The 288,358-nt window shown below is 38.2% G+C and overlaps 2 protein-coding genes, 1 non-coding gene and 1 pseudogene across 3 annotated transcripts; 3 read left to right on the forward strand and 1 right to left on the reverse strand.

Annotated features, from left to right (window-relative positions):
* Positions 1–15,074: 15,074 nt before the first annotated feature.
* Positions 15,075–155,130, forward strand: HOMER1 (homer scaffold protein 1). The gene is made up of 9 exons (XM_039247463.1): positions 15,075–16,853; positions 63,393–63,549; positions 67,898–68,029; positions 71,486–71,578; positions 82,070–82,209; positions 126,497–126,653; positions 131,220–131,330; positions 131,961–132,041; positions 150,205–155,130. Exons 1-9 carry the CDS (start codon positions 16,849–16,851, stop codon positions 150,391–150,393), a joined length of 1,065 nt encoding a protein of 354 aa, XP_039103394.1. The 5' UTR covers positions 15,075–16,848; the 3' UTR covers positions 150,394–155,130.
* Positions 155,131–181,014: 25,884 nt separating this feature from the next.
* On the reverse strand, positions 181,015–278,442 carry JMY (junction mediating and regulatory protein, p53 cofactor). Its single transcript, XM_039247462.1, has 11 exons — positions 276,848–278,442; positions 237,407–237,580; positions 221,349–221,499; positions 216,317–216,486; positions 202,803–202,968; positions 202,152–202,339; positions 198,839–198,925; positions 194,330–194,425; positions 192,497–193,097; positions 190,550–190,860; positions 181,015–186,259 (listed from the first exon to the last, which is right to left on the reverse strand). The coding sequence occupies exons 1-10, from the start codon at positions 277,880–277,882 to the stop codon at positions 190,553–190,555; spliced, it is 2,976 nt and encodes a 991-aa protein (XP_039103393.1). The 5' UTR covers positions 277,883–278,442; the 3' UTR covers positions 181,015–186,259; positions 190,550–190,552.
* Positions 216,732–216,816, forward strand: TRNAR-UCG. The gene has a single exon. It is a non-coding gene; the product is annotated as a tRNA-Arg (tRNA).
* Positions 250,379–252,237, forward strand: LOC120242019 (annotated as a pseudogene).
* Positions 278,443–288,358: the final 9,916 nt, after the last annotated feature.

Below are 288,358 nucleotides of genomic sequence, written 5' to 3' on the forward strand. Positions count from 1 at the left end.
AGCTGGACCTTAGGCAAACAACCTTTCCTCTTCTATAAGACTGGAGTGAATACAGAATACCACCCCATTAGAGCTGTTTTGGGTTGACTGAAAAAAAAAAATAACACGTTTAGCACAGTGCTTGGCATGCAGTAAACAGCCAGTAAATAAAAGCTATTACACATAGTAGTAGTAATAAACATTTTCTAGCTTTCTTTGAAATATCACCTGATAATAGACCTACATGATGGTCAATAAGAACTTAAGAACCATTATGCAGGGAGCTCTGAAGCAAGAAAAGAACCTTGAAATAATCCAGAGAGGTAAAGTAGAGACAAGGAGAAACTAAACTGGGGTGGAAAGGAATGCAACAGTCCTAATAAAGTAAATGAATTGTTTTTGTTTTTCCTCCATCTTTACTAAGGAAACAATACCAGGAGTCTCACTTTTAAATTATGAGACTTTTAAATTATGAGATTTTAAAAAATTATTTGATTTTTTGAGTAATTTTTTTCTTTAAGTTTATTTATTTAGAGAGCGGGGTGTACATAAGTGGGGGAGGGACAGAGAGAGAGGGAGAAGGAGAATCCAAGCAGGTTCCTTGCTGTCACCACATTGCCCACCACAGGGCTTGATCTCATGAACCATCAGATCATGACCCAAGCCAAAATCAAGAGTCAGATGATGACCCAACCAAATCAAGGCACCCCAGATTTTTTTTTTGAGTAGTTTTAAGTTTAGGGAAAAAATAAATTATCTATGATTCACAAAGATTAATACTATTGGACCATTAAAAAGTTGAAAATTGTTGAAAGGGATAAAGCACTATACAGATGGACGGTGGTATGAATAAATGGTGAGAAGTGTCCCGGACCTAGTTTACATACCAGTTACATACCAGAAAGAGATAAATCAAAAGATTTGATCTATCTAGGTTTTTAAAGAACATCAAGGGTAAAATTATGCAACTGCTGGCCAAGTTGTGTACCCTGTTTCGGCAAACTTTCCAGGGGACTGATGGATTGCCTATCTAAATTCTATCTGAAAGAAGAATTGCAGGCATAGCTGTGGAAACTTGCTGATAGTGGGTATCACACAATACAGGATAAACCAGTTGAATGTAAAAACAAAATCTATCAGGGAAAAGGCATCATAGCTTATCAGGGAAATTCATGTAGAAATAGCATGAGGACTTTAAAGAAATAATGACTTATTGTACCAAAGGGAAAACTAGTGGATAACATTTCTAAAAATAAGACCTCCCCATAATCATTATATGCACAGCCATTTCCTACTATTTAATAAGAAATTTTGATTGGGTCATCATTGGATTAGCACTACTTTAAAAAAAAATATGTCTAGGCACCTGGCTTAAAATGAAGAAACAGGGTATATGAATCAATAAACACGTCATAATTTGAAGGAGCATAAACAGCATTTCACAGATTCTTCTGTGCTGGGACATTGGTATTTAAATTTTGTGTAAGTAATCTGAAAGACAGGCCACCAGCTTCATAGGTAACATTGAGTTATTCCAAGCAGAAAATGCCAGCAGTAGCAAATGGGAGTAATGGTAGGAAAAATCTGAAAGTGTGAGTAGTAAGTAGCCATAAAGAAAGCAGCTCTCATTCTTTAATCCTCAATGCCCAGGATTATTGACCCAGCTTTTTAGGTAAGCAGGGTCACAGAGAGATGCTGTTAGCTAATAAAGTACCTTGGACATGAGGAGGTTCCATGGAACTGGGGTCTCCCTGTTCCCTCTAAAGTAGGTTCTAGGCAAAACATGGACCACTTTCTCTCTGGGTCCAAACTGGGATGTTCTGTCACTCCAGAGAAGTCTTCCTGTAGCGGTGTGATGGGCAAAAAAACTAATGAAGTGAAGCTTTCCCCTGAAGGAAAAATGTTTTGTGGAGGCTTAACTAAACCTTGTAGTCAGGTACTCTAATGTACTTGCAAGGGATCAGTTAACTCACAAGCAAGATTTGAGGCCATCTTTGAGATCTCCAAAGTCCTTTGAGGGATGACACGAGCCTTGTGCAAGGAAAATGTTCTTAAAAAACCAGGAGTTTACTCTAGATCCTATGGGATAAATCCAGAGTCAATGATAAATTGCAGTCCAGTTCATGGATGGAAGACACTAAAATGTAGTAGTTCAGAAGGATTCAGAGATCACTGGGCCTGAAGTAGAAAGAATTTTGTATTTGTACTAGGGTCTCTGATTTTGCTTCCTTTTATACCTGATAAGATCAAAGGGTTGGTATGGTATGTATGTCTCTGTGTAAAACTCTCAAAGGTCTTGTATGCTTTATTTTTTTTTTAATTTTTTTAAATGTTTTATTTATTTCTAGGAGAGAGAGAGAGAGAGAGACAGCGTGAGCAGGGGAGGGTCAGAGAGAGAGGGAGTCACAGACTGAAATAGGCTCCAGGCTCTGAGCTGGCAGTCAGCACAGAACCCGATGCGGGGCTCGAACCCACGAACCGCGAGATCATGACCTAAGCGAAAGTCAGATGCTTAACCGACTAAGCCACCCAGGCGCCCCAGGTTTTGTATGCTTTAAAGGAGAATGCATGTTGGAAACAACTTCGGAGTCAATTCCTCTAATTCCTGTATATTCTAATGTTTCTATTTATATAGTTGCTTTTAGTCAACTGATTATAGGAGCACCTGGATAACTCAGTAGATTAAGTGTCCAACTTTGGCTCAGGCCATGATCTCCGCACTGGTGAGCTCAACCTCTAATCAGGATCTCTGCTGTCAGCACAGACCCTGCTTAGGATCCTCTGTCCCCCTCTTCCCTGCCCCTTCCCCAAACGAATGTGCACACTCTCTAAAATAAATAAAATAAACATTAAAAAAGTAGATAAATAAATAAACAACTTATTATAAGAGGAATAGAAAGAATGCAATTAATTTTCACATCAGTAAGAAAAACTGACAGTTGCTTTCCTATATGAAGATCACATTTACTAAGCATTTTCAATGCACCGATATTTCATACTTCATTTAATTGTTACAAGGCCTTCAGGTACTATTATTATTCACATTTCAGAAACTGGGAAACTGAGGCTCAGCAGTATTAAATAATGTATCCAGGGCTACCTGGCTGAGCTAAGACAACTCCAGAGTCAACTCAAAGTTGATCTGATTTCAAAGTCAATGTTCTCAATATCCCTAAATATATAAGAACTTACTGATTTCTTTAAAGTTCTTTAAAGTTCATGTTTGTATTCAATTGTAATTTATATAACCATAACAATAGGAAATTTCACTAAAATACTTTCTCATCTTTACTCTCTACCTGAAAACTCTTTCCATTTTATTCTACATGCACGTTACCCTGGCAGTAGAACATCCACCATCACAGATTATAAAAACTGTTTTACAGCAGACATGTTCCTGAATGTCATGACTATTCATGTACTGGTTCAAGTGCTTTCAAACAAATTTGTTTTGTGGTGACCACTCTATTGCATTTTTGAGTAGGTTGTAAATCTTGTTAAAACCAATAAAAATATAATTTCAGAAAGTTTCAAAAGCAATCTCTCATGTCATTGGAGTCTCAAATGTTTTTCTGTTTCTACTTTCTTCTTGTGCAGTCAAGAATTCTGGTCAGAATAATTTTATCTTTAGATATAAAATTTCTTTCTAATTTCAAAAAGTAATACGTGATGACTTGGAAGAATTTAGGATATGTATAAAGGTATAAAGAAAAAATTCAAAATTCCATTACTCACAGATAAAAAAACATGAACATTTTAATGTACTTCCCTTAAATATATACGAGATAAAAATTTAACTGTGTCTTATTTTGGAGAGTGGTTGAAGAATTTCAAGTAATTTAAAATTATATACACACATTTCAAATATATTTATTATATATGTATATATTCATCTAACATATTCACTAACGTTTTCAAATACTTTTTCTAAAGTTATCCCATTTCTTTATTTGATGACTGTAAGATGTTATGATTATAAGCAAAAATGTGGCAAATTTGTCTAGTTGTGAATTAAAAAATAAATTAATGGGATTTGTATATAACAGAAATTTTGAATTTTTGCAAGTTTTAGTTTTATTCTTTCTGTTTACAAAGATAATATGTGGTCATTCTAAACAAATCAGATAGTATATATAAGTATTAAAAATAGGTAATATTTGTTGAGTGTCTTCTATGTGCCAGGCACCATTCTATGGGGTTTTTTTTTAAGTCAATTAATCCTCACAAGAACTCTGTACAGTAGTGACTATTATGATTTCCATTTTAAAATGAGAAATTTAGTCTTCAAGAGGCCAATTTACTTGAAGTCTTAGTTTACCAGGAAAACAGTTAAGCCAAACTAGCATGGTTTTTGTTTATTCATTGAGCTGTTTATTTCAATGAGAAAATAAAATGAAGAATTAGGACCTGCCATGAATTCATAAAGGAAAGTCTTCATTGGATAAGAGAAAATGATAGTTCCATGTGATGCTTTTGTAGGAAAAAAAAGGTAAAGGTAGGGGTGTGAAAGCAGATCTAGGAGGATCTGGAGCCAGCTGAGCCCTTGGAGGAAAGGTTAATGGATCACTATCAAGGACATGTAGTTACTGAATGCACAGTTGAGATCCAAAGCCAGGCAGGATGTCCTCATAGTTAGTTATTCCCTAATTTGCCTCTATAGATTATGAAGGAGAATAGGGCCTTGCGTGGGTCAGATGGCTAAGCAGCTGACTTTGGCTCAGGTCATGATCTTGTGCTTCATGAGTTTAAGCCCCACATCGGGCTCTGTGCTGACAGCTCAGAACCTGGAGCCTGCTTCAGATTCTGTGTCTCCCTCTCATTTTCTCTGTCCCTCTCCTGCTTACACTCTGTCTCTCTGTGTGTCTCTCAAAAATAAGTAAACATTAAAAAAAATTTTTTTTAAATATAAAGAAGAAAGACATCAAGAAAAAAGCCAAAGGTCCTCTGATTCCATGAGTCAAGGACAACATTTTGTATATTTCCAGACACTCTTTGACGCAATGCTCAACTGTAGCTGACCTAAGTTTTGGCAGAATGTCCTGTGAGCCTCTTGGAATATGAGCGCATGTTGTGAGAAACTTCTTCAAGGCCATTTCTCATTTGTCTTGGTATCTTTTCAGGAGATTATCATGAGATAGTGTCTCATCATCTCCTAGGTTCTAAGAAGGTAAGAGGTTTGCCAACTTCTCCTCTGCCAGGCAATTACAATGCTAATTACCTGGAGTTAGGTCAAATTTCACTGGTGAGGGCACAGTCTTCCCCCCCCCCCGCAAGACTACCCTCACTTCAGACACTAGCTGAGAGCTCAGTTTCTCAGGCCACACACACTTCTGGCCACAAACTCAGAAGTTCCCACGATCCTTCAATTTTTCTAATTCACTGGAACAACTCAACAGGACTCAGGAAAGCACTACACTGTAGTGACTGTAGTTTTATTATGATGGATACAAAGCAGGACCAGCCATCTGAAGAGACCCATGTGGGGCAAGCTCTGGGAGGGTCCTAAATGCAGAGCTTTCAGATCTTCAGACTGTCTAATTGTCCCACACATCACTGTATGATTACCAACCAGGGAAGCTCACCCGAACTTCTATGTTCAGAGTTTTTATACAGGTTTCTGTAGGTGGGCACAATTGATTAAATCATGAGCCAAATGTTTGAACCTAGTCTCTCGTCCCTCTCTCCTTCCCAGAAGTTGGGCTGATATCACCTGGTTCAAAGTCCCAAACTCTCTAGGTGCACCTGCGTGGCTCAATTGGTTAAGCATTCAACTCTTGATTTCAGCTCAGATCATAATCTCACAGTTTTTGAGCTCAAGCCACCCCCCCACCCCTCGCCCCAACTCTCTGTGCTGGCAGCATGGAGCCTGCTTGGGATTCTGTCTTCCTCTCTCTCTGCCCCTCCCCCACTTTCTCTATCTCTCAAAACAAATAAAAAATAAACTTAAAAAAAGTCCCACTCTCTAATCACATGATGGTCAAAGACATCCTATCTCTGGCGAAATTTCAAGGATTTAGAGGTTAGCCCCTAGAAACCATCAGCCACATTCTTTCCTATACAACATCTCCACCTCTTTAGCATGCAACTGCAGTCTATCAAACTATTTTGCAGCATGCAGCAGAGAATCAGCTCATCAGCGACAGGGTACCCCACCTCTCAGGTTGCATTGTCATTCAGCCCCTTTTGTTTCTGTCTTGGACTGTGGGAAAAGGAACCTGCGGAACGGGCATCTTTGCTGTTCTTGCTTTTGTTATCTATGTAATAAGCTGTCTGAATTTTAAAAAGCTTGTGGTTTTGTTGTTTGTTTTTTAGTTTTTTATTTGTTTTCTTTTGTTTTTGCCAGCCAAATCTCTTAGCCTTGCTTGACCTGTCATGTACGGAAATAAGAAATAAGAAAATCCCGAGAGGATAATTATGAGTGCTTCAGGTGTTTGATTGTTTTAGCCATTCAAGTGGGGGGTGTCTAGGTGGCTCAGTCAGTTAAGCATCTGACTCTTGATTTCAGCGCAGGCCATGATCTCACCGTTTGTGAGTTTGAGCCTGGCATTTCTTAGTGTAGAACTTGCTTTGGCTTCTCTTTCTTACTCTCCCTATTTCTCCCTCTCTCTATTCCTATCTCCTGGTCACATGCATGCACTCTCTCTATCTCTCTCTCAAAATAAATAAATAAATAAACTGGGGGAAAAAAGAACACTCAAATGAGAGTTATGCGGTAGGCTAGATGTGACATTGGAGCCTGAAGGAAAGAGGAGAAAGTAATCTGTGCAGTGACAATGAATGACATCAGAGGAAAGAATCAGTTCTCTGAAGAAAACAATGTAGAGAAGCTAATGGTGAAGGACTACTTTAATGTGAGCTCAGAGTTAAGCAGTCATAAAATCTTTGAATAAAAAATGGCTTTGGAGGTGTTATATCCAACCTGTTACCTGATACAAAGATTTTTTTCTACATCATCCCAGCAAATGATTATACAGGTAGTTTCTGCTTCAATATACAGGGAGGAAGAGCGAGGCCACTGATTGTCAGGGCAACCAGTTCTATTCATATAGATCTGAATGCCTTTGCAGTCTTTCGCATATTGAGCCAAAAACCCGCCTTTTATTAATTTTTACTATCAAGCCTTTACTACCTTATAGAGCACATATTCACAAAGCTATTATCCATTCTTTGTGATGTATATGCTATGAGATCAACCAGCAAATTAAACATTTGAGTTTTGTCATCAGCACATTAAACATATACATACCTTCACCCACACCTCACACGACCCTTCTTGGTTCTTTCTCACTATCTTGGTTATCTTGCTGTCTCATCAGCATCTTTCTTAAAATAGAACATCTACATATGATTGCATCCGTGGAGAGAATGATGGAATGACTATATCCAATAAAATGCCTTATTTCTATTTCTTTTATTTTTATAAATGTATTTTTAACCTTACACAGTCTTCTTCATAAAAGAATCTGAGGGAGATAGGAAAATGAAATGTATGTAATGCCTTATTCTGCCTCCTGCAATTGAATTTTAAGTGTATTTGTGTTTTAAATAATATTTTAAAACAATTTGATTTGCTTTTGTATTATGAAAATAATATAGTTTATGGTTAAAAATGCAAATAGGAATGGTATAAGGCAATAAAAAATCCCCACCTCTGTAAAATTTATAATCCTACTCCTTAAAGGCAACCACAGTTTAATTTACTATATTCATCCAGAATTCTTTTTCTACATTAGGCATCTTTCCACATCAGCCCTATGGATCTACCTTATTCTTTGTAATGACTGCATAATATTTTATTGTTTGGTCCCACCATGTAATAAAGTCGTCAGTTATTTACCTTTCCCCATTGATCGATATAGAGGTTGTTTCCTCTTTTTTTTAAATTTCATAGCAATACAAAAAAAAAAAACTGTGTTGGGGTGCCTGGGTGGCTCACTTGGTTAGGCGTCTGACTTCGGCTCAGGTCATGATCTCACGGTTCGTGAGTTCGAACCCCGCGTCTCGGGCTCTGTGCTGACAGCTTGGAGCCTGTTTCGGATTCTGTGTCTCTCTCTCTCTCTGGCCCTCCTCTGCTCATGCTCTGTTTCTCTCTCTCTGAATAATAAATGAAACATTAAAATTAAAAAAAAACAACTGTGTTTTTTTGAACATTTGAGAAAGTCTATCTGTAAAATAAATTCCTACACTTGGTCTTAGCCAAAAGGCTGGGAAGCGATTAAAATAAATTCCTTAAAGCAGAACTGCTGTGTCAAAATGTATGTGTGTCCTGAAGGGTATACCGGTAGACATGGCTAAGAGTGTGTGGTAGTGCTTGCTTTTCCAGATGCCAAACTTTAAAATAATTGCTAATCTAACAGCAGATAAATGAAGTATGATTTGGGCTGCGTATTTTCTGTTTGCCCCTTCAGATCTACCCTGCACCCTTCTTTTTCCCTGCTTCCCGCCCCCCGCCCAGGGGGTCAATCTGTATGGACCTCATCACTGGGCTCCTGTGTCCTCTCTATCTTCCTATATGTCAGGATTAGGAAAAGCACCAACAGGAGATGGATGGTTGGGTGGGGAGGAAAGTGAAGTGGAGATATTTATTTATTTATTTATTTATTTATTTATTTGGGCTCCCTTCACATGAAGTCTCTGTGGGCTGGCTGTGACTCTTCAGCAAAGGACACAGCTCCTCTCCACATACTCTTCTCTTGCCCCACCTTTGTAAAGAGTAGTCTCGTGTTCCTCAAAACTTATTTAAATGTTCTGTTTCCTGCCAGTTCTTATTCCTGGGAGCTCAGCCTAGAGTATTACCGGCTCTCCCAGTGATTTCGTGAGTTACATATACCATTCTAGTAAATCTCTCTTGTTCTAGTTAGAGCAGGTTCTGTGGTTCACTCTAGCAAACTGGTTAAGAACCCTTGTTAACTGGGTCATTTCTACCTAAGTATAACTGAAAGTCTAGCAATTCACTCATTCAATAAATGGTTACTGAGTACCTCCTATGTGCTTGACATTGTCTTGCTATTGCAGGTGGAAAAGTAGACAAGATTATAGTTATAGTTGCTCTTCATGGGGTTTAGAGTGTATAAGAAAATTAATAAATATAAAATATTATTTTAGACAGTGCTAAATACACTGTGAAGAAAATAAAGTAAATCAGGTAGAGGGTGAGTGACTATGTATATTCTGGTATTTTATAAAGAATGCTTAGGAAGTGTCCCTCAAGAGATGTAATTTGATATTAGAACTGAATGATGAGTGTGACGATCTTGGGCATATGTGTTCCAGGCATATGGAACACCAGAGTGGCTTTTGGTTGTGTGTCGAATATGTGGTCTGCTTGCCTAATACCCAATGCCTCTTCTTCCTTGCTGGGAGAGCTCTAATTTGGTTCAGACACAATATGTAGACTCAAGGGACAAACCACCATTTGTCTAAGAAAATCATGGAAATCCTGTTGCACGCTGTCAGTAATTGATTTAGGCACAGGGATATAACTCAGTTCTGGCCAAGAAGACATGAGAGGAAATTTTCTGGGGTCCTCTTGAGAATTTTTCTTTCTGGTAAGACATAGTCACAAAGAAAAAAGTTCCTAAGTCTCTTTCCTTATGTTTTTGCCTTGAAACGCACTTTGTGAGACTGTAATACCTAGAAATGTAATAATTTAACAACCATGAGATAACAAACCAGGTTTAAAAGACAACAGATTGAGATGGCAAAGTGAAAGGCTGGGAAGAGCCTGGACCATAATGACACTTTGGACTTTCCAAACCAACTGAAGGACCTTCAGACTTTTTTTTTTAAATGCTTATTTTTAAGAGAGAGAAAGAGCAGAAGAGGGGCAAAGAGAGAGGTGGCAGAGGATCCTAAGTGGTCTTTACACTGGCAGCAGAGAGCTCAATGTGGGACTCGATTTCATGAACTGTGAGATCATGACCTGAGCTGAAGTCAGATGCTTAACCAATTGAACCCCCTCCACCTCCCCGATTTCTTAAGTAATTTGAACAATTTAATAGCTTAGGTCACAATCAGGTGGGGCTTTTGTTTCTTGCAGTTAATATACTAACCCACATACTAGCCATGGAAGTGTAGGGAGAGTATGGTACCAAGGTAAGAAAGATGGACAGGGGTCCATCATCCAATGGCTCTTAGGCCAAGGCATGAGTTTGATTTTATTTTAAGGATAAGATATTTTAGCAGATGATCAAGTCAATGCAGGCATATGATATATATCTATCTATATTTATATGTATATTTGTATCTATATACATACTTATGCATAGGTGAAATATAATTTGTTCTTAAAATAATAGAAAAGATACATTTAATAAAAATATATTTACCATTTCCTTTTTAATTTTTAGAGAAATTACTATTTAGAACCAGATTAAAAGAAATAAAAGTTCTTATGAATACCTCAGGAAATACCTTGGCTGAAAATCTCAAAGGTTAAGAATCTTTACTTAATGTCTGACATCCTATGCTTGGGAGAACCTTAACACAGTTTCTAGGTATTGCTTTTGCCCTCTTTAGTCATGTCAGGGTCTTTACCAATTATGTTCTGCTTCAGAGAGTTCAGTTGTCACCTTAAGCCCTTATCACCTTTTGTCCCCAATTTTGGCCTCAGCCTTTTGTCCCCAATTTTGGCCTCAGCCTTGACTCTTTGTAAAGAAGGCAACTTCCATTTATAAGCATGGCTATACTAAATACCTTGGGTGTTGTTTTTCTCTTAGCTAGCACCAGAAGAATCGCAGAACAAGATAGCTCATTTAAAGCATTTTCCTCATGGTTGTCCTGTTCTCCCATTCAGGAAAAAGATTATTGGTTACCATGGCAATCAGCTTCCACAGCATTCCATTACAAGTAACCGCACAGGTATAGCACAAGCTTTTACTCAACATTCTTTACTGTAGCTCTCTGCAGATCTGCATATTTTTTCCAGCCTGTTCTCTGTAACTGCTGTTTAGAACAAGCAACCTAAAGTTAAGCCAGGTAATTTTTTCAAAGACACCATATCCCCATCTATTCTAAACATTTTAAAAATTCACATATATAGTTGTACAATGATTTTCTCATAGCACCAACCAAAAACTTTCTGGTATGCTCTTTAATAAGTCTGGGATTATTTGCGTCTCTGTAACCATTTTTAGAAAACAAATAATGAATTTACAGTAAAATATCAGAGCAAAAGGTAGTTTTATGAGAGTATCTCCCACGTGTTCTAAATCATATCTTTACTGAGGCTAAATCTCTAACTTGCCTCCCTCCATCATTCCCAAACCCTCTGATAAAACAATGCACAAACCCAGATGAGTACAAATTTTCCTCAACTCACCACGCTGGAGAGGCTAAGCCATTATATCCTTGAAACCATTAACTACCCTGGTTTGACCCAGAACATTATTAATAATAAAATAGAGCTTTGAACAAGCCAAACACATTTTACTGCCACCCAATGTCTGTTATATTGTGGAGGAGGTGGGATGACTTTGGACAACCAACTGGATGAACTCTGTTTCCCTACAAGTTTTTCATTCTTTTTTATTATTGTTATTAGTACATCTAGTCTTTGCTGGTTATGCGGTTTCTTCCTAACTAAGTGGCATAAACCATGAATCTTGAGACTTCTGTTGTATGCTGAAATATCTTTTAATTTATTATTTCTACTATGAGTTTATTCAAAGCAATAGCGGTATTCTGGTAATTAAAAAAAAAGAGAACTTGAAAGGGAGTTGCTATTACCTAATGTTAAGCAATCGAAAATAAAATCTGGCTTTAACCTCTTTCTTGCAAATTCTTTCTATCACCTAGATGTCTTTTCATTGAAAAAGGCCTATCTCACAGCCAATCTATGAACACCCCATTGAACACTGCCATCTCCTATTAAGGGCATGGAAGCAAATTCTGTAACTAAAACAGATGCCTTCGCCCACAGGTTCTAAAATCAGAGGGTATTCATAAACCTCTCCACAAATTTTCAGAGTGTAGTGGGAAACAGGAACTGTTAGAAATCTGAAACTCTACTAAAGTACTTTTTACCCCTTCCGGGAAAAGAAAATATATTACTTTCTAGGAAGCTCAATACTTTAAAAAACATACAAAGCAATCTGGGCTGGAAATTCATGGTTAGCATTTGGGTTACATCAGCCTCGTTTTAGATGATATTTACTTAAAATTTTTTTTAATGTTTATTCATTTTTGAGGGAGAAAGAGAGAGAGAGAGAGACAGAGAGAGAAGAGAGAGAAAATATGAATGGAGGAGGGCAGAGAGAGAGGGAGATGTAGAACCCGAAGCAGGCTCCAAGCTCTGAGCTGTCAGCACAGCACCCAATGAAGGCCTCAAACCCACAAGCTGCCAGATCATGACCTGAGTCGAAGTCAGGCGCTTAACTGAGTGAGCCATGAAGGCGCCTCAGACGATATTTGTTTTATTAGACGGAAAGCCATAGAATGGTTCTCTGACTCTTCTCAAAAATTGTGTTGGAATTGTTTCAAGGGAGGAGAAGAGCACTTACTTTTATATTTTTCTGATCAGATATTCCATGATACATAAAATGTTTTACCTATCCCTTTGGGTACACAGACATTTGTATACCTCAATATACTAATCTCATACCAGCTAGAAAGAAAAATTGACCAACTATTGGTAGACTTTTCTAGGTTGAGAACAGAGGCCAACATTAGATAACCACATAAACTCTGAGTAATTACATCCCGATGCACAATTAGATTTACATAGAAAAAAAGTTGCTCTCAATTTCAAGTCGACAAAAGAAGAGACCATGGTAGCTTTGAAAAGTAGAATCTCTAGTGAAAGGTCAGCATTTTAAAAGCAGGGAGGCAGCTGGCATGCTGTTTTGACAGTTGAGTAAAGATGAGGGGGAATAAGATTGGAAACTGGAGGAAGTTCTGATAAAAGGGTAGAACGAAGTGTTTGAAAATGGTAAAGTGAGAGCTTTAATCTACATGGACTAATGGAAAGAGTAGGAAAGAGAGAAAAGTGATTTAGTACAGATAGTAAATAGTTTGTGCAGAGATTTTATACAGTAATAACTTAATTTTTATTTTAATTTGCAAGTGCCAAGGGATGACATTATTTGAAGAATAACAGTTTTATTGTTTTAGCACTTTACACATAATAAGCTCCCATTTATCTGAAATATAAGTTAGTACCAGTTTCTATTAATGTGATGATATATATTAGACAAATTGGCAAGCAGGGGTTTGCTCTTGATTATCCTTTGTTATAACCTTAAAACTACTTTCAATATTTCAGATTATAAGATCATGATTTTATAATGTGAAGATAAACAGAAAGACTGGTTTAGATGCAAATTGGTCCTAACTTTTTGGCTGATGTCCTTTAATATCAAGCTTCTAACCTGATCAAGAAAACGTAAAAATAAAAACCTGGAAAACCAGTTTCCTTAACTAGGAGTCATGTGAGTAGTTTAACATTAAAACTTTTAAAAAAATACATGATAGAAATTCCTTAGAGTTTTAGCTTCTTTTATTTAAAACAAATGCATTGATATCCATTTATAGCTCTCCTAACAATCACTTTGCAGGTTGGTAATCTTATGTCCTGGCTTTTCCAGGTCACTTCAGATTTCAAATATTTTATCTGTTGTCAAATGATGTGTATGGATTTTAGTTTGGAAAACGTGGTCACTGAATTTATAGACCAACCCTGAAATAGCAATGGCCTTTGGCATTCTGCAGTTTTCTATTTCTGGGTCATGATTATCAAATTAAACCAAATCAAAGTTCATTATTCGAGTTTACCCAATAATCTAATAATAAAAGTAAGGACGTTTAAAAACTTTGTAGTAATTTGCAATTTGAAAAGCATTCGTAATATGATTTATTATAGACACAAACACACATAACTAGTAAACCTGTAAGTGGCTACTCACCCTTGTCATACAGGAAATGAAAAACAATACACTTAAGTGATACTGTAATTATATACTACATGGCCAAAGTAAAGAATACAAAAATAATCTGAACGAACTTCTATTAATACTAAAAAGAATTTGGGGGCTCCTGGGTGGCTTAGTCGGTTAAGCGTCCGACTTTCGCTTAGGTCATGATCTCGCGGTTCGTGGGTTCGAGCCCCGCGTCGGGCTCTGTGCTGACTGCCAGCTCAGAGCCTGGAGCCTGTTTCAGTCTGTGACTCCCTCTCTCTCTGACCCTCCCCTGCTCACGCTGTCTCTCTCTCTCTTTCCTAGAAATAAATAAAAATATTAAAAAAATATTAAAAAGAATTTGGTAGTCTTTCTAATTTTTAATGTCCATAGACTGGAATTCATTCTTGATAAACTGGAACCAAGAAAATATAGTGGCATTTGCTATAGCTATGACAATGATTATGAGTGAGTTTTAAAGATTGTCTCACTATCCTGTGCCAAAATGTTGCTGTTCTGCAAATGAAAACACTTAGATCATTTGACTGCCTTCCCTCCTCCAACCTAAATTACGACCCTTTATAACACTGTACGGCTTGTTCATAGTTATGCTCTTTATTCTTTTGTGACTCGGGAAACCACTAAGTGGGGGGAAAAGTTTTAAAGTCTAGTATGTTCAGAATGGCATTTAATAAGTCTTCAAAAATTAAGATGATTTTTCCCAAGTCTTGCTGGAAATCCATCTACCACCAGCGATCGGGGCTCTCCTCCCACATTTCCGTGCTAGTTGAAACTTGAGAAGCCCAGGGATGCTGCTGCGACAGGTGGGGGTGGGAGATAGGAGATCACCCGCTTGACACTTCGGCACTATTGCTACGAATGATTCACTTGTGTTTGGCACATTTGTTGCAAGGAAATCTCCTCCCGCCGCTTCCTTCTCGGAGCTCCTCTCGGGCTGTCTCCTGTGCTTTGGCCTTTAAGAAGCAGCAAGAGCAGGTGGGCACAGAGCTGCTGCTCACCGAGTCCTCCTCCCCCCGCTCCTTCCCTAATTTAGCAGGACTTCCGGCCGCGTGACATCATCCCCCGCACCAGGGTGACGAGAGCGGCGGGTGACGTGTGTGCGGAGAGGAGCGCGCTGACGTTGCTATTTAAAGGTCCTCCTGCGGGGAGGATGGAGACACAGCGCGAGCACCTGGTGTGGGGCGCGGAGGAGGCTGTGGCGGCCGGGAGCGGGGCCAGCAGACAGCGGAGGAGCAGAGCGCACGGTCCGCCCGCCGCTGGCCACTAGGGGAGGGGGGAAAGGAAGGAAGGACGGACTGACGGACCTGCCGGCCGGACTAGCTCCCACGAGGGCCGTCTCGGCCCCTGACCACCCGCCTTCCCGCCGCCCTCGCGGCTGCCGCTTCCTCTCCCGCCGCCCGCAGGGCCCCGCTGGCCCTCGGGACGGGTCCGCGTCCCAGCCCCCGACGCCTTCCCGCGGCTCAGAGGCGGCGGCCGCCTCCCGCCCCCTCCCACGAACGGGGGGAGGGACCGCTCTCGCTCCCGGTTCTCCCCGCCTCCTCCCCCGCCCTCCGCAGCCCGCTCCGCCGCCGCGCTCGGCTCACGCGGGCGGTGCTGACCCGGGAAGCAGCGCCCTCAGCTCCGCGAGCGGCCGGTGGAGGCGGAGGCAGCGGCGGGCTTCAGGCAGCCCGGGCCGGCGCTGCTCTGCCGAGCGGGAGCCGGAGGCCCGCGGAGGTGGGCGGTGATGGAAGCGTGAGGAGGCGGCGGCGGGCCGGGGGACTGTGAGGCAGCGTGTGGCGGCGGCGCGGAGCGTGAGAGGCGAGGAACGCGGGTGGGGGCGCTGGAGCAGCGGCTCTCCCGCGGCTTCGAGCCCCGCTCCCCTGCCCCCGACGCGGGATTAGCCGCCCGTCTCGGCGCGGGCGGGCGCCCGTCGACCCTTCAGCTCAGTCCAACGCCGCCGCTCGGCCCGCCCTGGCGCTGGGAGCGGGTGCCGAGGGCAGCGTGGGGCTTGGCTCTCTGATTCATTCATTCTCCGCCGCTGGCAGCCTCAGACCTGCGGTGCTCCGAAGAGAGGAGGGAAGACGGGCAGCAGCGAATGAAGGGCCGGGCGCCAGCAGGGCTCCATTGTGCTCGGCGGCGCGGGGCGGGAAGGGGCTGAGGGAGGTGGGATCGGGCCCCCTCCCCCTGCTCCCCGGCGTGCGCTGCGCCCCCAGCCTGCTGCCAGCCTGGAAATGGCTCCGTTTATTCTCTTCGGGAGAATGAATCGATCCTGCCCAGTCTTCTCTTCCTCCTCCCCACCTCCTCTCTGCTCCGAGTCTTAGGAGGGGAAACATTTAAAAGACAGATTCCAATGTGGAGTGCCGTGCCCATCGCGGGCTGTTGGGTTTGCACGTCGAGGAGATTTTTCTATATAGCTTTTTCTAACGTGAGCGCAGGGGAGCAGTGGCATGACTGCTTTTAGGATTTTTATTTTCTCGTAGGGATCTCTATAAAGTGCACGTCGCATTGGGTTACACGCTCCACCCCCAAGGGAACTGGTGTGGTGGAGAAATTTGAACCCGCAGCCTTAGTAGCACCAGAAGGCCGAGTTACCTGGCTCTCGCAGAGTGTCTGGGAGGACATGAGCGAAATGACCACCGAACTCATTTTTTGTAGGACTCGGTGAAGCTGGATTCTGCGTTTTCCGACAGACACGTAGACTCATTTTGTGGAATAGAGTTGACCGCTGTCTCCTCCGCGCAGCATTTTTAACTCTCATAAGCAAATGCCACCTCTGCTTGAACGTTTTGGTATTGACGAGAGAGAAATCCTTTTACCTAAGGGAACTAATTGAATTGTCAAGCACCACTGAAATACCTCCAGAAAAGGATCTCGGGGGGTGGAAAAGCGACTGCGAAATAGCAGACGGAGAAATTCCTTTGGAAGTTATTCTGTAGCAGAAGAGCAGAAACTTCAGAGCAAGTTCTCATTGGGCAAAATGGGGTAAGGATTTTTGTGCCTACCGTAGTTTTGCATCTGTTTTATGTATGTGTGTTGTTGAACGATGGTGGTGATTGTGTTTTATGTTTTCAGACGAACTTGCCACCTTGCTAAGCCGGTCCTACGTTAAAAATAAGGGTTTTGTTAACCTCTTCATAAGGTATTTTTTATAGAGTGACACCAGAGGTCATAGTTAGGGAACGTACATAAATAATTTGTAACCAGAATAGAATTCCGTTGGTAATATTTAAGAAGACAGCACCTTCTGCACTTTTACTGGTCAGGCGGCTGCCTCCGTTTGTAATTAAAATCCTACCATCTTGGGTTTTGTTGTCGGGGTCTTTGAGAGAGAAGTACTGCGTTCCCTCGGTACTTTGAGAATAATCAGTTGCACAAAGGAACGATTGTAAAGTAATGAGTGGTTGGACTTGAGTCCTTGAAAATGATCCAGTGTAAATGATTGCCTCCACTGTGCCCTCTGTTTTGCCCTTGAATATCCAAAGCTAACATGTAGAATTGATTCATTAGGGCATTACAATGGAAATCTGAAATTCTTACCGACGTGGTTTCCACGGTACCGGGAAAAATCTTTTTGTTGAAAGAACTTGTTCGCTTTTTCTCTTTTTTGCTCTAAAGCTCAGGTCTTCGGTTTGTGTTAAGTGTCACATCCGCACACCTTTCAGTGTTTTCCAACCTTTCATTAACTCTTCACACAGTAACTTGATAACATGCTAGTGGCTCTTTGTAATGTAAGCCAGAAATGTATTAATGGAGTAATGATGTAGTCATTTCATTGACAGATTGTCCATGATTTTTGTTAAACGGGAACTTCGAGAATTTTCTCTCTCTCTCTTTGTGGTTGAACAAACACAGCTGAAGTGTAGTTAAGAGAAGGGATTGAAAGAATAGACCCAAATGGATTGTGACGGTTTAGGGGTATGTACACCTAAACTTTATATTTTGAAACTTTGTGAGGAAAGTTCTTAGATAGTTCTACTTTTTTGTTGGAGTTAGAATTTTAAGTTTATTAACTTGGACAAGTTTTGAAATGTAGAACATAATGTTGTAGGAGTTCTTTCTTCATCAGGAATTAATGAGAGTGATAATTGTTTTTAAAACTTGAATGACAGGTGATGAGAATATATAACTTGCATGATTTGAGGTAGAGCTAAGCAATTAAAATACCTTATTCTATTTTAGTACTGCTATTTGTAACTTGGTAATCTGAGGCAAATTACTTAACCTCTGTGGACTCTTATTATCTGTAAAATGAAGGACTTAGATCTAAGTTTTGACGTTTTTCCAGTCTGTAAAAATGAATTATTTTCCTTTTCTACTCCTCTGTATGTTAATTACTAGCTGGTTTCTTGAAGTAGATCTTTCAGATGAGACATTATTCTCTCTCAGCAGTTTTTAAATATTAGCTGGAAAATAATGGCATTTAAAACTGGGATGAATTGCACCAATTTTAATAAGAGAAAATACTGAAAAACACTGCTATTTAAAACATTTGAAATATGGCTTCCTTGAGAATCGGCAGCTCTTCTGTTTAAAACATGTCAGAGCAAAAAAAAAAAAAAAATCAAGTGGCAATTTTTCATGTTGAAGGCTGCATGCTCTAGACTGTATAGAGTGGGTAGCATCATAGAAGAAAATCGGTTTTCCACAATCTTTAAGCTGAGTGAATGCTCCCCATTTTACCAAGAGAAGTTTGGGATGAACTTGCTACCAAACGGGTTGGTATTTAAACTATGAAAATAAGCCCCCTATATGGCACACGTTATTGATAATTCAGTGTAATTACATTTGCTTAGAGCGAGGAAAAGGAGTGTTTCTGGCATTAGTCTTCTGAAAATCTATGTAGGGCTATGATTCTTTCCCACGGATAGTGATCTCTTCCATCTGAGTTGTCAAGAGACGATGGACAGGTAGAAGAGAAGAGCATAGAAAAGGCATTTGTGGAAGTTTCCACACTTGGTAGGTGTGTTTGTAGAATAAGTGTAGAATAGGTACAGCCTCTTATTTAAACCAAAAGGAAATGGTGTTTTATTATTATTAAAAAAATTTTTTTTATATCTTTATTCTGAGAGAGAGAGAACGAGGGGGGTGGAGGGGCAGAGAGAGAGGGAGACACAGAATCTGAAACAGGCTCCAGACTCTGAGCTGCCTGCACAGAGCCCAATGCGGGGCTTGAACCCATGGACTGTGAGATCACCACCTGAGCCGAAGTCAGACGCTTAACTGACTGATCCTCCCAGGTGCCCCAGGAAATGGTGATTTAAGTGGCCTTTAAAGTTTTCCCCGGGCAATCCTAAATTACAATACTTTGACAACTGTATAAAATTTAATACTGTGGTGAAGAGTGTCACTTGTTACGAATATATTTTTGAATGTTAGTTTATAATAGGAATTTTTCTTTGCCTTAGTTTTGGCTATAATTGCAAGTCTAGGGCCAAAGTTTAAGCAAAAGGAATTATTTTTAGTTTTAAAGAAAATGGGTTATTAGTTGAGGCAGCAAACAAACTTGGCTCCTATAATAGTAGTTTGTGAACCACTGTGGAAATGGAAAAGAACAGCTGAATCTGGCAGTTGCTAGAGTCTGTCAAAGTATTTTGGATGCTGCCCGAACTGTTTTAATTACAGTGATAGCAGTTGAAGAATTGGTTTGTGAAATAGGTGCATCAGACACCCTAAAAATGAGAGCATTCATGTATGTAAGTCTGGAAAAAGCTTCAAAGCTCCAGTGAGGAGTGCCTGTTAGGTCCAGCCCCCGAGTCGTCCGCCCAGTAGTATCTCCTAAGGAGAGCAGTGAGTCAGTAGCTATTTCAGAACCATTAGAGGAGGCAGTAGAAATCAAGGAACTTCAACGAGTTATTTCATGCCACCTCTTGTTTTGCTTAGCTCATATTGACAACTTAGTGCCATCATCAAGGGAATAGAGAACCTCCCTGCCGCCCTATTAAAAGTTATTTATAAAATGTGAGTCTCCGTGCTAATAAGGTCTGATAGTGCTATTCTGATTTATCTCACCTGCCTTTGGGAACCTCTGGAAACCCTCTTCTCTGCCTTTCCCCAGATAACTTCCTGGAAGCATGAAAGTGGGTGCTGTTGATTGCAGCCTGAAGCAAGTCCTTTCTTGGCTGAAAGAGGAAGCTGGCCCCTCTTTCTCCCTCAGGCTACTACTGGGTGCTGCTCTCTGGGTGCCGAGACAAAAATGTGGAAATCTTGATCCAGCAGTGCAACACGAATGGGCTTTGCTGGAAACGCAGTCGCTCAATCATTAGGAATATCTAAGAAGTTAGATGCAAGTCTTCAATTCTTTATTGGTTCATCTTACTAATTTGAACCCCTAACACAGCGTGTTACTTGGCATGTTTGGCAGCCTGGTGTTGATGATACAGAAACTAATAAAATGTGCACCTTTCCTCAGAGTTTATCGTTTAGAAGTTGGCAAGACAGTCAAGCCTGTCATTAGAAAGGAAAGTACAGTGAAATGTCCCAGGGGCTCTGGTGTAGGGCATCATAGGGATACAAAATATGTGTGTGTGCGTGTGTAGCATTAGCTGCTGAGGGAAGGATCCAAAAGCTTTTGTGGAGGTGGTTAATAGGTATTAAATAATGAAGGAGGGGAACAGGTGTGCCTTAGAGACAAGGTGTGCCTCTTCTAGGCAGAGGGAACAGTGTGATTGGTGGTACTGAGGGCAGGAACTGCAAAAAGAAAAAAGTGGCTTAGCAAACTCCCTTCTAAGGAGTGTGGTAAGAGCTAGGCCTGGAGTCTTATGCAGGGGCCAGGGTAGAAGGCCTTGTAGAGCAAACAAAAGCTGGTGTATTTCAAGCTTTTTGGAGGCAATGACCCATTATAGTTAGGTACACATTTTTACCTCACAACCTAGTAGATACATATTATAAATGATAAAATGTCACAAAATAATGCTGTTTGTGTGATGTACTGTCGTATTTTCTATTTTTAAGAAAGAATGACATTTGAGCTCTGGTAAGTTGATTTAACAACCCAGTGATAACAACTGGTAATTCCAAAAACGCTCTTCTTGGCTGTGGGAACCACTAAAGGGTTTAAGGCAGGGTAGTTACATGAAGAGTCAGGGAAGTAGGACAAAAACTTAGTTTTAAAAATCATTGAAATTTTGATTTTGTATGTGAGGCCCTGTGGAAACACTAAGCCGGAGCAATGAACCCTAGCTACCTAGCTAGGTAGGGAAAATGGATGGCTGAACAGTGCCTAGAAAATTCCAGAGTAAGAGGAGAGCAGGGATGATGATGAGTTGTGTGTAGTTGTCTCAGTGGGACTTTTTCAGGATTAGGGCATTTCGTGTGCAGGGGTAAAAATGTAGGAAATGACATGGTAAGTTCTTGATGAGCTGCTCACTCAGATTGGCCATGAAATCATGAGTGTGGGAGTTTAAAAAGGACCTTCTAGCTAGCATACAAATTGCATGGAAATTAAGAGTGAGAACATGTTCCCCCAAGCAAGTAATTAAAGAATATTTTGAGTTGCCAGTAATACTTGACTTATAAGCTGAAAAGTTACTTCACTGTGACTGACGTAGAAATAGAATTTTAAATCTATCGACATGTATTAGGATATCAACCATAAGAGTAGAAGAATTTGCATATTTTGAGAATAGATGTCCCCCCCGTTTATTAAAATATAACTGACATATAACATTGTATTAGTTTAAGGCACACAGCCATGATTCAAAACATGTATAGTGTGAAATGATTACCATAGTAAGTTAACATCCTTCATCTTACATACTTAGAGATTTCTGATGAGAACTTTTATCACAGTAGGTTTGTTTTTTTAATATATTAGTGGAATAATCCCCCCCCATTAAAATTTGAAAGAACTCATTTTTTTGTTTTTAGGGGTTTTTCAAGGTAACATGTATATCAGGCAAGATGACCCTGGCTCTTTTTAAATGTCCTGTTCTCTCTATCTATAACCTATTGTTTCATATAGTAAAGACTTAACTGGTTCCTTGTTGTTCTGATTTCTTTTTATCCTTGTGGCTTCATTCCTTTTTCTCTTGCCCAAGGGGCCATAGCAGGTATAATCACGTGGACCCTCCGGGCCTTTCCCCTGGCTGCAGTACATTTACCTACCTGAAAGTTCTGGAAAACATTTCCGGCCATTCCTTTCCCTACTGCTCCTGCAGTTCCTCCCCTAGCTTCAGTTGGCTTCATTGTAGGATTGGCAGTGCTCATCTGAGTGCCCACCCTCCCAAAACACCCCCCAAAAAAACTTGGAGGAGGAGATCTTTGCTTTTCTGGATTTGGTGGTCATGGGATGGGTAGACCATCCACTCTTGACTGAAAGGTAGCATGGTCTCTATATGGGATAACAAGGTGTGTTGGCATGCGAAAATGTACGAATATTATTTAGATTTACAAATATTTTATAATGTCTTTTTAAGATACTAGGTCCTACTCTACAGATTTAAAAATGAAAATAAAGACATTTTAAGTGGTTATATATTTAGCGCTGAACAAATTGAGAAGAGGAGAATCAAGATTATGGTACTTGAGTATTTAGACAAAGCAATTAGTAGGAATGTATAAACTAGTCAGGGTTGGTTACTTTAAGCTTAATCTGTGTCAATTAATTTTAGGGATGAGCAAATAATAGAGGTGAGATTATTTGGGAGGCAGAATGGATGTAGTATATGATGTTCTTGGCTCCGACCTGAGGTTTATGTAAGAACTGAAGGAGTGATTATGTGGGGTGTCTGGACGGCTCAGGTGGTTAAGCATCCATCCGACTTCACCTCCGGTCATGATCCCAGGTTTGGAGAGTTCTAGCCCTGGAGCCTGCTTTGAATTCTGAGTCTCCCTGTCTCTCTGTCCATTCCCCGTTTGTGTGCTGTCTCTCTCAAAAATAAACATTTAAAAATAAAAAATAATAAATGATAAAGTAGTGATTGAGTAGCCTGTTAAGATGTGATTATGTAACTCTTAAAAGCAAGGTGTGTTCTGTCATTTTGATTGGTCACATTATGTAGACATAAATCCTTTTAAAAAACATCCTTATTAATCATATTTTTATTTAGTTCACTTGTAATTTTACTTTATTTTGATTTCCTGTCTCTAGAACAGAAGTACTAATTTTCACAACAAACTTAGACATCTGTCATGAGCAAACAAGTGCACACACACAAAAAAATCCTTTTCAAAATATAAATACATAAAGGATATATTTAGGTGAGTTCTTAACTTTGGGTCAACACAATAGTATATTAATTTAATAATTTTGAAATGAAGTCACAATATACATTAGACTAGTGTGACTTTTCTTTTTTGGGATTAGAGAATTCTGAAAGTTAGTTTAGGCTAATTATCTGAAACATTATTCATGGCAATTAAAGGATTGACCAAAGAAACTGTCTTTATAAATAGTTTGTAAACTCAGTTTAGTTTTAAGTGATCAAACGTCTCAGTGAAAAGATGGTTAAATCTTAAAAGGTTTAACTTCCTTACTGCCATGAGATTTTTATTTTTTTCAGACCTCTGGTGTTTAGTTGAAATACTTATTTTTAGTTACTGGATTGTTTTGTTACTTAGAATTAATCCAAGTCACTGGACAAAAGAGTAAGGGGAATGAGTTCCAGGTATTTAATTTTTCTTGATAGAAATTTTAAGTGACTTAGTTTAAGACTTCTTTGAAGTTTTTTGGTTTTTTTGTTTGTGTATGTATGTATTTTTAATGTTTATTTTGAGAGAGAGAAAGAGAGAGAGAATGTGGGCAAGGAAGAGGCAGAGAGAGTGAGTGAGAGTATCCTAAGCAGACTCTTCTCTGAGTGCTGGAGCCTGACAACGGGGCTCGATCCCATGACTGCGAAATCCTGACCTGATCCGAAATCAAGAGTTGGACGTTCAACCGACTGAACTATCCAGGTGGCCTTGTATATAAGGTATTTTAAATAGGTTTATAGCTCATAGAGTAAAGATTATCTTTAGGTTAAGGAAATGTGCACTTTCTCGTTGGTGTTGAATATTTGTAATGCCTTATGATCTGTGGCTTATTGAGTCAAGTGAACCTGTTTTATCAGTATGTTCTTGGAATAAGTGAGATTTTCCTAGAGATCAAAAAGGCTTCTCTGATAAGTATTGAAAAATCGAGTGCTTTTGAGGCATTGTAAGATTTCACACTCATTAAGTATCTTCATTTCAAAGAATCTCCATGTAATAAGCAGTGTTTATATAGATTTTAGCCATCTCCAAAGAATCGAGATAGAATTTCTAAATCTTACTGAATGGGCATTGTAAGAGTAGGTAAAACTTTTTAAAAGCTGATCACTCAGTAGTCTTCAACCTGTAAATAAATGCATACAGTTAAAAGTCATAATTTTTATAACCTACCTCCATATTCCATAAAATTAGGACATCTGTTACCTCTCTGTTCAAGAGATTAATCAGTAAACTTCTGCTCTTAATTGTAGCTTGATTCTCCTTTTCCCATCCATCATAAATCGTACACCTTTGGCCATTTCTATGCTCCTTAATATCTGAGTAAAAGATGAAATTGATAAGAATCAGTGCTGCTTGTATTAAGCAACATTTTTAAGAGGAGAAGTTGAAATTATGGGCATGTGTATATATATTTTCTTTTTTATGTTGTCGGTTCCATCCACTTGTATCAGTTGATCCCTGAACAACTTGGGTTTGAGCTGTGTGAGTCCACTTATACATAGTTTTTTGGTATAAATACAGTGCAGTATTATACTTGTATTTTCTCTTATGATTTTCTTTTTTTTTTTTTTTAAGTCCATTTATTTATCTTGAGCGTGTGTGCGAGCTGGGGGTGGGGATCAGAGTGAGAGGGACAGAATGAGAATCCCAGGCAGGCTTCACACTGTCAGTTTGGGAGCCCAAAGTGGGCCTCAAACTCACACTGTGAGATCATGATCTGAGCCGAAATCAAGAGTTGGATGCTTAACCGACTGACCCACCCTGAAGTTACAAGTGAATTTTCCACGGTGCAGGGAATCGAGCTCTTAACCCACATAGTCAAGGGTCAACTAACTGTATTTCATTTACTTTCTCATCTTGTTTTAAAAAGTTTTTAAAAACCTCACTTCACTGGTAAGTATAGGTTAGAATTAATTTTATAGGGACAGCTTTTTTTAGTGACCTTGCAAAGGAAAAAAACAAAAAAACCCAATATTCTTTTTCACGAGATTCCCCCTTCAGTAATGGATTGTGAACCCAGTATGGCTTTTGTATAGCTAAAAGAATTTTACATAAGTAGAACTGACTTTTGACTTAGTTAAGAACTCAATTTCACTTAAATATAACTGCCTCGTCTCTCTTAAGGTAGGCTACTGGAGGAAGGCAAAAAGTTACTCTTTTCTTTCTTGCATGAGAAAATAAAATTATCTATAAAATATAAAAAGTTAGCAGTCTTGTCAGTGTTTCTCTTCATAATAAAATTTACCTTTATACTTCTGCCAGCTTTTAAAAAATCACCTGAATCTCTTAACAGCTACTGTTACCTTTAAAAAACAAAAGCTTTAAAACAAAAAACAAAAGCTTTGCTTTATATTTTCTTATACTATTCTTCCATAAAACATGAAACATTTTTATATTGTCTTTGACAGCTTTTGGCACTAGTTCCTCAAGGCAGAGAGCAGTTGTAAGAATTGAGGATTTTGTATAAAATTACCAAATAAGAGTTAGGAATTAACCGAGGGACCACAGGTACCAAAGCAGCTTTCATTACTTTCTTTTTAAGTCATGTTTATCATGTGTATTGGCACATCTGGGTCCGTCAGAGTCCAGAGGGCTGTACACAAGAGTCTATGACTTTTTCCCCAACCCCTGCAACCCATAGATGGGAGGAAATTTGTTCTTGTGTGTTTTGTTTTTGTTTTGAGAGAACGCGCATACAAGCTCAGGGGAGGGACAGCGAGAGAATCTTAAGCAGACTCCACACTTGGGCTCCATCTCTCGACCTGTGAGATTATGACTTGACCTGAAATCAGGAGTCACACATTGAACCAGCTGAGCTACCCAGGCACCCCATGCCCCTGTGTTTAATAGGAGAGACTTACTAGAAATGGGCTGAGAGCCACCGCTCTGGTACATATCTCTGTGAGTGCTATATATTGTGTTTGTATAGGATACATGTGCAATATAAGTTGAAAGGATTTGGGGAATTAGAACCCATTTTTCATACACAGAAAATCCTGATTCCTAACAGCAATTAGGTATATAGTTGTATGTACCAGTTGCTTTTCTGATCATTTTTCTAGGTAAATTGTTGGTTCTTTTCACTTGTACATTTAACCATGCCTCAGTCTCTTACTTTACTGTCTTTCTGTTTCATTTAAGCATTTTCAAGTAAGAAATTTAAGAGAGCTATTCTGAATAAGGTTTTTTTTTGGTGAGTTGGAATTTTCTGCCCTAGTTATTTTCAGTTTCCCCCATTAGGCTCTTAATAACAGTCTCTAAGAAATTATCTTCTCTAAGAAATTATCTTAAGTGGATTGACTATAAAAGAACTCAAAGTGCTCATGTTAGAAAATTTCTGTCATTCAGTCTTCACAGAAGGTAAGTCTGTGCATTACTAAACATATAGGACAATTATTTTGAACCTCTCAAAATATTTGAGTGTGCTTAGCCTATCCCTTTATCTTTATATGCTTCCCTTTTACAAAACTGCCATTTTCTCTTCTACTCTGTTGTTAGGAATCTCTGTCACGTGGATTTTAACATTAAAATTCATGTGCTTTGCGTAACCACCCTGCCAGCTCCCAAGATGTTTACAGATGAGGATTCTACCTACTCTTGTTTACTCAGTACTGCCAGGGATCTGTATACATTCAGCTGAATGGGAAGACTCCCAAGTCATCCTTAAACTCATATTTCTGTTGATTTAAAAAACAACTATTCTAGATCTTACAGGCTGCCTTTTTCCTTACTCAGTTGATAACATATAGAATTTTAGTTGTCTGTTTTCATTGTTGCTTTCATTCGATACTCTGTTAATGCTGAACTGATATTTATGTTGGTGTGAGATAAAGAAAAAGGCATTAATGAGAATATGACTTTGGTTTTATTTGATGACATATTAGTATATTCTGAGTCATGAGTATATAATTAGTAGTTAAACTATAGGCTATTCATACGGTTGGAAGCCAGTCTGAAGAATGTTTTCAAAGATGGTGCAGTGGTCACTTAGAAAGCAGGATGCAAAATTGTGTATTCTCTGTGCCCTCATCTATATAAAATACATTCTGTATATGCATAAAAATACTTAAAAAAATTCCTTAAAGTGCTATCATGTTTATTTCTGGGAGATATGATTGTGAAATGTTGTTTTTTTAGGTTTTCTGAATCTTTTAGGTTTTTCTGTGATGAAAACCTATTTAAGTGTTCATTTATTTATTTTGAGAGAGAGAAAAAGTCCCAGGCAGGCTCTGTGCTACAGCAGATGTGGGGCTCAAACCCACAAAATGTGAGATCATGACCTGAGCCAAAATCAAGATTTGGATGCTTAGCCAACTGAGCTACCCAGGCTCCCTGAATGTATTGAGTTTTTAGAACTTCACTTGGGTTTTTTAGGGTGAGGGCTATTTAAAAAAGATAATATCTACAGTACAAATTATCAGAATCAGTCACTGTTGTTAGATACAGATACTTAAGTGTTTTAACCGAGTTTTAGCTTGCCCTTATTTCATTTTTCTTTAAAAAAAAAAAATTGCTTAAAGAAGTAGTTACTCTAATGATAGCAAAAATTGTTTTTAAGTGTAAGGAGTTTTCAGAGTGTTATTAGTACTAATCTGTACTTTTCATGGATAAGAAGAGAGAGCTCAAAGGGAAAATGTGACTTATAGAAGGTTATGCCGCTATGAAATGGCAGAGTGTGTGCCAGCTCCTCCAGCTCCTCAGGCTCTTATCGTTAATTCAGAGCATCCTAAATGGAGGCTCACCTACATCGTGACTCATTTAGAGAGAGGTTTCTAACCCCTCATCGTTAAGAGAAACTTCTAATTTAGTGGAAGCTTGGTATCTTCGTGATGTGTTCATTAAATGTATCGTGTTTTCCTTGTAGATGGTATGGAAAGACACTGTGTTCTAATTTTAATGTAATTAAACCTCTGCTCCTGCATTAAATTTTGGATACATTGAAGTCTTTCTCAGAAATGATTTGATGTTATTACATGTGCAAGGTATAAAGTTTCCAAAGTTGGTATTATATTGTAAATTCCATCAGTCAAAGCTCTGTTTGACGCCTTTGTAGTTACTGGGCACGTGAGTCTTTGAGATACTTGAATAGTCAGGGGCTACTTTTCTGAAGCCTTCAGACCAAAAACAGAAATCTTGGGATGTTATCTTTAAATACCTTTCCTAGGGCTTAATGCTGGACCACGAGACCTGTAAATGGAAGGGTAACAGATTGTACATGTTTGAATCATCATGAAATAGCTGTCATATACTTAATCGCCTAGAATTTGTAAGAGAAGGTTGGACCATATTGTATCCAGATTTTAAGTTGTTCATTATAAACTATTTTTCCTAGATCCCAAACTTTGAATGCTGTCATTGGCTGGGCAAAAAAATGTGTGAACCTAGGAGGTAGAAGGTAGTAGGGATTGATGGAGATTGTGGGAAAGTGAATACAACACATGCTGCCTGAAGTCGTTCATACCCAGTTTGTTCTTTATAATGTGAGAGAAACACATCTGAAGCCTAATACTTAGTTATTTATCGTTTAGCAAACAGTTTTTAAGCTTCTGCCAGATGCTAGTGGCTAATCTAGGTTACATATGGTAACTTTGGAAATGCTTTACCTCTTGACCAAAGAAGAAAGACCAGAGCATAGTAGGACAGCGGTAGAAACTGACGTTAGTTGAGTGGTTCTCCGTTTTGAACCTGTATCAGGATCACCTAGAAGGCTTGTTAAAAACTGAGATTGCTGGGCATCATCCCAAATTTTTGATTCAGTGAGTCTGGGAGTGGGTTTCACAAATTTGCTGTTTCAACAAATTCCCAGGTGATGCTGATGCTCCTGGTCGTAGGGCCTTGCTTTAAGAATCCTTGTATTTGATAATGTAGTGGACACATGTGAGAAACTTTGTGGTCATTCTAATTGAGGGAAAATCCTTGATTGAGCCTCTCTATTTTTTGTAAGCTAAAAGATCCAGGACAACTTGAAACTGCTCTCTGTCTCTTCAAACCTGATTTTTTTTCAGCAGTACTGACCAGTTACATCCCTTCCTCATTCAGAGTTAATCTTGCTTTCTGGTATCACTAAATGTATTATTTCTAAAATTACTTGACCCTGGTTTGACTCCTGAAGTTTTACGTATTTGAAGAAAGTATGATTTCCCTTGAAGTTGTGTATTCTGCTTAGATATCCTTAAGTTTGTCCACATGCCATAGTTTTCAATTTCTCTCAGTATGTGACAATTTTAGAGGCTTAAAACAATCAACATTTATCTCACAGTTTCTGTGAGTGAGGAGTAATTGGATCTTCTCAGGATGTCACAAGACAGTGGTCAAGGTGGCAGAGACTAGACACATGGTGCTATATCATCTTCAAAGCTCATGTGGTTGTTGAGTGAATCTATTTCCTTGCAGGTGTAGGATTCGGAATCAGAAGCTGTGTCTTTGAGACCAGCAGGAGGAACCCCTTTCCAGTGCTTCGGCTTCTTCTAAAGGACTCACCTAAATAAGTTAGGGTCACCTAAGATAATCTCCCTTTTGATTAACTGAAAGTCAACTGATGAGTGACCCTAATTACTCTGTGATACTCTATCCTATTCAACTTTTTTACCACATCCAAGGGGAACGTTTTACGCAGAAAGTGTCCACCAGGGGGCAATAATCTTGAGGCCATCTTAGAGTTCTTTCAGCCACACCACTTCGTGTATGCATGGATGTTACCCAGATGCTCAAATACCCACTATATCCATTCCAAGTTTCTTTATTTTTAAAAAAATTTTTAATGCTTATCTTTGGGGGGGGTGGGGAAGGGAGATGGAGAGGGGTAGAGAGAGAGGGAGACAAAGAATCTGAAGCAGACTCCAGGCTCTGAGTTGTCAGCACAGAGTCTGATGCAGAGTTTGAACCCATGAACCCTGAGATCATGACCGGAGCCAAAGTCAGATGCTTAATTGACTGAGCCACCCAGGCGCCCCATTTCCAAGTTTTTTTCAAACTAAAAATATCTTTAGCCCTCTACTCCTGATGCAATGTGGACTAGATACTCTTTAGGCATACTATGTATTTCTCATCCTAAATATTCTTCTCTCTCTTTTCCTCTTTATTATTTGCATTGTATCTCCTGTTTCCTGGACACTGTTTTCTTTCTTGGTTTATCCCTTTGTTTTACTGAAGTTCGTTTTCCTGTAGTACCTGAAAATGGCCCAATGGGAGATGAATTTGGAGCCATAGTATATGTAAAGTGCTTTTTCTGCCCCCTCCTTTTTTAATGGTCTTTGTCTCTAGATGTGGTATCAGGGCTTTTTTTGTTTGTTTTATTTTTTATTTTTGTACCATTTTGCTCTTTAAGTCTCTGTTGGGCCCTTTCAATCTGGTCAATTTCCCTAAATTTGGGAGATTTTCTCCTATTAAAAAATGTACTTACACATTTTCTCTCTATATGAATTGTCTATTAGTTGGTGGACTTCCTTTTTGTCTTTTCTACCATTTTTTCCCTTTTATTTTGCCTTCTGAGGAAATTTCCTTGACCTGTATCTTCTAACACTTCTTTTTTAAAGTTTATTTTTATTTGTTTTGAGAAAGACATAGAGAACAAGCTTGAGAGGAGCAGAGAGAGAGGGAGAGAATCCAAGCAGGCTCCACATTGTCAGCACAGAGCTTGACACAGGGCTTGAGCTCCTGCACTGTGAGATCATGACCTGAGCTGAAATTAAAGAGTTGGATGCTTTGGGCACCCCCACTGTCTTAACACTGCTATGGGATTTTTAATTTCCATATGAATTTTAATTTGCAGTTTATAGTGTTTTGAAGTTTTGTTTTCTATTTCCAAAATTACCTTTTTTTCTGTCCTTTTTTTCTTGTGTTTTGTTTAGTTCCTATCATGTTGGAAACTTCCCTGGAATATCTGGTGATCCTCAAGTATGTATTAGAAGTACTAAAAAGCTGATTCAAAGCTCTTGGTGACTCAATGAGCCATGTCATTAGGGGACTTCCTGTTAGGCATTTAGGTGGTTTTGTCTTCTAGGGTGGTCCCCACGTATCAGTAAATAGAGATCTATTCTCTGAGATTTTTCACTTTATCTAGAGAATGATCTTCCACTATATATAACTTACGGCATTCCAAGAGCAAGGTAAGTATTTTCTTCTGTATGTACCTAAGAGGCATATTTACCTGCTATAATCTGAACGCCACATAAGGGAGAGTTTTTAAAGGGCTGTGGTTTAACTCTCAGGCTTTCTCTTAACACTCCTATTTTAGACTCCTTTGCCTTCTGCTAGTGGGCAAAGTTGTTGCTGGACCTTGGAGCGGGTGAGGACTCTTACCGCTTTGTTATTTAAATTTTCAGTCCCTTCCCAATTTTTACCCCATGTTTTATACCATTCTGCAGTCCCATTGCCTGTAAATTCTGGCCAGCAAGTTCACTTACTAGTTCCTTCTTTGCAGACAGTTTGGTTTCCTTGGCTTTGCCAAGTCAAGTACTATTCCTTCTTTTAAAATTACATCTTTCTAAACCGTATTCGAATTGCTTACGCACTGGGGTCACTTCTGTTCTTTGGTATTAAGGGTTTATACCTTCTTTCCCCTTCACTTACATTTTAGTGGGATTTCAGAAAAGGAAGATAAATGTATGCAATTAATTTGCTATGTTTGACCAGAATCACTGAGCCTTAGCATTTGAATTTATATAAGTCGTTTTTCAGAATGTGTTGACACTGTTGGTGGTTAATTGATTAGGATTTGGTAAAAGATAAAGTGTTGGCTTTCTAAAAATCTCTCGCTGTTACCAACACCTGAAAACTCAATGCATGATGTAAGCACATCTCAAAATGGGAAAAGTTAAAATTGATCATCAGCCCAAACCTCAGCAAAACAAAGCACTTTTTCAATTGTTTCAGGTAACTAAGGTGTTGTGGTTTGTCCCCTAACACTGTGCCTCTTGAGCACTTGTAACAAACATAAACATAATTTGTGTCATGAGTCATGCTAGGCACTGTCAGTACAAAGATGAGTAGACAGCCATGTAAATGAGAAATTACATTAGTGCTGTAATAGAGATGCTTGTTGTCTCTGAGAGACAGAGAAAGAAGTGCCCACCTCGTCCTGGGAAGCTCAAAGAAGGCTTCATATAGCAAGTCAGGTTTGTTTTGAGACTTGAAGAGTTGAATTGATGGGGAAGGTAGTTGATGGGAAGTCAGAACAAATGTGAGTGGATAGATATTAGGACATTTCAGGCAGAGGGGTGACATAGGTAGAGCCTCAGAGGTGATATATGCTAGTTAGAAAGCTAAGGTAGGTGCACCCAGGTGGCTCAGTCGGTTGTCCAACTCTTGGTTTTGGCTCAGGTCATCATCGCGGTTTCTCGGGTTCGAGCTCTGTGCTGACAGTGTGGAGCCTGCTTAGGATTTTCTGTCTCTGTTTCTCTGCCCCTCCCCCACTTGCAATGTCTTCAGCTCTCTCAAAGTAAACGAACTTAAAAAAAGAAAGACAATTAAGGTAGTTTGGCATAATTCATATATAGTGTTAAAGTAGATTTGATTAAAAGTCAGCCCATTGTCATATGATGATTGTGCTATGTTAGAGGATTCTACTTTTTCCTTAGATTAGTCAACTGTGCATATTTTTGAAGTACCCGTATCAACAAAAGATTTGAAGCATATTCCTTCTTATGTATATAATTTTGTTATATGTTCTACTGTGTTTGTGTATATACATATAGATATGTATAAACACATAAAAATAGAAATGAAAGAGGAGAAAACTTTCTGTACCCCACTTTAGAGGCCATTGCTTTAAGTAATGGTGAGCAAAGGAAGAATTTTAAGCCAGTAGAGTTATTACTATGCTTGTGTTTTATATTAACTACTCATGTGGCAAGTTTTGGACTTAGGGGGAAGGAAGTGTGTATCCAAAATGGATATCCAAAAGTTTAATTGTGTAATAGGTTAATTATAGCAGTTTAGTGAAGAATAGTGGCTGTAAGGGGCGCCTGAGTGGCCCAGTCAGTTAAGCATCCGACTTTGGCTCAGGTCATGATCTCACGGTTCGTGGGTTCGAGCCCCGTGTCGGGCTCTGTGCTGACAGCTAGCTCAGAGCCTGGAGCCTGTTTCAGATTCTGTGTCTCCCTTTCTCTCTGCCCCTCCCCTGCACACACTGTCTCTCTCTCTCTCTCCCCCTCAAAAATAAATAAAACATTAAAAAGGTAAAAAAAAAAAAAAAAAAAAGTGGCTGGCATTAAGGTAGAATAGAACAAGGGCTGAATTCAAAAGAGATTTACCTGCTAGTATTTACAGGAATTAACAATGAACTGTACAGATACAGAGGAATAAGGAGAATGGCTTCATCAGCAATTAGTTGAGATAGGGAACCAGGAGAAATTTGCAGTCAGGTGAAATGACAAATTAGGTAAAAGTTGACATATTTGTGGTCATTCACATGAGAATGTCTTCTAGTTGGATATCCAGGTCTGGAGCTCAGGTAAAAAGGACTGGGCTGAGGATAGAGTTCTGGGTGTCAGTAGAATATGCAAGTATTGGTTGAAAGTATGAATGCAGATGAGCTCATTCAGGATATTTATAGAAAAGAGCAGATGAGGCCTCCCTGGGGGAACAGTCATTTAAGGGACAGGCAAAGGAACGGTGAAAACTGTCAGGCTAAAACAGTAAGAGAATAGTGCCAGAGAGCAAAGAAAAGGGAGTTTTAAGAAATGAGTAGCCCGGGTCAAATATACTAGAAACATCAAATGAAGCAAAAGTAGCTCTTAGATTGGGTAGGTAGTGGTCCTTTAATGACCTTACCACGAGAGGTTTGAGACGCCTGAGACGGAAGCCACCTTGCCACAGGGTGATAGTGGAGCATGGATGAGGAAGCAGGGACCAGAACTGTAGGCTTCTTTAAGGCCAAGCTTCTTTGAAATAGTGTAACTTCAGCAGGCTGCAGGGTTCAGGAAATTTTTTGGGGTTTGCTTCAAAATGGGATTAAGTATTCTTTTAGGCCCTGGGAAAGGAGTTCATAGCTGGGGGTAGTTAAAAATTAGGGTTGAAAGGAATAATTACTGAGGAAAGAGATGGGCAAGATTGTGATCGGAAGCACAGGTAGAGTAGCCAACCTCAGTAGGGATGTCTTCCACATGGACTGGGGAGGGTGTGAGGAAGGAAATGACTAGATTATGTTTGTAGGTTAAAGGGCAGGAGGCTCGGAAAGAGTTCCTTAGCTGGGAGATTTCATTTCCCCAATTCAATTAAATCATTTAACAAACAAATACTAAGTACTTGTTATGTGTCTGGCACCGTTCTATGTGCATGAGATACATCTATGAACAAAGAGCCGAGCCCTAATGGGTATACATTCTAGAAAAAGGTGAAAGAAAAAGTCATCTGCTGAAAAGGTAGAAAAATGAAGGTTGGTCAGAGCCTTGGGAAGAGAGGTGAAGAATGGGAGAGATTACCAACCACGAACAGCCAGGAGCCTGGAGGGCCCAACTGGGGTTAAAGCCATGAGTTGTTAAGCAGTCAAAATCTAGCTTGTTGCTGTACCCGAGAAACAGAAAGCTGTGTGTTAGAAGGGTTTTCCTAGTCTCTATTCTGCTAAAAATGAAGCATGAAGAGGTATGTCCAATTTTTGTAGTGTTAAGTTCAGAGTTACTGTAAGATGCTACCATTTCCCCCTCAGCTGCCCTTTTCCTTCTTCAGAGAACATTCCATTGTTTTAGGAAATCAACCCAGTAAGTATTAAGCTTGCCAGAGTACGGCCAATTTAACAATTGATGACTGTTAAGTCATTGATTTAACAATGATTGATTTCTGTGGAAAACATCCTGAAACCTCGTGGTGTGGGAAGTTTTGAAGCTTTTCTGAGGTCCAGGACTACATTCAATGTGTATCTTCTCATTTCTCATTTGTGCCCTTTACCCTACCACACAGAGCACACAGGCATTCCTGGGGAACCAGAGTGTAGAGGTGTTTAGTTTTTTTCCTCCTCTTTCACACCTGGGAAAGTCACAGCAATCAGTTGATTGTCATAAGCACTTGAACTTTCCTCAGATTCCTACTAAGTTCTTAACTATTTTGGAAGCAGTTTTGCAGCTCTAACTTACCCTGTCTTTCTTACTTGCTACATATAAATATTTTTAGGTTTTTGGATAGGGTGGGCTGCTTTTTCTAGTCCTTCAAAGTATGTGTACCCCTTTGCTGATGTTAATCTTATCATGACAGCTTGGGTAGAATTTTTTTTATAGGGAATTTCATGTTGAAGGGATTATGTCTTAACTAGTGAATTGAGTATTTTTCTTTTTTATAGAATTAAGAGGCAGTTAAGAGATAGAGACTTGAAAATGAAATACATTGTACTTTATTCTTTGTCATATAAAATGTAACTTCATCATCAAACTCTAAGTTGATGGCACTGGTAGCATTTTTTGAAGTGTTGTTTTTTTCTTTTCCCTTTAAAACCTTAGGAGATTTAGGCCACAGATGCTGTAGCTGTGGGAAAGCCTAGGATGGCACAGTACAACGTGGCTTAGTAGTCACATCAGCTGTTGAGCCAACCAACAGCCAAATTCAATTGTTGATCCTCTTTAGCTCTGTGATCTTGGACAGGTTACTTAAGTTTTGTATGCCTCTGTTTCCTCATCTATAAAATGGGGAAAGACTTGCGAAGATTAGAGGATAAAATACATGCAGCGTTCTTAAAAACAGTGGAGCACTTAGTAACTACTCAGTAAATCGCAGCCATTGTTATTGTGGCTATTATACGGTTACATTTCTGATACTCAACTGAATTTTTTTAACTTCTAAACAGGGAACATGAAAAAAATTAGCTTTGGTACTACTAAAGGTGAAAAATAAGTTTATGGGATTTATCCATCTTCTAATCAAATACCCGTAAAATCATCCCTCCCCTTCTATTTTATCTTCAATGAACTTAGCTGTTTATTGTTTTTTTCTTATTCTTTTTTAAAAATCTTTATTTATTTTTGAGAGAGAGACAGTGTGAGCAGAGGAGGAAAAGAAAGAGAGAGGGAGAGACATAGAATCTGAAGCAGGCTTCAGGCTCCGAGTTGTCAGCACAGAGCCCTGATGCAGGGCTTTAAGAACTTGGTTTCTCAAAGTTGTGAACTGCGAGAGCATGACTGGAGACAAAGTCAGGTGCTTAACTGACTGAGCCACCAGGTGCCTCTCTTTCTCTCTCTCTCTCTATTTTTTTTAAGTTTATTTATTTTGAGATAGAGATAATACAGGTGGAAAAGGACAGAGAGAAGGGGAGAGAGAGAGAATCCCAAGCAGGCTCCACCCTCAGCACAGAGCCCAATGTGGGTCTCCAACTCACACAAAGTGAGATCATGACCTGAGCCGAAATCAAGAGTCAGTGCTTAACCGACTGAGCCACCCAGGCACCCCTGTCTGTTTAATGTTCTAATTTCATTCATTGTCTTGAAATATTCTGATTTTGGGGGGGGTCTTGATGGAATCATGAAAATATTACTTATCAGTAAGGAAGTTGAAGTTTGAATATTGTATATGATAGAATTAATCACTCTAATAAATCTTAGAAAATTAAATAAATTTATATGATGCTGTTTATATGAAAACTCTGTAGTTAAGCCTTCTTATTGATCATCTTATTAAGTCTACAGAAAAGTATTTAAATATCTGATTTGGTGTTTCTTATTAAGCATTGTTAAATTACTCAGATTGGAGTTTAACATAGGAAATATTAAGTAGAAAAAACAACAAAAATAACACGACTTACTTGTGAAAGATGCATAACAATGTAGAGAAAGGCTTGTATTGAAAAGTTTGGAATATTTTGGTGTCACCAGATTGTAAAGTCGGTCTTTTTAGTTTACTACTTAGGATATTTGATTTTGGGAACTGTGGACCGATTCTACCCTATGAAAATTTAAACTGAGATGGCAACTTATTAGTTAATTTATTATAAGTCATTAAAAATACATCCTCTGCCATAGAAATAATGGCACAGTGGAAGCCAAATTGTAATCAGAAATTTGCTTGATGAGTAAGGATAGTTTATTGGCTATCCACTGCTACGCTCATGCTTTGATCTCCACTTACCACTCAGATACATTAGGCCCCCTCTCGCCTGGAGAGTGCTAGAGGCACTGCCTAACCACCTCTCAGAAATCCTTGTTTCTAACTTACATAGTTCTCTACTTTCCTCTTGTTTCTTCTTAAGAAACACTTGAGGAGGTTTTATGCCTAGTCATTAGCATTCCTGCCTGAGTTTACAGCCTTATGTTGCTTGGATTTGAGAAGCTTAGATAGATTCCTAAATTTTTTAAGTTTAAACTCTGTATTATGGGAAGTTTTAAGCATGTAAAAACCTAAAGAGAATTGTATAATAACTCCTGTGTATCTTTTTTTTTTTTTAACGTTTATTTTTGAGAGAGAGAGCCAGAGCGTGAACAGGGGAGGGGCAGAGAGAGAGGGAGACACAGGATCTGAAGCAGGCTCCAGGCTCTGAGCCATCAGCACAGAGCCCGACGTGGGTCTTGAACCCACGAGCAGGAAGATCATGACCTGAACCAAAGTCGATGCTTAACCGACTGAGCTATTCAGGTGCCCCAGCCCCTGTGCATCTTTAACTGTGCTTCAACAGTTAACATACATATGGCAAATATTGTTTCATCTATACTGCCTGATACTCTTCGTATTATTTTAAAGCAATTCTAGACATCATATGGTTTTACCTGTAAAATTACATTTGGTTGATAACATTTCTTGAGTCTTTCAATCTATAACAGCCATCCTTCCTGGTTGTTATTTATCAAGTACGTCACCTAAAATTTTCCACATTCTGGATTTGACAGGCTTTGTTCTCATATTGTCATTTACTATGTTCCTCTGTTCTCTTACTACCGGTAAATCTAGGTTTAACTGGACTATGGTTTGAAATTGTTTTTCCCCCCAAAAATATGTCATAGGTGGTGTGGTATACTTTCAGTGTGCTGTATTAAACCAGAAGGCACATAAAAATTTGGCATTTCTTTATGTTAAAGTTGATCATGGGACTTCACGTTAATCACTTTGAGCTGTCCATTATATTCTTCCAGTGAAACCATGATATTTTAGTTCTCCCTAATTTTAGTCTCAAAGAGTACCTTGTTGTGAAACATTATTGCCTTTCTTTTAATCTGTTCTTCTCATGAGCCAGGATGATCTTTTAAATATAAATTGGATCATATATCACTCTGCTTAAAACTCTTCAGTCATATCCCATTACTCATTGATTAATACCTATACTTTCTACCATGGTCTATAAAAATCTGCATAACCTGGGCTTAATCTGTTTTTCTACACCTCATTTTAGGCCATTCTGTGCTTTGAGAAGCAGTATAATATTATGTATAGCATAGGCTTTTGCACTAGATTGTCTGAGTGTGTGATCTTGGGCAGGTCATTCAACTATTTTGTGCCTCGGTTTTCCCACATATAAAATCAGTGTTTTAAGAGTACCTACCAACAAAATTGTAATGATTAAAGAATACATATGAGTCATTTAGAACAATGCCTGTGTAACACAAATACCAACTGTTAGCCATCAGTTGCTGCTGATGTTGGTGCTGTCATTTTCATTATCTGTGTTTAAGCTTCACTGTACTTTTGAGTTTCGGAACCTGCCAAGCTCTTGCCAGCCTCAGGATCTTTGCACATTGTTCTGATTATCTGTTGCTATTTATTTAACAAACCACCCCAAATTTAGTGTCTTACAATAACAGCAATCATTTAATTAGCTCACAAATTTGGAACTTGGTATAGGGCTTGTGGGGATGGCTCATCTCTGCGGTATGTGGCATTGGCTGGGGTGGCTTAACTGGCGGCTGTTGTATCCTTTTAAATGAGTCATTCATATGGCTGGCAAGATCATGTTTGCTTTTGACCGAGAACTCGGCCAATGCTAGGGGCCTTGGTTCCTCTCCGTAGGCTGATTGTTTTTACTTACAGCATGGTGGCCAGGTTCTAAAAGTGAGTGCCCTGAGAGAAACAGGCTAATCCAGCCTGGCCTCTAAAGTCACACAGTATCTTGTTTACCTTATTATTTTGGTCCAGACAGTCATAAAGGTCCATTCAAGTTTAAGGAGAACGAAGGTAGACCTCCTGCAAAGAACAGAGATGCTGTTGCAGCCATCTTTGGAAAACATATTTTGCCACACATGCATTCAGTACTGAAGTGCTGTTATAACTCTGATCTCTCTTTAGCTAACTATCCTATCTAAATTAGTTCCCTTTTCTTCCACTCCCGTTGTGCACTTTTTTCTCATAGCTCTTTATTTTCCTTCGCAACACTGATCATCACAGTTTGTAATTTTCTCCTGAAGTCTATGAAGGCTAGAGCATGTTATATACCTAGTACCATGCATAAAACCTGTTGAAATGTTAACATGTATTATTTGTAGCTTACAGATCTTAACACCATGTATTACATTTCCACTAAGAATAACATATTTCAAACTTTGTAGAAGGAAGGGAACAGATACAGAAATACCAGGAGTCAGTCCTTTAACTGTTGATAATTCACATCCTACTGCCTAGCTTGGGGTGAGGATGGGGTGGAGAGGAGAAACATGTATGTATACATTTTATGGGAAAGAGGGGGTGGGTGGAATAAGCAGTTGGAATAGCCGAATCCCTGCTTAATCTCTCTATGCTTTTAAAACCCAAATTCACAAATACATTTTCTTTTTCTCTATTTCTCTAGTATCCAGTTCATGGCAAAAGGCTTCTAGCTGGTCTCACAAAAAATGGTAGCCTTAGAAATATTCAGTACTGTACTCTCAGAGCAGCCAGATAGATGTTCTTTACTCAAGGAAGCCTAACCAGGGGCGCCTGGGTGGCTCAGTTGGTTAAGCATCCAGTTTTGGCTCGGGTCATGATCTCATGGTCTGTGGGTTCGAGCCCCTGCGTCAGGCTCTGTGCTATCAGCTCGGAGCCTGAAGCCTGCTTGAAACTGTGTCTCCCTCTCTCTCTGCCCTTCTTCCACTCATGCTGCCTCTTTTGAAAATTAATAAACATTAAACAAATTAAAACCAAAAAAAAGGAAACCTAACCAGACCCTCAGAACCTGTGTCCTTTCATTTTTGGCATAGATCTAACAAATTGAGTTACTGGGTTTCTTAGCCTCCTGGTGATTGGGTAGGACAAAGAAAATAGATAGTGGGGTACAAATAATAGTAAGAACAGCTGCTGATCCCTTGGGTATTGTAAGGCTGGGAACAGTGATGTGGGGTAGAAGTTTCCACTAATTCTGAAGGCTTTCATTTGTTTAATAAATACTGCATTCCATTTTGCTGGGTGTTGGAGACATAAGAATGAATAGGATGTACATGGGCCCTGCCCCTCTGGAACTTACATTCTGGGGATGGGAGTACACTCAGGTTTGCAAGGTATATATTTTTTCATCCTCTTCCTTTTAACCTATATGTGTCTTTGTATTTTAAATGATTTTATTTTTTTAAGGATTTAAAATTTTTTATAAGTGTCTTATATTTGCATTTTGCTTTATATCCAGTCTGATAACCTCTGCCTTTTATTTGGGATGTTTAGATTGTGTCCATTTTTAATATCATCATTGATATGATCAGGTTTGTCTACTATTTTACTTGTTTTCTTTTAGTTCCATCTGGTTTAGTCCCATAAATCTGTTTTTTTTTGTTCCCCTCCCTGTCTCTCTTTCGACTTACTTTGGCAAATTTATTTGAGTATCTTTTATGGTTCCTTTTATTTATTTTATTGGTCTATTAACTGTATCTCTAGTTCTTTTTGTTTAATGATTCTTTAGAGTTTACAGTATACAGCTGACCATTGCACAACACCAGTTTGGACTGCACAGATCCAGTTATATGTAGATTTTTTTTTCAATCAATATAGTACTTTTTTTTTATTTGAGAGAGAGAGAGAGCATGCTCATGGGGGAGGGTCAGAAGGAAAAAGGATCCTCAAGCAGGCTCCATGCCCAGTGCTGAGCCCAACTTAAGCTCAGTCTCATGTCTCTGAGATCTGACCTGAGCTGAAATGAAGAGTCAGAAGCCCAACTGACTCAGCCACCCAGGTACCCCAATATAGTAGTTTTTTAATTTATTTATTATTTATTTATTTTTTAGAGACAGAGAGACAGAGTGCGAGCAGGGGAGGGGCAGAGAGAGAGAGAAGGAGACACAGAGTCTGAAGCAGGCTCCAGGCTCTGAGCTGTTAGCACAGAGCCTGATGGGGAGCTTGAACTCATGAACACAAGATCGTGACCTGAGCCAAAGACAGATGCTCAACTGACTGAGCCACCTAGGCTCCCCCTAATACAGTACTTTAAATGTTTTTTTCCTTAGGATTTTAGTAACATTTTCTTTTCTCTAGCTTTATTGTAAGGATACAGTGTATAACATAAAAACTATATGTTAACCAACTGTTTATATTATTGATAAGGCTTCTGGCCAAACAGTAGGCTGTTAACTTTGCGGGAAGTTACATTTATATACAGATTTTTGACCACATAGTGGTTCAGCAGCCTTAACCTCTGTATTGTTCAAGGGTCAACTCTATAACTTACCACAGACTATGTTCAGGTGATACTACGTCACTTCACATATAATAAGAACCTTGCAGGAGTATTGTATTATCCTCCACCTTTGTGCTATGGTTATACATTTTACTTTATTTATTTTGTTTTATTTTAGGACATGCATGAGGCGGGGAGAGGGGCAGGGCAGAGAGAGAGAGATGGAGAGAGAGAGAGAGAGAAAGAGAGAGAGAGAATATTGTAAGGCTCCACGCTCACCATGGAGCCTGACACAGGGCTCACTCAGTGCCAGGACCCCGAGTATCATGACCTGAACTGAAATCAAGAGGCAAATGCTCAACTGACTAAGCTATGAAGGTGCCCCACTTAAATTTTACTTCTAATATAAACCCCACAGTACATTGTGATTACTTTTTGCTAAAACAGTCAATTATTTTTAAAGAGATTTTTAAAATTAAAAACTGTTGTATTTATCCATATATTTACCATTTTTGCTGCTCTTCACTAGTTTGAGTAGGTCTAGATCTCTATATGGTACCATTTTCTTCTATCCGAAGCTCCTCTTTAATATCCTTTTAGGCTTCTGATCAACTGACGATGACTTCTCTCAACTTCTGTGTGTTTGAGAAAATCATTTCACTCTCATTTAAAAAGAACTTTTTTGAGATAAAATTTGAAAGTAACCAGTAACCGTTTTAAAGTCCATAGCACTTGTTACATTCACATATTAGGTAAACATCGTATTTGTGTAGTTTCAGGCCACTTCGATTTCTTTCACTTTCATTAAGTTCAGTTTTACTTTTCAAAGAATTTTTTCTGGGTAGAGAATGTTTGATGGGTTTTTCCTTCTGTACTCGTACGATGTTGTTCTGCTGTCTCCCGGCTTGAGTTGCTTCTGATGAGAAGTCCGCTGTCATTCTTACCATTGCTCCTCTGTATGTAATGTGCCCCACCACCCTGAGACTGCTTAAGCCTCTTTCTCCCTTGTTGGTTTTAGGCAATTTAATTGTGATGCACCTTGGTATCGTTTCCTTCATGTTTCTTTGTGCTTCCGATTTACTGAGCTTTGGGTCTGTGGCTTTATGATACCAAATTTGGAAATTTTTTTTTTTAAATAATTTTTTTAATGTTTATTTATTTTTGAGAGACAGAATGTGAGCAGAAGAGGTGCAGAGAGAGAAGGAGACACAGAATCGGAAGCAAGCTCCAGGCTCCGAGCTGTCAGCACAGAGCCCGAAGTGGGGCTCAAACCCACGAACTGTGAGATCATGACCCGAGCCAAAGTTGGCTCCTTAACAAACTGAGCCACCCAGGTGCCCCTGGAAATTTTTAAACTCTATTTCTTCAGGTAGTTTTTCGTTCCTCCCATCTTTGAGGACTTCAGTTGCCTGTGTATTAGGCCTGTAGAAATTGTTTTTAACCATCACATGGATACTTTATTTTTTCAGTGATTTTTTTTTCTCTGAATTTTGAGTAGTTCTCTTTTTATATCCTCAAATTACATTTTTTTCCTCTTGCAATGTCTAGTTAGCTGTTCATTACAACCAGTATATTTTTCATCTCTAGAAAATTGAATGGGTCTTAATATATCTTCAAGTCTCTCCTTAACATGCTTGTGCTTTCCTCTGTCTTCTTGAACCTGTGGACTGTAGTTACTATAAATGTTTTAATGTCCTGGTCTACTTACCCTATCATAAGTGTCATTTATGGGTCTGTTTCTGTTGATTTATTTGTGCTGATTGTATTTTACTTCTATAAGTGTTAGATATTTAGAATTTTAGTACTGAATATTTTTGTGTGTTAAAATATTCTTGTAGGGGTGCCTGAGTGGCATAGTCAGTTAAGCATGATCTCATAGTTTGTGGGTCCAAGCCCTGCGTTGGGCTCTGTGCTGAAGGTGCAGAGCCTGCTTGGGATTCTTCTCTCTCTCCCTCTTTTTCTGCCCCTCCAACTTATGCTTTCTCTGTCTCAAATAAGTAAGCTTAAAAAAAATTCTTGTAAGAGGGTCTAATGAGAGAGGTAGACTATTTTCTAATATTTATGTGTAGATAATAACTTCCATGGTTATAATGCTTGTCTTAAGGAAGTGAGGAAATAGAATGTATCTTGTTAGCCTGACATCACAAAAAATTATAACTTAATGAAATTTTGAGTTGGTTACTACTGAGTTACTCAGAAGTAAAAAAAAAAAAAAGTAAGTGTGGTTTTCATTGCCATACAACATTCTCCTCTTTGGGAGTAGTGAAAGCCACACGCTTTGGATTTGGTCCTGCTTTTGAATGTCAGAAATACTGCGGTGCCTGGGTTGCTCAGTCAGTTGAGTGTCGGACTCCAGCCCTGGATATGATCTCACAGTTGTAAGTTTGAGCCTGGTGTCAGGCTTCCTGCTGTCAGCGTGGAGCCCATTCTACTTTGGATCCTCTGTCTTCCTCTCCCTCTCTGACACTACCCAGCTCATGCATCCCCCACCCCCCATAAAATAAACATTAAGAGAAAAACACTGGTACTAGTTGTGACCTTTGGCCACTTAGTTAAATTCCTTCTCCGCCAGTAAGTCATTTTTAAAAATTCCTTTTATCTCTTAATATTATTTTGAGATGGAAATGAGAATATACATATGTGTGTATATATATACATGTATATATAAGGTATTTTACATGTAATAGGAAATTAACAAAATGTTGGTTTCATCTTTCCCCATCCTTCAGCTGTTTCATTTTTGCAACTATGCTACTTTTGAATCACATGTTGATTTGATGTTTAGTGAGATGGGGAGAGAAAGAGAGTCACTACTCAATTACACTTGTTATTCTTGAGCAATTACTGTAACTCTTCCCATAGCAATCATTTGTTATTCCTGAGCTTTAATTTTTATCAAATTACACTGCAGTTGAGGATACCCAGTTGGTAAACAAATTGCCTAGAAGTGCTTTAATATATTCAGAATTGCTTCTATTAAGATTTTGTGCTGTTTTCAGGAATTCTTCCCCTACTGAGTAAACATATTATTTGAGAAATATGATTAGAAACTTATTTTTAATAGAATTTAGAATAAACTAATTCTATAAATGGTGGAGAGTTAATAGATCTTAACTGGATGAAGATTTATGCCATAGTCCCCTCCCTTATCCATGGTTTCACTTTCAGCAGTTTTACATATCTGCAGCCCTGAAGCAGATGATCTTCCTTCTGATGTATTGTCAGAAGGTCAATAGTAGCCTACCACTACATTACAGTACTTACATCGTTAATCTCAGTGGCATCACGTAGGCATTTTATCATCTCACATCATCACAAGAAGGGTGAGTACATTATAATAAGATATTTTGAGGGGTGCCTGGGTGGCTCAGTTGGTTAATCATATGACTTCGGCTCAGGTTATGATCTTACGGTTCATGAGTTCCATCCCTGCGTCAGGCTCTGTGCTGACAGCTTGGAGCCTGGAGGCTGCTTCTGATTCTGTGTCTCGCTCTCTCTGTGCCCTTCCCTCACTTGCATTCTGTGTCTCTCTCTCAAAAATAAGTAAACAAACATGGAACACCTGGGTGGCTCAGTTGGTTAAGTGTGCAACTTCGGCTCTGGTGGTCATATCGCAGGTCGTGTGTTCGGGCCCGACATTGGGCTCTGTGCTGACAGCTTAGAGCCTGGAGCCTGCTTCAGATTATGTGTCTCTGTCTCTCTCTGCCCCTCTCCCCTTCGCACTCTGTCTCTGTCTCTTTCAAAAATAAATAAACATTAACATTTTTTAAATAAAAATATTTTGAAATCAAGAGACCACACAACTTTTATTACAGTATATTCTATTTTATTATTAGTTATTACTAATTTTACTGTGCCCAATTTAGAAGTTTAACTTTATCATAGGTATAAATGGATAGGGAAAAACACAGAATAGGTAGGATTTGGTACTATCTGTGGTTTCAGGCATCCACTGAGAGTCCTGAAACACGTCTTGTAGATAAGGTGGAGACCACTGTGTCATCTGTTACTGTATTAGTTTCCTGTGTCTGCTGTAACAAAAATTGGGTGGCTCAAAACAACACTATTTATTCTCTTAAAGTTCTAGATGTCAGAAGTCCAAAATCACTTTCACTGGAGGTGAAATCAGGGTGTCAGCAGGGCTTCAGGAGGCTCTGAGGGAGAATGGCTTCCTTGACTTCTCCAGCTTCTCCAGTTAACATTCCTTGCATTCGCGGTTGATGGCCTCTTCTTCCACCTCCAAAGCCGGCAGTGTACACATCTTCCAATCTCTCCCTCTTCTCCCTAGGTGACACAACCTTCTGTAGCTAAATCTCCCTCTGCCACTTTCTTATAAGGACTTGCAGTTACATTTAGGGTACACCCATATATTCCAGAAGAACCTCTACATCTGAGGAGCCTTAACTTAATCATGGCCTCCAAGTCCCTTCACCAAATAAGGTAACATTTGTAGGTTTTAGGTTTTGGACCTACATACCATTGGGGGCATTCATCCTTCCATAGTCATTTAAAGGGGATATCAACAAATCTTACTTTTGGTATGTTAAAGTGTTTTTATGCAGTCCTGTTGACTGTTTACAATTTTACAGGGTAAAATATGTTTCTCCACCTATCTCCACAAATATTTAGTTGTGATGATTTACAAGAAAAAGATGGTCTCAAGAGTCCCATTATTTTTAGAGAATTAGTAAGTACTTTAAAAAGTAGTTCATACAACCCATTTTACAAAATTTGTTTTAATGAAATGTAGCCTTTCTGATTCTGTGTGTGAAAATTCTCTCATGGTTCAGATCGCTTTTATAGAAAGTATACACAACTTCCCCACAAGTACAACTAGCTAGGTAGTTAATATTTTAAAAACTTTTTAAAAATATTTTTATTTCTGAGAGAGAGTTGGGGGGAGGGGCAGAGAGAGAGGGAGACACAGAATCTGAAGCAGGATCGATGCTTTGAGCTGTCAGCACAGAGCCCAACTTGGGGCTCAAATCCCTGAACCACAAGATCATGATCTGAGCCCAAGTTGGATGCTTAATCAATGTAGCCACCCAGGCAGCCTAGCGAGTTGCATTTTTAAAACTGAAAGGAAACATTTCTCTGGAAAAACTCTTTTATTAGAGGTGAAAGTATTCAATGAAATTAATGCTGGAAGGATTAAATTCTTAAATGCTTTTACCAAAAAGAAACCAAATCAAGATTGGGGAAAAAATGGGGAGAAAGTAGAAAGTATTTTTGCACATGTACAGCTCTTTTAACAGAATATACATATTCTTCCTATCATGTGATACTTTTCAGAAATGCCATGTATTATTAAATCTAGCCAGTGTCTGAAGCAGATGTGAAATAATTTGTAATTAATAACTTGTAGTCTCCAAATACCAATGGTTTCACCTCACACAGGCTAACATCATCATCACCATTATTATTATTGAATTCTGTTAAAGAGGTGGAATCATTCTATCAAAATATAGATTAGAGAGTTCTGTTTTCCTTGCCAAAGGACAGCTCCAGAACTATGACAATTGGCATGACTAAAAATAAGTTTTTGGATTCTCCCAAACTATCATTCCAATAAATCTTAATTCATTGAAGGCTTTCTTCAAAAGAATTAAGCTAAGCAGAAATCCGCCTCCTGATTGTATTACTAAAGTGGGGGGGGGGGGGGAGGATGCAGTTTAGTCTTAGTTTAGAATCGTTACTCAGTTCCTTAAGCAAATGCTTTTGATATTTCTGCCAAACTACCTTAATAATATACGAGAGTGAATGATTTGGGATACTACAGATAGGAAGGTGTCTACTTTGTGTTACGGCTTAGCTTATAAATTCATATAAACCTTACATTCTTTTCCATAGTCTAGCCATATTTATTTCTGATAAGATATTTATTACTGTGATATAAGATGTTGTAGGAGACATGCTGTGCTCAAGCTGCAGTTTGTAGTACTCTGCTTGCTACTACCACTGCTCTTTTTTCTTGAGAAGTAAGGCTAACTTGTTTTTCTGAAATGTCTCAGAAGAGTATTTGATTGAGTCTCCTGAGCTTTTTCTCATACAATGAAAGGCTCTTTTTGACTGGAAGACATTTTAAGAGTAGGTATTAGTACTTTGTCAAGACCCCAGAGTATGGCTTTTATAGAAGAACTGAAGAGAACTGGTATCTAAATGGTCACCAAATAGTTGTGCGAGGTAGCCTTAATTAGATTCTTGATATTATCCACTTAAATATTGTGCAACGCCTGCCAAACACAAAGGCTCTAGTAGAGTTGGCTTTTTTTCTATTTATCAATTGGTTCAGCTAATATTTGTATTTTGTTAGTTAAAGTATCATGATCTTCTATGCTGTGTTAGCTGGAAGAACTAGTTAGGGAACTTTTCTAGCTTGAGATGATTGGCTTTCTTGATTTATTATGAGATTTTGTAAGACAAACTTTTCTGATTCACAAAGTGACACAGGTAGTTATATTTTTTTAGTTGTTGTGTAGGATAATTATAGGTATTGTTAAACATCATAATAGAATTTTGAGCATACCTAGTTGATGGAAAAACTTGAGTCAGTGGGGATTTGTGTCTGTTTTATAGAAGAAGTCTGTGAGCAAGAGATGAATCCATTATCAATAGGGCTATATAAAATTTTAAACTCATGTACTTCTAAAATTTAAGGCATATATTTGAAGTGTGTAAATCTACAGTTCATTGAATATTTACATATATATTTGTGTAATCGCCAAGATAGCATTCTACTAATTGTGTTTTTTATTTTTTTATTTTTCAAATTAAATTTATTTTTTTTTACTAGTTGTGTTTTTAAAGCAAATAAATTACATTATATGTTGTTTGCTTACTTTTTATTTATTACATATAGCACATGTTCACACACTGAAAAATTGAGTTACAAAACTATTCACTTATAAATCCCACCACCAAGAACTCTGTAGGTCTTACTATTCATTCGTTCATTCATTCGATTGTTCGTTCATTCATTCATTATGTGTCTAATGTGTACCAGGCATTTGAATTGCTTGGGGACATAGCAGTAATTTAAAAGACATAATTCTTGCCCTTGAGGAGATAACATTTTAGGAGAGGGACAGTAAATAAGAAATACATTGTATGTCACATGGTGACAAACATCAGGGAGAGAAATTAAAAGAAGGGGATTGGAAAATCCTGGGAAAGAGGAGGAAGGAATCTCAATTTTTACAGAGAGCAGTCGGGACCGGCCTCACTCAGACTGTAACATTTGAGCAAACAGCTGGGGGAGGCAAAGGAAAATGCTAGACAGATCTGAAGGGAAAGAGTGCTTCAAGCAAAGGCCCTGTGGTAGGCGGTGCTTGCATGTTTGAGAAACACCAGGAGGGCCAGGGTGGCTGGAGTAAAAGACCCCACACACATTAGCAAATGAGGTTGGGGGTGGGTATCCTGGTGTTTCTTTTCTCCTGGCTACACCGGAGAATCACCTTGGAGGCTGAGTGTTTCTAACACAGCCACGGTTGAGAAACAGTGGTAGAAGGCCTTTAGATGACTGTTTTAACGACTTGAATTTTTACTGTTAAGTTGGTAAACTATTGGAGGGTTTTGAGGAATGACCCACCTGAGTTAGGTTTTTTTTAATTTGTTTTTTTTAAAATATTTTTATTTATTTTTGAGAGAGAGAGAGAGAGAGACAGCATGAGCAGGGGAGGGTCAGAGAAGAGAGGGAGACACAGAATCCGGAGCAGGCTCCAGGCTCTGAACTAGCTGTCAGCACAGAGCCCGATGTGGGGCTCGAACCCACGAACCGTGAGATCATGACCTGAGCTGAAGTCTGACGCTTATCCGACTGAGCCACCCAGGTGCCCCCACCTGAGTTAGGTTTCAACTTTCCTTAGCCACCATCATCACACTCACTTTAGTAGCCTTATACATTTTTGCCTTACTTACTTTATCCTAACCCTCCACCCTTTCTCTTCCCCAGAGTTTTTAATGCTGGCTTGGGTTTTTAGAAGGATTCTGTGTTGAGAGAAGGAGAGGCAGGACAGAGACTGAATATAAGTACTATATATCCTCCATGTATTTTTTCTATGCATATAGGTATATTTTAAACCAAAATTACACTTATTCACTATTTGACAAACTATTTTCATTGACTATTTCACAAACTTTTCACTCTTAGGTCATTGAATGTTCTACTTTGTTTTTAATGACTACATAGGATTCCACTGTGGCTGTACTGTAATTTATTTGGTCTTACATTATTGAACACTTGAAACAATTTTTTAGCGTTTATTTATTTTTGAGAGACAGAGACCAAGTATGTGTAGGAGAGGGCCAGAGAGAGGGAGACAGAATCTGAAGCAGGCTCCAGGATCTGAGCTGTCAAGAGCCCGACACGGGGCTCGAACGATGAACTGTGAGATCATGACCTGAGCTGAAGTCGGATACTCAACCAACTGAATTACCTAGGCGCCCCTATTGAGCATTTTAATTTACAACTTTTGGTTATTGTAGACTATGTGGTTATACAACCCTGTAGCTAAATCTCTGCATATATCCATGATTATTTCCTTAAGGTAAATTCCTAGGAATTCATACGTCAAAGGATCTGCACAAGAATTTAAAGGCTTTTGATATGCCTTGTCAAAGTGTTTTTCGGAAAGACGTTACTGATTTATACTCCCACCAGCTGCTTCTGAAAGTGTCCGGTTTCCTTAAACTCTCACTAACATTGAGTTTTTTCATTAAAAAAAAGGCTTTCTGTTTTGACAAGTGAAAAAATAACTCATGGTTCTAATTTTCAGTTCTTTGATTTCTAGTGAGATTGAATTTTATTTTCATTTTCATTTTAAAAATGCTTATTTGTATCATTTGCTAGCTGTGTGACTTTGGGTGAATCATTTAGGACTTATGTGTTTGTAGTATGAAATGGGTATTGTGTACCTGCTTCACAGGGTTTTCATGAATATTAAATAAAAGCATTTTATATACCTAGGTTTTTAAACTTTTTGGCTATGATCCACAGTTAAAAAAAAATGCAGCTTACATTGCACCAAGCATAAATAAATATGTAGCTCAAAGTTTCATGAATAATATGTACACTGCTAGCAGGTAAGATGCACTCTGATATTTTGTATTCTCACCCATTTTTTATAACGCCCATTGTTAACCAGTAAGTTGGCCATGACCCTCTGGGTTGCCACAATGTTAAAAAAAACAAAAAAACAAAAAAACAATGCTGTAAACTGTAGAGTACTTTATCTTGTCAGGTACTCTTTTTATCAATAGTGATTACCTCAAGTATGTCAGAAGTCAGTCTCTCCTTGTCTCTACTAAAATTCACTTTCAGAAAGGCTAAACAGGACACAGACCACAAACCTAGCTTATTGTATCCCTATTTCAAATCTATCATCAGTGAAAAATAATTAATACATTCACAGTGAGAAAAAGAATTTGGTTGTGCCTCTGTAATGCTGTAACGACTGAATTATTGCAACACCACTGTTTTTGAAATAGATGTAATGCGTTTGAGCAAGAACACTATGTCATTATAGGGATTATATTTGCAAAACCCCAAATTGGGACATAGCATCTGACAAAAATTTTTGTCTATAATTTTTGTTTCCTGAAAAGCTGACAACAGTGGGTATCATAAATCACATTTAATTATAGTTAATGCAGCCCTTATTTAATAGAAAAAATAAGTATATTAAAGCTGGATAATCCTGAAAAACTGAAAATGTGTGGCTACCATACATAAAATACTAGAGGCTGTTTGTTGGTGGACTTACATATAGCTAACCTACTTGAGGACCACTCAGAAAGGAGTTAGCCGGATGTAGTTATTAGCTGTGACTAGAGAAAACTCCACTAGCTAGAAGTGATTCTTTCAAGTCTGAGGAATGTTGGAATGAGAATCGTGTAGAGAAACAGTGGGGAAGTAGTGATAGTGTTTACTATTAGGAAAACACCCAGGAGTTTAATATTTTCCACAGTAAAATTGCATTGTTACTACTGACATATAGCTTACCATTAAACATTATGTTTAAAAAAATTTTTTTTAAGGGGCGCCTCGGTGGCTCAGTTGGTTAAGTGTCCGACTTTGGCTCAGGTCATGATCTCATGGTTCATAGGTTCGAGCCCCGGGTCAGGCTCTGTGCTGACATCTAGCTCAGAGCCTGGAGCCTGTTTCAGATTCTGTGTCTCCCTCTCTCTCTGACTCTCCCCTGCTCATGCTGTCTCTCTCTCAGAAATAAAATTTTAAAAACATTTTAAAAAATTAAAAAAAATTTTGAGTTTATTTCTTTATTTTTGAGATGGTGCAGAGAGGGAGAGAGAGAGAATCCCTTCCAGCTTCTGACAACATAGAGCCCCACTCAGGGCTTGAACCCATGAACTGTGAGAACTGTGATATCATGACCTAAGCCAAAATCAAGAGTCAGATGCTTAACTGAGTTTTTTAAACTAGGAGCCCCTGGTTTAAAAAAAATTTTTTTTATACTAAGCCAGGAAAACTTTTAAAAACTCTTAAGTTAAAAGTTTGACTAATAACCATTTATTATTCCTCTGTTTACCCTTGCACAACGGAAAATTTTTGAGGAACATCAGAAACCGTTTGGTATATAAAAAACTAAAACTAAATTTAATACCTAAGATGTGTAATTTGCCTTTGGAAAAAGAGTAGAATATATATGCTGTATCTATGCTATATTGATTTTCAAACATTAAATGTCATCAGATTTAGGGAAAAAAGGCAACTTGGCTTTGCTTTTCTTGAGTGGATGCTGACCTCAGTAGATGTTGACTTCAATTAGGTTTATATATGTAAGAATTATGAAATGTTCCCCTGCATATGGTTTGAATGCTGAATTTTGAATTCTGGTCTCTTTTACTGTCTGAAGCTAAAATAAGGTTTTAAACAAGCCCAGGAATAACTGTAGAAATCTACTGGACTCAAGTGGGTCAGAAGTCTATGAAGATCTTCTCAGCCTCACTAGTAATCAGTGTTATGCAGATTAAAGCAACAATGAAATACCTTTTTGTGCACATCAAGTTGCTACAAACTAAAGATGTTACTTGGACATTACCAAGTGTTGGGAGGATATTATGTAAGACTATTAAGAGTATAAACTGAGGGGTGCCTGGGTGGCTCAGTGGGTTAAGCATCTGACTCTTGATTTCAGCTCTGGTCCTGATCTCAATGTTCATGACATCGAGTCCCCTGTCAGGCTCTGTATCGACAGCGTGGAGCCTGCTGAGGATCCTCTCTAACTCTCTGCCCCTCCCCTGCTCACATGCTCTCTCTCTGTCTCTTAAAATAAATAATAAACCATTTTTTAAAAAGAATATAAATTGGTACATGTACTGTGACGAGCAAATTGGAAATCTGCTTTGGTGCATACCCTACGACCAGGAATTCTTCTAGTATATCTTCTTGCATGCTTGCACAGGTAAACATATAGGGGCATTGTTTTTTAGTAGTGTAAAAAATGGAACTTATATATCTGTCAGTAAGGAAATGGCTACATAGAATAGTCCAGTATTTTCTACTTGAAATACAATGTGAGCGTCATATGTAATTTTAAATTTATTATTAATATTTTAAAAAGGTAAAATTGGTTTTAACACATTTTGGCACAATATATCCAAAATATTATCTTTTTAACATGTAATCAATATAAGAGTCATTGGAATATATTACATTTTTCTTACCAAGTCTTTGAAATCTCATGTTTTTTGCACTTAGAGCACCTCTAATTTTGGAGACCCTAAAATTTTTTATCAGAAATATTTGATCTGAATTTAAATTTCAACAAGTGGACAGTTAAAATAGTAGATTCACATACGCAAGTTGTTCCATATATGCTTAAGTGTGTTTAAATAACTGACTTGAGTATCAAAATCTAAACGAATTCACTTTCTCAGTTGCACAAGCCATATTTCAAATTCAGTAGTCATGTGGCTCATAGGTACTCTGTTGGACAGTGAAGCTCTAATTATACCATAGACTTTTACATCACAGTTAAAATAATTGATCTACATATGTACAAAATATGGCTGATTATTCAAATTTCAGTGTCAATAAATTCTAAGAGAAATGGTGTGAGATTTTATTTTCAGCAATTTAAAATATTCACAATAATACAGGAAATAACATAACATTTATACAGCCACTATTAAAATATAGTGAACGTTAACATTTTGCCACAGTACTTTTAATCTTCTTCAGTCCCGGATTTTTTTATTTTTTGTTTGTTTGTTTGGAATACTTACTTCTTCAGATACTATATGGATTGAGTATCCACTTGGTTAGTTTGTAGTAGATGTATAGGAAAAACACCTAAGAGTATTACTGTTCCTTAAAATTTTATTAGTATTAGAATTTAAATAATCTTTTGGGGAGCCTGGTTGGTTCAGTCAGTTAAGCATCTGATTTCAGCTCAGATCATGATCTTGCAGTCATGGGTTCAGGCCCCGCTTTGGGCTCTGTGCTGACAGCTCAGAGCCTGGAGCGTGCTTCAGATTCTGTGTCTCCCTCTCTCTCTGCCCCTCCCCCACTTATCTTCTGTCTCTCTCAAAAATAAATATTAAAAAAAAAATTTAAGATAATTTTTTAACATTTAATTTACTTTTAAAGTTTAGGAATTGGATGTCTACTAGAAAATTATTTGAGACTTTTAGGAATGGACCACCTATTTTAACACAAATTAAATTTTCATTAATAAGAGGCTATTTTCCTTCAGTTTCTCAGTTGCACAAGCCATATTTCAAATTCAGTAGTCACGTGGCTAGTAGGTACTCTGTTGGACAGTGAAGCTCTCATAGACTTTTACATCGCAGTTAAAATAAATGAAAATAAATGTATTTTCAGTTTTCACTATTAAGCTTTATTTAGTGGAAATTATGTGGGACAGAAGAATATTTAAAGCCTAATAGAGTTGGAAATACAAAGTAATTTTAAATGTAACGAGTTATCAGGAATACCTCTTGATATGTTTTTAAACATCCAGGATTTTATCTAAAATGGATACAGTTTAAAATGAGAAAGAAGGGCAGAGATGATGTTACTTGGCAGTTATTTAATAAATAGCATGTCAAGGGGCACCTGGGTGGCTCCGTTGGTTAAGCATCTGATTCTTGATTTTGGCTCAGTTTATGATCTCAGTGAGTTCGAGCCCCCCATCGGGTTCCATGCTGACAGACATCAGGTTGGGATCCTCTGTCTCTCCGTCTTCCTCTGCCCTTTCTCTGTGCTCATGTGCGCATACTCTCTCTCAAACTAAACTTCAAAAAATTCTTTAAAAATTTTTAAAAATACAAAATAGCAAGTCAGGTTCTCTGAGCATTGAAAGAATCAATTGATAATTCGGTTATCATTTGCTAAAATGAGTGGGTTTGCTTCCTCTTTATCAATTTTGTTATATCTCTTGATGTTTTCAATGTAGCTAATGATTAAAGTGCCCAAGGTAAATAAGTACTATAATCTCTTTTAATAACTAGTGCTGTGGCCTAATGAAAGGACTGATTGATGAAAAACACTCTTAAAATGAGGGAAGATATATAAAGAAGTAGACAGTATTCTTACCATTTAAGTATGATTTCATAATTTAATAAGTTCCAAATGGAAATTTGAATTGATGTCATGATAATTTCTCATGTTCAATTGTTGTGATGCAAACAATGATTTTTAAAAAAAAAAATCTGTCATTCATGGGGCACCTGGATGGCTCAGTCGGTTAAGCGTCTGCAGTCAGATCAGGTAATGATCTCCCGGTTCGTGGGTTCGAGCCCTGTGTCGGGCTCTGTGCTGAGGGCTAGCACAGGGCCTGGAGCCTGTCTTCACATTCTGTGTCTCCCTCTCTGACCCTCCTCTGCTCATGCTGTCTCTACCTCTCTCTCAAAAATAAATGAAAGGTTAAATTAAAAAAAAAAAATCTGTCATTCAAATGACCAGTTAACCAATTAAAAGACCAAGGACTTCTATTCTTTTTAAAAAAAAACAAACAATTCTAAGAAATTCTTCCAGAAAATGGTTTGTAGTTGTTGGCGTCACATTTTGAATCTGCATACTTGTGGTATGACAATGTCACTTTACAATTTTGTGTTTGCTAAATAGTAACTTGGAAGTTTTAAAAAAACATATGCCTGCTATGTTTTTGGTCCATCACTAGATGGAGTTCTTGTAGTACAACTATGTGTTGGGTAGCCATTAGAATTCTCTGCTTCCCTCAAAATAAGCATGTGTTTTTTAAAAGATAATATTCTAAATGTATACGCAGTCAGCTGTTAAATACATAATATGGCAGTAGAAATATATAATTGACAGTATGCCCTTATAGTCTTTGAGCAGCATCAAAACAGGTAATTTTAAGATTTGTCTTATGTGGGGGTGATTGAGGAGATGGAGATAAACTGGTTCCCTGTTAATCCAGTGGGATTACAATTATATTATTACTTGTGCAAGATAGTTCTTTGGAGGAAATTCAGGTGCTTGAGCTCTGGCTTGTCTGAAGACCTTCTGTACCACCCCCAAGTGGCACTGAAACTGAGTTCTTCAGGTATTACATCGAAGTTCAGGGATCATTGGTGTCTGTTCAGTCCCTGTCTTATCTTTGCTCATGTCCTTTTGGCCTTAACAAGTATTACCCAGCTTCTCAGCTTCCAGAAACTAAGCTGACAGTAGAATGTTTTTTATCTTACTGTGTATTTACTTCTAACGAAGGAGAGTATTTTCCTGAAGAGGTAGACATACCTTCAGTGCTTCAGTCTTGATTTAGGCTCATTTGGATTTCTGCTTCTCTCCTACTTTCTCTTTATTCCTCTTCACGAATAATAGGAATGGCTTCATAGCATGTATTGTTGAGTCAGTTGAGTTCCAGGCTATTAAAATTTGTCACTTACTCTGTGGTTTTCTGGCAGTCTTCATAAGTGGCCTCTAAAACATTCTTTTCTTGGTGTTAATTTTGATGTGTATGTAGATTCCTCCACATGCTGCTTTAAAAAGTCTTTTTGATACCTATACAGAGTTAAAACATTAAGTAATACTTGAAGTTTTATAAAGACAGGTACTAGTTACCTACCTCATTTTCCCTTCATCTGGCTGCATCACCAGAGTCAACTGATTTTAAAACTTCCAATTGTTATTTCTGTTGGTGGTTTTCTCCCTATCTCTAATATGTTATACTGCTATCTCTTAAAAGCATTGGATATTAAATTCTTACAGTAGAAAATCAATTGATAGTGAACTTTTGCCATTTTCACATTTCTTCCTCCCACCATGACTCCTGCATTCCATTCTTCCTAATGAAGTTAGTCTTAGGAATTTTTTTATTGATTACCTATAGAATTTTAAATGCTCTCTCCCCCTAAATCTAATTGTGTATGCTGTGTGGTTGTGTTATGAAGTTAATGAACGACCAGAGTATAGCTAGCCAGGAGTTCCAAAAGACCATCAGTTACATTTTATTGGGGGGCACTTCATTATAGGGTTTATTTCATATAAACTTCTTCAATATCATTTGTGTAATTTTTAGAAATGTTTTGTTTTATTTTTGAGAGAGACAGACAGCGTGAGCAGGGAGGGTCAGAGACAGAGAGGGAGACACAGAATCCGAAGCAGGCTCCAGGCCCTGAGCTGTCAGCACAGAGCCCAATGTGAGGCTCGAACCCACGACCCGTGAGATCATGACCTGAGCCGAAGTTGGACACTTAAACGACTGAGCCACCCAGGCGCCCCAGAAACTTGTTTTACCACATAAGCCTGGAGGCTAATTCATTGACTCAATGACACAATCAAGGAAGCAGATTCTTTGTCTTTCCATCTGCTATTCTTAGCAAACAGTGTTGGCTTTGTTCTCAGGTTCGTGGCCTCACAGTACTAAGATGACTCCTTTAGGTCCGATGTCACTGCATAAACAATGTTATTTAAGAGAACACCTCTTCTTATGTGTGAATTTCTTTGTGACTGTACCCAGAAGCTTCCAGCAAACATTATTAGGTTATCTCACTGACGTGAATTGCTTCAGAGGTCCATTCTTAAACGGATTTCTGGTAAGAAGACTGGAATTGCCTTGATTATTCTAGGCATGAAGCTCACAATCATGTGAAGGAAGGTTGGAGCATCAGAACGAAATGCAGAGATGTGTTGGGAGGGAGTGCTGAAGAATAGTTGGTGGATAGCCAGCCAGCCATGTTTATAACGATGTCAGACTCTCAGTGGAAAGAATTATTCATTCACCTTGGGGTTTCTTAAACTTGTACCAGGCAACTTTCTTTTGAAAAATTAATCAGAAAGTCGGGGAATGATTTGAAACCATAATCTTTATATCCCTTTTGCTACAATAGTTAATTATATTTACATATATGAAAAAGAGTATTTGTAAGCTAAACATGAAAAGAAGACTAGGGAATGTATAATTTATTTTTCTTCCCTTGAGCTTTCTTGTTATTATTGGACCCATACCTTTGCATTGCCTTAAAACATAAGTTTATTGCATAATCACGTAATGTTTGTAAAAATACAGCTCTCAGTAATAATTTTTGAAAAGCATTATCATTGAATTTTTCTAAATAATAACTATCCAAATGACAAAAGTTAATTTTTTCCCTTTTATCTAGATCTAGAGCTTATGTATTTCTTGATAAGTAGTCTTTATGTTTTACTTGAGTTTTCCTTTTTTTTCTTATTACAGAGATGCCTAAGAGTTAAATATACTAATTCTTTATGTCAACTCTAATGAGTTTGAATAAACCTTGTTTTTAATACAAAATTCTGATTTTACTACAGTTTTCTTAGGTCATCTTATACTTTGATTCTTCCAGTTTTTCATATCCATATGAAGTTTTGGAGTTGATCACTACATATAGATCGTACTTTTACTGTGTTTTAGTCCAAGATGAAGAACTTCAGAATTGTTCTTTCTTATACCAGCTTCTTAGAATTATTTTATGAACCAATTGAAAATGACTCCAATAAGCTTTTCTTATAATACGTCACTTACACTGTTCATTATCCTGATAATTGATGGAAGAAATGGCAAAGTAGATGATTCTCTAGGATAAAACGATATATGGTTGTGGTGTGTGTGTATCTGTTTAGTTTTATTTCTCTAAGGTAGTTTAAAGCATTTCATGGCAACATCTAATTGATTGCTAGATTAATTCCTTAGAAGAGTTCCTTTGAATGCTGTTAACAAACACCTATTTAAGAAATAATATGGTAGTCATTACTAAATAAAGTTTCAATGTTATATCTTTTATATATATTTTCTGTTGACAGTAATGTCAGTAAAAATGGCTGACTATCGAGACCAGCTTACAGTGAGATACTTTTACCTCACAATTTATCTTTTGACTTTCATATTGTGGTTATAAATATAAATCCTATCAACATGTTAATGTGTTATGTGGAAAATAAATTTGGAGTCAGATAATTTTGCCACATGCTGGGTTATTCAGGCCTAAATGGGTTTCTTTACTGCAGGACATTTTAGAACCTTTAATACACTAATGTACATTATAAGTATTTCAGAATGGGACAAAACCATGTTTGCAGAACTTACTTAAACATGGAACACTCATTTCGAAGACTGTTGCTCCAGAGAACATATTTTGGGAGCTATTTGTATTTGATGCAGTTAGTATTTGTGTGAATTGCTGTAAAGGAAGTTGTGGGTCTAAGCTTTATTAATGAATGCCATCCAGTTTATGTGAAACTTTAACACTTGGACACTTGGGACAGTTTCATATGCTTTATGGATCCTCTTAAAAAATAAGAGCTTTATGGGGCACCTGGGTGGCTCAGTCGGTTAAGCGTCTGACTTCGGCTCAGGTCATGATCTCACGGTTCATGGGTTGGAGCCTGCTTCCAATTCTGTGTCTCCCTCTCTCTCTCTCTGACCCTTCCCTGCTCACTCTGTCTCTCTCTCTCTCTCAGAAATAAATAAAACATTAAGAAAAATTAATAAAAGGTTTAAGATTTCAGATATGACTTTGCTGCTGCTGCTTCTATAGCTTTTCTCTAGAATGAAATTCATTCACATGCTTAGTGTTGAAATGTTTCTAAAACAGACTGCTGTGGTAGGTATGATCTCTTATTTTATTTTATTTTATTTTATTTATTTTTTTTTTTACAAATAGTTTATTGTCAAATTAGTTTCCACATAACACTCAGTGCTCATTCCTACAAGTATCCTCCTCCATGCCCATCCCCCCTCCCCCCCTCATCCATCAGTCCTCAGTTTTTGTCAGCATGTGGTATGATCTCTTGATGACTCCCTCAACTCTTCACTCTACCCTGGTGTTTTCCACTGTGCTCCAAACTGATAAATTTTTAAGTTCCTGATTTAACAATTTTATATGCAAACCCTTAGACACATCTGAACTTGGTCAAACCTTTGCTCATCGTCTCCCATTTCATCCTCCCTCAACTCCAGACTTCAATTTCTGTTTTCCATCCTGGTCACTGGCACTATTGACATTTTGGTCTGTTCATTCTTGTAGGAGGCTGTTTGATGCATTGTAGATGTTTACCGACATCCCTGGATTCTACCTACTAGATGCCAATAGCAATCTTCCTCAGTTGCGACCACCAAAAATGTCTCCAGAAATTGTGGAATGTCCCACTTGTGACAAATCACCCCCCATTTGAGAAACATTGCCCTGCAACCAATCTTGCTTAATCTTACTGGTTCTGTTTTCCAATTTACCTTTAATCCCTGCTCAGTCTTCATTCCGCTCCCTAACCTCCTTCCTTCTTTCCTTTTTTAATGTTTATTTATTTGCTTTTGAGAGAGAACACAAGCAGGGGAGGGGCAAAGAGAGGGAGGGAGACACAGAATCTGAAGCAGGTTTCAGGCTCCAAGCTGTCAGCACAGAGCCCATACGGGGCTCGAACCCATGAACCGTCAATTCATGACCTGAGCTGAAGTCAGATGCTCAACCAGCTAAGCCACCCTGGGAGCCCATTCTTTATTTCTAATACTTGAGTTTCTTTCTTAAGAGTCTGACTGACCTTCCTATGTTCAATCTTGTTTCCTTTCCATCCACCTCTTCAGTATTTCAAAATGTATCTTGCTAAAATGCAGAGCTGTTCTCTATTTACAGTCTCAGTAGTTTCCAGAGGGGACCCACATGAATTGGCTTCTCTCTTCAGCCTCATTCGTCAAAGGCACTCACACTCCCTAAGGTTCTTGCTACGCATACCAGTGTCCTATGGCCTCTTCCCACTTGACCATACTTTGTTTCAAACTCTTCTTAGACATCAGTTTCTCCATGGTAGCTCTCAGTCATTTCTTTCCAGAGAATCTATCATGATGAAGAGTTTTTTTTTTTTTTTTTTTTTTTACATCTGTCCTCCGTCAGCAAATTGAACTTTTCAGGGGAAGGAACCATCTTTTCTCTATTTCTGGCTTACAGTAGATATTCAGTTGAAGTGTGAACCACTTATTATTATGCCTTGATAGATGTAGTAACTTCCTCTTTACTTCTAGGAACTCTGTTCCCTGTGACAGCAGTGAAATTATTTTGCTAATATTTTTAATGGAGTCTTTGACAAGATTTTGACCAGAAATCTTGAACTTTAATTTTAAGAAATCAACTATTCAGAAGAGAATTGAAAAGCATTGTACTTAGTTGATTCCCAGATTCACAAGGAACACTTGTAAAACAGCTAGTATAAAGATTTTTATTCAAAAGGGTATTAAATTTATGGATTAATTGTGCAGATTGTATGAATTAAGATGCGGAAAGTATAAGACTCAAAACACTGGATTTCCACTGATAAGGATTTGTTGATTGGTCATATAAGATGTGTAAAAGTAATATCATTGTCTTAACTATTTTTGTTTCTTATAAAATCCATATATTGCAATACCCTGCACTATTTAGACATTTACTGCTTGTCAAATGGGGGAAAAAGTTGTTAGTAAACACTAGAGTTCTTACTTCCCTTCCTTCCATGCCCTAGTAAATACACTTTTGTGTGATTGGGTTTTCCTGTGGATTGGAACTAGTTATTTACAGTCAGGCTGACCACCTACACTTAATCCTAGAACTTTAATTAAAAGGTGAAGAAAAAACAAAACTCAAGGTTTGCAGGGCTTTTTGGAATATAACCCAAGTGTAGCATCAGCCTCCCTGAAAAATTGAAGGATTGAAGATGGGGGAGAGGGAATGAATTGGACCTCTCTCCAGTTCAGAAGAATTCTTCATACAGGCACAGTGCTTTGCCAGATTGTGAATAATTCTTTGTCAAATGAATCTATATATAATGTGATTAAGCCAGAAATGATGACTCTGTGCTTCAGTATTTAGGGAATGGTTTAAGATTTATCAGTTGCTTCGAAAGAGATTCTAAGAATAAGAAAAGTTGTTATGGGGGTTTCCAGAAATAAAGCTGGGAAGAGCCAGGTTACCTACAGGGAAGCCCTCCCTTTCATACCTGCTCTCCAAGGGCTGAAGAAGACCATAGGCATACGTGACACCCAGCCCATTATTATTAGTCTGAAGAGTCGTGTTGCCCTGGGCCCAGACTTGCCTTGCCTGTTTTCCAATTTCTCCTTTTCAATACTCTCCTTTCTTTAAATTTAAAACATTAAACATTTAATACTGGTTAAAATTCTCTTGAGGACCTTAAGCAGCTTTAAGAAAGGAAGATGTGTAATTGAGAGAAGGGAACTTTATTTGGGCTCAAAGCAAAAAAGCCTGGTAAAGGCTGTTTCCAGAAGAACTTCTACTCAGAACTTGGAAAATTTTGCATATACTTTTGTTGCATATAGATCATCACATGCTTGTTTTCCAGACTGTAAAATAAGCTAATGATATTTTGAATATACATTTTTTAATAGTTTGGGTTCTTGAAATTATTTGTAAAAGCTACTGTTTAAGGCCCTACTTAATCTCAGTAAAAGATACTGTGGCTGTGAGCCACTTTGTTTTTCATATACTTCTTAATGTAGCAGAGATTATATTGAATGTAAACTTTTCTCAGTAAGTTTATTTACCTGTTACCAGAATAATCTAGTTTTAAATAGGTAAACATTTTTAACCTAGTGCTTATATAAGGCTCTTGTATCTTAGTAGGATAGAGTCGATTCTCATTATTTAGAGTAGCTGTGTTCTATAAAGGCACCACGAACACTGAATTATCAAATACTGAATGATTGCTCCTAGGGTACATCGAGAGTTAGGTTCCTACAAGCCTCCGGTCACATTTTCATCAACAAATCAATGTATAATCTTGTTTTATGTGTGTTTATATTTAAAGACCCCTTATTTAATATATATTATTGATTCATTACCATTGAACTCATGGCCAACAGCACTATAATTCATGCCTGAACAAAGCTTATAACATTCTCTCCATAAGACAAATCATAGCCTTCTTGCACCTAAGAATAGACAGCACTTCAGCACTATGCTCGGGAGCTATTTTACACAGTGAAAACACCAACAAAAAGCACAGTATTATGAAATGCATGGTGCCAAATAGATCACTAAAAGGACACTTGTTTTTAGTATGGGAGCTGAAACAAGAAGGCCAAGTGTTGCCTTGACCAACCTTAGACGGAAATATGCACATCAGGTGATTCACATCTTTCCACTGCAAAGCACTGAGAAGGTATCTCAAGTACTGATTTTGGAGTTACAAATATATTTTAGTGAGTAGGCAGCCTCATGAAGTAATGAGATTGGACTGTAATTGTTTTAAGATGCATATGATTGAATACTTACAGTATTGAAATATGGAAGAACATTTCTCTGATCTTGGGGATGTGGGAGTTTTGGGGTAAATGGAGTCATCCTCACAGATTTCATGTTCTGCTGTTCAGTGTAATAAAACTGACTGCTTTCAATCTGTCATTTTATTTTCTGCCCAATAGGGAGCAACCCATCTTCAGCACTCGAGCTCACGTCTTCCAGATTGACCCAAACACAAAGAAGAACTGGGTACCCACCAGCAAGCATGCAGTTACTGTGTCTTACTTCTATGACAGCACAAGAAATGTGTATAGGATAATCAGTTTAGATGGCTCAAAGGTAAGTTTTATTCTCTTTAAAGATCTTGCTATTTGCTTTATATAGTAGAGCATTTTCTGGTTTATTTGGGGAATTTTCATCTTTATTAAAACACAGCATTTCTTTTCGATTTTTAAAACTTAAAAAAGCCAAAATTGATCATTTTTAGCAACACTTTTTGTCCTTTTGTCTTCTAAATTACTTGGATCAACCACCTTATTTATATTGAGTCCTAAATATTCTACAGATTTTAGGTTAGTTTATTTGATACGTATTCATTGCATATCTGTTACATGTCAGGCACTATGCTAGTTGCTAGGAATACAATGGTAAACAGAATGGACAGTTTCTACAGGTTGGGAGCTTACAGTCTAGTGAGGAGCTAGAATTCTTTTCAGATATTCTTTTGTAGGTTAGTTGGCAATTCACATACCCTACATGGTATGAAGTCTGGTCATTGTCAGCATTAAAGCAGACATCCCTTATTCTGAAAAGAAGTATGTGGACAAGACCTAAGTTTTTATTTTTAGTGAAGGCAAATAGTATAATGTTTAAAAGCATGGACTGCCTGGGTTCATATCTTAGCTCTGCCATCTACTAAATTTTTTAACTTTGGTCAAATTCTCTGAGCCCAAATGATTTCTCTGGGGCTCATTGCTCTTACCTCATTAGTAGTATTAGTAAGAATTAAATGAGTTAATATCTGCAAAGCACTTTGATCATTGTCTTATAAATAGTACGCCTTTCAAAGGGGGAAAATTCCACTTTTTATCCATGAATTTTGAATAACACACGTAGATAAAGAAATACCAAACATCAGATTCTGGATATAATGTGTGTAGAAGGACAAGGGCTCCATTCTTCTCCTTCAAGGTTTTTTAAAGCCATGAGGCCTTTCAACTGGCAGAAGTTTTAGCGGGTCAGCCTGGGGGCTAAGAGCATAAACTCGAGATCTAGACTGGTTTGAATTTTTGCTCTACTGCTTACTAGCCATGTGACCTAGAGCAAGATACTTCATGTCTTCATGCCTCAATCTTTTCATCTGTAAAAAGGAACTAATAAAAATAACTACATCGTTACACCATAGGATTCATGTGAAGATTAAATAATTTATGCAAAAGCCCTTAAAGGGAGTATAGTAATCACTATACAAACACTGCTCTTGTTATCATTATTAATATTTTCAGGCTATTAGTTATGTATTGCCTAGTGGTTTTGGGAAACAAGAGATAATTTAATGCTCAACTCTCAGTTTGTTTTCTCTTGTGCTTATCTCCTTAACTAGATTACAGAACCCTAGGGGCTATTTACGCCTTATCTTGTACTTAAGTGACTAATGTGTATTTATTAGGATAATTGGTTCTCTTCCCTTTTTACTTGGAGGATTTAAAGGACTTGAGAAATAATAATAAAGTTAATCTCTATAAAGCTTCCTTAATAAAGAATAAGTTTATCATATTTTATAACTATTTAGTGATAGCAACAGATATTGTTATGATCTCAGCCACTAGAATATTAATTTCTTTCTTTTCTCTGACTAGAACGTTCATTTCTCTATAATCTGTATTTCCCTCTTGGCCCAAACCACAGATGAGATGTAGTTTTATCAGATGGGAGAGTTAAATGGAATAAAGTTCAACTGAAGTATTCCCATGCCCCTTGTGATTAAATAACTCGTGTGTTCTTTCTTCTGAGACATTAGGAACTCTTGCTTATGGCCTTTCCGTTCTTGAGGATACTTTGCAGCTTGTAATTATTAGACTCTTAAATAGCTCTTGAAAATAAGTTTTTATTTATTTTAACAAAATCTACACTCTGTAGCAATTACATTTTCTATCACATCTTCCATTTTCTAGTTACTTCTTTAAAACTGATGCTGGTAACTACTGCAGTTCCCTGCAGGGAGAGTTGTTTTTGGTAAGCAGTAGTGTAAGCAGAGTGGCTTACTTGTAGCTAAGTGAATGTTTTCTCCACCCGCCCCACTTCTATTTCTGCGCTGTGTGATGAGTTGGAAAGCCCTTAGGTGCCCCTGATTAGAAAATGTCCGTTTGTTCTCATTCAATGCCCTTGGCTGTGCATGTAAGGTTTGCTTAAAGGCTTTCTAATCATGCTGCAGAGACATCAGCATGGCTGAGGGCCAGGATAAGGGCACTATATGATCTGTAATGACACAGCATTTCTACCTGTTTTCCTTGAAAGGATGGGAACTCTGGGATTGAGAGAAAATGTATTTTCAAGAATTAAGATTTTTCTTCATATTCAAAGAATCCAAAACATTCTATTCAAAAAATTCTAATGAATAATTTAAAAAAAAAATTTTTTTTTTTTGAAGGGTGCTGGGGCAGAAAGAGAGAGAGAGGGAGGGAGAAAATCCTAAGCAGGCTCCATGCTATAAGCACAGAGCCTGAAGCAGGGCTCAGCCAGACCACACAAACTGTGAGATCATGACCTGAGCCAAAACAGAGTTGGACGCTTAACTGACTGATACACCCAGGCACCCCATGAATAATTTTTTTTAAGTGTGGGATTGTCTTTCATTTTAAAGTTTTTTTTCAGTGATTAAAGAATCACTAAACAAGTAATTCCAAGACAGGTGGAGGCAAGGAAAGGTTCAAAATGGGGATTAAAATGGGACTCAGCCTTAAAAGCATCAAGAAGTTCATTTGAAATAGCTAAAACTGAAGGTCTGTGACCAATAGCAAATGGGTAATTTTTTCTTATATGCCTGTAAAACCTATTGCTACCTCACTTTTTGAGAGTTACTGGGATAATATGTAAATTGTCATTCTCTCCTTGAAAACGCTTAGATCTCAGCTCAAAAGCACCCTCCTCCAGGAACATTCAAGGACTAACCTGGTAACTGCCAGCTTTGCCTTCTAGACTGCCCCTCTCTGACACATGATGGTCTCACAGACTTCGCAGCACATAACACTCTATGAAATTACATTAGTCAGTTGTTGATATATTTGTTAATTGACTGACTGTTCTTGCTTTAGAATGTAATCCAGTTACACTGCCACTCAGTGTAACATTTCAACTCTCTAGAATGTGCTTGGCATTTAATAGGTACTCAGTAAAAAAAAGTTGCATAAGCCAGTGATTCTGTAACCAAATTCCTACCTTTTGTTATATTTTCTTATTAGCCATTTGTTAATATGTTCTTTTCCATTGAGTCTTTCATGACAACATGTAATTTAGAGGACTTTGCTAGCCACATTTTACAGAATCTAAAATGACATTCTAGGAAAAGCAGCTTTTGAACTGAAGGGTAAGGAGGTTTGAGTATGAGTATTTAAATTTTGTCAGAGGTAAAAATGCTTAATCAAGGATAAGGGCTCATAGAACTACAGGTAATACGTCTGCTGTTGTGACAGAAAGCAAGGGACCACTCTTTTACTATCTTCTTTAGTAGGACAGGTGTCATACGTTTATTATAACGTCTTCAATACATGCATACTTCATAAATACTTATGTACTGTTCACGTGTCCAATAGATTTTTGCTTTTTTCTGAAAATGCCTGATTTTCATTCTACATTTGGTAATTCACCAAAAAACTGCTTATGAATTTGGTAACATATTTACTTCTATCATTATTTCTATCATAACTTTGTAATGTCAATTTTGGGAGGCATTAAACTACTTAAGTAAACTGATTATATACTTTTATAGTACTGGCAGAGGGAATGTACTTAAGCTAATTATGTTACAGTAATATTGGAATTTATTACAGTGTTCACCAAAATTGTTAATTATTAATTAAAATTGTGAATTAATACACACTAAAATATGAATTTTCTAAGAAACTATGTGTTAAATAGAAGTGATAGTGAATCTCAATATCATGAATTTATACCACTTTATGGTAAAAGAAGTAAAGTATATATTTAGGGGGGCGCCTGGGTGGCTTAGTCGGTTAAGCGTCCGACTTTCGCTTGGGTCATGATCTCACGGTTCGTGGGTTCGAGCCCCGCGTCGGGCTCTGTGCTGACTGCCAGCTCGGAGCCTGGAGCCTGTTTCAGTCTGTGACTCCCTCTCTCTCTGACCCTCCCCTGCTCACGCTGTCTCTCTCTCTCTCTNCAGCTCGGAGCCTGGAGCCTGTTTCAGTCTGTGACTCCCTCTCTCTCTGACCCTCCCCTGCTCACGCTGTCTCTCTCTCTCTCCTAAAAATAAATAAAACATTAAAAAAAAAAATAAAAAAAAAAAGAGTCTCATGTTTAAAAAAAAAAAAAAAGTATATATTTAGGGGTTGATTTTTCCTTGAGTATGCTCATTAGAAATCCTTAGTTTTTTATGGAACTAAATAGCCCTGTATTTAAATACCTTTTTGCTAAGTTTTGGCTTGTTACTCGTATTTACTTTATTTTTCAGGCAATAATTAATAGCACCATCACCCCAAACATGACATTTACTAAAACATCTCAGAAGTTTGGCCAGTGGGCTGATAGCCGGGCAAACACTGTTTATGGACTGGGATTCTCCTCTGAGCATCATCTTTCAAAAGTAAGTTAACATCTTCAAATCACATGTCTTAAATATATAATAGCAAATGGAGAGTGTAAAATATAGGAGAAATTTAATACTCTCAGAACAACTGTAGTGTCTTTAAAGCAACAAGTGAGAGATCATTGGACTTCATTGTCATTTGGAAAATAATTTATACACATTAAAAACCGTCACCATTAATGGAGAAGTATTTGGGTGGTTAACTGTCTGTATGAGAGTTAGCATAACACTTGGGGATTATCACTTCTGAATGGACTCTGCTCAGGGATTAGCACCCTTAGTGGAGGTGGTTTTAAGTAGGTAGACCGCATGCTCTTCTGAAAATGGAAGCTGATAGTGATACAGATTTCAGCTTTTTCACATGAGAGCAGGCACATAAGAATTACTTTGTTTAGGGAAATTTCTCTGAGAATTACTTCAAACTGTCTGATATAGTACAGAACGGTGAGATCTAACAAACACGTGAAGAGTTCCTGGAACATACTTACGAAGTGAATTACTGGGCCAGAAAAGCCAACAGAATACAGAATATCACCAGGCTAAATACTGGAAATAAAACAGTTGTCCTGTCTATAAGAAGCAGCATGCAGTGTTTATACCAGCAGTGCCTTGTGCGTGTCATCCACAAAGAGTAAGGAAAAGCAAACTGTCTCAGGATAAGATACTGATCAGGGAGATGAGGAGTACTCACTTGGCTCTTAAGATTTGATGCTCACCAGATCCAAAGATTTATTCTTTGAACTTCTCTGTTTGAAGTGTTCCATTAAAAGGCTACCCCTACATTTCACAATAATTTAGTATACATACAATCTGATGGCTTTGGGAGTTACAAACGTTCAACTTCAGGGTCATCAGGCTCTTGTAGATACACACTGTTCATGTTTACACTGTAAGCTTTTCATTACAGAAATCAATCTGATGCTTAAAGATAAGTTGTTTTTAAAAATAATCTTACACTTTTGTGATTATTTATTGACTCGATATAGTTAGAGCAGTAATCGAAGTAATCTTTGCTTCTATTTGTTTTGGTTGTAGACATTTCTTAACATGGTTGTTTTTGCATATTTTTATTATCTTTAACATAAATTATAGTTTAGAGACCAATTTTAAGGCTATTTTAACTTTCATCTTCACGATTTTAAGTCCATTCTCTGTAGGATGATTAAAGTGAAAAAGCGTTATCTGATTTGTTTTCTTTTACACCCATCTGATTCTCTAAATACAATTCTTGGACTGTGGTAAAGGTATGAGTTGTAGATTCAAAGTATGTCAGTATAGCAGGGACAGAGGTATCCAGTTGAATGTTGCCCCTGCATAAGTAATCCCCTTAGGAAATGGCTCATTTGTTCTAATACTTTTGCCATTACTCAGATGGAATCTTTTTGGCACTTCCTTTTGGAATTGTCTAATAAAGTCTAGAGCAAAAAAAGTTTACATATTACACTTGATGGATTTCTTGACCACACAGAAACTAAATTGTGGATTAATTTCTCAAACTTGCATGAAATGATTTTGGGGCATAAGTAATTTTGACTACACATTAAGTTTTTGTCACGTCTTCGAGGTTATTGGGCAGCTAGCTAATGTGGCAAAGTAATAGCTTGTTCAATTCTGTCAATTATACTGTATCCTTTCATTAGATCTCTTTTTCTGAGAATAGCTTTTGTATTTCAAGAATTTTTCCTCTTTAAAGTTAACATATACTTTTGACCAACCTTACTGATAATGATTCCTAGTATTTTGAGGGAGAATCGACGTTAAATAAACTAGACTTGGCTCCAAGAGTTTTTCACTGGACTTGGCTCCAAGGATTGATGATCAGTCTCTTCAGAATGTTTTTGTCCAAAGATGACAAAATCATGATTTATTTTCCATGCTACCTTGAAGACCAGTGTCGCTGCTTTGTAGACTAGGGGATCCCAAGGAGTTTATAATCTTTTACATAAATGAAGTAAACATGTAATTATCCTGGCTTATTTTATCATTAAAAATCATAAGTGAATCAAAGCACTTAAAAGGGTTTTGAAAAGTCTGAAGGCAATTCTAGACATGGGTCTCTTAAAGGGAGAGTAGCAGCATTGAGAGAAATGATTGGTCTCCTAAGGTTGATGTATGAGGAAAATTGCAACTGTGATTGGATTGTTAGAGTGCTTACTAAGTTGTATTTTGTTACCATGGAAACCCAAACCTATAAAAATTAGGAGTAATGTGAGCCTTTATGAAGTTGAAAGAGTTTTAAACATTAACTACTTTGGAGTGCTAGATGAGTGTAAATAAACCTGTGTTTTACTTCAGATTACATTGAGAGAAATTAAGGTTTCTTTTTTATTCCATATACACAGGTGTGAACGAGACCTTTTTAGCTTTGTGTTCAGATTAATGGAACAGAATACCTCCTTACTCGAAAAAAAGTAGTATAGTAATATTCATTCAGTTCCCTGATCTACAAGTTATAGGTGACAACTTTAACATAAGAAGGAAAGTTGTAATGACAACTTAAATTTAACTTTCTTCCAAATGCCTAACGCATATAAAGTATCATGACCTTTCCTGCTAAAGTTTTCCTTCTCAAGATAGAAATGTAGTCAGGGTTGGCTTATGGGGTTTGAGGAAGGAACCATAATTTCATGTTTTTATTACCAGCTCTAGCTAGTGCTTTAAGTTGCGTGGAGATTTTTGATTTTTTAATGTTTATTAGGTAGCCTTAACTTATTCTGTCTGAGAATACCGTAGACTAGTTTCCACTTCCAAAACAGATTTGTGGCCCTGATATGTCTAGATTACTATGGGTTCATAAGAATTAGCATTTCATGGGCTGTAGTTTTTTTTAATTGTTGTTTCCATTTTAAAGAACTTTGTGGAGTTTGTGTTACTCCTTTCCACTGCTTTACATTAGCTGTTTAGGAATCTCTGGAACTGAAGTTTTAGTAATGCCATTTAGTGATATTAGTAGATGTTACCAATTATGTTGTTGAATATAAAAAGTCACACATAATATGAGAGTTTACGTTCCAGTAAAAGTTAAAAGCACGCGCTCTGAATACTGAGATGTTTATGAGTCAATACCTAAAAGATTCATTTTTCTCCATGATAAACAAAGTATGCTAATCTTTACTGATTCCACTCCCGTCCTGTACTCTGCACCTTCTTAGTAAAGTGTGTCTGAGCACTGAAGAAGGGACGTAGGTAAATTAGCTGACCTCAAATTCTAACTGTTATATTGTGATGTCTTTGACTGCAGTTTGTCCAAGTAGTTTGTAGTGTACAGATAAGTGTTTGGTGTTAGATTTCTTTTTCCATCATTTTCATATTACACCTATTATTGATTTGATGGCTAGCTTGCTTGCGTTAAGAGTCACTTATTCAGCAAATGAAAGAAAGCCAAGGTAAAAGTGGGCAATGAGACCTGTTTTTATTTTATTTGGTTAATGTATATAGTCTTTATACATTCAGTTCGCAGAAAAGTTTCAGGAATTTAAAGAAGCTGCTCGACTAGCAAAGGAGAAATCACAAGAAAAGATGGAACTTACCAGTACACCTTCACAGGTGGGTATTTAATTACTATTCCTATTTGTGAGCCTTATTCATTTCCGATGGTATCCTTTATGCCTGGGTTACATTTGGGAAAACAATGGCAAATTAAAGGTAATTTCCAGAGTGGACATAGAATATGCCCTTGATTTAATCTGTACTAGTTGAGAAAGGTGGTTTTTTCCTGTATGCCAGTGTCTGCAAGAATCTGGGGAGGAAGTCAGTTTAGTAATTATAACTCTGATTTTTTGATGTGCATATACCTTTAAAACAAGCATAGATTGGCCTAATGTTTTATGTTCTCTAATGGTCAATCACAAGAGGAGACACAGGACAGGTTCAGGAACATACGAGTTTATTGTACTCACAGGTCCTAGAAAAAGGCAACATGCACACATCTGAGGGGCACACAGGGAAGCCTCTGGGTGGTCAGTAAGCAGAAAGCAGGAGCGTGGGGAAAGCTGAGGCTAGAGCTGTATTGCAGTTTCCTTGGGAGTGGCAGGGCAGGGCAGACAGTTCAGGATTTGCCAAGCTGAGTAATTTCTGTAGGCTCTAAATTTACAGGGGTAGGCCCTTGTTGCCAGGTGCCTGGGATGATTAAGGCAGAGGAATTTTGCATCCCGGTGCTTGGGCCGGGTGAAAGAGATGTAGCTTTGGATGGTTAGTTTGCACATCAAAGGCATGCCTCCATCTTACCCCCTTGCTCTAAGAATTGGCAGCCAGAAAGGTTTTTTTTTTTTTTTAAGATGTCAAAACATCAAATATACAGAAAATTTTTTTTAAAAAATCTGTTTTATTTGATTTTAGTCTGTTTTACTTGATTTTAAGTGTAATTAAATCCGACAGTTGGGCCATCTTTATACTTAGTACTGAGACCCAAAGGTGATAGATAGGTTTTATGCAAGTATCGTTTCTTCCTTTAACAGTTGACTTAATACTGTGATTTGCCCATCATAATCTTCATTCATTTGGAAAGTAATTAGATCTCCAAGTAAAGTTCATTAAATAGTCCTATTTCATTACTTTTTATAAAGGTTTTAATGTACATGGTATGATTCACCTGTTTTAATAGGCTTTTCTGAAATTAATTTTTAGGGACACCAAGGTGGCTCAGCCAGTTAATGTCCACCTACCTCTTGATTTTGGCTCAGGTCACGATCTCACAATTCATGAGTTCCAGCCCCATGTCCAGCTCTGTGCTGACAGCATGGAGCCTGCTTCGGATTCTCTCTACCTCTCTCTCTGTCCCTCCCCCCAAAAAATAAGTAAAATTAATTTTTATTTCAATTTGTTCCCTCACCCCTGGCACCCAGCTGGATTTTGATAAACACTACTGGTATAAAGAGTTGGGGTTTTTTTGTTTTTCCTTTTTTTAAAAGTAGTTTATTGTCAAGTCGGTTTCCATATAACACTCACTGAGTGCTCATCCCCACGAGTGCCCTCCTCCGTGCCCATCACCCCCTCTCCCTCCCCCCATCAGCCCTCAGTTTGTTCTCAGCATTCAGGAGTCTCTCATGGCTTGCTTGTTTTTTGTTTTTACAGGAAAAGAGAGCTCTGTTAAGTATGCCTAAAGTACATATTTCCTCATAGACTACAGGTGTGCTCTGGACTGAAGCCAGGGCTCAATTATACCTCCTCCACATTTGTAGTGACCTGGAATAACATGAATAACTATCTTCCCTAAGTGCTAGTAGAATGATACTTTCCATAAAAACCTATTTAAAATTTAGTACCAATACATGTTGGGAGCTCCAGGTCCTCAGCTGAATGATTCTAGCTTTGTAAGAGGATATTACAGCACATGCAATTAGAGAATAAGCAAAGGACTCCATTAAAATGATAATGGATTACACTTGGCTGTTGTATTTAGTTCTTATTTCTCTGATCATAAGTTGTTTTTGTTTAATTGGCCATGAGTAAGTTGCTGGTAAGATACCTGCTCATTGGTGGTAGGAATGTCTTTAAGCTTTCACTTTCATCAAAAGAATGTATCCAAGATGTTTACATATGGAAAATACTGTGAAATATAAGAACTAAAAAATATCTTAAGTTCATCAGTATTTGAGAGCCAAAATATACTGACTTTAAGTTATCTTTTCAAATCATTTGAAGTCTGGTTGCTAATTTGATGTACAAAGCTAGAGTAATAGTTAAAAAATATATATTTATTTTCACTTTTCTTCCCCCTCCTTTTTTTGACAGTCTCTTACAGATGTCATTAATATCTCTGTTTTACTTTGAATTATATGACTGCTGGCCACTCTGATTATACTCAGCTGAAGAATAGAACTTGCTTCTCCCTGGCTTAACCTCATCTGCCAAATTAACACTCTGCCTGAAGAACAGAATATTACTCAGGAATTAAGCAAGGGGATCAAGAAGTTAAATGGAATAGGAAGTCAAATGGAACGAGTAGGCAGTTGGTCATAGCTCTTGTTTTTATTTGAGGAAGGATAATAGACTGGTTAAGAGTATGGGTTTTCAAATCAGATAAACTTATACATAAATTTTTTTTTGTCACCATGTGATCTTGGGAAAATAGCTTAACCCAGGTCTGCTCATACATCTGTAACATGAGAATTACATTACTTATGCTACAGGATTGTTGGAGAGAATAAGTATAATAATAACAATGTCAAATCATAATGGCACTAATGTAGGTTTTCCACCCTGTCTTTGAATATGGGCTTTAACCCTTACTAGTTTTTTTTTTTAATTTAGGCAAGTTAATATTTTTTTAATCTATAAAATGAGAATAAGCACAGTATCTCCTGAAACTAATATAATACTATATGTTAATTATACTGGAATTAAAATTAAAAACATGATGGAAAAAAAGCCCAGTATCTCTTCAGAGGGTTATTATGAGAATTAAATGAGGATTACAAAGTGCTTATTACATAGTAAGTGCTTAAGTGCCTACAGCTGTTGGTGATGTGGCCTGCATCAGAGTGCCCTGGAAAACTTACCAAAACACAAAATGCTGAGTCCTACTCCTGGCATTTCTGATTTAGTACAGCTGAGATGGGGCCTAAGAATTTGCGTTTCTGACAGCATTCCGGGAGATGCTGATGCTGTTGAACTGGGGACCACACTTTGAGAAACAGTGCTGTAGACAAACTATTCCACAGCATTGGATGAAGAGAGTCTGGCATTTAGAGCCAAGTTAGCCACTTCCCCATTCTTAAAGTCTTGAGCTAAGTTTGTATACTTGATAGAATGTGTGGTCCTGTCAGATAGTCTTGATGTTATTTTGATCAAGAAAACATCTCCAGGAATAAGTTGAATCATGTATTTGTTGTTAATCTGTTTCATGTCCTTCTTTAAGTAATAGACATTAATATAGAACTCTTTCTTTTTTGGAGATCATATGTTCTTGTGTGTCCATGGGCATCTTTTAAACGTTCAGTTTGACATAAAATCCACAAGAATGATGATTGGCTTTAAAGGGGCTACATAATCAAAATAATGCAATTTTTTCTTCATTGGCATTTAGAAAAAAATAAATTTTAGCTGACAGTTGACTAAGACTTCTGAATTGAGTGAAAAATTTACTGCATTAGTTGTTTGTAGTCAAACAAAAGTTAGGGTTCGCCCCCATATAAATTGTCAGGTTGTATAGCATTGGATATATCGTAGCTCTCTTAATCTATATTTAGAATAGCTTTTTCTTCAGATTTTTTTAAAAATTCACCTTAGAGAAAAAGTAGAATATATCTGTATGTGTATATTCAACAAAGGAATAAAGTTTCTTTAGCTTTGTTAATAAATATCATAATTTTTTAATGTTCATTTTAATGGTAAATTGTATTTACTCAAATGAGGCACTGGTTTATTTTAACTGACTGTTAGTATTTCTGTGACTAGCTATTCGATCTTTTACAAATTAATTGACTTTGCTAGGTAGTAGTTATTAAATCTGTAAAGTCTGAGATTTGAACTATATGATCTCTTTGGATGTTTCAAGCGTAATAAATCTCAGATATTTCAGATTTTCTTTAAAAAGGATGTCACTTGCTGTACATGGATTATTTTTTGAAAGGTGGTCTCTATTAGCTGAGTGTTACTACTGTGAACTGTATCAGTTATATATCTAGCCCACAGATATACCAATAGAATTAGCGAATGCCTATAAGTTAATGTGATCATTTCTTAGTATCACATAACAGAAGTGGTTTTACTGAGCCAGATACCTCAAAACAACTTTTACAATCTCAAGAAAGGTTCACTAGAATTCTCTAGGTATTATGGTTTGCTGTCTAAAGTAAGGACAGTGGACTCAGGAGTCACTAATCCTGTTACTTGTCTCAGTGGAGTATTTATCCATTTCTCTATTGGGTTTACCTCCTAGGTGTTTGCAGTGAGAATAGAGAGGAGGGAATAGATACAACCAGGGAGAAATTGGCTGAACTTGGAGGAAATACAGCAGTTGAAGGAATGGTGAGGGAGGCTGGTAAAGGAGGAGCTGGATGTTTTTGAAACTTCTATTGTTGTTTTGTAGCCTGAACTTCAGAAGAGGATTTCCACTTCAGATACTGAATTTGTATTCTAATTGAGCATCAGGGGGATGTGTCCTGTATGTAGTTAGAAATTTTGTATTGGAGCTAAGTCTCAAGAGTCAACAACAAATGAGCAGTAGTTAAAGCTATAGGAGAGAATGATCTCATCCAGAAAGAAAGCGGAGTGGTAAGAGAGGGATTTGAAGATTGTCACTTAAATTGAGGAAGATACAGGGAAAGACACTGAAAAGTGGTAGGAAATGAACCAGCAGAAAATGTTAGCAAGAGAAGAGCATTTTCAGTTAGAGGCAATGATTTGGCAGTGTCAGAGGGGTCTTCCGATAGGATGAAACTTAAGAGTACTTTAAACCTAACTGGAGATCATTGGTAATGACAGGTGGACTGTGGTGAAGAAAGGACAGTGTGAAGTAGTTTCTAGAATTAAAGGAGGTAGAATTGGTGACTTTGGGCTATTCTTGACATGGAAATGTTTGATAGCAAGAATAAGGTCACAAATACTTGTTTCTTTTTTTATGAGGAGAAGAAGAGTTAACATAATCTCTGGAGGTATGAAGCTAAGAATATTTCTTTGTATGTGTGGGAGTGATTTGACTATGTTCTTAAATGTAAGGAAGGAATCAGTAAAGGAGAACGAGAAGAATAGAAGGAATGGGTCATTGATGGAGCATTGTGCAGAGGAAGGTAATGTTGTAAGGAAGGAAGATAGACACAAATGAGCCACTTCTTCATCTGAGACAGGAGGGAAGGATAAAAATGGATTCAGATACAGGTAGGAGGAAGACTGAGGAAACCCATGCCAGTTTATTTCTTTTTCTCTGGAAGGAAAAGTTGGGTCTTTCACTGAGAGGAAGGACAGCTTGACGAGAGAGGAGGCTTGAACACATATTTGGAACAGCTGTTAGGTAAAGTAAAAAAGAAGAGTCCAGTGGGAGTAATAAGTAAAATTGAAGCTTACTCAGTATTTCAAGAGCATAATTGAAGTCAGAGCCCAGGGTTATTTTCATGACACTAATCAGCATATTTAATGGTATTTTCTCTCAGAGCACTTGGTAGCTTCGGCACATAAGAATAGAGAATGATGGTTGAGTTGATGGGAAATTGGAAATTGGCAAGATAGTTATTGTGGGAAGGTCAAGGAATTCCCCACAATTAGGATGATGCTAATGAGCATATCATTAAGGTGATTGGCTTCCTGGTATAGGCTGAGTGTGGAGAGATTGCACCTCACAACGTAGCATCATGGCAGAGGGCCAGAAGATACAAGGTTAAGGAGCAGGCCAGAAGGGTGCGGGTTGGGTTGAGGGAATGAGGGGATGTACAGCACCTCTTATCTGTTGGAATCAACATTAGTAGTTGATGAGTTAGTGGAAAAAAGTCAGTTCCTGTGATGTTTTAAAAAAAATCTTTAAAAACTTGTAAAATAAAATTCAATAATACTATGTTTTATGTATTCGCCAGTATTTTTATTTAAAGGTGAAGTGTTCTCTTTGAATATGAATCTTGGTTGGAATTCATGTTATCTTTGTGACACAAACCATCCTCATTAATTGTCAGCAATTTCCTGTTTTCCTTTAAGTAGAACTAACCCTTGCCACTTGCAAAGAAATCTGAGTGTGATAGTAGACTTTTATGTCATTTTTCTGGTACTATATGGGTGGCGTATTATGTATGTTATGTAACAGTTTATTATATACACTGACTTCAGTAGTGGATTTTATTTACCGTTTAGTCATTCCAAGGCGTGTAGTTTGATTTTCGTCAAAATAATCACTCTTGGTTTGCATTCAGATTTTATTAGTTTGTATAATATGTAATTGAACTATATAATTATATGAATACAATTGGCATAAACATGTTATGTTGCGACAAATACAGCTGATTCTTGGTAAGCATTTAATGCAGCTGGTAGGTGCAAAAATATGTAGAATAGAGATTAACCCACTAACACTGTGCATCAGTCAGTCAGTACACGTTACTTAGGGAAGGAAGAGCATGAGTTAATCAAGAGTCAGGATACAAAGAAATTCTGTGGTTTTCAGAAGGTGGGATTTCAGAAATGGTGACCAGGTAAGGGGATTGGTTTGCGATAGTTGGCATTTATGTCAGCCTTATCTTTCTTTATATATCCTTTGGCTCTTCTTCTGTGTCTCTTCCCTAGCATTTCTTTCCATATCCACAGCCATGGGAACTCAAAATCCTAAGGTTGTCGTTCAGTTTTTCCTGTTGGAGCCTCTGTCCAGAAAAGAGTATCCTCATCTTCATTTAAATACAAGTGGCTGGAAATAGAATAAGTCTTCTTTGAATGTTTATTAAGTGATAAAGAGAAGAGGCTCTGTTTTACTGAAGTCAGAAAGGCTGGAACTATAACAGGAAATTTAATTTAGTCTTTATTGGAATTGAATGGACGAAGTTAGTGGTATTTAGTCTACTGGGGAATTGTGCTTCCCGCCCACCCTCGTGCTGAGACACCAGAGCGGAGGTTGGTGATACCATCCTAAGTCCTGGAGAGATGGCCCAGGTCATGCCTTTTTTGTGTGATTCCAAATATGTCCATTTGTGGGTTTTTACTGTTGTTTTTGTGGGTTTATTTTATTTTTGGATATCCTACCACTTCATAAATGGATAGAAAGAAAATTCTTAAGACACACTTCCTGAATCTTACATCTAACTCAGTTTTTTATATTTTATGTTTCACATTTTTCATTTCTCTTACAACTTTGGTACACAGATATACATATACACATATATCAAAGAAGGTATTGGTTGATAATTTTTTTCCTTAAAATGGCCATATTAGCTTAAGAATGTCTTTCTAGGGGCTCCTGAGTGTCTCAGTCTTTTAAGCATCTGACTTCAGCTCAGATCATGATCTGACGCTTCGTGGGTTCAAGCCCTATGTCATGCTCTTCTGAGAGTGTGGAGCCTGCTTGAGATTCCCTCTTTACCTCTCTCTCTTCCCCCCCTCCACTTTGCGCACACGCTCTCTCTCTCTCTCTCTCTCTCAAAAAAAAAAAATAAAAAAGAAAGACTAAACAGCACTGTAGAAACAAAAAAAAAAAAGAATAGCTTTCTAAAGACAGATTATCCTTTTTTTCCTTTGAAAAGCTTATAGTCAAATAAATATATCTCCAAGTTTTTATTTTAATATTTGAATTAAAGATATAAAACGTTGATTTTATGTAAGGTAGTTTTTTTTAAAAAATAGGAATAATTGAAGTTGAATGTTTAAGACATTACTCAAAAGTTACAGACACCTGGGTGGCTCAGTAAGTTGAGCATCTGACCATTGATTTCGGCTCAGGTCGTGATCTCACAGTCATGAGATTAAGCCCTGTGTTGCACTATGCACTGATAGCAGGGAGCCTGCTTGGAATTCTGTCTTTCTCTCTCTGCCCCTCCCCCAGTTATACTCCCTCTCTCTTTCTCCTCTCTCTCTCAAAGTAAATAAACATTTTTAAAAATTAGACAGAATTTAGATTAAAAAAGAACTAGATGTTGGAACATGTTAAATAAAAAAACTTTCACCGTGCTATTTTCAGCATATGTGAAATTTCTGGAAGGTTTCACAGAATACTTTTCATTACCTGTGGGGTAATTAGAAGTCAAAGGAACCTCATTTTTCTTTTATGCTCTTATGTACTGTTCGAATTCTTTCTTATGAGCAAATACTGACTTTCTGAATTTTTAACCTACTTAAACATCCTCTGGGCTTTTTGTTTTCCCTTTAGATATAATGTCTAGGGTAACTAAATATACCTAATATTCAAGTTTTCTGATGAAAAGCTTGCTGAATTGCGATACCGGAATTGTTGCAGCCTCAATCTCTTTTTTCTTCTCCTTCCTTCTTTCCTTTTTCTCCTGCCTCTGAAATGGTTTTTCTACTTCAGTAGCATCACTTTTCCTAATCCGCCAAGACCTATGCACCCAAACACTCATTTTCCCCCAGAAGACGGTAAAAACCAGAAATCAAACCACTATCCCTCTTTCTTCTCTTTCTTTTAGTCCTGATCTACTTTTGTCCCTCACACTCAGTCGATTCTAGCATATCTCTAGGTGAATCCTTAGTTGGAAATGCTGGTTATGCCCTTTCAGGTTAACAGGGTAACTTGTTTCTGTTCTCATTTCTGCTGAATCAACTTACTATTTAGCTGATTGGACAGTCCACCTTGATTATTTTAGTTTGGTATGGCCTTTTTTGGAGAGAAATAGCCCTGATTTATTTCTTCTTGCTGCTTAAAGTTTTTCTGGTTAATTACGAGATTTATAATTGACCTAGAAACACCCATTTTGGATATGGTTTCCGTTTTATGTTGCCACTTTATACTGTAACCTTATTCTTGCACTGACCATTAGTTACTAGAAACAAAAAGATTTAGGAGAATGAAATTAAAGGTCAATGTGGAGGTTGCATTAATAATTGAAAAATAGTTGGGGCATCTGGGTGGTTAAGTGTCTGACTTTGGCTCAGGTCATGATCTCACCTGTTCCGAGTTCCAGCCCCACGTTGGGCTCTCTGCTGACAGCTTAGAGCCTGGAGCCTGTTTCAGATTCTGTCTCTTTCCCTCTCTCTCTGCCCCTCCCCTGCTTGCCCTCTGTCTCTGTCTCTCTTAAAAATAAGTAAACATTAAAAAATAATAATAATTGAAAAATAGTTCATTGATAAGGTGGAATCAAGAAAGTAGCCTTTTGACCTTTAATAAGCTTGTATGATTAATAGCATTACGGTATAAATAGTTAAAATATTTACATATGAAATAAAATACATATAATTTAATACCAGAAGCCTCCAAAAGAAAGTCACCCTCACCACAGTAATGTTTTCTGTATTTCTTCTTAGTATTGCTTCATGTGCAGTATTTTTATGTAAAGCATATAAATGATCACAATGTAGATATTTCCTTATATTTTAATATTTTTCTAATGCTAAGCAGTTCCCTGTATTACACATATTTTTTTTTCTTTTTTTTTTTTTTTTAAGTAAACTTTACCCTCAAAGTGGGTAGACTCGAGATCAGGAGTCACCTGGTTTAGAAACTAAGCCACCCCACATGTCTGTCTTGTTTTTGTTTGAAGAAAACCTATATTCTTTCAAGCTGGCAGATTGTGACCATACCTACCCACTCTCTTGTTGGACACAGACTTTTTCATTTTCTTCACTAGCATAGCCTAATATTTCAGTTGTGAAGTTTTAGTGCCCCAAGATCCCAGGGGTCCACCAATGATCCTGTGCTAAGATCGCCCCTGGTTAACAGCTTTATCCAGTGAGCTCTCATTCTGATCTCTACTAATATCAAATTTAGATACTCTTATGATGTAGTCACAATGATAAGTGTCAGTTTGAGCTGCATTTTAAAGTCCACTTATTTTCTAGAGTAACAAATTAAGTTTGCCACGATAGACAAATCTTAATTAAAAGTAGAAATGACAGGAAATTTTGTGAAGAAAAATAATTCCATTATGAACAGCAGGCAAGAAAAGCTGAAATACACTTAACTTTGTGTATGTTACGGAGAGATTTCTGGCTGCTTTCATAGATGCCTCTGGAATTGAAAAGTAGGGCAGATAAAAAAATTAAAACTTGAAGATTTCTTTCTTCCCTTTGCCTTCCTACTTCCCCAAGTAAAATCACATTTTCTTCTAATTTTTGTGCTATCTTCTTTTTCTTGAGTAATTCTTTGAATATCTTTTCTTCTAAACAGTTAGTTGCTTATATAAACCCAGAAGTTTTTCAGTTCTTTGAAACTATATTTTTGAATTGTGTTATCTTCACATTTCTTAATTGTATTGTTTCAGATAGTTCTCTGAGTTGCTTTGCTTTAAAAAATTATTTCTCCTTTAAATTTTATTTTTTAAATCTTTGACTCAAATTTCAATGGAAATACGGTTTGTAAGTAAGCATACATCAGGGTCACTCTTAACTTGAGATAATCTTGTGTATTTTAACAAAAGCATAACACTTTTATCCCCTACCTCCCTTTTTTTAAAGGAATCAGCAGGCGGGGATCTTCAGTCTCCTTTAACACCAGAAAGTATCAATGGAACAGATGATGAAAGAGCACCTGACGTGACACAGAACTCAGAACCAAGGGCTGAACCAACTCAGAATGCATTGCCATTTTCACATAGGTACAGATTCAATTCAACCATCATGATTAAGTAAATGTGTAAATATGGAAACTTACTTGGTTTCAGATAAATCTTGCAAAGTTACTACCCTGAGTGAAAATTCCAGGTCAGTCTTTTTTTTTTAAACTGTTTCTGTTAACCTCAGAAAAGGTTTTTAAATAATTTATAGTTTATAGATGGCTAGATGGACTGGAACAAACATTTTCTTGATGTAGCAAAAGGGCTACTAAGTTAATTGCAGCACAAATCACTTTTCAGTGAAACAGTATCTTACTGTAAATCTCTTCTACTTATTTTTTTTAACACAACCCATAAAAGACCCCTACATTAACCTGGTTTCCACTTTCATCTATGTTGTTGAGGGTTTATACATTTTCTTAAAAACAGGCTTCCTACTCTGAAGTCAAGCTTAACCTTACCCTTAGAGGTGATCTCACCATAGGATTTCACAGAAGGAAACAAGTGATTGTAGCTTCTATTAACGTTAATGTCAGATTTAGGTTTTGCATACCAACTAACAGAAGATAAATCTTCACATCTGAATTTTTAAAGAATTTGATACTTGAAAAATATACACTGTATCTTAAATGTGTTCTAAACCAGTTACATTAATTATTTGCCATTCTGTGGTACTTTTAGGATGTAGGGAGATCTCTGGAACTGCAGTATTGCAAATGTAAACAAAAACCTATTAGTCATTGTCTTAAAGTTAATTTTTATCCTTCTTTGGGAATATTTGACTAGGTAATTTTAAATAAAATTAAGAGATGCACAACATAGGAAAACAGTTTACTTTTGAAGACCGCTTTTTAAAAAATCAAATTCTTTAGCATACTCAGAAAAATTGTGAAGTGATATAATCCAAACTCTTTCATGGGAATTCTAATTTCAGTTGAATTTGTTGAATGTTAGGGGCAGCACAGATTATACATATCAGAGACAAATACTGAGAGATCTCATGGTCAGGTTGAGGAAGAAGAAATTTAGTTAAAGGGTTTTGTAAAGAATGTGTGAGGAAAACTATTTGACTTCAAGGTATTCTAATTTGTTCCTAAAAATACTAATAATTTTGCATTAAACAGACATATCTTAGAACTATCATGAAGATCATGCTTTAACTATTGTAGTGTAAGCATATTCTCTTTTCTGTTGCTACAAAAGTAAACACATGAAAATTTTTTTCGTTTCCCTGAAGACTGTATGTTGACATAGATTTATAAAATATACACTTTTTTGAATATGCAATTAGAATTAAAAGAGCAATGTGATAGGTATGTAGTTTTAAAAAAATAATGTTGAGGGAAGGAAAAATTTTATTCCTATTAAATTTAGCATACCCATTTCAAAGACTTAAATGCACTGCATATAATTATGAACTTGATTTCTTTGGCTAACGCTTAAATGAGCCATGTGCATTGAATACTGTAGCTTTTGGAAATAAGAACTTTTATATTTAACATTTGTAAAAACGATTTCTGGTTTACTTGATGCACCTAAAATTCTCAGAATGTTTGTGGTTTGGTAATCCTTTGTATTTGGAGTTAATAACTGGAATTAGTCATCTATTGATTTTCTGTGTTCCTGGGAGTCTAATAGGAGTTATTTACTTTGATTTGAAGATAGAGCTTCTTTGACTGGTAGAATCTATAGATTAGCCATGGAGATATTTGAGTTCTGAAAAAAAAAATTAGTAGGTCATTTTAAGATTTTAATTATGTTAAAGGTATTGCACAATCTTATAGTTCTTCTGTTAGAGTGTTTTAAATATACTTCAGCTTATAAGATTTTTGAAGACTTACTTTCTGAACTGGTTTGATTTCCACCTGAATAGAAGACTGAATGTTTTATACCCAATGTTAGAATCCCAAAATAACAGAAGAGACCTTAAAGCTGGTATAATCCAGGATCTTAGAAACTGGTAGTTTGAAATCAATTTAGGTTATTCGTGACATTCTGAAAAATGAAACAAGATAAAATAGGAAACACCAGGGTAAAATTCACGTTAAAAGTATAAACTTTATTTCAGTAATACACAGATTTATGTGTGTGCTGCATTATGGTGTAAAACGTCAAAGTTTGAAAATGCGTACCTTTGACACATGACACTAAATCACAGACGTTAGGTGCGTTATCCCAGTCACATTGCTCAGTAGTAAAAACTCTAGCCTACAGCTCACCTTTTGACCCCAGTAGTTACGGCCAGTTAGTTAACAGTGTATTTTAGTTGCATTCCCGTCATATGTACATTGTTGTATCAGGAAGTTAATAGCTTCCTGTCCAAGGAGAACTCTGTAGACATAGGATCAGTGTTTCATGAATTAGAAACCGGAAGAATCTTAAAGTAATTTTTACTTAAATCTGAAACTTTTGTTTAAACTTGAAACACTTCCCCCCCCCCCAATGGCAAAGGAAGACAATTAAAGTCTGTGTTTTTAAGGCTTATTTAGATTATTTTGACTTTCCTCCTTAGTACTTAGTTCACGAGAAAAGAATAAACCAAAAAAATATTTTGCCAGCATTCTCTGTTCTGCCATTTTATTGCTACATAAGGAACAAAATCACTTGAACATCTATGTGTTGTCATTTGTAAAGGAAGGATACGGCGAGCAATGATCTAGTCAGTCAAGTTAATTAAGAGTTGATGGTGTAATAGCACTTAGCAAACCAATCTGTGCTCTTAAAATTCAAACCATATGCCTATATCTCATGAATTCATTAATTAACATACCAAAGGAAAGCCCTGATTTTCATTTGGTCCTGAAAATTTTAGTAATATTGATACAGTTGGCTCTTTACTCTCTGTTATACTCTTTAAAAGTACTACCTTTAAAGAGAGAAGCAAGATTTTTTTTGGTTCCTCTTTAAACTTATCCAAATTTTCAAATATATATGAAAGAGTACTGTAATGAACTCCCATGAACATATCACCTGGCTTCAACAATTATAACAGAATGGCTAATCTTATTTCATCTCTATCCCTGCCCACTCTTCCACTTTTGTATTATTTTTAAAACAAATCTCAGACATAATTTAATCCACAAATACTTTTTTAAAACTACTTTTTAGCTTTTTAAAAACTTATTTACTAGGGTAGTACAGCTTTTTATATTCTCTAATTCAGTGGCATTATCGGGTTCCCTTGAATTATTTACTCTTTTCCTTGATTTTAATTATACTGCTGAACTAAATTTTGAAATGTATGAGCTGTTCAATACCCCTTAGTCAAATGCTCAAGTACTGTTTTATGCCCTTGCCATAAACTATGCAAAAACATTCTCACTAAATAAGTTTCAGTAAACTAACACATTTATAATGTATTTATTTAAATGCTTTTTTAAAGTTTAGGGTATGTAAAAGAGGGAGTTTGTGAGGATAAAAATATTCACTGATATCTTTGAGGAAATGGCATTACATTTTATCTAAATTCCTGTATTTTCTTAAAATATTTTTTAACCTAAATGATAAAAATCATTTTGGGACTGACCCACTGAAGGGTTCAGGGCATTCTTTGAGACCTTGGTCTTGGATTAACTATCTACTAAATAAAGTAGGTCTATGATAATAGACCAATATATACAAATGGGTGAAGGTTTTGTTTTCTCATTCCAGGAAGTTATTGTCTTCATAGCATTGACTGTATAGAATTCTGGAATTTACTTGTTAGCTCTTAATAAGAAGAAAACCTGGGATTTTTTCTTTTAGGATTTAAAATTCTCTTGGAGATAGTTAATTTTATTAATATCCTGGTGTTAGAACATAACACTGAAAACTAAAACTTTTTATTTTGTTTGCTGTAAATTTAGGCTCCCAAATATACAGGGATATGTTGGTCAGTAAGTGCTGTTACCATATTTCTGAGAGTCCAGAACAGATACATAGGCATTACTAGTTTGTGAAGCTATTTTCATAGTGACAAATTTTAATAACATTTTGGTTATCTTAATGGAAAAAAAGGTTTTTTTAAACACTGATTATATTTACATTCTTTTAATGTTTAGATAATATATTCTTATGGTGCTGCTAGAACTATGTTTTGGGGGTACTGCATGTATCATCTGTTAAAGAGATTTTTCTGCCACTTTGTGTGTTTCCAACAGATATTCATTAAAGGATGTATACAGAAATATTACTCTTTAGTATATTGATTTTGTTTTAAATCAGTATAACTATAATTTTACTCAAATTTATGGACTCTAGGTGGGTTCATTTCATTTCTGTTTAATAGATTAATTCATCCATTATCAGAGTTTCAGAAAGCTACTGCTTTAAAACTGATGAGGGATTTTTGTACGGTTTCACAAACTAAATTTCACTGGAAGTTTTACACACAATTTTAGTTACATGTTAAAATTTTCAAGAAGTGCTTTATCTTGAATCAAAAACAGTTTGTACTTACTTGAAAGATGATAGAAAGAAGAAAAAAGTGAATGACTGTGAAGAGTTCTGGGTCCTATACTCTCCATAGCTGTGCCTTCTGTCTCCCGCTTTTATGGATGGTAGGCAAAATTTACAAGGTTTATAGTCGGGAACTAAAATAGATCTAATTTCTGTGACTAACTCTTGTTTGGATAAGATTTTGTGTGTCATATTGGGACTTGAGTTCCCAAGAAGTGCTTTATCATGAATATAATTATAGGTGAGAAATTTAAGTTGTAGGATTTCCCTTATAGTTGTTGTTTAAAATGACATAATGTTATTTTTCTACCATGCAACCTCAAAAATTAGATTAGGTTTTTAAAAAATTAATTTGAAGTCTAAGACAGTTTATGAAAGATGGTAACAACAATTTAGAAATGTCAGAATTTCCTTTACCATAATTGTGAACAGATAGCATTTTATAAGAGGTGCTGTAGTACTTTGGTAATATACACAATTTACATTCTCTGGGAAGTGAGAGCAATGTATGTATTTTTAAATGAGATGCAGTAAAAGAAATAGAGTTTAGTGACCAGGAGTGTTTGCTTTATTAGCTTTCTAAATAAGTATATTTAAATTTTCTACCTTGCATTTTTTTGAGAACTAATACTTAGTCTCTTCTGATGTTTTCTCACATATTTTGAAGACAATCAAAAAATTTGCTGAAGAATTTTTTCAGGTGTTACACTTAACATAGGTTCTTTGCGAGAAGAAAAATACTATTCATATGAGACAAAGACCGTACTAACTCCCCTCCGTTAGGGATTAGTCCCTTCTCCTCCCTCCCTGCCCCACCAGTGTCATTAATGGGAAAGAATGTTCACCAATCCGTCCCAGTGATTGTCGGCTTCTGTTTTCAAAATGACTAGCTGGAGGTGGACGTGTGGTCATTCACGGTGGAACAGATTGATCCTAGATTAATGATGATCTCTTCCCTGTAGATGGCTTTTACAATACCTTTTATTGTTCCACTTCTGTTTTTAAAAGACCATATTGGAGATTCTGTTGGAAGGGAGGTATGTGATATGGATAGTTCTGATCTAGGACTTAGAGGAAAATGTCCTTCCTTTGAGTTTGACATCCCATTTTTCTGCTTATTAGAGAAGTAAGGGATAAGATCAAGATGTGAACATAGGCAGAGATCAAACAAGCGATGTAAATATGTGACATTTGTGCTGTGTAAGAAATGGTGAGGTCTGAAGTAAAGTGAAGTGTGCGAGGTTCATTTTTAAGTTTTTAAGAAAACAAGGTCACACAGAGGGATGGGGACTAGATGACCCACCTGGTTTCTAGTCTAGACTTTCCAAAGGAAACTTTGTGATTTACGTATGGTTTAACTCAAGGTAAGGACTTGAAGCATTTTCTAGCCAGTAACATTTGTTGTTGTAATAACTTGTAAAGTCTTGGTGGAGATATTTGGGAGGTTATATGTGCTGCAGATGAATCCTGGGTATTTCCTCTTTGGCGACATAGTACTCTGATAGGTGTTCACTCACAAACACAAAAGCCACACAGTGTCCGTGGCATGGTATATAGAGACCACTCCATCCACGGTCATCAGGTGAGGCTTCTCCAGCCTCATCACCCTGTGCTTCTGTTGCCATTGCCCCAGGTTGCTTGCTGTTCTTTACATATAACCAAGCAACCATGCTGTTTCTCACCTGCAAGTCTTTGCTTTGTTGTTTTTGGAATGTTCTTCCTTCTCTTTGCAATGGCTGTGTACCCACACTCCATATTTCCTCCCACCTACTTCTGCCTTTAACTCAACCACCAGCTGGTCAACCCCTACATATCCTTTAAGCTTTAGCACCACTGCCTCCAGTAAATTTACATGCCCTCATGTTGCATTACATGTACTCCTCTATTGAATCCCTGTTACCTCCTAACTTAATATATGGGGGTTAACATGAAATTATCAGTGTCTCCTGGGGCAAGGTTTGTGTTTTATCCATTTGTATTCCTGGTGCTTAGCACGGTAAACAGTCAATAAATGTGAATGAAACAGTTTCCCTCACAGAAAGGGAGTACCTGCACTAAATACCCTTGGTACAGGGCTTCCGTCAACTGAAGGAAGTTACAGCTACAGGATTCATAAGACCTTGAAACTAAAATATGAAACTAGCTATATTCTTTGAAATTCAGTCACTCTTAACAAATTTAAGTCTTGCATTTTACTGACTTAGTCTAATTTTCTTCAAAATTTCCTAGTTCGTATAAAGAACATCTAAGAAGTATGTTAATAAACAATGTTTTTAAGTACCTGAATAATGTGAAAGATGCTAAGATGTGCATTTTCATTGTAATAGAATAATTTTTTTATCCTTTTGATGATAATTTTTCTTTTTATCTAAAAAGCACTGCAGAATGTTTCAGTGATGTATTTTTGTGAAATTAGACAATATTTATAGTCTTTGTTTTTAAAACCAGGTATAACCAAAATGTGTTTTTAAAAATTTCATCTCTTACCAAGGTCAACACAAGCACTTCTTATCTGACTCAAAGAAGTGAATTTCAGGACTATTGATTTTTTAAACTTGAGAATTGTACTATGTACGTTTTGCAGAAGTAAAGATTGAGAGAACACATTTCACGTGGAAATAAGCTGACAGTACACTGAAATGTATTGAAAGTAGTCATGCCTGAGAGACCACACCTTCCTTATAGGGTATATAAAATGTAAATATGACCAACCAGTTGAAATAAATGCATATTTTACTTGTATTTATTTTCCTTCATATTGCTGTTTTCCTCTGACAGTTTAACTTGGCCATGTATCCATTGTAAATACATTTTTATCACTGGACTAAACTGAAGTCTAAATGTTGATATTAGAACTTTGGAGATAGAAGGAACTTTTTATTACATAGTCTATCCACATCATTTTACGGAAGTGGAATCAAGTAAGGGAAGAGATATGCAGCAGCAGTGTTTACTAATGGCTAGGTTAGAACAGAGAGGTCTCCAAAGGCATTGATCATTATGGTCCATCCTGGTTGAGGCGGCACTCCTTCTACTAAACTCCCAAGAGGGTTTGTTTTCTGTGTCCCACTTAAAGATCCTTTTCATCTGGATGTTTGTCATTGTTCAACACATATTTACCATTACTTGGCTGAATTCCACCAAGTCTTACTGACTTGCATTTATTAGTGTCCCATGAGTTTCAAGCCATTTAGATACGTAATAAATAATTAACAAATTTGTTGAGCAAATAAATGTGTGTTTTTACCATTACTGAGATGACAGAGAAGTTGGTACATCTTGATCATTACAAACAAAAATGTACCATAAACTAGACAGGGCCCTAACACAGATATTAATATAAAGAATAATTAGTTTACCTTTTGAATTCCAACAGGATCCACTTAGCTATTGATATTACTGTCAATAATTTTAGTAACTATTTTATTGAGCCATAATTCACATACTAAGCCACTTATCTACCTAAAGTATACAGTTCAGGGGGTATTTAGTATATTTGTAGAATTGTGCAGCCAGTACCATAATCAGTTTTAAAACGTTTTCATCATCTCCCTAAAAACCCTATACCCATTACCAGTTACTTTATTTTTCCCTTTCACACAATTTTTCCCCCTCTTTCCCCCAGTCCAAGGTAACCACTAATTTTCTGTCAACGTAGATTTGCCTGTTTTGGACAGTCTGTATCAATAGAATCATATAGACAGCCTTTGTGACTGAATTCTTTACTGAGCATGAGTTTTTCAAGGTTCATCCCCATTGGAGAATGTATCAATACTTCATTTCCTGTTATTGCTGGATGATATTCATTGTGTGGATATACTGCATTGTATTAAGCCACTCATTAGTTGATAGACATCTGTGTTGTTTTCACTTTTTGAAAGTTACACCATTGTTGTGAATAATGCTACTGTGAATATTTGTGTACAGGGTTTTGTGTGGATGTAGGTTTTCAGTTCTCCACATATGTTGTACAACTAGAATGGCTGGGTCATATGGTAATTTGCTGTTTAACCCTTAGAGGAACTGCCCAACTGTTTTTGCAAAAGCAGCTGCACCATTTACACCAGAAGAAACCATTGTCCAATTCAAGGTCATGACGATTTACAGATGTGTTTTTTTCTGAGAAGTTTACAGTCTGAATTCTTACATTTATGTTAATTTTTGACTTCACTTATACATACATTGTAAGATAGAGGCCCCACTTCATTCTTTTGCCTGTGAATTTCTGGTTGCCCCACAGATCATTCTTTTCTTACTGAATTGTTTTGGCATCTTTGTCAAAAATCAGTTGACTATACATTGAATTTTGAACTCTTCAATTCTAACACACTGATCTATCCTATGCCAGTACCACAGTCTTCACGATTATAACTTTATTCTTCCGTTTCAAGATTGTTTGACTATTCTGAGACCCTAGAATTTCTACGTAAGTTTTAGGATCAGCCTGTGAATTTCTGTAAAGAAGCCCATTGGAATTCTGATAGGATTTGCCTTCAATCCGTAGAAGAATTTTATTGGTCACCTTAATGTCAAATCTATCAATCAGCGGACATGGGATGCTTTCCCGTTTATTTAACTCTGCAGTTTCTTTCAGTAGTGTTGTTTAGTTTTCCGAATGTAAGTTTTATATTTCTTTTGTTATATGCATTCCTAAATGTTTTATTCTTCATGCTGTTTTTGGAATTATTTTCTTAATTTCACTTTCTCATTCTTTATTGCTAGCATATAGAAATACTGATGATTTTTGTACAGTGATCTTGGGTCCCATAAACTTACTAAACTCATTATTTTAATAGTTTTTTGTAGCTTCCTTAGGATGTTCTATATAGAAAATCATGTCATCTGAAAGTAGAGATAATTCTATTTCTTCCTTTCTAATCTAGATAACTTTTATTTCATTTTTGTGACTAATTGCCCTGTCTAGAACCTCCAGTACATGCTGAATATAAGGGACAAGAGTGGACATCCTTGTCTTGTTAATCATCTTGAAGGGAAGCTTTAAGTCTTTTATCATTAAGTATAACAATAGTTATGGATTTTTCATAGATGCTCTTTATAGTCCAAGCTTTTTTACTTTTTTTCCTGTTGATATTCTAATTGTTAGTGATTTCCTCCTCTTAGTTGGTAGCTTTAGAAATCTATGCTTTGACAAATGTAGCAATATGCTTTCCTTGTGTTTATTTCTTAAAAGATAACTGATAGTTTCTTTTAAAGGATAAAAGAACTTGACTGAGAGGAACAATTCTTTTATAAAACTGTCAGTATTTTTTATTTTCTTTTTTTAAGTTTATTTATTTTGAGATTGAGAGAGAGAGTGTGTGCGCATGAGTTAGGGAGGGGCAGAGAGAGATGGAGAGAGAGAGAGAGAGAGAAAAATCCCAAGCAGCCTTCGTACTGTCGATGTGGAGCCTGTTGTGGGGCTCAAACTCATGAACCTCAAGATCATGACCTGAGCTGAAATCAAGAGCTTAACTGACTGAACCACCCAGGTGCCCCTGTCAATATTTTATTTAAAGCACATCACTAGGCTTTAGTTTTTCTATCTAAAATTATGAAACCTTATGGTTTTCTAGCTTTTTATCTTTCTAAAATATGTGGAGCAGCGTTTATGAATGGTGGTTATAGGGGTATGTTTACTTCTTTTTTATTTATTTTTTTTGGGGGGGTATGTTTACTTCTTTATGTGATTTTTTTTTTAATGTTTTTTTTAAATTTATTTCTAGGAGAGAGAGAGACAGCGTGAGCAGGGGAGGGTCAGAGAGAGGGGGTCACAGACTGAAACAGGCTCCAGGCTCTGAGCTGGCAGTCAGCACAGAGCCCGACGCGAGGCTCGAACCCACGAACCGCGAGATCATGACCTGAGCGAAAGTCGGACGCTTAACCGACTAAGCCACCCAGGCGCCCCTTTATGTGATTTTTAAGTGACTTTTTTCCTCACTGATTTTTTAAATTAAAATAGTAAAAATATGCCCTGTTTATTTATTTATTTAATTTTGTTTCATTGGTTCTTTTATTTTTCTTTTCACATTTTCATTTAAATTCCAGTTAGGTAACAGCGTGCAATATTGGTTTCAGGAATAGAATTCAGTGATTCATCACTTACATATAACACCCAGTGCTCATCATAACAAGTGCCTTTCTTACTACCTATCACCCATTTAGCCCATGCCCCAACCACTTTCCTTAGTTTTCTCTTTAAGATTCTCTTATGGTTTGTTTTCCACTCTCTTTTTTCTTTTTTACCCCTTCCCATATGTTCATCTGTTTTGTTTCTTAAATTCCACATGAATGAGTGAAATCATTTGGTATTCATCATTCTCTGACAGACTTAACTTCGTTTAGCATAATATACTCTAGCTCCAACCACATCGTTGCAAATGGCAAGATTTCATTCTTTTTGATGGATACATTGTGCATGTATACCACATCTTCTTTATCCATTCATCCATCAGTGGACTTTTGGGCTCTCTCCATAGTTTGGCTATTGTTGATGATGCTTCTATAAATATCAGGGTGCATGTACCCCTTAGAATCTGTACTTTTGTGTTCTTTGGGTAAATACCTAGTAGCTCTATTTTTAACTTTTTGAGGAACCTCCATACTGTTTTCCCGAGTGGCGGCACCAGTTTGCATTTCCACCGGCAGTGCAAGAGGGTTTCCTTTTCCGCACATCCTTGCCAACACCTGTTGTTTCTCGTGTTGTTCATTTTAACCATTCTGACAGGTGAAGTGGTATCTTATTGTGATTTTGATTTGCATTTCACTGATGATTAGTGATGTTGAGCTTCTGTTCATGTGTCTGTTATCCATCTGGACATCTTCTTTGGAAAAATGTCTATTGGGGCTCCTGCATGGCTCAGTTGGTTAAGTGTCTGACTCTCGATTTTGCCTCAGGTCATGATCTCATGGTTCATGAGATTGAGTCCTGCATTTGCTCTGTGCTGACAGCGTGGAGCCTCTTTGGATCATCTCTGTCCCTCTCTGTCTGTCCCTTCCCCACTCGTGTGCATGTTCTATCTCTCAAAATAAATAAATAAACACTTTTTAAGAAAAGAAAAATGTTGGGGTGCCTGGGTGGCTCAGTCGGTTGAGCATTCGACTTCGGCTCTGGTCATGATCTGGTGGTTCGTGAGTTTGAGGCCCACATTGGGCTCTGTGCTGACAGCTCAGGGCCTGGAGCCTGCTTTGGATTCTGTGTCTCCCTCTATCTCTCCCCCCCTCCCCCACTTGTGCTCTGTCTCCCTCTGTCTCAGAAATGAATAAACTTGGGGAAAAAAAATGTCATGGTGCCTTGGTGGTCAGTAGCATCTGACCGACTTCAGCTCAGGTCATGATCTCATGGTTCATGGGTTTGAGCCCCACATCAGGCTCTGTGCTGACATCTCAGAGCCTGAAGCCTGCTTCAGATTCTATGTCTCCCTTTCTCTCTGCCCCTCTCCCACTCTGTCTCTGTCTCTGTCTCTCTCTCGGTCTCTCTCTCTCTCTCTCTCAAAAATAAATAAATGTTAAGAAGAAGAATATTTGCTCATGTCTTCTGCTCATTTTTTAAAAAAACTGGATTATTTTTTGGGTGTTGAGTATGATTTCTTTATAGATTTTGGATATTAACCCTTTATCAGATATGTCATTTGCAGATACCTTCTTCCGTTCTACAGGTTGCCTTTTATTTTTGTTGATTGTTTCCTTCACCATGCAGAACTTTTTATTTTATGTTGATGAAGTTCCAGTAGTTCATTTTGACTTTTGTTTCCCTTACCTGTGGCGACTTCTCTGGTAAGAAGTTGCTCTGGCCGAGGTCAAAGAGGTTTCTACCTGTGTTCTCCTCTAGGATTTTGATGGTTTCTTGTCGCACATTTAGGTCTTTAACTCATTTTAAACTTATTTTTGTGTATGGTGTAAGAAACTGGTCCAGTTTCATTCTTTTGCATGTTGTCCAGTTTTCCCAACACCATTTGTTGAAGAGACTACCTTTTTTCTATTGAATATTCTTTCCTGCTTTGTCAAAGATGAGTTGACCATATAGTTGTGAGTCCATTTTTGGGTTTTCTATTCCATTCCATTGATCTGTATGTCTGTTTTTGTGGCAGTACCATACTGTCTTGATGATCACAGCTTTGTAGTAGATCTTGAATTCCAGAATCATGATGCCTCCAGCTTTGCTTTGCTTTTCCAGGATTATTTTGGACATTCAAGATGTTTTGTGATTCCATAAAAATTTTAGGATTGTTCATTCCAGCTCTGTGCAAAATGCTGGTGCTATTTTGGTAGGTATTGCATTAAATGTGTAGATTGCTTTGGATAGTATAGACATTTTAACCATGCTTATTCTTCTAATTTCTGAGCATGGAATTTTTTTTCCATTTCCTTATGTTGTCTTCAGTTTCTTTCATAAGTGTTCTATAGTTTTCACATTTGAGATTTTTTACAACTCTTTGGTTAGGTTTATTCCTAGGTATCGAATGGCTTTTGGTGCAGTTGTAAATGGGATCACTTCTTTGATTTCTTTTCCTGCTGCTTCATTGTTGATGTTTAGAAATCCAACATATTTCTGTACATTGATTTTATGTGACTTTGCTGAATTGATGTATTCTAGCAATTTTTTGGTGGAGTCTTTCAGGTTTTCCATATGGATTATCATATAGAAATCATGAAAATAGTGAAAGTTTGACTTCCTCTTTGCCAGTTTGAATGTCCTTTTTTTTTTCTTTTTGTTGTCTGATTACTGAGGCTAAGACTTCCAGTACTATGTTAAATAGTAATGGTGAGAGAAGACATCACTGTCTTTTTCCTGACTGTAGGGGAAAAGCTCTCTGTTTTCCTCCATTGAGGATGGGATTAGCTGTGGGTTTTTTGATATGGCCTCCATGATGTTGAGGTATGTTCCTTCTATCCCTACTTTGTTGAGGATTTTTATCAAGAATGGATGCTGTGGATGGAACTAGAGGATATTATGCTAAGTGAAATGATTCAGAGAAAGACAAATATCATATGGCTTCACTTATATGAGGACTTTAAAATACAAAACAGATGAAGATAAGGAAAGGGAAGGAAAAATAATATAAAAATAGAGAAGGGGACAAAAATATAAGAGACTCTTAAATACAGAGAACAAACAGACGCTTCCTGGAGGGTTTGTGGGAGGGGGTATGGGCTAGATGGGTAAGGGGCATTAAAGAATCTACTCCTCAAGTCATTGTTGCACTATATGCTAACTAACTTGTTGTAAATTAAAAAATAAATAATTTTTTAAAATGGGTGCTGTATTTTGTCAAATGCTTTTTCTGCATCTACTGAGAGGATCATATAGTTCTTATCCTTCCTATTTATTAATGTCGTATATCACATTGATTGATTGGTGAATATCGAACCAGCCTTGCAGCTCAGGAATAAATCCCACTCGATCCTGATGAATAATTCTTTCAGTGTACCATTGGATTCCATTTTCTATTATCTTGTTCAGAATTTCTGTATCTGTGTTCATCGGGGATGTTGGCCTGTACTTGTTTTTAGTGGGTTCTTTGGTTTTGGAGTCAAGGTAATGCTTGTAGAAGTTTGAAAATTTTCCTTTTGCTTCTGTTTTTTGAAACTGTTTGAAAAAGGAAGCCATGTGGCCCTGAACTTTTGTTTGTTGGGAGATTTTTGATTACTGACTCCATTTTTTGCTGGTTATGAGTCTGTTCAAATATATTTCTTCTGTTTGTTGATTTGTATATTTTTAGGAATTTGTCCATTTCTTCAATATTGCCCAGTTTGTTGGCATATCATTTTTTAAAAATATTCTCTTATAATTGGGTTTCTGTGGTGTTAATTGTGATCTCTCCTCTTTCATTCATGATTTTATCTATTTGGGTCCTTTCTCTTTTCTTTTTGGTAAGTTTATCAGTTTTATTAATTGTTTCTAAGAACCAGCTCTTAGTTTCATTGATGTGCTCTATTGTTTTTTGTTTGTTTCTATAGCATTTATTTTTGCTCTAGTCTTTACTATTCTCATTCTTTTGCTGGCTTTAGGCTTTATTTGCTGTTCCTTTTCTAGCTCCTTTAGGTGTGAGGTTAGGTGGTGTATTTATTATTTCCCTTCTTATGATGGCTTTAGGCTTTATTTCTTGTTTACTTTCAAGTTTTATAGGGTTGTGGTTTGAAAATATGCTCTCAATCTTTTTGTACTTGTAGGGCTGATTTGTGACCCAGTATGTGATCTGTTCTGGAAAATGCTTCAAGTGCATCCAAAAAGAATGTGTATTCTGCTGCTTGAGGATGAAATGTTCTGAATAAGCTGTGAAGTGCGTCCATTCCAGTGTGTCATTCAAAGCCATTGTTTCCTTGTTGCTTTTCTGCTTCACTGATCTGTCCATTGCTGTAAGTGGGGGTGTTAAAGTTCCCTACTACTATTGTACTATTATCAATGAGTTTCCTTATGTTAGTGATTAATTGATTATATATTTGGTGACATAAATATTTACAGTTGTTAGATCTTCTGGATGAATAGACCCCTTAATTATGATGTAATGCCATTCTTCATCTCTTATTACAGTCTTTGTTTTAAAATCTAGTTTCTCTAACTATAGCTACTCTGGCTTTCTTTTGACATGCTTTAGCATGGTAGATGGTTCTCCATCCCTTCACTTTGAATCTGTTGGTGTCTTTGGGTCTGAAATGAATCTCTAGTAGGCAGCATATAGAAGGGCCTTTTTTTTTTTTTTTTTTAAATCCATTCTGACACCCTGTGTCTTTTGATTGGAGCTTTTAATCTTCAGAGTGATGATTGATAGATATGAATTTAGAGACTTTGTGTTACCTGTAAAGCTGTCTCTTTTCCTCTCTCTGTTCTCTCCCCCCCCCCCCCACTCAGAAAGCCCCCTTTATTATTTCTTTCAGGGCTCATTTAGTGGTCACGAACTCATTTAGTCTTTGTCTGGAAAACTATTTATCTCTCCCTCTATTCTGAATGACAGCCTTGCTGAATAAAGTATTCTTGGCTGCATATTTTTCCCATTCAGTGTGTTGAATATATCCTGCCATTCCCTTCTGGCTGCCAAGTTTCTGTGGTTAGATCTGCTGCAAATTTGATCTGTCTTCCCTTGAAGGTTAAGGACTTTTTTTTTCCTGGCTGCTTTTAGGATTCTCACCATTTTCTCTCTATTTTGTGAATTTGACTATGATATATCTAGGTGATGGCCAGGTTTTTTTTAAATTATTATTAAATGGGAATTCCTTCTACTTCTTGGATTTCAGTGTCTGTGTTCTTTGCCAGAATAGGGAAGTTTTTAGCCACAATTTGCTCAAATAAGCCTTCTGCTCCTTTTTCTCTTCATCTTCTGGGAATCCTGTGATATGAATATATTATGTTTTAAGAAGTGACTGAATTCCCTAAGTCTACCTTCGTGATCTAATGCCTTTCTTTCCCTCTTCTTTTCAGCTTCATTATTTTCTTAAGTTTATCTTCTGTATCACTGATTTGCTCCTCTGCTTTATCCATCCTCATTGTTACGAGGGTTTTTATCTCTGTTTTCACATTTCACATTTCACAAAATCTACCAGCCTGACTAGATTTTGCTTCTTTTATCTCTGGCATAAGTGATTCTTTAGTAGCTTCTGTGTTTTTTTCAAGCCCAGCTTTAAATTCTAGCTCAGAAATCTTACTTACACCTGTACTGATTAAATCCCAGCTGTAATTTCCAATTTCTTTTTCTTTCTTTCTTTCTTTCTTTCTTTCTTTCTTTCTTTCTTTCTTTCTTTCTTTCTTTCTTTCTTTCTTTTCTTTCTTTACGGTTTATTGCTTTATTTTTGAGAGGGAAAGAGAGTGCACAAGCAGGGGAGGGACAGAGAGAGAGAGTGAGAGAGAGAATCCCAAGCAGGCTCTACGCTGTTAGCACAGAGCATAATGCAGGGCTTGAACTTACAAACGGTGAGATCATGACCTGAGGTGAAATCAAGAGTCAGGCACTTAACCAGCTGAGCCACCCAGGCGCCCTATACTTTCTGTTCTTTCTTTTGGGGTGAATTCCTCCATCTTGTCATTTTGTCCAGGGGGAAAAAAAAACACCAAAAAAAAAAAAAAAAAAACCCAACACCCCAACTAGCTCCCAAGTGTGTTTTGGTCTGCTTGGTAAAAGAAGCTAGATTCAGAAAATAAGAGGAAAAATATATACTATAAATAGTAAAACTTTTAAAAATAATTAAAAATAAAAAGAAAGCTAGATCCTATCTCCGTAGAGCTGAAGCCTTGTAGCTCTCTGTGATCAGTAGACTTGGTATCTGCCCGTGTTTTACGCTGGTCTTCTGGGGGGAAAGGCTGTTGTGCTGTTTTTCAGGTCTTTTTGCCCTAGTGGAGATGCGTCTGCGGGGCAAGCTGGGGCAGGGCTTGGTATAGCAGTTCCAGTCTCCTCTTGGTGGCACTGTTAAGCTCACTGAGGTGGGTCAGTGCTGGTGGGCAGAGGGTAAAAATGGTTTCCCCTTGCTCTCTAGCCTCCAGAGCAGGAAGCTCTTGCCCGCCACTCCTCAGGAAGCCCTTATAGAAGAGAAGTCCTCCCTCCTGTATCCCCAGATTCTGTCATATCCCTGCCTTCACCCTGTTTCCAAGCTGTCTGTCTGGCAGGCTGCACAGCCCTCCTGTGTTTTATCTCAGCTGTGGCTGTGTTTCAAACCTCTAAATTTCAGAAACCCCCATAGTCCAGTCCTGTGCTTATTCCCTGGGGGAGGGTCTCCCCACTCTGTGGCCGGTGCCAGTTTGTCCCGGAAAACGGTAGCACCGCAATTCAGAGTTTATGGTAAATCACAGCACAAAGCCAGCGCCAACGTTTGCTGCCCTCAGCTGCCATCTTTATTACTATGCTGGTGAGCAGGGCAGCTCAGTGGTACCCACCATGTCTTTTGCCCCTGGGGAAGCCATATCACATCTACCAAATGTACTTTCAAGCAGGGGAACTCTGGGGCACCTAGGTGGCTCAGTCGGTTAAATGTCCAACTTCGGCTCAGGTCATGATCTCATAGTTCGCGGGCTGAAGCCCTGCATCAGGCTCTGTACTGAATGCTTGCTCAGAGCCTGGAGCCTGCTTAGGATTCTGTGTCTCTTTCTCTCTCAGCCCCTCCCTCGCTCACACTCTGTCTCACACTGTCTCAAAAATAAGTAAGTGTAAAAAAAAAAAAAAGCAGGAGAACTCTTCCTCTAGTGACCCAGGGGATCTTTAGTCTACACTGCCTGCTACCTGGTCTCTGCCCTCCTTCCCTACCAGACCACTGACAGGCATGACCCTGGCAGTGGTGTGGACCTCCCAAACTTCAGACTACTCTGCTCTCCACTATTGATAAAAAAAACTTGCAATATTTTAAACCCTCTTCTGTTTCCCAGTCAGTGGTTTTAGGGAAGAATTTTTTTGTTTAATCTTCTACATGTGTTTTCACAATTTTTCTCTCTGTCTCTTGCTCCTCTCTGTTCCCTCCACTCCACAATACCTGTGCCTCTTTTCTCCCTCAAATCAACTCCACAGTTCCTATCTTCCATAGGGTACTCTTTTTTTCTGTTTGTAGTCTTGCAGCTTTGTTCTCTTAGTCCTCAGATCAATTTCTTGGGTGTTTAGAATGATTTTATATTTATGTAGCTATTTCTAGGGAGGAGGCAGGCTAAGGGTTGCCTTACTCCTCCACCATCTTAACACTGCTCTTTTTAAAAAAGATGAAGAATTAAGTATTTTCAAAAAGATACTAGAATGGGGGTGCCTGGGTGGCCGAGTTGGTTGAACGTCCGACTTCGGCTCAGGTTATGATTCCATGAGTTCGAACCCCGTGTCGGGCTCTGTGCTGACAGCTAGCTCAGAGCCTGGAGCCTGTTTCAGATTCCGTGTCTCCCTCTCTCTCTGCGCCCCCCCCCCCCGCCATGCTTTCTCTTTCTCTCTCAAAAATAACTTTAAAACATTAAAAAAAAAAAGATACTGGATAAATCATAGCATTATTTTAGTGAATATAAAGCATGTTCTTTTTTTTAATTAGAAAGAGACATACTAAAAATTATTCATTTCACATAACTCTGATTTCTAGTAAAATTATTACTCCGGAAGACTCATCAGATACATTTCCTTATTGCATTATAGAAATGTTAGCTTATGATTATTTTAAATCATCAGTTAAGTGATGAATACTTGTTTTGTGTCAGTAGTGTTCTTCCTGGTTTATAACAAAGTACAGGTGTTTGTGGATGTGTGTAGTCTAAGAGAGTTTGGGTTTATTTTTACATTAACCTTTAAGCAATATAGGGATGTTATAATCATATTGGGGGACGGTTTAAAGGCTGCCTATGCATATAAATTAGAAAATTAAGTCCCAAGCTAAATTAAGCCAGATTTTTTCAGTCTTTGTTACCTGGGGTACCAAAAAGAGTCTTTATGTTTTGCTTCAATTTTTGATTTTCACCAATAGAAATTCCTCATGATGATAAGAAACCTTAAACATAATTATAGATAGAAATTTTCTTCATAGTGGCTTTGGAGTCTATAACATGCAATTAATGGTAAAGCATTTAGTAAAAGAGTCTTTAGAAAGTATATTCAATCCTTTGGCTCAATAGTTTTTTGTAATTAGATCATTCTAGGGTATGCTTTACTCACAAACTAAGTTTCTATTAAAGAGACCACCTAAGGTCTCTCTGGCTCTACGAAATAATGGATTTTTTTTTCCTAAAAATATATAGAAAATGAGTATTGAGGGGCTTCTGGGTGGCTCAGTCGGTTGAGCGTCTGACTTCGGCTCAAATCATGATCTCACGGTTCATGGGTTTGAGCCCCGTGTTGGGCTCTCTGCTGACAGCCCAGGGCCTGGAGCCTGTCTTCAGATTGTGTCTCTCCCTCTCTGCCTCCCCTGCTTGCACTGTCTCTCTTAAAAAAATAAATAAAAAACATTAAAAATTTTATAAAAAAGAAAAAGAATATTGATATTTGTTAAATTATGTGAAGAACTGTATCACTGGGTATTATCTGAGTCCAAGGAGTACTGATGTTAAATAATATGCCTGCTGGATAGTTTCTTTGTGAAGTCAGAAAAGATCAATTCTCCAAGTTGGATTTTTTTTCTCCTGTGAAGAGAGCCGATTTTCCTTGGCTAACTGATAATTTCTGTGGCCATCTTTAGTTTTGGAGCTTAGTGGAGCCACCATTTCCTGTGGAAGAAGTTCTGGACTTTATTGTAACAGAAATGATGCAAAGAGCCTCTGACTGAGAGAGCTAACTAACATGGAAGAAACGTGACAACTTTAAGATCTCTAATCTTCACAGTTGTAACTTTGAAGAGTCCAAAGAAGTGGAACCTTTAAAGAAGATACTTAATTATTAGAATTCCTTTTTATTTCTAGATAGCATTTAAGATATTTCCATGTAGTGGAAGAAAGAAACGTTTTTTCTTTTGGCAAAATCCTATTATACAGGCATACCTTGTTTTATTGGAGTTTGCTTTATTGCACTTACTAGATAATTTTTTTTTTTTTTTTTTACAAATTGAAAGTCTGTGGCAACCCTAATTGAACAAGTCTGGTGATGCTGTTTTTCCAACAGCATTTGCTCACATCATGCCTCTCGGTAATATTTTGGTAATTCTCTCAATATTTCAATGATGATACTTCATCATCATTATTATATTTGAATTGCTGCAATCTCATGATCAAATTTTAATGGTTGAGGAGTTGCTTCTTACGGAGAGTAAAGAAAGTGGTTTCTTGAGATGGAATCTACTCCTGATGAAGATGCTGTGAAGATTATTAAAGTGACACCAGAGGATTTAGAATATGACATAAACTTAAGTGATAAACCCCCCAGCAGCAGGGTTTGAGAGGGCTGACTCCAATTTTGAAAGAAGTTCTGTGGGTAAAATGCTACCAAACAGCATCACGTGCTCCAGAGAATTTGTTGGTGAAAGGAAGAGTCACTTACTGCATCTGACTTCCTTGATGTCTCATTTTAAGAAATTGCCACAGCCACCCCAACCTTCAGCACCCACTACCCTGATCAGTCAGCAGCCATCAACATTGAGGCAAGACCTGCCAGCAAAAAGATTGCAATTGGCTGAAAGCTCAGATGATGGTTAGCATTTTTTAGCAATAAAGTGTTTTTTGATTGAGATACATACATTTTTTTTTTTAAGACATACTGCTATGGTGCACTTAACAGACTATAGTATAGTATAAACATAACTTTTATATGCCGTTGGACACACATTAAAAAACTCATTTGACTCATACTGTGATAGTCACTTGATTGCGGTGGTCTGGAATCGAACCCTCAGCAACTCCAGGGTATGCCTGTCCTTTGCTCTACTGAATTCTCTGAAGACTTAAGAGGCCTTCGTGAGGAAGAATTACTGTTTCTTGAGAATCACAATAGCTACTATTCCTGATAAAAAATTGTGGAAAATAAATAGCCTAATTTAAAAAGTGCAGCTGTTTATACATGTTATTTCCTTAAGACTTCACATGGCCATTTTCCTTCATGTAATCTGTTACTTCTATCTTGATCCTTTTTTTTGTGTTGTCATATATGAGAACTTAACTCCTCACCTCACAGGGATGTTGTGAGGCAAATTTTCAATGTTCCTAAGAAAAGTAGAATTAATAACTCTTGACTGTTTCTTTGTTGGTAGTTTCTATAATTACAGAATTTTATTTTTCAATTTACAAGTGTTTTTTGTAGTTATAAAATAGATAGTAGGTATATTAAAATGGAAGTAAGATAATGAAATTGTAATTGATTTTTTAATGAGCATCCTTGTATGATTTTAATGCATGAAATGTTGCACTGATTTTACTTTTAAAAGAGCTTTTATATAATTATAATTAAAGAAAAAGCTAAAGTAAGTGTCTGGCTTCCCCTTTTATTTAATTGAGATTTAATTATGCATACCTCTTAGAAAAAAGGTAACCCAATTCATTGAATTCTAATGAAAGAAAATGAAAACTACAATGAAATAGATACAAATTAGAGAAAAAAGTGAAAATCTTGAAACAAAGCTCAAGCTTAGAGATGCCTAGAATTTATCTTTGATAAAAGCTGATGAAGCTATGTGTTACTAGATAGAGGTGAAATCTTAGTAACACTTTGATTAAAAATGAGATTATTGTGATAATAGAAATTTGATAAGCACTTGATTCAGATGACAGCAAAAGAGTCAGAAAGAAAATTTGCATAAAGGAAAATGAGTTAAAATTCATGCATAGAAAATTCTTGATAGCCTGTAGAATTTGGTTTCATCTGTACAATTCTGTTTTCATAACATATTTTGGGGAGTAACTATATAATGTTTTCTCTTTCACATAAATGAAGCTTTGCAAGCCAAAGCTTAGTTACAGCACATGAATTATCAGTTAATGGCTCCTAGAGTGAAGGTTTCAAATAGCTATCAAAGGTCTACTTCTGCTTTGTTCTTACTGTCATAGAACTAAAAGACAAGTCAATTTGAAGTGAGTTGAGGATTCAGGCTTATAATCTATATTTGTAAACAAATAACTTAGGAAATATTATATAAATGCTTGTTTTATAACTTACTGTATATGTTTTAAAAAGGAGAATGGATATATAGTCCTAGGTTAAAAGTGTTGGGATCAAGAAAGCACTTGACATCACAATGTTTTATTTTTATATGCCTCACTTCTAAAAAATGTAATAGCTTTAGATGAGCCTTGCATACTTGTCTCTACCAATCTGTTCCCTCAGGTCATATGTACCACAGAGTTAACTTCTGTAGGGGTGGGAACTATACAAGGGACTTAAAAATTTTTTTTAAATGTTTGTTTATTTCTGAGAGAGACAGAGGGTGAGCAGGGGAGGGGCAGAGAGAGAGGGAGACAGAATCTGAAGCAGGCTTCAGGCTCTGAGCTGTCAATATATGTAGAGCCCAGTGTGGGGCTCAAACTCACTGTGAGATCATGACCTGAGCCAAAGTCGAATGCCCAACCAACTGAGCTACTCAGGCACTCTGGGACTTTTCTTTAGCTAACTCAGTTTGTCCCTATAATTGTTCCCTTTTTGAATAGTTTCATAGTTTGCTTTCATTTAAGAGTTCTATGCATGCATTCATATATACCGATATGAATGATACATATTGGTCCATCATGTATTATTGAGTGATGGTATATAGTGTATTATTCTTTGTCTAGTTTAATGCTCATATGTTTGATTAGTGCAGCAAGAATAATACTTTGAGAGTTCTAACCTCAGAATAATGAGAAAAATTCGATGTGAACAATGAACTAGTTTGAGGGTAATAATGAAATTATTGATAAAATTTTATGGATAAGCATTTATAAAAATAGAGCTCATTTCAAAATAATTCTGGGAACATCTGTGTGTCTCAGTCAGTTAAGCGTCCCAACTTCAGCTCAGATCATAATCTCATGGTTCATCGGTTCAAGTCCTGCATTGGGCTCTGCACTGAAAGTGTGGAACTTGCATGGGATTCTCTCTCCCCCTCTCTTTGCCCCTGTCCTGTCCGCTCGTGTGCTCGCTCTCACTCTCAATCTTTCAAAATAAATGAATTCAAACAAACAAACAAACAAACAAGAGGGACACCTGGGTGGCTCAGTCGGTTAAGCATCCGACTTCTGCTCAGGTCATGATTTCATGGTTTGTGAGTTAGAGCCCCACGTCAGGCTCTGTGCTGACAGCTTAGAGCCTGGAGCCTCCTTCAGATTCTGTGTCTCCCTGTCTCTGACCCTCCCAGCCGCATGTTCCGTCTCTCTCTGTCTCTCAATAATAAATAAAAATGTTAAAATTTTTTTAAAAATAAGAAAACTAAAATTAGTAATTATAATTCCAAACCTCGTTTCTATTACCCTTACTTATTTTTTGACACCAAAAATAAAATCTAATACTGATATGATAGCATGTAATATAATATGTCTACTGCTCTAAGCAATCTGTCATAGAAAGCACATATTAAAAGTTGGTGAACATGTGCTACAGAAATAATGAAGAAATATAACAGTATTAGTCATTACCTTAACAGTATTATTACTTACCTGATCTTTAAAATTTAGAAGGGCTATGTTGTATCAGCGTCATTGTGTTATGGGGACAGTTTACGGAGTGAATGCATCCTGAGCTTGATTTAATTCAAGAGAGAATAATTTCCTGGGAGGAAATATGAATAATATAATGGTTTTGAGTTCATTGCATTGGTTTCTAAAAATAAAATACATTGTTATTATCCTGTCCCTCTCAAAAATAAAGGGGTGAACTTGAATTTTCCTGACTATCCCACCAGCACTACTTATTTTAGGCAAACTACATCAACTCTCTAAGCTGGTTTCCTCATCTTTGGAGTGAAAGAGAAGAGCAAGTAATGATTTCTTAGGCCCTTTCTCTTGATTATCTTAAATCATCTTGCCTTAGTCCAGGAAATGTGAAAGATGTCCTCTTGTGATCTCCTTTGGCTGGGCATGAGGTTTAGTACCAAGTTTATAATGATTAAAGACATTGATAATGTTACTGTGCTACATAAAAGAATCTATTCTATAAGTCACATTAGCCATCTCTGTCCTAAGCAGAACATTAGGAAAAAGCAGTTATAGTATCCAGTGCTTTTGCATTATGTGCACACATATTTGACATTATCTAACTTCCTTTCCAGATGGCATTATAGATTCAAAATATGTGATCATTCCATCAGTTATTACTTATCAACAGTAGATTCATTTAAAATTAGAGCACTAGCACAGGAGATATCCGTATCATAATGTCATAGCATGGATTATTATAATTGGATACATTTCTGAACTGTAACGTCATCTAATAAGTAGGCTTAGATTGAAACCCATAATGATAATTAAACCTTCTGTAGTTGGGAATGGAATTGAGCAGTATTAAGTCATAAACACCAAGATGAAAGAAACTTGCTATATGTAGTCACTCACTTTGAAACCTGGTATCAACCACAGTAAAATGGTGTCGTCTCATATGCTATCTTGGCAAAGCAAAATGTAAGAATTTAATAAGTGATAGATTGCTGTTGCTGTACCTGGAAATAATAGCACAGGCGTTTAGCACCTCAAATAGTGTTGGATGTCCTACCTGTGAGTCACAACTCCCAGTCTAACAGAAGTTCTAATTTATAGAAAGAAAGCATTGTACTCCAAAAAACCAGTGTAGACTACTACTTAGGTTTAACTCACTGAAGTTCAGTGATACCAGTTGAGAGAGAAAGATTCATCTTTGTTCTTTTGTGTTCATTTTTCTTCCTGAAGAGATCACCTTGTGGTAGTCTGTTTATTTCAGTTCAGAACTCTGAATGCAAGGCTGTGTGCACTATTCTTAGTACTTCTAAAGATTAGACGGTATAGTATATATGGAAATCTATTCATTAAAGGGGCTAGATAGCTTTATACTTTATGTTCTATAATTTTTTATTTTTTAATCTATTTTCTTTTACAACTGTCTCACAAGTAGATGAACAGATATAATTCTGCCATTTTCAGAGAACAAACTTGAGGTGTCAGGAGGTTAGGGAATTTTTCTAAGACCTAAGACACCAGAATTAGAACTTGACTCAAACCTTTGGCTTTTCTGCCCCAGTCTTCCTCTAATCTGTCTTGAAGACATTTTAGTTTCCATATGGAGACCAAAATTGGAAGAGAGGGTAATTGACAAAATTGATTTATTATTTGGTACAAAAACAACTTATGAATCTTTAAATGTGTGGTTGAAATTCACCAATAACCAGTAGCTTTGCAGGCATTTCATTTATTTGAGAACATGTTATGTATTGAGGTTAAGTCACTGTGGTCATGTTGATATTGTAATTATTTGCATTGATTACCATCTTAACAGGGTTTAGTGTGTATGCTTGTGTGTGTAGTCATAGAATTCTTGTTTGTAGAGGCTACAGGAAGGGAAAACATTTAGGTAATCAGATTGGAATAATTTGTATTTGTAATTTGTACAGGAATTTGTGTATTTACTGTATACATATACATTATATGTTTTCTTTGCTCTTTAGTCTGTTGATCTAGTGATGTAGTTAAGAGTACAGTCTGAGTGTTTACCAAGTAGCTGGCTAACAGTTTTAATTCTGCTTAGAGTTAAGCTTTATGTTTCCAGAACCGTCATGGTGTGAACAAACATTTGAGATCCTTGTCCCAAGAGTTCTCAGACCTGCATGTAATGGTCCTGACAACTAGAGAGTGCCTCATAACAGGAGTCACTGCTTGAGAATATCTAGATGAAATGTGTAAATGGCTTCAAAGATAATTTGCAGAATATGACTATAGTCTCTGAATAGTTCAAAAATCAGCTCTAAATTTTATTTGAAGGTGAAGAGGTTAAAAGTAGCTCTACTATAAACCGGTGATTCCATCCAGAAGATGGGAGCACCAGGAAGGCACAATTACCTTTGTGAAGTGTTTTTATATGTATGTGTATATACATGTATAATCACCTGGATTCGAAATCATTAAATGCTAAGTTACATGTGTAAAATCACCATGAGCCACACACAAAAGCAATCTGTGGTCAGACTAAGCCGGACCAGCTGTTTCTGGCAGTTATCCACATATAGGTTCACTTTAATACTTATTTGTTCAAAATCAGGAATTTATTGAGCATGTCTGTGTGCCAGGACAAAGTGAATAAGATTGCCCTTGAAGCACTTTGTGAGGCAGAAATATAAACAGTATGGTAATGACTCATGGGGTGCCCTGGAAGCCATGGAGAGCCCCATCTCTCTCCATTGCTACTAAAAACTCTCTCTGCTGTCTGATCTCACACTTCACCTTCTTTTGGCCTATTTGAGTGACAGGCACTATGGGTATGTCATTGAATAAGAAAGTGTTTCACTTCTCATGGTATTTAAACTTGAGTAGTAGGGGAGTAAGAAAAATAATTACTTAAATAACAGCATAATTACTATTATGAAAAGTATCATGAAGGAAGAGATCAAAGGGAAAAGGAGGGGACCGGTAGTGGTATGGCTGGTTCAGAAGAGTAGGTAGGTCTCCTTGAAGACCACACATCACTCATTCTTGCAGAGAATAGAAGCTGGCCTAAGAGAGAGGGAGGGTCATCTGCTTGGGCCTTAAAGCTCCTAGATGATTAGTGATCTCATCTCAGGTCATGGTAATGACACTGGAAAGATATGTTAGAGGAAGGGGAGCCTGAATGGCTCAGTCAGTTGAGTATCTGACTCTGGATTTCAGCTCAGGTCATGATCTCACAGTTAAGGGGTTTAAGCCCCGCCTTGGGCTCTGTGCTGACACTGCAGAGCCTGCTTGTGTTTCTCTCTCTCCCTTTGTCTGTCCTTCTGCTCTCCACCCCCCCCTCCTCAAAACAAATAAATAAATAAACTTAAAGATAAAAAGCTAGAGAAAGACTGGACTGGAAGAAAGAGGAGAAACGTTTCACTTTGTAGCTTTGAGAGCAAAGGGATAGAAATCAAGATGTTTCTAGTTCACTAGCTTATAAGTCTTTTGAGAATAAGAACCATGCTTATTCATCCTTGACACTATCTGATAGAGTGCTTGATACATAGGTGTGCAATGAACATTTATTGAATCAGGTGACTGGTTAATTGTTCCTTATATATTTGATTTTTTTTTTTTTTTTTTTTTTTTACAGTTAGGGTAGAAATTCCTTGGAGGATAAGAGAAATGTCTTATAGGGGTGTCTGGGTGGCTCAGTCAATTAAATATCCAACTCTTGATGTCATCTCAGGTCATGATCCCAGGGTCATGGTATCAAGTCCCACATCAGGCTCTGTTGAGTGTGGAGCCTGCTTGGGGATTCTCTCTTTCTCTCTCTCTCTGCCCCTCCCCTGCACGCTTATGCTCGCTCTTGCTCTCTCTCTCTCTCTTTCTCTCCCCCTCCCCAAATAAACAAATAACCATTTAGGGGAAAAAAGATCACCATTTTTAACTTGCACATGTAGTTGCCACAAGTCATGTCACTGTAATGTAATTCTTCAAAAAACTTAGAAGCTAGCTTTCCAGATCTGTATTTACACAGAGTAACTCCAAAGTATTTTTTTTTTCTAGTTTGAGACATGTTTGAATACAGCATTGTATAAGGTATACAGTGTGTCAACTTGATGCACTTCCATATTGCAACATGATTACCACCATAGCATTAGCTACTTAACCTGTGTTTTGTCACATAATCACCATTTCTTTTTTGTGATGAGAACATTTAAGATAATACTGGTAAGAACTTTCAAATATAGAATACCGTATTATTAACTGTAATCACTATGCAATATATTAGATCCACAGAATTTATTCATTGAATAACTAGAAGTTTGTACCCTTTAGCCATCATCTCAATCCCTTTTCCCCCTGCCTGTCATTAACCACTATTATAGTCTATTTCTATTCTTTTTATTTTTTTTGATTCCACATATAAATGGTATCATACAGCATTTGTCTTTCTCTGTCTGACTTAATCCACTTATCACAACACCCTCAGAGCCCATCCATGTTGTTGCAGGAAGGATTTCCTCCTTTCTCAAGGCTGAGTAATATTCCATTGTGCACATATAACATGTCTTTGTCCATTCAGCCACTGATAGCCACTTAAGTTTTGTCCGTATGTTGGCTGTTGTGAATAGTCCTTCAATGAACATACACTAACATACACTTCTTTTGTATAAGTCCATGATGACCACAGATATAATTTAACTGGTTGAATGGTGAAAAAAATATCACCAGTCATTACAAGCTCATAAAATGAAGCGGTTACATAAGGAGTTCACTGTTATGGGCAAACATAATGTATCTGATAAAAACTCTCAAGCTTGGCATATGTCTTGTTGAGGTGGTTTTCTGAAAGCTGTTAGTAAACCCAGTAAACCTTAGAGGCTGTTCTAGTACTAAGAGCTTAGTTTTAGTGGAATGTGCATTCATTTCTAGAAAACAGCTTAGCAGGTATTAATAGAAGGGTGTGAAGTAGTTCCATAGATATTCACATTTATCTGTTATAAAATTATTTACTTTTCATGTAAAAGTAAGCAAAGCATGAGGTCATCCATCTCTGTAATGTAAAGTCTTTGGTTTTGAGTATTTCGTGGCATGAATATCTATTATTTTCATACCCTCAAAAAGAGATACAGAGACTCCACTTTATTTTTTTGAAGGTGTTTTTTCACTTTTTAAAATGTTTGAGAGAGAGAAACAGAGCATATGTCGGGGAGGAGCAGAGAGAGACAGAATCTAAAGCAGGCTCCAGGCTCTGAGCGGTCAGCACAGAGCCCAATGCAGGGCTTGAACTCACAAGCTATGAGATAATGACCTGAGCCGAAGTTAGACACTTAACCGACTGAGTCACCCAGGCACCCCCAGAGAGCCTACTTTATTCCATCCTTATTTGTAATTTTTCTCCACTTTGAAATATGTTTTGCACATTTTGCTATAATGTTGAAGGCCTTTGGAGCAACAGCTTAAATCTGTTCAGTTTTGTACTTCACCAGACTGTTGAAGGATTTGAAACCAACTTTGACATTTTCATCTCTGATCAATATAATCTGATTATCACTGACTTTTATTAATATTCTAAGCTATTGAAAAGCAATCACTTATTTTCAGTGATCTTTGCCTAGCATTCTCAACACCATTATATATGACTGCATAGTCAATTGCAGATTATTTATAAGGTAATAGAGCAGAGGAATAGAACATGTAAGAAAAGACAGTATAGTTTGGAAAAATCTTTTTTTCAATGTTTGTCTATTTATTTTGATAGAGCATGGAGGGAGGAGCAGAGTGAAAGTAGAGAGAGAATCCCAAGCAGGCTCCATGCTGTCAGTGCTAGAGCCTGACATGGGGCGCAATCTCATGAACCATGTGATTGTGACCTGAGCCGAAATTAAGAGTCAGATGCTTAACCAACTGAGCTACCCAGGCACCCCTTGTTGGAAAAACCTTAAGGCAGGAATCTTAATTCTGGTCGTAGCTCTATTGTTGTTATATGGAAGACAAAAAGTTTCCATCTGTTATAGCATTTGGATTATTATCTGAGTTATTTAACTCAGGTTAATTAATTAGTTGCTTAAGCATGGTATAAATGAAACCCAAGTCGTTGGTCTTGAATCATATATGATAGCTTCACACAAGGAACTTTTAAAGTCACAGATTACAAAAGAAGATATTCGATCAAGGAGAACTAAATTGGGATGGATAGGGTCAAGTCTGTCACTGTTAGTAGAAAAACAACACAAAGCAAATATCCTGCTGACAGAGACGGCAGTTATATCATCTTCTTATAGGTAATGTGATGACTCTTGGAGAAATAATCTGGAGCTGTAGTACGGCCAGTCTTGATTACTGTGGCTAGCTAGCAAAGTTGGTTCCCAGAGTTATAATATATAACATATATTATATATATATATATAATATATAAAGCAAAATATAACCTTTTGCTTCCATGCAGGTTAATCAAGCAGGCTTTAGAGGGAAAGCCAAAGGGAAAAAAAAAGCCTCTGTTGCGAATGGTAGTGGATTAACATATTATTAATTCTGGGCTATATTCTTATATATTGCCCTCCTTATGGTTCATTTGCATAATCCATTTTGATCAGGGCCCTTGTACAAATTATTTATATAGTACATATATGCATTAAATAAATGAAGTTTAGTATGATGTCTGCTTCAACTAACATAATAACAGTTGCAAGTAAAATTTTGTTCATGCTAGTACTCAAACATTTAAGTAATTTGCAGTTTTATCCTCTGATCCTGGCCTTCTCTTTTAAAAAAATTTAAGCTGAAATCCAAAAGGTCTCTGATTCTGAGTTATCAGATAGTGAGTAGATTCTTGGTCACAACTATTTTTTTTTTTTAAAGAATGAAAAGTTTTTATGCCAAGAAATTGGAAAATAGAGATTTTAACTGTAAAATTATTCATATATTTCTGCCCAATTTTAGCTTTGGCAAAATCTGTTAATAGTATCTTTTTCATTCTTCCAATACTGAAAGTGATTTGTATTATTTTATTTATAATATTTCCCCTCAACAATACTAAATATTGTGCTAAACAATTTTTGGAATAGATTTTCCATACATGACGTACTTTGCAAGGAAACAGACATCTTAGAAATCAAATTATGGATGGACAAATAAAAATACTCATTTCTGTCTCGAATACAGTATAATGATTATAATGCTATTACCCTGTAAATAAAAGGACAGGCTTAAAATAATTGTACCCTTTACAAACTGGAGAAGATAGATGCGTATTCATAAGAGATGACAGAAACATAATTCTTTACTTACTATGTAAGGCTGTTTCCCTGACAACATCTCCCCAATAGAATAGACTAACCTTGTGCTCTGAATAAATTTCTAAAGAAACTTTTAGTGACTGATCAGTTTTTATAAAAGGGAAACCCACACAAATATTAACTTGTATGAAAGTATCAAATACATAACTCACCTTGAGTAAGTTCTTTTCTCACAGACTAGCAGTAGGCTCATTAAATAGCTTTTTTTCTCTCTACTCTTATATCCAGTGCCCAACCCTCCAAATTCACAGATATAAAGTATTATTTACAGTAGAATATTTAACATGCTTGTAAAGTAGTTTAAACCTTTCACAAATAACTTAGAGCAAGGAGGTAGTGTCCACATCTCCTACCATAACAAGAATGGGCTGCTTTAAATTTTCATAGGGAATCTTTTCAGAGGTTTTAGAACACTGTGGGTAGGGACTGGGAGCAAGAATGAAAAGTGGCCATAATACTGGGGCCTTCTGTGCCCCCTTCACCTTGTCTCTTCATTCCTTGGCCGCAGCTCCCTTAAGGCATGACAGGACACAGAAGTCACTGTGCCAGGCAGGCAGTGCCGTGGATGTTACAGAGCCTTGTTAGTGAGTGCACCTCTAGCATGTAGACATGCTTCTGTTTCTGCTAGGAGCACAGTTAGGGGAGCCTAGAGATTTCTAGGGGCCTCCTTTTAGTTAATGGGTTTATGGGTTCCTCCATTTTAGTGAATAAAAATGGGGTAGAGCTAGACATTTTGTGCCTACCAAAATTAAGTGGGAAACCTGACATAGTTCAGATTCAGATTTCATCTTCCTTTCTCTACTCACATAATCAAAGCTAACCGTACCACTTTATGAGAACCATTGCTGTTTGTTTTCTCACTCCCCTATTAACTTGCAAAATTTATTTTAAGGTCTACATCAGAGATTTAAACTTACTATGAATAATACATCTGTAATACCTAAGGATGATGACAACTCACTGAATATATGCTTGAAGTGGTTTTGATTTAAATGACACCTATTTAAGTCATTTACATCACTAGACAAAAACATCTACCTTAAAATATTTAATAATTAAATCTTTTAGCTTTTTCATAGCTTACTAAAGATTCTTTGAAGATTCCTTTTTGCATGTGCATATACAGAAGGTACTAATATGTGAGTGTCTATTATATGCTTTCTTCAAGGGTGCTTTTATATGGGGTGTTTGTTCCTCAGAATCACCCTGTAAGCATAGTTAGTATTAATCGTAAATTTACAGATGAGGAAGCTGAGGCCTAATGAGTTTAGATAACGTACCTAAAGTCCCATAACTAGCAAGTGGCTGGAGCCACACATCAACCAAGTCAACTCCTCAGCTTGTGCTTTTTTTCCTCCCCCCACCCCTTTTTTTTTTTTGGAGATACAGTTGACGTATAACATTATATTATTATATTAGTTTTAGGTACACCTGAGACTGTATATTTAAAAAAATTTTTTTAGTGTTTATTTTTTTTGAGAGAGAGAGAGAGAGAGATACAGAGTGCAAACGGGGAGGGGCAGAGAGAGAGGGAGACACAGAATCCGAAGCAGACTCCAGGCTCTGAGCTATCAGCACAGAGTCCGACGTGGGGCTTGAACCCACAAACCATGAGATCATGACCTGAACTGAAGTCAGATGCTTAGCCGACTGAGCCACCCAGGAGCTCCCTGAGCCTATGTTTATAACCACTTTATCACACTGGCTCTTATTTAATGTACACATTTAACAAAATTCTTCTTTTCTCTTTAAAGACTGATAAAGGCATGAGTTATATATTTTAAAGTAATTTGTTTCAGATTAATTATAAAACCTCCTCAGAAAAGTCCATCTTATTTTCTTTACCAGAGCTAAGTAAAATTCTGTATTTTACCTAATTTCAGATGCCTTTGATGATAAGACACATCATTATTTTATATACTACCAAGAAAAAACATTGTAAATTGAACTGACTATAACAGCTCTTTCAGACGTCTATTTAGACACAGATATCAATATATCTATAACAGTTTTATACTTAGGTAATTAATATGTAGAATAAATGGTTTAAGAGGTTCCTATGCTTTCATCATATTCAGAGTCCAACTCTCCTGATTCACTTTTTGACTGTATGTCCACATTTTTCAACCCCTTTTGGGCTATCAGTAATATTGGAGAGATAGTGTGTCTTTAAAAACTATGTCACTCTAGTCTCTGAGAGTTTCTACTAATCCACTGTTTATTAAAATTTTTAATACATAATCCATTTCAATTCTAAACATGTTTTCTGGCATGAGATTTCCATTTCAGTACAGGGATTCTTTTTAGGAGTTCATTTATTTTTTAAATGTTTATTTATTTATCTTGAGAGAGAGAGAGCAGAGGAGGCACAGAGAGTTCTGATGCTTGAACGCATGAACTGTGAGATCATAACCTGAGCCCATATCAAGAGTCAGATGCTTGCTTACCTGACTGAGCCACCAAGACTGTTTTTACAATTTTATCACCAAACATGTCTTCATCTCTTTACCAGTAGCCATCAGTTTCTGTTTTGTATGTTATCCAGATGTGGTAGGGTATGTGCAAAGCTGATGGATTGTTGGGCACGTGGGAGGCTCAGTTGAGCATCTGACTTCAGCTCAGGCTATGATCTTGTTTGTGGTTCATGGGTTTGAGCCCCGCATTGGGCTCCTTGATGTCAGCAGGACCTGCTTTGGATCCTCTGCCCTCTGTCTCTCTGCCCCTTACCTGCTTATGCTTTCTTTCTCAAAAATAAATAAAATATTAAAAAAATTTTTAAAAAGATGATGGATTGTAAATTAGGAAGGAATCTGAGCTGGAAAGTAAGATTTGAGGGATTATCAAGGCATTACATTGACAGCAAGGGTCAGAAGAGGCGCCATGTAGAAGCAGGTGCCACTAGACGGATAAGGAACAGAACAATGGGAACATCTGATAAGAGCACCCAAGGACAAGGAAATGAATTATAGTAAGCTTTGAGAGACACCTTCTTAAGCATTCAGGCACTTTGAGGTTTGCAGCTGTATCTGGTAGAATAATCCTTTAATGTAATAAATTATTTGCTTGGCAGAATCTGAAGTCCTTACTCATGGAAGTATTTTTCATAATAAATAATGCTTATAAAGAATGCAAAGTTACTCTCTTTCCTTTAGAGGGATACTTCCTTTCTGTAAGAGGATAGCTTAAATTTATTAAGAAACACAATTTAGACCCTAAACTGTTGAAGAAAGCATTAGTTCTTTTTTTGAAACTTTAAAAATTTTTTACTATTTTTGAGAGACAGAGAGAGAAACAGAGTATGACCTGGGTAGGGGCAGAAAGAGAGGGAGGCACAGAATCTGAGGCAGGTTCCAGGCTCCAAGCTGTCAGCACAGTGCTGATGTGGGGCTAGAACCCACAAACTGTGAGATCATGATTTGAACTGAAGTCAGATGCTTAACAGACTGAGCCACCCAGGCAGCCCAGAAAGCATTAGTTTTTAAGTGGAACTTGGTTGTGGCAATAGGTCAGGATGAGAGCACCTTGTTCAAGAAAGTGGCACACATGTGTGTTGAAGTCCAGGTTGTTTTTGCACCCACAGGTATGCAAGAGTAAGGAGATAAAGCGACAGGCCATCCATAGGGCAGTATTGGGGATACCTGAGTCACCCTGTTACTTTCATAGTGAGGGAATGACCTCAGTAGCATTACTGAGAATTGTATCCAGAAGTAATTCTATTGCAGCCTATTTTTAAATCCCATTCCGAAAGGTTTTCTGGGGGGGGTGCCTGGGTGGCTCAGTCGGTTAAGCATCCCACCCTTGATTTTAGCTCAGGTCATGATCTCATGGTTTGTGAGACTGAGTCCCATCAGGCTTAGGGCTGACAGCATGGGGCCCACTTGGGATTCTCTCTCTGTCTCTCTCTTACTCTGCCCCTCCCCAGCTCTCTCTTTCTCTCCAAATAAATAGATAAACATTAAAAAAAAAAAAAAAGCTTATCTGGATACTATTTATATTTCTATGTAATGAGCATGCTTAAGAAGTATATGCATAGCGCTACCATTCTAGAGACTGTTGGTGGACCTGGGCCCTGGAGGCAGGGGGAGAGGCATCTTTCTTAAATTCTACAACTGACCATTCACATACAAGATTTACTTCAAAGGTTAAATAAGTGCATAGCTCATGCATTAGACTCTTACTCTGTTAGATTAGTCTAACTACTAATTAGATAGGACTTTTTCTTCTAGGTCTCACATAACTAATTTAATGAAGTTTACCACTTTCTTGTAGAATTTTACTTTAGTTCAAGGAAACTTGTAAAATTACAGTTTAAAGAGCCTTTTAAATGGTGTCTTGGGCGTGTTTTGAACTCTCTCATCTGACTTGTAGATCTGAAGCCAACAGGAAACCAGCTGGTCCCTTTTGAAGGGAAATCTTACCAGTCACAGGAATAAAGAATTATTTTGCCCTTATTCCAGCAAACAGACATGAGATCATAGTGGTATTTCAATATCTCTTCTGACTCACTGGTGTCTCCAGCTAAACAATTTAGTGGTTTCTTTGTGAACAGTTTACTTAATGTGGAACTATCAAAACTGTACCTGTAAAAAAGGACCAAATTAGCAGCCAAAGCTAGAACCCTAACATTTTCTTAAAGTAAGTATTCCTGAAATGTAAGATGCTAGCTTAATATTTTGGTATCAGCATTAATCCCAAGGTATTCATTACTGCTAAATCCGTCTAATGGGGAACGAATGGGCTATCTTAAAGCTGTAAGAAAATAACACTTTTTTAAAAATTTGAAAAGTATGTATTTAAAGTTATACATGAGGGCTGAGCACTTCTGAGGCAACTGAGATAGCCCATGTGTAGGACTTCCTTTGGGAGACTTCTTGGAATTTATTGCACGTTGAAATTGTGCAGGGTATTCTAATATACGAGATGGTGAAGGGAATATACAAAAAAGCTATAAAGAGAAAACAGGGCAGATGGGCAAAAATGAAAAACATTATATTTCCTAAATTGTGTTTCACACTGTGCTTTAGGAAGCTAGATTATTGAAGGAGTGGCTTGTAAAGTAGAGGAAGCCAGAATGTTCTGAAAGATTCAGATTTACCAACAAAGTTAAGATTTTGGTTGATATTGCAAAATAGCCTTAAAAACGCACATTTACTTTGGAACCAAGTATAAGACCATGCAGAAATGACATGGAACTGCTCTCCCCTCTAGTAGTCACTTAAAGGTTATTAAGTCTCACATTGTTATGGTTTATTGTACTCTCATGCAATATGCTTCAGTGTATTTGGTATGACCAGTTCCTCCAACATTTACCTTTCTGTTTAAGCACAGTCAGCAGAATTTTGGAGCTCTGCTAAGAAGAAAAAGGTTAATGAGAGTCCACTGGACGGCTCATCTGTGGCCAGATCTCACCACTCAATATACTAGAGGCTCAAGACATGTTTAGGGAAATGAAGTAGACAAGTTTTGTAGCATATTGAAACTTGGTACCTTCACCTTTTTCTATCCTGTTCCAGAGGCATTGTTTTAATATCTTACTGCCCAACACCAGTGTTTATTATGCCTCGTCTATGTCCTATTCCTTCCCTAGCTGTACCCCTGCCTCTATAATCCTGCTTCTCCTGTCTACTTCTTATCACCACCTACAGATGCCTACTCACCTCCTTCCTTTGTATTTTTGGTTCCTTTATTATGTGTTTCCTGCCCACCCAGTCTCTTCCCATGCCAACAAATACAGACATGATTGGAGCAGCTTAGAGACCATTCTACCAGTTTCAGACCTTCCCAGCTCTTACTGTTGGTAATCCTACAGTCACAGAAAGTGTATTTAAGAGTGATTAGAAAGCTTCTTTTTTCTTTTGGTAATGTGATAATTTTTACATGGAGGTGTAATTTATGTACACTTTAGTACCTATGTACACATATAGTACATAATTATATACTACAGTAAAATTCACCCTTTCTACTGTACAGCTTTAGTCACTTCTGACACATTCGTATAGTTGTGTAGATACCAACACAAAGTAGAGTTCTGTAGCCCCCAGAATCCTCTTCTCCTCTTTGGTATAGTCAACTTCTGTCCCTACCCCCCAGCCACTGGCAACCAAGGGTCACTTTTCTATCCCTATAGTTTTGTCTTTTCCCTAATGTCATATAAGTGGAAATCATATGATACGTAGCCTTTTTTTCCCCTTTTAAAATAGTTATGGTAGAATATATATATAGCATAAAGTATATCATCATAACTATTTTTATGTGTACAGTTCAGTAGTGTAAAGTATATTTGCATTGTTGCAGAATCAATCTATAGATTTTTCATCTTGCAAAACTAAAGCTCTGTTCCAATTAAACAGCAACTGTCCATTCCTTTCTTCCCTCCAGCACCTGGCAACCACCCTTCTACTTTCTGTCTCTGAATTTGACTACTCTAGGTAACTTTTTAAGTGGAAGTGTATAATATTTGTCTTTTTGTGACTGGCTTAGTTCACTTAGCATAATATCCTCAAGGTTCATCCATGTTGTAGCATGTGTCACAATTTTTTTTCTGTTTTAAGGCTTAATAGTACTCCATTGCATGTACATCACATTTTATTTATCCATCTGCCACTGGACACTTGGGTTGCTTCTCTCTTTTGACTATTGTGAATAATGCTACTGTGAGCATTGTTTTGCAAATGTCTTTTAAATATATGCTGAGAAGTAGAATTACTAGATCACATGGTAATTTCATTCTTAATTTTTTGAGGAACTGCCAAACTGTTTTTCAGAGCAGATGCACCATTTTATATTCCTACCAACAGTGTACAAGGGTTCCAATTTCTCTGAATCCTCACCAACACTTGTCCTTTGTTTTTTTGATAGTAGGCATCCTAATGGATATGAAATGATATCTCATCATGTGTTTGATGTGCATTTCTCTAATGACTGGTGATGTTGAGCATCTTTTCAAGCTCTTATTGGCCACTTGGATATCTTTGGAGAGACATCTGTTCAAGTCCTTTGCCCATTTTCTAATGAGATTATTTGGTTTTTGTTGTTAACTTGTATGAGTTCTTTATATATTCTGCATATTGACTCTATGATTTGGAAATACTTTTTACGATTATGTAGGTTGTCTTCTCATTCTGCTAATTTTATCTTGATGCACAGAAGGTACTTTTAGTTTTTTGTTTCTTTAATGGTTTTTTAAAATTTTTTATTTATTTTTGAGAGAGACAGCGTGAGCAGGGGAGGAGCAGAGAGAGAGAGAGAGAGAGAGAGACAGACAGACAGACATAGAATCCAAAGCAGGTTCCAGGCTCTGAGCCCTCAGCACAGAGCCTGATGTAGGGCTCGAACCCATGAATCGTGAGATCATGACCTGAGTTGAAGTCAAACGCCCAACCGACTGAGCCACATAGGCACCCCTCTTTAATGTTTATTTTTGAGAGAGAGAGAAGAGAGCGAGAGCGAGAGAGAGGGACAGGGGATCTGAAGCTAGCTCTGTGCTGTCAGCACAGAGCCCAATGTGGGGTTTGAATTCATGAATCGTGAGATCATGATCTGAGCCTAAAATTGAGCCCTCAACCAACTGAGCCACCCAGGTGTTCCTGATGCACAAAAGTTTTAAATTTTGCCATGGTCCTAATTTATCTTTTGTTAATTGCCTGTGTTTTTTTATATTATATCCAAGAAATCATTGTCTTTGTCCTGGAGCTTTACCCGTATGTTTTCTTTTTAAGAGATTTATAGTTTAACTCTTACATTTAGGTCTCACATCCATTTTTAGTTACTTTTCATATATGGCATAAGACAGAGACCCAGCTTCTTTATTTTGCATGTTGCTATTCAGTTTTCCCAGCATCATTTGTTTTAAAGACCATCGTTTACCATTGAATGATCATGGCAATCATATGTGAACCTCAACTGACCATATTTGCAAAGGTTTATATCTGGCCTTCATGTTCTATTCCATTGGTTTATATGTCTGTCTTTATGTCAGCACCACAGTTTTGATTATTGTAGTTTTGTGTAAGTTTTAACATCAGGACATGTGAGCTCCAACTGTGTTCTTTTTTTTTTTTTTTTTTTAAAGATTGTTTTGCAATTTGGAGTCCTCTGAGATGCCATATGAATTTTAAGATGGATTTTTCCATCTTAATGGTAATTTTCTCAGATTACACTGTTGGGATTTTGATGGGGACTACATTGAATCTATAGATCACTTGGAGTAGTATTGACATCTTCACAGTTTTAGGTCTTCCAGTCCATGTACATGGAACGTCTTTCTGTTCATTTGTGTCTTCTGTACTTTCTTTCAGTGACATTTTATAGTTTTCAGTATGCAAATTTTTTACCCCTTTGTTTAAGTTCATTACTAAGAATTTTATGAGAGTTTTATTCTGTTGGATACTATTATAAATGGAGTTGTTTTATTAATTTCCTTCTCTGATTATTTGTTGTGTATTAAAATTACATCTGGTTTTGTGTATTGATAAAACTTTGCTGAGTTCATTTGTTAACAGCCTGTTTGTGAAATCTTTAGGGCTTCCCACATATAAATTATGTCACTTGCAAACAGATAATTTTACTTATTTCTTTCCAATTTAGACACACTTCATTCATTTTGGTGCCTCCCTGTGCTAGCTTAGACTTCGAGTACTATGTTGAATTTAGAGTGGTGAAAGTGAGCATCCTTGTCTGGTTTCTGATCTCAAAGGAAAAGGTTTCAGTCTTTCCCTTTTGACTCTGACATTAGCTGTGTGATTTTCCTATATGGCCTTTATTATATTCAGGTGGTTTCCTTCTAGTCCTCATTTATTGAATGTTTTTATCATAAAAGGGTATTGAATTTTGTCAAATGGTTTTCTATATCATTTGAAATGATCATGTGTTTTTTCTAAACTGTTTATTCTATTAATGTGGTATATTACGTTGATTGACTTTTGTATGTTGAACTTTCCTTGCATCTCAGAATCTCATCATTTTTTTTAAAAATTGTGTCTTTCAAAGAGAAATTTGTAATTGTTATGAAATCCCTTTTATCAATTTTTAATGGTTAATGGCTTTTGATGCTCTATCCAAGAAGTTTCTGGCTAACCCATATTGACAAGGATTTTCTCCTGTGGTTTCTTCTTGAAGTTTTATATTTTATAACAGTTTTATTCATTTTTATATTAGGATAGGAGATATGACTCAAGATTTTCTTCTCACTCTCGCTCTCACTCTGTGTGTATGTGTGTGTGGTTATCTCGTTGTTTAGGCAGTATTTGTTTAAAAGACTATTCATTCTCCTTTGAATTACCTTGGGATTTTTTAATAATCATTTTCATTTAATTTTTCCATTTTTCAATTTTTTTAATGTTTATTTTTGAGAGAGGGAGACAAAGTTTGGGCAGGGGCAGAGAGAGAGGGAGAGGGAGAGGGAGACACAGAATCTGAAGCAGGCTTCAGGCTCCAAGCTGTTAGCAAAGAGCCTGATGTGGGGCTTGAACTCATGAACTGTGAGATCATGACCAAAGCCAAAGTCAGGTACTTAACTGACTGAGCCCCTATAATAATCTTCATTTTAATCACTTCCAGATACTTTCATTTCTTTGTGAGGATCCAAGTTCTTGTCTGTTATAATGTAAGAACTTCCTTTATATTTCCTGTAGTATGTTGTTGTCTGGTAATGAATTCCCTCCGCTTTTGTTATTTCACCTTCATTTAGAGAAGTATCATCCCTGTGTCTAGAATTCTGGGTTGAGAATTGTTTTCTTTTGATATTCTCCCACTGGTTTCTTATGGACTGCTTAGTTTGTGAGGAGAAACTACTATAATTGTTACTTTTGTTCCTTTATACACAGTGTTTTTTAGTTTTTTTTGGGTTTGTAGTTAATTCTCAGCCTTTGCCTCTTCAGATATTTCTTCTGCTTTCTTCTCTTTTCCCTTTCTGGGATGCTAGTTACACATTTGTTAGACAGTATTATATTGTTCGTTCATCCCCCCCCCCCCCCCCCCCCCCCCCCCCCCCCCCCCCGCACACACTCAATGTCTTAGATACTCTGGTGAGACTGCTTCCTCTTCAGATGCCAGTTCCAAGTCCAGGTTGTTGCCTATGCTTTTGATTGACTAGCTGTAAATTAGGGGTTCCTACAACTCCCTCCCTAGTTAGTTAATTTGCTAGAGTGGTTCACAGAACTCCAGAAACTGGCTTTACTTACCAGATTACCAGTTTATTACAAAGGATATGAAAGGATGTGAATGAACAGCCAGTTGAAATAATACATAGAGCAAGATTATGATAACAGGAGCTATTTCCCCTGTGGAATTTGGGGCCTAGCACTTGAATGCTTTTGGGGTCACCAGCATGGCAACTCTTCTGGGGTTTTTTGGAGGCTTCGTTACACAGACATGATTGATAAATTCTTTGGCCTTTGATGACTGATTAAACTTTCAGCCCCTCTCTCTCCCTGGAGGTCAGAGGGTAGGAGTGAAAGTTTTAACCCACTAACCAGGGTTAGTTCTTGCCACCATCCCTCACATCTTTAGGGGGTTTCTAAAAGTCACCTCATTAACATAAACTCAGTTGTGGTTGAAAGGGGCTTCTGAATAACAGGACATCCATTTCACCTTTATGCCTCTAAATTTAGTGATTTCTGGGGCTGAGGACTAAAGACCGAATATAACAAAAGATGCCCCCAGGTGTTTGATATTTGCATATATCTAGTGTTTAAATTAATTCAGTAAGATTTTAGTTGTCAGATTATCTGTTTAAGTAAAACTTATCTCTCTAGGGAAAAAATGTAGGTGGTTTGAAAAAAAAATCTGTAATTAAGTTAGAACAGGTGCCTGCTTTCCTCAGGAAACCTGAATTTGGAAAATCATTCCACAAAAGACAGAATAGAAGAGTTTTCTTTTCAAGGCTACAAGTGGGCTGTTAAATTAATAGCTTATTGTTTTATTTGCTTCATGTTTTGATGAAATTTTCTCACTAAACTTTAGAAAATTTTAAAAACATTTTATTTGAAGCTAATTTTAGACCTAAAGAAAAGTTAAAAAACTATGTAGAGAATCTCCATGTACCCCTCACCCAGCTTCTCTTAATTATAGCATCTTACATAACCATAATGATTATCAAATTAATATAGATACAGTACTATTGACTGAACTGCAAACCTCTTTTCACTATTGTCCTTTCCTCTTCTAAGAACCTATCCATGATCACATTTTGCATTTAATTATTTCTTCTTATTCTCCACCATTCTTTTTCTCAGTCTTACCTTTTCTTGACACTTCTGAAGAGTCCCAACCAGTTATCTTGTAGAATGTTCCTCAATTTGGGTTTATAATATTTCCTCATGATTAGAATAAGGTTATGCATTTTTGGCAAGAATACCACAGAAATTATCTTGTATCTTTCCCTGTGCATCATATCAGAGAGTTGATGATACTGATACATTTTATTATTGGTGAAGAGCTTTAGAAATTCTTGATGATAGGAGCTATGATTTCTTTTATATAATACATATTAAAATTATTATTAAGGGGGCACCTGGGTGGCTCAGTTCGTTAAGCATCCAACTTAGGCTCAGGTCATGATCACGTGGTTCGTGACTTCATACCCTGTGTTGGGTTTTGTGCTGACAGCTGAGAGCCTGGAGCCTGTTTCAGAATCTTTGTCTCCCTCTCTCTCTGCCCCTTCCCTGCTCGTGCTGTGTCTCATTCTCAAAAATAAATAATAAAACATTTAAAAAATTTTAAATTATTATTAAAAATAGTCCATCAAAGCATTTGCTCTGTAATGCAGATAACTTACCAAAAACCAAAATGCAGGTTAGGGAAAGCTGTTATCACTAGTTAGTTAATGGGATGGGGTCTGTAGAATTTCACTAAGATAAGTAAATTGTTCAATAAGAAGAAGAAACACCTTTTTCTTTCACATGAGGCAATTCTTTCTTCATTAGGCAGTTAACAAAGGAAATTATCAAGAGAGGAATCTTTCCAATTAATAGAATTGACTCTTGACTCTATAGTAGAAAAATTGTTTTGGTTGAGGCAATTAACTTTGGATAACCTATCAAGTAAAACAATAAATGAGAAAATAGGTGATTGCTTTTAGGTTTTTTTTGTTTTACATGTAACACTGGAATTCTGTCAGAAATTAAGTCATTAAGACCAATTTCTGGGTATAACCTATCATCATATCTGAAATAAATTTATTGCAACAAATTTTTTGTGTTTTGGGCATTTCAAAATTGTGAAAAGCATGAAATAAATCAACAATAATTTCAGAAGAAATACTACATTACATGTCCCAAACTTTACTGACATTGAAGCATCCTCATATGTTTCAGAAAGGAATGAAATTGTACTTCAGGCTTTGATGCACTTAAAAAAACAGAGTGCATTTGGTGTAGCCTCTATGGAAAACAGTATTAGAGGTTCCTCAAAAATTAAAAATAGAAATACATATGATCCGGTAATTTCATTTCTGGGTATTTACCCAAAGAAAATGAAAATTCTAATTCTAAATGATATATGCATCTTTATGTTGTTTATTGCATGTTTTCACCAATAGCCAAGATATAGGAATAACCCAAGGTCCATCAATAGATGAATGGATATGGATGAAGAAAATGTGGTATAATATATACACAAAATGGAATCTTAGCCATAAAAAAGAATGAAATCTTACCACTTGCCACAACATGTTTGGACCTAGAAAGTATTTTGCTGTTTAAAATAAGTCAGAGAAAGACAGAAATACCATAGGATTTCACTTATGTGTGGAATTTAAAAAACAAAACAAACTTGGGATGCCTGGGTGGCTCAGTCAGTTAAGCATCTGACTCTTCATTTCTGCTCAGGTCATGATCTCATGTTTCGTGAGTTCGAGCCCCATATTGGGATGTGCACTTACATTGCAGAGCCTGCTTGAGATTCATTCTCCCCCCTCTCTCTACCCCTACCCCACACGTGCTCTCTCACTCCCTCAAATAAACTTAATAAAAAAATTAAAAAACAGAACAAACAGAAATAGACTCATAAATACAGAGAACAAACTGGTGGCTGCCAGCTAAAAGGGAAGTGAGGGTAGGTAGGCAATTAGGGGGATTAAGAGATGCAAACTTGTAGTTATAAAGTAAATAACAAGGATGAAAAGTACAGAGTAGGAAATACAGTAAATGATATTATAGGTTTGTATAGTAATACACAGAGACACTTACCATTTTGAGCATTTTGTGGTGTGTATAATCATCAAATCACTATGTTATACACCAGAAACTAGTATTGTAGGTCAAAACTATATTTTTATGAAATAAAATTTTTTAACGATATCTACTTCAAATGTATAGTAGATTGTTAGGTTTTGCTGATAGATGTTTTTCAGGTTATAATGTTTATTCCTCAAAAGAGAATAGGTAGAAACCCCTCTGTAGATGTCTGTTACCTGCCCTACTAATGAAAGTGGGAACTAGTCCACATTAAGCTTACTACTTTGGCATTTTTTGTATTTCTTCATTTGTTAGGTTTTCTTCACTAGGAACATTTCATTGAAATATTTAGTTTTATACTTTTTGGATTATCTTTGAAACATTCATGAACTATAAAACTAGTAGTTTTATAGAACTGAATCCTGCTGTCCCTTCAGAGTAACAACATTCAACGGAATTGATAGAATTTTCTTTTCTTTTAGTTCAGCAATCAGCAAACATTGGGAGGCTGAACTGGCTACCCTCAAAGGAAATAATGCCAAATTGACTGCAGCCCTGTTGGAGTCTACTGCCAATGTGAAACAATGGAAACAGCAACTTGCTGCGTATCAAGAGGAAGCAGAACGTCTACACAAGCGAGTAAGTTCAGAGCTGCTGCCGTCCATAGGGATTTCTGGCCCAACAGACATCGCAGTTCAGCAGAAACGTACTCAGCTCAAGGACACCTTTTGGAGATCATCATTGGTTGTCAGAACATATAGATAGATGGTAGTATATGTGGGTTTACTTAGTTAAGAAAAATAGTTTTCTATTCTGCCATTACCTGTGAGACCCTTGGTAAGTTATCTCTTTGTTTCTGCTCAGTAATTTCATCTATAAAATAGAAATAACCATTTTTTTTTTTTTTTTTTTTTTTTATTTCTAGGAGAGAGAGAGAGAGACAGCGTGAGCAGGGGAGGGCCAGAGAGAGAGTGAGTCACAGACTGAAACAGGCTCCAGGCTCTGAGCTGGCAGTCAGCACAGAGCCCGACGCGGGGCTCGAACCCACGAACCGCGAGATCATGACCTAAGCGAAAGTCGGACGCTTAACCGACTAAGCCACCCAGGCGCCCCAGAAATAACCATTTTTAAAAAATGTTTTATTTATTTCTAGGGGAGAGAGAGAGAGAGAGAGAGACAGCCTGAGCAAGGGAGGGTCATAGAGAGAGGGAGTCACAGACTCTGAAACAGGCTCCAGGCTCTGAGCTGGCAGCCAGCACAGAGCCCAATGCAGGGCTCGATCCCACAAACCGCGAGGTCATGACCTAAGCGAAAGTCGGATGCTTAACCGACTAAGCCACCCAGGCGCCCCTAGAAATAACAATTTATACTTTGTAGAATTCCTGAAAATCAATGGAGAAGGTGAGTTGACATTTAGTTGCAGTGAGTTCATGATAGATGCTTTTATTATTTTATTTTTACTTTTTAAAAAAGGAACCAGGGGAGCCTGAGTGGCTCAGTCAATTAAGCATCTGACTTCAGCTCAGGTCATGATCTCAGTTTTGAGTTTGAGCCCCACACTGGGCTCTGTGCTGACAGCTCAGAGCCTGAAGCCTGCTCCAAATTCTGTCTCTCCCTCTCTGTCTACTCCTCCCCAAATCATACTCTGTCTCTCTCTCTCTCAAAATTAAATAAAAACATTGAAAAAAGGTTTTTTTTTTTTAAAGGATCAACTTAAAATATACAGGTAGGAAATTCTTTATAAAAGTTGGGGAGAGTGGTGCCTGGGTGACTCACTTGGTTAAGAGGCCAACTTCAGCTTAAGGCATGATCTCAAGGTTCATTTTTTCAAGCCCCTCATCCAGCTCTTTACTGACAGCACAGAGCCCACTTCAGATTCTCTGTTCCCCTCAACAACTCATGCTCTCTTCTCTCTCTCTCTCTCTCTGTCTCTCTCTCAAAAATAAACATAAAAAAAATTTAAGAAAAAATAGTTATACAGGTTTCCTCCACTATCCAAAAGTAAAGCATTCCTGTGAAACCTTTCCTAAGCTGAAGCGGCATAAAGAAAAGAATATCCCCTGCTTGAAAGTTCACATTATGTCACTTCATTTTTACAAAAGACCTACACTAATACCTGCTTTTGCTACTTGACAGAAATTTGAAGATGATTTTCACTTTTACCAAAAAATACTAATACATGTCTTTCACAGAAGTGAAATGGCATAAATACAAGCTCTCAGAAAGTGGGGGAGCACCTGTATTTGAAATTTCATAAAAGAAAAGAAAATCAGAAACCCCAGTATAAGTAATATCAGAAGCCCACACAATTACTTGTGAAGAATTTTTTTTTTTTTTTGTTCTCAAAGCATTTACATTTACCCAACAGGAAGTAGATGCCACTAATTTCCTTTTTTAGAAATAATGCCAGCGGCACCTGGGTGGCTCAGTCGGTTAAGCGTCCGACTTCGGCTCAGGTCATGATCTTACGGTTTGTGAGTTCGAGCCCCATGTCAGGCTCTGTGCTGACAGCTCTGAGCCTGGAGCCTGCTTCGGATTCTGTGTCTCCCTTTCTCTCTCTGCCCCTCCCCAGCTCATCCCCTGCCTTTCTCTCCTTTAAAAATAAACATTAAAAAAAAGAAAGAATGCCAAACAAGTGAACTTCAAAGACAGTAGGAAATTGTCTTACTACCAGAGCACAGTTTAAGGGATGTAATAGGACCAGGATGACAAGGGAAGTAATATAGAAATGGAATAGACACAGGGAAAGGAAGAAAACAGAATAAATGCCATCCTATTGCGTGTATAAAGGTTAACTTAGGAGTAGGAAGAAGAAAGTTGTTTAATGAGTATAGAATTTCCATTTAGCAAGATGAAAAAAGTTCTGGAGATCTTTTCCACAAGAGTCTGAATATACTTAATACTACTGAATTGTACACTTAAAAATGGTAAAGATGATCAATTTAGTTATGTGTTCTTTACCACAGTTACGAAAAATGAACTCACAACTGTTAACTCATGAGCCAATAACTATTCATTGAAAAACTATCATATCTCCTTATTGAATGATCCTTGCCCGTAAGGAATTTTTGGTTAAAATATAGTTTCAATTGAATTTTACAGAGTTAAGAAAATCTTTCTATTTATTCACGTATTTATAATTTTCAGTGCTCTTTATTCCTTTTTATAGATCTGAATTTCCATCAGGTGTCATTTCCAGTTAGCCTGAATAAACTTACTTTGCACCTTGGGCCAGTGGGGTATAAGGACAGATTTTTGACATTACTGGTTGCATTTTCCTATTTTTTCACTTGTGTAGTCATTTTCAGTTGTGTGTTAGACATTGAACATTAGATGCTATATAGGCTATAGGTTCTCTGATCTTACTCTGGTGTTTTTATTTGAGCAAGTAATTAAATGACTTACAGATTTCCTAGAATTTGTGGAAGTGTGGACTTATGCTTCATTGTTAGAGTTGTTTTATTTTAATTTTGCCCTTAACCCTATGGTTAATACCCTAGTCCTGAGAAATCTTTATTTCTAAGGCATAACCCTTCTGGTACTTCACTGGAAAGCTTGAGGTGATGACCAGTGTCCTCTAATTTGGTGGAACTCAAACTTCAAACTGTTTCCTTTGGGGTGAGCACTACCACCTTAGCCCTTTCAGCCTTCTAGCTCCCCACACCCCACCATACTGGACTCTTTGAATTCTTACCTGTGCATGTTTAGTTCAAGGGTTGGCCAAAGACTTGAAGAAAGTCTGTATGCTTTTGGGGGGGGGGCGTTTATTGGGGGAGTGAGAGTGGTTTATTCCTTCTTAAAGTTTTATTTACTTATTTTTAGAGAGAGTGCACACAAGCCAGGGAGGGGCAGAGAGGGGGAGAGAGAGAATCCCAAGTAGGCTACTGGCTGTCAGCACAGAGCCTGACATGGAGCTTGATCTCATGAACCATGAGGCCATGACCTGAGCTAAAATCAAGAGTAGGATGCTTAACTGACTAAACCACTCTGGCACCCTGAGAGTGGTTTATTCTTAGAACAAGGAGACTTGCCTGCTTTTAGTTGGAAAAGTGATATATCACATAGTGTGAATGTCTTGGATGATGAGGATGGTTAAGTAGTTTAGGGCTGGTATATGCAAGAGCTAAGGGTTTAGATTTGATGTTGTAAAAAAAAAAAAAATGAGCCTTTGAAAGGCTTTGAATGAGGGAATTACAGATGATGGATGAATGTTAGTTTGTCAGAGAGATAAAAATAGATTATAGTTAAGTCTTCTGGCAAGCCTTTGCTGTTCTTTATGCCTGGATGGTAAGGGTCTGCACAAGGCTGTTAGTACATGACTAGAAAGGACGAAAGTGTTAGGAAAGGTAAAGTGATATTTGTGGAGGGTGATTAGGTGTTTGGAAAATGTGAAGAAGAATTTGGTATGTTTCCTTAACAGTCTAAAATTCACTGCATTGTAGTCACCCAAAATGTCTGAGCTCCTGATGTGTGTAAAGAGCTATTATTGGGAGCGTATGTATGTTTTTACGTTGACTTCTGTCCCATTTGATGGTTGAATCCAACATTGTTGTTGGGTAGTATAACTTTTAGGAACTCTGCCTTTCTCTGTTCTCTCAGAAAATACCAAGTGCTCATTAAAAGTTACGTAGCTTTTCAGGCCCTCAGTACATTCTTATTGACTAAAGAATGTTATCTTTTGCCACAGAGACACTATTGATATGAAGTCATTCTAGTAATCGAATGATTCAAGTTGTATTTTTAAGCATATCTTTTCTTCCAGATTCTCTTAACATTTTGGAAATGTATTTGAAAATTTTCTCACTTCTGCAAGGCCAGTTTTCAGAAGCCATGTCTAATTTGAAAGCTACAGATGGAAGGCAGATGGCTATATCTGATTTTGAATATGTTTTCATAGGACATTTTTAAAGAAGACTTGCATTAGAGGGGTTCTCTACTATCATTAGTCACTTAATTTAAATTTTACTGACTTTTTCTAGGACCACGCCATATAAATAATTATTTCCCTAATCTTCTTCCTTTGTCTTAGATTCATGTCTTTAAAGAATGTATTCATTCTACCATAAGTGTCTTAATATTTCTCAAAATTGATTTTCATATGTTGCTTTAGAATTTGTGATTTACCTATCAGGAGCTATTATATATTCAGCAAGAAATCCTTTGAAGTAGTCATATAACTTACCCTGTGTTCTCATTTCGTTCTAGGTGACTGAGCTTGAATGTGTTAGCAGCCAAGCAAATGCAGTGCATACCCATAAGACAGAATTAAATCAGACAATCCAAGAACTAGAAGAGACACTGAAAGTGAAGGAAGAGGTATGTGCTACTTTTTATTCATCTGTGATGTGGCTAACATATGTGTACAAAATATTTGAGCGTATGTCAGATTTACAGGTATTTTATGGAATAATGTAAGGTCGTGGGATGCTGTTTGGGGGCATGAAATGTTTTTCTGATTAATATTTAGCTTGTTCATATTTTCTCCTTTCTTGTTTCTGCTGTTATGAACGATGGCAAGGCAATCAGACTGAGACACTGCTTCTTGCCTTCTGTATGAGAGTAGCATTTATAAAATCAACAGAAAACCAGGAGAGATTAAGTGAATTTTACAAGCTGTTGCTTTCTCTGGTTTCCAGTCAGAAGATTTAATGTCCCAGGAAAGAATTATATCCACAACTTCAAAATATATTCTGATGGTGGTTTCTAAGCAGTGCTGTATCAAAGCCACCAAATACACTTGTTGCTTAAGATTATCACGGACTAGACGACACACTCATAAAGACAAATCACCCCTCTCAAATTTAGTCAGTAGAAAGGAATGGGTTTTTTTTTTAATTATTTTTTTTTCTAGGGACTGGGACGATAATTTCAGGGAAAAATAAGACCTTCTCTTTCCTTGATTTAGTGTAAATATGGTTGCTAAAGACATTGCTGTACTTTTTCTAGGAAATAGAAAGATTGAAACAAGAAATTGATAACGCCAGAGAACTACAAGAACAGAGAGACTCTTTGACTCAGAAACTCCAGGTGAGCTGTAATGACATTTTGATGCATTTCGGCACAGCAGGGCATCACTCATTCTTTTACACAGTAATGACTTTTTCTCTGAAACTTCATTTCGTAACTTCTCAGTCATTTTTCTTTTCCAGGACTTCTGGTTCAGGTGTAATCTTGGATTTGTCATAAATTACCTGATAACTTTATCTAGGTAGCATGTGATCATCATAGATGGTCATTTATAAATTGTCTTTAGTAAGTTATTTTAGAAATTTCTACTTTGCAACATAAAAAATAACCCGGATTTAAGGAGAATTTCTCAAATGGATTTCCTTTACTTGAGGAGTTCTCATTTTTTTAACACTGAACTAATTAGTATGAATTACAGAAGTAGTTGTGCCCTAATGGAATCAAGTTAGTGCTGTTTTTCTTCTTTTATTCTCATTAATTTTACTCAGGTTTTTCACATAAGTAATATGTTTCTGGGCTCTAATTTACATGCGTATATTCTGTGTAAGTGGTTAGGGAAGGATTTTAGAATTTATTATCAGAGTGCCCTGGCATCTCAGGTACTTTTATGTCCCAGTGGTTAGCTGTGTCTATAAAGAGAGATTAAGGCACTTTAGAGTTGGGAGTAGAAATAAATGTATGTACAGAGTGAGGAATTTGGAATAAGGGGTGATGAGTGGGACCTAAAAGCCCAGGATTAGAAGGAGTACCATAATTATAATGAGAATGCCCTGCACTGAGTGCTCACTTGTGCCAGACACTGTGTTAAGCACTTATATTGTGCATTTATTCCATATAACAGTCATATGAGGAAACTGAGGCTTGTATAGGTTAACTTGTCCAATCTCTCTTTAAATAGGCCAGATTTGGGGCGCCTGGGTGGCTTAGTTGGTTAAGCATCTGACTTTCACTTAGGCCATGATCTCGCGGTTCGTGGGTTCGAGCCCTGCATCGGGCTCTGTGCTGACTGCCAGCTCAGAGCCTGGAGTCTGTTTCAGAGTCTGTGACTCCCTCTCTCTCTGACCCTCCCCTGCTCACGCTGTCTCTCTCTCTCTCTCCTAGAAATAAAAAACAAAACAAAACAAAAAAAAACATTAAAAATAAATAAATAAATAGGCCAAATTCTGTGACAGTGGTAACAGGTTCTTTATAGGGCATGAACTATTTCCCTCTGCCTCTCCTGTCATTTGACTTTTCAGCAGTCTGAGGAAAATGAGGTGGTTTGTTTTGGTTAGCCCTATTAAATGTTGTTCCTCCATTTTAATGATCTGTGTCAATTAGTGGTTCTCAACTGTGCCGCAGGGGACATTTAGCAATGTGTGGACACAGTTTTCATTTTCACAACTGGGATGCTACTATTGACATCTAGTAGATGGAAGTCAAGGATGCTGCTAAACATCCAATTATCTGGCCCAAAATGTCAATAGTGTCAGGGTTGAGAAAGCCTGGTATAGAACTAAAAGATGAAGTGTGTAATCAGGGCTAGAGGAAGTGGAGGAAATCAGTGTAGCTTTGCCATTTGTTCGTTTGTTTCGGGCTGTCATTGTCTGAGTACTTGCTATGATTCGGGCATTTGCTAAGCACTTGTATACCTTCGCTCTAATTCTCAACTAATTCTCACACTGACAAGTTGGTATCCCCATTTTCAAAGAGAAGGCAGCAGTTCGGAGGTGTTAACAAGTTGAGAAAACACTGAGCTAGAAAGTAGTAAGGCCTAAATTCATTTTGATTCCAAAGCCTCTCTTCCTTCTGTATTAGCACCACGCTGTTCCAGGCAGCCAAGCAGCTTAGACCTCCCTGACAATTCTTTAAAAACGTTTTTCCAGTTACATACACATTTACATTGTCCCAGATAAACCAAGGGGTGATTTTCCGTATCAGACTTCTAAATGTATTTCATCACTGACTGAGCAGTAATTGCATTTTAAAGCTGGCTCCTGGAATAGTGAGTATCAGTTCTTACCTATTCTTTTACCGAGTATCAAAAATGCTTATCAAAACAACATACATGGAACAGGACAGGGAAGCTTTCAGACCTTCAGATGGGCTGGCTCCTACTTGTTTTAGGTCTTGGATCACATGCTAATTTCTCCAATTTCTCAATTTAAGCACTGCTCTGCAAGGTCCTCCCTGCAGAGGACCCCAGGTACTCTTTGTAATATTTACCATGTTTTATTTTCCTGGTAGCATTATCTGAAATGATTTTGTTTATTTTTAAACTTTATTTTGAAATGATTTCAGATTTTCAGAAAACTTGCAAGAATAATACAAAAAAATTTTTTATATATCTTTCACTCACCTTTCTCAAATGTTAACATTTTTTTTGCCATATTTGTTTTACCAGTCTAGAACTCTGTGTATGCGTGTTTTTCCTGAAATCTTTGAGAGTAAGTTGAAGGTAACAGTATGTCTTTACCTCTAAATATTTCAGTGTGTATTTTCTAAGAATAAGGACATTCTCTTACATAACCATTAAAGCCAAGAAATTACCTATCTACAGACCTTATTCAAATTCCCATAATTGTCTTAATAATCTCCTTTATAACAAAATTTAAAAATTCTTTTCCTGGTCCAGGATTTATTCCATTTATTCCAGGATCACATCTTGTGTTTAGTTGTCACGTGTATTTATTTTAATGTTTGAATTGTCCCAGATTTAACCACTGGAAATCCTTTCCAAGCAGCTTCTATTTCCTTTTGATGTGACACTGTTATTCTTTAAAGAATTTCTTCATGTTTTAGCACAACACATAATCCAGGGTCATCTTCTATTTTTTCACCTTTAGCCTTGGAATTAGGTATTTCTTCAAGGAGAAATTTCTTTTAGCAAAGATTGATATTTAGAAGACAAAATCTGAGTACTAGATAAGCTTCTTGCTATTGAGTTGACAGTATTTCTTTGCCATCTTAATGAACAGAGCTAGAAGTACGCACATGCCACATTATGTCCATTTCACTAGCCATATATACATATATATGAATGTATGTATCTTAAACTGAATTCTTACTCAAACCTCCCATTGTAGTCTAATACTGTGAAGTTCATTTTAGCTTTCCCCATATCCGTATCTATATTTCCTTTACCCAACACCAAGAAACCTGGGGGGTACCTGGGTGGCTCAGTCAGTTAAGCACTTGACTCTTGATTTTGGCTTCGGTCATGATCTCACAGTTCTTGAGTTCAAGCCCTGTGTCAGGCTCCACGTGGACAATTTGGAGCCTGCTTGGGATTTTCTCTCTCTCCCTTTCTTTCTGCCCCTCTCGTCTTCACACTGTCTCTGTCCCTCTAAATAAACAAACAAACAAACAAACTTAGTTAAAAATATACTAAGATTTTATTACCCACACTATATTCACTTCATTTTTTAATCTTAGCACGGAAAATAGTTTTTAAATTAATAATTCAAACCACTGCCAAAAAAATATAAACAAAACCTTTCCAACTAGAGATCAGTATAATTCTTTTTGTCCTTGTATTCAGAAGTTCATTGGGTGAGTTCTTCCACTCCTCTGCAACTGGCTAGGTTGTTCATTTGAAACACATTTATGTTCATTTCTATCATATATCATATCATATTCCATTTTAAATGTATTTTTCCCATTCATTTTTTTGTTATTTTTTAAAATTTTTTAAAATTTTTATACTTTATTTTTGAGACAGATAGAGACAGAGCATGAGCAGGGGAAGGGCAGAGAGAGAGGGAGACACAGAATCTAAAGCAGGCTCCAGGCTCTGAGCTGTCAGCACAGAGACTGACAGGGGGCTCGAACCCACAAACTGTGAGATCATGACCTGAGCCGAAGCTGGACACTCAACCGACTGAGCCACTCAGGCGCCCCCCATTCTTCTTCATTTTATAGCATGCATTTACTGAGTATATGAAACATTAGTATGTTTCCAAAAATCAGAACTATTCAGAAAGATGTCTTTAGAAAAGTGTCATCCCCTCTAGTCCGGACTACCCTAGTTTCTGCCCTGTTCTTCCCACCCCATTTCCATCTGCCTCCCATGGGTAACCGATCACATTGGTTTCTGGTTTATCCTTTCTGTTTCTTTTTATGCAAATAAACAGATAGATCTATTTGTTTACCCTCTCCTGCCCTTTTTAAAATGATAACATCTACTAGATTATTCTTCTGGACTTTGCTTCTTTAACTTAGAACATTTTCTGGAGATCACTCAGTCAGTTCATAGAGATCTTGTTCATGTTTGTTACAGCTGTATAGTACTTCATTTCTGGGTGTTGATAGTTTATTTAGCCACTCCTTTATATGGGTATTTAGCCTGTTTTCAGTGTTCTGCCATAATACTACAATAGGTAATATTATGCATAGGTATTTTGTTATTGTTGGAGGTGTATCTTCAGGGTAGATTCTTTTTTTGGTTTGTTTTATTTTATTTTATTTTTTTAGTAACCTGTACACTCATCATGGGGTTTGAGCTCATCATGACCCCAAGATCAAGAATCTCATGATTGGGGTGCCTGAGTGGCTCAGTCGGTTAAGTGTCCGACTTCAGCTCAGGTCATGATCCCGTGGTTTGTGATTTCAAGTCCAACGTCAGGCTCTGTGCTGACCGCTCAGAGCCTAGAAGCTGCTTTGGATCCCGTGTCTCCTTCTCTCTCTGCTCCTCCCCTGCTTACACTCTGTCTTTCTCTCTCTTTCTCTCAGAAATAAGTAAACATTAAAAAAAAGATACCTTCACTTAAAGAAAAGTCACATGGTCTTCCAGCCAAGCCACCCACAGGATAGATTCTTAGAAGCAAGATTTCTAAGTGAAAAGATAAACACAAAAGTAGTTTTGTTAAATATTGTCCATTTTCCTTCCATAATGGATTGTGCCACTGCTCACTTATACCACCAGCATGAGTGTATGTGTCTCCATAGCCTCACCAACAAAAGTTGTAATACTTCTTAATTGTGTGATAGGTAAGAAATGCTATCTCTCGTGTGTCTCCTATTATTATGAGTGACATGAACTCCTTTCATAAGCTTAAAGGTCTTTTCAGGATCTTTTTGTACATGTATGGATTGGGTATTCATGTCTTTTGCCTTTTCTTGATAGGATTTTTGGTCCTTTTCAAAGGGTTCTTTATATTCAGGAGTTCTTTATATATCTGATTACATGTTACAAATATTTTGTCCCAGTCTGTTGTTTTTTGACCTTGCCCACGATGGTGTTGCTTTATGTAATAGTCAGAGTTACTCTTTTCTTGCTTGTGGCTTGTGAATCATATAGTTAGATAGCTCTTTTCTAAACTCAGATGATACAGGAATTCATCCATATTTCCCTCTAGTACTTACTTGGTTTTATTTTTTACCTTTGGATCTTTGAGTATTTGGGGTTTATATTTTTGTGTGTATGGTATGAGATGGGGATCCAATTCCATCTTTTTCTAAATGCCTATCCAGTTATTTCATTACCATTTATTTAAAACATCATTCTTTTTTCCAGAGATTAGAGATACTCGATTTCTATATGTATTTTGATCTATTTCTGGATTTCCTGTTCCAGCCCACTGGTCACTCTATTCATGTGTCAGTACCACAGTGCATTAATTGTGGAAGCCTTAATGTCTGGGTGGGCCGTTAATCCTCACAGTGTTTTCTTCTTCATTGTTCTTCTAAATATTCTTACATATTTATTTTATCATATGAACTTCAGTATTAACTTCAATAACAATTTTTGTGTCAACTAAAAAATGTAGCTCTATAGAAGAATTTTATTGGGATTGCTTAAAATTTATGGTTTTCATGTGTTTTTGCATATTTCTTGTTTATCCATATTTTATCTTTTTTTCTGTTTCAAACGGAACTTTCTCTGTCATTGTATTTGATTATTGTGTGTATATGTTGAATTCTGAATACTTATTTTATATCCTGCTACCTCACTAAATTATTTTATTATTTGAGCTAGTTTTGTCATTTATTGCCTTGATTAGGTAAGATTTTTTAAGGTATGGTAATACATAATCTGCAAACAGAGGTAATTTTACTTTATTTCTTCAATTTTTATGTATCTGTTGATTTTTCTTGTCGAATTACACCTGTTAAAGACACCAGTAGAGTTGCCTGGGTGGCTCTGTCGGTTAATTGTCTGACTTCATTTCAGGTCTTGATCTCACAGTTGGTGGGTTTGAGCCCTGCGTTGGGCTCTGTGCTGACAGCTAGCTCAGAGCCTGGAGCCTGTCTTTGGATTCTTGTCTCCCTCTCTCTCTGACCCTCCCCTGCTCATGCTATCTCTATCTCGCTCTCAAAAATAAATAAAACATTTAAAAAAAAAAAAAAAGGACACCAGTACAGGGTCACCTGTGTGACTCAGTCGATTGAGTGTCTGACTCTTGATATGGGCTGGGGTCATGATCTCAGGGTCATGGGATTGAGCCCCACATCAGTGCTGTCAGCACAGAACCTGGTTAGGATTCTCTTTCTGTGTCCCTTCCCCACTCACATGCTTGTTCACATGCTTTCTCTCTCTCTCAAAATAAATAAATAAACATTAAAAATAAAACACACTAGTATAATGTTAAACAGTAATGGAGATTATGGGCTTTTCTTGTCCCTTATCTTAGTGAAAATTTCTCTAGTATTTTTCCATTAATTAAAATGCTGGCTTTAACACTAAAATATATTTTATCATGTTATGAGAGTGTCTTTCATTCCTGGTTTTCTTGAGTGTTTTTATCAAGAATTTTGTTAATGGCTTTTTTTATAGTATCTTTGGAGATAATCATAATTTCCTCACTATATCTATTGATATGTTTTGTTTTATTAATAGATTTTCTAATACCGAACCACCTTTGCATTACTGGAATAAGTACCATTTAACTATGGTAAATTATTTTCTTAATGTGGTGTTAGGTTTTCATCTTTTATTATTTATAATTTTTACATGATATTCATTTGTAATATTGGTCTGTAATTTTCTTCTTTGGTGGGGGAGCTGTATTTATAAGATTTAGGTATCAAGCATTCTACTTTATACAAAATTCTACTTCAGGAGAGCCTGGGTGGCTCAGTTGGTTGAGCATCTGATTCTTGATTTTGGCTCAGATCACAATCCCAGGGTCAGACGCTTAACTGACTGAGCCACCCCAGGTGCCACTTAAAAAACATTTTTTTTTAAAGTTCAATTATACTTCATACACTTTCTTCATTTTCTGTGCTGTGGAGTCATGGATGTCATATTGGAACAGTCATATCTTTGAGCATTTAATAAAACTCCGCTTTAACACCATCGGAGCCTGGTGCGGTTTTGTGTAGTTCCTGGACTGTTCTGTCTTCTGTAGCTGTTAGACTGTTTAAGTTTTGCATCTATCTTTCACATATTCAGGGAGAATGCTTGTTTTATATAGTTGTCCATTATCCTTTTCTTTTTTGATTAAGTTATTTTGTTAAATTAAAACAATTTTTTTTTTTTAATGTTAGGGAAGGAAAGACAGAGTGTGAGCAGGGGAGGGTCAGAGAGAGAGGGAGACACAGAATCGGAAGCAGGCTCCAGGCTCCGAGCTGTCAGCACAGAGCCCGATGCGGGGCTTAAACTCATGAACTGTGAGATCATGACCTGAGCATAAGTCAGATGCTTAACTGACTGAACCATCCAGGCGTCCCTATTTTGTTAAATTATTTTTAAAAGATTTTGCTTTGTTCATCAGTGCCACCTTTTTTCTACCCTCTACCTTTTATCATTTTAAATAAAAAGATATCCTTATTATAAAAGGAATTTCTCCTTTTATCTTTACCATTCCTTCCTCGTGCTTTATTTTGGTTTACTTTTTATTCTTTTTCTAGCACTTTAAGAAGAGAATTTAAGGGGCGCCTGGGTGGCTTAGTCGGTTAAGCGTCCGACTTTCGCTTAGGTCATGATCTCGCGGTTCGTGGGTTCGGGCCCCGCGTCGGGCTCTGTGCTGACTGCCAGCTCAGAGCCTGGAGCCTGTTTCAGTCTGTGACTCCCTCTCTCTCTGACCCTCCCCTGCTCACACTGTCTCTCTCTCTCTCTCCTAGAAATAAATAAAAACATTAAAAAAAAAAATTTAAAAAGAAGAGAATTTAATTCCTTTGTTTTTATTCTTTCACTTTTATTTATATGTGTTTAGGCTATAGATTTTCCTCTGGTTGTTGCTTTAAAGTATATTTCATAGATTCTGATATTTAATGTTTTCATTATCATGATTTCCTGATATTCTGTAATTTTGGTTTTATTTACCTTGTATGCAAGAGATGTTTAAAAGAAGGTGCTTTAGGGGTGCCTGGGTGAATCAGTTGGTTAAGCATTAGACTCTTGATTTCAGCACAGGTCATGATCTCACAGTTTGTGAATTCAAGCCCCACATCAGACTCTGTGCTGAATGAAAGTGGATCCCAAGAATCCCTCTGCTTGGGATTCTCTCCCTCCTTTCTCTGTGTCCTCCCCCACCACACACACAGTGCTCACTTGTGCACACACTCTATCTCTTTATAAATAAATAAACATTACAGGAAATAAAAGGGCACCTGGGTGGTTCAGTCGGTTAAGTGTCCAACTCTTGATGTCAGTTCAGGTCATAATCTCACAGTTAATGAGTTTGAGCCCCATGTTGGGCTTTGTGCAGAGTCTTTTGGATTCTGTCTCTCTGCCCCTCCCCCCAGCCCCCAAAATAAATAAATACACTTTAAGAAAAATAAAAAGTAAACGAAAGAAGGTTGTTCAATTTCCTGGTGGAAGGACCTTTTTATTTTTTTTTATTGAGTTATTAAGTAGTAGTTTTATTGCATTGTAATCACAAGGGTTTGTATGATTTTTTTTCTTTTAAGGTTTGTTTATTTATTTAAGTAATCTTTATACCCAACATGGGGCTTGAACCACAAACTGTGGCTCTTCCAACTGAGCCATCCAGGCACCCATATATAATTTCTGTTTTATGTAATTTACTACACTTTGTTGTATGTTCTTATATATGGTCAGTTTTTGTTAATGTTCCTTGTTGATTTTGTAATTTATGTCTTTTATTCTTACCTTTTCTTTCTTCCACTTAATCTGTCCTATATTGAGAGTGGCATAGTAAAGTCTCTTTTCAGTGTGTTTTTATCCCTGTGTTCTTACAACTCCTGTAATTTATACTTACTGTGAAAGTAGTTGCTGTGTTTTTTTTTTTTTAATTTTTTAGTGTTTTATTTATTTCTAGGAGAGAGAGAGAGAGAGACAGCGTGAGCAGGGGAGGGTCAGAGAGAGAGGGAGACACAGACTCTGAAAAAGGCTCCAGGCTCTGAGCTGGCAGTCAGCACAGAGCCCGACGCCGGGCTCTAACCCACGAACCGCGAGATCATGACCTAAGCGAAAGTCGGACACTTAACCGACTAAGCCACCCAGGCGCCCCAGTTGCTGTGTTTCTTGATACATAAACATAATGAGTATATCTTTATTGTGAGTTTTGACTTTTAGCCTTAAAATATTTCCTTTGCCACTTTTTCTACCAGTATCACAATTCCTCATTATTCTGAGCCCATCTTCAATTTTTTGGGCTTCCCTAAATGAATTGCTCAGTGGCAGGACTTTTCTATTTTATTATTTTGTTTTGAATTACTAGTCTTACTGCATTGTGATCACACAGCTTTTCTTTTTTAAATTAATCACAGTGGGAATTTTGTTATTTAATGCAACCACTAATTTAATATCAATAAAATCTAAGCAATCATATCACAAAACCAGGGTTATATTAACTGGACATGCATTAATAATCTATACAACTTTAACATTACACCAAAAAAGGAACTGAATACAAAATTTCCCTGGATTTTTGGTGGTCTTTAAATTTCATGGCACATATTACCAATAAAACTGTAGAAACAAGTTGTAAATATTTTTACTGTAATTGTAAAAAGTTTAATGAGCTTTTAAGTTTTCATATTGGGCTAAAGATTTAAAACATCAAGTTGGCCCCAGTCTGTCAAAAATGACAGGTAAATATGTACAGTGACTAGACAACTTATTTAGTTACATTGGTACTAAAGGACTACTCGCCCCTGACATAAACAAAAACAGAAAAACCCATTGGGGTTAATTTCTCAATGCAAACAAGTCTTAGAAAATACTGTGATTATTATAAACTTGGAAACATACCTGGAATCAGGACAGTGAAGAAAGGAACACACTAATCATCATATTTCTGTCATCACAGAATATTTTTTGTAACATTTATACTTATTGTAACGTAATACTACTTTTTCATGACCTAATATAAAGCCAGTTTTTGTAAAAGGCGAAAGATTTATGCGACCTGAAGAGAAACCAGAGTGTAATAAAGTCAGTTTTTGTGACTGCTTCTTGTGTGTTGTGTACATATAGTTAGATGGTACTTCGTGAGCCAAACTATATATTTTTTTCTTTTACTAGGTAACTCATTCATATATACTGATAGGAGTTTTTAAAAAAAATTTTTTTAATGTTTATTTTTGTGAGAGAAAGTTAGAATGTGAGTGGGGGAGGGGCAGAAAAAGGGAGACACAGAATCTGAAGCAGGCTCTGGGCTCTGAGCCGTCAGCACTGAGCCCAGCGTGGGGCTCAAACCCACAAACTGTAAGATCATGACCTGAGCCGAAGTTGGACACTCAACCAACTGAGACACCCAGGCACCCCTTATTGATATGATTTTTATGTTTGGTTTCAACTTGTCATTATTTTATATAATAGTTTATATATATTATGTTAATTTGAATTTTCTTTATATGTGTTCTTTGCCCTTTTATGTCTTTGATGTTTAAGATCATCTTAACTTTGTTGTAGTACCTTTAGATTTATACCTTTTTAAAACATTACTAGTCACTTGTGTTCATATTGAAACTTTCACAATCTGGTTTGTTAGTTTTTAATGCTGTCTGACTTTGAACTGTTATATATTACTTATTCATTAATTGCAATTGCAATTATTCTGACTTTGAACTAATATATATTATATATTCAGTAATTGCAATTATTCTTTTCTCTTTTTCTTTCCTGTTTTCTCCTAGTTTCTTTTTTTTTCTTTTTTTTTTTCTCCTAGTTTCTAACTGCATTATTTTTACTTTGTCAGAACAAATAACATTTTGTTTTATTTATTTATTTATTTATTTATTTATTTATTTAAGTTTATGTATTTACTTTGAGAGAGAGTGTATGCTCACTCACATAAGCAGGGGAAGGGCAGAGAGAGAGAATCCCAAGCAGGCTCTGTGTCATCAGCTGAGAGGCTGATACAGGGCTTGAACCCACAAACCACAAGATCATGACCTAATCCTAAATCTAGAGTTGGACACCTAACCTACTGGGCCACCAAGGAGCCCCTAGTAATATTTTTATATTATTTTTTAAGCATCACCCACCTTTGTTTTATTCTTTGATATATATTACATACAGTACATGGTCACCATCAGTCCTTACTCTGAAGTTTCTACAGTAATCTGCTGGTTGGATGAAGGTTATCCTCTAGTTGATGGTTCCAGAAGAGTTCATGGTTTTAAGCTGTTGTGTTTTTTTAAGACTTAGTACTTGGGTGACAGGTAGGGTGTAAAATCTTCGGTTTCTAATTTTGTTTCTTTGAGTTTCTTGAAAATGCCACTCTATTATTACCTTGTTTTTATGTCTCTTTTGAGAAATCTATTCCAGTCTAGATGTCAGGCCTTGGAAGTTTGGAGCCCATTCTGTTTGTAAGCCTTGAGGATTTTTCCTTTGTTTTTAAAGTCTAATCGTTTTACTCAGATATTTCTGAGAATTGGTTGTTGAGGGTCAGTTTTCTCAGGTACTTGGTGGGCCCTTTTAATTTGTAGATTCAGATCTTCCTTTATTTCCAGGAAGTTTTCTTGTATAAAAGTTTTAAATATTAGCTTTGTCCTACTGGGGTGTTTTTTTCTTCAGGAGCTCCAGGGATATGTAACTGGATTGGATTTTTTTGAATTCTGTTTCAACCACCACTTTCTCTCTGACCATTTCTCCTACTTTATCTCACTTGCAGTCCCTTGAATTTTTTTATATAAATGTTTATTTTTGAGAGGGAGAGAGAGAGAGGGACAGAGGATCTGAAGCAGGCTCCAGGCTCCAAACTGACAGTGGACAGCCCAGTGTTGGAGCTTGAGCTCACGAACCATGAGATCATGACCTGAGCCGGAGTTGAACACTTAACTGACTTGATCCACCTAGCCACCCCAATTCCCTTGAATTTTTAAAAATAATAATTGAATAAAATAAAATTTTTTTGCAAATGTATTTTTTATTTTATAATTCAGTCTTTATTTCTGATATGATTTTGCCTGTTTCTTCTGTCTCTATCAAGCTTTAATCACTCCTCTGTTTTTTAGGTTTTTTGGGGCCCATTTCTGTTTTTAGTGTTTAATATTTGACTCAGGCTCTATTTTGAATGCTTGTTAGACAGTATTAAAGTTTATTTTTTAGTAATCTCTGTACCCAACATGCGGCTCAAACTCAGGACCCTGAGATCAAGAGTCCCACGCTCTTCCTTTTATATACATATATATATTTTTTAAGTTTATTTACTTATTTTGAGAGAAAGAGAGAGCAAGCGCACAAGCCAGGAAGAGGCAGAGACAGAATCTCAAGCAGGTTCCGTGCTGTTAGCACAGAGCCCAACTCGGGGCTTGAACTCTAAAAGCATCAGATCATGACCTGAATTGAAATCAAGAGTTGGACACTTAACCAGCTGAGCCACCCTTGTGCCCTAAGTGTCCCATGCTTTTCTGACTAAGCCAGCCAAGTACTCTGTTCAACGGTGTTTAATTTTGAGTGGAGTCTTGTGTTTTCTTGTGCTTCATAATTGGGTTTTTTAGGGGGAACTTGTATTTTCATTCACTGAAGTGTCTAGAGTTTCATTTTCTGTTTTCATCTTATTATAGTTTCCATAGATGAAGATAGCTCACACCTTTGTGTTTTGTGGATTGAGTGGCAGTTTTTGGTGGTTTACTAATTCTTAGTTAAAAACCATGCTCTCTTTGGGAGACAGTCGGGGTAAGGCTTTGTGTCCTTCAGTGTTTTACTTTTGTCATGGACGATTCTAAATTTCCCTGTTGCTGCTTCTTCCCTTTCACCTTAGTAGGCCAGCAGGCTCCTTTCTCTGTTCTTTCTGCCCATTTCTCCTTGGAAGTGTTACCTTTTCAAGATTGCCTCCTGTCTTGTGTACACTAGTTAAGTCCCTTTGGGGTAGCCTGCTCTGATCTTCAAGGGCTTTTGTTGTTGTTAATTTGGTTAGTTTTCCAGTATCTTGGCACTTTGAGTGGTCTTTATCAGGTTGTTAGAGTTCAGCCTTAAGTCTTTGTTCTTTCTCCTCTTCCCTCTGCTGTACCTGCCCCAGGACCCTGCCTTGCCCTCTGCACAGGGTTAGAGAGACAGCTTGGGAAATGTCTTTTTTGGAAGTTGGCAGATATTTGTATTGTTCCATTTCTTCTAGTAACTTTGAAGTTGTGAAGTTTGTGTGGATTTATTCTTATTATTAATTTATTTAGTTTGGGAGGATGGTTAGGAGATTTCAGTGTGCACAGTCACCATTTCCTCAGCTTCCTGGAAGTCTTTTCTGTTTGCTTTTTGTTGCCAGCATCCTCAGTCTAGATTGCATGCTGCATTAGAACAAGAACCATCTTTGTTTATTTTTGCTTTATCTCTATTTCTAGTACGTGGAAGATGCTTAGTGAATGTTATACAGTTCTTCTTCAAAATGTGTATTTTTTGCCTGTTTTTCTGTTGAAATATTAATTTTTGTTTTGATGATTTATATATGTCTTGTTACATCTGAAGGTTGATAATCTAATAGAGCAATATATCTTAGGTATATCAGCTTAAGATGTGAATCAGATGTCCAAGACATTTTCCTGTAACTTTTATTAGACTATTAGACTAAAAATGCAGGATTTAAACTGGTAGAAAATGAACCTGATATGGTCCCATTGATGATGGTATTAATTATGTAAATTTTTTAATGTTCATTTATTTTTGAGAGAGACAGTGTGAGCAAGGGAGGGTAAGAGAGAGAGGGAGACACCGAATCTGAAGGAGACTCTGCACTATCAGCGCCGAGCCCAGCGTGGCGTTCAAACTTACCAACAGTGAGATCATAACCTAAGCTGGAATCAAGGACCAGATGCTTAACCACTTGAGCCACCCAGATGCCCCTTTATACTTTGAATTATTGCCTTTTATTTTTATTTTTTTAAAAAAAATTTTTTTAAATGTTTTATTTATTTCTAGGAGGGAGAGAGAGAGAGACAACGTGAGCAGGGGAGGGTCAGAGAGAGGGAGTCACAGACCGAAACAGGCTTCAGGCTCTGAGCTGGCAGTCAGCACAGAGCCCGACACGGGGCTCGAACTTACAAACTGCGAGATCATGACCTAAGCGAAAGTCGGACGCTTAACCGACTAAGCCACCCAGGCGCCCTGAATTATTGCCTTTCAAAACATTCAAAGGGGAATTAGCTCCTCACCTCTGTTGCTTTATTAGGACTGAACCGGGTCTCTGGGTGCCTCTGGCTCATGGTTCCATATCAAGGAAGGAGAAGAGGAAATTAGTAGCACACAAGTGGTTATAAGTAGAAGAATGAGTTAGGAGCGAAAATAAAAGGCAAGAAGAGGCTTGGAAAATACGGACATAAGGTGTACTTCTAGGAAGTGCCCACCAACCAGGGCTTCAGTTGCCTTGTCTTGGCCCGTGTGCACAGAGTTGGCCATCCGTGCTCTAGGATTATATTCTCTGCCTCAAAGTAGACCCGCACTGTCAGCACTGTATTGGATCCCTTTTGTTACCTGCCTCCTAAAATTCCTCCAATCAGAGAAATGGCTGTGAGTATGAAACTCTGTCTAGAGAGAACAATACAATTTTAGTAGCTGAGGAAATTTGGTGTTTTGCATGCTTCCATTGAAAATGTTTGGATGTTTCATTGATTAGCAAGGAGAACAAAGAAGCCTTTCATTTTAAGGAAGGCTTTAGAGGGCATACTGGGTGGTGCCTGGTGAAGTGGGTGTTTTCTAGTGAGTGACATTTGGTCTATTTTTATAGTTGGAAACATTCTACTCTTAAGCTTATTGTTTAAGCAGGCAAGAGAGCATACTGTGCAGTCATGAGTGGAATTTTTACATTTGATCCCAGGGTCTTTTTTCTTTCTCATAGCTGGGAGCCTCCATGAATGTGCCTGTGAATTTATAAGTATTTTATTGGTTTCAGATCCTGCTCTCAGTTTACTTCCCTTTATGGATTATTCACAGGAAAGAGATTAGAAACATACTGGGAAATATCTAACAGTAAATGCTTTAAAAGTATTTTTTTAATGTTTGAGAGAGACAAAGCAGGAGCAGGGGAGGGGCAGAGAGACAGGGAGACAAGGAATCTGAGGCAGGCTCCAGGCTCCCAGCTGTCAGCACAGAGCCCGACGCGGGGCTCAAACCCACAAACCACAAGATTATGACATGAGCCAAAGTCAGACGCTTAACCAACTGAGCCCCCCAGGCACCGCCCGTCAGTAAATGCTTTAATATTAGATTGGGATTTCTTAAATTCTTCATTTATAACTCATTAGAGCTGCCATATAACTTTTTTATATTTTTCCAGGTTCTTGAAGCTCCTCTGTGACATTCTTGCTTAAGCCTTTCTCTTAGTTATTTCTGTGAGAGCAAGTCAACATTTATGTTCAGAATCCTAGATGAGAGTTACTTTCTTATATGTATTCAAGCCATTTTCCCAATTATTTTTTCTCAAAAGTCTAATTTTTACAGGTATTGTAAGAAAAGTAAATATTAAAAGTAAAACTACCCATAATCCTGACAACTGCCACCGTTTCCTGTTTTGTACAATAATTTCTGGTGCTTGTCCTCACACGCACCAATTGTTGCCTATTTGCACTGTGCTGCTTCATATTGTGTTGTTCTCATTTAACATTTACCAGATTGTCTTTCAAAAATTAAAAAAAAAAGTTCTGACACCTTTACACTTGCTATAATTTTTTAGGCTTACTATAATTTTGTAGACTTGCTATAATTTTTTACATTTAAATGATACATTAACATTTGAAACCTAATATTTTCTGAGGCTGATTCATATTCTTATTAACACCAAAATTTTGTCTTTGTCCCATATAATTTATATATGTATATATAAAGTATGTATATATGTGTATGTCAATCATTTAATTCCTCTCAGATGTAAAAGTGAGCTTTCTTGGGGACACCTGGGTGTCTCAGTTGGTTAAGCATCATACTTTGGCTCAGGTCATGATCTGACGGCTTGTGGGTTTGCGCCCCACGTTGGGCTCTGTGCTGACAACTCAGAGCCTGGAGCCTGCTTCAGATTCTGTGTCTGCCTCTATCTCTGTCCGTCTCCCACTCATGCTCTGTCTCTCTCTCTCTCTCAAAAATAAATAAACTTAAAAAAATTTAAGGGGCACTTAGGTAGCTCAGTGGTTAAATGTTTGATTTGGCTCAGGTCACAGTCTCACAGTTTGTGGATTTGAGCCCCACATCAGGCTTTGTGCTGACAGCTCTGAGCCTGGAGCCTGCTTTGGAGTCTGTGTATTCCTCTCTGTCTCTCTGTCTCTCTCTCTCTCTGTCCCTCCCCTGCTTGTGCTCTCTCTCTTTCTCTCTCTCTCAAAAGTAAATAACATTTTTAAAAAAAATTTAAAAAGTGAGCTTTCCTGGGGCGCCTAAGTGACTTAGTCACTTAAGCTTCCGATTCTTGATCTCTGGGGTGTGAGTTGAAGCCCTGCGTTGGACACCACACTGGGCGTGGCGCCTACTTAAAAGTTAAAGTGAGCTTTCCAAACAGGACAAGTAACTTTCTGTTAATTGCTTATCTGAATAGCTTGTTTAAAGTGTAATAGTTTTACACTTTAAAATGTAAATAGAACCTTTTTTTAAAAAAATATTTATTTCTAGGAGAGAGAGAGAGAGAGACAGCGTGAGCAGGGGAGGGTCAGAGAGAGAGGGGTCACAGACTCTGAAACAGGCTCCAGGCTCTGAACTGGCAGTCAGCACAGAGCCCGACGCGGGGCTCGAAACCACGAACCGCGAGATCATGACCTAAGCGAAAGTCAGACGCCTAACTGACTAAGCCACCCAGGTGCCCCTAAAGTGTAATTAGAACTTTTAATCAAAATTACATCTCTTACTGATTATATCCTTTTATTTTTTAGAATCACTTGTTAAATTCATCATGCTTAGAAACATTTTTAGAGCAGTAATAACTTCTAATTTTTAAGTGTGCTGGACTTTATTCTGTTTTTTAAAAATAATATTTTGTCAGGAACTTTCACTTCCCTTTTGTCATTTTTTCTTCTTTCCATGATTTGCAGTATATTAGAATTATCAGCTTTCTAATTCTCTTATATGTACACTTACTACATGTCTTGACTATAGTTTTTAGCCTTTGAGCTGTTTCCTCTGCTGTCCATATCCATTTGATAGTGAGGCACAAGAATAATGAACATCCTCAGAGGTTCCTAAAACCTCATTTTAGAGAGTGTTGTCTTCCCACAGTCTTTCTCTGGAATTCCCAATAAGGAGGCAAAAAGTATTCTCTCTTTTTCTCTGTTTCCTTTCACCTGAGAGTGCTCACAGTTGTGTAATAGGAAAAAAAGGTGGGCAGAAATTGACATGAGATGCAGCTAATCCACAGAACGGATCTTTAAGCCTGTCTTGGTATTTGAAGTGCCTGTAGGGTTACCTGGCATGAAGTAAGCAACCAGCAAGTTTTTGTTGGGCGGACACATGGGTTCATGAACAAGCCTGTCATGAAAACCACATGGATTTCTCAGATGGCAAAGTTATCAAAATCTATTTAAATGGTGTTAACTTGAGGTGCCTGGGTGGCTCAGTCGGTTAAGCATCTGACTTCGGCTCAGGTCATGATCTTGCAGTTCGTGGGTTCAAGCCCCACGTCGGGCTCTGTGCTGACTGCCAGCTCAGAGCCTGGAGCTGTTTCAGATTCTGTGTCTCCCTCTCTCTCTGACCCTCCCCTGTTCACGCTGTCTCTCTCTCTGTCTCTCAGAAATAAATAAAAACATTTTAAATAAATGAATGAGTGAATGAATGAATGAGTGAATGGTTTTAACTTGAGAGTCAGAAACTCATCTCCTACTCGTCAAAGTGCATTAACTACCACAATATTAGTAATAACAAAAGTTCTGTTTCTTTCTGTCCTGAACTGACCTGTGTATATGTATCACACTTTTGTTTCTAAAGGAAGTAGAAATTCGGAACAAAGACCTGGAGGGACAGCTGTCTGACTTAGAGCAACGTCTGGAGAAAAGTCAGAATGAACAAGAAGCTTTTCGCAATAACCTGAAGACGCTCTTAGAAATTCTTGACGGAAAAATATTTGAACTAACGGAGTTACGAGATAACTTGGCCAAGCTACTAGAATGCAGCTAAGGAAGGTTAAATTTCAGTGCCAATTGATTAAAAAATACACTGTCTCTCTTCCTAGGACTGTTCGGGCTCTGCATCAAGATCGCACAAAAAATTTGAATATCACTCCTCCTCCAGGAGGCTGATCTTTTGAAAATTGGAATTGTATATTTCAGTGTAAATTTTAGAATCCAGCTTGTAGCTAGTTGGGGAAAAAAGATGAAAAACTTGAACTACAAATTACCTCCATGTATATTATTGGCCATAGTTAACTAGAAAGATATAAATAGACACTTAATGCAATCTTTTTTTTTTTTTTTTCTGATATTAGCTAATGGGAGAATTACCAATGTCTGGGTCACATCCCCTTTTTGTGTTCAACACAGTGAAGGTTATCTGCTTTTTAAATTTATTTATGATATCTAAAGCTGTGTTTTGTGCAAAAACTTAGTGATGAAAGCCCTGTCTTCTGTTGTAATCTGAATAATTTCTCAGGATATTTTTGCACTGCTGAGAAGCAGTGCCATTACCAATTAATTCTTGCCAGGAGTGAGAGAGAGCTGTATCTTTAACTGAAACATACTTACTAGAACTGGGTGTATAGAGTTCTTCCCTTTTTTTATACTGGAAGATATTTCACTCGGTGACCACTCTGGTACACTCTGGTGTTCTTTAATCTTGTCTGCTGTATAGTTTACTTTTCCACATTGATTCCATGTATTTATGAGAAGAAACTGTCTCCCATTTTATTACACATTTTAAAGCCAACTAACGAAGGCAGCTGAGTCCCTCAGAAATTTTTCTTTTTAAATTTCTAATAAATTTGACACACAGTACTGAAACACAGCAGCCCGTCATTGACGGGCTGGTCTAGCAATGTTACGTATATTTACAGAATATGCAGTTACATTTATTTATATATTTTGCAAGAAATCTTTTCTGAATGATCAATGCATTTCAATTTACAAATAATAATGGTTATCGGGGAACTGTTTATTATAGATCATTTTAAGGTGTATAGCAATTTTAAAGGGGATCCATTTCCATCAAACAGCCGATCAGAGGACTATTGGGGTTGGAGCCGTGTACTCTGTCTGGGTCTTCACATCACCCACATCTCTAGTCAAACCTCACAAGGCAATATTCTGAACTGTTAACTAGGCATTTCACAACAGGAATTCAATTCAATAGGCTCTTCTCAATGAACAAGTTTTAATGTTGTTTTGATGTAATTTTAAAAGACTTTTAGCAAACATGCATTTCTTTCTATATTTCTTTGAAGAAGCTATTTTAAAAGTAAGCCAAGTGCTGTCTAGTCTGCTTATGAAGTTAGGAATGCCTCAGAGTCCATATATCTTTGCTGTACAATGCCTGTGATGTTGAGGAGGGTTCTTTTTTAAAGTGTATGCTTGAGTATCTGACTCCGTGGAGTCTGCAAATGCACTGACTTTGTACCCCGAAACGACTGAATTGTTAAGTACAAAATTAAGCTGATTAATCGATTTGTAACCATTTTTTCACTCACAAACAGCAACGCAACACTAGACAATTTTGTTTTATATATGTATGTGTATGTATGTAAATACATACATATTAATTTATATTAGAGTGAAAAATAAATGGTTTGTTTCTAAAGTTAGTTTCTAAAGTGAGTTTTCAGGTGTCTCTGAAAAGTTTATATCAGACACTTACTCATCGTGTATTATATGTCCTATAACATCATGTAAGTTACCTCCATCTATTTTAGGATACTTTCCTTACCTATTTATTATAGGGAGGATAATTTAGGTACACAAGCTCAGAGCTGAGATATTTCTCTGATAAATCAGGTAATAAAATTTATTTGTTGATGGAATTTTGAAGTAGATGTGCTTTTATCCATCAGTTTCTGAGTAGTAGAGAGCACCAGATTTTAATTTAAATAGGGGACGTGAACACTAGGGATCAGGGAATTTAGTTATGAAGAGTTAAAAATTAAAAAGCAAACCAGTATAAGCTGTTGAAATGGTAAGTGAATTATTTTAATGATGTGATATTTTTAAATTTTGACATAGTTGTCGTTTAATGGGAAAAGTACTCAACAAAATGTCTCCACCTGAATTGTACTGATAGGTGAGATGTGTGTCATTCAATATATACATATAACCATATGTATATACAGAAAATTATTTTTAATATTTTCCTACTGATAAGACATTTAAAATTGGAAATTTTGTGAGTTTTTTCCTTGTCCAATAGGGCCTAAATTTTTTTCTTTTCTTAGGGATTTAACAACTTGAGGGCTGCACCTTTAAATTCCCAGATTGTCATTAGACGTGTACAGTATATGGGAGAAGGTGGACACAAGTGCACATATAAATAAAATCTTCTTAGTAAGACTATTTTCAGTGTTCATTTACAGTAGGAGAGTAGCTAGAAATCATCATCTATGAGTCATAATTAGGTTGTGTGCCTACTGTAGTTTTCTCCATTTCTGTATTATAGAAATAAAAGTTTGCATATTAACATGATTTTTCCCAGAGACGAGTATTATATGATGTATCTATATTTAGATCAAACTGTGGTAATATATTGATCAGAAAATGATGCTGGGGGACTATAGCCTGAACATGTGGACTTGAAGTGACACAGAAAAGGAGAGCAGAGATCGAGCCCATTGTGTATAAGTTACTATATGATAATTATGAATTCTTGTACAAAAAAACAACTGAAAAAAAGGAAAAACAAAAATACAATTTTTATTTTGAAATACATTTGTTGTTTCTCTGGAGAATGTACTTTATCTTCTTTTTCCTTCAGTCTTTTACAGATCCTAAGCATTTAAGTGATGGCAGCATTCGCTCAATTCCTACAGGTGCTACTGGATTTCACCTTTAGTGTGTTATGTTGTGAAATCCTAACTTTGACATAAAAGGTTTTAAAAGTATTTTCCTGCCTGGAAAATTAGTTTTTGTTTCTCCTCTCTCTCCTTCTCTCCCTTTCTCTCTCGCTCCTTCTCTTGTGCTCTCTTTTTTCTCCCTTTCTTTCTGCAGATTAAAAAACAGTTAATGAAGTTGCATTCCTCTCCCCCCCTCCCTCCATCCCCATAGAAGAGCTTCAGCCCTGTTGTGGATGTCATGTTTTGCTCTTATTTAACTGCTGGGAAGCAGTTAGAGGAAAAGCTGGCAGGTTTTTTCCAAATGGAAATAAAAGGGACACTTGAAATTAAACCACTACCTTTTAAAACTCATTTTCTGCCCTGTTGAAATTAAATGTATTCTCTCACACGTGTGCTCTGGCTCTCCATATTTGTGTTTAACTGTGGAGTGAGCATCTCATCTCTCTCCCTGGAGACCTGGTTTTCTGTCTGTTCTGGAAGGGACGCCGACCAGAGGGAAAACTTGTTTGGTGGCATTGTTTTGTTTTATAAGAAATCCTGTCATTTTTGGGGTATCAAATGATTTTACCATTCCCGATTTGATGTGCGTGAAGTCCTGGAATAGTCTTCACTGAATTTTTGTCTTTTACATGTTTAGCTCTGTTCCTTTATCATTCATGAGGTAAATTAATTTATATGAAATATTGAGGAAGCTTTCAGGTAAGAAGTAGTTCAGAATGACACGTTTAAAATTTTTCTCAAGTAGGATACTATGCTATAGTAAGTATTGTTTGAGAAGATAATTTTCATGTAAGAGTATATTTTAAACTACTAGAAAAAGATAATTTTAGAACGCAAGCAGGCGAATCATTCACCCTACTTGAAATTGTGAAAATGGGTTTTTCCCCATCTAAAATTGAACCTTATATTTTGACAATAGTTTTTCTTTATGGGAAATTGATATGTAGATGTCACAGAAATATAAGCAGTACTATTAATTAATGGTTTGTTGTCCATATGTTACATAATAAAATAGCTGATGCTTTTATCCAAGAAAAAAACCTCAAAAACCCAATCAGCACTGCACTACCTAGTGATTTCTGCTTAGTACCCTAGACAGAAAAGAAACATTTGAGGTTATTTTTACCCAAAACAGGTGACCCAGGAAGAGAAGTTGCATCTAGACTAGAATAGGGAAAAGGCCACGAGCTCCCTGTAGATTTCTGGTCAATTCTCTGATCTCATTAAGGTCCTTTCTGTCCTTTGGATGAAAGAACACATTTCAGCAGATGGCAGGAGCTTATCTGGAGGAGGAGAGGGTATTTTTTTGTGAAAGCAGGGCCAGCACCGAGTGAGAGCGCGCTGCCCTCAGTCTTCATCTTTGGCAGCTCAGACTAGCTAGAGACACCTGTTGCTTTTCACTGAACAAGCTGGGATTGCCTTAATGAAGTTTAAAGGCTTTCAGAAGATCCTGTCATTTGTCTTGTCAGGATTTATAACCTAATAGAAGACACCTGATGTTCAGAACACCCCATTCTGTGGAATTCTGACCAATTTTTTCCAGTTCTTGTCACATCAGCTCTACCAGGGATAGAAATATTGGTCTATTTTCTCCTAGTAACACCAAATTAAGATGATAATGAGTCCCTAATAAATGCAGAGTTAAGCCCATTTCTTAGGAAATGTCTTCTGTCTTCTTTCCACCAAAAGTCAAGATTTTATCTTGTTATTTGTGTTTTATAACTGTTACTATATATGCATGTATAGTAATTTCTTAAATGACTTGTGTGTAGTACTTATTTGATTGTTATACCTTAAATGGAATGACTGTTTCATAAAACATGGCCAGAAAGCAGATGCTCTTGAAGTAAATGATTTCTCGACAACTTCAGTACGAAGTGGAACAGAAAGGAGTGTTTGTTGAATCTCTGCCGCGTGACAGACATTGTACTAACTGTTTGACGTTTCATTTCTATGTATAGGGGCCTGCGCAGGGGTGCTCCTTTGCGAGGGGGATGAGGGAAAGGAAGGGAAGAGGCTCAAATGATTTCACCTGCTGTGTTGCTACAGGGATCAGTGTGGTCATCCAGTGCGCCAGTCAGAAGGTGGAGGAGATCTTGCTCATGTTTCTGGTACAGTTTCTCCCTCTAGCTTGACTGCTTTGCTTCTAGAATATCTGTTAGGGTCCTTCTTAACTATAGATTTTGTATTTCCTCTTTTTGAACTTTGTCCTTCAGCCTCCTTTGGTGTTTACAGTGCTTGTTATCATTTGGTTGCAAATGGTGCTTTGTTTGCAGATCATATTTATGCAGTGTGCTTTAGTTCCATTTTTTTTTTTTTAACTTAGAATCTTCAGATAATCCAAGGACAGTGCACTTGTTATTTCAGAATTTGAGTCAATAAAATTTAAGTAGGAAGTATTTATAAAGACCTTGGGAGGACCATTCATTTCTTAAATTCCCTAGTGAAATAAGCTGTAAACCTGTAAAACTCACCCCCTAAGACGAAACAATAGTTCAGCAGGATGTGGGTTTTGCAGTCAGTGTTAGTTAGGTGACTGTGGTCAATTCTGGTTGCACCAGAAGGCTTCTCCAGGTTGATCACATCATCAGATCAGCTGCAGAAGTATCTCATGGCCCAGATCTTAGGCGATACCCCTCATATAGATGAAATCATATGATATTTGTCTTTTGGTGTCTGGCTTGTTTATTTCATTTGGCATAAGCTTTGCAAGGTTTATCCAAATTGTGGCATATATCAGAATTTCACTCTATTGTAGGAATATACCACATTTTGTTTCCATTCATCTGTTGATGGACTCTTGGGTCATTTCTACCTTTTGGCTGCTGTAAATAATTCTTCAATGACCTTCATGTACAAATATTTGTTTGGGCCCTTGCTTTCATTTATTTGGGTATATACATAGGAATGGAATAAGATTCACAGAGCAAAATGCCATCTCACTCAGATTCCAGCTGCGGGCTCAATGTTTGTTAACAGACTTGTAATTGATCCATCAGTATCAAACCTAAGCCTTTTACTCTCTTACCTAGAATATTTATTGAGTACAGGCTATGTCCCAGTCCCCATTTTAAATAGAGACCAGAGAGAAAATCTCCTAATCTAGTGTAAGATACAGACAGTTATTTCACAGTATATAAGTACTGTCATATAGGAGAGCACTAGCATGAGGCAGCCCAGAGGGAAGAGGAGTTGTGAAGTCTTTCCCAGAAGATTGAAGATTCTCCACTGAATCTTGGAGGAGGAGCCAGCTGGTTGAAGAAGGGGTGAAATTTCAGAGAATTGCAGAATATGTCATATACAAAGGCCCAGAGAGATGAAAGCATTGAGACATTTAGAAAATTAGAATGGGTTAGTGCACTGAAACACAGGACGTTAGGCAAGGGGATATAGCACAAGATGGTGATAGATAGAAAAGGAGGTAAAGGGTAGATCAGTAAAGTCTTTGTAAGTCGTATGGAAGGCGCAGGTTTTATTCTGAAAGTAGCAGAGAATGTGAAGGATTTTTTTATAAGGAAGTGATTTAATAAAAAACCGTATATTCTGAGGGTATCTGGGTAGCTCACTCTGTTAAGCGTTCAACTCTTGATTTTGGCTCAGGTCATGATCTCACCATTGTGAGATCAAGCCTCACTCGGGCTCTGTGCTGATGAGATTCTCTCTCCCTCTCTTTCTACCCCTTCCCCACTTGTGTGGGTTCTCTCTCTCAAATAAATAAACATTAAATATATATACATATATATTTATTTAACATTTATGTTCTGTAAGTCTAGGCAGTTATACAAATCACAGCATTCTCTTGAAAGGCTGCATTATGGCAGTGACAGTGGAAATAGAGAAGATGGAATGGATTCAGAGGTCAGTTAGGAGGTAGAATCAATAGAACATCTTGGCTAATGTAGATGGTAAAGAGAAGAAAAGAATACAGGGTGATTCCTAGATCTCTCGAGTTGGACAGTCAGGTGAACAATCTCATTTACTGAGCATAAATTCAAGATGGGGAGGGGTTTAGTTCTGGTGGAGGCTAGGAGGCAAGACAAAGCAAGATGAATGATGAGTTAATATTGTTTTGAGTTTAAGGTGCCTATGGACTAGCCAAATGGAGATGTGAGTCTGGATGGAGCTTAGAAGAAAAATATGACCTGGAGATCCATACTTGGGAACCGTCAGTATGCGTGATGGTAATTGAGGGCATGAGAAATGAGAACACAAGATAGAAATGGCACTTTGGGGCAGGTGCAGCACAAAAGTTTGTGAAAGAGACAAGGAATGGCCAATGTGGGGAGTAGATACACAGAGAGTAGGGACTCACGGAAGCCTAGAGCAGAGTTTCAAAGAGTCAAATTTCACACAAAAACAAAGCAACTCCTGTCTGAAGACATTGATATTTGAAGTGTGTTCAGACCCTTTGTTAACATTTGCCTCTTAAATATATTTTAACTGGAAAAATTAAAAGCCAACCAACTCAAATATGCTGCTTATAACGTGAGCACATGGAAATCCAGCAGACATCAGGACCAGGATAATTGTTTCTGTGCAGAGGCCAGATGAGGCTGTCCCTGAAGAGCATCTTTGTATTTCAAGGGGAGTTACTAAATAACTCAATTTTCCTACTCAGAATTAGGACTTTTTGATACTTTGCAACTGAAACAAATACAGAAATAGGGTCTACCTAAGCTAACATCAGTCTTCTGTAAACCCAGTTTCAAATGTTTTGTTATTTATGAAAATAACGTCACTTTTCTTACTTATTTATTAAATGTCACGCACCACCCTTTCTGTTAGTGTGTGGTTTTTCCACGCAGCTGTTGTTTCTGAGGGGTTGTCACAATAGAGGGCCGCAGATAAAAGAAGATTGACACTTTCCTAGTAGAACTTGGCTTATTTTTCTGTGACTCACTTGTTTCTCCTCAAAGTCAAGTTCTAGGGGCTGAATTGCATTTCCTACACTTTTCTAACATATTATTTGGATACTTATTACTAGGAACAGTGTTTGCGTTGCTTTGGGAAGTTTAGAGAGTTAATACTTGTGTTATCTTAAATGTCCTTTATTCTTCTTTCATATTGATTCATAAATAACTGTATGCAGATTATCTCTGGTAGAAATGATCTTAAACAGTGACAAGAACAACACTCCTTGTATTTGGTTTCAGATTGCTGTATGGTATTTGATTTTTGCTTCTTGTTTAAGTTAAAATTAGCTTGAATTTTTTGGGTAGACACAACTTGCACTGCTTGGGCAACAAATGAGAGCATGTTAGACATTCCAGGAAGAAAAGAGGAGCTACTGGTTTTCACATACAGCTCCAAGGATTCCATAAAATTTGCAAATCATTTGTGAATTGTCAAATAAATTCTTAACTATTAAACCATTTTTGTTCATATTTTTCTATTTAGTGATTAATCTTGGTCTCTTTTAACAGAGCCCTAATTTTAGAGTATACTCTGCATTGAAATCCCATGGTATATGTCAAAGTAGAAAGCGTAGAACTTCATGGTCTGTGGCACATGACCGTCTCACAACAGTCGATGACAAATTTTCATGACAATGTCATGACCTAAATGTCACTGTTCTCCCCACTTTGTAGATTTTACAGAATCTGAGATTCAGCAAGATGAAGTGATTGGCCAGGTCAAAGGCCACCAAGGAGTAGAACATAGGCCCTATGCCTGCTAACCCTGTAACCTTCCCATTCCATCACGCCCAAACTGTGAACTGCAGACCTTTTTTAAGAAGACAGGTACAAAAGTTTATCAATTTCCAATATTTAACAGCCTGTCACTTAATGAGAAAAATCATTCATTTTCCATTTCACAATGGTCCAATGTCTCTGAGTATTTATGTCTCTGCTTTCTCCTTTTTTGGGGAAAAAAAAAATGTATGCTACTCATTCATATGTACTTTCTTTTTGCAAACATTCCTAATAGTACAGTAGAAAAAGAAAAAGAACGAAAATGACATTTTTTTTTTAATTTTTAAAAAATGTTTTATCTATTTTTTTTTTTTACAAATAGTTTATTGTCAAATTAGTTTCCACATAACCGAAAATGACATTCTTAATAACAGTAGAACCTTGATCTATCAATTCCTTCCCTAGAAAGCATGTCTTCTTAGCATATTTATATGATTTATACTAAATTTATATATAATATTTATAGATTTATATAAAATATTTATGGTTTATAGAAATATCTAATTGTTTTGGGGGTAAAGGGTATATAAATTCTATTACAGTGCGTCTTGCTCTATAATTTGCTGGGTTTTTGTTTTTTTTTTTTAACTTAATCTCTTTGGAAGCTCCATCCAAGTTAGTATGTATTGTTTTTAACTCCTTCAGAGTGTTCCATTTTATGGATATATCACAGTTTAAGCTTTTCCATATTTTTTCTTTTTCATGCTATCTTCCTCTTGACCTTAAGGCTATTTTGTTAAGCACAGTATTAGAGGTATTCAAGATTAATTAGTACGCAGTTACTGAATGTCCCATAGTGCCTTTTATAGCCCCAATGAAAATGAACTTTAGATTAATAAAGTTTCCTAAAAATGAAAACTCAAAAAAAAAGACTTTTAACTGGTCTGATAAAACTTTTTCTGAATTACACTGCAAGCAACACCAGGCAATATGCTTAGAACGTAGCAGTCACTCAGTAAATGTGTGAAATGACTAAACATGCTTACTCTCTTAGAAAAGAAGGGACGCCTCACAGAAACTAATCTTTGCTTAATGACTCCGTCCACTAGCTCTTGTACAGTGTCCCCATCTGGAGTGCCTGCAGGACCATCAGGGGCATATAGGAGAGTTCAAAATGCAAGGTGCTGTGCTTTGTCATCCTCAAAGTGGGGAGGAAGGGGACAGGACTGAAAAGGAAAGGAGAAATAGGGAGATACTTAAACTGGTTATTTCCAGGCAATGCCTCCCTCTTAGGCCAAGAGCCTTTTGTCACCTTGATGGTGGCTTTGCAAAGTCATAGCTTGTGGTGAGTAGACAGGAGGAGTTAGGCAATGGTCATTGACCATTGACCATTAAAGAGGTGGCATTTGAGCTGAGATAAAGATGAAGAGATGTCCACTTTGACGAAGACCCAGGCAAATGTGTGAGTAGTCTAGGGGAAAGGGCACGTCACAAAGAGCCACACACGCCAATTCAGCCTGACACCCTGGCGGGCCCATCAGTGGCTTAGCAAGGGATCCAGAGCAGACGAGGTGGGTACGTTCCAGACTGCAGCCTTGCTTGGGTCCTCAGCAGTTCTGACTTCTAAAGGGAGTGGGCGGCCACTGAAACCTTGGAGGAGGAAAGTAATGTGATGACTAGATTTACACTTTAGAGAGAGTAAACCACTCTGGCCACAGGATCAAGAATAAATTTAAAACTGTGTGAGATGAAGGAGGTGTTAACCTTATTGTGGTAATCATTTCACAATAAATACATAAATCAAATCGTCACATTGCACACCTTAAACTTACACAATGTTATGTGTAATTTCATAATTACACAATGAATGTAAATTATATTTCAGTAAAGCTGGGGAAAGTGGATTAAAGGGTTCTGCAAGACCAAAATCAGAATTCACAATGACTTCTTTTTTTAATTGTACAAATCCAGGTAAGAGACAAAACAAAAACTGGAAATGATGCCAAAAAAGGCTGAGCTGAATATGAGAGAGACTCAAGAGGTATCTAATGGGAAGATATTTTGAAATTCGAAATTCCTGCTGCTTTTGTGGCATTTATTGCCTTATTTCCCTTCCTCCCAGCCCTCAATTCAGGCAAGCAAATGCCTTCTATTTCCTGGCCTTCAGGATTGAGTTGTTACTGCAGTAATGACAGTCATTTCTTTCTTTAAAACAAATTTTTTTTAGTGTTTATTTATTTTTGAGATAAAGAGAGACCATGAGTAGGGGAGGCACAGAGAGAGAGGGAGACAGAATCAGAAGCAGGCTCCAGGCTCCAGGCTGTCAGCACAGAGCTCAAATAGAACATAAAGAAGACAGGCCCAGAGGAGTGCCTGGGTGGCTCAGTCGGTTGAACATCTGATTCTTGATTTCACTTTGGGTCATGATCTCAGAGTTCGTTAGTTCAAGCTCCGCATAGGGCTCTGAGCTGGCAGCCTGGAGCCTCCTTGGATTCTGTGTCTCTTAACTTAAAAAAAAAAAAAGAAGAAGAAGAAAAAAAGAAAAGACAGGCCCAGAGCCATAGAAACCGCTGACATTTACAGGGGCGTGCAGAGGAAATGGAATTAGGAAAGAACCTGTGAAGAAAGGCCCAAGTGACCTAGAGAAGAACTAGCAGGTGACACCAGGTAATCAAGTTGATAGCTGTTATTTAGTTTTCTGCTGAGTGGGATCTAATTGCAAGAACAGACGATAGTTATAAACTAAAATTCTTTGGTTTTGCTTTTTTTTTTAAATGCTACTTAAAAAAATTTTTTTAACCTTTATTTTTTTATTTTTTTATTTATTTCTAGGAGAGAGAGAGACAGCGTGAGCAGGGGAGGGTCAGAGAGAGAGGGAGTCACAGACTGAAACAGGCTCCAGGCCCTGAGCCGGCAGTCAGCACAGAGCCCGACGCGGGGCTCGAACCCACGAACCGCGAGATCATGACCTAAGCGAAAGTCAGACGCTTAACCGACTAAGCCACCCAGGCGCCCCTTTATTTATTTATTTATTTATTTATTTGAGAGAAAGAGACAGAACATGAGCAGGGCAGGGGCAGAGAAAGAAGGAGGCACTGAATCTGAAGCAGGCTCCAGGCTCCAAGCTCTCAGCACAGAGCCTGACGTGGGGCTCAAACCCATGAACCACGAAATCATGACCTGAGCTGAAGTCGAATGCTTGCCACTCAGGCACCCCTAAACTAAAATTCTTTGTGACATCTCTCCTTATTGACCAGGAAATTATCTACTTCATTTTCGAACTTTAGATCATGTTCCAGTTGCCTGAGGATTCTGGGATTCTGAGTACCAGGGCCTAATTTGTGTTAATACAGTGCAACCTCACCTTCCTAGTGTTCCTGCAAGATAGATTGAAGTTCATGTACATTACATCAATATACTGCCGGGATTTTTAAATTTTTTTTCTGTTTGGGTATAAAACCCAGTTACCCTTTCAAGAAAAGTTCTCCATCACAACTTGTTTTCAAAGATTAAGACTAAGCCACTTTGGGGGGAGCCTATGCTTCTTATTTTGGGCAACTACATATGAAACTACATAAATCCATCATTTCCTTACCCTGGCTACTAGGAAGCTCATGATCAGGTTTTAGGCTTAATTGCTATCATGTTCCTCAGCTAGGAGTTCTCTTAGAAGTCTCCTTTTTTTTTCCTTCCTTTTGGTCCTTCTTTATATTTTCCTGTTCCTATTTTTTGATCAATCATTTGGCCTTGTACTAGTCTGATAGTACGAATATTTTTATAAGCTACCTAAAATCTTTTGTGAGTTTGGCAAGAAACAAAATAACTAATTTAAAAATAAAGGACATGTCATAATTTTGCAGTTTCTTTTTTGACCTGTGTCTCTAAGGCTGACCATTGGTCTACGGTAGTAACTGCTGCCTCAGATGCAAAGTTCATTCTGATGAATAAGTCAGAGAAGCTTCCCCCACCTCACGCTCCATAGTCATCCTGTTTATCAACAGCAGTAGCAAAAATGAAACATTTGATTGCCTGATGATAGAGGTTATTTAAGGAAACAAGGTAACCCCAGTGAAGTTACATCAGAAATCTTTCCTCTCTCATCTCTTAGCCCGGCTTATCTATCATGGCCATGTGGCTGATAATCTTTTAAGTCACTCATATAAAATTTGCCTTTTCCAAATCCCTTGTGAGAGCTGATAGCAAGCTTCTTGCTCTGACTGTTGAAGTATCATGGGCAAGAACTCAGCAAAAATAATGTGTTCCCCTGTAATGTGCTTGGTTTATAACCTTGGACATGCTTTCACTTGCCACATCTTCGGGACTATCAGATCTTCTTTCGGTGCCAGGATCTACATTTACCATCACCATCCCAGAAGATAAATGGCATCCCTCCAAAGTGAAGAAGGAACGATTGAGTGGCACTTGGTTAAGACCAAATATTTCCTCAAGACCTCTGCCAGAGATTGCCCACTGGGCCACATGCAGCCTCTATCAGATGGTGAAGTGTGTACTACCATGTGATATTCCTTTCCCTCAACTGGTGTCAAAAGTAATCATAGAGGGGCACCTGGGTGACTCAGTCGGTTGAGCGTCTGACTTTGGCTCCGTTCATGATCTCATGGTTCATGGGTTCGAGCCCCACATCGGGCTCTGTGCTGACAGCCCAGAGCCTGGAGCCCACTTCATATTCTGTGTCTCTGTCTTTCTCTGCCCCTCCCCTGCTCATGCTCTCTGTTTCTCAAAAATAAATAAACAAAAAAAATTTTTTTTAATTAAAAGTAATCATAGAGCCACATTTACCAGGTTAGAATGGAGTTACCTGTCACCATTGCTTTAACTCTCCCCCTTTAGATGGCCCTGAGCCACCTGATTTGAAAGTTGGATAAAACTCTCCTTTAAATAAAACTCATTGCAGGACTCAATGTAGCCTTGGTTTTTGGCCAGTGCCTGCTAAATACTAGCTTGGGTTCCAAGAAAAAGAAAAGGTCCAAACTCTCCTTTTGTCTGATGATTTCTTCATCAAACTGAAATGTCTCAAACCTATAATTCTAGTTTTAATTGATTTCTCAATTGAGTTCATTCTCCTTGAAAGAGCCATAGCTACAGGGGAGAACGAGAATTTTTATTAACCACCGAGCGTGTATTGGGCAGAGCACGTACAAGATCCACAGTGAGTCCATACAGCAGCCCTAGAAGAATGAGTAGAATAGGGCTCAGAGACTCCAGGAAACCAGTGGTCACCCAGCAGCATATAACTGATGAAGGATGGAAGCTAGTTTGAAGTCCACTGGGCTCCTATTTTTCTGGGCCAACCTCAGCAATGAAAGATTGAAAGATCATGGAAAACATGGAGTTGACTGCCCTGAGGAGCCTGTAACAAGATTGGAGCCAGGGGCCTGTTGTTGGAGTCTCTAGGGCAGTGTCCTCGGAAAAATTCCTGAATAGCTGGCCATGACTCCTTCCTTTCTATTGCCTGGCTTATTATCTGCTCCCAAGACTGTGCTATAACTTTTGGGGTGGAAAAAAAGAAGAGCTAAGAATCTATGTAGTACTCAAACCTCGCATCTAATGCCTTCATTTCTGAGATGCCTACTTCACGCATAACAAGGGGACGCCTGCAAGAAAGCTGTGTGCGGTGGCTCAGCTAAATTCAGAATACAACCTGCTGCCTGGGCCTGGGGAGGCTAATTCATGCGGACTCAAGAACCTCGGGATGAGGTTTAGAAAAACCAGAACCTGGAGTTCGGGAAACTAAAAGTGCTGGCAGTAATGATAGTACTTGGTGCTCCCGATCTGGAGTCCTCCTCCCATTGCTGTCTCTGAAGAGAGACCCAGGGTGTGTTGGAATTGGATCAAATGGGGGGGCGGGGGGGTCAGTGAAGATAAAGAGGATGACATACTCCCATTCCTCCACCTAGAGAACCTTCTAAGCCTTCCCAAAACACTTTCTCCGGTAAAGAACTGCCTTCCCTGTAGGCCTTGCTAGAATCCACAGATCTCAAGATGAAGATTTTGGTTCCATCCTGTGTCATTACTGAGGCCCTTTTTGTTGCAGGCCAAAAGCAGGCAGTGTAACTTCGGTGCCAGAAGATGTCGGGTTCCTTAAAAACAAGCAGCATGGAGCAAATATGAAATCCACAGAACTGCTGCTGAAATTCAAGTTAATCTTCAGGCTGTAAAACCAACTGCGATAATGATGGGGCTTTTGTTTTCTCTGAGTAGCCCAGGCTTCCTTTGAGAAAACTGACAAATTTGCGAATGCTGCAAAGATAACATTTTCAATAAGCTTTTATTTCTTCCTTCTTCATTATTTGGTTCAAAGGATTCTAAAATTCCATTCCAATTCTTTTCGCTTTGTGAAAAAAACAATCACACCAAGAAAAACTTGACTAGTATATTCTTCTGGTATAACAAATTCTCAAAGTTGTTTTTTCTGAGAGGAATAAAAATACTTTTATTTACTGGTGGGTTATTCAAGTTCTTTCTAATGACATTTTTCCTATAAGTATGCATTTTTGACCTACCTGATTGCAACACTTAAAATGTCAGTAGTGTCCCATCTAAAATAAGACTTGCTGTTATGCTAAAGAAGATTTTATAAATATCCTTCTATGCGTCATGCATAATAATGACAATAAAAAAGTAAACATGAATTTATTTTTTTTTTAAATTTTATTGATTTAAGTAACCTCTACACCTAATGTGGGGCTTGAACTCATAACCCTGAGAGCAGGAGTTGCATTCCGCTCTAACCAAGCCCTCCAGGGGCCCCCATGCATTCATGTTTTAATTAGAATTTTGGTTGGCTTATGTTTTGGATCAAGAAAGAGATGTGGTCAATTAATGATTTTATTCCACGTTTATTGCAAACAAGACTGAAAAAGGGAACAAATATTTCCACAGTGGATTCTTCTTGAATGAATTCAAGCAAAATTCCATCAAAATGAAAAAATGCAAAGTAGTTTTGCATTTGGTAAAAGTGTGAGATTGCACCCACAGAGGTGAGGAACAGGCCCTTTGAATGTGCAGTGCTGGCCTCAGGGGGAGTATCGGTACATGTCTGGTAAGTCCCAGGGACTTTAGAGGTTGTGTCAAACACTATTTTTTCCCACCAGATTCTAGGCAGAGAAACTGTCATCCAGTGTAGATGACTGGATAACTTCTGAAAAGTTTTTTAATATTTATTTTTGAAAGAGAGAGAGAGACAGCGTTAGTGGGGGTGGAGCAGAGAGAGAGACGGAGGCACAGAATCTGAAACAGGCTCAGGCCCCCAGCTGTCAGTACCGAGCCCGATGCGGGGCTTGAACTCACAAACTGTGAGACCATGACCTGAGCCAAAGTTGTACACCTAACCGACTAAGCCACCCAGGCATCCCATAGATCATTTCTAATTGACAGTCCATAAGCCTAACAATGTGAGCCAGCCCGCATCTCTGCAGCTCTTCTTGACATTTCCTTCCCTGAGGAACCCTATGTACTTGTGTTTGCCCGGTAGTGATCTTGACACTGTGACCTGCCAGAATCTTCACCCTGCCTTGCAGCTCTGTTTTTGGCGGGTCCGTTTATCTCCCCAGGCCCCAGGTTCCTCCTCTGCAAATGAGGGGTATGACCTGTGACTTGTTCCAACCTCTTCTTCTCTCTCTAGAATATTTAGTATATTAAGAGAAGGGCTGAGTTAAGAATGCCTTTAAAGGGGCGCCTGGTGGCTCAGTCGGTTAGGTGTCCAACCTCAACTCAGGTCATGATCTCATGGTTCATGGGTTCGAGCCCCACGTCGGGCTCTGTGCTGACAGCCAGCTCAGAGCCTGGAGCCTTTTTCAGTTTCCGTGTCTCCCTCTCTCTCTGACCTTCCCCTGCTCGTGCTGTCTCTCTCTCTCTCTCTCTCAGAAATAAATAAAGCATTAAAAAAATTAAAAATAAAAAAGAATACCTTTAAAGAAACTTGGAATTTTCTCTCATCTGGGGGCTAAGGGGTGCTTGGCAATCATTGTCTGTCGTCTCAAAATTTTGTGAACTTTTAAACATACACCTACCATATGTTCCCTGCCTTTCTTCTCCTAGTTATTGACTCCAGAGAAATAAAAACATAGCCACACAAAGACCTGGACATGAATCTTTCTTTATGCTAATATTATCTATTCACTTTTTTATTGAAGTCCAGTTAACACAGTTACGTTACTTTCAGTCGTACGACATAGTGATTCCGTAGGTCTGCGTGTCAGTGCTGTGCTCGCCACAAGTGTACCCACCATCTGACTCCACGCTATTACAGTATCATCGACTATATTCCCTGTGCTGCGCCATTTACTCTCGTGACTTATGCCATAACTGGAAGCCTGTATCTCCCACTTCCTGTCATCCATGGTCTTCATCCCTCACCCCTTCCCTTCTGGCTACCAGTCAGTTTATTCTGTTTTTTATGGGTTTGTGTCTGCTTTTTGTTCATTTGTGTTTTAGAGTCTATGTATAAGTGAAATCATATGGTATTTGTCTTTGACTTATTTCATTTAGCGTAATACCCTCTAGGTTCGTCCTTGTTGTCTCAAATGGCAAGATCTCTTCCTTTGTTATGGTTGCACGATATTCTGTTGTGCGTATTTGAATGAATGAATATGTGTGCGTGTGTGTGTGTGCGCAGTATCTTTATCCATTCATCTATCAGTGGACACTTGGGTTCCTTCCATGTCTTGGCTATAGTAAATGTTGCAATGATCATGGGGTGCATATATCTTTTCAGATTAGTGCTCTTGTATTCTTTGGGCAGATACCTCATAGTGGAATTGCTGGCTCATTGGTATTTCTATTTTTAAGTTCTTGAGGCACCTACATACTTTTCCCACCAGTGGCTGCATCAACTTACATTCCCACCAACAGCGCACAGGGACTCCTTTTCCTCTTCTTCCTTGCCAGCACTTGTTGTTTCTTGTGTTTTTTATTTTAGCCATTCTGACCAGTGTGAGGTGGTAACTTACTGTGTTTTGCATTTGCATTGCCTTGGTAACTGCTGATGTTGGACGTTTTTTCATGTTTCTCTTGGCCATCTGTATATCTTCTTTAGAAAAATATGTATGCAGGTCCTTGGCCCATTTTTAACTGGATTATTTGGGGGTGGGTCAGTGTTAAGTTGTGTAAGTTCTTCATATATCTTGGATATTAATCATTCTGCAGATACGTCATTTGCAGATGCCTTCTCCTATTCATTAGGTTCCCTTTTCATTTTGTTGACAGCTTCCTTTGCTGAACTTGTGCATTAATATTTACTCACAATAGCCCCAAATGGGAAGTAACCTAAATGCCCATTAACAGATGAATGAATAAACAAAATGTAGCGTATCCATACGATATATTACTATTTTGCAACAAAAAGGAACAACTACTGATATATGCAACGTGAATGGATCTCATTATACCCAATGAAAGAAGCCAGACACAAGGATACAGGCTGTATGAATCCATTTGTGTAAAATTCTAGAGAATGCAAACTATTACAGAGACAAAAAGTATTTCACTGGCTGCCTGTGGACTGCAGAAGACAAGGGCTCTTTTGGTGGTGAGGGAAATGTTCTGTGCTCTGACTATGATGGTAATTTCATGCGTATCCACAACTGCCAACATTCATCAAAATTGGAGACTTTAAATGAACAGAACTTATATGCAAATCATTTCTCGAAGGTCCTGAGGAAATTTTTTCATAAGTTCTTGACTGTTAAATCTGAGCCTTGAAGAAAATACATAATGGGCAATGGGCAAGTTTGGTGGGGCTATGATATCCAAAAAAAGGGTCAATAAACATTCCAGAAAGTGCTTTAATTTCTGGGCAGCACATATGAATTTGTCATGTAAAAATCTTACCGTCTGGTTTCCGGTAAATCCCAGAAGAAGGACTGCCTTGAGGACCTAGGAGGGCCTTGGGCTGTTTGAGCCACGCTCACTGTTTCTCCAGCCTTCTCTGGATTCCCAGAGCTGGCTGGCCCCGCAAACAAAGGCAAGGGCTTGGTGGCAGGCAGTCTCCTGCCTTTTTAGCCTGTCAGGCTTCTTAATACCGATTTTCCTTCCTGCTGCCTGAGGTGGTCTGTGTCCACCTGTAGAAATTCCGTTCTGCTTTTTTGAAACTAGAAATCTGTAGGCCTCATTCTTCCTTTATAAGCCACCTGGAGCGGCCTATTTTAGTTGGCTCCACTTGCAGAATCACAGGATGTGAGACTTAGAAACAACTTGAGAGGTTGTCCTGGCCAACTTCCCAAAGGAGGAAACTGAAGCACAGAGAAGTTACGTGACTGGCATAATCTCACACAGAGCAGGACTGGCAATCCCTGTGTCCCAAGGTCTCTCTGCTTCATTATGCTGGGTTCTGACTTGCGGAGAAGGTGCAGCCCAGCATCTCTGGCTGGCAAAAGCTAGGTCCTAAACCCAAGCTCTACTTGAGTCTGTGGCACTTTAAAAAAAAAAAAAAAGAAAGAAAGTTGCAAAATGGTTGTCTTCCAGCTGGAGAGAAAGGCAGCAAAAAGTCAGGTCTGACCTCTTATGAGGAAACATAAGGATCAGACCCCAAGTTGGGAATGAATGAGAGGCATTTATGATTATTGTCAAACTTGGCAGCAGTTACAAGAGCCTGTTCGGTGGTGGAAATGACCGTGTTAAATTTCCATTCTTATTTGCATTTCTAAGAGTAAAATAAAAGTATTTCTTGGATAGGAACAGCCTCTGCGATTGGGAAATGCTTCTTGGTCATTATTGCTCCTGTCACTCTTCATATAATTTCCCTTAATGGCTATTCAAATAGCAGATATTTTATACAGAGAGAACATTCATCATGGGAGATTCTGGAAGTTGAATCTGATTCTTCCAGTGAAGTGGCCACTGGAAGCTCCACTGGTGGCTCCAGGTCTCTGTGTCCTCAGCCTTCTCCTCTCACATCTGGCCCATCAGCACCTGGGCAGGAGCAGGGGGTACAGACGGCTGAGGGTTCCTTGGGGGTCGTGCCGCCTTTCCCATGGAATCCCAGTAGCACCCTCGATGCTGGTGCTGGTTTGGCGGAGGGGGGGGCGGTCAGAGATGACAGCTGGGTGGTTACCAGTGGCCTCAGACCTTTGCATTGCTTGCTCTGCTGGTGACATGTTTTGTTCTTCATGCAGATTCCCCAGAATAGAAGTTGCAGAATTTGGCAGAATGACTAGGGTGGAAACTTTAGGAAGAAGACTTCAGGTTGTTAGGACACCCCCCGCCCCACACCGCCCTTAGCTGAAGAAGCAGCATGAGTACCCCCTGCTTCCACCAGGGGACTCCCAGATTGCCACACAGCAGCACTTCCCAAGGTGTCGGCAGTGGTGAGGCCTGTCCTTCCCAAAGATAGTATTTTCTGTGCCAGTTGGTGTTGCTCCAGTGGCCATGCTGTGTTGTGGCCGTGCAACGAAAACCTTTTGTGTTTCGGACATGACGGGCAGCATGGACAATTCACCCCAGTGTCCAATCCCTCCCACCACTGAGTACCCGGTAGGGGGAGGGGGCCAGAGACTTGCTCTTCCTTGCAACCAACTCCACCCCCTCACACTGCAGCACCTGAATGTTCGCAAGGACACATCAGCAGTGTGTAGTAAATCCTGTCGAAGGACAGACAGAATGACCTGTTGAGCAAGCGGATAATGAAAGTACCTGACCTTAAATGCAGACTCATCAGTGTACTAGTGATACAAAAAATCACAGAAGACACCGTGGGAGAAGAACTGAACCTTCTTCCAGAAAATCCACTAACGACCAGAAAAGATGTATGGCTTTTTTCATGTGCAGTAGATAACCATGGACAGTTGAGGCGAGTACTTTTTACTTCACCTCTAATCCTTTGATTTGAAATCATTGCCATCATTGGGGTCCAGGATATTTGAGGCACCTGAACTGGCTAATTTATTTTCTCCTCCATTTTCTCTTTATTAATTATAAATGTGGTCTTTTACTTATATTACCTGTTATTTCAAGTCACTTTTTCTGTACTACTTTTTAAAATTTTATTTATTAATTTTGAGAGAGAGAGGGAGAATCCTAAGTTGTCAGCACAGAGCCCATTGTGGAGCTTGATCCCACAAACTGTGAGATCATGAACTGAGCTGAAATCAAGAGTGTCATGTTTAATCACCTGAGCCACCCAGGTCCCCCTATTTACTATTGTCTTAACGAGCGTACAAGCACACTATTGTGTCTCTTCAAAGTTTACCTTTAATCCTCAGACCTTTCAGTTGATTTCTTCTTTTTCACTGAAAAACTCTGAAAAAGCTGTGCCTCATGAATTAGTTCCCCTTCCTAACTTTTCATTTGCTCTTCAGACTCCTCCATTGTGGCCTCTGCCCCTCAGGCTCCCCCCAAATCGTTCTCTCCAAGCTCACGAGGAACCTCTGGCCTGCCTGTGCCAAGGGCATCTCTGTCGCCTCCTCTACCTGGCACGCACCTCGCAGGACCATCGAGCATCCTTCCTCTTGTACAGGAAAGGAGACCTGACGGAAATTGTCGCGAGGAAGAGAGTAAGTTTCTTGTACTGGTTTTCATTCTTTCTTTATTTTGAGAGAGAGAGAAAGCGTGAGCAGGGGAGGGGTAAAAGAGAGGAAGAGAATCCCAAGAAGGCTCCAGGCTCTGACCTGTCAGCGCAGAGCCCGACTCAGGGCTCAAACTCAAGAACCATGAGATCATGACGTGTGCTGAAATCAAGAGTCAGACATTTAACCAACTGAGTCACCCATGTGCCCCTCTTGTACTGTTTTTCAAATAATTTTCTCCTCTCCACTTATCTCTCCTTCCCAGCACCAGTCAGATATTGGCTTAACTGAACCCTAATTATATTTTCTCCTGTTCATCTCTTTAGCTGTTTATTTGGGTCGAGTCCTGGCCTCTAGTTTTTAAACCTTGTATTGAATTTGTACTATCACGTGTCACAGTTCTTGTTTCTAAGTGTCATTCGTTGTTCTCAGGGTACTCCTTTTTATTGCAACACATTGTTGTTTCATGGGTGTAGTTTTTGACCTTTCTCTGCAAGAAGTAACTTTTCCCCCCAGTCTCTGAATTGTCTCTTTTCCAAGAGTTACTCTCTTTACTTTGTTTTGGTCTCTCTTCATTGTGTGGAGATGTTCCGAAACCGTCTCTGTGATTCTAAGCAGTGTGTTCACGTTGTACCGTGAACCCCTGGGGCTGCGGGGTGAGGGAGGGAGGGAGGGTGGAGCAGACTGGTAGCTGTGGGGGGACATTGATGGGTCAGAGGCCAGCTTTGCCATTTGGTCACCCTCCACCCATCCCCACATACACATATCAACATGTGGTGGTCGTTTCTCTGCAGCCATTTAGTTCCTCCTTAAGGGGATCTTCCAGACGACTCTAGGGGCTGTAGATGCCCACTTGAGGCCCATTTCCGAAATGGGCAGGAGAAAGCAGCCAGGGGCCTCCTGGCTCTGAAGGTAGATGGTAACTTAATCCCCAGTGTTCAGCACCACCCCTGCCCTCCTCTTGTACTTGCCCTTAGATTCCAGGTCTTTTCTGGCTCGTTTATTCCAGAGAATGAAGCTCTAGTGTCTGGGGGGGATGGGGGGAGGTTGCAGGGGGCGGGGGATCTGTTGCTCGTGCTGAGACGTGTCACCACTCTCTGCACCCTGGACGTCATCCCCGCCCTGCAGGGAACACGGCACCTCCAAGTGCCAGGCCCCTCAGCTCTTGGCACACGTGCCAGGACCACTGCAGCCTCCCCGGCAGCTCCCGCCGCTGGCAAGTCCCGTGCCTCCTTCCCGTGCCTTCTACAGGCACCGATGTTCCTTGCCCATAATGTTCTCGTCTTTTGCTCTTGATTCCTTGACTGCCATGTTAGGGATTTCAGAGGGGGTATCGATAAAAGCATGTTCCAGTCCACCATATTTAACCAGAAGTTCTTGGTTGGCATTCTTTATATTTTTGGATGTTTTCATTCTTTAGGATAGCATTCCCACAGAACATCAGAAAATAGAAATTCTGCATTTTTCAGTTATAATACCCAATTCACTCTCCAAAAACTAAACATGAAGGTAAGGTGTTTTTTATTGTTAATATGTTGCCTACTGCAGAATACTCCTTTTGTGACATGTGAATGAAATTATGTTCTATTAAATTAGGAAATATATAGGATTATTGCTGCCTTTCAGGTTGTCCAGGAGCAATCTACTTCTAATCTCAGATGTTCCTGCTTCTAAATTAGTCAAATCTTTGTGGTTGTTTGCGAGAAATTTTGGGATCCTGTTTTCAGGGGTATAATAATAGCTAACATTTACTTATGTGCCAGGCACTCTTCTATTGGATCCATGTAGCCACCAAATGAAGTAGATATTACTGCCGCCATTTTACAGATGAACAAACTGAAGCATGGAGAAGTAATTTGTCCAAATTCGACACAGCACAACTAGGTGTCCTGAGTCGTTGCTGTTAACAACAACAATGCTGTGACATCTATTTATGTAATGAACTTGAAGATCTTCCCGCCTTCTTCTTCAAAGGACTCACAGTATTAAAACACCAAGGAATCTCTCTCTCACTCTTGCTCGTGCTCTCTCTCTCTCTCTCTCCCACCCCCCCCCCCCCACACAGCAAATTAAAAGGAAAAGAGAACTGTGTAGACCAGAAGTTTGAGATGAGTTGTTTTTTCCATTGGAGCACTAAATTTGCTCTGATATCCTGGCAACTAATGGAAAGAAAAGTGAAATGTTAGATTATATGGTTCTCATTGTTTTGTGGAGCAAACATGCAAATTATTTTGCAGAGAAAAGATTTGGCAACTGAATTCTAGAAGCAATTTCTAGAATTCTAATAAAAGAATTCTATATTACGGTTTTTAAAAAATCGTTTTATTGTGAAATGTAATACTTATTCAGAAAAATACATAAACATAAAGGTACAGCTGACTGAATTACTGTAAAGGGAGACACCGCCTCCCCCCCACACCCTGGTCAAAGAACCTGTCCTTTCCCACCATGGCCATTCACATCATTTTTATGACAATCATCTCTTTGCTATTTTTTAAAAAAAGTTTTACTACCTAAGTAGCCTCAACACTGTATTTGTGCCTGTTTTTTTAGCTTGACATGATTGGAATCATGTATTACTCTTTTTGGTTTCTTTTGCTCAACTTTAAGTCCATGAGATTCATGCAAACTGGTCTCTGTAGCCATAACCATTTTTATTGTCCTGTGTTACTTGACTGTATGGCTGTACAACATTTTAGGACTCTGCCACAATTTGTCTACTCATTAGTGGTGGACATTTGGGTTCTTTTGGTTGTTGACTACTACGGAGAATGCTGCTGTGCGCATTCTGTGTGTGTCTCCTGACTGAAGTGTCTGCATTTTTCAGCCGGGTCCCAGGCCGACCACAGATCCCACTTGTGTAGATGACGCCTAGGGGGTTCTTCCCAAATGGTTGTACCATTGAAACCACCACTAGGAGTGTATGAAGGTTCTTTTCTGAATTTTGTTTTTAATCTTTATTTATTCTTGAGAGACAGACAGGGTGTGAGCAGGGGAAGAGCATATAGAGAGAGGGAGACACAGAATCCGAAGCAGGGCTCCAGGCTCTGAGCTGTCAGCACAGAGCCTGATGCGGGGCTTGAACCGTGAGGTCATGACCAGAGCCAAAGCTGTACATTCAACCGACTGAGCTACCCTGGCACCCCTCTTTTCTAAATTACTGAGAACACTTGAAATTGAGTCTTTAAAATTTTAACCATTCTTAAGGGTGTAACCGTATCTTATTTGGTTTAGTGTTCTCCTTCTTACTAGTGAGGTAGACTTGTTTTTTGTGTGTGTGTTCACCTTTTGAATCTCTTCTGTGAACTAACTGCCTTCTCAAGCCTCATGCCCAGGTTTCTACCACATTGTTTTCTTAATTTATCGGTTTTTAAACCGTGATAGCTTTTAGAAGTTTAATTTTTAACTGATACCAGTATATAGAAATTCTGCTCATACTCAAAGTTTGAAGCGTACCCAATACTTCTTACTAAAACTCTCTCAATTCAGTGGATATTTATGGGTTTCCTGCATACATAACCGTAAAACTGCCCAACGCTGTCATTGTCTTTCTTTCCAATCCTTCACCTGTTCTTTCTCGTGCACTGTCTCGTGACTGCACTGTCAGTACCCCTGACCTGGTGGCAAAAGGAAGCAGTGACAGAGGCCATCCTTGTCTTCCTCACAATCCGAAACGGAGGCTCCATTGTCTGGTGGTGCGTGAGACCTGTTCGGCACTAGAAAAGAGAAATCGTGGAGCAGTCTTGATGGACTTTACGCTGCTTCAGGCTGTAAGTGATGCTTATTACTGCTTCTTTGATTTCATTGGACAGGACTAGTCAGGTAGCTCTTCTAACTGCATGGGTGCTAGCAGATGTAGGGAGAATCTGTTCACTACCTGGTTAGCAGGACTCTGACAGAGGATAAGGGGGGACCTACTCAGGGAAGGTGGGACTTCCTCATGAGATGGTATCTTTGTGGGAACCAGAAGGATGATAGATTCATTTCCTAGGACCGCTGTGACAGAGCGCCTCAGACAGGGTGTCTTAACCAGGAGAAATGTATTGTCTCCTCTATGGTATTTAGATGTCAGAAGTCCAAAAGCAAGGTGTCAGCAGGGGTGGTTCCTTCTGAGAAGGGAGATGAGGGAAGAATCTGTCGAGGCCTCTCACCTCACCGTGTACACGGCCATCTTTTCTGTGATGTCTCTCCACTTCATCTTCCCTCTATGCACATTCGTATCTAAATTTCCCCACTTACCCAGATGCTCTCGTGGCTTGGTGCCCACTTTAACTTGACCACTGCTGTAAATACCCTATCTCCACCTTCTGAGGGTCAGGAGTTCAACACATGAACTCCGAGGAGACCGATAAATTGGTCACACTAAAAGAAGAGAGGGAGGAGAACACTTCTAGGAAGAAGAAGAGTTTGCCTAGGTCCTAAGATAAACAACCGATCATTCATGTGGCTCGAGCCCAGTAAGACATGGGGCTGGTAGGAAGGGCCAAGTCACAGCCAGCCTTGATGGCATTCCATAGGAAGACTTGCAGTTCCGTTCTAAGTGCAACAGCAAGTAACGGGAGGACTTTGTGGAGAGAGACGTGATCTCACCGTTTTACGGGTGGAGAGTCCTGGAAGGTGACAACAGTGGCAACGGGAGCAGTTGGGGGGCCAGTGCAGGTCAGCTGAGAGATGAAGGCGGTCTGGACAGAGGGTGACGACAGATGAGGGTAGAAAGGGACAGAGAAAGCAACGAAGAGCAGCCAGATAGAATTTGGAGCTAGGCTTTATAGGACTTGTTGGAGAATTCGAGTGGAGGGTTAGAAAGGCAGCACCGAGAAGTTGCAGGTTCTTATTTGCAGGATTGGATGATGGGCAAACCTGGCAGGGGTTTGGCTCAGGTTTTGATGGGACAGAGGTCAAGGGCACCGTTCTGGACATGTTACATTTGAGATATGCATGGGGCATCCAAATGAAAAGACCATTAGGCAACTGAATACTTAAGAGCTGGTGTTCTGTGAAGAGGTACAGATCAGAAAAGAAAAAATTGGGAATCATCATGACACGTCATTTAGAACCACGGAACAAGCAAGGCTAACTAGGAAAAGAGTTATGAAGAAGGTCTGCAAACATTTAGAAATAGGTTTGTCTTCCTATCGACCTTCTTGAAAGCCAAAGTAGAAAGTCATAGTGCGTGAATCTAACGCAGTGAATCAGTGCTGGGGCTGGTCAGGTAATGTCTAGTTATCCACCTGCTGAGGATTCCACATAATATGATACCACAGCTGAAGTAACATGAGCGGAGTTTATAGTTGACAATAGAAAACCTTTCAGCAAGTGCTGGGTCACAGTAAGCTTACGGTTGCATTTTATGATGGTTCTCAGGCAACAGAGTTAATATCACCCCAAATACTGTGGAATTGACCCACATATCTGCCCAGGTAGGCCATCCCATTTCTAAAAAGAGGTGGGTCACGGCGATAGTTATTTTTTATTTATTTTTGAGAGACAGAGACAGCATGAGCAGGGGAGGGTCAGAGAGAGAGGGAGACACAGAATCAGAAGAAGGCTCCAGGCTCTGAGCTAGCTGTCAGCACAGAGCCCGAGGTGGGGCTCGAACCCACGAACCATGAGATCATGACCTGAACTGAAGTCGGACACTTAACCGACTGAGCCACCCAGGCGCCCCAGCGATAGTTATTTTAAAAAGTGACTTTTAAAAGTAGATCTGAACCACTGAAACACCTGAACATTTACTCAAAGAAGATCCCACAGGTGTTGGTTTTTCTTGAAGCATGAAAAAGATTACTTTGGCCTACAGCATGTCTGGGATGTTGGTGCCAAATGGACGTCTTCCACCAGAGAACCGTAGTATGCCTTTTGCGTAATGGAATTTTGCATGTGTGTGGTTTATTTTTGAGAGCACACACATGTTCACGTGGGGGAGGGGCAGAGAGAGGAGAGACTAGAGCAAGAATCTCAAGCACACTCCACTCTGGCAGCCTGGAGCCTAATTGAGGGTACAACTTCATGAACTGGGGAAATCATGACCTGAGCCGAAATCCAGAGTTGGAAGCTTAACTTACTCACCCACCAGGTGCCCTGCATAATGTAATTTTGAAAAAGATTATGTCACAATATGCTCATAATGGCTACATGTGGTAATAAGTTTCTTCCTATTTTCTTATTTCTCTCCCAACTCACTTAATGGTGTTAATTTATTCTTCTACCTTAAGTATATATTCATACACTGTACCACATACACAAAATTTTAAAACTTGAGAGTAGGGCTTATTCTAAATCTTTCAGAACTTTTAGGAATAATATGTTTTAGGAAGCTTTAGAAGTTTTAGGAATAAATATTTGATCGATTCCTGCCAGACTTCGTTTTCCTTCCATTAAAAAAAATGGTTACAAACAACATAAGGTTTTTTGTAGTTTGACCATTTCTCACCATCACTGCTTATACAAAACCTCTGTTGATGGAGTTCAGTGCCCTAGGGGATAAATAATTGTTCGTGGCAGTAAACTATTCCAACAGAAATTCACTAGCGGGTTTAATTGCTGTTCAGGCTTTTTGTCAAAAACCATCATATCCATAGACTTGCAATGCCTTGATTAAAGCTTTAAGATTATTTCAATATAAAGCAGCTCCAGATCAGAGAGAGATAACATGCAAGACATTTACTGAAGTTTCAAAGAGCTCATATTGGCCCCACTGGGGATGTTGTAGCTCTAGAAGCATGTGGATAGAAATAAGTTGCTGAGACTAAGAGTGTCAGCATCTGCAGCTTGGGGACATCACTGGATGGACGTGAGAGAACCATGCAGTCATACAGATGTGGGGATATGGATGCTCCTGTGACTCCCCTTGTAGAAGCTGTTGTGGGGAACAAGTTTCCTACCTCTGCACTGCCTATTACCCCAATGACCAACCATAATTATAATCTGAGACTGCCTCTATTTGAAGTCACATCTTGATGCCTTTGATACTTTTTTCTACCTCTTGAAAATTTTCATGGACTTTTTCCTAGCACATCTCAAAATAGGAGACTCAGGACTAGTATTAGCTTAGCATGAGCTCTTTTCAAAAAGTCTAAAACTACAGCTGAGCCCTCGTGGAACCTTACTGGATTAAGAAGGAAGTTAGAAGTTGCTGTGGGGAATAATGGAGGGTTAAACCAAAGCTGCCACTTAGTCACTGTGAACAGTAAACTTTTGATTACTTTGTGCCTCAAATAATTTGTAGGATTTGTAGAATTGTGAAGGTTATATTGGAATCTCTAATTCTTCCTCTTACACCCCCCTCCCCCAATAGTTTTAAGACAATGTGCGGGTGAGCAGGGGAAGAGCAGAGAGGGAGAGAGGATACAAAGCGATTCTGCACAGACAGCAGAGAGCCCAGGTCGGGGCTCAAACTCATCAACTGTGAGATCCTGACCTGAGCCGAAGCTGGATGCTCAACCGACCACCACCCAGGTGCCCCACATCTCAACTTTATTCCCCTACTCCCAATGTTCTAAGAATGTTGACACATAGGGATGGTCATATTTGCCCACATGCTTTCCAAGTTAACAATGGATGGAATTTAGATGGGTTTTGAGGTAAGAGAAACATTTTAGGCAGGCACATGTACAGGTGGAAAGGCAGGAGATGAGCATCTTAAATGGAAATACTACAGCTAAAGGCTTGGAAAGGAGACGAAGACACTGAAAGCCTAGTATCTTGGTGTATGTTTTCCTAGCCAGTGCAGAGGCAGGAGGTGTAGGACTATATTGACTGTCCTGCAAGCCTGGCCATTGGAATTAGTGACAGGGATGAATGTGAGCTCAGAAAGATGCTTAATGGCCTGAGTATATGGAGTGATTCATAGCAACAGCTAAGAGCAGATGGAGGAGGCGAGAATGAGAATGAGTAATAGGAGGGAACTGTGATTTGGAGACCCACGTGAACTGATTGATTTTTGAGAGTGTGCGTGCACCCAGGTGAGTGAGGGACAGAGCGAGCGCAGAGCATGGAGCAGAGTTTGAGCTCAAGCAAGATGATCTTATAAACGGAGAACAAAGTTTCTGGTTAGCAACAGAATTGATGGGTATCTGTGGAAATGGTATCCATGTAGTAACTTGGCAGACAGACAGAAGGGGACAGAAGGCTTGGGAAATTCGATCAAACTTCATTATCCATCAGTAACTGTTAGCATGTGAAAGAATGTTGCTATTATTGCACCAAAGAATTTTAAACCTCTCCTAAACATCTTCCTGGTGCAAAGAATTCACAAGGTTTTCAACCAACTTATGGAATTCAAGGTCAGGATGAATGACAGTTGGAAAGAACTGAGGAATTCTATCAGTCCAGGATGACATGCTTTGTGGTTTTTGCCTATCGTAGTAAAGGTGGCTAGTCCAACAGGGAGGTCATCCACTGAGGCTACCCCTAAGCCACCAAACCATGGCTTTCCTAAGGATGAACTGGGTACTAGGATTCTTCTGAAGTACCTGTTAAGAGTAATTCAAGAGGCAGAGGTGATAGTTTGTCAGTTTGGTTAGACCTCCTCTAGTAACCAAACCCTTCTGGCTAGTTTCAGATGTATGTGCATAGAGAACACATGGAATTAAGGCCCCTTCCTTGAAATTTCTCACTACTTAATCTTGAAGCTGGAAGAAGTACCAAACTGTACTGTGTTGAACCTGCCATTTAATAACTGATAGCTTGGGGAAGGAACAAATAAATTACTTGATACAAGCCTGTGAACCTTTTGACAAGATAGCCCTAGTAGTAAAAAGTCAGCAATAAAAATTTTCTGAGTCCCTTAAAGGATGCCTGCCCTGAAATGTGTGCCTTGTGTATGTAGGAGGCTGACAGCACTTGGCACTGGATGAGGGCATGCGCCAGGTTCCAGTTAGGTCAGTCCTATGGTTAAATGTAAAGCCAATAAATTCAATTTAAATGGTTACAATCTGCTTGCTAAAATGAAAGACATGTAAAGACCTTCCAACTTTGTGGGGGGTTTTAAAAACTTTTTTTAATGTTTTTTATTTCTGAAAGAGACAGTGTGAGCAGGGGAGGGTCAGAGAGAGAGGGAGACACAGAATCTGAAACAGGCTCCTGGCTCTGAGCTGTCAGCACAGAGTCCGTGTGGGGCTCGAACCCACGAACTGTGAGATTATGACCTGAGCCAAAGTTAGAGGCTTGAGCGACTGAGCCACCCAGGCACCCCAAGACCTTCCAACTTTGAAAGTCGACACTGCCAAACTATGTGGATAGCTACACAGACAACATAAATAAGGTAAGGCTGTTACTAGCAGAAATTTAGCTATTGTTAAAATACCTCATTATAAATAGGAAGAGGCAGGAGAACAGGAGTAGACCATCTCAGACGTCTGTTTATCATGTTCTAGCAAATGCACAACTCACTGTGCCCTATTTGAAATGAAGTGACAGTAGATACTGACAATGCTGTTTTATTTATTTTTAAGTTTTCTTATTTTGAGAGAAGGAGAGAGAGAGCCTGATATGGTGCTCGAGCTCACAGACTGTGAGATGGTGACCTGAACAGAAATCAAGTCAGATGCTCAGCCAACCAAGGCACCAAGGCGCCCCACCAGTGCTGTTTTAAACAAACAAAATGAACTTAACTCAATAAATATCTTTTATTAAAGAAAAAAAGAATATTGTTAAGCACCAAAACCGTATGTTGTTACATTGCATGTACATGAGAAGGTGACTGCAATACCTGCTGTACAAGTACTTAACTCTGAAGTCATGAGTGTAAAAAATGAAATACAAAGCAATAATTACAATGCAGAAAAGTTGCACTAAAGAGCAAAAGGCAACGGTCAAAACAATTATTGGAGATTTCAGAGTATTGCTATAACTGCCTGCTTAGTTTTTTCTTTGTACTTTTAATACTTTAAAATATTAATGGAGCATATTTAAGTACTGTAAATTTGCAAGAGTTGGCATTTACAATACACTGTGCACACTTCCGTTTAATGTACGGTGTTAAAGCCATCTTTAAAAGCCAGGCACAATGTGCTAGTGTTTTGCTTCTACCATTATAATATTGCACAAAGCTAGTAAATAGTGAATTGGTCTGCCACTGTAATTTTCACTTAACCAGAAAGGCTAAAAAACATGTCAGTTTCATCAGCCCTCATGGGCTTTAATCATGCAAAATGATCTGTAGCCTTCAATGTTTCACAAACAATATATATATTATGATTTCACACTTGGCAAGACACACAGTACAGTAAGAGACTCAGTGAGACAGTGAGGATTCTGTCTGAGTCAAAAGAAGTCAGAAGTCACTGTCTGGGTTGCATCGTCTACCCCTCTTGGGTTACAATCGAAGGGAAAATGCCATCTTGTGATCATGACTACTTGTTAAAACCAATGCAATTAGTATTGGGAAAAGCTAGAATAACTTGTTACACTCTTTGATAGTTAACCATAGAACATGCAAGGAAAAAAAACACCCAAAACTTCCCTTGTTAAAATTCAGCTCTACAACCAGCACCTATTACCTTTTTGTATACATCTAAAAATCACTTTGCATGGCCTTTCTATCCACTCTTAATTCCCCCAAATTGAGCCACTTAGTTATAACTGACTTTTAAAAAAACCAACAAAAAAACTTTCCCTTACCTCTCAAAACAAATGACTGCTTTGAGATTGAGTGTGAAAGAGCGTTGATAAAATATTTAACATGTCAACCTCAGAGGTATTTTCTGTACATGCACCTTAGTGGCATAATAAAAGTAGGGAAGGGAAGAAACATTTATAAATTTGAATTCTAAATTAAATTCCTCAAATACCAAGCTGTATATTTACTGTGGGCAAAACAGAACATTTTAGAATGAACACATCTTCAAAATAACCCAATGGGCAAACATTTAACACACACACACACACACACACACTCACTCATTCCAGATTACCTCTCACCTTTAAAAAACCTCTGTTTACATACATGATAGTTTAGGCAGCAATATAAACTCATTTTGTAAGAAAAACTTTAAATTAGACTATTTATAGGATAAAAAATACCACTGCTTGATTTTACAAAGCAGTTTAAGCAGAGATTCCTCTTCATGTGCTTTAACTAAAGAGCACTTTGTAGCAAAGTTCACAAGTAACCACTGATTGCTCAGCAGCACTAAATCAATGCAACAGGCTTCAACAGTAAGGTGCTTTTACTTTACCTCTTCCATCAGAAATCAATCTTGCTGGTCAGTCCTCTAGAACTAGGCATAGCTCTTCTAAGCAATAAAGGTGAAATAAAATCTGTTTATAATGCACATTTAACTTTATATTATCACTTAAATTCAGTGCAAGAGTCGGGTAAAACTTAAGGTGTCTGTTCTTTCTTATCAAATGGTTGCATGTTAACAATGGATCTGCCACAATTTTTAAACGTTTTACAGCTGTTCAATAATATCTCTTACAAATAAGCCTGGTAAAGCATATGCAATTTCAACTCCCTGATAAGGCCTTCATGGACCTACTTAGTACTTTACAGATTGGTATCTCCTGATATGTGCATATTAATTACAAAGGTTTTTGTTTTTTTTTTTAAAAAAAAAAAAAAAAAAAAAACTTGTTCTTAGTGAAAGAAATAACTTTCCTTAGGCTAAAAGCACGGACTTACATTTATACACAAACTCAGTGAATGCACTTATAAAATGACATCTTAGGGAATGTATAAAATTAAACTATGTTAAGTGTATACTGGTCCCATTCCAAACAGAGGATGCTGCCCATTCTTGTCCACTGTGTTTTAATTCTTAGTGCCTGCTCCGACCTAAGTGTGCTTTACAACTTAACACGTTTTTATCGCAAAGTGGTCATGCCATGTTACCTAAGATTGCTACACAGTTCAGCTTCGTAGAAATAAGGATTTTCCCCCCTCATTATACAAAATAAATGAAAGTACTGAAAATTTTTACATAATGAGAAAAACTCCACCTTCCTGCTATGGAAATACTACACCTGATCAACTCTTACAGCCGTGCCCCTTGTTTTAAAAATACACATTAAAAAATCTTTTAGCTCCACAATGAAGAACTAGGGAATGATTGTTTCAATGCTGCTCACAAACTCAAAACCTATAAAACATAGAGCAAGCAAGACCAGAGCAAGCTGCTCATCTTTTTAAAATCCTCTTTAGCTAGGCATTTTGTCATACTGCTACCCACAGCACCACTCAGACTGGAGATGGTTAGGAATATGTTTTCTCTGTGTGCCACACTGGTTATATATACAACAGTTTGAGTATTAAGTGGGAGAACTACTTAAAACTGGCACTCAAGGGAGCAGTAATACTAACCTTAAAATATTCCCAAGTTATCTGTTTCCCTATTCAAAATATATTGTAGTCGAGACTAGATTGATACGTCAACTTCTACACTGATTCGGTATAAGCAAGCAGCTGTTTGTGAATTCTTACAAGAAATTGGTACACCGAGATATAACTATCCAATTTTTTAAACCTATAAATAATACATAAGACTTTAAAGAGCTAAAATGCTCGTTTTTTTGAGGGCAGGTGGAGAAAAGGAGAATTTAACCATGCTCACATAATTGTTGACTGGTTCCGAAACTTCTTTAAAACGACCATAAGGAATCAACTGATAATCTCACCTTGGACAAGTGGACTGGAGTTATTTGAAATTTTAACATTTAGGAGAACTCCAAAGGATAACAATCTGCAGTTAAGTTGTACTTCTGTAGAAAGAGGAATATGATTCTTAAGGACAGAAGGTACATTTACTGGAAAAGTTACTCAATAGAGAGTAGCTTGGCTGGTTGCTAAGGAGACTCTGCTTCAGCATGCTCATCATCAAATGAGACACCCTTCATGGAGTGCAGTGGGATGTGCTCAGACCTGTGGATGAAATCCAAAAGGATTCACAGGGGTCTGTACCCCTCCAATATTTGCCGGACACTTACTAGAACATGGTTCTGGGAGACAAGTCACAGGACCTATTTCTAAGTGAGCCTGTCTTATGATGGAATCCCAGCTCTAACACTAAATGATGAGCATTCCCGTCACATAAATATCCCAGTGTTTTTGCTCTAAGTTTAATGTTAGGTTCTCCTGTATTTTTCTCAATTTCAATGGATGAAAAAACAGATTCATAAGCATCCAAAGGCTTGAAATGGATAGTTCTTTTTTAAAGGCTTGCAAATCTGGTTTAAAGAAACGAAACCAATCATTCTTTGGTTGAAAAGAATGCTTCAATGCTTTACTGAAGGAAATGGGGGGGGGGTCCCCACACATACCTCGCCACAGTGAGACGAACAGTACATCTCTACACGAGATCTGTATTTTAATATTCCAAGGTGGGAATAAAACGTGAATAAAGTCAATGCATTGTGAAAATGCTGTGCAAAAAGCTCCTACTATCATCAGTAAGTAGGAAGTTTTCTCCATAATTATTTGAAAGGAAATAGCATCTTAAAGGGACAAAGCTGTGAGCATTTTTTTCCCCTCTCCATGAAAACCACTTTATACACATTTGAGGATTTTTACTCTAGGATTGCTTCCTGGGTCTAGACCAGAGAAATGCCTCAGAAGAAACAAAAGTTCTTTTTGGTTCCTCAGTCCTTAACTCCCTTTATATAAAGGCCAACATGCGTCTTATACAGAAATACACTCTACAGAATACTGTAAACTGGGTCCAACATATCCACCTTCAGTCAAGCCTGCAATGGTCCTGTGGAGAATTCACAATGGCTCCTTTCATATAAATGCATCCTTCAGGACTCCAATACAGCAAAATCACCTAGAACTACATACATGTTTTTAAAAGTCTGACATTTAACAAAGGCTCTCTCCCGAAATCCCACTCAAAACATGTGAAGTCAGTGAAATGTCAGCCCGGAAGGCTTTTCTGCCTGTCGACTTTGTGCATTTGTAGAGCACATTTCACTGCGAAGCATAAAAAGAGAAACTTAAATGGTGCCCATTACAAAGATTTAAGATCAGCATCCCTATTACTGAATCCTCAGTTTTTGATTCTCAATAGGAAAGTTGTGTTGAGTTACCCTAATCAAGCAATCATTCAAACAAAAAGACTAAAAATAATCTGAAATATTATCAAGTTACAAAGTATTGCTTTTCATAAACAAAGCTGCACATGAAATTCAAACTATTATAAATTCACCATTATGAAGAGCTATTTAAAAGCATGGAAATTTTTACTTCAAAACCTTACAAAGTGTAAGAGTGTGTGGTCTTTTAAAAATATGCCATGGTAAATGTATCACACTGTGGTAAACACATTAAATGTATCTCCGTGGTTATCTTTTCAGATGTTGAACATCTTTAAAATGTGAAAATTTTCAGTGCATTTCCATCGGATTCTTTCCAATTCCTGTCCTACAGCTATCATGATAAACTTTTGTAGAGTGTTGCACTATTTATACAAGCTGATATGGAAGAAGCTCTGTCTTTTCAAGCAGAGGACTATTCAGTGAACTTAAAGGATTTCAAAGCAGATTCAATACAGCTCACAGTAGATCTCTGTCAACCCAGTGTTCTTCCGACTCAGAGTGCCCCCAGGTTTACTGGCCACTACAAGGGTGTAAATGGGTGGACAAGAGGGAAAGGTGCTTTAAAAAACCCAGGCATCTCCACAAGGCCTTTTCTTCACTGCATCAGGAGCATTGCACATCTACAATTCATCTTAGCCACCAACTACTGGAATGACTGGAAAAGCGATAACTTGCCAGCTGTGCCTCCATTCTTTCACACCACTGAGCCAATCCACTTTGTGTCTAATGAAATCCAATTGGGAAATCGCGTGTTTAAAATTTTGTTTTCCAAAACAAGAAGAACCAATCTTCAACTGTATCTTTTCTTTCTGCTGAGTCACCTGTTTATAAACAAAATAATACAGTATGTTAAAAAACGAGCTCTTAAGGACAGTGTGTGTGTGTGTGTGTGTGTGTGTGTGTGTGTGTGTGTGTGTTCCCACACAACTTTTGCAGTATCTGGATGAACAATGATGGTTTTTTTCTTATAAACGCCCATTTGTAGAGATAGTATACAGGAGACATTTTTTTTTTAAGGACACATTTGTATTCGTAAAGAAAAATGACAAAATTTGTATATGGATTTTATAAGATATAAGACTGTATGGTAGATTCACTTGTATTTCTTTTACTCTAACATTCTATGTCAAAACTAAGCAGTAAAAAGGAAAATACAATACAATCTAAAACACTGGCCTCCTACTGCTAGTGTATTAAGAATTACTAAATGATACTTAAAAATTCACTAGAAAGTGAGTTTTTGTTACTGGCATTTGGAGGACAGGATTAGTACTGGTCTTTTGGGGTACTGTGGCAGGACGTTCTAGTTTCAAAGTAGTTGTGTTTGAGATCCATGGCTTACATGTGACACAGGAGCGTTTATATTAAATGCCTACTTGTCAGGTAAAAACAGACCTGTTATTAGTTCTACGTTATTTAATATTGTAGCACATGTGGCTTTTGAGCGCTTGAAATGTGGCTGGCTAGTCTGAGAAAATGGATGATTAATGTGACTTAAAGTAAAATCTGAAGCAGTATAAAATATTTGTTCATTAAATATAATTTTATTGTTTAGGTAGGACATTTCCACTTCAACCACTGAATACTTAGCATCCAAACTGAGATGTGCTACTAGTAAGGGTAAAATACTGGATTTTGAAGATTCAGTACAAAACAATGTGAACTACACCTCATGAATTTTTTTATAGTGTAACGTTGAAACATACGATTTTGGATACATCATTTAAATAAGTATTAGTGAAATCAATTTCTTTTATCTTTTTAATGTGACTCTGAGAACTGTTTAAACTCCATCTGTCCCTCATACTGTATTTCTATCAGACAGTATCATTGTAGTTAGTTCATAACTTTATGAAGGAACCCACAGAAAACAAATTAGAAAATAAAAAGCCTATATATATATTTCCTTATGTTCAGAAATTTCCCTCAAGGACACTATTACCTCTGGCTATCCCAAGAAGAGTTTTAAAGGAAGACAAGGGAGAACAGGATATCTTTACTTTTTATTTCATGAAGTTTTGAGAATTAAAAAAAATTTTTTTTTAATGTTTTATTTATTTCAGAGCGAGCGAGAGAGAGAGAGACAGCGTGAGCAGGGGAGAGTCAGAGAGAGGGAGACACAGAATCTGAAGCAGGCTCCAGGCTCTGAGCTGTCAACACAGGGCCTGTTGCTGGGCTCAAACCCACGAACCTGAGATCATCACCTGAGCTGAAGTCAGAAGCTCAATCAACTATACCAGCCAGGCACCCCAAGAAATTATTTCCGTTGAAGAGCTAATGAATGGTTTAAAATCTACAACAAAGTCGGGGTGTCTGGGTGGATTGACCAGTTAAGCGTCCGACTCTTGGTTTCAGCTCGGGTCATAATCTCACAGTCTGTGAGTTCAAGCCCTGCCACTGGGCACCGCATTGGCAGCCTGGAGCCTGTTCAGGATTGATTCTATCTCCCTGTCTCTCTATTTTAAAAATAAACTTAAAAAAAATATTCAAAATCTACAAGAAACTGATTACTAATAGGAAATGCAAATTATAGCCTTCTTAGCCATATGTAGAGAAGCCATTTAAAAGTTCAGTCTTTAGAAATGATTTCCAAGACCAAAACACAAGGCAGGGAGAAGAGCTCCTTTATCGCTACCTGTTCAAACTAGTGGGGATTATAACTAGTCTATGGTATGCTTCTGTTGTAGGATACACCAGAGCTCAGATATCTGAGTTCATACATTTTCTGGGACCATTGTTTCTCTCAACATGCTAACACATACAATAGTTATAAATAATCAACCAAAAGAAGAAATTTTAGGGAATTTTCAAAGTGATACTCATCCTCAGCATATTCTTAACATCTGCTATAAGCATAAATTAGCAGCCCAAAGCTACAAATAACCAGGTGGGCACTTGAACATACGAGATGCTGCTGCAATGTCTATGTCTTGGGCAGGATCTGGTGAAGAAGGGGGGAAACGGAAATGATGAGCTGACCTGAACAACAGCTGGTGAGTCACATATCCCAAATGGGCACACTCATGTGAAGGCCCAACTGTGGGATTAACCAATCAGTGCTAAGATGGTAGTTTTAGGCATAGGCTCAGCAGCTCACTGAGAAGCTCCAAATAGGAGACAAGGTGACAGGTAACAAGCACTGTAAAGTGGGAGAGAATCTACAAGTATCCAATGTGAAAAAGACTAGTCAGATGCCCTGAGTGTCTAGATATTCTCACAGGGTATACACAGTAATATATCTGCCATCTTCTACAAAGCGCGGTGTACATTGGTTAAGCATAAATGGTTTGAAATTATTTTCGGATCCAAAAACAGTGAATCATATAAAATGATAATTAGGGGCTCTATAAATAACAGGGGGAAAAGATACCAATAGTCCAATACCCATGGCAGAACACTGGTGCTATCAAATGATGTCTGGGGCATAACCACTTATTGAGGGGAACGCAATTTTTCACCCCCATGTTGTTAGAGCTATGGACAGAGCAGATGCTGGAGGGGAGGGGTATGGATGGGAGGACAGCACAGGAACATCTAAATTTTCCTAATGGACCCATTCCCAATGGAACAAGTAAGACTGTCTGTAGTAGTATTTTATTTGATATATCCAAAACAGTATCTTCCAACATGTAATCAATATAAAAAAATTAATGACATAGTATGAAGTATTCAAAATCCACATGTATGCCTGCATATATATCAGATCTACTCAGAATCCATCAGAGTGAAAGCCAGGAATCTGCATTTTTAATCTCCTAAGTAATTCTTACTGTCAGGCATGTTTTAGAATCATTGAGCTAAATAGTAAGTTTATTATTCCTTTACCTATTCTTCCTCCATGACTCAGTCTTCCCCAGTTTGATGAATATGTGAAGTCCATAGAAACACAGTCCATCAAGAAGGCAATTAATGCTTAATAGAATATATCTGCATAGTTGCATAACAGTTTGCACAAATTATATAATTTTAGTTATGACTACTATCAATTCTCTACTATTTACAGCATATGTAATCTTTACTATTTTCAGCAGAATTTGTGCTGTATTTGTACTATGTAATCATCTTACTAAAATGTGGTAGAGTAAATGCGGTAGAGAGTTACTTTCGGGGAATGTCCGACGTGTAACCAATACCACAGATGTACTTAATAAGATACGCATACACATATTACATGTTTTATTAGCTGCAATTTTATCTGGAAAATGAAGTAGCTACAATAAGCTTTAAAATGATAAACCTTAATTTTAAAGGCTTAGAAAGCTAAATAGGGGTTCCTGGGTGCCTCAGTTGATTAAGCGTACAACTTCGGCTCAGGTCATTAACTCATGGTTTGTGGGTTTAAGCCCTGCGTCAGGTTCTGTGCTGACAGCTCAGAGCCTGGAGCCTATTTCAGATTCTGTGTCTCCCTCTCTCTCTCTCAGAAATAAATAAAACATTAAAAAAAAAAAAAAAAGCTAAATAACCAATGAAATAATCTTTCTATACTAATCTCAGACAGTTCTTTTCCGGGCAGCTAAGATACCAAAATTCAAGGTGGCGCCTGGGTGGATCTGTAGGTTGGGTTTTTCACATTGGCTCAGGTCATCTGACGGTTTGGGAGTCTAAGCCCCATGTCAGGCTCTGTGCTGACAGCTCAGAGCCTGGAGCCTGCTTCAGATTCTGTGTCTCTCTCTCTCTGCCCCTCCCCTGCTCATATTCTTTTTCTCTCTGAAAAATGAACATTTTTTTTTTTTTAATTAAAAAAAAAAAAAGATACCAAAATTCAATATACGTAACACTTTGTACCTAGAATACTTAAGTTGGGAAAGGGCTTTTCATTTTTAGTGTATGAATAAGCCTGTCACTTTACTGGACTTAAACTATCCTCTTTATTTGGGCTGTACTGTAGAAATTTTTAATGACCAAGATATGGCATTTACTAAACAGTAGCTTTGAAAAGTGCTTTACTGTTTGTTAGGTTTCTAGAAACTACACAAAACCTGAAGTTTACAGATCTATATGGTCAGTGGTATAGGTGAGCTATATATAATAAATAAACCTAATCAATAAAATGTAACAGACTTCATCATCTACTATTAATGAATGCGACTAAAGAAATTAAGACCATTTACTTGTTAGTTTTCCCATTCTGTGCAGGGTAAAGCCTCCTCTTCATCCTCTGACTCAGGAGATGCTTCTTTGATTCTTCTAAGAGCTTCATGGATGCTCCGTGTTAGAGGGTCTGTATCAGGCAGAAGTGTGAAGGATTCTCTCAAAACTTCCTTCTGTACCTTCTTCAATTTCACCCCTTTCCTTATTTGTGCCAAGATATTATTACTATCATCTTCATCAGGAAAAGGAGGGAGAGTTCGCTGTTCAACCTTTTTCAGATGAAAACTACCACGCTTCAAGGAAGCTAGCACCTCATCCATGGGTGAGCTCACTTTACAAAATGAAGAGAAGAATGACAGTGAGGATCACAATTAGAGTTCAAATTGGTAACCTCTAGACTTAAGGACTGTGATAGCCAAGGACACTGAAAACAAAATGGACCACGAGCCATGGACAGGTTTGCCAATAACACATGCGACACCAATTATGCTTGTTTTAAAACAAACAAGCCAGGGCAAGCCTGGGTGGCTCAACTGGTTTAAGTGTCCAACTTCGACTCAGGTCATGATCTCACAGTTCGTGAGTCTGAGACCCGGGTCAGGCTCTGTGCTGACAGCTGAGAACCTGGAGCCTGCTTTGGACTCTGTGTCTCTCCCTCCCTCCCTCTCTCTCTGCCCGTCCCCCACTCAGTCTGTCTCTCTCAAAAATAAACACACGTGCGCACGTGCAAAAGCCAGAATCAACTTCCCAATTATTATTTCTAGTACTTCCCACGTGAGAGAAGTAAACAAGATTGGGACCTGGAAGGTGGTCTTTAGGAATTCCATGGGTGAGACCCCAAGGAGTCAGCAAAATCTAAATTCAGAGAGCAATATGAGTTACAAATATAATTTTAAATAAGTTTTCATATGCTATGGTTTTTTTTTTTTTTAAGAGATTCTATTTTATTTTTGTAAGTAAACTCTACCCCCAATGTGAGGCTCAAATGCAAGACACTGAGATCAAGAGTCACATGCTCTACTGACTAAGCCATCCAGGTGCCCCCACTATGGTGATCATTCTGTATTACCATTTAGTTGTTTTATATATGAAATTCTACTCCAGTTATGGTAAGAAATATTTTACTGAATTATCTCCCAGAGTAAAATGTAGTATGCAAATTGTTTTATATAATTATTCTCTGTTCTTATCTTAAAAAAAGCTTTATAAGGCATATTGGACATGCAATAAAGTGTCTATATTACTCTCTATCCTTCCTTGTTTTATACAATGAGTGTATCAAGGCCCTCAATAAATAAATATGTGACCCAAATATTGCATGGTCCTGCCAATGCCATCTTAGTGTGACAGCTGTGCCCAATTGTCTTACTTTTTCTGATGTGACTACTGTTCTTGTATTTCCTGGGTTTAAAATCAGATTTTTGGGGCACATAGGTGGCTCAGCTGGTTAAGCATCCAACTCTTGATTCTGACTCAAGTTATGATCTCATTCATGGTTGGTGAGATCGAGCCCCACATCAGGGTCTATGTTGACAGCACAGAGCCTGCTTAGGATTTTCTACACCCCCCCCCCCCACCGCCCTGCCCCTCCACTGCTTATGTACATGCAGACTCTCTCTCAAAAATAAACATTTTAAAAATATTTTAAAAATAAAGTCAGATTTTCTTTTTAACACAAAAGGAGCGCACTTAACTATGTATTACCAGATAGATCGATCAAGTATCATTTCAGAATATAATTTTTAAAACATCCCGAGGAGGTCAGGAGGGTACACATTTGTGTCTATGCACATTTGTTGCTGTGGGTTGGTAGAATTCTGCCAGGCTGTGACCTTGAAAACCTATTTGCTATCAAATAATGTCCAAAATAAAATAATGTTTTAAGCTTTGCTGGGTCCTATGAAATAAAAGATCTTTTGATTATGCCTCACTTTATTCAACAGATCAAAAATGTCTTTTTAACTTACCTCTCCTCCTCTGCAAACCTTCGGCAGTCTTTTTGAGCTTCTTCCTGGCACTGACCAGCTGACTGCTGTCAAAGAGATGTGCTGAGGGGGCACTCGCAGACTTGGGGATCCTCTTTTCATTCGCCTCTGTTCTAGGCAGACCTTTCTCCAGTGTCTCTGGGGAGCTGTCTTTAGCAACAGGCAGAGGTGGTGGTGGTGGGGGAGGGGGAGGAGGTGGTGGTGGGGGAGGAGGTGTTGGAGGAAGAGGTGGGGGGATTGGATCTATGGTAACAGAACCTGGTTCAAGGTCAATGTTATTCAAAAGTGGAAGAGAAACAGTGGGAGGCAGTTCAGAGGTAACACCACTGAGAGGTAATGAAGTGGCTTCAAGTTGTGCTAATGAAGTATCTTCAAGTTGTGTGAGGCTTTGGGCTTCTGTTTTCTGTGATGACCCAAGCTTGCCTATTCCTTCCTCTACTTTTCCACTTTTCTCTTCTACCTGTAGTGGTCCTGGCGGAGAGTCACACTGGTCCTCACAGGGCACAGGACTGGCAGTGCTTCTTCTTCTTGCATGAGCCAGTCGCAATCTTGTTGATTTAAGTATGACTTGGCCAGGGTACCTCTAAAAAATGAGAAGTGATTATAACTGGTCAAATTATTTTAAAACAATTTATGAATAAATGGCTATTTTCTCCTACAGGTTATTTTAGAGCTTTTGTGATTTTCACTGGAAATTCTTTGATCAAGTTATACAGAAGACCAGAATACCAATGCCTAACTCCTTTCAACAACTGGCATCAACTATTTGCTTATCAAATCCTTGATCAAGGCTCTATTCCCTCTTATCGACTTAAGAAGTCAACTATTCAAAATTGCCATGGGATTAAAAATAAAAATCTTTAATGACTGAAATTACTAACTTAAGTGGAAAAATAATAGCAATATAAAATATCAAGCTTAAATGCTATCGGTGCATCTGGGTGGCCCAGTTTGTTAATCATCTGATTTTGGCTCAGGCCATGATCTCATTGTCTCTGAGTTTGAGCCCCATATCTGGCTCTGTTCATACAGCTCAGAGCCTGGAGCCTACTTCAATCCTGTGTCTCCTTCTCTCTGTGTCCCTCCCCCATTTGCACTCTCAACATCAAACATTAAAAAAATTTTTTAAAATAAATGCTATTGGTATATACAAAGCTATGAAACCTATTAGTTTCTTACTTGTATTTTCAAATGCTTACAGATCAAAAAAATTAATCTTTTTAAAAACTTTCTTGGCATCTAAAAACTCTCAAAACAATATGTACATTTTATGATGGAAAGAGAGGGAATAAAATTTTACAAGTATTGATATACACAACTCTCATTCTTTTACTATAATAAAACCTACTATTAACGGATTTTGTGAACAGCATTTACTTGACACAAGGTTTATACTGTCCACAACCCCCATATACTCTTCACTATAATACTAAGAGGATTTCATCAAAAGCTTCCTTCACCTATAGATCACCACCATGAGATTACTGAATGTTGTGCTGCTAACAAGTTCATGCCTGAAATGGATAATCAGCTGTGAACTAATTAATGTTATAAAACTCAAGGAGAATTCCAGTTTGCCAGAGGTCCTGACCACTCCTCCTACACTACTAAAGTGCTAGGTCAATGGCCCAAGAATATCAATTCTGGATACAAGTGGAAGAAAGGTAACCCTGTAATCAAACATTAATTTAAAATAATTTTATCTTCTAAATAATAAAAGAGAAAATCAAGTTTTTCTCATAATCTTCTAATAGGAGTGTGTATGCAGCTCTGTTTAGAAAGCAATACAAAATATACTTGCCATACTTTTATTACCTGTTTAAAAGTTCGAAGTCTATCCAATGTTCTTTGTCTCTCTTGGCTGACCCAGGCACTTTTTTTTTCTTCTTCATCATGTAATTTTTCTCTCTTCTGATAAAAAATTAACAGTAATTCCATTATGATGTGTCCCACTCATTTTTATTATTAATGGGGGGAAATAAAGAGAGCTCTCCCAGTAAATAAAATGGGTAACTCCAAAGAATGATTCATTAAACAGTGTATATGACCTGAAACTACCAGTTTTAAATATAAATCATAATTTTAAAATCCAGAATGATATGCTGACAAAAACAATACTGTTTCATTTTTGCATTTACCCACAACTAGAGATGTTTACTCTGAAATAAAATCAAATCTTCTCTGAACTAAAAAGTGTTCCTTTGGGGTTGTGACTTATACAATCTTAAGTGTAAAATACTTGTGGCTGCTATATTCTGCTAAATTAAATAGTTGACCTTAAAAATAAAATCAGCAACCACCTGGCCAGGAATTTAGATACTACACATCTAACTCAGTTTCAGCTCCTCTACCCTGCTTCTACATTTTCTCTAAATATAAAAAAAAAAAAAAAAAAAAACATGGTATGGTAAACATGAAACGTTCCTGAAAATAGTACCTTCATAAAAGTTAACTAACTCCAAGATAAATCAAAATAAACTCAGGAATAGAAAAGGTGTGATAATCTATTTTGGTACTGATTTTCTTCTTCTGACTTTTTCCTGTTTTGCTTTAATCTTTTATAATGATGATGTAGGTCTCTTTATAAACACATTGAGTTTTCTTTTAAAAAATGGAATGGTTGAGAAGCATTTTTGCAAGCCACTAATTAAAACTGCTCATAGGGGCGCCTGGATGGCTCAGTCAGTTGAGCATCTGACTTCGGCTCTGGTCATGATCTTGGGGTTCATGAGTTTAAGCCCCGCCTCAGGTTCTGTGCTAACAACTTGGAGCCTGGAGCCTGCTTTGATTTCTGTGTCTCCCAGTCTCTGCCCCTCCCCTGCTTGCACTCTTTTTCTCTTTCTCAAAAATAAACATATAAATTTTTTTTTAAATAATAAAACTGCTCATAATAAAATTTTTCAAGTGGCAGTCAAGAAGTTTACGATGATTTTTTTTTTAAAAACAGCAAAATACTCAATTACTCAGGAAAAAATTCACCTTGTCTAGCTAATAGGACAATATTATAAAATACTAAGTAAAAAGAAAACTTTAAGATCACAAAAGGATAGCATGTAAAAATACCATGCAAGAAAGAGGCACCTGGTTCCCCCAGTTGGTTAAGTGTCTGATCCTTGATTTCGGCTCAGGTCATGAACTTGTGGTTCGTGGGATCAAGCCCTGCACCAGGCTCTGTGCTGACAGTGCTTGTAATTCTCTTTCCCTCTCTGCCCCTCCCCTACTTGGCACTCTCTAAGTATTTAAAAATATACCATCTAAGAGAGTAATATGGTAGGGGAAAACTGATTAAGGTAAGGAAATTCCATTTTTCTATAAAATGCTTACCAATTATCTATCAGCCAGGCCCTATATTAAGCCCTACAAGAGAAACAGGGAGGTTTAGCTGTCAAGCACCCAGGAAGAAAATGATCCTACTGGAAGAGGGGGAGGTGAAAAGGAGGATAGTTCCTAGGAGACAGCACAGGTAGTAATCTCTTGGACATTGGTCTTAGCAACATTTTTCTAGATTGGTCTCCTAAGGCAAAGGAAACAAAATAAAAAATAAACGACTGGGGCTACACCAATATAAAAAAGTTCTGGCACAACCATCAACAGAGCAAAAAGACATCCTACTGAATGGAAGAATAATATTTGCAAATGATATGTCCAATATGGAGTTAATAACCAAAATATATAAAGAACTTATACAACTCAACACCAAAGAAAATAGTAATCTGCTTTAAAAATGGGCAGAGTACACGCAATGGCCAACAGACACATGAAAACATCCTCAACATCATTAATCATCAGGAAAATACAAATCCAAAGCATAATGACATATCACCTCACACCTGTCAGAATGGCTAGAATCAAAAAGACAAATAGCAAATGGTGGCAAGGATGTGGACAAAAGGAACTATTATATACTGTTGGTGGGAATGTAAAATGGTACAGCCACTGTGGAAAATAATATGGAGGTTCCCCCAAAAACTAAAACTAAAAATACACTGGGGCACCTGGGTGGCTCAATCAACTGAGCATCCAACTTTGGCTAAGATCATGATTTTATGGTTCATGAGTTCAAGCCCCACATTGGGCTCTATGCTGCAGTGCAGAGACTGCTTGGGTTTCTCTGCTCCCCACCCCAAACTTTGTGCTTTCTCTCTTTGTCTCAAAATGAAGTTTAAAAAAATTTTTAAATACCCTATGATTCAGTAATTCCACTTTTGGATATTTACCCAAAGAATACAAAAATACTAATTCCAAAAGATACATGCACCCCTGTATTTATTGCAGCATTATTTATAATAGACAAAAATATGGAAGCAACATAAGTGTATACTGAAAGATGAATGGATGAGTATGGGTGTATACAATGGAATACTACTCAGCCATAAAAAGATTAAGATTTTACCATTTGTAGTAACATGGACAGACCTAGAGGGTTTGATTTCAAAAGTGTGGAATTTAAAAAACAAACCAATAACACAAACAAGGCATAAAACGACCTATTAATACAAAGAACAAACTACAACCTAGTGGTTTCCAGAAGAGAGGGAAGTGAGTGGGTGGGCAAAAGGGGTTGAAGGGGAATGGGAGGTACAGGCTTCCAGTTATGAAATGAATAACTCACGGGAATAAAAGGTACAGCATAGGGAACATTGTCAATGGTACTGTAATGGTGTTGTGTGGTAACAAATGGTAGCTATAGGTTGCAGGATACAACGTTGACATTTGAAAGTCAACTCTTTGCTAATATACCAGCAAGGAACAGCTAGAGTTTGATATTAAAACCTATATTACCATCAAAAAAAAAAAAAAGATTTTAGGCATAAATCTAATAATTTAGGTACAAATCTAATAAAATATATGTAAGACCTAAATAAGGCAAACTACAAAACTTAAAGAAGCCAAAGATCTAAATGGGGAGCTATTCCTTGTTTACAAATAGGAAGACGCAATGTTGTTAAGCTGTCAATTATTCCCAGACTTGATCTACAGATTTGACATAATCGTAATCAATATTTCACTTAATTACTTTAAGGATACTAACAAGCTGATTCTAAGGTTTCTTTGGAGAGGCAAAAAGACTTACAGTACAGAGAGCACAAGAGACCCAAACAAATTCAATCAACCGATCTTTTAAAAAAGTAGCAAAGGCAATCCAATAAACAGAAATGACAGCTTTTTAAACAAGTAGTGTTGGAACTACTAGACATTCACATTAAAAAAAAAAAACAAGTTTAGCCACAGACTTTACACCCTTTTATGTACATTAACTCAAAACCGATCACAGACCTAAATGTAACATGTGAAACTATAAAGCTCTGGCAACATAACACAGGAGAAATTATAGATGATCCTGGGTTTAGTGAGGACGTTAGATACAGCACCCAAAGTACAACTCATAAAACAAAGAACTGATGAGTTGGACTTCATTAACATTAAAATTAAAAACCTCTGTTGTGCACGAGATGTTGTCAAGAGAATGAAAACACAAAGCCAGAGATTGAGGAAAAATACTTGCAACGTCCAAAATATACAAAGTTCTTAAATCTCAATAATAAGAAAACAACCTAATTTAAAAAAGAGCAAAAGATCTGGACATAACCTCAGCAAAAAAGATAGATGACAAAAAAGCATTATTAAAAGATGCTCATTATCATACGCCACTAGGAAATTGCAAACTAAATAACCATCACATACCACACACCTATTTACGGCTAAAATACAAAACACTGGCAATACCAAATGCTGGTAGCGATGAAGAACAATACGAATTCATATTGTTTGTTGCTGACAGCAATGCAAAACACTACAGCCACTCCGGAAGACAGTTTGGCAGTTTCCTACAAAATTAAAGAAACTCTTAACACTGTGATTCAGCAACTGTGCTCCTCAGTATTTACCCAAGAGATGAAAACTAATGTGCATACAAAAACCTGTATCAATGTTTATAGCAACATTATTCATAATTGCCAAAACTTGGAAACCACCAGCATGTCTCAGTAGGTGAAAAGATAAATAAACGGTGATACCGGGGCACCTGGCTGGCTCAGTTAATACAGTTGTGCCTCTTCATCTCACGGCCCTGAGTTCAAGCTCCACACTGGGAGTGGAGCCTACATAATGCAAATTTTAAAAATAAATAAAAGTGTGGTTATCCAGACAATGGATTACTATTCAGTGCTAAGAAGAAATGAGCTATCAAGCCATGAAAATGCATGGAGCAATCTTATCCTCCCCTACTCATGCTGTCGCTCTCTCTCTCTCAGAACTAAATAAAAACATTAAAAAAAAAAAAAAAATCAGCTTTGTTCTAAGTCTCCCTGAGTCCAAACTTACTAGTTGTACTGTGTGATGAGTTCTGTATTCATCTTCACTCCGAAGGCGTTGTTGGAACTTTTCATTGTGTTTTGCAATACAAATTTCCTATAAATACATAAAATGTGTTTTAACATAAGTGAAACCTGAAAGACTCAATCTTCACATGTATCTACACAGGAAAACACCAAGTAATAAGCCACCTCTGATGCTCATCTGGAGTACTGAAGCAGCATGAGGGAAATCATCAATATCATTTAACTCCTCTAAAACTCATTTTTCCATTCCCCCCCCCCCCCCACAATGAGGAGTGATGGGGCAAGATAGAGCGGAAGAGGGTGTACTGAGATAATCTCACGGGTCTCTTTTAGTTCTGAAGTCTGTGGCCAAAAGATTGCAAGTTTCCCCTGTAGTTTTATTGTTTTTAAGTTATCTCTGCACTCAGTGTGTGGCTCAAACTCACAACCCCAAGATCAAGAGTCTCATGCTCTACACTGGGTGTTATATGGAAACCAATTTGACAATAAAGTATTTGTTAAAAAAATAAATAAATAAAATTTAAAAAAGAGAGAGAAGGGTTAAAAAAAATAGTTAACAGACTCTTGAATGCTGAGAACAAACTGAGGACTCATGGGTGTGGGGGGGGGGATGGGCAGGAGGAGGGCACATGTGGGGATGTGCACCGGGTGTTATATGGAAACCAACTTTACAATAAACTATTTGTAAAAAAAAAAAATAAATAAATAAATGTTATAAAAAAAAAAAAAAAAAGTCTCATGCTCTAACCACTGAGCCAGCAAGGTGGCCCTTATTGTAGTCTTACAACATTTCTCTTAAACGCTGGATTTTAAACTCTGATGAGTTAAACAACATGACTTTGCCTGGAGTGCTTTAAATATCATGCAATCTGTATCTTATGGTTAGAGAATTAAGAACAAAAAGAGACTGTCCAGATAAGCATCCAAATCGTCATTTTGGCTCAGGTCATGATCGCATGTTAGGGAGATGGAGACCTACATCAGTCTCTGTGCTGACAGAGCAGAACCTGCTTGGGATTCTCACTCCCTCTCCACCCCTGCCCTGCACATGCTCACTCTTAAAGTAAATATAGGTTTAAAAAAGAAAAAAAGAGGGGAGCCTGGTGGTTCAGTCACGCGTCTGACTCTTGATTTTGGTGCAGGTCATGACCTCTCACAGTTCCAGAGACTGAGCCCTACTTCTTCAGATTCTCTCTCTGCTCCTCACCTGACAGCACTCTCTCTCTCTCAAAATAAATAAAAACATAATAATAAACTAGGAAATAATGCACTATTATCTGGAAACTTTTTAGCAGCATCATGTTAAGTCTTCATTTTCCCTGGGTCTTCCTGGAGAAGTCCTCTAGGTAAAAAGATGCCCATTAGTTTTTAACACTCTCAAATCTATACAAACTTTTAACCAGAGAAAAGTGATATAATGAATGATCTTTTTTTTTTTTTTTAATTTTTTTTAATGTTTTTTAATTTATTTCTAGGAGAGAGAGAGGGAGAGACAGCGTGAGCAGGGGATGGGCAGAGAGAGGGGGAGATACAGACTCTGAAATAGGCTCCAGGCTCTGAGCTGGCAGTCAGCACAGAGCCCGACGCTGGGCTCGAACCCACGAACCACGAGATCATGACCTAAGCGAAAGTCGGACGCTTAACCGACTAAGCCACCCAGGCGCCCCCCCCCCTTTTTTTTTAATGAATGATCTTTTAAGCCAGTGAACTAGAGTTTAAAGCAAGTATATTGTATTTTTCACCCACACTGGGTTGACTCTGTTGCCTAACCAGTATGAATGGTGAAATTAACGTGTTTGGGGCAGTCTCCAGGGGGTTAACAAAGGTAGTATTATATAGAAGTAACATGATAGAATGATACAATGCCTCAGGCTTCTATGTCACTCAAACCTAACATAGCATCCTACCTCTACCCCATATTAGCTGCTTTTCCTTGCATAATTTATTTATCTACCAGTAGCTTTGATTCCCTTGAGTATAAAATGAGGATACAGGCCCACAATCCCTTATTTTCAGATTTTTAAAAAGATGATATGTTGCATATACATTACACAGTAACTACAGCAAGGTCTGAAGTAACACCCCATAAGTAAGACTAACACTGTTGCAGTGAAACATATGAATAGTCAAAGTAAGAGTATAAAATAGACAACTTCCTTTCGACTTGGGTTTCTCACCAAATCAAGTATAAGAATGTTTTTTATTTTTGGAGCTTTGTCAAGTTTAGGCAAAAGAGTATTAACTCATTTGACTACTGATATTAAAGAAGATAAAAATGCATAAAGAATATTCTTCTTTAAAAGTGTATTCACAGTGGCACCTGGGTGGCTCAGTCAGTTAAACATCCAACTCTTAATTTTGGCTCCTGTCATGATCTCACAGTTTTGAGAATGAGACACGAGTCTGGCACTGCAATGGGCCTGGTGCCTTCTTAAGAGTCTTTCTCTCCCTCTGCACCTCCCCTGCTCAGTCTCTGTCTTTCTTATTTCTTAAAAATAAATAAATAAATAAATAAATAAATAAATAAATAAATAAATAAATAAAGTTAAAAGAAAAAAGAAACTAGTCACAGAGTATAGACTTCAAGTCCTCATGGAATAGCCAGAGACCGTAATTATTTCAAGACTTAAAGTCACAAGTAGTCCCCTGGATATGAAATCCTATTGTGGATGCTGGGTAAACCAAACACCCTGAGACTGTGAACATGCTGAAATGCAGACAAGGAATATAGACCCATGTTACATGGAAAAGCATATTTTCATTTTTTGTATCAAATAGATGATCTCATTATCTTTCTTTTTAGGACTTTTCTAGTTTCCTCTCTTTCCAGCCATCTTTTATCACTCCTACCACCTCAGGTGATGCATGAGGGCTGGGGGTAGGTGTGCGGGAAGAGCAAGACCATTTAGAGCCCCTGACCCTGTGTGATATGTTGGGTTGCAGGAGGTCTGAGGCTGCTGGTGTAAATGGGCAGATTCTCCAGGAAGGAACTTCCCTAACTCAAATTTAGATTAATAAAAGAGTATAAAGAATATGGATTAATTTTTTTATATATAAAAGTTCATTCAAGACTGAGGCCAGAACCAAAACATAATTACAGAACATCACTGGCCTCCTTAAGTAATCAGGAGCCATGGGATCCTACAATCTTGTCCTTCACCAGAGTCACTTTCAGGGTGCAAGGGATAAGAAAACCGCATCATCACTGGCTGTTCTAACGTGTTTCACGTGGCAGTCCTCAGAAAACTCTATACTGCTGATGCAACGGCCTGAGTACATAGCCTACGCTATCATACCTTTTTATTTCTGAGGTAGGCTTTCTTGGCTGAAACCCGTCCTCGTCTTGCTTCCAGCTGGCGTGCTTTCTGCTGAAGTTTCTGTAGCTCTTCTCTCTGTAAGTGCACAGATGCCGCCAGCTCCTCCTTTTCCAGCATGGCCTCCATGCTTTCATAAGTGTCGTAATATACCACCTCATCTCTCTTTTCTGTAACAAAATAGCAGCGAGGGGTAGTGGTTAAGAGCAGGAGTGCATGCAGCAAGACAGAACAGAGTTCTAAGCCACTCATTAGCTCTGTGACCTCAGGCAAAGCTGTTACCTCTTGAGCTTCTTTGTAGAACACTGATTATTAGGAAATACACCTTCTAGGGTATGTGTACAAGGTGCTCAGCAATGTGTGGCACACAGTTAAGTGCTCAATAAATGTTAAGTATCATCCCCCAACCTGGAAATTTTTCTGGCCGAAACAACCTTACAAAGTGAGTATTTTACAAAGTAATAATATAGTTGCATTGCTGAGTCTACTAAGTAACTTGAGCTTCAGAGCTCCTTTAAAAGTCTTGACATTAAGATTTTCTTAGTCTCAAAGGAAGAACCAGCTGATGACTATCTGTCTTTCTCCTGTGTATTCATCTTTTTCTGGATTTATGTGGCTGAATGCACACCATACCCGATATGAGTCTTTTGATGCTTTCCAGTTGTGCTGTCAAGAGTAACTCTTCACACTTCAAGATTTCAAACTGTACTTCATACAGCTGGAGTTGCAGGTCATAATAATCAGCTTCTAACTGATCCAATCGGGCTATAGCTTCTGTACCACCCTGCAAACTCTGCATCTGCATCGAAAATAAAAATAAGAACATTTCTAATTGGTTGGGACAAGGGAAAAAAATGAAGTTAGGATTAGAAATGAATACCAATCATATAGCATAAATCCAAGAAGCAACTGTTACAGGAAAGAATCCTACAAACAAGAATTGAAGCTTATTTTAAAAGACAGAAAAACAGCAATAATCGAAACATACAGTTTTGGAAATAACTAGGCAAACATGGTAAAAATAGTATTTTTAATTAAATTTTATTCATATCACAGCTTATATTTAGGATATTATTCTAGTTATTCTGATATAATTATTAATAGTGTTCTTTCCTCTCAAAAGTAGATTACTAACCCATGCAGTTATCCCTTCCATATATGAATGAGATTATATATGAAAGAACAAGATATGTAAGTAATATTCAGCCATGCTCAGATAGTTACAGCCAAGGAGTAGAAGTCTGGTCACCTTATACATCCAGAGCTGTGTTTTGCTCCACTGACAAAGCCTTGCTAGCTTCTAGGATCTGGTTAGTGGGGAAGCAAGGTGAGTGGGTGTGAGCAGAACAGCAGAACAGAAATGACTGCATGAAAGTCCCTGCAAACTGCTGATGATGATAACTACTAGTATCATTACGAAAATGCAGTTAGGATCCTACATCCAACTTACGGTGAGATTCAAATGTTTCTAGGCATGTCTCATGAAGTGGTAGGTGTCCTTGCATGAAGTTTGCTTGGTTGGTTCATTAGTTTTTGGTCCAGAAAAGGGATGGAGAAGAGATTTTGCCAAGCATCAGAAGGAAATTACTATAAGCAAAGTATGCTTCAGATACTAGTCCCTAAGCGCATTTATTTCCATGGATTCCTACTTGGGGCTGTCAAGAAAGATGGCTGTAAGGAGGAGATGACAGAATGGCTTTTCAGGAGTCTGTGACGGACAGGCATGTGAGACAGTAAAGCATTCCTCTCAGGATATTTCATCTAAGAATACAGTGCTACACTTTAGCAGTTTAAATGTTCATGCTTAGAACTCCAGAAGACTGTCACAGGTATCGTGTGCTCTGGAACAAGCAGCAGTGGTGAGGAGGCCATGGCCTCAAGGGGCATCCAGTGAATGACTACCAATGGGGGTGGAGGAGCAACAGAGGAAAAGAAGGGAAATGTTTGTGAGCTCCTTTGAGGGGTGACCTGGGACTCCCAGAGTACCAAGGAGATACCTGCCTGGTACTCTTGGGACAGGCTTGACAGCAGACAGTAAATTCTTATTATTGCAAAAAGCTCCTGTCTGGTGAGGTTGGTGAATCATGTTAGCACATAAACAGAGTATGTTTTAAACAAGAGTCCAGCCTGGGGCACCTGGGTGGGTCAGTTAAGTGTTGGCCTTTGGGTCAGGTCATGATCTCACTGTTTGTGAGTTCGAGCCCTGCGCTGGTTCTCTGCTGTCAGGGTGGAGCCCACTTCAGACCCTCTGTTCCCTCTCTCTCTCAAAATAATAAACTTAAAAAAAAGAAAGAAAGAAAGAAAAGACTATACAAGAGTTCAGCCTTTCCTTTAAATTTTAGATATGCAACAAAATCTTGCCTGAAGATTAGAATTGTTTTTTAAAGTTGATTTATTTTGAGAGAGAAAGAGAGAGAGAGACAGCGAGAGAGAATATGACAGAATCCCAAACAGGCTCCATGCTGTCAGTGCAGAGCCCAGCGCAGGGCTCAATCCCACAAGCCAATCCTATGAACCGTGAGATCATGACCAGAGTTGAAATCAAGAGTTGGATGCTTAATCAACTTAGCCACTCAGGTGCCCCTCAAGTTCCTTGTGAACTACAAAGCAACAACACTTAGTCTGTGATCTAAATGTGCAATGGTAGACACTTAAAAATAATCAAGTTAATTATGTACACTGCTCTTTAATAAATGTTATAAAAAATTTACATTAGATATTTAATGAATTGTAGGCCAACAATCCCGCTGCATTAGGAATTATTTTGAGTGTCCAACAGTAAATATGAAACAGGGGCACCTGGGTGGCTCAGTTGGTTAAGCGTCCGGCTTCAGCTCAGGTCATGATCTTGCGGTTTGTGGGTTCAAGCCCCGTATCGGGCTCTGTGCTGACAGCTAGCTCAGAGCCTGGAGCCTGTCTTTGGATTCTGTGTCTCCTTCTTTCTGTCCCTCTCCTGCTCACACTGTCTCTCTCTCTCTCTCTCTCTCAAAAATAAATAAAACATTAAAGAAAAAACAGTAAATATGAAATAAACCACAAAGAATTCCATTACAGTGGCTCATGGAGGAGAATACTGACAAAATGAAATCCTGGTGTTTTGGTACTAAGTCATAAAATGTGAACGTAGGTGTCATTTCTTTTCTGAGACTCTCAGTTTCACTTTAAATTATAAACATCCTTTTGCATACTGTCTTGGGGCTTCTTATCTAGCTCTGAAGACCACAGATCCAGAATGTGTATTCCTGTTATCAGCACCCAGATAATGTTGGGGTGCCTGGGTGGCTCATCTGGTAAGCATCCAACTCTTAGTTTTGGCTCAGGTCATTATCTCACAGTTTCTGACATGGAGTCCAATGTCAGTCTGCACTGACAGCACAGAGCCTATTTGGGATTCTCTCTTCCTCTCTCTCTGTCCTTCCTCTGTTCACACACTCTGAAAAATAAACAAACTTAAAAAAACTAGTAAGAAGATAAAGCTTTAAAAAAGAATAAATAAAATACATAATGTTAAAGGCTTTATTCTCAGGAAAACTATGATCAGTTAAGATAAAACCTTACTGTATATCAGTCTAAAACCTTCAAGGTCTAGGGCTAGTCGTTCCACCTTCACTATCTCCAGTTCTCTCCAGCTAGGAGCAACCATTTATCTGCCATGTTTATATCACTGTGCTAAGGCTTCCCCTATACTCTTTAAGTTTTACTCTTGTCCAATACTTTGGCTAAGGACAGAAAGCTTAAAGCCCCTTGTTGACATACTTTTACATTGTCAATCAATATCAAATATCAAACTGAGAAAGTAAGGGATGTTTTCTTATAAGAAACAATCTCATCCCCCTGGTTTACTGAGTTCCATTCAAAGCAAAAAAAAAAAAAAAAAAAAAAAAAGGTCAAGAGGTAGATCTGCCATCACAAGGTTCAAAATGAAAAAAACCTAGGGGCACCTGGTGGCTCAGACGGTTAAGCATCTCACTTAGTTGGGGTCATGATCTCACAGTTTGGAGTTCGAGGCCCGCTTCGGGTTGTGAGCTGGCAACTCAGAGCCTGGAGCCTGCTTCAGAGTCTCTGTCTCCCTCTCTTTCTGCCCCTTCCCAGGTCGTGCTCGCTCTCTCTCAAGTTAAATGAACATTAAAAAATTATTTTTTTAAATCTCATCAGAGTCAGAAGTGCAGACAGAGGATCTGTTGCATCCCAACCTCTGAAGAATAAACAATAAAGCAATGGTAGGCATCATCACAAGTAACAGACAAGTAAGGGATTTGGAGAGGGTAAAACTTGCTCTAACGTTTGTTTAAACTTTGACATGGGGGCAATGAAAGACATGCAGAGGTAAGGGAAGACTATGCTGCTCTAAATCCCTTCCCTATAGTGTCTTTAATTCTCAAACTGATTTTCTCCTGATACCTAATTCATTCAGTGGACAGGCACAGAACTAGGGGAATAGGAATCAAGAGTATAAGGAATACTAATTCAGGACATTGAACAGTGCAGAGAAGGTAGGTGCCACAGTTGGAGCACCTTTGTTATGCCTGTGGGCACTGCTTCTCTGGGCAATAAAGAAGCCTAGCAATTAGGATAAGTGCTTAAAGGAGATGATCAAATTAAAGTTTTCACACTTTGCTATCTTGAAATTTTACTCAGCTCAACTTTTACCTTCTGAGCAAACTTTTTGGTATTAGGATATCAAGACCCCCAGAATAAACTGCTTTCCCAGTGTAACCCAGGTAATACCAGCAATGCTGTGCCTGATCCAATTTTGCCAATTCCTAAAAGAACGGCCTTTCCACTAGACATAAGTAGGGACCACCATTCTAATAAATATGGAAAAGAAGACAAGCAAACTGTTTTTACAGTAAATCTAGCAAGGAAATGAAGTATACCCAATGAAACGCCAATCAACATCCAAACGTCCCAATAGGAAATCCTACATTACTGACCCCACTGATGATCATTCCTACCATGCACAACAAGTTTTCTTGTACCTATTTTGACTATACTATACCATGAAACAAGCAATTTATACAAACTAATGATGCCCCTATCCTGCTTTCCACTCTACTACGCAAGAAAAACCCCATGACATGTCAAGAGCTATGAAAAATAGAGCTTTCAGAGTATCTGTGTGTGGAGCCATTCTTTCAACAAATACTGACTGGGCACCTGCTGGCTGTTTGAGTTACAGAAAGTATGGCAGTTAGCAATAAATGAAGTGAGGGTTCAAAAAGTCATCATGAAAACCATGTACAGCACAAGAGACAACATTAAAGGCAAGCTTGGCAAGCTGTCAGTTAAGACTAGCCCTTTTTTTATGTGGCAAAGACGGAAAGTACATGAGACTGAGTACCAAACAAACCTTAAGTATATGAGGTTCTACCAATAACAGCTACACAAATATGGAGAATGCATGTAAACAGAAGGAATTATCTAGAATTCCACATTTCAGAAATCTCTGAAAATTAAAAGCAGTCATAATTTCTCTGATATCAAAACCTAATCCCGTAATCCATTTTGTAGGAAGCTATCAGAAATTATGTGAATCATAATTTATTCCATTTAATGTAAGAATGTTTCATTAACAGAATAATAACATTTGTATGGAAGTTTTATGTCTTAATCTGTCTGAAAAACTTATAACTCTAATAAAACATATCTGAGAGATTATTGCCTGACAGATTTCAGACAATGGTTTACTGGCTCATAGCACAAAGGGTTATGTTTGAGATTTAAGAGATAATATACATAAAACACTAAAGATAAAGCCAGAAATTTTCTATTTATTTTTATAATCAATATCAAAATATAATTAAGGTGACTAAAATAGAATTTCATAAGTAATATAAATTAAAACTTTTAGAGTAGAACCTATTTGTACTTAAAGACTTTGAAATTTCTACTGTGCAGATTCAGAACAAACTACATACGTGTTAAACAAAAAACAGCTTCTCTGCCTGGACTAGCACCCTAGCTGCCCTGGCCCTGTTCAGACTGTGTCCAACACAGGAAAGCTTCTTGCTGTTGAATCTTTTTTGCCAAGATCCATTTGAAATGCAGCTGTCTGAAGCATGGGAGCTGGATTTTTCCCATCTTTGTATTCCCTTCCTTGATACTTGCATAATACCTTACACAGATTAGTTATGTCTAAGATTTATGGAGTTCTACTCTATGCACCAGACATTATGCTAAATACCTTATATACATTAACCAATGGAATCATAACTTTCCTAAAAGGTATCCATTAATCATATTTTATAGAGAGGTTAAGTAATTCACCCAAGGTTATATAAGTAATAATTTTGCAGAACCAGTATCTACATGATTATTTTATCCAAATATGGTAGCCAGAAGCTGCAAGTGGCTATTTAAATATAGATTAATTAAAATTCTGTTCCTCTGTCACATAAATCACTTTTCAAGAGCTCAGTAGATATCCGGGCAGTAGGTACATTACTGGAAAGTGCAAATATAAAACATATCCATTGATGCTGGAAGTTCTACTGAATACTGTCTAGACCCTAAGCTTAGATCTCCTAAGGTATACTGTAAATGCTCAATAAATACTTGTGGATTTAAGAAAACTGACATGGGGAATATAACCTTAAAAACCGTTTAGCTGTATGATTTTAGGAGAAAAACAAAATTATGGATTGTGAGGATGTAGCCTCAGGATTGGTATATATTAAGCTCAATATTCTAGCAGCTTATGTATGTTCATAGAGAGGACCTCAAGAAGCCAAAGTTTCTAAAAAATGTATGGGGAATGGTTAGAATTCTCTGCCAAGACAAGAAAGTACACTGATATCTTTTGAGAACATTCAAAAAGGACCCATCATCCAAAGAATTTTCTGGTTAATTCCACGAAGGAGAGAACAGAGTTAACCAGAAGATAAGAAGAAACATACTAAATGAGATGTGATTGTATTTTCTGATGTTTCATGCTAGCATCTTGATTTTGAGATCTCCTATTTCAGTTAATAACTACAAACAGAATCCCTTATTAATAATCCTTCTTTTAATAACACTTCTTACATATACTCCTAACCCTGTGTGATTATATGTATTTTTGTCTTGTTCTGTGGCTGTGACTAATTAAACTCACCCTGGGTTCTTTCAAAGGTATTGAGCTAAAGAGACATCAATGTTTTCAGGAGTTTTTGATGGGAAAATGTGAACACCAAGGGCAGTTTGGTTTCAAAAGTTTAGGTACAGACAAACCTGTTAAATTTGTCTGCAGAACTGTGTGTATATGCATATTTCTCTCAGTACAGAGTACCTAACTTTCTAATTCTATTTATTATTATTTTTATTATTTTTACTTTATTTTAGAGAGAGAGCGAGCAAACATGTATGCAAGTGGGAGAGCAGGGCAGAGGGACAGAGAGAAATGCAAGAATTTACAAGTTCAGCACTACACTCATGTCAAGTATTACTAAATAGTTTTTAATTTCTGATTTTGTTTTTTAAAGTGCTTTATATTGTCACATCAGGAAGAAGTTTGCTTCTAAAAAAAAATCCAAGACACAATATACTGTATTTTTTAAGCAACAAAAGTCTCCCCATAATTTAAATAACAGAGTGGTACTGTATTATGAAGTCTTCAATGGCAAACCATTTGTTTGGGATGGGCTTAATAATTTATATTTGCTGTTTCTCATGAGTAATGTGGTCACCTTAAATTAATGCTAATAAAACTGGTGTAGTACATCATAGATATACATAAAAACACAATACGTACATTATATACGCTCAAGCAAAAACATGGCAAGAATGACTGGTTAGGTTTAGCAAATGCTTTGAAGAATTCAAACACAATCCAGAACTTTAAGAAGGAGACCATTAAGGTAATGGGGTGGTCCCAGGGAAAATGACCCCACATATAATTATCTTAGACTCTTGGGGCCCACTTTAGCTCAGCCCTTCCTCTACAACCCCTAGACCAACTCCAGTAAGAACAATGTTTTTACAATAGCAAATGGTCAGAGATCTTACCCTGAGCAGCTCTTTTAGGCACTCTGTAATTCACTGTCAGCCTGGTTAGAACAACAAAGCTAGCACATGTGATAAAGACAGAGAATAGTACTCAACTTCCTGGGCAATAAAATGCTAGGATTTAAAAATGAAATAAAATTAATAGGATTTTAAGTTTTAAAAGTTCTGAAACTTAATATTTCAGACAGCTTGTGACATAAATGAGAAGGCTTACTAGGAAAAGGAGATTACAGCAGAAATGCTTTAGGGGAACATGAGTAGGAGTGAAATTGTTGCAAATAATTTCTGAATATAGGGTGAAAAAACCAGGATGACACAAGTTACAATTTTACCTTTAACACTAGCAGCAAATAAAATATAAGGGAAAAAAATCACAATTTAACGCCATTAACAAAAAGATTTCTTTCTAGATCACAGCCATTATACATTATAAGCTGTCCGTACTACTTTTTAAACAGGAGAAGATAAGCGTATGCACTTTTTAAAGGTCAGTAGGGACCTCTAAGCCAAAAAAAAAAAAAAATCAGAGCTGTCCTGATAAAAGCGGAGAGGTTTTGTTTTTTCTCAGAGACTATAAATATACTTTCGCATATAGCCAATGTTCTAAAAACCAATACAGTCAATCCATTGAATGGGAGCAAAATATTTTCAAATTATGAATCCTATAAAAGACTTGTATGTAGAATATATAAAGAACTCTTTCAACTTAGCAATAAAGAAAACCCCAATTTTAAAATGTAAAACATATGAACAGAGGTTTCTCCAAAGAAGATAAATAAGTAACCAATAGGCAAATGAGATACTCAATATTAATACCATGAGGGAAATCAATCTAAAAACAAAATGAGATAACAATTCACACTCAACCAAGATGCTATAATAAATAAGACAAATTTTAAATATTAATGATTGTGTAGAGAAAGATGTGCAGAAATTCTAACCGTTGTACAGTGCTGGTGGGAACAGCTGCTTAGGAAAACAGTCTGACAGTTCCTCAAAAAGTTAAAAAGCAGTTTTCTCGTAGGCATATACCAAGATTACATGACTGTTCTTTCATAGCAACATGGTTCATAATAGCTCCAAATGCAGAAAGAGCCCAAATATTCATCAACTGGGAAATGCATAAAATGTGGTATTAACAATATAAAGATCATTCTATCAAAAAAACTAAAGTAAGCAAGCATGCATAGTTTCTCAAACAAAAACTAAATGGGTTTGTGACCAATGAACAAGCGTTACAAGAAATTTTAAGGGAGACCCTCTGAGTGGAGAAAAGACAAGACAAAAAAAGACCAAAAGCAACAAAGACTAGAAAGGAAAAGAGAGCATCACCAGAAACACCAACTTTATTCATAACAAAGACTCTAAATTCGTATCAATAATCACTCCAAATGTAACTGGACTAAATGCTCCTATCAAAAGACACACGATGTCAAAATGGATAAATAAAAACTTGATCCATCTATATGTTGCCTATAAGAGACTCATTTTAGACCTAAAGACACTAGCAGATTGTAAATGAAGGAACGAAGAACCATCTAGCTTGCAAATGCACATCAAAAGAAAGCCAGAATAGCCATACTGAGACAACTAGATTTTAAACCAAACACTGTAAAAAGAGATGAAAAGAGGTACTATATCAGAATTAAGAAGCCTATCCATGAATAAGATCAATTATTTATGCCCCCAATGTGAAAGCACCCAAATATATAAATCAATTAATAACAAACATAAAGAAACTCATTGATAATAATACAATAGCAGTAGGGAATTTGACACCCCCATATACAGCAATGAACACATCACCTCAGCAGAAAAATCAAAAAGCAATTCCTTTTTTTTTTTTTTAATTTATTGAGGGGGGGGAGGAGGGAGGGAGGGAGGGAGGGAGGGGATATATGGATATGGATATGAATGAGTGGAGGAGGAACAGAGAACAGGACAAAGGATCCAAAACAGGCTGAGTGCTGCTAACAGCAGAGAGACCAATGGGGGCGGGGGGGACGGGGGGATGGAACAAACTCATAAACCAGAAGATCATGACCTGAGCTGCAGTCAGATGCTTAACTAAATGAGCCACCCAAGCACCCCAAAACCATGGCTTTGAATAACACATAGGACCAGATGGACTTAAGGTATATCCAGAACATTCCATCCTAAAGCAGCAGAATACACGTTCTTTTTGAGAGCACAAAGAACATTCTCCTTAAAGATCTCCTACTGGGTCACAAATAAGCCCTCAACAAGTACAAAAAGATCGAGACCATACCATGCATATTTTCACACCACAATAATATAAACTTGAAGTCAACCAGAAGAAAAAAATGAATTGGATAGACCACAATTAACATGGAAGTTAAAGAATATATTACTAAGGAATGAATGTGGGGCGCCTGAGTGGCTCAGTCAGTTGAGCATCGGACTTCGACTCAGGTCATGATCTCCCAGTTCATAAGTTTTGAGCCCTGCATTGGGCTCTCTGGTGTCAACACAGAGCCTGGTTTGGATCCTCTGTCCCCCTCTCTCTCTGCTGCTCACCCACTCGCGTACTCTCTCTCTCTCAAAAAGTAAATTTAAAAAGTTAAAGAATATATATATTTCATGTATGGGCTATTGGCGAAAAGAAAATGACTTCAAGTTTTTCCAAAAATGGCTTAATGAAATAATGTATGATACAATACATTGCTGAAAGCGTGGAGCCTGTGTGGATTCTCTACTTCCTCTCTCTGCCCCTCCTCTGCTTGTGCTCTCTCAAAATAAATAAACATTGGGGGGGGGGCACAAACTTGAACAGTTGTGCCTAAACCATGATGTCTCACTATATACCATTTACAACACCCTCTTAGGTTCATCCCTAACATGAGCTTTAATCTTCATTCATTTTTTAAAACTACAGGTGACCTTTGAACAACATGGAGATTTGCTTATTCTAATAGTTAGGAAAACTATTAGCAAATAACCAATGTCGATACTTTATTACCCTTTCATAAGAAGCCACCTGTCCCTGATGAACATGGATACAAAAATCCTCAACAAGATAGTAGCCAGCCGAATTCAACAATACATTAAAAGAATTATTCATCACAATCAAGTGGGATTTATACCTGGGATGCAGTGCTGTTTCAGTATCTACAAAACAATCAACGTGATTCATCCCATCAATAAAAGAAAGGACAAGAACCACATGATCCTCTCAATATATGTGGTGAAAGCATTTGAGAAAATACAGCATCCTTTCTCGATGAAAACCCTCAAGAAAATAGGGATAGAACGATCATACACCTCAAGATCATAAAAGCCATATATGAAAGACCCAACACTAACATCATTCGCAATGGGGGAAAACTGAGAGCTTTCTCCCTTCTCCCTAAGGTCAGGAACAAGACAAAGATGTACACTCTTGCCCCTCTTATTCAACACAGTATTGGAAGTCTTAGCCTCAGCAATCAGACAACATAAAGAAATAAAAGGCATCCAAATCAGGCAGGAGGAGGGCAAGCTTTCACTCTTCGCAGATGACATGATACTCTATATGGAAAACCAAAAAGATTCCACAAAAAAACTGCCAGAACTAATCCATGAATTTAGCAAAGTCACAGGATACAAAATCCATGCACAGAAATTGGCTGCATTCCTATACACCAACAATGAGGCAACAGAAAGAGAAAACAAGGAATTGATCCTATTTACAATTGCACCAAAAACCACAAAATACCTAGGAATAAATCTAACCAGAGGTGAAAAATTGATGCACTGCAAACTATAGAAAGCTTACGAAACAAGTGAAGACACAAAAAGATGGAAAAGTATTCCATGCTCCTGGATAGGAAGAACAAATATTATTAAAATGTTAATACTCCCCAAAGCAACCTACATATTCAACACAAAATCTATCTATAATCTTAAAATTAGTATGGAACCAGTGAAGACCCTGAAGGCCAAAGCAATCTTGAAAAAGAAAACTAAAGCTGGAGGCATCACAATCCCAGACATCAAGCTGTATTACAAAGCTGTAATCATCAAGACAATATAGTACTGGCACAAAAACAATTGAACAGAATAGAGAACCCAGAAATGAACCCACAAATGCAAAGCCAACTCATCTTTGACAAAGCAGGAAAGAATATTAATAAAGACAGTCTTTTCAGCAAGTGGTGCTGGGAAAACTGGACAGTGACATGCAGAAAAATGAACCTGGACCACCTTCTTAGACTATACACAAAAATAAACTGAAAATGGATGAAAGTACTAAAGGTGAGACAAGAAGCCATCAAAATCCTCGAGGAGAAAGCAGGGAAAAACCTCTTTGACCTCGACCACAGCAACTTCTTACTCAACACGTCTCTGGTGGCAATGGAAACAAAAATGACCTATTGAGACCTCATCAAAATAAAAAGCATCTGCACAGCAAAAGAAACAATCAGCAAAACCAAAAGACAACTGACGGAATGGGAGAAGATATTTGCAAACAACATATCAGATAAAGGGTTACATTAGTATCCAAAATCTATAAATCTATCAAACTCAACACCCAAAAAACAAATAATCCAGTGAAGAAATGGGCAAAAGTCATGAGAAGACAGACACTTCTCCAAAGAAGACATCCAGATGGCCAACTGGTACAGCCAATCTGGAAAACAGTATGAAGTTTCCTCAAAAAAACTAAAAATAGAGCTAACTTCTGACCCAGCAATTGCACTACTAGGTATTTATCCAAGGGATATGGGTATGCTGTTACAAAGAGGCACATGCACACCAATGTTTATAGCAATGCTATCGACAAGAGCCAAACAGTATGAAAAGAGTCCAAATGTCCATTGATGGATGAATGGATAAAGACGTGATCTGTATTGCAGAGTATTACTCAGCAGTCAAAAAGAATGAAATCTTGCCATTTGCAACTATGTTTGTGGAACCTGAGGGTAAGCGAAATTAGTCAGAGAAAGGCAAATATCATATGACTTCACTCATATAAGGACTTTAAGATGGAAAACAGATGAACATAAGGGAAGGGAAGCAAAAATAATATGAGAACAGGGAGAGTGACAAAAACATAAGAGACTTTTAAATACAGAGAGTTACTGGAGGGGTTGTGGGGGTGGGGGGGGACTAAATGGGAAAAGGTCATTAAGGAATCTACTCCTGAAATCATTGTTGCACCATATACTAACCTGGATGTAAATTATAAAAAATTAAAATAGAAGCCATGTGTCCTGATGCAATTTAATAATAAAACAAAGTGTTTAATAATGTTTAAAAAAAAAAATAGTCTCGAAGGTAATAAAAACAGTATAATTAATGGGTTCAATATTTTCAAGCAAGGCTTGGGAGTTATTCTACGTTGCACTGGACAGTATAACTATACTAAAACCACTCATCAACAGAATGATGATGAAAAAGAGTAGTTAATAAATTTTAAATATGTCTATTAGCAACCTTTTCAAGGATTTGTAAAACTATTCTTTGGGGGGGGGGATTCATGAACAGGTCTTAATTAAGCACAGTCAAGAAAACTGGACCTCTGTTAACCTTGTTTTGTGTTCTAGTAAGAATAAAATGGGAAATTCTAAGAGATACTGGTTTAAACATAATATAACCAAATAAAATTCTTCTGCCTTAGGATTTTTCTATTATTTCTCTGGACAGTGAAACTTTTAAATAATTGTCAGAGCTTTGAGGGGCACCTGGATGGCTCAGTTGATTAAGTATTGACTCTCGGTTTCAGCTCAGGTCATGAACTCCTGGTTTCATGAGTTCAAGTCCCCCGCTTGGGATTCTCGTCTCCCTCCATCTCTGCCCCTCCCCCAATCGCAAAGTCTGCCTCCCTAAACAAATAAAACTAAAAATATATATATATTTAAGAAATAACTGTCAGAGCTTTGAAACTTATAGTACAAAAAGACAACAATGAAATTCTAATGTCACCTCTTTAAATAGTGTACCGCTGCTGACAGTCACACTGTGATGCTTATGAGAATACCTTACATGTCTACCTCTTCTACTACTGGAAACTCAAATCAGAGGACCATCATGAGTATTACCTCATGGAAACAATGCAAAATTAACTGCCTACAGATTCAGAAAATTCCAGTCCTATAAAAATATAAAAATCAAATAGCAAATCTTATTTTAGGTTTTATTTATTTTCTGATGGTTTTTGTTACCTCTTCTTTTAGCGCATGTTTTCTTTGTTCCAAACAGATCTCTTTTGCTCTCATCATCTGCAAAGTCTCCTTAGAAACTGCATACTGAAGTTTTTCCATTCTTTCTGCAGCTGCTGCCCACGACGCTTTACCAAATTTCTTCTGATCTGCTCGCATTCGATCGTACACAGCTATTAATAATAATATTTTAAAGAGACATTAAGATATAAGACAACTTGATTCTGAATAATTTCAAAGTTTTTGTTCTCAATAACCATACACTTAAAGATACAAATCTCAGTCCCTTAGGTTTCCTATATAGCAGCTCTATAACAAAACTCAACAATATCCAATATCTTAGATTCTAATGTCCTCACTAATAATTCTAAATAATCATCCTCAGAAAATTGTGAAGATAAAACTGATGACACAGGGTGCCTGGATGGCTCAGTCGGTTGAGCGTCTGACTTCGGCTCAGGTCCTGATCTCACAGTTCGTGGGTTCGAGCCCCGCGTCAGGCTCTGTGCTGACAGCTAGCTCAGAGCCTGGAGTCAGCTTCAGATTCTGTATCTCCTTCTCTCTCTGACCCTCCCCTGCTACCGCTGTTCTCTCTCTCAGAAATAAATAAAACAATAAAAAAATAAAAACAAAACTGATGACAGATTTTAAAACTTTTTTAATAAAATATTTGAGAAAGTTGTAGGCACACAAAAGGGGGAGAGAGGGCGGGGGGGGGGGGGCGGCGTGAGAATCCCAAGCAGACACTGCACTGTCAGCAGGGAGCAGGACATGGGGCTCGATCCAATGAACTGTTGAGATCATGACCCAAGCGCAAATCAAGATTCAGAGTTGGACACTTAACCGAATGAGCCAATATTCTTCCACATGTTCGTTAATAAATTCTAAGTTCATATACTTTATTTTTAAAAGGTTTACACTTTTTCCCGAGTATGCTAACTGAAATCAGTCATAACTATTTAAGATTATTTGAAATTACTGAAACCCATGTGTTAAGTTTTTATCATTCTGAGTCCTCCAAAAATACTACAAAAACCTGATGGAGCAAAAAATAACTCCTAAATGTTAGCATGGAACTTATTCAGAGGTTAGAGTTGGAAGGGCACAACCAAACCCCAAGGAAAACCTCTAGCTGCATCTTGCACCTTCCCCACAAAGGGAATTTTTTATTTGCCACAACAGAGCCCAACTTTAAGAGATACTTCTTGGGGCGCCTGGGTGGCTTAGTCGGTTAAGCGTCCGACTTTCGCTTAGGTCATGATCTCACGGTTCGTGGGTTCGAGCCCCGCGTCGGGCTCTGTGCTGACTGCCAGCTCAGAGCCTGGAGCCTGTTTCAGTCTGTGACTCCCTCTCTCTCTGACCCTCCCCTGCTCACGCTGTCTCTCTCTCTCTCTCTCTCCTAGAAATAAATAAAACATTAAAAAAAAGAGAGAGAGAGATACTTCTTGACAATCAAATAGCTACTATCTTCTAGTTACAGAACTTTATCACTTACAGTATAGTACAGTAGTGGCTTATCCTGGGTTCTTACATAATAAAACCAACCATCCTTATGCCCACCCACTTTAACAGGTTAGAGACACACTCATCATAAAAGAGGTAGGCAATTTGAATAGTACGGAAGATCTTTAAATGAGTACACATTCACTAGTAGTATCTTTTATATGTCCAGAGTTAAGTGATAAATAATTTTGTACTGCCACAGTCTCCTAACCATCTTGTGCAAGGAAATATATCTCAGTAATCTTTGCCTCTGGCTGATTTTTATGAAATCTTAATTTTTTTAGACTAACACAAGTCACAGTAAAAATTTAAACTGTAGAGGCAGGCTTGTAACCAAAAAGAGCAGTTTTTCAGGCTCAGCTCTTCCCTATCCCCTAGTTTCAGTGCCCACTGCTTTTCACTGTTTCTGGTGGTTACTTCAATAAAAAAATGCTGCTGTTTCTCAATTTACTTTAAAAACTATCTTTTGAGTTCCTATTATAACAGATGAAATTTTGCTGACTTACAGTCTCCTTTCAATATATTAATTCTTTCTATTTGTTTTTCTGTGACCTTCAAGTGCTAATGAAAAGACTTAAGTTTTTAATGCACAACCTTGCACTGAATTTCAACTTTAGGCTAACAAGTAAAATCTATTCATTTTGGTTGAACAAATAATTCTGCAATTTTAAATTTCTGCCTTTCTTTTAAAACTGTATTTTAATATTTCTACAACCATAAGATCAATACAGTAGTACAATGTAGGGTAATAAAAAGAAAAAAAAAACCCTAAATGATTTGGAGTGAAATAATTGAGTTAAATTCCCAATTCTATCTATAAATGACACATAACTTTTGGTAAGAGATTTAATTGTTCTTGGACTCAATTCCCTTGATGAGAAATGAAATATAGTACCTAGTCTAAAAGGCTTTGTAGGATTTAAGTGAGAGAATTACAGTTATCAAAATGTCTCTTCCACTTCACATGGCACCGTCACTTCCTTGTTCTCTACTTTAGTCTGGGGGGTAGCTCCCTGTCCTAATTCAGTTCCATGTTGTTACCTACCATAAGAGCTAGTCTACATTTAGTCTTCCAATACCTTGGATAAAACATATTCTTACAGTTCGCTGTTAACTCACTTCACTTAGAATTATTTTCCAACAGCTCAAAATATGACAGTAATAAAGAAAATCATCAGTGTACAATGTTTGGAATACCCCTAGAACAGTATAGGGGTTTCTCGCCAATAGATTCTTCTTTCCCTCTGGTGGCAAGAATAAAGATTTTTTTCTAAGTAGACCATTTACATTATCAGGATAACAACTCTATAATAATGGTCTATGATAATCAGTCAATGTGGAAAACAAAACTCTGAAGGCCATGCAGTTCTGGTGTTCACAAATTATGTTAAAAAAAAAAAAGTTTAATGAGTTAACATGTATACTTGTCAGAAATGATCCAATTTAAGATGTTTTTAAAAGCTCTGCAATAGGGGCGCCTGGGTGGTTCAGTAGGGCAAGCATTCGACTTTGGCTCAGGTCTTGATCTCACAGTCCATGGATTCGAGAGCTGCATCGGGCTCTGTGGAGACAGTTCACAGCCTGGATCCTGCTTAGGAGCCTGTGTCTCCCCCTCTCTCTGGCCCTCCCCTACTCAGGCTCTGTCTCACTCTTACTCAACCAACAAACATTTTTAAAAAGCTAAGCAATAGTATATCAAAATTAAGTTACATCTGGCTCTGTATAATAAAGAAAAGAGAAAAGGGGGCTGTTTAACTCTTCCTTTAAAAAGTGAAATTAGAAGGTTACCATTCTGAATGGAAACATAAAGGAGGGCTTTTACTCTCAGCAGCATAAAGCAAAAGAGAGATCTTCATTCCGCTTCTCTAACATTGGGGGGGGGGCGGGGGGGGGGGCACGCAGGAAACAGACACAAGAAAGCAAAAGTAAAAGGCCAGGCAAATATCTGTTTGGGTTCAAGGGCTTCCTGCTAGGAAAAAGTCACTAGGAGTGAGGTATAAAGAAGTCTACAGTGACTCTGATGAATCATTTGGAACCCTAGAATGATGTTCATCATACATAAAAAAAAAGTTTTGATTAAAACTAGAGAAACAAAGTATACAATAAGAACAATCATCAAAACTGTAAAGGACCAAAACCAACAAACTATAGGTCATATAATCATTTCAATTATGTAACAAGCCATATATTAAAAAATTGATAAGCACACAAAGTGGCTACATTGGCAGTAGAATTACCGATGTTGGAGGGGGTCCCTCTAATATTCTAAATTTTCTGTAATGGTTATATATTTTCAATCTTAATACAAGGTTTTTTAAATATTAAAAAGTGCGTCTGGAAAGCAGACTCTAAACCAAATGATTTACATAAAACAATTTATAAAAATAGTTTACAGTAAGAAATGACAGCTTTTAACATATTGTCAACATTTTAATGTATTGTTCTCTTACTTTTGTAGAATTAAATTTTAATTTAGGCTTTAAAATTATCCTAATGCTCTAAGGTAAATACTCAGGAGTGGACTGCTGGATCATATGGTAAGCATATCTCTAACTTACCTACAAAACTGCATTCATTTTGCAGATTGCCTGTACAATTTTGCATTACCACCAGCAATACAGGAAGGGTTCTTGTTACTCTGCATCCTTGTCTGCCCTTGGTATTTTTAGTACCCTTTTTTTTTTTTTGGGATTCTTATAAGCATGTGTTGGTATCTCATCGTGGTTTTAATTTGCATTATGCTAATGACTAATAGTCTCACCCATCTTTTCAAGTGCTCATTTGCCATCTTTATCCTCAGTTCAAGTCCTTTCCCCATTTATTAACTGAACTGTTTCCTGTTTCATTTTTAAGTGTTCTTTATATATAGTCTGGATACAAGTCCTTTGTCAGATTTTATTTGCAAATATTTTCTCTTGAATACCCTCTGGTACATGGCAGAGGCAAAGTTCTTAACTTTGGTGAAATTCATTTTATCAATTTTTTTCTTTTATGGTTCATACTCTTCACTTTTCACTTTTAAACTTTAACAGTTTGTATTTGTAGTGTCACTGCTACAAACTCTGCCTACCTCTCTAGATTAAGGATTTTTCGTATTTTTCTTATGGAAGTTTCAGTTTTCTTTTTTTTTTTTTTTTTTTAATAAACCTAAAAAGTCTGTATGAACCCCCAAATTTGTAGCAGTTGGTGAGAAGAGCAAATGACCTGGGGATCGTCTAAAATTCCAAGTTGTGTCTTAAACGTGAGAAGTCTTGTCGGGAACTCTGCCGTTAAGCTGTGGGGTAACTGGTTAATCAGAATTTAATTATGTTATACTACCACTCCATTACTATGTTTTCATGTGGAGTATGTGTAAATACATGTCCAGAAAAGAATGAAAAGATATACCTTAATTGGTTGATAGTGATCTTTTTCAACTGCTAGGACTATGAGTGGTCTTTATACACTTTTCTACAAGCCTGCTGCAAACAAACTATTTAAACCACTCCTTTTCAAAAATATCTAACAAGAATAACTTTAGTAGGAAACTCACCTTTTTGTGCTTTAGCTGTTATTTCAAAATATTTGACAGTAAGATCCTGAATAGACAGCACAGCCATGTGAGCTTTTCGCTGCCAATCAGCATCTTCTTTTTGTAGACTTTCAATTCTTCGAGGACCCAGATAGTCATTCTCCATGGAAATCTTTACAGGGGAAAAAAAAAAAGAAAAATTAAGAAATCTATTTCTTTACTCACTCCATAAATATTACTGAATATTTACATATCAGGCATTGGACCTGGTGCCAAAACAAAGGATACTTATATTTCCTTGCTCTAGAGTACAAGCTATAAATTTACAAAACAAGTAAATTAACCACCATGTTAAAGATACATTTTTTTAATGTTTATTTTATTTATTTTGAGAGAGGAATGAGAGAGAGCAGGGGAGAGGCAGAGAAAGACTCCAAAGCAGGCTCATCAATGTCACCACAGATCCTGATTTGGGGCTTGAATCCATAAACCATGAAATCATGACCTGAACTGAAACCAAGAGTCAGATGCTTAATAGACTGAGCCACCCAGGTGCCCCTAAAGATATTTAACACAGAAATCTGTTTCCCATTCCTCTTTGTCTTCTTTTTCATCCTTCCACTCCTCCAAATATAAGCAACGGAATTACAGCAAAATGGTAAGATGTTATTTTGGGGTGCTAAGATAACAAAAAATGTATTTCCTTCTTTACGGTAGTTACATTTTCAGGTTAAGAACTATTATTGCCAATAAGGGCACCTGGGTGACTCAGCTGAGACTTTGGCTCAGGTCATGATCTCACAGTCCGTGAGACCACGTCAAGCTCTGTGCTGACAACTCAGAATCAAGAGCCTGCTTCCAATTCTATGTCTCTCTGTCCCTCTCCCATTCATGCTCGATCGCTTTCTGTCTAAGGTGAATAAATGTTAAAAAAAATTTTTTTTAAAGATTTCTGCCACTGAAATACTTCTAACTGACATATATAAAATAATTGAAAACTCCAAGTTGTTAAGACTGATAATAAATATATTAGCCCATCTATCTACTAACAATCCCGGGTCAGAAACAATAGACAAAAATTAACTACTGTTTTCAAGAGTTACACCTAAAACAAAAGGACAAATGAAAGTTGAAAGCTGAATTATGGACAGGAAGGTACCAGGTAAACGCTAAAGTAAAATCACAGAGGTAACAATATTAATATTAGAATACTATAAAGGTATGTTTAACAGGTAATAAAGGTGAAATCCAGCAAGACTAGCAGTGAAGTCTTTGTGCTCTCCATCCTGCTTTATCATATAGTGAGAAAAGACTGCTTTAAAAAATGGGAGGCACAGGGGCTGGCGCGAGGTGGAATGAGGATCATCTCAGTGGCTCAGTTGGTTAAGTGTCAGCCTTTGGCTCAGGTCATATCTCAGTTTGCAGGTTTGGGTCCCACACTGGGCTCTATGTTGACTGAGTGGAATCTGCTTAGGATTCATTCTCTCTCTCTCTCTCTCTCCCCCCACCCCTCCCCTAGATAAACTTTAAAAAATTAAATATGAAATTAGTTAACACCTTATTAGGAGGATGAAAACACAGAAAGATATAAACCCATCCTCGGCAGAATTCTGAAAAACTAATCAATTATAAGCCACCAAAAAATTAGCTTGAAAAAATTCAGAAGTGGATTAACACAAGCCATATTCTCTACACAGTACAATAAACAAATTAAAAGACTAGCCTAAACCCAAAATAAAATTTTAATCACCAGAATGGAAGGTTAACACCTGGTTTTACTCTGGAATAGAAGGGGAAATATATGCAAGAGCATATATTATAGAGCACAGCACACACTCAGTAATTTATTAGCAGTGTTATGAATGGCAAGGCATAAGGAAGGATCAAGAATAATGAAAAAAATCTGTATGTGGAACTGCCACTTCCTCAAAAAGTAGAACAATGGGGGACTAGCCGATTTCAAAGGGGAGCAGATCAAGGATTTCACTTTACATATGTTAAGTTTGATTTTGCAAAGGTCATGGCTAGAGATATAAATTTGACAGATAATATTTATAGCCATGAGAGTAGATGAGGTTATCTAAGTTAGTCAGGAGGAAAAGCCTCATGACTGACCCTTAGGAATTCTAACATAGTAAAGCTGGGTGAACAGCCTACAAAAACCAAGCCAGAGGGAATGGAGACACCAGGAAAGGGTGGAATCAAGAAGCAAGCAAGATTCAAAGTAAGAGAAATTAACCCTGTCCAACACTGCTTAGGGGTCAAGTAGGATGTCAACTAGGATCCAAGATCTAACAGCAATAGGATCACTGAACTTAGCAACATAGGTTCTGGAGTATAGACAAACTTCCTTTGCCTATTAACTCCCATCACATCCTTATATCTCAGTTCAATTACTGGGTTCATGGAAGTTTTCCCTGACTCCCCGTTATAACCTCTTCAGTGCGACACATTTAACTTTCCCTCATAGCGCTGGCACAATTCCACTTTATATGCTTGGGAACTTTAAATATTTTATTTTTATTTGTTTTTGAGAAAGACAGTAGAAGGCAGTGAGGGTCAGAGAGGGAGACACATAACCTGAAGCAGGCTCCAGGCTCTGAGCTGTCAGCACAGAGCTCGATGGCTTGAATTCACAAACTGCAAGATCATGACCTAAGCCAAAGCTGGATGCTTGACCAGTTAAGCCACACAGTCACCCCTTGTAAATTTTAAATATTAACTGCTTTCCCCCTTAATGTTTATTTTTTGCTTTTCACTAGCACACAGCCTGGTACAAACCATACAATCAAATGAATGAGTAAATAAAAATTCACTCTACACCTGTTTATTTAAAAATATTTTTTTCTTAATGTTTTATTTATTTCTGAGAGAGAGAGAGAGAGAGAGCGAGCGAGCACGTGAGCAAGGGGAGGGTCAGAGAGAGAGGGAGACACAGAATCTGAAACAGGCTCCAGGCTCTGAGCTAGCTGTCAGCACAGAGCCCGATGCAGGGCTCAAACCCACGAACCATGAGATCATGACCTGAGCCAAAGTCAGACGCGTAATCAACTGAGCCACCCAGGCACCCCTACACCTGTTTTTGAGGAGGAGAAAGATGCAGACATGAGTATAAATAATACTCTTTTGACAATTAGTCTGAGTAAACAGAGAAAAAAGGGTGTTGCTACAAGAGGACAAAACTTAAGGGTGGACCCTTTGCTTTCTGTTTTCTTCTAATGAGAGATCATGGAGCAGGATGAGTCATTGTTAACAAGTATCCAGCAGAGGGAAAACAAAGATGCCAAGGGGAAAATGGGGCTAATTATGCACCATGGGAAGGGATAGGATTCAGAGTACTGGTGTAGTGATTTGCTCTTGGTAAATGTTGGAATAGTTCCTCCATGGACATAAAGTAAGGCAGGTTTTGGATTTGATAGAAGGATGAGTTTTCCCCTCTGAAGAAAGAATCCAGATAAAAGGTTGGTACAGGAGAGGGGAGGAGAGAAGACACAACATGATTGCTTTTAGACAGTAGGATGACAAACCATTCAGAAAGACTCACTAAGTAAATATTTTTCAAAAAGTGGCCATGGTTAGTGTGGTCATGGTGAAACAGGCACAAACTCACATACTGCTGGACCAACTATAAACTCATGAAAAACTTTTCTGGGAAGTATTTTATGATACCATACTCTTTGTATTTTTTTAATACCATTTTCTTACCTATTTAAGAAAATATTCAAAGAATAATAACCAAAAATGTTAACTGCAATGCTGTTCAAAATAAAGAAAAATGTGTTCCAAATATCTAAGAATAGAGAATGTTACTTATGATACACCTATAAAGTATAATTCTATACAAAAATAATGCTTATGAAGTTTTTAATAAAGGCAAATGAATATAATATTAAGAAATCAAATCATGAACATGATTTCAACTACATAATGTCAAGGGAAAAAAGAAAATATATAGAACGTATTAATGATGTCATTTTTTGTCTGAATGTGGGTGACTATTTTTCTTCCTGTTTAAAAGTTGTACTTTCCAAATCTCTATTGTATATGTGTTGCTTTTATAATCATAAACTTAAAAAAATGCTTTATTTCTTCTCAGGTTCAAAAACCATACCAACTAGACAAGTTGAAGACATATAATCCCAGAGGTTTCCTGTTTCTGGTCAAGCAAACAATGAGCTCCTGTTTTCATATATGAGGACCAGCAAGAGGCAAATTATTAGACTTACCTCTTTTTTTCCAGTGTGTATGGGAGGGAGGGGAAGTGGAGATATGATCAGAACCTAAATGTCTTCTTTAAAAGTTGGAAAACAGAATTATGTGAGCTCCATTTCTGGAACTACAAAAATAGTGCCAATAGTTAAAGATAATTAACTCAGGAGCAGAAGTTTAGATTCTTGATACTGGATTCCCTACTCACCTGGACTAGAATTTTTTTGTTTTAAGTTTCAGAAGACAATTTACTCATCTCCAATCATATAAACTTTTATGATGCTACTGGATATGGCTGCTATTCTTCTCCTTTTTAGACTTTACCATGGATAATATTTGGATTCATTCAATTATATAAATTGATAAAAGAACCCACTGTACTGGGTACCTCAGGGGATATACTGTAAGGCACATAATCTACTAAGAAATTTAACCATCTAATTGGAGGGTAAACAAAGACATATGTGATGTAGAAATCTGTTTTCAAATTAAGATACCTGGCAGTGATACTTATTAAATAGACCTTTAACAAAATCACTTAACATTCAATTATTCATTCAAAATGAAGACATACTATTTTCTCAGTGACAGCTTAGTACTAGGCACTTAGGACAGCAATATATTCAGCCTAGTTGAAGGCAAGAGGTACCAAAATAAACAATAACAGAGTATGAAAAATATCATGATAAAGTATACCTAAGATACCATAGGTAGCACCAGCTATGGATGTTTCAGTACTAGTCTGGGAAGAAAATTTCTAAAGGGAACAAGGAGTAAGTAAATTCTTAAAATAATAAGTAGAATTTTATACAAGTATGTAAAACAGTGAAGGGTGTCTCTGTGTAAAAAGAATAAAGTTATTTTAAGAACTTTACGAAAAATCAAAGGTTTGGAATGAGAGGACTCATTTAGCTGCTTCGATGAGGATATACTTTACTGAGGTTCAAAACTACAGAGAGCGTTTTGAAGGAGGGGTATGATTTTGACACATACATACAGAATATACATAGGGAAGGAGGACCACCCAAAGGGACTGCTGGAGGAAAGAATAAACCTCAGCAAAAGCCTACAGGTGGTTGAAGTTCAGTGTATGGTAAGAGACAGTTCAGCATGGCTTGAGTTTAGGTAAAATAAAGATAATAGGAGATAAGACTAGTAAAGGAGGTTGTGATCACTATTAGGAGGCCTTTAAATGTCAGCCAAAGGAAGTTATAGGTAGTTTGACAGACAACAGAAAACCATTGTGGGATTCTAAGCAATAAGTAGCATATTTACACATCAGCTCACATAATGGGTCCCAGAAAGGGGTACGTGGGGAACTCGGTAGATTAAGCGTCCAACTCTTGATTTTGGCTCAGGTCATGACCTCACAGTTCATGGGATCAAGCCCTATATCAAGCTCTCAGCCGATGGCACATGGCCAGCTTGGGAGTCTCTGCCCCTCCCTCACTGGCATGGGGGCACACACTTTCCCTCTAAAATAATTAATTTAAAACGGTGGGGGTCCCAGAAAGACTTGTTTTGTATCTAACAAAACCATCAAGGTTGTGCTTTGTTATGATTATCTCTGATTTTAAAACACTCAAGTTAAAAGGCTTAAGATTAACATTCACAAGACTGGAATAGAGATTTACTATATTGAATACTGCACTCAGCATATTACATTGGAAGTCATTTTCTTTCTTTTTAAAAAACTTTTTTTGATGTTTATTTTTGCGAGCGTGAAAAAGGGAGGCAGGAAGAGTGAATGGGAGAGGGTAGAGAGAGAGGAAGACAGAGAATCCAAAAGGCTCCAGGCTCTGAGCTGTCAGCACAGAGCCTGACACGGGGCTCACACTCATGAACCTGTGAGATCATGAACTGAGCCTAAGTTGAATGCTTAACCAACTGAGTCCCTAGAAATTCTTTTCAAGGACATGATTAAGCTTTGGGCCCTTTAACGGACTTGGTTTATTGTATGTAAGGCCATTAGCTAGGTTATTAGGGTTTTTTTTTTTTTCCCTTAACTTTGAAAGTTTGAAGTATATGTAAATTCTTCTCTATCAGTTCAGAGTTCATTCCTAATGCCTTGTCGTGTGTGTGCTGGGGTTAGGGCTCTGCAAACCACATTTAGGCTTTATCAATATGAAGGGTTGAAGGAGGGAAAAGACATATGCTTCTTCCTATGTGTATCGCTTGACTTTCTTATTTGCTATTATTCTCCTGAGCATCACCACTGACTCACTTCTTCATTCCAACATCTGCAATTAGTTCCTGAAGCAGTTAACAGAATCCAGTTTATAGTTTTTCAGCCTTAGTAGAACGAGCCTCACTTTGTGGCCCCTAAGGTCATCTAGCACCAGTGTGCCCTATTCTTAAAATCTGGGTCTCTCCACTGAGCTCAGATACATGAGCACTTGACAAGTAATACTACCTCCCTCAGTCTTCAACTCCACACAGCCCATTTTCCATGCTAAAGTTTTAAAACATATCTCTTTTCTGTGTGCAAAAGCCACGAGTAGTGGCTGTTTTTGCAACTGTTAGCTCTCATATCTTAGAGTGATCTTCTTAACTATCTGGTTAACAACTTTATACCAAGTTAATTATTCCTATCAAGTACCCTCTGGTCAAATAACTGATATACTTTTGCAATCAAACCTCCCAAGACAAAGCTATGGGGTATAAATTTAATAAACAGAACAGTGTTCAAAATTTTAAAATCTAGAATTAAACAGAAACCTTTTTACTTGCATGGCTAACTACTGTACAGAAGTGAGGAAACTTGCATCATGGCTTTTTAAAGAGAAAAACTTCTTAAATCTGTTGGTAATTATTTGAAGACAGCTTATACTTTGACGTTGAACCATCTTCAACTTTACTATACAGGTATATTCAAATATACACAACACAAACATGCTCACTATGCTTTTTAAATGCCTTCTGAAACTCAGTAGTTAATTAATACTGCAGCCAACTTTTAAAAAATATTATAGTTTATTTTTCTGAAGACATTATGCCAGGTTACTAAGTTCTTTTCCTAACTTGGCAAGTTTGAAAATGTACAGCATTGGTCAGCTGGACCATGTGCTAAAAACAATGACATCTCTGTTTTCAGTTTCATGGCTAGAAAGAAAACAGTGCCTGTTTTTAAAATGGGGGGAGGGGGGAATTATGTATCAGTTTAGGTAGCTATAGTGAGACTAACTTATAAATACAAGTTTCTTGGTATCAATTACTTACTATGAAGTACATCACTTCCTTGGATACTGGGTTTTATATGAGAAATTTAAGTGTTACTCCTGTCTACTGTTGAGTTAGTGACTGAAGAAGAGGTCAAAAAGAAATAAAACAAAACCTCCAATTCTCAGATGAATCATATGCCAAGATCAAGATCAGTCTGTATAAATACTGATGTAGTAGTACCTTAAATACAAATTTTCCAGGCCCAGGAATCATGTGAAGGTGACTAAGATTAACAAAATGAGGGAACCTGGGTGGCTTAGTTGGTTAAGTGTCAGCTCAGGTCATGATCTCATGAGTCATGGGTTCGAGCCCCACCTCCAGCTCTGTGCTGACAACTCAGAGGCTGGATCCTACTTTGGATTCTAGGTCTCCCTCTCTCTCTGCCCCTCCCCCTGCTAGTGCTCTGTCTCTTTCTCTCTCAAAAATAATGAGATGATTAGATTTGGAAGCAACTGCTCATTCATTTTTATATACAACATAAATGCTAAATGTGACATTCAAGGAAAAGTATGAAATAATGCTTTCAATGTGAGAGAAATTTAAAGGCAATGAACCCAAAGAAAAAACAGCTCAGGTAAGAGATAAGTAACCTAATGTATACTGATGACACTATATAGTTCACAGTTCACATGCTTACAGTATATGATTGTCCACTAGTATAAAAACTGCACCCTACACAAAAGCAACCGGTCAAGAGGGCAGAGAGTGGAGACTCCACAAATTCAGCACATCTTTTTGCAAACCCATGTATACTGCTGCATATTCCCAGAAGAGGGCCCTTTTCTCATTTGCTAGAATAGGAGCTGGGGAAAGTATTTTACATGAAGACATCTACAGATTTGCTTGGTCCTGGAGGAGAGGAAGTGGGGGAAGAGCATATTTAAGATTCAAGTAGGAGATAATTGGCAAAATAAGGTGCCTGGCTACAAAGGAGAGAGAAGCATGGAGGATGCCTTCAAGATCCTAGTTTATTCACTTTCAACAAGTAAGTTGGCCAAGGGGCACCTGGGTGGCTCAAGTGGTTGAGCGTCCAAATTCACTTCACGGCATGATCTTACTTCTTGTAAGTTCGAGCCCTGTCAGGCTCTGTGTTGACAGTTCACAGCTAGGAGCCTGGAGCCTGCTTCAGATTCTTCGTCTGTCTCTCTGCCCCTCCCCCGCTCGCTCGTGTGCGCTGGTGTGCTCACTCTCACTCTCTCAAAAATAAACATTAAACAAATTTTTACAGAAGGAAATATAAAATAAAAGTTGGCCAATGTGTTTGAAATGCTTTTAGCTAACTCACAAAGATAATCAGTAGGCCAACTCAGTAACTGACCCTGACTCACTATTATGCATGGTTTAAAAATCTATATAGAATCATCTAGTTTGAATCTCACTCTGCCGATGCAGATAAACTAAGGCCCAGAGAGATTTTAATTTTGAGTTCAGTGTGTTCCTTCCCTTGGCTGTTTATAGTTCTTTTAAACATATGTTTCTTAAACTTTAGTATGCATTTTAATCACCTGGAAGGCTTGTTAAAGATTGCTGAGCCCCTCAGTAGAGTTTCAGTAGAGATATGACCTAAAAACAGGAATCTGTATTCTGTAACAAGGTTCCAGGTGGTACTGATGCGACTAGTCTGTGGGTTACATTTTTGAGAACTAATGCTTTTAAGTTTATTCATTCAGAGAAAGAGTGAGAGCTAGAGAAGGGCACAGAGACGGGGAGAGAGACAGAATGAGAATTCCAAGCAGGTTCCACACTTTCATGACAGAGCCCAATGTGGGGTTCAAACTCTGGATCATAACCTGAGCCAAAGTCAGATGCTTAACCAACTGAGCCCCTCTGGCACTCCAAATCCTATTTATTGAGTATGCTTCATGAATAGGTTCTAGATGCTTTGTGGAGTAAGAAGATTAGTGAAAAATCTCTATTAACTGCCATTTATGTAAATACAATTGAAACTATATACTAAAGTATATCTAATATAAAATATATAACTATTATCATAAGATATTAAACATAAAAATAAAAATGCATTAGACATTCGGGGTGCCAAGTTAACTTCTTTCCTATCATACTTTAATATCTAAGTTAATGAAAGCACTGGAAATTACATTCTTTATAAAGAATCTAGGGGGGACACCTGGGTGCTCAGTCAATTAAGCAATTGACTTGGACTCATGTGGTGATCTCACTATTTTGAGTCCAAGCCCCACATCAGGCTCTCTGCTGTCAGCACAGAGCCCACTTTGGATTCTCTGTCCTCTTCTCTCTATGCCCCTGTCCTGCTTGTGTGGTCTTTCTCAGAGATAAACATTTAAAAAAAAAAAAAGTTTTTAATAAATAATCTAGAGAGCAAAGGTCAAACTCCACAGGATCCTTTAGTGTGCTAGCCCCTGACCACCGTTCCTCTAATTTCCTTCAAATGCTTAGACCCGGGACACAGCAAACAACTTACACCCTGTGGTGTAACTAAAACAGCAAGCTTTGCAGTCAAACAGACATGTGTTTCAATCTCAGCCATGTTATTTACTGGCATCCACCAATGGTGCCAGGTGGTAGTGAGGCTTTGGTAATTTGTTCATAATTAATTTCGACTAAAAGTCCAAACACCTGCCTATTCACACTGTACCATTCCTGTTTTTATCTGGAATAGTGTCTATTCCAATGTGCAATGCATACGTATGTACCCCCTTCTTATTGAATTATTATTCCTCAATAGTGAAGTTCTCTATAATCTTTTTCATTATATCTTTAGGTAGTGTTTATCACTCCAGTTTGTGTGCCTCTACAACTCTACACAGTGCTCATTCATTTTCCTATTTGAAAAAATCAACTTTATGAATTTATAATTTACATACAACAAAATGTTCCTGATTTAAGTGTAAATTTTTATGAATTTTGACAAGTTTATATGTCCATGGAACCACTGCAATCAAAATTTAGAGGCTATCAATCACCCAAAGGATGCTACTCTATCCGTTCCCTCTCAATCAATCTCTAATACCCCAACCCAGGCAACAAACAGTAAGCTTTTTGTTGATAAAGATCAGAACCATCATCTCTAGAATTTCATGTAAATGAATTCATACAGTTTACACTATGTCTTCTGTTGAGCATAATTTTGTCAACTATTTTATTAAACTTTAATTTATGTACAAATGAATCCATTTTAAAAGTGTTCAATCTGATGAGTTCTCTGTACACCCAAGAAATCAGCACCACAATTGAGATGAAGAACATTTCTTCTATCACCTCCCAAAGATTGTCCGTGCCCCTTTGCCATGCATCCCTTCACACAAGTATAGACTCCTTTGAATCTGGCTTCTTTGACTTAGCAATATCTGAGATTTATCCATGTTGCTGTGCCTATCAATAGTTAATTACTTTGTGTTGCTGAGTTGCTCTAGTATGGAAAAACCACAGTTTGCTTATTCATTCACCTGTTGATCATTATCTGGACTTGTCCCGTAGAGGCTGAGAAGAAAGGTGGCATGAGTATTAGTCTATAAGCCTTCTTTATGAACAGAGGTTTTCATTTCTCTTGTATAAATAACTATTATTTGAACAGGTGAGTAGTAAGATATGTATACATTTAAGTTTTGAAGAAACAGCCTGTTTACCAAAGTAGTTATAACAATATAAAATGTGCTAGCAATGTAAAAATTCTAGTTGCTCTACATCCTCAGCAGCCCTTTCAAAATGTTTATTTTGAGAGAGAGGCAGCCCTCCCATGGACCCATTGTGGGGGAGGGGGAGTCACATAGAGCCAAGAGAAAATTCCAAGCGACTGCGCTGACAGCAGTGCCCAACACGGGTCTTGATGTCATGAACTGTGAGATCATGACCTGAGCGAAAATCAAGAGTCAGACATTTAACTGATTCAACCAGACACCCCAGAATTTTTAATTGTTATTTATTCTAATGGATGCGTAACTCATTATGGCTTTCACTTGAATTTCCATGATGACAATTTTAAGCTTCCCTGGGTGTACTCAGCTATTACTTCATGTGTCTTTTTTTTTTTTTAATAAGTAACTTGATAAGTAAATCAGGTTTAAGATAGCTTTCAAGTTAATTTTTGTATATGGTATAAGAATTGAGATTGATTTTTATATATGGGTATTCAGTTCTAGTAACCATTTGTTGGAATGAGGATTCTTCCCCCGCCCTCTCAAACTGCTCTCTCATCTGATGGAAAATTTATTATATAACTATGCATCTATTTCTGGATTCTATTTTATTCTGTTGATCTATATTTCTATCTTAAACCAATACTACAATGTCTGGAATTCTGTAGTTTTTTAAGTTTTCTTTTGTTTTGTTTTTTGTCTTTTTCTTTAGGTTTGGAATTCTCTAGCTTTTTACTAAGTGTTTAAATCAGGTAATAGAGGCCCCTGAGTGGCTCAGTGGGTTAAGCATCAGACACTTGGTTTTGGCTTAGGTCATTATCTTGTAGTTCATAAGCTAAAGCCCCACTACTAGGGCCACGCTTGAAGTGTAGAACCTGCTTGGATTCTTTCTTTCTCTTCCCTGCTCATTCTGTCTCTCTAAAAATAAATACATTTTAAAAATACTTTTAAAAAGGAATTTTAGGGGCACCTGGGTGGCTCACTTGGTTAAGCATCTGACTTCAGCTCAGGTCAGAATCTCATGGTTCCTGAGTTCAAGCCCCAGGTTGGGCTCTGTACTAACTTAACCTCAGAGCCTGGAGCCTGCTTAGTGTTTTGTGTCTCCGTTCCTCTCTTTACCCCACCCCCACACAGCTCTGCCTGTCTCTCTCTCAAAAATAAACAAACATTAAAAAGAAATTAAAAGGGGGCACCTATATGGCTTCGTTTTTTAAGTGTCTGACTTCAAGCCAGGTCATGATCTTAATACTGGTTGAGTTTAAGCCCCACGTCAGGCTGTGTGTTGACAGCTCAGAGCCTGGAGCACTCTTCGGATTCTGTGTCTCCCTCTCTCTCTCTCTGTCCCTCCCCTGCTCACACTCTTTCTCAAAAATAAACACTGAAAAATAATAGGAAAAAATATTTCTTAAAAAATCAGGCAATAAGCCCTCCAATTTTATCTTTTCCAAAATTGTTAATGCTACTCTAGTTCCCTTGTCTTTCCATTAACATTTTGTAATTAGCTAGTGAGTTGCCATAAAAAAAGAAAAACCTACTATATTTTAGCTTGAATGTACATTTCAACCAAAAACTGGCATCTAAACATAGTCTTTCAAACCATTAACTTGATCTTCTCATTTCTTTAGGTACACTTCATGTTCTTCAGCAAAATTTTTAATTTTTAGTATAAAGAACTTTCACATATTTTGTAAAACTTCTTCTTAAAGACTTCATGTTCAGAGATGCTAATAATGACATTTAAAAATCTTTAGTTTCAAGAAGACAGAAAAAGCTTTTAATATTGACCTTGTAACCAAATTTACGAATAATTTGCAACAGCTTTGTTTTTATAAGATTCTTTAGAGTATTTTATATATATAATTATGTGATGTAGAAGTACAGAATGCTTTATTTTGCCCCTTCAATTTATATATGCCTTTTATTTTTTTCTGGCTACAAACTTCAGAACAATACAGAATAAAAGTGTAGAGAGTAAACAATCTTACCTTGTTCCCAAGAACTGAGGAATAAAATTTAGTCATTCACCAGCACGTATGATGCAAGTTAGGCTTTTCAAATATACCATCAAGTTGAGAAAATTTGTTTCCTCCTACTGTGCTAAGCTTTTATCGTGAATGGCAAGGGACCTTTGTTAAATGCTTTTCTTTTGATTTTCCTCCTTTAATGCGGTAACTTACACTGGTTAATTTTTTTTTTTTTTTTTTTTTTTTTAATTTTTAAAAACTGTTTGTTCGTTTTTTGAGAGAGTGAGAGACACAGAAGCCAAAGCAGGCTCCAGGCTCTGAGCCATCAGCACAGATCCCAACATGGGGCTCTAAATCACAAACTCAGAGATCATGACCTGAGCCAAAGTAAGATGCTTAACCAACTGAGCCATCCAGGCACCCTTGGTTTATTTTTTAAAATATGTATTTTACTGAAGAGAAAGGGAGGGAGAGGAACAGGGAGAGGGAGGAAGACACACACACACACACACACACACACACACACACACAACCAGGAGAGAGGGACACATAAGCAGCAAGCATGCAGGGGAGGGGCAGAGAGAGGATCCCAAGCAGGCTCTACAGTGCCAGCTCAGAGCCCAGAACTCATGAGCCATGAAATCATGACCAGAGCAAAGACCAACAGTCACTCAGCCAACTAAGTCACCCAGATGCCTCTATACTGGTTTATTTTTGCCAACCTTGCATTTAAGATAAGCCCTAATCATATATACTGTATCATCTTTATTGAGAGTGAGAGAGCACATGCACTCACACACACACAAGGGATATGGGGTGGGGTGGGAGAGAATCCCAAGCAAGTTCCTTGTTGTTGGCATTGAGCCCAACCTTGAAATCATGACCTGATGCTTAACTTACCTCCAAACACCCCTTTCTATAATGTCATTTGATTTTAATATCAGAATAATGCTGGCCTAAAAAAATAAGATGGGAAGTACTCCTGCCTTTATTTTCTGAGTTTTTGTAGAACTGGCATCATTTCTTCCTTAAATAATGTTTGATGAATCTCAAAGGATGTCATCTGAACCTTTAGATTTCTTTGCAGGAAGGTGTTTAACTATGACTTCAACTGTTAATATATAACTATCAATATTCTTCAGTTTCTCCTTGAATTTATTTTGATAATTTGTATTTCTTCTAAGAAATGTAAGTTCTGTAATTTATTGGTAACAATTTGTTCCTATTTCTGTACAAACTTTTAACAACTATAGAACTGGAGTAATGACCTAACAGATGTGTGTTTAACATTTTTTTTTTTAATGTTTATTTAGAGAGAGTCAGAGGGCACACACATGCAGAAAAGGAGGGAGCAGCAGGGTGAGAGAGAATCCCTAGCAGGCTCCCAAGCGCTGTCAGCACAGAGCATGATGCAGACTAGATCCCATGAATCATGAGATCACAACCTGAACCAAAACCAACAATAAGATGCTTAACCAACATTGCCACCCAGGTGCCCCAATATGTGGTTCTTTTTAAAAAATCAAATCACCTAGAAATAGAAAATATATGGGGATTTTTATACACCAAATAACCAGGTTTTGGTTTCACTCATTTTTTTTTTCACCTGTTTGTTTCTTTTTCATTGACCCCCACTCTATTAATTTAATTTTTGGGGTTTAACTTGTTCTCTTTTGCTAACTCTTTTCTAAAAAAAATGTTTATTTTTGGGACAGAGAGAGAGAGAGCATGAGCAGGAGAGGGAGGAGTAGAGTGAAAGGGAGACACAGAATTCAAAGCAAGCTCCAGGGTCTGAGCTGTCAGCACAGAAAATAATGGGGGGCTCAAACTCATGAACTGCAAGATCATGACCTGAGCTGAAGTTGGACACTTTACCAATTGAGTTACCCAAGTGCCCTGGTTTTGCTAGCTTCTTAAGATAAAAGTTTAGATGACTGATTTTACATCCTCCTGCTTCTCCAACAACCATAAATTGCTCCATAAATACAGCTTTAGCTTCACTGCTTGATATCTTCCCAAGGGATCAGGAAGAAATTTTATGGACCTAAGTACACTTGTTCATTTCCCAGAACGACATAGAAGAATAGCTAAAAGAACATCATAAAAAGAAAATATTCATGGGGTGCCTTGGTGGCCCCATTCGTTAAGCATCCAACTTTGGCTCAGGTCATGATCTCTCAGTTGGAGGGTTGGAGCCCCACACTGGGCTCTGTACTCTGTGTCTCCCTCTCTCTGCCGGTCCCCTGCTCATGCTCAATCTCTTTCTCTCAAAAATAAACATTAAAAAAATTTTTTAAAGAGAAAAGAGAAGAAAAACTTATCACTTGCTCAAAAGATGAGAGAGACAGAGAGACAGTGCATGGGTAGGGGAGGGGCAGAGAGAGAGAGGGAGATCTAGGATCTGAAGCAGGCTCTAGGCTCTGAGCTGTCAGCACAGAGCCCAACACAGGGCTCCATCTCACAAGATCATGACCTGAGCCAAAAACGGACACTCAACCAACTTAGCCACCCAGACACCCCTTGAGTGTCCAACTCTCGATTTCAGCTCAGATCACAATCTCACAGACTGTACATTCCAGCCCTGCATAGGGCTCTGCATTGACATGGGGGAGCATCCTTGGGATTCTCTCTCCCTCGGCCTCAGCCTCTTCCTCTCACTCTCAAGATGAATAAAATCTTACTAACTAAACTAAGGTCTTCCCAGAAAAATTTTTCCCATAACTTCTGGTAAAGAAGCCAAGGGCTACACAATACGCAAAATACCAAAAAGGAGAAGAAAAGTACAAGAAAATGGGACAAAGATGGGAATTTCTCAATTTATCTACAACATTACTTTCTAGATTCTTCTCATCCCTAGCTATTCAACAGAATCACCTTTGAGATACTTTAAAAATGAGGTTCTCAGGCTGTATGTAACCTGAATGTAGCAAAATAGAATCTTTGGGGAGAAAGAACCACCTATCAGCATTTTTGAAAAGCTCTTCTTGTAATTAAGATGTATGGCTAGCCAAGTTGAGACTATAAAACAGGGAGGCTACTATGTAGGTTAAAAAAAAAAAAACAATACCTTGATCTGCTGTCTCCGTAGCATGGCCAGTTCTCTCATGTCTCGGAATGGCTGTAGTAAATACTGATACAGTTCAGTTGTGGCTTCCGCAAGGCTGCTATACGCTTCATCCTCCATTTGATACAAGTCCAGAAGCTCAACCATGCTTTCTGTATTCTTGTGCTTGTCCAACAGCTGAGGAACAAGAAAGTTTTTTTTTTTTAAACAAAGAAATCTGATTATAAAAGCCTATAAATATTTGCTTTTAACTCCCTCTCTTATCTCACAAACTTGGAATACTGAAACACAGATGGAAGGGAAGGGACTAAATGCTTTTCGTAACTCATCACCATGCCCGAGGTGTCTTACTACTCAAGATGATCCACTCAATCAGCCTTTCAAACTCATTATACTACTCTTGTTGTGTGGATTTTCTAGTACTCCATACTATCGATTTGCCTAGTCTTATGCCATTAAAAAATTTTCCCCTCCTATCTCATAGGTTTCTCTGTATTTATGTAAAACTCAGTCAGTTAAGCATATCCAACTTTGGCTCAGGTCATGATCTTAAAGTTGGTGAGTTTGAGCCCTACATCATACTCTCTGCTGTCAGTACAGAGCCGGCTTGGGATCCCCTGTCTCCTACTGTCTCTGCCCATCCCCGCACTTGCTCTCTTTCTTGATCAAAAATAAATTAAAAAAATTTTTTTCACTGCTAATGTACACATTACTGATGAACTCCTCTCAATATATTTACTAATTCCCCCAAATCTTCTTGCCAGTCTGCTCCTCTTCCCAGTTTAGAACACTCCCAAAGTAACTTAACTACTGTCTATCACTTCCTTCAAAAATCTAGTTTGATAAAAACTTCATCTGTACTAAAGGGGATAAGACTGACTATGACAGATTTTTATAACTCTTAGCACCCCTTTATACTAACGTGTACGTCAACAAATACAGACTGAGCATCTAACACATTAGACACTAGACTTAAGAGCTGGGCATACAAAAAACATGGTCACTCTCTTCAAGAAGCTTACAGTACAATAATCAGAAACTAAAGTTTTTTTAAAAGTACAAATTGTGATGTTTTAAAAAGTAAAAGTAATACAGTGAAACAATGAATCCCAGGAGAAAGAATAAGAGGTAGGGAAACAGTGATAAACTGTGTCACCATGAATAGAAAAGGTAAAGAAGATAAGCAATCCTTTTCCAAGGATCCAAGGAAGCTTACACTAAAATTTAAAGAACCTATGATGGGGCACCTGGGTGGTTCAGTCAGTTAAGCGCCGGACTTCGGCTCAGGTTATGATGTCACAGTTTGTGGGTTCGAACCCCTCACTGGGCTCTGTGCTGACAGCTAGCTCAGAGCCTGGAGCCTGTTTCAGATTCTGTATTTTCCTCTAGCTCTGACCCTCCCCTACTTACTGTCTCTATCTCCGTCTCTCAGAGACAGGCAGGCAGGCAGGCAGACAGACAGACAGACAGATAGATAAAAAACCTATGAAAGGGGCACCTGGGTGGCTTTTGGCTCAGGTCATGAGACAGACAGACAGACAGACAGACAGATAGATAGATAGATAGATAGATAGATAGATAGATAGATAGATAAAAAACCTATGAAAGGGGCACCTGGGTGGCTTTTGGCTCAGGTCATGATCTCGTGGTTCCTGAGTTTGAGCTCTGCATTGGGTTCTGTGCCAACAGCGGGGACCTTGCTTGAAATCACTCTCTCCCTGTCCCTCCTGTGCACATGTGCTCTCTCTCTCAAAATAAATAAACTTAAAAAATAAATTGAAAAAAAAAGGAACTTATGAACAAATCATGTAAGCAAGACAATATTTTATTTACTTTTCACATCCACTTACCTAGTGATGGTCTCATTTTCCAAAAGGGACAAAATTCCGCTTTTGGTTCTATAGCTCAAGTTTTTATCTTCCTCCCCAACTTTTTGCTTTAGGTTACCATACTGTGCTACATGAATACTGAATTAGAGTCCAAATTCACTTTCTGCCCTGGTTCTTAGCACTAAATATAGCAGCACCTATGCATTAGTCTTCTGCCTACTACATCATTAACAATCATGATGGCTCAGATAATCTAAAGTGCTTTTATGACAAAGATGTATCATATAAACACTAGTTTTACTACTGTTTTAAGACAATTAAAATTCCAACATTCATTGGTAATATGGAGAATTTCCATTTCCAGTATCAGCGGAGTAGTTCCTCTTTGACCAATTCTCCCATTGATTGTAACTATAAACCCTGGGCAAAGTATTACAAAACTACTATCTGAAGGCCCTGTAAAGTAAATAAAAACTGGAGAGGACATCAATACTTAGAAGACAAGAAGACCCTAAGTGAGTTTTTATTCATGGCATTTGGCCTGAGGGCAGGTCCCCATGGCTACCATAGGAAAGTTTGGCTAAAACAGAAAACTATAGCTTTGGTGCTAGAAAAGTCAGGGGACAGATTTCAAAACAACCACTGCACCTAGAAAAGAGGGAGAAATGTGAAAAGGAGAAGACCAAAGGAGGAAATCTCCAATTGGTATTTAAATTCTACTCAAATCACTGGAACTATATATGCATAGGACACACTATCAAAATAGTAGCTAATGACAATAACGTTTTTAGCTACTCTCTCTGCAAGAAAGACAGAGTTTGCAGTTGAATCAATCAAATTTATGGTCTCTGCTAAAACAAAATTGTAAAAAAAAAAGAAAGAAAGAAAGAAAAAAGACATCCTCTAGAGAAATGTAACACACAAAATAGGCTCTGCAAGGTTATCGTTTATAATGTCCAGTATACAGTCCAAATTTAGAAGACCTATGAGAAACATGAAAGCAAAACTCAATACTCAGACACCTCTTATAAAATGAAATACGTTTTGATTTAGCAAAGATTTTAAAGTGATTATTACAACAATGCTGATGGACACAAAGGAAATATGCTCATGAAGAGTAAACATACAAAATCTAAAAGGAGGGAGGAGAAAACATGGTGGAGCAGCACGGAGACTCTCAGGTTGTCTCGACCCTGAAATGAAGCTAGATTACCACCAAACCATTTTGCACACCTAGGAAACTGATCTGAGGCCTGACACAACCATCTGCAAAACTTGAGCCACAGAACTTGGCAGGTACACAGTGAGGAGAGTAAACTGGGGGATAGAAAAACCACAGAGGGTAGGGAGCTCATTTTGTGGGGAAGCCAGAGAAAGAGGGAAAGTGCAAGAAAAACACTCCTCCAAAAGTAGCTGGAGAGAAAGAGGCAAAGAGTGAAAACATTTGCAGGGGAATGAACAAGAAATACATTTTCCCAAACCAGGAAGAAAAGGAGAGGGTTTCAATACCACCAGGATTCAATAAATAGTGGAGCACAGTCTGAAGTTCCAGGGCTGAGTGCCTGGCGGTGCTCTATTGAGGAAACAAAATGAATACCCAGGAGCAGGCAGTAGGTTTTCAGGGCTCGTGTGCCACTCCTAAAGAAGCAGTTCCCCTGGTTGGAAAGCATTTGGTAGAGGCCATACGGCCTCACCACAGGCAAAGGTCCCAAGCAGACCCTGGAGAGTAGCCATGTTTGCTGGTATTGGGACAAAGACAAGAGAGTACAGTAAGAACTGGTGCTGTGTTGCAATTTGCCAAAATCTCTGAACCTCTGCCACTGCACAATCACACGAATGTTTTTTGGGGGCAAGCCAGCACGAAGTCTTTGCTAGCCCCCCCCCCCCCCCCCCCCCCGAGAGACAGCGCCAGTCCAAGCAGCAAGGGTCTCAAATACTGAGGTTTTGAAACACAATCTGATCTGATAAAACACTGGAAGGAGAAGCCATCTACCTAGCAGGTGGAAGGCTAGGGCATGTACAGGGTAGGGGCGGAGAGTGGGCAAAGACCTGAGAAAAGAGGAGTGGTGCTTGATTGCAGGTGGGTAAGAACCTGAAGTTCCTAAACCAGAGACTAGGGAGGTGGAAGCCATTTCCACCTCTCCACCTAGGCACTTGTATACCACACAGATTCACCCCAGTAAGCTAAGCAGTGCCACCTAGTGGAGAACAGAGCCATTACACCAAGCCCGGACCAACTGTGCCCTCCAACTGTGCTCTCCAAGCACATCCCCTAGAGGAACAACATAAGTAAGTCCCTTCACCTGCTTAGTGTACAGACAAGAGAGTGCTTCACAGTTTAAGTACTAGGGGAAATGGATATAACTTCATTCAGGTTTCATTTTGTTTGTTGGTTCATGTATTAGTTCGAGGTTTTTTTTCTGTTTTTGTTGTGGATTTTTTTTTTTTGCCTTCCTTTATTTTTTTTCTTTAAATAAAAATTTCAATTTAAAAAAATTTTATTAAATTAAAAAATTAAAAATTTTAATTTTTTCAAAAGTTTGTTTTTTTAATGTTTATTCTTGACAGAGAGAGAGAGAGAGAGAGAGAGATGAGTGGGGGGGGGTGCAGAGATAAGAGAGAGGGAGACAATGCCAAGCAGGCTCCAGACTCTGAGCTGTCAGCACAGAGCCCGAAGTGGGGCTTGAACTCAGACCGTGAGAGCATGACCTAAGCTGAAGTCAGAAGCTTAACTGAGTCACCCAGGCACACCTATTTAAAAACATTTTTTATTCTATTTTGTTTCATTTTTAAAATTTTCAAAGGGAAAATTTATATTTTGCTAATTTTTAATGTTTACGTTTTTAAGTTTTATTCTATTCTGTTTTATTTCACTTTGTTCTACTACATAGTTTTTAATTTTTTTCCAAAGACAATTTTTAATTTTTTCTTTTTGACAATTTTCTATTTTGTTTTATTTCATTTTTAAATTTTAAACTTTTTTCTTTCTTCTCTCCCTTTTTACTGTATTCCATCCAGCTTCTTTCAACAAGTAGACCAAAGCACATCTAGAATTTAGCTTCCTTTATATGATTTTCTGGGGTTTTTAAAAAATATTTTAAATGTTTATTTATATTTGAGAGAGAGCATGTGAGTGCACACAAGCAGGGCAGGGAGAAAGAGACACCGGAACAGAATGTGAAGCATGGTCCAGGCTCTGAGCTGTCAGAGCAAAGCCTGACACAGGGCTCGAACTCACGAGCCGTGAGATCATGGCCTGTGCTAAAGTTGGATGCTTAACCAACTAAGCCACCCAGGCACCCGTGTTTTCATTTTTATGTGTCATATTATTTTTTTTTCTTCCTTCAAAATAACAAAATGAAGGAATTCACTCCAAAAGAAAGAAGACATGACAGCAAGGGGCTTAATCACAGATAAGCTGATCTCTGAACTAGAATTTAAAACCACAATACTAAGAATACTAGCTGGGGTTGAAAAAAGCATAGAATCCCTTTCTGTAGAGATAAAAGAAGTAAAATCTAATCAGGATGAAATTAAAAATGCTATAACCAAGATGCGATCTTGAATGGATGCCACAACGGCATAAATGGACAAAGCAGAGAAGCCAATCAGCGATATTAAGGTCAAATTATGGAGAATAATGAAGCCCAAAATAGGGAAAGAAATGCAAAAAAAAAAAAAAAATACACTACAAGACTTAGAGACTTATTAAAAAGGAATAACATCCAAATCATAGGAGTCCTAGAAGATGAAGAAAGAGAAAAGGAGGCCAAAGGTTTATGTGAGCAAATTATACTCGAAAATTTTCCTAATCTGAGGAAGGACACAGATATCAAAACCCAAGAAGCACAGAGAACTCCCATTAAGATTCAACAAAAACCAATGATCAATAAGGCATATCATAGTCAAATTCATGAAATACACAGACAAGGAAAAAGTTATGAAGGCAGCAAGGGAAAAAAAGTCCTTAACCTTTAAGAAAAGACAGATCAGGTTTTTAAATTTTTTTTTTTTATGTTTTATTTATTTTTAGGAGAGAGAGAGAGACAGCGTGAGCAGGGGAGGGTCAGAGAGAGGGAGTCACAGGCTGAAACAGGCTCCAGGCTCTGAGCTGACAGAAAAAAAAAAGAAGCGGGGCTCGAACCCACGAACAGCGAGATCATGACCTAAGCGAAAGTCGGACGCTTAACCGACTAAGCCACCCAGGCGCCCCAAGACAGATCAGGTTTGTAGCAGACCTATCCACAGAAACTTGGTAGGCCAGGAAAGAGTGGCAGGGTGTCTTCAAAGTACTGAACTGAAAAAACATGCAGCCAAGAATTCTTAATCCAGCAAGACTGTCATTCAAAACAGAGAGATAAAAATGTTTCCTAGAAAAACAATTCTAAAAGAGTTCATGACCACTAAAGCAGCCCTAAAAGAAATTTTAAGGGGGACCCTCTGAGTGGAGAAGACAAAAATCAAAAAGACAAAAAGCAACAAAGAATAGAAAAGACCAGAGTGCATCATCAGAAACACCAACTCAACAGGCAACAAAATGGCACTAAATTCTTATCTTTCAGTACTCACCCTAAATGGACCAAGTAAATGCTCCAATGAAAAGACATAGGGTATCAAAATGCACTAAGAAAACAAGACCCATTTATATGCTGCTTACAAGAGACTCATTTTCAATCTAAAGACACCTGTAGATTAAAAGTAAGTGGATAGAGAAACAGTTATCATGCTAAAGGTTGTCAAAAGGCTGGTATAGCCATATTTACATCAGATAAACTAGATTTTAAAACAAGACAGTAACAAGAGATTAAGAAGGACATTATATCATAATCAAGGGACCTATCCACCAAGAAGATCTAACAATTGTAAACATGTATGCCCCCAATGCAGAACACCCAAATATATAAATCAATTAATCACAAACATATAGAAACTCTTTGAAAATAATACCGTAATAATAGGGGACTTCAACACTCCAGTTACCAGCAATGGACAGATCATCTAAGCAAAAATCAACAAGGATACAATAGCTTTGAAAGACATACTGGACCATATATGGACTTAACAGATATATTCAGAACATTTCATTCTAAAGCAGGAAAGCACATTGTTTGAGTGCACATGGAATAGTCTCCAGAAGAGATCACATACTAGGACATAAATTAGCCTTCAACAAGCACAAAAATATTTTGCTTATTTTCAGACCAGAACGCCATGAAGCATGAAATCAACTACCAGGAAAAATTTGGAAAACCACAAATACTTGGGTATTAAAGAACATCCTACTGAAGAAGGATTAGGCTAACCAAGAAATTAAAGCGCAAATTAAAAACTGCATGGAAACCAATGAAAAAGAAAACACGACAGCCCAAAACCTCTTGGATGCAGCAAAGGTGGGCATTAGGAGGGAAATACATAGCAATCCAGGCATTCCTAAAGAAGGAAGAAAGGTCTCAAATACACAACCTAACCTTACACCTAAAAACTGGAAAAGGAATGGCAAATAAAGCCAAAAAGCCAGGAGAAAGGGGGAAATAATTAAAGACAAAATCAGAAACCAACGATATCAGAAACAAATAACAAAACAAAATAGTAGAACAGATCTATGAAACCAGGAGCTAGTTCTTTGAAATTAACAAAACTGATAAACCCCTACCCAGTTTGACCAAACAGAAAAAGTAAAGGACCCAAATAAATATCACGAATGAAGAGGAGAGATAATACTGCAGAAATACAAATGATAATAAGAGATTGTGAGCAATTGTATGTCAACAAATTGGGTAATATGGAAGAAATGGACAAATTTCTAGAAACATATAAACTACCAAAACTAAAACAGGAAGAAATAGAAAATTTGAACAGACCCAGAACCAGTAAAGAAACTGAATCAGTAAATCTCCAAACATGAGTCCACAGCCAGATGGCTTTCCAGGGAAATTCTACCAAAAATTTAAAGAGAAATTAACACCTATTCTTTTGAAGCTGTTCCAAAAAATAGAAATGGAAAGAAAGCTTCCAAACTCATTCTATAAGACCAGCATTACCTTGATTCCAGAAGCAAAGACCCCACTAAAAAGGGAAACTACAGACCAACTTTCTTGATGAACATGGATGCAAACATTCTCAACAAGATACTAGCAAACCAGATCCAACAATATACTTTTTAAAAAATTTTTTTAATGTTTATTTATCCTTGAGAGAGTGAGAGAGACAGAGAATGAGCAGGGAAGGAGCAGAGCGAGAGAGGAACACAGAACCTGAAACAGGCTCCAGGCTCTGAGCTGTCAGCACAGAGCCCGACGCGGGGCTCGAACCCACGAACCATGAGATCATGACCTGAGCCGAAGTCGGACGCTTAACCAACTGAGCCACGCAGGCATCACCCCCCTCCCCCCAACAATATATTAAAAGAATCATTCACCATGATCAAGTGGGATCTTTCCTTGCATGCAGGGCTGGCTCATTATCTACAAATCAATGTGATTTATTAAAACAAATGATAAGAACCATATGATGCTCTCAATAGTTAGAGTGCTGGCATTTGACAAAATACAGCAAGATTTTTTATTTTTTTAATGTTTTATTTATTTTTGAGAGAGAGATAGAGACAGCATGAGCAGGGGAGGGTCAGAGAGAGGGAGACACAGAATCCAAAGACAGCCTCAAGGCTCTGAGCTAGCTGCCAGCACAGACTCTGACGCAGGGCTTGAACCCACGAACCGTGAGATCATGATCTGAGCCGAAGTCAGACACATAACCAACTAAGCCACTCAGGCACCACCCAGCAAGCTTTCTTGACAAAAACTGTCAAGAAAGTAGAAATAGGAGGATCATACCTCAAGATCATAAAAGCTATATACAAAAGACCCACCGCTAATATCACCCTCAATGGAGAAAAACAGAACTTTACTCCTAAGGTCAGGAACATGACAGGGATTATTATTGCCACTATTATTCTACATAGTGTTTGGAAGTCCTAGCCTCGGCAATCAAACACAAAGAACTAAAAGGTATCTACATCAGCAAAGGGAAGTCAAACTTTCACTGTTCGCAGAGAACATGATACTCTATGTGGAAAACCCAACAGTCCACCAAAAACCTGGTAGAACTGATACAAGAGCCAGCAAAGTCACAGGATATAAAATCAATGCACAGAAATTGGTTGCATTTCTAAACAACAATAATGAAGCAGGAAAAAGAGAAATCAAGGAATTGATCCCATTTACAACTGCAGAGCCTCAGGCGACAGTCTCCTAGACTACTCACTCCACAAAGACTGACTACTGTGCAGAATAAGTTAGATCACACTGGTAACTGCAGAAGAGAATCCTAAGAATTCAATTTCCAGGAACAGCAAAGGCCCTGTCCCATTCTCCATCATGCTTCCTTTGCCCTTCCTCTTTTTCACTCCCTTTTATTTGTCTTGGCCTTCTTGGCATCACTTAACTCAGCACAGTAACTAAAGTTACTACAAGGACTAAAATTTGGCTTTGGAGGCATCTGGCTGACTTGTTGGAGTGTGTGACCCTCGGTCTCACAGTCTTGGTTTTGAGCACCATGTTAAGTGTAGAGATTACTTAAAAGGAAAGAAGGAGGGAAGGAAGGAAGGAAGGAAGGAAGGAAGGAAGGAAGGAAGGAAGGAAGGAAGGAACCCAAAACACACAAACTTTAATTTTTTAAATGTTTATTTAGAGATACACAGACAGAGCATGAATGGGAGAGAAGCAGAAAGAGAGGGAGACAAAGAACCCAAAGCAGGCTCTAGGCTCTGTGCTATCAGCACAGAACCCGACAGGGGGCTTGAACTTGGGAATGGGGAGATCATGACCTAAGCTGAAGTCGGGCCTTTAACCAACTGAGCCATCCAGGCACCCCTACACCTTTTTTGTTTTACCTCCCTGAGCTCTACCAAATTCTCAGGGAAAATTGGCCAAAAACCTTGTGTTTCTGGCAGAGAATGAGTAATGTGGCTGTTCTGCAATATGCTTGGGGATCATTCCATCTTAACAAGGCCTGCCCTCATGAAAAACTGTTTTACCATAGCCTAACAAAATACTAGGGTTTCACCAGACCCAAAATGACCCAGTGAAGAGAAATGCTCAACTCCTGCCTGACCTAAGGAGTGGGGGTAGAGAGGTGGAATACTGTGGAGCTCTAGTGAAAGTTAATAGCCCCAGGGTACAGACACAAGATTAAAAAGTAATCATGAGTCTGTGATTAGCACTTCCCCTAATTCCTTATCATTACATCAGCAGAGCTCCTGCATAAAAGGAGAATCAAACCAAAAAATTTTTAAACCTTAGATTTTATTTAAGAACTAAGGAAGGAGAACGTTAGTACTTAGAGCACCTGGCCAAGTGTTGGGGCACCTGGGTGGCTCAGTCAGTTAAGTGTCTGACTGAGGCTCAGGTCATGATCACACAGTTAATGAGTTCACAGCTCAGAGTCTGGAGCCTCCTTCAGATTCTGTGTCTCCACCTCTCTCTGCCACTCCCATGCTTATGCTCTATCTCTCAAAAATAAACAAAAAAACATTAAAAAAACGTAAGAATGAAAAGACCCGCTACAGACTGGGAGAAAACACCTGGGGAATACAATTCTGATGGGGCACCTAGCTGGCTCAGTAGGCTGAGCATCTGACTTCAGCTTAGTTCATCATCTAGCAGTTTATGAGCTTGGGCCCGGCATCTGCCTCTGTGCAGACAGCTCAACGGCTGGAGCCTGCTTTGTCTCCCTCTCTCTCTGCTCCTGCCCCACTCGTGCTCTGTCTCTCAAAAAAGAATACATTTCTGATAAAAGGCTATTAAGCAAGATATACAAAAACTTCCCAAACTCAACATTAAGAAAGCAACCCAATTTAAAAATGAGCAAAAGATCTGAAGACATCTCAGGGCACCTGGTGGCTCAGTTGTTGAAGTGTCTGACTCGGTTTTGGCTCAGGTCATGATCTCACAGTTTGTGGGTTCAAACCCCATGTTGGGCTCTGTGCTGACACTGTGGAGCTTGCTTGGGATTCCCTGTCTCCCTCTATCTCTCTCTGCCCCTTCCCTACTCACACTGTCTCTTTCTCACACAAAATAAATAAACTAAAGAACTTCCAAATTTTACCAAAAAATCTTTAAAAAAAAAGATCTAAAGACATCTTATCGAATAAGACATACAGATATCTATCAAGCATGCATGAGATGTTCAATATCATACTAACATTTGGGATCTACAACCTAAAACAGATGCTACTACACACTTGACAATACCAGATGCTGGCAAGGAGGTGGAACAATCAGAATTCCCACTCATTGCTGGTGGTAATATATTCTTACCATGTTTTTAGGCATGTGCACATTAAGAATTATTAGATCTTCTTAGAGAATTAACCCTTTCATTATTCTCTTTATCCTTGATAACTTTCCTTGCTCTAAAGTCTCCTTTGTCTCAAAAGCTACTTCAAATTAATATAGCTACTCTAGCTTTCCTTTGATAAGTGTTAGCATGGTGTTTTTCTTATAAAACTAAGTACACTCTCACCATAAAAACCAGCCATCTTGTTCCTTGATATTTACCCAAATGAGGTTAACACCTAAATCCAAACAAAACCTGTTATAGGAGCTTTATTCATAAACGGAAACTTGGAAGAGAGGTCTTCCAATAAGTAAGTGGGTAAACAAGCTGCGATTCATCCATACAATGGAATATTCATTTAGTAATTTTTAAAAAATGGGCTGTCAAATCACAAAGACAGGGAGGAATTTTAGATGCATATTGGTAAGTGAAAAGAAGCCATTATGAAAAGGCTACATATTGTATGATTCTAATTACATGGCATTCCAGAAAAAGCAAAACATGGAGATAGTAAAAAATAACAATAATATTAATCACTAGTTGCCTGGGGTTGGAGATGTGGCACAGCCCAGTGTATAAGGGAGATATGGAATTTTTAGAGCAGCGAAACTGTTCTGTATAGTATTGTAGTGGTTGATAGACATCCTGCATTTGTCAGAATTGCACAACACAAAGAATGAACCCTAATGTAAACTATGCACTTAATAGAGGAGATTGTTCGCAGGAGGAGAATGAGAATTCTCCGTATTTTCTGCACACATAAAACTGATATAGAACGAAGTCTATTAATTTTTACCTGATGATACAAACCTTTTTTTTTTTTTTTTTTTTAAGACAGAGAGCCAAAATCAAGTCGGGTTCTCAACCAACCAAGCCACGAAGATACCCCTAAAGACAATTTTCTAATTCATCGTATTGTGTGCTTATTTTTAAACCAAAACAAAAAAAAAGATTAAAAATAAATTCATAACCAATTAACACTGATCTTTGTCTCTGCTAAGTCCTATTATTTTGTTTTATTTTTTTTTTTTAATTTTTTTTTTTATGATTTCTAGGAGAGAGAGAAAGACAGTGTGAGCAGGGGAGGGTCAGAGAGAGAGGGAGTCACAGACTGAAACATAAGTCCTATTATTTTATAAGGTGATCAGATCAATGTCTTCTGCTTTGTTAAGTGGTTTTTGTTTTTTTGGTTTTGTGGGTTTTAATAGAAGTCAAATAGAACAAAGAGTCAACTCAAATATCAGTGACTTTAAACTGGTAACATATGGGGGCGCCTGGGTGGCTGAATTTTGGAAGCATCCAATTTTGGGTCAGGTAATGATCTTGTGGTTCATGAATTTAAGCCCCGCGTGGGGCTTTGTGCTGACAGCTTCAGAGCCTGGAGCCTGCTTCGGATTCTGTATCTCTCTCTCCCTCTCTGCCCCTCCCTGCCTCAAAAATTAAACTGATAATATATAAATGATTTACAGATGTGGAAAAAACCCAGGCCAAGTGGGATCTTGCTTTATGCTGAAAGCAGAGATACCATTAAAAGGTTTTGTTTTATTTTTCCTCTAAAGGCCTCTTTGGTTACAAGAAAACATCAGGGAATACTTTCCCAAGTGAAAGAATCTTAAATCTGTGCTCTGAATGATGAAAAGACATAATGTAGGCAAAGTGGAAACGGAAGACTGGGTGAAAAAGATAATGAGGCATGTCCATGGAGACCATAAAATATGGTTAACTGGAGAACGGAATAGGGGGACAAAACCCAACTGGCCTTAAGTTATACAACAGTGATGAGAAAATACTGGAAGGGTCACCAGTGTGCATGCGGAAAGATCAGATCACAGGCTCCTGGGGTGAGTCCATGAAAGTTGGTGGAAGCTTAGATTTTTGGGTAGAGAAAAATAAGGATTCAAGAAATGCTTTGGAGAGAAAATCAACAGTACTTGATGTTAAGACTAGATTTTAGGATAGAAAGACTTAAGGATGACTTCTAGGCTTTTGACACTAATTGAGACAAAGAACAAAGGAAGAAAGACAAGTTTTTAGAGGCAATGATTAATGGATTCAGAGACACTATGTCCAAATTGTTTTTTTTTTTTTAATTAAAAATTGTTTTATTTATTTTTGAGAGAGAGAGAGAGAGATCGTGTGAACAGGGGAGGGTCAGGGGGAGAGACGGAGATACAGAATCCGAAACAGGCTCCAGGCTCTGAGCTGGCTTTCAGCACAGAGCCCGACACAGGGCTCGAACCCATGAACTGCTATATTACGACCTGAGCCAAAGTCGGACGCTTAACTGACTGAACCACCCAGGCGCCCCTCCAAATTGTTTTTTAGATACATAGAAGACGAGAGGTCATATAGGGGATGTACAACATCCAAGACAAACTATCTTTAAGAAGTCTAAAATCTAGGGGTGCCTGGGTGGCTCAGTTGGTTGGGCATCCAACTTTGGCTCAGGTCATGATGTCAGTTTGTGGGTTGAGGCCCCCCCATTGGGATCTGTGCTGAGAGCTCAGAGCCTGGAGCCTGCTACAGATTCTGTGTCTCTCTTCCCATACCCTGCTGATGCTCTGTCTCTGTAAAATACTGATTGTTAAGACAGTAAAATTTTAGAGAAAAGATGGATTAGAGTAGGCTAGAGCAGTTGGGAAAAGGGTTCTAAAGCTAGGATTTGAACTGTGTCTTCAAAGATGGGAAGTGCCAGGTAGGTGAAGAAGAACAAGCCAGATTTGAGAAGTATCGTGAATAAAAGCACCTCGGATGCGAATTCCAGGTAGGAGGAATAGGGTAGCACATTCCCCTAAGACTATCTAGAAGGTACACACTAGGGAAAAGAGCATCACACTGAGTCTGTAAATGCAGCACATTCTAATGAGCAGTGAAACCATCTACAGAAATGGAATAAAGAATGATGTATGTGACCAATCTGCCCTTTTTAATTTTTACTTGGCAGAGTTCAACTTAGCTAAATCACCGCATTTAATTGATGGTCATTTAGTACCTTGGTATTCAAAATATGGTCTGTGACTAGTACTATCATGTGCGAACTTTTTAGAAATACAGACCCCAGGGGCTGCTCCAGACTCCACAGAATTAGAATCTGCATTTTAAGTTTGCTACGTGTCAAGCATGCACATCAAAGTTTGAGAAACTCTGTTCCTGTTAACACCTTAATATATCCATATTAACACCACGAGGCAGAAAGAGTGAGCAACAGGGCCAGCTGAAGGTAAAAGCGCTTTAACTTCACAGAGCAAGCTAAAGGTGAACGCCAGAGGAATTAGATCTCAAATAAGAGTATTCTAGTAACTCAAGCTTTCCACAAGTGGGCCTTTTTAATGTCATGATTTTCTTCAAAAAGATCTTCCTTGTGAGAAAAATGAACTTTTGTCCAGTTAGCCTCTTGAATTACCAGAAAAAATTTCCAGCTCAACCAAGATAAAATTAATTTTTCCACACTCAGAAACATCCTGGGCCTATTTGCTCCACCAAAATTACAAATGGAATGCAAGACAGGGCAGCAGGTTCAGCCTCTTCCATTTCTTCTGAGCTCAGACCTTTCACTGGCTATTATGAAGGGTAATGATGATAACTACTGGATTTGAAGATATTAATGACCCATCACAAAGTGGACTAATCAGAGAATCACACTTGATGGTGGAATATAAACTCAATTAACTATCATCTTTTGTGCTGTTCATGAAAATAGAGGGGCTGCATCTTGCTTATAGTCATCTTTTTACAATAATTTCATGCACACGTTAAAAGTACTGAGATACATGAAAAAATAAATAGCATGAGGTGAAAAGTCTCTGTAGTTATACAGACTATGGCAGATAATTTTTTTTAAGTTGTTTTTTGTTGTTGTTGTTTTTGTTGTTTTGCTGAGCTGTCAGCACAGAGCCTGACACAGAGCTCAAAACCACGAACGCAGTATTATGACCTGAGCCAAAGTTGGACACTCAACAGACTGATCCACCCAGATGCCCCGTAAGATTTCTTTAATCAAAAATTTTCCCTCTCGTTTACTATTAGTTCAATTAGCACCACAGGCATACCTCTTATTGTGCTTCCCTTTACTGTACTTCAGATATTTTTGTTCTTAACAAATTCAAGGTTTGTGGCCCTCCTTTATCATGCAAGTCTATCAGTGCCATTTTTACAGCAGCTTATGCTTACCTCGTGTTTGTCACATTTTAGTAATTTTCACATTATTTCAAGCTTTTTCATTAGTATTATCTTTGTTAGGAGTGATCAGCACTCTCGGATGTTGCTACTATAATAGTTTTTGGGGCACCATGAACCATGCCCACACAAGATGGTAAACTTAACTGATAAATGTTATATGTTCTGAGTGTTCTACCAACTGGCCAATCCCCCAACTTTCTGCATCTCCTCAGTCCCCTCCCTATCCGCTGAGACATATCAATACAGAAATTAGCCTAATTAATGACCCTACAATGGCTTCAAAATGTTCATGTGAAAGTAAGGGTCACACATCTCTCACTTTAAGTCAAAGGCAAGAAGTGGCGCCTGGGTGGCTCAGTCGGTTAAGTGCCCCACTTTGGCTCAGGTCATGCTCTCAAGTTCATGAGTTCGAGCCCCATGTCGGGCTCTGTGCTGACAGCTCAGAGCCTGGGGCCTGCTTCGGATTCTGTATCTCCCGTTCTCTCTGACCCTCCCCTGCTTGCTCTCTCTCTCTCTCAGAAATAAATTTTTAAAAAATTTTAAAATATAAAATAAATCAAATGCAAGAAATCATTAAGCTCAGTCAAAAAGACATGTTGAATGCCAAGTTAGTCAACTTGTGAATTTACGTAAAGAAAGACTACAGAAAGGTAATTAAAAGTACTATTCCAGTGAAAACACAAATGAAAAGCAAAATGGCCTTATTGATATACAGAAAAGTTTTGGTAGCCAGAGCAAATAAAACCAGCCATAACATTCCCTTAAGCCAAAGCCTAAATACAGACCAAAGCCCAAACTCTATTCAATTCTGTGAAGGCTGAGGGAGGTAGAAGCTGCAGAAGAGAAGTCTGAAGCTAGCAGAGGATGATTTTCAAGAGTTTTAGGGAGAGAAGCAGTCTCCATCATAATATATAAGTACAAGGTGAAGGAGAAAGTACAGATACAGAAACTATAGTGAGTTGTCCAGAAAATGCAGCTAAATAAAGTAATTCATGAAGGTGGCTACATTAAACAACAGATTTCCTATGCAGACTAAACAGTCTTAGATGGTTACATTGGAAGAGGATGCCTTCTGGGACTTTCACAGCTAGAAAAGAGAACTTAGCACCTGGCTTCAAAGTTTCAAAGGATAGACAGATTTATTCTCTTAAGGTTAATGCCGCTAATTGAAGCAGATGCTCACTTACCATTCCCAAAATCCTAGGGCCTCTTAGGAATTATGGTAAATCTACTCTGTGCAAATTCCAAAGCATGGCCTGAATGACAGCACATCTATTTACAATACAGTCACTGAATATTTTAACCTCACTGTTTAAAATATCTTCTGTTCAGAAAAAAACTATTCCTTTCAAAATACAGCACATGAACAATGCACCTGTCACCTATGAGTTATCTTGGAGATGAACAGGGAGATTAATGTAGTTTTCATGCCTGCTAACACTACATCCATTCTGCAGCCCATGAATTAAGGAGTAATTCCGACTTTCAAGTCTTATTCTTTAAGAATTACATTTCATATGATTATAGTGGCCACAGTTAGTGATTCCTCTATGAATCTGGGCAAAGTCAAGTGAAAACCTCTGGAAAGGATTCACTATTCTAGACACCATTAAGAACATTCACGATTCATGTAAAGAGAGCAAAATATCAACATTCGCAGGGGTCTGGAAGAAGTTGATTCTAAACTCATGAATAATTGAGAGGTTCAAGACTTTAATGGAGGAAATAACTGCAGATGTGATGGAAATTATAAGAGAACTAGAATTAGAAGTGCAGCCTAAAGATGTGATTGAATTGCTGCAATTTCATGATAACACTTTAACAGATGAGGAGTTGCATCTTATGGATCAGTAAATAAAGTGGTTCCTTAAGGAAGATGCTCTGATGATTGCTGAAATGACAACATAAGATTTAGTATATTACTTACATTTAGATGATGAAATAGGAGCAGTGTTTGAGAGAAGTAACTCCAATTATACAAGAAGTTCTAACATGGGTAAAATGCTATCAATCAGTATCACAAATTACAGAGAAATTGTTCACAAAAGGAAGTCAACTGATGCAGAATACTTTCCTTGTTGTCTCATTTTAAGAAAGAGCCACAGTCACTCCAACCTTTAGCAACCACCACCCTGAACAATGATCACCAATACTAAGGCAAGACCCATGGTGCTGGGTGGCTCAGACCGTTAAGCATCTGACTCTTGATTTCAGCTCAGGTCATGATCTCATGGTTCTTGAGTTTCAGCCCCACATTGGGTTCAGTACTCATACTCCACCAGAAGCCTACTAGAACTGATCCAAGAATTCAGCCAAGTTGCAGGGTACAAAATCAACATACAGAAATCGGTTGCATTTTTATACACCAACAACGAAGCAACAGAAAGAGAAACCAAGAAACGGATCCCATTCACAATTGCACAAAAAACCATAAAATACCTCGGAATAAACCTAGCCAAGGATACAAGAGATCTGTATGATGAAAACTACAGAAACCTTATGAAGGAAATTGAAGAAGACACAAAGAAATGGAAAAACATTCCATGTTCATGGATGGGTTCAGTACTCATAGTGTGGAGCCTGCTTGAGATTCTGTCTCTCCTTCTCCTTTTCTCTCTGACCCAACTGGGCACACTCATGTGCTCTCTCCTCCTCAAAATAAACTTAAAAATATGTATATTAAAGCAAGACCCTCTATCAGCAAAAAGATTACAACTCACTTCTGAAAGCTCAGAAAATGATTATCATTTTTCACCAATAAACTATTTTTAAATTAAGGTTCATACATCGTTTTGTTTTTGTTTTAGATGTAATGCTATTGCACACTCAACAGACTACAGTAGAGTGAAACAATGTTTATATGCACTGGAAAACCAAAATATTCATTTAACTTGTTTTATTGTGGTGGTCTAGAACCAAAACCACAGTATCTCTAAGGTACTCCCATGTTTAAATAAAATTCAGCCAAAACTCCCATTTCTCATGGCTCAGTTCTCTACTGAGGCATTTTTCGGGGGGTGGGGAAAAAGAAGAAAAGCACGTTTAGCTATCAGAAGTTAATCACAGAAAGACCATTATTCAGATAAGTTCTGAGTGACAAAATCAGCCTGGTTTTTTCTCTAACACTGGCCAGGATCTTATCTCCAGTATGTAAGCCATTCTATAAAAGGTAGAAGTTTAAAGACAATGGCCACTGAATTTGAGATTTTCAAATTAACTCCATTCTAAGGAGATACTTGTTTTTATTATTATCTAGCTTTTTATTCCTACAACCAAACAACAAAATGACCATAAAGATACTCTGGTTCTGGGGCACTTGGGAGGCTCAATCAGTTAAGCATCCCACTCCTGATTTCAGCTCAGGTCATGATCTCAGTTAGTGAGTTTGAGTCCCACATCAGGGCTTGTGCTACAGCCTACTTGGGATTCTCTCTCTCCCTCTCGACTGCTCATGCTCTCTCTCTCTCTCAAATAACAAACAAACAAACAAACAAACAAACAAAAAAGACAGTCTGGTTCTTTGACAGAAATCTTCCTGGCAACTTAGGGCCACCTGGGTGACTCAACTGGTTAAGCGTCCGACTTTGGTTCAGGTCACAATCTTGTGGTCCTAGCTCAGCATTGGGCTTTGTGCTGACAGCTCAGAGCCTGCTTCAGATTTTGTGTCTCCCTCTCTCTCTGCCCCACCCCCTGTTCGTGTTCTCTCTCTTTCAAATAATAAACATTAAAAAAATAATAAAAATAAAAACTGGCAATTTAAGGGGCATCTGGCTGGCTCAGTCAGTAGAGCATACAACTCTTGACCTCAGGAGAGTGAGTCAGATCCCCATATTAGATGTAGAGATTACAAAAAAATAAATAAAACTTAAAAAATATAAGGGGCGCTCAGTGGCTCAGGTGTACGATTCTTGGTTTTAGATAGGTTCATGATCTCACAGTTGGTCAGTCTGTGGGATCAAGCAGCGTGGAACCTGCCTAGGATTCTCTCTCTCTCTCTCTCTCTCTCTCAAAATAAATAAGCTTAAAAAATTTTTTTAAATAAAGTCAGAGTAAATAATTCTGGGGGGCACCTGGATGGCTCAGTTGGTGGAGTGTGTAACTCTTGATCTCGGGGTTGTAAGCACAGGCTCCACAATGTAGAGATTACTTCAAAAAATATGCCTTGAAACAATAAAAATAAATAAATTAGGGATGCCTGTGTGGTTCAGTCAGTTAAGCATCCAACTCTTGATTTCAGCTCGGGTCATGATCTAATGGTTTGTGACTTTGAGACCTGCATCAGGCTCCATTCTGACAGCAGGGGGCCTGCTTGGCGGGCTACTTGTTCTCTGCCCCTCCCCCACTCTCTCTTCTCAAAATAATAAACTTTTAAAAATATTAAAAAATAAAAAACTGGCAATTTAAGAATCCATTTTAGAATAATCTGAAAAATTGCAATAGAAAAACGCATTCAATAAGCTTAGTTATAATTTATATGCAGAAACTAATGGCCCTGTTATAGTAAAAAGAGTTAGCAAGCTAGTATTAACAAAACAGCAATAAAAACACAAAAATAGTAATAAACTCAAATATCTTAAGAACCATGTATGTAAAATGTACAAAGTTACCAGAAGATGATGTAAACTTAAAACTAATAATAAAAATATCAATTCTTACTAAATTAACCTGTAAATTTCATATGGTAATAAAGTAGCTTGACTTTTTTATGACCTACGAAAAGGACAATTTTAAGTTCACAGGTAAAATAAGAGGACAAAACAGCCACACCAAAAAATTATGAAGAGTAACTGTGGAGAGGGGCAATGGCCTCACCAGGTATTTGATAAAAGCATCAAGTACAATCAAATATTAAAGAATTCAGATATATGAAAGTTTACTGTACAATAAATATGGTCATTTAATAAACTGTGATAGCTCATTTATCAGGAAATAAAATAAGCTGAATACATTTCTTACTCCCAAAATAAGCTGAATACATTTCTTACTCCCTACACCAAAATAAATCCCAGCTAGATCAAGAACGTTAATGCAAATAATAAAACTATAAAACTAGGAGAAGACAAGTATGGTTTTGTTTGTTTGTTCTTGCTTTAAATAATCTCACATCATGAGGGACTTTTAAAGCATGATTCAAAATCCAGAAACTATCAAAACAGACTAATAAATTTTGCTGAAAAAATTTTAACCTGGCTACAAAGGCATACAAGATAAAATCAAGAGGCAAATTAGAAAAGTCAAAATACTTGCAAAGCACAATTTCCACAAACAATACAAATATAGATAAAGAATGTAATGGATTCACAGAAATGACCCCTGAACAAAGACCAGAAATCTTTTGAAAATATGCTCTTGGGGTGCCTGGGTGGCTCAGTAGGTTAAGCATTTGACTCTATTTTTGGCTCAGGTCATGATTTCAAGGTTCATGAGTCTGAGCCCCACAACAGGCTCTGTGCTGGTGGTGGCGCTCAGCCTACTTGGGGATTCTGTCTTCCTCTCCCTCTTGCCTCTCCCATTTGCGTGTGTGCGCTCTCATAAATACCTATTTAAAAAATATGTTCTTTTAAAAAAATGAAAATAGTTTTCTATTGAAAAGGATGTAGAAACAAAAGGTAAACTCCTTTTGTTTGAGAGGGAGTAAACTGGTATACCTCTACAGAAAACAATTTTAACCAAAATGCATTCTCTTTGACCCAGAAATTCCCCTCACAGAAACAGATCTCACAGATATGCTAACACATGTGGGAAAAGATAAGCTATTTTAAGAGCAACAGCAAAAGATCAGGGGAAAAAAACAACTATGCATCAAAAAAATACATTCAACAGAATATTATTTAGCCATAAAAAGAAAATGTAGCCTGTTAAGAGAAAAAAACGCAAGATATATAGCACAGTATATACTGTATACTACCATGTGAGTTGTTAAAAAGGTAGGATGTATGTCTTATGTGTCTCTGTATATATGACTAAATCTGAAAGACACATAAGAAATGTATGAGTGATTGTCTCTGAGAATGGGAACCACACACAAGAAAATGGAGGTGACTGGGGAGTAGATTTACATTTACACTTCTTTCAGTCATGATCTATCAAATAAATACATATACATTTTTAAAGGGTTTTTTGTTTTGTTTCGTTTTTTTTAGAGAATGAATGAGCATGGGCAGAGTAGGGCAGAGAAAGAGGGAGACAGAATTCCAAGGCAGGCTCTTCACTGACAGTGTGTGGTAAGTGGGGCTGGAACCCATGAACTGTGAGATCATGACCTGAGCCAAAATCAAGAGCCAAACACAAGTGACTGAGCCACCCAGGCACTCCTATACTTATTTTTTTTTTAAGGAAGGGTTTATACTCTATTTCTCCTCCACATCCCCAACTCTAAGGTATTCTGGCTTATACATCAAAAATAGGAAAATTAAATTTCCTCTTTTGCCACAATATCCAAAGCTACATACATAACTTTTCTAAAGGATGAGGCATGAGAAATATGAAAATGATGCATGTTTCTCTTCCTGTACCCATCCACCTACTATTCAAAAGTAGCTATGTCACGTACTGAATCATCTATTTTAAGCTACAATTAAAGAGTAGAATTATGAAAGTAAAAGCAGATCAATTTCTAATCATAGAACTCAAGTCCCAAAAAACCAGTTCTAACTGGTGGCAAAGGTGCTCACCTCCACCGTGGCTTACCACCTCAAGGCTGAGGCATATTAGAAATATAACAACTAGATTAAGGAAGGATAAGAAAACTAAGGGAAACAGTAAATGTGTGACAGCAACAAAAGAATGGATTAAATGAATTTTTACAATGAATTGGAAACTACCCTTTTATAGTAAAGGCAGTTAATTCCCTCCTTGCCAGAAAATGTATGTTCACAACCTGTATCTTTTATTCCGCTTGAAAATAGATGACTTTCTTTGAGTAATGATTTTCTACCAAGTTTTAGGAAAGCTAAACTATTAACAGAATGAGGAAACAAAACTATAGAACACCTCTCAATAATAAAGTTCCTGGAGTCATTTACCAGTGATCAAATACCACCATTCAACAGTAAGACAATCCTCAGACTCTAGGCTTCTCTGAGCTCTTCTTACAGAGACACTAAAGTAAACGTAATATACCAAACAGATACTATTTTCTGCCAACACAAAAATGTTAAGTCACTATATGGTTATTTAAATCGCAATACCACTCTACGGAGATACGTGCAATTGACAAGACAAAAACCAGTTATTACATCCAAATGTTAATATATTTACATATTATTTGCAACATGCTTTTTATCTTGAAACAGAAAAGTACTTTACAAGGCTATTATGCAGCAACTAAACTTAATACTCTTGCAGAGAAGCCCAAGGCATCTCACCTAACACTGCTAATTTATTAATCTGTTCTCTTTGCTATAAAGTTTCATGTTTTTCCATTAGATTACCTTAAAACCAATTATAGCTCCAATTAGCAATCTATTTTAATCTAAATATCTGAAAATACTCAAAGTATATGCATTTTAGAACTTCAAAAGATGCAATTTACTAAGCATTATTAGACTTTTGCTAAACCATTTTCTATAACCTATGATAAAAGAATTTAACTGATCAAGCAATATAATCAATGTCCTATTATAACTATTTTTTTATTTTGATAACCAAAACTCACAAAACTCTGGAAACAAACTGAATTGCAGACATTCGCTGGTTATAAACTGAGAAATGTGCAAAATGCTATAAATAATAATAAAAAAAAAAGAGTACCCAAGAAATTGGATAGACAGTTGGATTATTCAGGATAAAGGATGATTGCATGTATAGGAAAGGCCTGAATTTAAAATATAGAAAATGCAGGTTTGCTAAATGTGAAAAGATTCACTGATGGACACAAACTAAGTCAGCATGTAGATTGGTATGAATGAGAATCACAACATGCTGGACACAAGGATGAATGGGCTTAAGGGCAGCCAACACAATAGAGATGCTCACAGGAGGATGCATAGGAAAAGAGATAGCAGGGAACAGGGGCCTAGAAACAGCAAGTTGAGCTGATTTCCGCTCTGCTTCAAGACCTGACATATCTCATGAAATTCTAGAAAGTTATTTTGCTCTACTGATACACTTAAAAGAAATGAAGCACAACTGCATAAAGCATTAATTAAACATATTAGTCTAATAAGAACACTTTTGTCTTTCCCTTCCTTCTAGCTTCCCTACTGGAGATTTTATTTTTGCCTCCCCTGATCGAACGATAAGAACTAGGCTCTTAACCTGGGAGATCTCAATTACCCAATATGTGAAATACAACTTTGCTCTCTGCAAAATTTTTCTAGGGCAAGGGCTGAGAATTTTTATTGGGTTCTTAAAGGAGTCAGTGACAACAGTTAAAAAAAAGTTAGAGCCTCCCTATAATCACTACAAAATAACCCTGCACCACTCTTTTCCTCAGTCCTATTCAACTTGGTTTTTTTGCCAGTGATCAATACCAGTAGAGAAGGAGAGAAGAAGACACCTTCTGTGTCTAACTATGGAGTTTCCAATACTGTAACTTACCAGTCAGTTTGTTCAAGGATTTTTTCTGACTTCAGGATTATAGGACTGCTACTATCCCTGAAGACCATGGAATAATTTTTGAAGTTCTAGATATAAAATTTAGAAACTAAACTCCCCTGAATAGTTTCCTAACTTTGTTTCCTAATCTAATGTTGTCAAACCCAAGACTAAGTGCCTCCTTCTATTTTTTCTTAATTAGAAAGATGTTTAAGAAGCAACATAAAAATCACATATCTTCACTATTAGATTATTGTTGAGACATGCAAATAATTACCTGCTAGTGAAAAGAAGTGACTCTGGACTAGCACTAGGACGCTCGGATAGGAGAGGCCTAACCAGTAATGAAACTGGATTTGTGGCCCTTGGAATTCCCTTTAGCTCTACCAAAACTGTTTCAAGTGAAAAGTAATTAAATTCTAAAACCAAACATTTTCCACATTCACAAAGCACACTGCTCAACTCTGTTGCTGCTCTGTAAAACTTCTGAATAATTTTTATGTTATTTTGTATGTTTATCAATGATTATTAATAACTGTTAAAGCTGAAACCCAGTTTTATAAAGTATAAGGGCTACTGACAGTAATTACTCATTCTGGTATTTTGAACATTGATTTATAGATTCTTTACTTCAGCGAAGTGGTAAATTTGATTTTACTCGTGGGGAAACACATACCTTTAATCAAAATGTTAGCTACATACACACGTCATGTACAGAAGCCAAATTTCTGAAGATTTAAGAACATTTACTGAGGGGTACCTGGGTGGCTCAGTGAGTTAAGCGTCCGACTTTGGCTCAGGTCATGATCTCATGGTTTGTGGGTTGGAGCTCCACATCTGTGCTGACAGCTCAGAGCCTGGAGCCTGTTTCAGGTTCTGTATCTCCCTCTCTCTATGACCCTCCCCTGGTTCACGCTGTCTCTCTCTCTCAGAAATAAATAAAACATTAAAAAATTTTAAAAAAGAACATTTACTGAGTACCTTCTTATACAGAGGCAATGGGGAATTTGAGGCATTAGGTAACAGTAACAAGAAAATCCATCTTTATCTCTTAGCTTATAATGCACTTTAAAGGGCAGGAGTGGCTCAAAAAGAGAACATAGGGCAGCAGTTATCATATGTAAAATAAAGCTTCTCTGATCTCTGAATTTCTGAAAGAAATTCCTCGGACAGTGGTCAGAAAGGACTCATTATGAGGGGGCACCTGATCTGGCCCTGGAAGGAAGGGGTAGAATTTAGACCAAAAAAGGAAGACATTAGTGGGCGGCAGGCTAACCAAAACATGGATGGCTCTGTATGCCAGGAATCTGGGCTTTGTCGACAGGGCAGAGATAAGCAAAGGGAAGAGTGCAATTTGTTCTCTGTGTGCATGGTGTGGTTGGTTTTGTTTTTAGAGAGCATGTGAGCAGAGGAGGGGCAGAGAAAGAGGGAGAGGAATCTCTCCTCCTGAGCAGGCTCCACGCTCAGTACAGAGACAGACACAAGGCTCAATCCTACCACGAGATCAGGACCTGGGCAGAAATCAAGAGCCCAATGCTTAGTCAAGCCACCCCGGTGCCCCATGTGTGTTTTATTCCTTAGTTATAAAGTTCATATTTAATATTTCTGAATCAAATGTATTTACAAATCAATGTCTATGTGTTTCTTTTCCCCGCAATGGAGAAAATCTGTCATAAAATTGAACATATGTCATAACCAATGGCTTCTTAAAACCAACACCCAGATTTGAAAGAACCTAAATAATACTTCTGGGAATTGAGGGGAAGGAGGCATTACCACGGAAATAGCAATGACTCATATTAAAGGTACTGTTCCACAGAGATCCACAGACCAAGTCAGGGATGGCAGGTGGAGGATGTGCTCTGGATAAATGGAAAATGAAAAGCAGCTCAGAAGAGCATTCAGATCAAGGGAAAAGCTGGAAATGTTAGACTTAGAACACTAGGGATGAGAGAGGTACTTCTGTGGCTCAGTAAGCTGAACATCAGACTCCTGAATTCAGCTTAGGTCATGATCCCACCAAGCCCTATCTTGGGTTCTACACTGAGCATGGAGCACGCTTAAGATCCTCTCTCTCTCCCCCTCTCTCTCTCTCTCCCACCCTCCCTCTCTCTCCCTCTCTCCCTCTCTCTCCCTCCCCCCCCACTCCCACTCATGCTCTTTCTAAAATAATAAATAAATAGGAAATACTCTAGGATGAGAGATGACCACAGGGTAGAATAAAATTCCAATTATCTTAAGATTCCAGGAGCACACACAGACATTAAATACCAGTTGTTTTTTTTTTTAATGTTTTATTTATTTCTAGGAGAGAGAGAGAGAGACAGCGTGAGCAGGGGAGGGTCAGAGAGAGAGGGAGNAGAGACAGCGTGAGCAGGGGAGGGTCAGAGAGAGAGGGAGTCACAGACTAAAACAGGCTCCAGGCTCTGAGCTGGCAGTCAGCACAGAGCCCGACGCGGGGCTCGAACCCACGAACCGCGAGATCATGACCTAAGCAAAAGTCGGACGCCCAACCGACTAAGCCACCCAGGCGCCCCTAAATACCAGTTTTAAAAACAACCTTTTCATACACTACATCAGAAACTGATAAATTATGAAAACTCAAAAACTTTACCTCCAAAAACCTTGACCTGTAGCACCAGTGATGTGCTGTAATCCTCCCTCTACCAATTTATTCCATTGCCCTTTCCAAGATGGCTACTTGACTCTAAAGGTATTACTGCAGTATATATCCAGCCCTGCTGTACTTTTCAAGTCATTAAGCTAGAAAGGAGGTTTAGGACTATCTCCAGGAGGAAAAAAAAATGCAACAACAGTACTGTTCTTTTGTAATGACTGGGGTAAAGTTGGTACATTATTTTCTATAATGGCTTCACATTTCAAAAAGTGAACATTATGAGATCAGTACAGCTAGCTAGTTTATGAATATACAATTAAAGGGTGAGATGAAACAAAATCTATATTACCATCTAAACTCTGTATCCAAAACGCTTGACCTTCCATGTAATAACAATTAAAAATTTTATTTTATCTGTAGAATAAAAAACATAAAATATATGATTTATAATAAAGGAAAACACCAAAGGTATACCCAATTGTCCTAAACCACATTAATTTACCACTCTTTCTCAACCAAAGTGAAAGTAAATTCTCAAATTGACTTGTTTAAAAAAGGGGGGTGGGGGGGTGACACCTAGTTGGGTCAGTCAGTTAAGCATCCAACTTTAGCTCAGGTCATGACCTCACAGTTCATGGGTTCTGGCCCTGCACAGGGCTCTTCACTGACAACTCAGAGCCTGGAGCTTGCTTCAGGTTCTGTGTTTCCTTCTATCTCTCTGTCCCACCCTCACTTGCACTCTCTCCCAAAAATAAATATATATACACATCTTTAAAAAGTAGGGGCACCTGGGTGGCTCAGTGGGTTAGACATTCAACTTCAACTCAGGTCATTATCTTGCGATTCATGGGTTTGCACCCTGCATTGGGTCTGTGCTATCAACTCAGAGCCTGAAACCTACTTCTGATTCTGTCTCTCCCTCTCTCTCCATTCCTTTCCTGCTTATTCTGTGTATGTGTGTCTCTCTCTCAAATATGAAGATTTTAAGAAAACAAAAACATAAGATAAGTTCAATCAGAATGACAGGATTTGGAGGCAGCTAGGTGTCTCAATCAGTTTAGAGATGACTCTTGATTTTGGCTCAGGTCATGATATCTAGGTTCATGAGCTTGAGTCCGGTGTTGGGCTCAGCCTGCTTGGGATTCTCTCTCTCCCTCTCTCGCTCTTCTCTCACTCAAAATAAATTAAGTTTAAAAAAAAATGAATGACAGAATTTGCAGTGAAGCTTAGAGAAAGGGACTGTGTTTTTGTTTTCTATGGTACACCTAGCACCTGGCACAAAAGGATAATACGCTAAATAGATGACCAATGAGGAGATTTAATGAGTGTAAGGACTTCTCCTTACTATCTTCTTTTAAAAATATTTATTTATTTTTGAGAGAGGGAGGGAGCACAAGTGAGAGGGGGGCATAGAGAAGAGGGGAGAAAGAATCCCACCCAGACCCCATACTGTCACCACAGAGCCAGAAGCAGGGCTCAAGCTCACCTGAAGCGGGACTGGAGCTCAAGAACCAGAAGATCATGACCTTAGCATAAGTCGGACACTTTACCAACTGAGCCATACAGGCACCCCAATCCTTACTATTTTTTTTTAATTATTTCAGTTAGAGTATCTACAAATCAATTGTGATCAGGGTTGTCTGCGATGCTTACAAACGAAAGGGAAAAGGAATATAAAAAAAAAATGGAAGAGCTATAGAAAAAGCTGACTGGTAAAAAGACCATCCTGTCCTGCAAAGTTGACCAAAATATAATAATTCACATGAATGAACCGCAACAAGGAGTTTGGGAACCATGGATTAGGAGTTTCTACTGGGGATACAATAAGAGGGTTAAAAACAAACTTTCACACTTTTCTTAATATTTTGACAGTTTTGGTTTAGATAAAATATTGGAGTCTGAGAGGAATCCAGAAATCAATCAGTTTGCTTCAGGCAAAAGTCAAGAATTATAATAGCTAGTGTTTACTGAGGGTTTCTAGTACCAGGCACTGTGCTAGACACCTTACACACATCCTCCGTTATTCTTCCTAACAATCTTATGATGTAGGTCTATTATGCTAGTAACTTGCCTTAAGTTAGGTAGATCCTCAGCAACCCAACTCAAGCTCTCAACCACTGCCCTTTATGACCCTACTAATAGAAGAAAATGAAAAATATTAAGTGGGGAGTCAGGCAATCAGACAAAATGAAAGAAAATAAAATTGGAATTCAGTTTTGGAATACCTTTCAGTTTTCACTTAGCAAACCTACAAACATGCTAAATACCTGGAGCTAATAAAGTCTTTTTTCTCTAATTCTAATTTGTTTATGTAATCTCCACCAAGATACATAAAATAGTCTTACTTGAAATTCGAAAGGCATAATATATAAAATAAAACCTGTTCAAAAGCCAATTTCAAAACCGTCCAAGGAGCCAGAGACTTCGACCACATGATTTACAAAAGCAAACATCAACAAAGGCTTCAACTGTGGGCTGACATATAATTTCCTAAAATAAAGTTATCCATTCCCACTAATTTTTCAAGTTTAAATATTGCTAGTTAATTCTTGATTAAGGATTCTCTTAATCCTTCATTTCTTTAACCTTACCATCATAGCCTTTTCATTTAACAACTCTAATACCAAAATTCACATCAACTAATATAAAAGAGGCAGGATTTCCAATCAAAAAAATAAAGAGAGGTTAACACACTTAACTTCCCTCTTCCCCTGTCTAGCCAGAAAAAATTTAGCCAATGAGATAATTAAGAGGAATAAGCAGTTAAAGGAAAGGGAGTAGAAAACTCATTATTCAATGTTATGGACTAATTATTTAAATGGGAATCGGGGCGCCAGGGTGGCTTAGTCAGTTAAGCGTCCGACTTTTGCTTAGGTCATGATCTCGCGGTTCGTGGGTTCGAGCCCCACGTCGGGCTCTGTGCTGACTGCCAGCTCAGAGCCTGGAGCCTGGTTCAGTCTGTGACTCCCTCTCTCTCTGACCCTCCCCTGCTCACACTGTCTCTTTCTCTCTCTCTCCCCTAGAAATAAATAAAAAGATTAAAAAAAAAATCTTAAATGGGAATAAACTGCATAGTAAGTAGGTAGATTTCAGGTCTTACCTCAGACTATATGAAATTCTCTAGCTCTACTGAGGGTGGAAAAAGCATTAGAAAATGTTCTGGGGAGAAAAAATCATCTTCAATGTAAAATACATTTTTGAAAAGGAAAATCATCACACTGCCTAAACCAACTCACCCTTAGCAAGCTTATATATATAGAAAAGAATTTGCAAGAGAATATTTAATTATCAGTATATTTATTCTTCCTATTATAAAAAATTATTTTTAATGTTTAATTATTTTTGAGAGAGAGTGCGAGTGGGAGAGGGGCAGTGAGAGAAGGAGAGAGAGCATCTGAAGTGGGCTCTGTGCTGAGAGCAGAGTCCAACACAAGGCTTGAACCCACAAACAGAACTCTGACCCTGAGATCATGAACTGAGCTGAAGTCAGATACTTTAACCAAATGAGCCATCCAGGTGTCCCAAAAAATTATTTTTATAAATGATTCTTTTAAGAAAGATATATGCGAGGCGCCTGGGTGGCTCAGTCAGTTAAGTGTCCAACTTCGGCTCAGGTCATGATCTCACGGTTTGTGGGTTCGAGCCCTGCATCGGGCTCTGTGCTGACAGCCAGCTCAGAGCCTGGAGCCCGTTTCAGATTTTGTATCTCCCTCTCTCTCTGACCCTCCTCTGCTCACGCTGTCTATCTCTCTCTCTCAGAAATAAATCAGTAAAAAAAAAAAAAAAAATTTAAATCTATGTATTCTATCTCACATTTGAGCTTCATGTACCATACATATAGGCACAAATTTAAATAAGCCTACTACATAATCAAGGTTTTCCAAAAACACTCAGCAACTAAGCATTGTTAATGTTTTTATCCAGTGATGAGACACTGACCTCGTATTTCAATTTGACAATATTTATCAGTTAGTGTAACTCCCGTTCTACACTACAGGTAAGAAGATAGTCCAATGGTTAAGAAAGCAGTATAGAATCAGTCAGGCTTGAATTTGAATCTGGTCCACTTATATGTCAGATGCTACGTAGACAAATTTATCTAGTCTCTTTCAATCTTTTTCCTCTACTGTAAAATCCCCACCTTTTAGTTTGATATAAAGACTAATATTAAGAGTTAACATTTACCAAGTGTTTTGCTGGGTATACTGCTCTGTTCTAAGTACTTACATAAAACTTATTTTTTATTGTATATTTTTCTTATTTTCTTAACATTCATTTATTCTTGAGAAAGAGAAAAGGGCAAAGAGGGAAAGGGAAACAGAGGTTCAGAAGCAGGTTCTATGCTGACAGCACAGCCCCAATGTGGGGGCTCAAACTCACAAAACAGGAGATCATGACCTGAGCCAAAGTTGGATACTTACTAAGTTGAGGTTGGACTCTTAACCATTTGAGTCACCCAGGTGTACCTACAAACTATTTTTAAAGGCAGCAGTAGCCTCCTCATTTTACAGATGAGGACAGCCATATTCTGTTTAAGACAGCAGTATTCCCTCACTTCATGGAAGCAGCAGCTAAAAAGTGGGAATTAGTAAGGCCCATATTCACAAAGCTATTAGAAGAGTCAAGACAAAAAACTCAAACCCGACCTTCCCTCTCAACTCCTATCTACATGCTAATTGAGATAATGTATTTAAACACCTCAGCACAATGCTTGAGCCAGAGAAAGCAGGAAGCATTCTATAAAGGTTACTTTGACGACTGAAAATTAAAACCTCACATATTTCACTACACATAGGTCACTCCAGTCATGGCCCCATTGTTGTCAGTAAAGAGGAAAGAGACTCACCTAGATATGAAGGTTAAGAGGAAGAAAAGCTCAAAGAAATAACTTTAGTAACATTTGTTTTCTTTCTTTTTTTTTTTTTAATATTTATTTGTTTGAGAGAGACAGAGCATGAGCACAGGATGGGCAGATAGAGAGGGAGACACAGAATCTGAAACAGGCTCCAGGGTCCAAGCTGTCAGCACAGAGCCCGATGCAGGGCTCAAAGTCACAGACTTTGAGATCATGACCTGAGCCAAGGTTGGATGCCCAACCAACTGAGCCACCCAGGCCCCTCTAAACAAACATTTCTTTTATAAATGTAACTTCGAGTTGTCAAAAACTGGGAGAAGCAGTTTTAAGCGTCTCATGCTATACAGACTACGCTAGCCGGGCATTGGAAAAGCAGGTTTAATACTAGAAACCACAGGGAAATGCACCCAAGGAAGAAAAAAAAAAAAAACTACCTTCAATAATAGGTAATGAAAAGAGAGCCCAAGAACACAAACACAAGAACAGAAGGAATGCCCTCTTCCAATGCTCTCTGCACCCAAAAATGAATTAGACTTTTTTCAGAGCCTAAAAACCTCTAGCAAAATGAAAAAAGCTGCCAACCACTTACCTTAAAGCAAGGGGACCTAAATCTGGATATAAGCATATAAAACAAATGGCTCAGGTCCCAACACTTGCTACACTGGGCCTGTAAATTATCCTAATCTTTAATCTCTAACTTCAGTCTCTCACTTCAGACATTAATACCAAAGAAGGGCAAGTGACAGCCCTAAGGTCAAGCCACTAGTATCAGCATTAGGACAAAAAATATTTTCCTGAGCCATGTTCAGTAAGTTTTCTTTCCCCTAAGCACTAATTAAAGACAGTGTAGTGAGAACCTCTTTTTTTTTTTTTTTTTTTTTTTTGTGGTCTTTGTTTTACTTTTTTTTTTTTTTTTTTTTTTTCACCGTGAGATTCTTAGCATCTTTTTTTTTTTTTTTTTTTACAAATAGTTTATTCACTCGTTATGGGTCTGTTCAGGTTTTCTATTTCTTCCCGTGTGAATTTTGGTAGTGAGTGTGTGTTTAGGAATTTGTCCATTTCTTCNCCCCCCTCCCCCCCACATCCATCAGTCCTCAGTTTTTGTCAGCATTCAAGAGTCTCTCATGGTTTGCCTCTCTCCCTTTCCCCCACCATTTCCTTAAAAAATAAAATAAAAATGAAAACACTGGGATGCCTGGGTGGCTCAGTCAGTTTGGCATTCAACTCTTGATTTCTGTTCATTATCATGATCTCACAGTTCATGAGTTCAAGCCCCACATCAGGCTCTGTGCTTTTACTGTGGAGCTTGCTTGGGATGTCTCAGTATCTTTTTTTCTCTCTCAAAAATAAACAAAACATTCTAAAAAACCTGCCTCAACTAATTCCTAGCAGCAGGCCAGTTTGGTGACCAACCATACTTAAAATTTCTTCTGAGAAATGACCATTTTTAATCATTGTGTTCTCCCTATGTTTGTTACCTAAATGCACTAACATTTATCATATAAACTAAGTCCCTAGCCATCACCTTCATACCTTAAAGTTACAAATAAAACCCCATATTAATAAAAGAATTTCAGGGGCACTTGGGTGCCTCAGCAGGTTAACCATCCAGCTCTTTGTTTCAGATAAGATCTCATGGTTCATGGAATCAAGCAAACCCTGCTTGGGATTTTCTCTCTCTCTGCCCACTTTCTTTCTCGCTCTCCAAATAAACATTTAAGAAAACTTTTTTAAAAATAAAGGAACTTCATATATTTGTCCTTAAGACCATTCTCCTGTGATCATCAGGATTATTTTCATTTCACAGCCTACAGTATAATCATCACAGGGTGAAAAGAGTCTATCATACGCAATTATAACCAAAAAAAGTTTAAAATTCAAGGACAAGCATAAAAAGGCAATTTTCTACATTTAAGAAAACTCACAAAATTTTCTATGTTTTTGCTAAATGATTCCTTCTCTGCCCTCGTGGAGTGTTAATAATTGTCGGAGTGAAGGCTACTTAGAAAGAACAGGCCTCTACAAGAAGCTTGAAAGGCCAAATGAACTTCACTACCTCTACCAAAAACCAAACAGCGCCAAGAACTATTATTTAGTCTTCATTGCCTTTTCTTACCCTTGCAACTTACATCTTCTCCCATCAACCACTGAGGGAACTGGACAGATTTAGAGAGAGCAGATCCTGACCTATTAAAAAGTGCAAACCGCCAGGGAAACTTTACATTACAAAAAAAAAAAAAAAAGCACAAACTTTTAACCATCAATGAATGGAAGGCCACCTTTTGCTTTCAATTCCCGCTTCCCACAATATTCCGCAGTCAATCAAAGGTCAAATAAAGCAGCAATGGAGAACACTGAGAGACTGATTAAAGTTACATGTGAAGATCTGGGGAATGAAGATTGCTAATTCAAACAAAGCAATTGTGTTTAACAAACTAATCCCCCCCACCTCCCCCTCACCTTCTCCCTTCTATCTTCCCAGAAAAACACACCCTTGAACTCACGCTGCTCAAGTGTTTGTCAAAGCTGGCCTTGTTTTTAGCAAGGAGGAAATATGCCTGATTTCATGCCTGTGAAATATGTGGTGGACTGGGCATCATGTGATGTTAATTAACATCAAGTAGAAAAATGAAACAAACATGAATCAATTATCATGAAGGCTGCTGCTATCCTGTCACCAGCCTCCATGTTTCTGCATTACTGATACACTAACCTAAAAGCATATATTCATCTCTTTTCTATACTTCTTTTTCAATGATGTGAAAAATGGCCAAGTTTATTTGGGCACATGATTGAAGAAAATGATTAGTATCTAAGTCATAGTTTTCATAGCCTCTACCATTCAAGTCTTTCATAATAACTTTCAAGAACCCCACAAAATTCACTTGGCTTTATTACTCCTCAACTGTGTTTACACTGCAACTACATCATGTCCTTCCTGAGCCTACTTCTATTACTTCTACCTAATCATGGGTCAAGGCATACTAGCCCAATGAAAGGCCAGCACCCTAAGACTCTGAAAAGACTATATATAATTGAGATTTCAGTGTGGCTCTAGAATTTTGTAATCTTAGTTTTGCAGAAAAATTAGGAAAAGTCATAATTGGGAGAAGGGATGGTTAAGCATTCTTCCTAGAGCTCCTGGCCCTTTACATTAAAAAACCTCACACATCATGAGTCATCTATAGCTGAGTCCTTTTAAGATAGAAAGGAAAACAGCAACTGGGCGCTCTTGTCTAACAAACCCATCCTTGCACCCCTAGGGAACCTCTTTCTTCTGTAACACAACATGGAGAGACTGCCCCACACATACCTATCAAAATTAACTTGAAATTAAACAAATGAGTTATTTAAAAGACATTATTGAACTGACTAGTTTTTTAAATAGTACCACTCTCTCATTCTCTGGAGTACAGACTGACTCCCTTTTATTGTTTTCAAGGAAACAAGACATTGCAGAAAAAGTTCACGTTTAGATTGAGACAGATCTAGGTTTGAATCTGAGTTTTATCACAACTTAGCTGTTTAAGGCTGGCCAAATCCAACATCTTTAAGTCTCAATTTCAGCCTCAGTAAAATGGGTATGAAACACCATTTATCAAAAAAGGGAGTGGGGACAACGAAGAGATAGTAAACATGAAACTCCAATATCTCAGGAGTCCCAATAAATACTAGTTACATTCCCTGCAATAAATGTTGAGGTGAAAACTCTGGAGAATCCTTATTACGCGGGGGAAAAAAAAAATTAACATTTCCTGTAGCATTCTTTATACATGCCAGACACTTAAGAACTTTTTCATAGTAGCTTACTTAAATCTCAAGATATCCTTTAAATATGGGGCGCTTGGGTGGCTCAGTCAGTTAAGCGTCGACTTCGGCTCAGGTCATACTGGGTTCGAGCCCAGCGTCTAACAGCCCGCTCAGAGCCTGGAGCCTGTTTCAGATTCTGTCTCCCTCTCTCTCTGACCCTCCCTACTTGTGCAAGTGCTCGCTCGCGCGCTCTCTCTCTCTCAGAAATAAATAAAACATTAAAAGATAATTTTAATATTTTTAATTAAATATTTATTTAATTAAATTTTAATTTAATTTTTAATAAAAAAGATATCCTTTAAACAGCTCCCCCTTTTCCCTGTTTTAACAAGGTTAAATAACTAAGCAGGTCACTGAAGTGTTAAGTCCTATTTGTAAGCCAGGTTCTGACTCAAAACATTGGAGGTAGGCTGTCTACACCATACCTTACATGGCTACTTATGAAAACACATGAAGCTCTCAGTGTTTTGTTTTGTTTTTTTACTGGAAATAAATTAAAATCAACTGGGAAGAAGTAAGCTGAGTAATCTTCCAAAGAGAACAATGATTATTAGATCTTAATCAAGCCTACTATCATGGTTAAAGTTTACTAACTTGAAGACTACAACTACAACCATTTCAACAATAGTAGTCCTTACACAAAAACCATTACTGACAAAATTCAGGTCATCACAGGTAAGTAAGCCATGGTATGGACTACCCAAGCACATACACTATAATATGATCCTGAGCTCTGACCAACAACCAACACTACTGGTGAAACCATTCCAAGAGGCCTTGGTGGCACTTGATTCATTCAGGAATTGCGTGCCTGCTATATAAATAGCACTACTTCACTAAACCCTTAAAAAGTCCAAGAGAAACCTACTGTGTAATAAATTTCAAATTTCATTTGTAGTCAACTGAATACCTTACAATTCTTATGTCACCTAAAATTTTTTCATTAGCACTGTGTAAACTGCAGCTCCTCACAAATTATTTCTAGTCTATCAAATTTGTGAATCATTAACAAAACTTTTAGCAGAAAACCTAAGATTTCATTCCTCTGTATTTCACAAAACAAAAAGTATAGGAGTATTTCTTATAACCCCATGTTAAATCATTAAGTGTACTCCAAAACTTAAATGCCAAGAGTTGCGCCCAAAGCTTACTAAGGAAATAATTCAGAACTACAGTTTTAAGATTCTTTCTGCAGAACACCTTGAAAACTTTGACAAAAGCCTTTCTCTCCAAAATCCAAGTATGTCTGTGTATAGAAAACTTAGCATGCTACCTTAAGGAACCCCATTAAAATCCATCTATAGCTCCCCTCAATTTAAAGTGAATTCATCAATGCCAGATAAAGACTCCTTATTTAGAAAGCTATTTTCAGTTTTACAAGATTTTACTCCCAGTTCTTGAATTACACAGTCCCTTAAGGAATTAACATTTGTCAATTTTTTTTAGTTTTATTTACCTACAAGTTTAAAACAAAAAGATCCTTCTTCCAAATCCTTTCAATTCTCATACTACTAAAAAAAACAAAACCAAACCAAAACAAAACAAAAACACCTCTCATGTTCTTAGTCCACAAATACTAAGAGTGCTCACAAGATGTATGACCCTGAACCAGGGATGGCAAAGAGAATTCTCCAAGATACTGTCAAGGCCAGTGACCTTGAGAAGTATACAATGTAGCAGTACAGACTGTTCTACTTTAAAAACCAAAAAAAAAAAAATTAAAAAAACCTCCGTTCAACAATTTACCACTTTGAACCACTGACCACTTTGAACAAAAACAGGTGTGGTCTTTAAGCTGAAGCCTTTAAATAGATAGGAAAAGGAATACTGTAGAGGGGGGGAAAAAAGAGCAGAAAATAGATCTAGAGACATTAAAGAGGAAAACCGTAACCAAAGAATCAACTTTCTAAGTAACATCTAAGAACAGGTTTAATTTAGCAGATATACCTGGCTTGAACACCTATAGCCATTTCCACAAATTAAGTCAGCTTCAGAATCGGTAACAAAAAACCATTCTATTAGTGGTAATTAATAAACTTAACAAAATCATTAGTACTAAACTGACAAAATTTCCTTAAGTGTTTTACTTTCAAAAGTTATTGCAACCTCTTAGGATAGTAAAAATTTTAAGCACTTAGGGAACAACAACAAAAACCAGGCTTGGTATGCTCGCAAACTGATTATCAAGCACACAGCAGGATTCTCAAGCACACAGCAGACGTCACTAATTAATCACACCACCTATTTTCCCCAATAAGCCTCATTCCTTTCAATATAAACTTCCAGTAGCTATCAAGGTGAGCATTATAACTGAATCTATTTGTTATCCTTCATATTTTCCAAATACTGTTCAAGTCAACGAAATGAAGCACCAAAAATTCACGTACGTATTTAATGTCCCATGAATTTACAATAAACTTCATCTGAGTTGTTTTCCAGAACACAAAATACTTTTTAAAACTTTAAGTTTCTCTCCTTTAAGGAAAATTTAATATTATCGCTAATATAACCTTAATTGGGAAAAGAAATTCTTTTTAAAAAAAAGTAACGCACCACCCCCATGGAAGAGTTCCAGATAACTGTAATTAATTAATTATTTTTTGGCAACTCTCACTTTTTACCCTATTTGAGTTAATCCAGACAAAATTAACTTTTTCTGAATATCAACAAAATTAAAACTGGACCTGCCTCCATCTTTAGAAATATAATTACAGAGTTTAACAAAAAAGTGTAAGAGAAAGAAGCACTAATTTGTCCTTGCAATTAAAAAAAATACAGGTAAATATTAACAAAGCTCTAAGAAGAATATATGTGACCATTTAAAATTTGTCACTCTCTTCCAAAAAGAATTTAAGAACACAGACTCCAGACTCCAGAAGATGATAATGTGGAAAATAAAGAGATCCCTGGAATTCCTGGATCACATTACCAGGTAGGTGATGCTTAGCACAAAGTAAACCAACAGGAAGGAGTGAAAACCTGAATTCAGGAAGTTGTATGAGAGCACTGTGGGATAAGGATAAAGAAATTATTTCCTAAATTCCCCAGTCTAGTAATGGAAAATACTATAGTACCAGTAACCTGGAGACACAAGCTTCCTAGCCTTCAGAGCAGAATTTAAGTATTACATAAACACAGGCAGGGTTAACAGATGACAACACAATGTCAGGAATATAAACACCATAAAAAGGGGCATTTCCCCACCCACCTCTAACCTCTATTGGTAATATTAAAAATAGTTGCTTTAAGGAAATATCTGTTAGTGTCCATTAGTAAAAAATAAAGTATACCTTTTCTTTCCAAGATGTCTTATTTTTAAGTAATCTCTACATTCAACTTGGGGCTCAAACTCAACCCAAAGATCAAGAGTTGCATGCTCTACGGACTGAACCAGACAGGCCACCCGAAAATTAAAACATATTTTAGAACACTTTTTTAGTATAGTTCCTTCAGCAGAAGCTGCTTTGTAGGCACTACCTCAAATTATCCATGTCTTACACTTTGTAGAGCTCCTCGTGCATACCCATGCAGACTTTTTCCATTATTCCCTATATTTTAAGTGTGAAACAGTTTGAAAAAGCTGGGTACTACTTTTACTTAGAAGGACACAAAGTATAAACACTTCTGCCCAGGACTTTTTTTTCCTCCCTAAAAAAAATGTAAAACGTGAGCCAGCTATCAAGACTTCAGAGATTCCTAGAGTGTGTATAAACCTTTAAAAATACATTTGCATCCAATGGAGAGTGGTGCTTTTTCATTTAGACAGGCCACTCATTTGGAGGAAAATGAATTTAAAATTTGCATAAGTTGCCAAACTACATATGGGGATTTAAAAAAAAATCCAAATATACTCCCTAAGATAAACTATTATGAATAAATGATCAGGACCTTCAAGAAGAGTAAATATCTGGGCAGATACTGCTGGAAAGAGAGGCAAGAGAGAAAAGAATAGTCGGTGTCTAACAGGACGCCTTTGGTCTGAGTAGCTTTAATTTTATTTCCAGCACTGAGCAGTGAACCGAATGCCTATTATATAGAACCTATTTGATAAATAGAAGGAGAAAATCTAACGACTTAAAGTTCCTTCAGAGGGCCAATTAAGGAAAGCCACGGTTTTCCTACCATGGAAAGGAATTAAGGGGGAGATTAGTAAGGAACACATCATCTTCTTCTCTTGTCCAGAAGAACAAGTCTCCCAAATGCTCACGGTCCAGACTGAGGCTTCAGCCTCCGGCAGTGAGTAACCAAAAGCAAGGACTGAAGCCCAGACGAGTCCTTACCTCCTGGATGCGCTTCCTGGCCCGCTGAAGCACTTCTTCGTAGCCCTTCTGCCGCAGCTCGCTAAGGCTTTCGTAATACTCCTCAGGGTCGTCGGTCTCAGTAAAAAGTACCTGGGAGAGGATCTTCCAGCCGCAGGTGTCCAGGCCATGGCCCAGGTAGACCTGGAGCTGGTAACACAGAGTGTCGATCTCCTGCTCGGTCATCTCTGGGGCACCCCCGAACAGCACGGTCCACATGCCAGAGGGCTCCTCGGGGAATACGGGCAGGCACTGCTCCAGCTGCGAGTTCACAGAACACAGCTGCTGGTGCACAGCACGCAGATCCTGGAAGGAAAAGAGCCCGGCCCAGCTACACTCCTCCGCCTGGGACTCCAGCTCGGCGGTGGGCGGCGGCTGCTCTGAGTCCGAGAGAGCCAGGGCCCCCGAGGCCACCTCGTCCTCCCTCACCATTTCCAGAACCTCGATCTCCTCGGAGACCGCCCCGCAGGCGCTCACGACACGCACCGAGGACACCGGGGCCTCCCGGGGCGCCGAAGGGGCGGCCCCCGCCACATCTCTGCCTTCAGATCCCTTTCGAACCGGGCTGGTCTTGGCCCGCACTGGGCTCCTGAGAGGGCTCTCCACCGCTTTGCCGGCCGGACTCCGCAGCAGCGAGTCTCCCCGAAGGCTGCGCGCGCTCGGCGGAGAGCCGCCTTCCGCCCAGGCCGGGCTCCTCCGGGGTCCCGGGCTCCTGCCCAGAATCGCAGAGGCAGAGGCAGTGGCCTCGGACCGGCCCTTGCCAGCTGGGCTGCCCGGCCCGCGGGTCCCGTCCGACGCGGATGCTCCGGGCTCCGCGCCCCCTCGCGCCCCCGCCTGCTCTCGGGAGCCGCTCCTCTGCCTCTGGGCCGTCCGGTTGTGACAGGTTATGGCAAACTTGCCCTCAATCTCGTTCCAGGCCACTATAAAGACGAACTTATGCTTCTCGCGCTCGTCGAACACATGGGGCCGCACGGCCACCCAGTCCGACTCGAGCGTCTCCTCCAGCGCGAAAGACATGGTGGCTCCGGTGCCAGGCCAGGCCGCGGGGGAGGCGCCGATGGCCCTGCCCGCCCGAAGACTCACCGGCTGGCTGCACCGCGCCCCCTGCTCACCCTCGCTGGGCGCCTTCGGCCATCTTAGCGCGCCAGCCGGCTCTCCCCGCTCGCTCGCCCGGCCCCCAGCACTCGAACCCGCCGCGCTCCTTTGTGGCGGGGCTCGCGGGAAAGACAATACGCGTCCCTGGAGCAGGTAGTTCACATGGTCACGTGCGGCTGGATCTGTTTACAAGCCCAGCGCTGCGGCAGCGCCTCGCGTCCGACCCGGCCGCCCCCAGCGCGAGGCCGCGGTGCTGCGTCTTCGGCTCTCTGAAGGTGAGGCGCAGGTCCCGCGGGGCCAGGCAGGCCGGCAGGCGGTCACGGCCGGCGACGTGGGAGTCTCCGCCGCTCTCCCAGGCCGGTCTCCCCGCTGCTCCTCCTTCTCCTCCTCTTCCCGACAGCCCGGAGACGGCCTGGCGGAGAGACGCGTCTCCTAAACCCTAAGCTTCAGAATCGCCACAATGTTGCCATTTGGCTGCTGACGTAGGCTGCTCCACGAGGGACGTAAACACGGGCACGTGCCGCACGCTGGTGACGCGGCGGCGGCGCGCACACCCCGCCCGCGCGCGCCGGCTCCGCCCCTCGGCGTCCCCCGCCCTTCCCCGAAAGCGGCCGCGCGCAGGACTCTATCCATCTCTCCGTGCAGCCTCCTTCTCCCACGGCTGGAGCAGGCTGTCGGCAGCCGGGTGTCGGGTCTGAAGACGGTGAGAGGGGCAGCTGTGCCATGCGGTACAGGTGGCTTCTGAGTCGCGAAAAAAAAGGAACAAAGGTGGAGGAACAGAGATTTTTCGAAGTCCTGTCACTCAAAGGACCTTGAAATGTAAATGTGCTTCCTTTCGTCCCGGGGCAAGTCGGTAGCGGTAACTCCTATATTCAGAAAGTACTTAGTAACATTGCGCGAACTATGTGCTAAACTTTGCTGAGACACCCGAGATCGCTGGATTCTCCCCTAACACTCCTGAGAACACCGTTTAAGATATGAAAAGGAAGTGTCTGAAGACAACCCAGAATTCCAAAACAAAATTAATTAAATGAAGAGTCAGTCATGTCCTAAGAGTATGAATGTTTACGTTTCAGTTCAGCCGTGTTTTACTGCTTCAGATTTCATCATTGGGTACTGTTCTGTGAACCTCATTTTGAGGTCACTGGCTTAAGCCTTTTGAAGTTGAGTTCAATTATCAGAGATCACAGAATGCACATACCACCCCCCCCCCAAAGAATCGTGTAAATCTGAAGAATTCTGCTACTTATGCTGAATTATGATGAAACACATTTTTAAAATTGCCTGGTGGATCTTATAATCTACCTTATGTTATTGGCATTCTTTTTCGTGTTAGCACTCAATTCATAGTGCAGGTATTCTGCATCTACAGGAAAGTACCGTGGGAACTATTCTTTTGCTTTTTCTATATTTCATTTTTTAAAGCTTATTTATTTATTTTGAGAGAGAGAGAGAGAGAGGGAAACAGAATCCCAAGCAGGCTCTGCGCTGTCAGCTAAGAGGAGAACACGAGGCTCCAGCTCATGGACTGTGAGATCATGACCCGAGCTGAAGCAAAGAGTTAGAGGCTTAACCCACTGAGCCACCCAGGCGCCCCATTTATGCAAAACCATTTGGATTAAAGGTGCATCATTATCTACATTACTTCAATACACTGACATCTGAATAAACAGACAAAAGTTTTAGCCCTATCACTCAGGTGGACGTTGTAGACCTGTAGATCTGCTTGGACCAAAAAGCAGATGGTTTACTTTCGGCAGGATGAACAAAAAGGGAAAAGGACAGATTATTTTAAACTCTTTTTTCTTTTCTTTTCTTTTCTTTTTACTATTCTTTATGTGGAACCACAGATTTTCAAAAGTCTTGTTACTGAACATGTGCCAACTCCCAAATGCAAGTGAGAGGTAATAACTTTTGAAAGGCAGGAAGAGAGACAGAAAACCCATTCCAAATACGTATCACCAGGTAAGCAAACGATACCACATTATTTTCCTCTTTTCTGCTAAAAAGGTGCAGCTAAAAGTTTTTCTGATAAAAAGGGATGACATAATCACTAGCTCTCTTGTAGTACATTACAGATAAGTATGAATACCAAGAACGAACACTAAAAGAATGTGTTTATAGGAAATCTTTTTATTTTTATGTATATTAAAACTGCAGTATTTACCAACAGATATTAAATTATGTCTGATCACAGTAGTGCTGGAGAAAATTGTTTTGTGGTTACACAGGTGATCTCATCACTTTGTTTGATCAGAAGCATTGTTTCAATGTTTCTCATTTCCTGGAAGTAATTGTTATCCTAGAAATGATAAGAAAGAAACCAAAATTCCCATGGCAGGTTACTGTAGTACTCTATAGTTCTTTATTTCGGTATGCATCGGATTGTCAAGCAAGATCTTTGAGTATATAAATTACTCCCTAGGAGTAAGTAACACCACAGAAAACCACATCACCTTACCAGCTTTGAAAGGGCTTGAATTTTTTTTTTAACAATTGAGGATTGTTAGGTAATCTAGGAAATGATTTAACTCTTTAGGTCTTTTAATAAAGACTGTAATCATTAACATAGCAACTTTCAAATTACATAGCATTTTCCTGCACATATTAATTTTATCATCATATCAATCATATAATGTACTTACGAAAGGAATAAGTCTTCAGTTTAGCATGTGAGAAAACACCAGTTCCATTACTTGAGTCACACATCCCAGGATTGGGAACAGGGAGTGACTCGAGTTCAGAGGCCTAATGGATGCATCTGTCCCAGTTAGAGTCTCTCAGAAGCAGATGCAAAAGTTATGGCAGGGGTTAGGCGGGGGGGGGGGGGGGGGGGGGGGGGGGGGGGGGGGGGGGGGGATGTTGAGATGGAAGTAAGAAAAGGGGCAGAAGCAGGATAGGCAGGCTACTCCAACGCAGAGCTCCAGAGCAAAGATTATTCTTTAAACTTCCCCCATTGAGGAGAAATGATTAGGCCTTTTTCATTGACTGGGGACCACCCTGAGAACAGCACAAGTTGACCCTGAAGACAAGAACAGCTGGAGAGACTGTTAGCTAACCACATTCCTTGCAGCTGCAGCGTGAGTCCTTTCTTAAAGGACAATCTAATTGACACATCCCCACATCTGCCACAGTTTACCTTGTGTGTTCCGTGGGTCTCCTTCATAACACATTTGGGGAGCAGTCCCTTCAGAGCTCTGTTTGGCCCCTCTTCCTGAGGGGAAGGTTTGAAGAAAGAAGTAGGGACAAACTATAGCCTCCACAGCTATGATTGGTCTCAATGCCAAAACTGGTACTCATCATGTCCCCTTCTCCACTATCTCCTCTAAAGTCCCTCACTCTGTTGGCTTCAGTGGTCACATGGTGGTGTTTCCCAAACCCTCATTCCTGAGGGGGTCTGAGCTCCTGGTGACCCTACCTGCATTTATCTGACCTTACTTCCATTACATCATTACATCTGTCACAGTTAGGCAAGAAAGTACCAAGAGGCACCCAGTCGGTCTCCTGAGTTCCATGCACGTTGCTCCCCTCTCACATCAAGTAACAGCCCTGCCTCCTCCTGCTGATTAGTGTAATTACCCCTAACAAGATGGTGATTTCTATTCTTGCCTGCTAGTTTCTGGCCCCACAGAGCCCAAAGTGTCCAAGTGGCAGCTGTAGCTTATCATCCAGTAAGATCTTTGCTATCTCATGACAAGAGCATACCCATTTTGAAGATCAGGATCTCTAACCTTGCAGAATTCAGACCTGTGGGGCCCTCAGGTAGTCACTCAAAGTGATGGGGAGGCCGCTCCTGCTTCCACTCCTTGGTTCCTGAACACCTGCAGTCTTCCTCTTGGGGACATAGTACTATATAAAGTTCTGTAATTTCAGTGTCTTTACGTGTCTTGGAGGATGGTACCCCCATGCTTGCAGGGGGATGTCCATATAGCATGCCATGCCAACACTCTGTTTAGCAGGTAGCTTCTAGATGACACAGTATATGACATGAACACTGGATCTATAAAATGAGTTCCCTGATTGGATCCTATGTTTCATGTCTGTGGATCAGGCATTCCATACGTGACTTGTTAGTATGCAGGAAAGGCAAACCTACACCCAGATTAAGTTTCTATTCCTGTGAGAAAAACCACTGCCTCTTCCAGAATGAAAATGGTCCTGTAGTCCATTTGTTACCAAGTGGCCAGTTAGTCTCCTTACGGAATAGTAGCCACTGAGTGGCTGTACTGGTGGCTCCTCATTGGTGTGTATTGCTGGAAGGTTGATCATTCAAAGCAGACGATCACTTGATTGCCCTTCATAAGTGGAAATCATGTTTTTTGACCCATGTAAAGCCTTTGTCTCTTACTCTGTGATCATGTCAGCTGTTTGCCTACCATGCCAGTGAATGTCAACTAGTCAAGTTATTTTGTGTGGGTCCCAGACCATGTGGGTGCTTTCTGATAGGTATTAAAATACAATATAAAAATCTTCACACCTTGTTTCCACTCTCATATGTCTGTCTACATGTCTCTTTTCCACACCTCCTTGTCTCTGATATTTGTATTTTTGCCCTTCCAGACCCCTGACCATCCCCCATTGGCCAGAGCCCATATATGTTTTGACTCTAGGGCACTTTTGCTTTCACACAAAGTGGATGGCCAGGTACATCTGAAGTTCTGCCCATTGGGAAGATGTGTCTTTCACAGAGATCTCATCACCATTTTTCACAGCCACCTTGAATAAGTTATATAACATAGGCAGCATCCACTTTTGGTTTTTGCCTATTACCGAATCAACCCATCCATAAACCAAGTGGGGGTGGGGAATTCCTCCTTCTTCAGCTGATTGAATAGGAGATCTATGTGGTCACTGGTGCAAAGTCAGAATGGACACAACTACCTACTGGATGCCATGACTATAACAATGGATGCCATGAGGTTCTGGTTCATGCCCCTGGCAGTGTCATTTCTTCCTGCTCATACTCAGTTTTAAATGTACCATTTCCATCTTATGATGGATTGCTTACTTTATGACTTGTTCCCAACTGATGATGGACAATTTTAGACCGTGGCTGCTTGGCATCCCAAAGTCCAGCATTCCAGCTCTGTCAGGGCCCATTAGCATTCTAGGAGCTATTTTACAAAAGGGGAATACCCCTGCTGCAGATGGTATGACCTTGTTCCGTAACCTCATGAGCCTGAGTTGTGGCTGCTCCCTTGGGACTTGTCATGAACTGCTTGTCATGTGTTTTGTGCTATTAACATCTCAAATAGCATAGAGTGTGCTGAAATCATTGTTCTAAACAGCAGGGCTAGTTGCTCTACAGTTAGGACTGTTACCTCTAAAGTCTAAGAAGGCTTCATGATCATTGTATTTCCTTCTCGTAACAATGGATGCATGATGCAGCAATTTGCCCTTTACTTTGAAGGGACTATCTTGGCATGTTCCTGGCTGTGGGATGTGCAGAAAGTTTACTGAGTTGCCAAGTACCTGAATTTTTGTAGAGTGTGTCTCTCTCCCTCTGGAGTGCACGTGTCTTACCAATTCTCCAGCACTTTAGTACCCTCTTACTTACTCATCTGCCTGATTACCATAATGTCATCAGTGTCGTGAATCAATATGATGTTCTGTGATATATCCAGATGGTCCAGATGTCTTCAGGCTACATTATGACAGACAGTGGGAGAGTTAAAACAGCCCTGGAACAAACCATTTCTGGTCATCTTTCCTGACTGGGAAAGAAGAGTATACATTCACCAAACCAATGGCTGCATACTACATACCATATTTTCTGCCCTTGCAAAGAAACTCTATCTGGCTGGATGGCTGCGATCAGAGCTCTTTTTTGGTCTAGCTAGCAGTGGTCTGCAGGATCCATCTGGTTTCTGCAAAAACCAAACCAGCAAATTAAATAGAGGTACACTGGGGACCAGCATGCCTGCATCTTTAAGGGTGGCACTAATCTCTGTCATCCCTCTCCAGGGTTACCCTGTTTCTGATTCACTATCTTGATGGGAGGTAGGCAGTCTCAGAGGGCTCTGCTTGGCCTTCCCCACTTATCAGAGCTCTCACCAACAGGTGCAGTGTGTAATTGACTCCAATCACCACATATATCAATCCCAATTATATATTGGAGGGCTTGGGAAATGAGTACCAGGTGAGTTCACAGATCAAGTGGACCCAGAATTCAGCTAAGACTCTATTTATCATCTGGCCCTTCCTTATATGTATGTCCTTATTATAATACAGAGCCTATGATGAAGTTTTGGGTCTTTGAGTATCAGTGCCAACTTGGACCCTGTGTCCAGTACCTGAAATGTCTGAAAGTTTTCCTTTCTGCAGTGAACAGTCACCCAAGTACGTGGCCTAGATCCCTTCGGAGAAGCACTGGGGAAATCTCCATGTGTTACAGTGTCCTACCCCCTGAAATCCAATAATCTCTTCAGCCATAGAACACCAGGTCTGAAAACTGAAACGTGGGTCTGGTCCAGAAACTGGGCAAGAGACTTTTTTGGGGAAACTTCCTTCAACCTCCTACTCATCCACTCTTTCTCTATTTTGACTACGTATGTGAAGCAGTGTGTTTTGGCTGCTGAACTCTTATGTGTTTTCTTAACTCCCCCATAACTGTGGACACTGTGACCCTTTGGCTTCTGATGGTAAAATACTACCACCAGCCGTTCTTGCTACAGGGCCTTCTCATCCTCACTGCTATCAGTGAGTTAAATTCTGTGACTTCTTCTCCTGCCATTAACGCTGGTCTCAGAAGAGAGCCACTCTACACTTCATAGTGATGCTGGAACCCCACGCACAAGCTCATTTGTAACACTGTTGGCGAATGTCAAATCCTTTGGGCCTTCCTGGGAAACATTCCTTCTCCTGGTCTCATGTAACATTTAAGTTGTCATCACTTATATCCTTGAGCTAAGTCCTAATCCTAAATATTTGTATCCTAGATCTTTGAGCACATAATTATTTTTTTTTCATTCTTAATAACCTATCTAGAGAATCCTTTGAAACCCATATACTTAACCACTGTGTTACTTAAGATCCTCCAAACAGATTCCAAGATTAGATGTTGGAAAGATTTTGGAGGGAAATGCCTGTGAGGGAAAATGGACAGGAAGCCAGAGACAGCAGAAGAGCTGGTAGATTATGATGGAAAGAGAAGGAAGAAAGGAGTTTTCTACAGAAAGCATCTTAGAATACAAAGTAGTTGAAGAAAGTTTTGCTAGGCCAATGGGGAGTCCTCAAGCCAAGCTCATCTGTCAGAGGAGTTTCCTCTCTCCCTGCCTCACTCAGTCATTGGCTGGGAGCAGCCTGTGGGAAGTGTAGTAGATTCATAATGTAGCAGCTCTGGCCATCAGTATTATGTTTGGAGATCTGAGAGGCACATTCTTATGGCTGCCACAAACACCATCTGTGCTTTAAAAAAACTTGGTACTATTTATTCACTGATTCATGACACATCTAGGGCACAAATATGAATACAAGGTAGTGCTCACATTCTAGCAATTGGCTTCAGTTTGAATGGATTATCATGAATAATTTTTTAAAATTAGGAATAGAAATAGACATATGCCCAGAGTCTCCTGAGGCAGATCTTCACGGTATGGCTTCATTCTTTTGTTCGAAATGATTTGACATTCTAAAGTAAGTTCTAAGCTAAATACTAACTGGGCTTTGGGTTCTTCATCACTGCACGCAGGAAGCTACACAACTGTACTTAAAAATTTTGTTCCTTTAAAAAGATCTGGATTAGTATGGCATTTTGGCAGAATGCTAATATATGATGAAATTTAGTCTTAAGTACATGACTAGTTATTAGATTACTTTATTTTTTCTGTATTTTAAAAATAGTTCATAATAAAATTAATACTTAAAAACACCATTCAGTCATTAAAACATTAATTACAGCTACACATATTAACATGGATATATTTCAAAAGCAATGTTAAATGAAAAATAGAAATTGCAGTCAGCTATATATGTTCTGATGCCATTTCAATTTTTTAAATGAGCAAAGTGACATTCTGCGTTACTTACAGATCTATACTTAGATGGTAAAAATAATTTAAATTGCAAGGGCAGGACACACACCAAGATCCAAATAGTTTTTCCTTAGAGGAGAGAGGAGATGACTAAGATTGGGGAGGGATACAAAGAGAATTTCCACATATTCACATTGGCTAAATCTGGGTATTGAATACATGGGTGTTTATTATATAACACTCAGTACTTCTTGGTATGTTTGAGATAGTTCATATTTTGAAAGAATTTGAACATTCCATTCCAGTGGGTCCTTCCTTTGGTGATAATGCAAGGTGACCACATAGGTACATGCCATTGCTTGGTTGGTATGAAGAGAAAAGGAAAAGAATGTCTTTTATAAATCCGTGCTTGCCATTTCCCCCCCAATATATCTTTTGCTGCACCCATTTTTCAGAACACTGGCTTGATGTCACTAATTAAAAACTACTCCACCAGTGCTTATATGCCCAATTGTTTTTGTGGGTGCTAACCTGCATTGCTGCAGTGAGGGAGAAATACCAGAGTAGTCAGTCACAGAAAGTTAAAGAGTAAACATGGTGGTAGTTAATTATGCTACAGATTCTGCCCCCTCTTCCCCACTAAAAAGGCATATTTTAAATGATTTTATGTGAAAAGAAAATTCATTCATAACTATTTACTTCCCTTCCTATTACTTACTCTCTGATCTTTATTAATTCACATATCTCTGTTTTGTATAGGTGCCATCCCTACATAGGGATTTTGTTGTTGTCTTTTTATCTTTTTATTTAACTTTAGTTAACATTTCTGTGCATTCACCTACTCAATGTTCTGTAGTTTTCCAGCTTGATGATGTACTTCAGTTTATTTAGCCTTAACGCTATTGTTGAATTTTTGAGAGTTTTCCAACTTCCCAGTATTATAAATATTGTTTCTATGACCATCTTTGTACTTTTTTTTCTTTCTGGCCATTTCCTTGAGGTATAATTTTAAAGTGGAATTAGGCCAAGGGGTGTGAATAGTTTCACAACCCTGAGTTCACATGCCATTATTGTATCAATTTACTGTAGGCCCAGCAATATTGGATTTACACATTTTAATACATATTTTAAAATTCAGTAGGTATATAATGATTGTTAAAAGTTACCTAATTAAAAATTCTTTCAGCTGCTTTAACAATTTTTTGATCTAATTATTAAGAGTAATACTCTTTCACTGTGGAAAAAATAAAATCAAGCAAGTGAAAGTGCCCTCTAAACCTCCATCCTGGGGTGTCTGGGTGGCTCAGTGGGTTAAGCATCTGACCTCAGCTCAAGTCATGATCTCACAATCTGTGGGTCCAAGCCCCATATTGAGCTTGTGCTTGAAGCATGGAGCCTCCTTCCGATTCTGTGTCTCCCTCCTTCTTTGTCCCTCCCCCACTCATACTCTGTCTCTCTGTCTTTCTAATAAACATAAAAAATTTTAATTTCTTAACATTTATTTATTTTTGAGAGAAAAAGCATCAGTGGGGGAGGGGCAAAGAGCAAGGGGGGACAGAATCTGAAGCTGGCTCCAGATTCCGTGGCTCAGCAGAAGAGCCCAACGCGAGACTTGAACCCATGAACTGAGAGATCATGACCTAAGCCGAAGTCAGATGCTTAACTGACTGAGCCACCCAGGCACACCCCACTCCAAATTTTTTAAATAAGTAAACAAACCTCTACCCCTAAAGGACCCGTGCTCCAATTTGGTTTACATTCTTTCATGTTATTTTAAATGCATGCAATAGTTTCATTCTTAAGACTTCAGGCAACATTTGTAAATTCTTTAGAAACCCACTCAATCAATCCATCATATGTGTTTGGGACTTTTCCCTCTTGACTTTGCTGTTCTTTCAATTACTTCATTTCTCTTCAAATTTACAGCACTATTCTGCTCACAAGCTCTTTTCCTGCAAACTTCCAGTATTGAAGCACTGAAAATTACCCCAAAGTTCAGTGGCTTACAACAACACAAATCATGTCTTTGTTCTGATTCTGCATTGTGAGCAAGGCTAGGTGGGGATTGCTGGTCTCTGCTCCATGTGGCGCTAGCTGGGACAGCTTAACTGGGGCTTGAGGATCCAAGATGCTTGATTCTCATGTCTGGTGCCTCAGCTGCCCCGTTTTCTCCAAAAGAGAGGCTGCAGTTATTTTATACAGTGGCTCAGGGCCCTCAAGAGAGCAAAAGCTGAAGTTGCCAGGTTTCTGAAGACCCTGGCCTGTGACCAGAAGGGTGGGGTGCCACTTGTGCCACGGTCTATTGGTCAGAGCAAGCCACAGACCAGCCAGATTCAAGGAGAGAGGAAATAGACTCGACTCTGGATAGAGAGGAGCAGAATGTGTGAAACCATGGGAGGCTTCAAGCAAGGGAAATATGCCAGGC

Source organism: Hyaena hyaena, unplaced genomic scaffold (genome assembly GCF_003009895.1).
Source record: "Hyaena hyaena isolate Hyena2069 unplaced genomic scaffold, ASM300989v1 scaffold_299, whole genome shotgun sequence".
NCBI classification, from domain to species: Eukaryota; Metazoa; Chordata; class Mammalia; order Carnivora; family Hyaenidae; genus Hyaena; species Hyaena hyaena.

Coding starts and splice junctions, on each gene's coding strand:
- HOMER1 (XM_039247463.1), top strand. Junction 63,550..67,897: donor TCAGTTTAGATGGCTCAAAG/GTAAGTTTTATT, acceptor TTTATTTTTCAG/GCAATAATTAATAGCACCAT. Junction 132,042..150,204: donor CTTTGACTCAGAAACTCCAG/GTGAGCTGTAAT, acceptor TTGTTTCTAAAG/GAAGTAGAAATTCGGAACAA.
- JMY (XM_039247462.1), bottom strand. CDS start 277,882: ATGTCTTTCGCGCTGGAGGAGACGCTCGAGTCGGACTGGGTGGCCGTG. Junction 216,487..221,348: donor AACAGCTAAAGCACAAAAAG/GTGAGTTTCCTA, acceptor TATTATTAATAG/CTGTGTACGATCGAATGCGA. Junction 202,340..202,802: donor CATCAAAAGACTCATATCGG/GTATGGTGTGCA, acceptor ATTTTGTTACAG/AAAAGAGAGATGAGGTGGTA.